The sequence below is a fragment of the Hylobates moloch genome, unplaced genomic scaffold (assembly GCF_009828535.3).
Source record: "Hylobates moloch isolate HMO894 unplaced genomic scaffold, HMol_V3 SCAFFOLD_5, whole genome shotgun sequence".
NCBI classification, from domain to species: domain Eukaryota; kingdom Metazoa; phylum Chordata; class Mammalia; order Primates; family Hylobatidae; genus Hylobates; species Hylobates moloch.
The window spans coordinates 99,357,870-99,641,193 of NW_026652280.1; the positions used below are offsets into that span (position 1 = coordinate 99,357,870).

Here is a 283,324-nt window from a genome sequence, read left to right on the forward strand (position 1 = left end):
TGGGTGAGCAAAACTGAGCAAAACTGTCTAAAAAAAAAAAAAAAAAGAAAGAAAGAAACCTTTAGCCTACAGAATCAACTCAAACTCCTCAGCATAGCATTCAAGGCCTTTCATCTTCTGGCCTCCCACTCCAGCCAGCTCAACCGTTAAGTACACAGATCCCAGAACAGGGTGCTCCATAACCTACGCTTGATCGCCTCTCCAGCACTCAACCGGCTTTTTAGCGTCCCATTCTTAAACGCTCCAGCAAGATGAGCAGCTTATCTTCTTCGACCTTTGCTTAATATACAACTCTATCATACATATTTGCCTGCATACCTGCCTTGCCACATTGAGAGTACCAGAATGGCAGGGCCTGCGGCTTATTCATCTTTTTATTTTCATATTCCCTGCTTGGTGCATAGAAATGAAGCAAACAAACAGAAATTCTTCAAATGATCTTTGCAACGAATCCTTTCCCTTTTCCTAAGTAACAGAAAAGTGAAACGGGCAAAAGCCGCGGGATGGCTGTCTCCCCAGACAGAAACTAGGACTCAATACAAACGTAGCGGACTTTGAGGAGAAACCTGTTTAATCTCCTGACTCATGCATATTGTCTTCTAATCTAACAACATGCCCACGATAAAGATGGATTCGGCTAGCCCCGATTCCGCATTTATAGTGGGCATAGCAGCCATCTTTCTTAAGGGTAAGGCGCAACCCGGAAGATCACACCCTACCTGCCTCAGAAACGCCAGATGCCTTTAAATCATCGAGAGTCCAATCGGAATCGACATTTTCACCGGAACCGCTTGGCCTCACGACCGGAAGAGGCTGTGCGCAAGGGCGTTGGGGGCGGAAGTGACGAGAAGGTGGTAGTCGGGTAGTTGGCGGGTGGTTGAGTAGAACTGGTCGCCATGTCCGCGGGGAGCGCGACACATCCTGGAGCTGGCGGGTACGGCTTCAGGGGCGAGGGCATCGGAGCGAGCACTGGGGCGCAGGAGAGGCGGAGCGACCCTGAGAAGCTGCATATAGGGTGGAGGGGCTCTTAAGTGGGAAGTAAAGGGCTAGACGTTTGGGGAGAAGGATCTTGAGCAGGCCTGGGGCCCTTAACGGGCCGGTGAGGATCCGAGGGAGGAGGCAAACGGGGATTTTTGGAAGGGCGAGCCAAGGGGAAGGCGTAAACGAGAGCGTGTAGGATAAAGTGGAGTCTTTCGATATAGGTGACAGTAGAAACGAAAGATTTTGGGGAAGGGTTGAAAGTGGAGGTTTGTTAAATATAGCAATAATTGTTTAAGGAGAGGGGAGTTTTAGATATGAAAGGTGATTCGGAGATGTAAATGGAATATAATAGAGGGAAAATGGGATGCTAAGGCGTAGTAAGGAAAGAACATACATGAACGCTTTGGGGCCTAATGTTTTCCTTTTTCTCCACGTAGGCGCCGCAGCAAATGGGACCAACCAGCTCCAGCCCCACTTCTCTTCCTCCCGCCAGCGGCCCCAGGTGGGGAGGTCACCAGCAGTGGGGGAAGTCCTGGGGGCACCACAGCGGCTCCTTCAGGAGCCTTGGATGCTGCTGCTGCTGTGGCTGCCAAGATTAATGCCATGCTCATGGCAAAAGGGAAGCTGAAACCAACTCAGAATGCTTCTGAGAAGGTATTTGAAGTTGAAAGGTCTCCACTAATTGCGAATTTAATAGTTGTTTTGCCGGGCGCGGTAGCTTACACCTATAATCCCAGCACTTTAGGAGGCCGAGGCGGGTGGATCACGAGGTCAGGGGTTTGAGACCAGCCTGACCAACATGGTGAAACCCCGTCTCTACTGAAAATACAAAAATTAGTCGGGCATGGTGGCGCGTGCCTGTAATCAGCTACTCAGGAGGCTGAGGCAGGAGAACTGCTTGAACTCGGGAGGCAGGGGTTGCAGTGAGCCGAGATTGTGCCACTGCACTCTAGCCTGGGTGACCCAATGAGACTCCGTCTCAAAAAAAAAAAAAAAAAAGTCGTTTGTAATCCTGTAATCGCATAATAATTTGTGTTAGTAAAGGATAAATGGATATAGTAGTTGAGAGATCATTTAGTTTTGGAATGTTCTAGAAGACATTTTGTTACAAATACATATTTACGAGGCATTTTTGATTGGGCTGATTATATTTATGGACCAAATACCTTATCTTGTCCTTGTTCACCTAGTTCAACTTAAGCTCTATTTCCATAGTCATTTAAAGGAACATAACATGTTTTTAATATATGTGCTTTTTCTCTGAAGTCAAAAGAGTTCAGGTAAATCAAGTGAGCCCCATAGTGTCATCTCTAATTAGAACCTGTAGAAGCCGGGCGTGGTGGCTCACGCTTGTAATCCTAGCACTTTGGGAGGCCGAGGCGGGTGGATCACGAGGTCAGAAGATCGAGACCACGGTGAAACCCCGTCTCTACTAAAAATACAAAAAATTAGCCGGGCGTGGTGGCGGGCGCCTGTAGTCGCAGCTACTTGGAGAGGCTGAGGCAGGAGAATGGCGTGAACCCGGGAGGCGGAGCTTGCAGTGAGCCGAGATCGCGCCACTGCACTCCAGCCTGGGCGTCAGAGCAAGACTCCGTCTCAAAAAAAAAAAAAAGAACCTGTAGGGTTTTATTTATTTATTTTGATAGTCTCATTGTGTCAACCAGCCTGAAGTGCAGTAGTGGGGTGATCTCGGCTCACTACAACCTCTGTCTCCTGGGTTCAAGTGATTCTGCTGCCTCAGCCTCCCAAGTAGCTGGGATTACAGGTGCATGCCACCATGCCCGGCTAGTTTTTTTTTTGTATTTTTAGTAGACAGGGTTTCACCATGTTGACCAGGCTCATCTCTGCCTCCCAAAGGGCTGGGATTACAGGTGCATGCCACCATGCCCGGCTAGTTTTTTTTTGTATTTTTAGTAGACAGGGTTTCACCATGTTGACCAGGCTCATCTCTGCCTCCCAAAGTGCTGGGATTACAGGTATGAGCCACCATGCGCAGCCTATTGTTTGCAAAGATTGTGTGAGTCAGTCATCCATTTCTAAGGTTTATGAGGAAAAATTAAAAGCATCTTGACAAAGATGCAATGCTTCTTGTATATTAAGATTCTTAATACTGATGTTAATCGTTTAAGCTTTTTTTTTCCTTAAAATAATAATCTTTAGGTAGTTGACCTCAGCAGGATACAAACACTGGATTTGGAATCATAAAACCTAAAAACCCAGAATCCACAGTTTGAAACCCAGAATCCACAGTTACTGGTTACATGGCTTTGGCATAACGAAACTCAGATTTCTCGTTGGTAATATATACCTGCATTGTGTAGTGCAGTAGTCACTAGCCTCATGTGGCAATTTAAATTAAAATTAAGGGGCTGGGTGTGGTGGCTCACACCTGTAGTCCCAACTGCTCTGTAATTCTTCTTGGATTCTTGGAAGGCTGAGGTGGAAAGATCACCTGAGCCTAGGAGCTTGAGGCTGCATTGAGCTGTGATTTTGCCATTGCACTCCAGCCTGAGCAACAGAGTGAGACCTTGTCTAAATAATAAAAATAATTAAATACTCTCAGGCCCCATAACTGTGAGAAATAAATTCCTTTTGTTTAAGCAAAAAGCAAAGCAAAACCAAAATACAATTTAAAATTTAGACCTTTAGTCACATTAGCCACGTGTCAGGTGCTCAAGAGACACATGTGGCCAATGGCTACCATATTGGACTGATAGACTAGAACCCTTGTCACCAAAAGTTCTCTTAGACAACATTGATAAGTACTATTAAAGGCGACCATAAGGATTCATTGAGATGATAATGTAAATGAATACCATAAAGGGTTAAATAAAGGTAAGGTGATATTGTTGAGTTTGTATTTAGTTTTGCCTCCACATTTAAAAATGTATTTAATGCACAGAGTAAACAACAGTATCTTACTTTGTTGAGCAGATTTTGTAGACATAGGTTGGGGAGATAGGCCCCTGTAGTCCCAGCTACTCAGGAGGTTAAGGCGGGTGGGTGGATCACTTGAGGCTAGGAGTTCAAGACCAGCCTGGGCAACGTGGTGAAACCCTGTCTCTACAGAAAATACAAAAACAATTAGCTAGGTGTGGTGCACGCCTGTGGTTCCAGGGTCTGGCTTGATTGCCCAGGCAGTGACTGTGCAGTGGTGCAGTCTCTTCCTCCCAGGCTCAGCCTCCCAAGTAGCTGCGACTACAGACTCATGCCACCATGCCCGGCTAATTTTTTTTTTTTTTTTTGAGATGGAGCTCGCTCTGTCACCTAGGCTGGAGTGCGGTGGCACCATCTCGGCTCACTGCAACCTCCGCCTCCCAGGTTCAAGTGATTCTTCTGCCTCAGCCTCCCGAGTAGCTGGGATTACAGGAGGCTGCCATCACGCCTGGCTGATTTTTGTATTTTTTAGTAGAGACCGGGTTTCACCATCTTGGCCAGGCTGGTCTTGAACTCCAGACCTTGTGATCCACCTGCCTCGGCCTCCCAAAGTGCTGGGATTACAGGCGTGAGCCACCGCGCCCAGCCTAATTTTTTTTATTTCTTTGAAGAGATGGGTTTGCCATGTTGCCCAGCCTGCTTCAACCTCCCAAAGTGCTGGGATTACAGGCATGAGCCTGTTTGGTTCGTTCGTTCATTGGTTCTTTCTATCTGTCTGTCTTTCTATCTTTTTTTTTTTTTTTTTTTTTGGTGATAGAGTCTTGCTCTGTCGCCCAGGCTGGAGTTCAGTGGCACAATCACTGCTTACTGCTGCCTCAGCCTCCTGAGTAACTGGGACTACAGTCTCATGCCACCGTGCCCAGCTAATGTTTTGTATTTTTTGTAGAGATGTGGTTTTGCCATGTTACCCAGGCTGGTCTGAAACTCTTGGGCTCAAGCGATCCACCCTCAGCCTCCTAAAGTGCTAGGATTACAGATGGGAGTCACCGGTCCCAGCCTTTTTTTTGTAATTTATTTATTTATTTTTGAGACAGAGTTTCGCTCTTGTTGCCCAGGCTGGAGTGCAACGGCGTGATCTCTGCTGATTGCAACCTCTGCCTCCCGGCTTCAAGCGATTCTCCTGCCTGAGCCTCCGGAGTATCTGGGATTACAGGCACGAACCACCACACCTGGCTAATTTTGTATGTTTACTAGAGACGGGGTTTCACCATGTTGACCAGGCTGGTCACGAACTCCTTGTAGTTTAAATTGAAAGAAACTGGATCAGGTTTTACCATCTTACTGGCTTTTCATTCTTCTTTGTTCTTCTGTAATAGAGTGAGGAATGATTAGTTAGATACAATTTACAGGTTTTTGAGAGCTTTACAAGGATGGAATTAGTTGGATTTTATGTTAGGATTATAGGAGTGGCACAAAGACAACTCCTATTGTATGCATGAGGTATATGTGTTGTATGCATTGCTCCTCTACCTTCTATTGTGTTTTACTGCATGTACAGCCAACTAACTGAGCTATAGAGTATCATAACTTGGCCCTTTAATTTTCTTTTTGAAGGTTGTAGCTTCTAGTCCCTAGAGCTTCTGTAATTAGGTGGTCATAAACATGCACATAGGGCCAAGGTCACAGAGAAATCTTGATTGTGGCCTTCAAGCAGATTGACTTTATTATTGACTTTATTTAGTGTCATTTTAGTGAGGTTTTTGTTTGCTTGTTAATTCGTTTATGAAGAATGACCAACTGTGTTTACAGGCAGATGAAGGGAAGGGTAGGGAGGTGTGGGACTTGGGAAAGGATAGTTGTACATTGGATGACTAAAAGGCTTTATCTCAGCTGGGCACAGTGGCTCACGTCTGTAATCCCAGCACTTTGGGAGGCGAAGGTGGGTGGATCACCTGAGGTCAGGAGTTCGAGACCAGCCTGGCCAACACGGTGAAACCCCATCTCTACTAAAAATCCGAAAATTAGCTGGGCTTGGTGGCTCATGCCTGTAATCCCAGCTACTCAGGAGGCTGAGGCAGGAGAATCATTTGAAATTGGGAGGCGGAGATTGCGGTTAGCTAGGATTGCACCACTGCATTCCAGCCTGGGTGACAGAGTGAGACTTCATCTCAAAAAAAAATTAAAAAAAAATAGACCAGGCACGGTGGCTCACGCCTGTAATCCCAGCACTTTGGCAGGCTAAGGCGGGCAGATTACGAGGTCAGGGGTTTGAGACCAGCCTGACCAATATGGCAAACCCCCATCTCTAAGTACAAAAATTAGCCAGGCATGGTGGTGCGCACCTGTAATCCCAGCTACTCAGGAGGCTGAGGCAGGAGAATTGCTTGAACCCAGGAGGCGGAGGTTGCAGTGAGCTGAGATCACGCCACTGCACTCCATCCTGGGCGACAGACTCCATCTCAAAAAAAATAAATAAATAAATAAGTAAATAAATAAAATAAAAAAAATAGAAGACTTTATCTCATCATAAAAACTTTTTAATCTAATTTCTCTTTTTTCTAGCTTCAGGCTCCTGGCAAAGGCCTAACTAGCAATAAAAGCAAGGATGACCTGGTGGTAGCTGAAGTAGAAATTAATGATGTGCCTCTCACATGTAGGAACTTGCTGACTCGAGGACAGACTCAAGATGAGGTGAGGAGGCATTGAGACTCTTTGGAGAAGGTGGTGAGTGGATTCAGATAAAGAAGACCTCTAAATAGACAGGCGTCAGGTATTTATTAGTGGGTTTGGGTCATAGTCTCTAAAGTCAGGATTGGGTTTAACTTTACTTCAGAGGAAGATAATGAAATGGATATAAATGAATTCTCTGGGTTGGTTTGAGTAAGAAACCATGGAATCAAAATTTCAGATACAGGAGAGAATTAGTTCCTTCTTTACTTGATTGAATGAATGAATGAGAAGAAAGTCTGTCTGCCATTGAAATCAACCAACTGCCACATTTTTAATTGAACATTTCCTTTTTTAGATCAGCCGACTTAGTGGGGCTGCAGTATCAACTCGAGGGAGGTTCATGACAACTGAGGAAAAAGCCAAAGTGGGACCAGGGTGCGTATTCTCTTATCTTGTTTATGGAGGGGTTGGGTGTATGACTCATGTTAGCCTCATGTTTTTCATCCTTAGGTAATATGTGTACACAATATTTGATTAGAGGTTTGAGGGGTATGTGTGTGCACATTCTATAACAGAATTCTGGATATCAAACAGATACAAGATTTTGGGAGCTGTTTTTGGACTTTTATTTCACATTTAATGTTTTTATTGGAGGAAACAAATTATAGGAAAGTGTAAAAGAAGATACTAATCACTAACATTTAATGTATATACTTCTTTTTCTTCTTTCTGTCCCACGTGATCTGTGAAATAATGTGTATACTTTTTTTTTTTTTTTTTGAGATGGAGCCTTGCTCTGTCGCCCAGGCTGTAGTGCAGTGGCGTCATCGCGGCTCGCTTCAAACTCTGCCTCCCGGGTTCATGCCATTCTCCTGCCTCAGCCTCCCGAGTAGCTGGGACTACAGGCGCCTGCCACCACGCCCGGCTAATTTTTTGTATTTTTAGTAGAGATGGGGCTTCACCGTGTTAGCCAGGATGGTCTCTATCTCCTGACCTCGTGGTCCGCCTGCCTCGGCCTCCCAAAGTGCTGAGATTACAGGCATGAGCCACCACGCCTAGCCACATATATACTTCTTAACTTTTTTCTGTGGAAATAGCTCCCCTCACAAATGGGCTCTTTTTTTTTTTTTTTTTTGTCTTTATGATGGTTATAGGTTGTGATTATTTAGGTAAAGACTTAATCTGTTTCATTTCATTCCTTCCATCATTCAGTGTTTGAGTTTCTCTTCACTGTCAGTTGATAGGTACTTAGGAAATGCAACATTTTTTTTTTTTTTTTTTTTGAGACGGAGTCTCGCTCTGTCGCCCAGGCTGGAGTGCAGTGGCGCAGTCTCGGCTCACTGCAAGCTCCGCCTCTCAGGTTCACGCCATTCTCCCGCCTCAGCCTCTCCGAGTAGCTGGGACTACAGGCGCCCGCCACTACGCCCGGCTAATTTTTTTTGTATTTTTAGTAGAGACGGGGTTTCACCGTGGTCTCGATCTCCTGACCTCGTGATCCGCCCGCCTCGGCCTCCCAAAGTGCTGGGATTACAAGCATGAGCCACCACGCCCGGCCTAACATTTTTAACATTAGCTTAAACTACACAAAATAAGATGGCAAAATTTAATTCCTACCCCAAGCCAAGAATTTATTTATTTACTTATTTATTATTTATTTATTAGAGATGGAGTTTTCGCTCTTGTTGTCCAGGCTGGAGTGCAGTGGCGCCATCTCGGCTCACTGCAACCTCTGCCTCCTGGGTTCAAGCAATTCTCTGGCCTTACCCTTCCGAGTAGCTGGGATTACAAGCATGCGCCACCACACCTGGCTAAATTTTGTGTTTTTAGTAGAGATGGGGTTTCACGATGTTGGCCAGGCTGGTCTTGAACTCCTAACCTTGGGTGGTCCCCCCTCCTCGGCCTCCCAAAGTGCTGGGATTACAGGCATGAGCCACTGTGCCCAGCCCCAAGAATATATTTAAACTTTCTCTATGTGTTGGTTGCTGTTTTGAACTTTGTCTTTAAAAAGTTATTTTTACTTGCTACTTTTTATTAACTGTATATCGTTATTGATCACTTTACTATAATTTAAGTCCTCTTCACATTTAGAATCTAAATTATCAGTTGATGTGGGCCTTAAGAGGTTTCTCTATATGCATGATCAGTCTTTCCCCATTAATTTGTGTGTGTGTGTGTGTGTGTGTGTGTGTGTGTGTGTTTTCTTTTTAGAGACAGAGTCTCTCTCTGTTGCCCTGGCAGGAGTGCAATGGCGTGATCTTGGGTCATTGCAACCTCCACCTCCTGGGGTTCAAGTGATTGTTGTGCCTCAGCCTCCTGAGTAGGTGGGACTACAGGCGTGCCACCATACCCGGCTAATTTTTGTAATTTCAATAGAGATGGGGTTTTGCCATGTTGGCCAGGCAGGTCTCAAACTCTTGGCCTCATGTGATCCGCCCACCTCAGCCTCCCAAAGTGCTGGGATTACAGACATGAGCCACAGCACCCGGCTTGCCCCATGGATTTGGATAGACGAGACCACATTTGTTTATAACTTATTAGACAACCAGCAAAAAGGAATTCTGTTCTTAAATATTGGGTTATCTCAATAGACTGGAAAATAACGGTAGTGAATCCATAAGAACAGATTTGATCTGAAATCTGTGTGCCAGTTGACTTCTAAGATCAAGAAGTTTATTTGTTCTCCAGCTGTTAAAGCATGTTCTGAGACATTAGCTAGCAAAAACCCTTCTAATGTATATAGTCCCTTTTGGTTATTTGGAAACTTGAAACATTACAAATTAGATCTGGTGACCCATTTGACTCCTTTTTTGGTTTTGACCACATTGAGATCATCGTTTTTTGTTTCTCTTTATAGGGATCGTCCATTATATCTTCATGTTCAGGGCCAGACACGGGAATTAGTGGACAGTAAGTAATGTTTTTGGCTCACGTAGCACTTTTTGTGAAGAGCAAAGTACAGGGCTCTGTATAGCAAGTTGGCAAAGTGTCCCTGATGGCTGTTCTAACCCTTGTTCATGAACTATACACGAATTTGTATGGGAGTTTAGAGGGATTGAGAGCCGCATATTTGGGTAACGTATAAAGCAGATTTACGTGTGAGTAATTGAACACTGGCCTGCCTGGGCACTAGTCAGTTCATTCCGTTCAGTTTTACTGTCTGTGTTTTTCCAAGGAGCTGTAAACCGGATCAAAGAAATTATCACCAATGGAGTGGTAAAAGCTGCCACAGGAACAAGTCCAACTTTTAATGGTGCAACAGTAACTGTCTATCACCAGCCAGCACCCATCGCTCAGTTGTCTCCAGCTGTTAGCCAGAAGCCTCCCTTCCAGTCAGGGGTATGTTTTGGGGAGGGATCATTAATAGCGTTATCATTTCTATAAAAATGATATGTGCCGGCCAGGCACAGTGGCTCATCCCTCTAATCCCAGCACTTTGGGAGGCCAAGGTGGGTGGATCATTTGAGGTCAGGAATTTGAGACCAGCCTGACCAACGTGGTGAAACCCCATCACAAACATTACCCGGGCATGGTGGCAGGCGCCTGTAACCCCGTTACTTGGGAGGCTGAGGCAGGAGAATTGCTTGAACTCGGGAGGTGGAGGTTGCAGTGAGCTGAGACCACGCCACTGCACTCCAGCCTGTGCCACAGGGCAAGACTCTATCTCAAAAAAAAAAAAAAAAAAAAAGTGCCAAGTAATACATATACAGAAAAAAAAACATGAAATTCCAAATTCCAATCCCGAAAGTTACCTGCCATAGGTATTCTGTTAGTGTGTTATCCAGCTCTGCATGGTATAATGAACACCTGATCACACATCTCTTCATATTGATATATTCTAGAAAGGAGATTGATAGAGCAGAAGGTATACATGTTGTGCATTTTGAAGTTAGTGGTTTTAATTTGTATTTGTAAACTTGATGACAACTGGAGGACTAAGAAGGCTGAGTCTGATGAAGCAAGACTTTGCTGATACATTCCTCCTAGAAAAAAGGGTTGGAGAGAGCAGCCTTCACTGAAGAGTACCACAGGGCTGACTGTACTACCCAACACTCTACCCCAGTTTTACAGGAGACTGTCTTTGCTATAATTTCTTATTGACTTATTTCAAAGGTTGAGGATTTAATTATATATTCTCTGTTTAATCTGAAGTATTCTGTTCTTCCTACAGATGCATTATGTTCAAGATAAATTATTTGTGGGTCTAGAACATGCTGTACCCACTTTTAATGTCAAGGAGAAGGTGGAAGGTCCAGGCTGCTCTTATTTGCAGCACATTCAGATTGAAACAGGTGCCAAAGTCTTCCTGCGGGGCAAAGGTTCAGGCTGCATTGAGCCAGCATCTGGCCGAGAAGCTTTTGAACCTATGTATATTTACATCAGGTATGGATGGATAGGGCAGGGGACATGTGAATTCTTGTCAACTTGTTGGTACGGTCAGGAGTGATTCAGAAGGAGCAAGAGAAAACTGGGTATAATTAATAGTAACGAGGGATTTAGGTAAATGCTAGGAGCAATTACTTTATAATTAGTTAAAGAAATTGTAGAGGCTGGGCGCAGTGGCTCATGCCTGTAATCCCAGCACTTTGGGAGGCCACGGTGGGCGGATCACGAGGTCAGGAGATTGAGACCATCCTGGCTAACATGGTGAAACCCCGTCTCTACTAAAAATACAAAAAATTAGCCGGGCGAGGTGGCGGGCGCCTGTAGTCCCAGCTACGTGGGAGGCTGAGGCAGGAGAATGGCGTGAACCCCAGGGGGCAGAGCCTGCGGTGAGCCGAGATCGCGCCACTGCACTCCAGCCTGGGTGAAAGAGCGAGACTCCGTCTCAAAAAAAAAGAAATTGTAGAATTGGGGCACGGTGGCTCATGCCTGTAATCCCAACACTTTGGGAGGCCAAGGCATAGGACCACTTGAGCCCAGGAGTTTGAGGCCAGCCTGGGCAACATAGTGAAACCCCATCGCTACAAAATTTTAAAAATTAGGCGGGCCCCGTGGCTCACATCTGTAATCCCAGCACTTTGGGAGGCCAAGGCGGGTGGATCACGAGGTCAAGAGATTGAGACCATCCTAGCTAACGAGGTGAAAACCCGTCTCTACTAAAAATAAAACAAAAAAAATTAGCCAGGTGTGGTGGCAGGCACCTGTAGTCCCAGCTACTCAGGAGGCTGAGGCAAGAGAATGGCGTGAACCTGGGAGTTGGAGCTTGCAGTGAGCCAAGATTGCACCACTGCACTCCAGCCTGGGCGGCAGAGTGAGACTCCATCTCAAAAAAAAAAAAATTAGCCAGGTGTGATGGTGTACACCTGTAATCCCAGCTGCTCAGTAGGCTGAGGCAGGAGGATGGCTTGAGCCCAAGAGATTAAGGCTGCAGGTAGCTGTGTTTGCAACACTGCACTCCAGACTGAGTGAGACCCTGTCTTAAAGCCACGTGCGGTGGCTCACACCTGTAATCCCAGCACTTTGGGAGGTCGAGGCAGGCGGATCACTTGAGGTCAGGAGTTCGAGACTACCCTGGCCAACATGGTGAAACCCTATGTCTACTAAAAGTACAAAAATTAGCCAGGTGTGGTGGCAGGCACCTATAATCCCAGCTACTCAGCAGGCTGAGGTAGGAGAATTGCTTGAACTCCGGAGGCGGAGGTTGCAGTGAGCTGACACTGTGCCATTGCACTCCAGCCTGGGCAACAGAGCAAGACTCCATCTCAAAATAAAAAAAGAAATTATTGAATTAGGAGACGGAATTGTCTCTTTAGTATTCAGGTCCTTTGGTTTTGTACAAGTCTGTACAAAAGTGAATCTTGGCCTGTAATCCCAGCACTTTCAGGGCCGAGGTGGGCGGATCACAAGGTCAGGAGATTGAGACTATTCTGGCTAATACGGTGAAATCCCGTCTCTACTAAAAATAAAACAAAAAAAATTAGCCAGGCATGGTGGCGGGCGCCTGTAGTGCCAGCAGCTCGAGGGCTGAGGCAGGAGAATGACGGGAACCCAGGAGGCGGAGCTTGCAGTGAGCTGAGATCGCGCCACTGCATTCCAGCCTGGGCGACAGAGCAGGACTGTCGCCTCCTGCCTCAGCGTCCCAAGTAGCTGGGACTATAGGCACACGCCAACGTGCCTGGCTAATTTTTTGTATTTTTAGTAGAGACGGGGTTTCACCGTGTTAGCCAGGATGGTCTCGATCTCCTGACCTTGTGATCCGCCTGTCTTGGCCACCCAAAGTGCTGGGATTACAGGCGTGAACCACCATGACCGGCCAAAAAAAAAGTGAATCTTAAAGTGAGCTGTGATAAGTCTGAAATAATTTTCATTTAAACCTATGTCGATACATTTTATAGTAATTTTATGAACTTTAAACATTTTTATATCAAGAAGTACCATTACTCAGAGGAAGACTAATAAAATATTTGTGGTAATGATAGTAGTTGTATCTTAAAAGACTTATGTTTTGTGTTTCTGTTTTGTGATTTTCAGAAGCCTAGATTTGAGCTACAGTGAATGTATTAATGTAGATTTGTAAAATAGCATGACAAATGAAAGCAGAATTCTGCATCTTTTATTTATTTTTCTCTCCTTTGAATTCCTGGTTATTTCTTTGCAGTCACCCCAAACCAGAAGGCCTGGCTGCCGCCAAGAAGCTTTGTGAGAATCTTTTGCAAACAGTGAGTTGTATTTGTCTGATACTCATTCAGAAGAGCAATTGCCATTTTGGAGTATGTCTTAGCTGTTTCTTTCACCTGTTTAGTTTCCTAGTACTGCTATAACAAGTTATGGCAGTTGGGTGGCTTAAAATAACACAAATTTATTCTATCACAGTCCAGGAAGCAGAGTCCGAAATCAAGGTGCTGGCAGAATTGGTTCCTTCTGGAGTCTTTGAGAGAGAAATCATCCCATGCCTCTCCTCTCTCCTAGCACCTGGTCATTGTGTTGGTTTTCTTTGACTTGTATTAGCATAACTCCAGTGTGAAGTAAGGGTAGAGCTATAATAATTTAAAACCAGTTAGACATGTTTGGGGGATGATTGCTCATTTGATTATGCATTCTTTTTATTCTATAAACAACCAAAAGTTAAACCTTAGGACTGTCTTTATAGCACTTAGAGGAAATCAGGTTTTGGACTGAATATGTTCAACCTTGTGTTCTCTGGTGCCTTATTGGGTAGCTCATGGTTGGTTTTCTTGTTTGTTTGTTTTTTTACTTTTGTACATATCACCTGATTTACCAACCCTTGTACCAGATAATTTTCTTGACTGTTTCCCATCTTTGTTGGTACTTGAGGTTATGGACTTAATAATATATAGGAAGGAAGTATGAGGAAAATACTAAACCCTTACTAAATGTGAGCTCCTTGAGGAAAAGTCACCCAGTAAATGTGAATGGGTGAGGTCTCACCAGTTATACTAACAACTTGGAAATTTCCTAGTTACTTAATTTCTGTGGCTTTCTAAATGATTTTGTACCCCAGAATTGAGTATGGTTTAGGGGATTCAGGATTATTTATGCTCCTAATTCCCAAAATTGGCTTAATAATTTATAGATCTGCCTTATTAAAATGTTGAGGTGGGTTGGACGCAGTGGCTTATGCCTGTAATCCCAGCACTTTGGGAGGCCAAGGCGGGCGGATAATGAGGTCAGGAGTTCGAGATCAGCCTGGCCAACGTAGTGAAACCCCCATCTCTACTAAAAATACAAAAACTAGCTGGATGCGGTGGCACGTGCCTGTAGTCCCAGCTACTTGGGAGGCTGAGGCAGGAGAATCACTTAAATCTTGAAGGTGGAGGATGCAGTGAGCTGAGATCACGCCATTGCATTGTAGCCTGGGTGACAGAGTGAGACTGTCTCAAAAAAAAAGGGTTGCAGTGATACGAGATCGTGCTACTGCACTCCAGCCTGGGTGACAGAGCGAGACTGTCTCAAAAAAAAAAAAAATGTAGGTTAAACAAGTTTAAATTTGATTGGGACATTGGTAGATATATTTTAATTCCTAATGGCTTTGGTCCTAGAATTATGTAATCAGACCCTTGTAAATGCACAGCTTTGGCTGTCCCATGTTAATTTGTTTCCCCCTCTCTTTCAGGTTCATGCTGAATACTCTAGATTTGTGAATCAGATTAATACTGCTGTACCTTTACCAGGTGTGTACATCTTGAAGTGTTTAAAAAATATTTTGGTAGTGATAGTTATGTGTAACTATGATACTTGAGGCTAGACTGTGCCAGAGCACTATTAATGTTTCCTTTAATTTAGGGTAATTTGGAAAGCCATTCATGCCTCAGTATTTTTCTTCCCTAGATATTAAGTTTAATATTCAGCTAAATTGTCTCATTCTGCTGCAGCTGATTAAACACTTTTTTTCTTCCCCCTCAGGCTATACACAACCCTCTGCTATAAGTAGTGTCCCTCCTCAACCACCATATTATCCATCCAATGGCTATCAGTCTGGTTACCCTGTTGTTCCCCCTCCTCAGCAGCCAGTTCAACCTCCCTACGGAGTACCAAGCATAGTGCCACCAGCTGTTTCATTAGCACCTGGAGTCTTGCCGGCATTACCTACTGGAGTCCCACCTGTGCCAACACAATACCCGATAACACAAGTGCAGCCTCCAGCTAGCACTGGACAGGTAGGGTGTCAGAATATGCAACAAGATATTACTGAATTTAGGAAAAACTGGGGAAAGAGGGGAAGTAGTGGTATTCCAGAAATAAATCATGTGATGTGGAATGTCTTTTTCCTACTGTCTTCTGTGTTCCTACCACCAACCTACTTGAATATTTTGGATTAGTGTGTATGTGTGTATGTTATCCTAAAGTTTATATTTTCACAAGTCTTGCACACCAAATAGCTGTTTAAAGTGGGGATGGTGGGCACACTTGCTATAAAGGGTCAGATGGCAAATATTTTAGGCTTTAAGGGCCATACATTCTCTGTCACAACTATCACACTCGGTGGTTGTAGTGCAGAAGCAGCCCGTGGATAATACCTCAGTGAATAAGCATAGCTGTTGTACTCCAGTAGAACTTTATTTACAAAACAGGTGGCAGGCCACAGTCATAGTTTGCCATACCCTTGGCCATTGTTTGCCTAACCTTGCCTTTGCAGTGTTAACAAAGTCCTCAAGGAGAATGGGGCTACCTTCACCACACCTCTCAGTGATTGGAACTGAGTTAGCATTTCATATCTTAGAAGGAAACATAATCTCAGCATTTGGGGAGGCCGAGGCAGGAGGATTGCTTTAGCGCAGTTTGAGACCAGCCTAGGCAACATAGTGAGACTCCATCTCTACAAAAAAAATTAGCTGGACATGGTGGCACATACCTGTATTTCAGCTACTTAAGAGGCTGAGGTGGAAGGGTGCCTTGAGCCTAGGAGGTCGCGGATGCAGTGAACCAAGATGGTGCCAGTGCACTCCAGCCTCAGTGACAGAGTGAGACTGTGTCTCAAAAAAAATTTTAAAAAGCAACATTATGTAAGAGATATATAAACTTTTCAAACGTAAGGATTATAAATGCTGGTATGTTTCTTTTATAACTTAAGAAATGTATACTTAAATTTTTTTTTTTTTTTGAGATGGAGTCTCGCTCTGTTGCCCAGGCTGGAGTGCAGTGGCGCATCTCGGCTCACTGCAAGCTCCGCCTCCCAGGTTCATGCCATTCTCCTGCCTCAGCCTCCCGAGTAGCTGGGACTACAGGCATCTGCCACCACGCCTGGCTAATTTTTTTGTATTTTTAGTAGAGACGGGGTTTCACCGTGTTAACCAGGATGCCCTCGATCTCCTGACCTCATGATCCAACTGCCTCTGCCTCCTGAAGTTCTGGGATTACAGGTGTGAGCCGCCACACCTGGCCACAATTTCTTAAATCATGAAAGTAGAATTTTAGGAAAAGAGTAGATGTCTGGATAATAATCTGGATGGATTATATACTGGTCTTGGAGGCAGGGGAGAGACTTAATGAGAGCATGGTAATGGATTTATGGTGGGTCCTTCTCTGTGGGCCTCTCATAGTGTACCCATGCCAGAGTAAATGGCAGCCTCGAACCATTGCCCAGCCCCTTTACCTGTGGGCTGTGAGCACTGAAGGGGGTTGCACAGTGTATAACAAAAAAGCTATGAACTAAATTTTATTTGTGGTCCCTAGTCAAATTTATTTTATTTATTTTATTTTTATTTATTTATTTTTAATATTATTTTTTGAGACGGAATCTCGTTCTGTCGCCCAGGCTAGAGTGCAGTGGCGCCATCTCAGCTCACTGCAAGCTCCGCCTCCCAGGTTCTTGGGATTCTCCTGCCTCAGCCTCCCAAGTAGCTGGGACTACAAGCGCCTGCCACCATGCCTGGCTAATTGTTTCGTATTTTTAGTAGAGACGGGGTTTCACCTTGTTAGCCAGGATGGTCTCAATCTCCTGACCTTGTGATCCGCCCACCTCAGACTCCCAAAGTGCTGGGATTACAGGCGTGAGCCACCATGCCTGGCCTTATTTATTTTATTTTGAGACACAATCTCACTCTGAACGCCTAGGCTGGAGTGCAGTGGTGTGATCTTGGCTCACTGCAACCTCTGCCTCCTGGGTTCAAGTGATTATCCTGCCTCAGCCTCCCGAGTAGCTAGGATTACAGGCACATGCCACCACACCCAGCTAATTTTTGTATTTTTAGTAGAGATGGGATTTCGCCATTTTGGCCAGGCTGGTCATGAACTCCTGACCTCAGGTGATCCGTGGCCTCGGACTTCCAAAATGCTAGGATTACGGTGCAAGGATTACAGGCATAAGCCACCGTGCCCGGCCAAAATTATTTTAATGTTTATATTTAGACAGCTCTGTAGGTCTCTACTTTTGAGGGTCAGTCCTTTGTAATTGGGAAGCAATACAGCAGAGTGGTTAAAAGCAGGGAGTTAAGGCGGCTGCGGTGGCTCGTGTACCTGTAATCCCAGCACTTTGGGAGGTCAGGGTGGGTGGATCACTTGAGGTCTGGAGTTCAAGACCAGCCTGGTCAACATGGTGAAACCCTGTCTCTACTAAAAATACAAAAATTAGCTGGGCATGGTGGTGGGCACCTGTAATCCCAGCTACTTGGGAGGCTGAGGCAGGAGAATTGCTTGAACCCAGGAGTCAGGTTGCAGTGAGCCGAGATCACATCACTGCACTTCAGCCTGGGTAACAAGCAAAACTCAAAAAAAAAGAAAAAAAAAACTGGGAGTTAGAATTAGATTGACAGGTTGATGTTGCTTTCCCATTTTTGAGCTGTGTGATATTGGGATGTAACTTGACCTGTCTAGGGTTTGGTTTTCCTTAGATGTAAAATGGGCACAGTGATAAAAATCTCAGAGGTTTGCAAGGATTAAGTAAGATGATCCAATCTGTCAATAAATGTTGGCTGTGTTATTAATACAGTCAGCCACCTTACAACGTTTTAGTCAGTGATAGACTGCACGTATGATGCTTGTCCTGTAAAATTATAGTAGCATATTTTTACTGTACCTTTTCTACATTTAGATACACAAATACTTGCCATTGTGTTACAGCATTCAGTACAGTAACATGCTATACAGGATTGTAGCCTAGAAGAAGTAGGCCATATCATAGCCTAGGTGTGTAGTAGGCTATTTTCATCTAAGTTTGTATAAGTACACATTTGTTCAATGACAAAATAGCCTTGCAGTGCATTTCTCAAAACATATTCCCACTCGGCGTAGTGGCTCACACCTGTAATCCCAGCACTTTGGGAAACTGAGACAGATAGATCACAAGTGCAAAAAAAAATTAGTTGTGCATGGTGGCACCTGCCTGTAGTCCCTCGGCAGGCTGGGGCAAGAGAATTGCTTGAACCTGGTAGGCAGAGGTTGTAGTGAGCCAAGTTGGCACCATTGCACTCCAGCCTGGAAGACAGAGCAAGACTGAGACTCTGTCTCAAAAACAAAACAAAACACGTATTACCATTGCTAAGCAACGCATGACTGTATAGAGTTTTCTCTTCAGACCTGCCTATTCTTCTGTAATATATACTGTCTTCTGATGCCCCTTATTCCTTTTTGGAACAACATCTTCAAACGTTAGACTTAATCTTGACATAGTAACTTACTAATAACTAAGGGAGTGGAAGATGAAATTGCTTCTTCCACAAGCATTAGCAGCATTTATAAATAACAGAAAGCTTATTACAGAAAGCTAATCACGTTGACTGTCAGTGGTTGGAGTTCTGTTAATGGTCACGTTTGCCCCTAGTAGCCCAAATGCATAACAGAGTTTTCTTAAAAGTTCAAAGCACTGTATATAGGTTGTCAATTTCATGTTTCCCTAGGATGGAGGTGAGAAGGCTAGGTGATACTGTTACCAAATTATACATGAAGGAAACTAAGGACCTGAAGATGCAAAATTCATATGATATTTATTGATCCTTAAAGTATATTGTAATAATTGTTTACTTATTCCTTGGGCATTCTCACACTTTTTTTCTTCCTTGGTTTGTTTTGGTCCCAGAGTCCGATGGGTGGTCCTTTTATTCCTGCTGCTCCTGTCAAAACTGCCTTGCCTGCTGGCCCCCAGCCCCAGCCCCAGACCCAGCCCCCACTCCCAAGTCAGCCCCAGGCACAGAAGAGACGATTCACAGAGGAGCTACCAGATGAGCGGGAATCTGGACTGCTTGGATACCAGGTTAAATAAAATACCGTTTTCCTATCTTCATCTTATTCTTCTACTATATTCTCCCTTTAAAAAAGATAAATTCACATCATTCTCCCAGTACTAGGATTTCTGCTTTCTGGAATTCATTTTGGTTAGGTTTTTTATCCTATTCAACAGAGTCTTGAAAGCCTCTGAGAGTTCTTACTTTCTTATACATCTCACTCAAAGCTCTTGATCTACCAGTATGTGGTTTGTATTTAAAACCTTGGCTTTCAATGGTGCTCTCTCTTTTACCCTCTACCTAAAAAAGAGAGTGGTATCTCCCTCTAGTCTCCCCACCCCTCAAGACTGCTAGAAAAGGAGTGATTCTGTACATGTAATTGTAAAGTTAGCCACTAAAGTTAAAAAGATTCTTAATTTGTAGTTTTGGTGCAATTTTATCAGAAGTACCTCTCCATTTTGCCAGAATCCTTGAATCATTCTTTAAACCAAAGCATTTTTTAATAGTTTCTAGCTAGGTTTATAGAAACTAGCGGAGCTATGGGCAGTCAGTTAAAAACAGGCCATAGATAGCATAATGAATTATAACACCCCTGTCCAAGTCCTATAGAGAAAAAAAATCCCTACTTTTGACTACAGTTACACAGCAAATCCCAAAGAGCTTTGTAGTAGTTTAACTTACTACAACTTATCAGAAAGATGAGGCACTTGACAGTTACGTTAAGGAGCTAAAGTCAATACAGCAGTTGTAGATTTGCTAATGCCACTGTATTTTTCTGCTCATAGCATGGACCCATTCATATGACTAATTTAGGTACAGGCTTCTCCAGTCAGAATGAGATTGAAGGTGCAGGATCGAAGCCAGCAAGTTCCTCAGGCAAAGAGAGAGAGAGGGACAGGTAAGTTGGAATAATTATGCAAATGTATTCGGATGTTATTTGTTTGCACCATTAGTGAGAGTAATGATCATTGCTATGAGCTTAAGTATTCTGAAACTGAAATGAAATCTTCGAATCAAATATGCTTCTGTTTGTTGTAATTGATGCAATGAAGTAAAATATAATGATAGGCCTTTTACAGACTTAGAAGCAGTTATACTCGGCTTTGAATAATTACTTGTTCAGACATCTTTCTTGACTTCCATTGTCTGCATCTTGGCCATTTTCCTAAGGGTAGACGGTAACAGAAATGTTATATAATTCAGCTATTTTTGCTACTTTAGAGTCATTAGAATATCATGGATGGAAGTACATGAATGTGGGAGTTCAGCCTGCCACACAGTGCTTGAATTTTCCTTTCTTATATTAGTATATTAAGCTCCATAAGGAAGGAGCTGATATCTTTCTATAACAGTTCATTCGATTTTTGTCATGGCAGTTGCTGTGTAGACAGGCCTTATACTTTTATAAAGGGGCTGGGGGAAGGTGGAAGGGGTTGAAATTAATGGTTAAAATGAATTTGAAGGATTGTGTGCAGACTTAATTGCACTTCTAATCCACTGAATAAGTTAAGAAAATTTAAATTGTCTGAAAGAAAGTTTCATTTTGTTTTTCAATAGGCAGTTGATGCCTCCACCAGCCTTTCCAGTGACTGGAATAAAAACAGAGTCCGATGAAAGGAATGGGTCTGGGACCTTAACAGGGAGCCATGGTGAGTGTGGTATAGCTGGGGGAACAGGGGAGTGACTAACTAAGACTGGTCTAAAGCTATTAGTTTTCTCAGCTGGGCGCGGTAGCTCACGCCTGTAATCCCAGCACTTTGGGAGGCCGAGGTGGGCGGATCACCTAAGGTCAGGAGTTCAAGACCAGCTTGGCCAACATAGTGAAATTCCATCTCTACTAAAAATACAAAAACTAGCGGGCATGGTGGTGGGTGCCTGTAATCCCAGCTACTCAGGGGGTTGAGGCAGGAGAATCACTTCACCCTGGGAGGCGGAGGTTGCAGTGAGCCAAGATCAGACCACTGCCCTCCAGCCTGGGCAACAGAGCAAGACTCCATCTCATAAATAAATAAATACATAAATAAAGCTATTAGTTTTCTAACCTGATGTTCATTCAGGTGTTTAATCCAACCTCTATAATCTATTGGCCAGTGAAAATACTTTTGGGCTGGGCACGGTGGCTCACGCCTGTAATCCCAGCACTTTGGGAGGCCAAGGTGGGCGGATAACCTGAGGTCAGGAGTTTGAGACCAGCGTGGCTAACACGGTGAAACCCCATCTCTACTAAAAATAGAAAAATTAAGCTGGGCATGGTGGTGCACGCCTCTATTCCCAGCGACTTGGAAGGCTGAGGCAGGAGAATCGCTTGAACTTGGGAGGTGGAGGTTGCAGTGAGCCGAGATCACACCACTGCATTCCAGCCTGGGCAACAGAGTGAGACTCTGTCTCAAAAAAAAGAAAGAGAAAGAGACAATAGTTTCTAAAAAATTGTATACAGACAACCTTTTATTTCCAACAAACGTGTGTCAAGAGAGAGAGAAAATAGTTTAAAAAAATTGTATAGAGACAACCTTTCCTTTCCAACCAACGTTTGTCGAGAGAAAATAGTTTAAAAAACATTGTGTACAGACAACCTTTCATTTCCAACTAACGTGTGTCGAGACAGAAAAAAATAGTTTTAAAAAAATTTTATACAGACAACCTTTTGTTTCCAACCAACGTGTATCTAGAAAAGAGTTGGTTGACTTATTTTATACATAGCATCAGTGAATACTAATGAGTGGTAGGTCATTTCAAAATCCTGTTGCCTATATTGTGTGAATACCAGGAGGTCATCTGATACGGACTTAATAAAGGTTGATTTTGCTTTATATTGGGAGCTGAGCCACACCTCCCCTTATAGCTCTATTGGTCAGTAATGGTCAGTTTGTGGCTATTAGGAAAATGTTGCTTTTTAGCATTCCAGAACTCTAAATCCTGTAGAGGTACATGGGATATTTTGTTCTTTGCCTGTACTCATAAAAATGAACAGAAGAAAATACGTTTTTTCTTTTCTTCTTTTCTTTAACTCTTTAAAAAGGTCTTTATCAGCCCTCAAGAGACTCACTTGCTAACTTTCCTTTTTTTCTTTTTTTTCTTTTTTTTGTGTTTCTTTTTTCTTTCTCTGTTTTCTTACATGGTTCTGGTGGATTCACATTTGCTGATGCTGGTGCTGTTTTTCGTGTGATCTTCAACGTTTTTGGGTGACCATTGACCCTGTGACCTCAAAATCGTGTCCAACTAACCACTTAAAATTAACATCTTTTTTTTTAATTAACGAATTTATGGTATTTTTTTTTTTTTCCCTTGGTGGGGATGGGGTTGGGGTTGTTTTTCTCTATTCTAGATTATCCAGCCAAGAAGATGAAAACTACAGAGAAAGGATTTGGCTTGGTGGCTTATGCCGCAGATTCATCTGATGAAGAGGAGGAACATGGAGGTCATAAAAATGCAAGTAGTTTTCCACAGGGCTGGAGTTTGGGATACCAATATCCTTCATCACAACCACGAGCTAAACAACAGATGCCATTCTGGATGGCTCCCTAGGAAACAGTGGAACAGAGTTTTGACTCTCAGTGACTCTTCTTAGCAATAATGCATGCATTTGATTTAACAAGACTCTGGGGCCTGTGCTGGGAACCATCTTGGACCTTTGCAGAAGTTAGAGATTCAGTGCCCCCCTTTCTTAAAGGGGTTCCTTAACAACAAGAACAAAAATCTTTATTTCTGCGGTGGCATAGAATCTGTTAAAATTTAATTAGAATCACAAATTTATCTCAGAAGCTTTTTAACAGTTGGTGAAATGTGCTTGTCCAACGAAGCATCCTAACAGGGTCGTTCCGATACACATTTGACCTGGTCCAGCCTTTTCCAAATGAATAGCCCCCATTCTGACATAAAGAAAGTTTTATTTGTATTTTATTACTGTTTGGTCAATTTTGATATATATAACTGGTTACAAACAGAGCCTTACTATTTATTAGTGGGGAAATGATTTTAAGACCATCCTTTTCAGTATTTCATTCTGACAGATCTGCATCCCTCTTTCGTTTTGGATTATTTCTGTTTTGGAAAATGCTGTCTCATTTAAAACTGTTGGATATAGCTGGATCCTGGATAGAAAAATGAAGTTATTTTTTCATTGTGTTTTTTAATTGGGGTGATCCAAAGCTGGCACCTTCAGGCACATTGGTCTCATAGCCATTACTGTTTTTATTGCCCTTCTAAGATCCTGTCGTCAGCTGGGTCACAGAAAACTTCTTGACTAAAACTGGTCAGAACTCATCACAGAAATGAAATACAGTGGTCTCTCTCTCCCAGAACTGGTTGCAGCTAAAATAGAGAGATCTGACTGCTGGCTATAGGATTTTGGACTTAATGACTGAAATTGCAACTTGTCCTTTTTCTTGGCATTACAGGTTTTGCCAAAACAACTTTTTTGTATCAAATATTGATGTGTGAAAGTGAAGGAGCTAGTCTGCTGAACCAGGAATAGTTTGAGATATTGAACTGTCATTTTTGCACATTTGAATACTTTGCAGGCTGGCTTTGTATAAACTTATCCTCTGGTTTCCTATATGTTGTAAATATTTAGACCATAATTTCATTATAAATAAATGTATAAATATTCTGCTTGTGGTTTCTCTGTTTTCTTCCACAACCCATCCATACACTAAAATTCATAAACTTTTTTTACTCATAGCATAATGCAACTCTAACATTACCAGAAAAATACATATACAGACCCCAAGGTTTGCATATAGTTCCAAGAGTTATGTAACTGCAAAATGTACCCTTAAAGTTCACATTAAAATGTTAAGGATGGCCGGGCGCAGTGGCTCACGCCTGTAATCCCAGCATTTTGGGAGGCCGAGGCGGGCGGATCACGAGGTCAGGAGATCGAGACCATCCTGGCTAACATGGTGAAACCCCGTCTCTACTAAAAATACAAAAAACTATCCGGGCGCAGTGGCGGGTTCCTGTAGTCCCAGCTGCCCGGAAGGCTGAGGCAGGAGAATGGCATGAACCCGGGAGGCGGAGCTTGCAGTGACCCGAGATAGCACCACTGCAGTCCGGCCTGGACGAAAGACCGAGACTGTGTCTCAAAAAAAAAAAAAAAAAAAAGGATTATTATGCTGGATATTTTCCATTTTCATATTTTAGCTCTCCTTTATTTAACAGGGTATTAAAAGGACTTCATGAATGAAGCAGGTTTTAAAGGAAATAGTTATTCTTGGAAAGACATTTTATTTTTTTTGAGATGGAGTCTCTGTCACCCAGGCTGGAGTGGAATGGTGCAATCTTGGCTCACTGCAACCTCCACCTCCTGCGTTCAAGTGATTCTCTAGCCTCAGCCTCCTGAGTAGCAGGGATTACAGGCACCTACCACCACGCCCAACTAATTTTTGGTATTTTTAGTAGAGACAGGGTTTCACCATTTTGGCCAGGCTGGTCTTGAACTCTTGATCCTCAAGTGATCCGCCCACTTCAGCCTCTCAAAGTGCTGGGATTACAGGCGTGAGCCAGCACGCCTGGCCAGAAAGACTTTTTTTTTTATTTTGAGACAGAGTTTTGGTCTGTTGCCAGGCTGGAGTGCAGTGGCACCGTCTCAGCCAGCTAACTGCAACCTCCACCTCCCAGGTTCAAGTGATTCTCCTGCCTCAGCCTCCCGAGTAGCTGGGACTTACAGGCGCATGCCACCACACCCCGCTAATTCTTTTGTATTTTTAATAGAGACGGTTTTACATGTTGGCCAGGATGGTCTCTTGTTTCTTGACCTCGTGACTCACCCGCCTCGGCCTCCCAAAGTGCTGGGATTACAGAAGTGAGCCACCGCCCCCGGCCCAGAAAGACATTTAAAAAGAACAGTGGTAGGCAGAGCTGCATGAGAAACAATTTTCCAGTGTCAGTTTCTTCTAGCACTTGTGCTACCTAAATTGAGGGGAATGTGGTTATAGTGGCTTCGCTTCAGTTCTGTGTTTAACTCAAGGCCGCTGTTAACTCAAAGCTCTCTTTCCTGCCAGAGTGTGGTACATTTATTTAAAACAAGTTTTTTTGTGTCTTATACGTGTTGAAAATACATACAGAACTCTGATTAGGGACTGTTGTGAACATCTGGTTTCTGAGAATGAATCCAGGTTTCAATAGCCAAAGTCATTGTGGCCCCTCCTTTAGGAAAGTCATTTTTCTCCTGTGAAGCAGTCATCCGCGGTAGACTTGACTGAAATCCTGTGTTTTAGGAGGATTTGGGGGGTGCCCCTGTCCTCCCTTCCTCTCATTACATTGGGTCAAATTAGTTTCGGTTTGTTTTTTTTTTCCCACAAGCAGCAAACAACCCTCCGTAAGTTGTTAAGTGTCCCTGCATATCTCTTATCACGTACTCCCTTCCCTTTTGTGTAAATAATTTACTTTCTACTCGTGATTAAATACCCTAATCTGTGAGTGCATACACCCTACGTTGGGTAGGTGACCGAGGGCCTTCAGCGGTGAGTCCCGGAACTGGGTTTTAGGGACCTGGGAGGGGAGGGAAGAGGGCGGGGCAGGCTGTGGGCGTCACTGAGCGGCCCCGCCCCTCCTTCCGCGACTAGGGCGCCGGTGGCGCCATCTTACCCAGCTGCGGGAGGGGTCACAGGTCAGTGCCGGAGCCTCTGCGAGTGAAGGAAGACGAAGTGCGTGACCCGACCGGCTGTGGTGTTCCAGCCCCCACTGACCAGTAGGAGCAGCAGGGCGTCGGCTTGTGAGGCAGAGAGGTGGGGAGTCTGGCGGCGGAGGAGCAGCTGGGGGTGGGGAGGGGGTTCGGAGGAGAATGGGGAGGGGGCGGAACCCCCGGGTACCGCAGACGTGAGAGGACCCTTGCGGCCTAAGGGGCCGCATCCGTTTCTTCCCAAAACTTTCTCCTTGTCCTTACTGTGCCGGGACCTAAATTTATTTGTATTTTTTTATTTTTCTCTTTGGAAAAAGTAAAACCTGTGATGTGTCATGTGACTAAACTGTCTAGGAGGGAGGGTGAAGATGTGGGGGGTTTCTTAGGACCACCAGAAAGGGTGCAGTGGTGAGCAAGAGGGAAAGGCCAGAGTATGTATGGAAAGGTAAGGCACTGGCTTGAGGGCTGTCGCCGTGGTGTCTCCATCCTGGATTAAGCATTTCCTCCTCCTTTTCTAGGTGGCTTTTCCTCGGGGCAGCCCAGGAAGGCCCCAAGAGGACAATGGATTCTGGAACTCGCCCAGTTGGTAGCTGCTGTAGCAGCCCCGCTGGGCTCTCACGGGAGTACAAACTAGTGATGCTGGGTGCTGGTGGTGTAGGGAAGAGTGGTAGGTAACATTTTCCATTTGACAGGAAGCATGGATGAAAAGTACTTAAATGACCAGATGGGATACTTGCTATCTTGCAATGTTAATACTTAAAATTCTCTCTGTGGGTCACCTTTGTGAGGATTTGACTTTTATTTCTTCTTTTGAAGCCATGACCATGCAGTTCATCAGCCACCGATTCCCAGAAGATCATGATCCCACCATTGGTAAGCCAGATCATCACTTATGTTTCCAAATATACCCGATAAAAATATCTTAATGAATATCAGTGGTTTCTAACTATTTATATTTTGAGCCTTTTTTGGAGTCTAATTCAGATTTATTTAGAAACAAGGGTATCAGCAATTGTTAAGCAACTGAATATTTCTTTTTTTTTTCAGACTTTATGTCATAAGCCATCTTTAGTCTTTGTCTCTTACTGAACATTAATGGGACAACTCTCTTTGTTGTATTTTTTTATGGTTGTATACAGGCCACTTAACAAAGCCTTTTCTTGCTGTCACTTCTCTAAGGGTATGACTTGAGACTCGCTCTGTAATTGTGAGTCAGCTGGTTTGAACTTCCACAAAAGGAAGCAGAAAAACAAGTAGAGCTAGGCTGCTGAACTCTTACAACCCAGACATGCCAAGCCTGGACATCTTGCACTTGGAGCTCTTCATTTACTTCCTTATACCTTAAGTTCATTACATAGTCGCCGGGCGCGGTGGCTCACGCCTGTAATCCCAGCACTTTGGGAGGCCGAGGCGGGCGGATCACGAGGTCAGGAGATCGAGACCATCCTGGCTAACACAGTGAAACCCCGTCTCTACTAAAAATACAAAAAATTAGCCGGGCGAGATGGCGGGCGCCTGTAGTCCCAGCTACTCGGGAGGCTGAGGCAGGAGAATGGCGTGAACCCCGGGGGGCGGAGCCTGCAGTGAGCCGAGATCGCGCCACTGCACTCCAGCCTGGGCGACAGCGAGACTCTGCCTCAAAAAAAAAAAAAAAAAAAAAAAAAAAGTTCATTACATAGTAATGTCTTTTCCCATGTCTGTTTTTTTTTTTTTTTTGAGGTGGAGTCTCGCACTGTCTCCCAGGCTGGAGTGCAATGGTGCGATCTCCGGTCACTGCAACCTCCACCTCCTGGGTTCAAGCAATTCTCCTGCCTCAGCCTCCTGAGTAGCTGGGATTACAGGCGTCTGCCACCACACCCGGCTAATTTTTGTATTTTTAGTAGAGATAGGATTTCACTATGTTGGCCAGGCTGGTCTCAAACTCCTGACCTCAAGTAATCCATCCACCTGGCCTCCCAAAGTACTGGGATTACAGGCGTGAGCCACCGCGCCCAGCCCTCCGATGTCTTTTACGGTCCTTAACTCTTGTTGCAGAAAGCTAGTAGAGTAAAAAAGTCATTTTACTTGCTTTGACTTTCTGATTTTTTAATTGCTAGTCTCTACAAAGACTAAGAACATTACTGTCATTCCTAAACCATAAGGAAGCAGGTTTGAATCTATGGATTTATATCCTAATATTAAAGAAAAATGGATGTGGGAATGGGAGAGGGCACAGAAAGTCAGCTGTACTATTATTTTCTTTTTTTTTTTTGGAGACGGTGTCTCACCCTGTTGCCCAGGCTGGAGTGCAGTGGCACGATCTTGGCTCACTACAAGCTCCACCTCCCAGGTTCATGCTGTTCTTCTGCCTCAGCCTCCCGAGTATCTGGGACTACAAGCACCCACCACCACGCCCAGTTAATTTATTTTTTATTTTTTATTTTTAGTAGAGATGGGATTTCACCGTGTTAGCCAGGATGGTCTCGATCTCCTGACCTCGTCATCTGCCCACCTCGGACTCCCAAAGTGCTAGGATTACAGGCATGAGCCACTGCACCTGACCTTGTTATTTTCAGTATGTGACACTCTCTGCCATGATCCTAGTTCTCTAGGAAGGGTTTCCATTGGGTCAGGCCTCTGCTGCTCTGTTTCCCACAAAGCCGGTCATGTTTTGTGGTGGCCCAGCTTTGGTATGGTCATTTCATACAGCAGATGATTCCAGGGATAGGAAAAATAGAAAAAGTCTTGACTTTTTCATTTACTATATCAAATTTAGAACATTGTTCAGAGATTCAGACCAGGCGCGGTGGCTCATGCCTATAATCCCAGCACTTTGGGAGGTCGAGGCGGGTGGATCACCTGAGGTCAGGAGTTGCAGACCAGCCTGGCCAACATGGTGAAACCCCATCTCTACTAAAAATACCAAAACTAGCCAGGCGTGTTGGTGGGTGCCTGTAATCCCAGCTACTGCGGGGGCTGAGGCAGGAGAATTGCTTGAACCTGGGAGGCGGAGGTTGCAGTGAGCCGAGATAGTGCCATCACACTCCAGCCTTGGGGGATAAGAGCAAGACTTTGTCTCAAAAAAATTAAAAAAAAAAAAACATTGTTCAGAGATTCAAATTATGGTGGGAGTTCTAGGAATAAAATGAATTTGGGGCTTACGCATATTTACTTGAGAACTCCAGAAGCATCTTTTCGTTTCTTTTTTTTTTGAGACAGAGTCTCACTCTGTCACCCAGGCTGGAGTGCAGTGGCACAATCTTCAGCTCACTGCAAGCTCCGCCTCCCAGGTTCACGCCATTCTCCTGCCTCAGCCTCCTGAGTAGCTGGGACTACAGGCGCCCACCACCATGCCCGGCTAATTTTTTGTAGTTTTAGTAGAGACAGAGTTTCACTGTGTTAGCCAGGATGGTCTCGATCTCCTGACCTCGTGATCCACCTGCCTCGGCCTCCCAAAGTGTTGGGATTACAGGCGTGAGCCACCACACCCGGCCACATCTTTTCCTTTCTTTAAAGTGAACCTCAAATACTTGTCTCCTGTAAGAGTTATCTGTTTTAATCAATTTTCCTCCAGTTAACTACTCTCCTGGCAATATTATCTGATTCAACAGCAAATACTGTGTCTCCTGAGTTTCTATTATGTGCCAAGCCCTGCTCAGGGTACAGTGGTGATCAAAAAGATGAGGTTTCTGTTCTTGAGTTTATAATTTAGTGCATTTGGTTTCAAGCTCTGGCTGTAAACTCAGAAAAACTTTACGTTGTAACTGGTAGAGATAAAAAAGCACACAAGGCCGGGTGCGGAGGCTTACGCCTGTAATCCTGAACCTGTAATCCTATAATCGAAGCACTTCAGGAGGCCAAGGCACCTGAGGTCAGGAGTTCAAGACCAGCCTGGCCAACATGGTAAAACCCCATCTCTACTGAAAATACAAAAATTAGCTGGGCATGTTACTGCTGCATGTCTGTAATCCCAGCTACTCAGGAAGCTGAAGTGGGAGAATTCCTTGAACCCAGGAGGCAGAGGTTGCAGTGAGCCGAGATTGTACCACTGCACTCCGGCCTGAGCAACAGAGTGAGACTTTGCCTCGAAAAAAAAAAAAAAAAGCATATGAATGTGTGCATATGTATATATAAATTATATACACAAGCACATGTGTATGTGTAGCTAAAATATTATGAAACTTTACCTCACTACATCTGATGCACTCTGATATTTTCTTTTTTCTTTTTTTCTTTTTTTTTTTTTTTTGAGACAGGGTCTCACTCTGTTGCCCAGGCTAGAGTGCAGTGTTGTGATCTTGGCTCACTGCAGCCTGGACCTCCTGGGTTCAAGTGCTCCTCCCGCCTCACCCTACCAAATACCTGGGACTGCAGGCATAGGCCACTAAGCCCAGCTAATATTTTTGGTTTTTTAGTAGAGATGAGGTCTCGCTCTGTTGCCCAGGCTGGTCTCAAACTCCTGAGCTCAAGTGATCCTCCCACCTGGACCTCCCAAAGCACTGAGATTACAGGCGTGAGAGCCACTGTACCTCACCTACTCTGGTATTTTCTTTCCTTTTTTTTTTTTTTTTCCTGAGATGGAGAATTTCTGTCTTGTTGCCCAGGCTGGAGTCCAGTGGCACAATCTTGGCTCACTGCAACCTCCGCCTCCCAGTTCAAGCGATTCTCCTGCCTCAGCCTCCCAAGTAGCTGGGATTACAGGCACCTGTGACCACATCCAGATAATTTTTGTATTTTTAGTAGAGGTGGGGTTTCACCACATTGGCCAGGCTGGTCTTGAACTCCTGACCTCAGGTGATCCACCCGCCTCAGCCTCCCATAGTGCTGGGATTACAAGCGTGAACCACTGCACCCGGCCTGGTATTTTCTATTTTTATTTAGGTTTCTGCTTGTTTATTTTAATGCTGGTCCTGGCTCATTAAGTAGATTTCACAACTCACTAATCCTAATGAATAATTGAGAAGCATTGATTTAATGAGCTCTTCATCTTTGAGGAAGAGTCAGAAGCAGGAATTCAAGAAAAAATGTTAAAAGGAAATACATCAAGATGTAAGCAGCAGTTGTTAAGTGAATGAAATATTGAGTGGTTTTTTTTCTCTTTTTAGTTTTCTATATTTTCCAAGGTTACTATAGTAATATGCATAAAGAAATTTGCTTTCAGAAAACAGAAATTGCGAAACTGTGGATTATTTAGAAAATAGCCAGTTAGACCGTGTGCGGTGGCTCACGCCTGTAATCCCAACACTTTGGGAGGCTGAGGCAGGTGGATCATTTGAGGTCAGGCGTTCAAGACCAGCCTGGCCAACATGGTGAAACCCCGTCTATACTAAAAATACAAAAATTAGCCGGGCAGTAGTGGCATGTGCCTGTAATCCCAGCTACTCAGGAGGCTGAGGCAGGAGAATCCCTTGAGCCTGGGAGGCAGAAGTTGTGGTGAGCCGAGATCATGCCACTGCACTCCAGTCTGGGTGATGGAGTGAGACCCTGTCTCAAAAAAAAAAAAAAAAAAAAAAAATAGCGAATTATGTATTTTTTTCCTTTTTTGTAGTAATGAGGAGGAAGTATAACACATGATTAATAATGCTTTTCAGTTCAGCAATCTTGGGTTTTAATCCTCATTCTGTCACTAATTAACTGTAATTTAGAGAAGACATTAGTATTTTCGAGTTGAATTTTCTTTAGCTGTAAAATGGAGGTAATAATGCCTACTTCATTGGATTATTGTGATTATTGAAGAATTAATACATATAAAGTTACTTAGTATAATGTCTGGTAGATAATAACTATTTAATAAATGGTAAAGTTACTTTTCAGGCCTAATTTTTTTTTTCCCCTAAGAGATGGGGTCTCGGCTGGGTGCGGTGGCCCACACCTGTAATACCAGCACTTCGGGAAGCCAAGGAAGGAGGATTGTTTCAACCCAGGAGTTCAAGACTAGCCTGGACAACATTGCAAAACCCTATGTCTACCAAAAATATAAAAAATTAGCCAGACATGGTGGTCGCACGCCTGTAGTTCCAGCTACTTGGGAGGCCCAGGTGGGAGAATCACTGGAGCCTGGGAAGTCAAGGCTACAGTGAACCGAGATCGCACCACTGCACTCCAGCCTGGGTGACAGTGAGACCCTGTCTCAAGAGAAAAAAAAGATGATCTCTTGCTGTGTTGCCCAGGCTGGTCTTGAACTCCTGGGCTCAAACAATACTCCTGTCTCAGTCTCCCAAGTAGCTGGGATTATAGGCAGTCACCACTGTGCCCAGCTGGCCTAATTTTTTTAAGAAAGACATCTTCTCAGAATCCTTTTTTAGCTTAGAATTGTAGGTGAAATCTTCAGCTATGAATAAACTACATCATCACCTATGTGGAAAAAAAGACTTCAGTTGAAGACTTAGTTTATGTATCTCAGTGGATTTAGCATGCTTCCTGAGAAAATGTGGGCATTTAATGAATTTGGATACAATGTACTACTCTGTAAGACGAGTTTTAAATAGGCATTTCTTCCTGCATTTATGACTTTATAGTACACCTTTCTTCCCTCCTGTAGAAGATGCTTATAAGATCAGGATCCGTATTGATGATGAGCCTGCCAATCTGGACATTTTGGATACAGCTGGACAGGTATTAAATCCCAGAATGTTATGAGTAAAGGCTTTTTTACTCTAGCAAAGGGGAGGGGAAGGCCTATGCAGAGAAGATCACTAGTTTATCTCTCTTAATTTTTCATGCACTCTGACTCAGGATAGCAGGTAATCGACATGCATTTTCTTTAATCTGAAAGAAATAGCTAATTGTGTGTGTAGTTGCGCTAGATTCCGTCAATACATAATGACCCTTTTTTCCCTCTAGGCAGAGTTTACAGCCATGCGGGACCAGTATATGAGGGCAGGAGAAGGGTTTATCATCTGTTACTCTATCACGGATCGTCGAAGTTTCCATGAAGTTCGTGAGTTTAAACAGCTTATTTATCGAGTCCGACGTACTGATGATACACCCGTGGTTCTTGTGGGAAACAAGTCAGACCTCAAACAGCTAAGACAGGTGAAGATAGAAAAGAAAATACTGTCTATAATCTTATACAATTAGTCATTTTTGTTTCTTGGCTCACAGATTCTTAGCTTGGCTTACAGATTTTTTTGCCTTAAAATAGAAAATCAGGCTGGGTGAGGTGGCTCACACCAGCACTTTGTGGGGCCAAGGTGGGCAGGTTGCTTAAGGTCAGGAGTTTGAGACCAGCCTGAGCAACATGGCGAAACCCCATCTCTACAAAAAATAGAAAAAAACATAGCTGGGCATAGTGGTGCATGCACATGTGGTCCCAGCTAGTTGGGAGGCTGAGGTGGGAGGATCCCTTGACCTGGGGAGGTGGAGGTTGCAGTGAGGTTGGGGCTACAGCTCACTGCAGCCTCTACCTCCCCAGCTCAGGCAATCATCCCAGTTCAGCTTTGAGGGTAGCTAGGACCACAGGCGTGTGCCACCACTCCCGGCTAATTGTTTTTACTTTTTGTGGAGACAGGATCTATATTGCCCAGGCTGATCTTGAACACCTGGACTCAAGTGATCCTCCTGCCTTGGCCTCCCAAAGTGTTGGGATTACAAGTGTGAGCCACCGCACCTGGCTGGAAGTAGTTTGATGGTAGTCAAATTCATAATGCTTCTCTGTTAATCTCCATTGGAAAAAATTTTTAGGGATTTATATATAACATGTTGATTGCAAGGCTATTTATGGTAGCAGAAAATGAGAAACAGTCTAACTGTCCAAAAGTAGAAATTATGGCATATCCATAATTAGATGCATCAATTATGGGCTCCTAATAGTTTTCAATATTTTAGTGTAAGCATATATCTCTTTCCCTTCCTTCCTTTGTGTTTCTTTTTCTTTTTTTTTTTTGAGACGGAGTCTCACTCTGTTGCCTAGGCTGGAGTGCAGTGGCGCAATCTCGGCTTACTGCAACCTCCTCCTCCTGGGTTCAAGCGAGTCTCCTGCCTTAGCCTCCTGAGTAGCTGGGATTACAGGTGCATGCCACCATGCCCAGCTAATTTTTGTTTTTTTGTTTTTTTTTGAGACGGAATCTCGCTCTGTCACCCAGGCTGTAGTGCAGTGGTGCAATCTCTGCTCATTGCAAGCTCCGCCTCCCGGGTTCATGCCATTCTCCTGCCTCAGCCTCCTGAGTAGCTGGGACTACAGGCGCCCGCCACCATGCCTGGCTAATTTTTTGTATTTTTAGTGAGATGGGGTTTCACCGTGTTAGCCAGGATGGTCTCGGTCTCCTGACCTCATGATCCGCCTGCCTCAGCCTCCCAAAGTGCTGGGATTACAGGCATGAGCCACCGCGCCCGGCCTAACTTTCGTATTTTTAAGTAGAGACGGGGTTTCACCGTGTTGGTCAGGCTGATCTCAAACTCCTGACCTCATGATCTGCCCACCTTGGCCTCCCAAAGTGCTGGGATTACAGGCGTGAGCCATCACGCCCAGCTTTCTTTTTTTTCTTAATTTTTATTTTAATTTTGTTGTTTTGAGACGGAGTCTCACTCTGTTACCCAGGCTGGAGTGCAGTGGCACAATCTAGGCTCACTGCAGCCTCTCTGACTCCTGAGTTCAAGCGATTCTCCTGCCTCAGCCTCCTGAGTAGCTAGGATTACGTGTGCCTGCCACCACATCCAGCTAATTTTTCTATTTTAGTAGAGATGGGGTTTCACCATGTTGGCCAGGCTGGTCTCAAACTCCTGACCTCAGGTGATCTGCCTACCTGCTTCAGCCTCCCAAAGTGCTGGGATTACAGGCGTGAGCCATCACACCCAACTTTTTTTTTTCTTGAGACAGGGTCTTGCTCTGTCACTGAGGCTGGAGTGCAGTGGCGCAAACATGGCTTACTGCAGGCTTGACCTCCTGGGCTCAAGCGATCCTCTTACCTCAGCCTCCTGAGTAGCTGGGAACACAGGTGTATACCACCACATCCAACTAATTTTTTTTTTTTTTTTTTTGAGACAGAGTCTGGCTCTGTCGCCCATGCTGGAGTGCGACACCTGGAGCGCAGTGCCGCGGTCTTGGCTCACTGTAACCTCCGCCTCCCAGGTTTAAGCGATTCTCCTGCCTCAGCCTCATGAGTAACTGGGATTACAGGTGCCCAACACCATGCCCAGCTAGTTTTTTTTTAGTGGAGACAGGGTTTTGCCATGTAGACAAGGCTGGTCTTGAACCCCAGACCTCAAGTGATCCACCTGCCTCAGCCTCCCAGAGTGTTGGGATTACAGGTGTGAGCCACCGCGCCCAGCCCAGCTAAATTTTTACAAATTTTGTAAAAATAGGGTCTCACCATATTGCCCAGTTGGTCTCAAGCTCCTGGGCTCAAGCAATCCTCCCGACCTCAGCCTCCCAAAGTTCTGGAATTACAGGTGTGAGCCACCAAGCCCAGCATATTTATCTTTCTTTAAAAAAAAAGTATGGGGAAAATTAAGATTGTGTATTTGATATCTATAACTATTCCCTGTTCCAAAAAGTATCTTAAAAATAGACTAGAGACCAGGCGCGGTGGCCCATGCCTATGATCCCAGTGGGAGGCCGAAGTGGGCAGATCGCCTGAGGTCAGGAGTTCACAACCAGCCTGACCAACATGGAGAAACCCCGTCTCTACTAAAAATACAAAATTAGCCAGGTGTGGTGGCACAAGCCTGTAATCTCAGGAGGCTGAGGCAGGAGAATCACTTGAACCCGGGAGGCCGAGGTTGCGGTGAGCCACGATCACGCCATTGCACTCCAATCTGGGCAACAAGAACGGAACTCCGTCTCAAAAAAGAAAATAGACTAGAAATAGAATCGTATCATTTGAAGGCAGAAGAAGAAACCTTAGAAGTAATCTAGCCTGCTAAAATTACAAAAATTAGTGCTATATGCTTGAACACCTCCAGAGTTGAGAAGCTTTCTTTGTGTTAAGGTGGTGGTGCATTCAGGTTTTTGGACAATTTAATTGTTTTTCACCGTTACTTTTTCTCACATTTTGCCTTTAAAGGTCACCAAGGAAGAAGGATTGGCCTTGGCCCGAGAATTCAGCTGTCCCTTTTTTGAGACATCTGCTGCATACCGCTACTATATTGATGATGTTTTCCATGCCCTTGTACGGGAGATACGTAGGAAAGAAAAGGAGGCAGTACTGGCCATGGAGAAAAAATCTAAGCCCAAAAACAGTGTATGGAAGAGGCTAAAATCACCATTCCGGAAGAAGAAAGATTCAGTAACTTGAAGAGAAGATGTGAAGTGTTTATCTGTGAACTGCAGTGCTGTATCAAAGCAGTCCAGTAACCTGCAGTACTGAGCATGGTGCTTGCTCTTTCTCCTAACTGATAAAAGGGACATGCCTACTAGGAGTTTTTAATGATGTGGTATTTAAAGTATTGTCTGTTAGTTAAGTATGATTTATTAACCCAGTGGAGCACTGTCTGCTTTTAAATTGTCACATTAGAATTTGATCTACCAATGTTTTGGGTTCTGTTGCGCTATTAATTAATTAATGTAAATTTGTTTATACCCAGGAGAATATGTATACCATGTGTGTTTGACTAAGTTCACAAGGGAAGTTTTTGGCTCTGCACTCCACATTATCCTTCAATTTCAATTTCCTGGGACTATCCCAGAGAAAGACCTCAGTCTCTTCTATTCACACTATGCTTTCTAGAGACTGAACAAAAATCATGCAGGGAAATTGGGGCTAATGAGATCAGTGCTAAATTTCAGCAGATACCTGTGGGGCTGGCACCTGTTGCAGACTATGGAGTGGTGAGATTTGGGAAAGTTGGGCTATATATTTGCAGGGACTTAAAAAGGTAGGTTCAGAAAAGTATTCTCAGTACAAGCTTTGCTTTTCTAAGAAGTATACATTTGGCCCAAATTCACCGGGATAAGTGAGAACAGCCAGAAGCATATAAAATGTGATGAAAGTTTCTCCTGGGAACCTTATTTTACTCTTCATTTCAGGGTTTTCTTTTTTTACCTTCAAAGGTAGACATTTTGGGAATCATAACTATATTACTAAACGTGTTTAATCAAAATTCATAGTTGGATCAGCCATTGCCTTGTACAGGTTTATTTTTTCCCCATAGATGCACACACCAACACATTTATATTAATTGCTTCCTCCCACTTTGTGCTCTGTGAAAGAGCTACAGCTGGCAAGATGTTTTTTCGGCCCTTCGTCACTGATTGCATTTTCCATACAGAAGAGACATCGGGTGTGGGTAAAATTGTGTGTGTGTTTCTCCTTGACATGGACAATCACTAGACTCAGTGCTCTGAGAAAATCTGCTATTTCTGTTTAATGGGTCAGTCTTAAAGCTTTAAAATTCACATAGGTGGAGTTACTTATCTGAAGATTTCTTTACAAGGACTTTGCTAAGTTCACCTCAGGGTTAACTGAGCCTTGACCAAGTTTATCCTAAGGGAATACCACTTTGCTCCCTGTGCATAGTTTAATATAAGAACTGTAGTCCTAGGAAGAAACAGCTTTAAATATTGGTAATGAGTTGTCTGTTTTAAGATCAGGACTGTTTTGGTATCTGACCTTGTTATATGTGGAGAGTAAATGCAAAAATGCTAAGAGTAATGCATCATGTATTGAATATTAAATGTCACTGAAGCAATGTTTGTGTCGACTAGAAATGTAAGATGACTTGTGTAGCACCTCTTTATAAGCACACAGCTCATCTTAATATTTTCCATTTTTATTAGAGGAAGTAGGACAGAGTTGTGTTTTTCTTTATAAACTAATGATAAACTAGATTTTTTAAAAAGTGGCTGTTAGAACTTTTTTAGCTCTGAGTAATGGTCCCTTTTTAAACTCCTGGAAACATTTTTGTTACCAAATAAATCATGTTTTATGGTACTCAGCCATCCAAAAGTGAAAGACCTAGAATTTGATTCTGTGCAGGACAAAAATCTCACAGGAACTATAGCACTTTGGAAGAGCATCAGCGTAGAAAAGAAATACAGTGCAATTCTATTATGAGAATGTTTTACATTTAAACTGGTTTAGCACCTTTTAAGTTTAAAGTCCATAGCTGCTTATTACTGGTGACCTAGGGAATTGTTATTAACATTAAGCTATATATATATAGCTTAATTTTTTTTTTTTTTTTTTTTTTTTTTTTTTAAATAGAGATGAGGTTTCACTATGTTGCCCAGGCTGATCTCAAACTCCTAGGATTCATTCCTCTCAATATGCTGGGATTACAGGCATGAACCACCACCTGGCCCAAGCAAGAAATTGACACTATATAATAATTTAAGGTAGTCAGGCAGTAGAAACATTGCCAGAAGGATAGAAAGGAATTTGGATTATATATAAGGAAAATAACAAATTGGTGTTTTTAAGACTATCACTGTCATATATTAGATCCGTGTATTAGTCCATCCATTAATATTAGTTCTATTCGTGGTGCTAGGTATGATATGCATAAGTCAGAGCTCTATTCTTGGTGTCATAAAGTGTAGCTAACTTATAAGCTCTAAGTAATCAGCTTTATCTAATTTGAGGGCATTAAAATTACTGCCTAGAACTTTGAAAAGAGAAAAATTCAGGGATAAGTTGAAAGGCACTGGAACTGTTCATGTCCATACCAGACCAGTAAATTATAAGATCCAGATGTTAGTGTCTAGAATTAGCTGTTTAGAATTCAGAGGGGACATATGTTTTAACTTTGTCATATATTAGCAAGAATTGGTCTACTGTGATGTTTGGGGAGGAGGAGGGGGAAAATTTTTTTAATGCACTTGTATGTGAAGACAGTTTGTATGACAATACAAAACTTTTAAACAACTTGGGCTTTCCTTTGCTTCCCTATCAGTGGGTAGAGTTTGGAATCATCGCAAAAGAGTTGTTTTAAGAAAAACATAACCATGAGATGTGATAATTCTGGAAAATATGAATTCAAAAAATTTGAGTGCCCACCATGAACAAAATACCCATGTCAAGTGCTAGGGAGCATGCCATGGAACCCCCTTCATTTGAAGAGATTACCTCTTGGGAGGAGACAGGAAAAACACATATGGAAAATGACAGCACGTTTGCTACCTGATCAAGGGTTAAAGTTGTTATAAGTAAATACACTAAATGAAAAGTGAAAGAACGATAATTTTTTTTTTTTTTTTTTTTTTGAAGCAGAGTCTCGCCCTCGCTCTGTCGCCTAGGCTGGAGTGCAGTGGCGCGATCTCGGCTCACGGCAAGCTCCGCCTCCTGGGTTCACGCCATTCTCCTGCCTCAGCCTCCCGAGTAGCTGGGACTACAGGCACCTGCCACCACACCCAGCTAATTTTTCTGTATTTTTTAGTAGAGACGGGGTTTCACCGTGTTAGCCAGGATGGTCTCGATCTCCTGACCTTGTGATCCGCCTGCCTCAGCCTCCCAAAGTACTGGGATTACAGGCGTGAGCCACCGCGCCTGGCCAAGAATGATAACTTTTTGCCTGAAGGTCATTTAATCTCCATTACTGTAAATGGCCACCAGTGTTGGTAGAGAGGACCTAGTTTGGACATTAAACAAATGGATTTTTTTTGTTTTGAGACAGAGTCTTACTCTATTGCCCAGGCTGGAGTGCAGTGGTGTGATCTGGGCTCACTGCAGCCCCTGCCCCCCGGGTTCAAGTGATTCTCCCATCTCAGCCTCCTGAGTAGCTGGGATTACAGGTGCGCACTACCACGACCAGGTAATTTTTGTATTTTTATTAGAGATGGTTTCGTCATATTGGCCAGGCTGATCTCAAACTCCTGACCTCAAATGATCCACCCACCTCGGCCTTCCAAAGTGCTGGGATCATAGATGTGAGTCACTGTACCTGGCCTGTCTTCGGCCAAAAGACAGTCTCCCTCTGTGTGCTAGGCTGGAGTGCAGTGGTGTGATCATTGGCTCACTGTAACCTTGAACTCCTGGGTTTAAGGTGATCCTCCTGCCTCAGCCTCTTCAGTAGCTGGGACTACGGGCACATGCCACCATGCCGTGCCAAATTTTTACATATTTTGTAGAGGCAGGTCTCGAACTCCTGGCCTCAAGCGATCCTGCCTCAGCCTTCCAAAGTGCTGGGATTACAGGCTTGAGCCACCTCACCTGGCCCAGGAGTGGATTTTTATGTTTTCATTATTATTATTATTTTTTTTGAAACAGAGTCTCACTCTTACCCAGGCTGGAGTGCAGGGACACCATCTCAGCTCAGTGCAGCCTCCGCCTCCCGGGTTCAAGTGATCTTTGTGCCTCAGCCTCCCAAGTAGCTGGGATTACAAGCATGCACCACCACGCCTGGCTAATTTTTTGTATGTTTAGTACAGACAGGGTTTCACCATGTTGGCTGGGCTGGTCTCAAATTCCTGGCCTCAAGTGATCCGCCCGCCTCAGCCTCCCAAAGTGCTGGGATTGGAGGTGTGAGCACTGCACCCTGCCTATTTAACATTTTTGAATGGTCAGTAACTGTCAGTGTCCACTAGAAACAGGTACTGGAGGAGTGGCATTCCATTTTTCTGTCTCTCTTTTTTTTTTTCACTTGATTTAAAAAATCATTCCCCTGGTCGGGCATGGTGGCTCACACTTGTAATCCCAGCACTTTGAGAGGCCAAGACAGATGGATCACGAGGTCAGGAGTTCAAGACCAGCCTGGCCAAGATGGTGAAACCCCATCTCTACTAAAAATACAAAAATTAGCCGGGCGTGGTGGTGGGTGCCTGTAATCCCAGCTACTCGGGAGGCTAAGGCAGAGAATTGGAATTGCTTGAACCCTGGAGGCAGAGGTTGTGGTGAGCCGAGATTGCGCCATTGCACTCCAGCCTGGGCAACAGAGCAAGACTCCATCTCAAAAAAATTTTTTTTTTTATTAAATTACTCATATTTAATGGCATTCCATTTTATAATGTAACCTCTGTTAGAATAAGTAATGGAATTTCAGGTGAAGTATTTATAAGCCTCTTCCATGTATTAAGCACTGTTTTAAAGAGCTGTGAGGGATTCAGAGGAATATAGAATATGGTCTGGCATAGTGGCTCATGCCTGTAATCCTAGCACTTTGGGAGGTGGAGGTGGGCAGTTTGCCTGAGCTTAGGAATTCGAGACCAGGCTGAGAAACATGGTGAGACCCCATCTGTACTGAAATACAAAACAAAACAAAACAAAAAAATTAGCTAGGCGTGGTGGCCCACACCTGTAATCCCAGCTACTCTGGAGGCTGAGGCACAAGAATCACTTGAACCCAGGAGGCGGAGGTTACAGTGAGCCAGGATCGTGTCACTGCACTCCAGCCTGGGCAACAGTGAGACTCTGTATTAAAAAAAAAAAAAAAAAGTATATATATATGTATATATTTACATGTATATTATATATATATTTACATGTATATTATATATATATTTACATGTATATTATATATATACACCAAAATATATATATATATTATCCCTGCTCTGGAGCTTAGATAAAATTTGTATATCTAGCCAGGTGCAGTGGCTCACGCCTGTAATCCCAGCACTTTGGGAGACCGAGGTAGGTGGATCACGAGGTCAGGAGATTGAGACCATCCTGGCTAACACGGTGAAACCCATCTCAACTAAAAATACAAAAAAATTAGCCAGGTGCGGTGGCGGGTGCCTGTAGTCCCAGCTACTCGGGAGGCTGAGACAGGAGAATGGCGTGAACCTGGGAGGCAGAGCTTGCTGTGAGCCGAGGTCACACCACTGCACTCCAGCCTGGGCAACAGAGCGAGACTCCGTCTCAAAAAAATAAAATAAAATAAAGTAAAATAAAATTTGTATATATAAAACAGCCAGAGATCAGTCTTAAAGTAATAAATCATATGCTTCAAACTGGAAATGTTATAGGAATTCAAAAAGGAAGGAATTAGTAAATTTAGTAGACTCCTAATAAGTCATTGGTAGTGTTATGCCTTTTCCAAACTCGTACAGAAATTTGAAATCTTGCCAGGCACGGTGGCTCACGCCTGTAATCCCATCACTTTGGGAGGCTGAGGCAGATGGATCACTTATGGTCAGGAGTTCAAGACCAGCCTGGCCAACATGGCGAAACCCTGTCTCTACTAAAAATACAAAATTAGCCAGGTGTGGTGGCATGCGCCTGTAATCCCAGTTACTCGAGAGGCTGAGGCAGGAGAATCACTTGAACCCAGGAGGCAGAGGTTGCAGTGAGCCAAGATCGTGCCACTGCACTCCAGCCTGGGCGACAGCAAGACTCCGTCTCAAAAAAAAAAAAAAATTTTTTTTTCAATCAACTTTTGTTTTTTAAGTTCAGTCTCCATAGAGATTGTCAAAAATTGCCAATGCCAGGGTATTGGGAAAAGTTTTCAATTAGCAATAATCATGCCTCATTGGCTATAATCCTGTCACTGTACAAAGCTGTCCAATCAACTTTTAAACATGCCAGGCACAGGGCTCACGCCTGTAATCCCAGCACTTTGGGAGGCCGAGGTGGACAGATAACAAGGTCAGGGATTCAAGACCAGCCTGACCAACATGGTGAAACCCTGTCTCTACTAAAAATACAAAAAAAAATTAGCCAGGCATGGTGGTATGCGCCTGTAATCCCAGCTACTCGGGAGACTGAGGAAGGAGAATCACTTGAACCTGGGAGGTGGAGGTTGCAGTGAGCCAAGATTGCGCCGCAGCACTCCAGCTAGTACGACAGAGCGAGACTCTGTCTCAAAAACAAAAAAAACCATGAGTTGGCCTTGAGACAAAATTACTGAAATGTTTTAGCTTTATCTAATAATGTTTGCTTAAAACTCATGATGAGCAGCTTTTGATTCAGTGCATACATTCCACAGCACACGTGATCATATCATGAAGTCACTCAGTTTTTTGAACAAAAGCTGCTGCAGTGGGGACATGTGTCATTTCCTGCTCTTCCTGGAGCTGGTTATTGCCAGACTTTATTGCAGTTTGCTTTGAGCCAAAAGAAAAACTTTAGCTCCAAAACATCTCCCACAAAATGCTTTCCCTAGTTTCCTGGCAGAGGAGTGTGCAGGTGAGGCGACCGAGGCAGAGAAATGTATGGCTTTTATGAGGATGGGTCCAAGTGCTCAATACACTGCAATCCAACATAAAATCTCTGCTGCCCAGGAAGGCATGCACATCAATCTAGTCAGCCAGAGAAGTAAATTGTGCATTCCCACCCAAAACATTCTGGACACTCTTAACTTTCATGTCCTTAGACTCCTGAAGAGAAATACATGGGTCTAGTTGCAACTAACACACACCTACCACCATCATCAAAAAAGACAAAACCAAAACCGATCATTATACCAAACTACTTTTGAAACTCCAACTCAGAATAAGTAGTTAGAAGAGACAGCATTTTCATGTTTGCTTTAAGTCTGCTTCCTAGACAATATGTTGTTCCCTGCCTGCCTGCCTTTCTTGGGTACCCACTGCATGCCAAGCAATGTGTTGACATTGGGAATTCAACAGTGAATTTAAAAAAAGCTCACAGTTCTTAGAGTCTCAGTTCTTTTCAGTGGGCACCTCTAATTCTAATGTGCAAAATCTGACAAGAGATTTGGACTGAATGGTGGGAGAATGAGAAGGAGTAAGGGACACATAGCAATTTCAACTGCTTGGTAAACAATAACTAAATTCCTTCCTTCCCTCCCTCCTTCCCTCCTTCCCTCCCTCCCTCCCTCCCTCCCTCCCTCCCTCCCTTCCTTCCTTCCTTCCCTCCCTCCCTCCCTCTCTTTCTTTCTTTTCTTCGCTCTGTTGCCCGGGCTGGAGTAGAGTGGGCACGCTGCAGACTCCCTACCTCCGGCTCCTGTGATTCTCCTGCCTCGGCCTGCAGGCTGCCTGGGATTGCGGGCGCGCGACACCACCCCTGCCTGGTTTTTGTCCTTTGGCTGGAGGCGCGGTTTCGCCATGTTGACCAGGCTGGTCACCAGCTCCTGACCTCGGCCTCCCTAGGGGCTGGGACTGCAGGCGGAGTCTCGCTCACTTGGTGCTCAGTGTTGCCCGGGCTGGAGTGTGGTGGCGTGGTCCTGGCTGGCTGCAGCCTCCGACTCCCAGCCACCTGCCTTGGCCTCCCAGGGTGCTGTGATTGCAGCCTCTGCTGGGCCGCAGCCCCGTCTGGGAGGTGGGGAGCGTCTCTACCTGGCCGCCCATCGTCTGGGATGTGAGGAGCGCCTCTGCCCGGCCGCCCCGTCTGGGAGGTGAGGAGCGCCTCTGCCCAGCCGCCTCCCCATCTAGGAAGTGAGGAGCATTTCTGCCTGGCCGCTCATCGTCTGGGATGTGAGGACCGCCTCTGCCCCGCCGCCACCCCATCTAGGAAGTGAAGAGCGCCTCTGCCCGGCCGCCACCCTGTCTAGGAAGTGAGGAGCGTCTCTGTCTGGGAAGAAGCGAGGATCGTCTCTGCCCGGCCGCCCCGTCTGGGAAGTGAGGAGCGCCTCTGCCCGACCGCCCCATCTGGGAAGTGAGGAGCGCTTCTGCCCGGCCGCCGATCGTCTGGGATGTGAGGAGCGCCACTGCCTGGCCGCCCATCGTCTGGGATGTGAGGAGCGCCTTTTCCCGGCCGCCCCGTCTGGGAAGTGAGGAGCGCCTCTGCCTGGCCGCCCCGTCTGAGAAGAAGTGAGGAGCGTCTCTGCCTGGCCGCCCATCGTCTGGGATGTGAGGAGCGCCTTTTCCCAGCCGCCCCGTCTGGGAAGAAGTGAGGAGAGTCTCTGCCCGGCCGCCCCGTCTGGGAAGAAGTGAGGAGCGTCTCTGCCCAGCCACCCCGTCTGGGAAGAAGTGAGGAGCGTCTCTGCCTGGCCGCCCATCGTCTGGGAAGTGAGGAGCGCCTCTGCCTGGCTGCCCTGTCTGGGAATTGAGGAGCACCTCTGCCCGGCCGCCCCATCTGGGAAGTGAGGAGGGCCTCTGCCCCGCCGCCCCGTCTGGGAAGAAGTGAGGAGCTCCTCAGCCCGGCCGCCCCGTCTCGGAAGAAGTGACGAGCGTCTCTGCCCGGCCGCCCCGTCTGGGAAGAAGTGAGGAGCATCTCTGCCCCGCCGCCCCGTCTGGGAAGAAGTGAGGAGTGTCTCTGCCCGGCCGCCCCGTCTGGGAAGAAGTGAGGAGCGCCTCTGCCCGGCCGCCCATCATCTGGGAAGTGAGGAGCGCCTCTACCCGGCCGCCCATCGTCTGGGAACTGTGGAGCGCCTCTGCCTGGCCGCCCCGTCTGCGAAGAAGTGAGGAACATCTCTGCCCGGCCACCCCGTCAGGGAAGTGAGGAGGGCCTCGGCCCGGCGCCCTGTCTGGGAAGTGAGGAGCATCTCTGCCTGGCTGCCCCATCTGGGAAGAAGTGAGGAGCGTCTCTGCCCGGCCGCCCCATCTGTGAAGAAGTGAGGAGCGTCTCTGCCAGGCCGCCCATCATCTGGGAAGAAGTGAGGAGCGCCTCTGCCCGGCCACCCCGTCTGGGAAGTGAGGAGCGCCTCTGCCCGGCCACCCCGTCTGGAAAGATGTGAGGAGCGCCTCTGCCTGGCCGCCCCGTCTGGGAAGAAATGAGGAGCGCCTCTGCTTGGCTGCCGCGTCTGGGAAGTGAGGAGCGCCTCTGCCCGGCTGCCCCGTCTGGTAAGAAGTGAGGAGCGTCTCTGCCCTGCCGCCTGTCGTCTGGGAAGTGAGGAGCGCCACTGCCCGGCCGTCCATCGTCTGGGATGTGAGGAGAGCCTCTGCCTGGCTGCCCCATCTGGGAAGTGAGGAGCACCTCTGCCCGGCCGCCCCGTCTGGGAATTGAGGAGCGTCTCTGCTTGGCCGCCCCGTCTGGGAATTGAGGAGCGCCTCTGCCTGGCCGCCCCTTCTGGGATGTCTACCACGGAGGCCAGACGCAATGTTCGGGCTGGACGTGGTGGCTCACGCCTGTAGTCCCAGCTCTCTGGGAGGCCGAGGCGGCTTGATCACTTGAGGCTAGCAGTTTGAGACCAGCCTGGCCAACATGGCGAAACATATGAAAAATACAACAGACAAACCAACCAACCAACCCAGCCACAACAAAACAGGTCTACCCTGGAGTCATACTCTAATTTTTTCTATTTTCCTCCCTTTCTGATCCTTTATCCCACTTGCTTTTTCTTCCTCTTCCTTCTCCTTCTTCTTTGTCATATAGAGGATTGAGTTATCATTGATCCATACAAAGTCCCTCTCTCATTTATTTTGTTTAATTCCCATCCCCCATTTCTATTCCCCTTCTTCCCATGTGCAACCTTCCTAATGTTTGATATGCATCTTTTTGTTTGTATGTATTTTTAGAAAATGTTTATTGTTTTGTGTGCCAAAAAAATTAATAAAATTCCTTCTGGTCCTATTAAAAAAAAAAATAACGAAATTTTAACTTGGAAAAAAGCCTGAGAAGAAGCTGATTTGATGTGAGTGAATGTAGATCATGAAAATGTCCAGTTTCGCCGGGCGCGGTGGCTCAAGCCTGTAATCCCAGCACTTTGGGAGGCCGAGGCGGGCGGATCACGAGGTCAGGAGATCGAGACCATCCTGGCTAACACGGTGAAACCCTGTCTCTACTAAAAATACAAAAAATTAGCCGGGCGTGTTGGCGGGCGCCTGTAGTCCCAGCTCCTCGGGAGGCTGAGGCAGGAGAATGGCCTGAACCCGGGAGGCGGAGCTTGCAGTGAGCCGAGATCGCGCCACTGCACTCCAGCCTGGGTGACACAGCAAGACTCCGTCTCAAAAAAAAAAAAAAAAAAAAAAAAAAAGAAAATGTCCAGTTTCATCCGGGTGTGGTGGCTTATGCCTGTAAACTCATCACTTTGGAACACTGAAGTGGTACGGTCACTTGAAGCCAGAAGTTCAAGACTAGCATGGGCAACATAGCAAGACCCCCATCTCTACAAAAATTTAAAAACTAGCTGTGTGTGCTGACGTGTGCCTGTAGTCCCAGCTACTTGAAAGGCTGAGGTGGAAGGATTGCTTGAGCCCAGAAGGTGGATGCTGCAATGAGCTATGATTGTGCCGCTGCACACCTGCGTGGGTGACAGTGTGAGACCCTGTCTCAATAGATAGATAGATGATTGATTGCTTGATAGATAGATAGATGATAGAAGATAGATGATAGATAGATGATAGATAGATAGATAGATAGATAGATAGATAGATAGATGATAGATTAGATAGACAGACAGACAGACAGACAGATAGCTAGATAGGCTGGGCGTGGTGGCTCACGCCTGTAATCCCAGCACTTTGGGAGGCCGAGGCAAGAGGATTGCTTGAGCACAGGAGTTCCAACCAGCCTGTCTCCACAGAAAAATTTTTTAAGTTAGCCAGGTGTGGTAGCACGTGTGTCGTGGTGGTGCATGCCTGTGGTGCCAGGTACTCAGCTACCTGGGAGGCTGAGGTGTGAGGATTAACCAAGCCCAGGAGGCTAAGGCTGCAGTGAGCCATGTCACTGCACTCCGGACTGGGCAACCAAGCAAGACCCTGTCTCAAAATGTAAATAAGAAGAAAGAAAATGAGTTTTTCTCCTTATGGCCCTGTCAGAGCCTTTCAATTAGATTGAGATTTAATGTACCGTCTGGGCATGGTGGCTCATGCCTGTAATCCCAACACTTTGGGAGGCTGAGGTGGGTGGATCACCTGAGGTCAGGAGTTCGAGACTAGCCTGGCCAACATGGTGAAACCCCGCCTCTACCAAAAATACAAAAATTAGCTGGGTGTGGTGGTGCATGCCTGGAATCCCAGCTACTCGGGAGGCTGAGACAGGAGAATTGCTTGAACCTGGGAGACGGTGGTTGCAGTGAGCTGAGATCAGGCCATTGCAATCCGGCCTGGGTGACAGAGCAGGACTCTGTCTCCAAAAAAAAAAAAAAAGTAGTATTTGAGGTGAATTACCAGCTCCCCAGGCTTAGACACAAGACTTGCTCATGAATTCCCACACTTTTATTCAAAATTTTCTGTTAGCGCATCTAATCCTGGGCCTGTTGAGCCTTAGGACTTCCTTTAGGACTTTGTTTCCTGAAGGCCAGACAGAGTTTTGAGCATTTCTTAGAGGTGTCCAGAAGGTGGTATTGACCCTAGTATAGACAGTGTTAGGCAATTGGGATGTTCACCAGTTTACCGTCTCGTAAAAGTTACACTAGTTAAGAATCGGTATTTTCTAAGCTTTCTGAAAAATGATGCCCTATGTCTAAACTTACATTGCTCTTGAAGTATTCTAAGAAAAGCCCAAGCACTAGGCTGTTTGCCTTTTCAGACCACAAGGTATGGGGGGATGGATGAGAGCAGTACTGGAGGCCCTTACTAGGTGGGCAACTCTTTCTTTTTTTCTTTTCTTTTTTTTTTTTTTTTTGAGACGGAGTGCCACTCTGTTGCTGCCCAGGCTGGAATGCAATGGTGTGATCTTGGCTCACTGCAACCTCTGCCTCCTGGGTTCAAGTGATCCTCCTGCCTCAGCCTCCTGAGTAGCTGGGATTACTGGGTGTGTCACCACGCCCGGCTAATTTTTGTATTTTTAGTAGAGATGGGGTTTCACCATGTTGGTCAGGCTGGCCTCGAACTCCTGACCTCGTGATCCACCTGCCTCAGCCTTCCAAAGTGCTGGGATTACAGGCATGAGCCACCGTGCCCAGCTGATGGTGGGCAACTCTTTTCTGGGAGTTCGTTATAAGGAGATCACAGGAAAAAGCACCTCGGAGTGAGAGGTCTATAGAAAACAAGGTACAGTGGCTGGGCGAGGTGGCTCACGGTTATAATCCCAGCACTTTGGGAGGCTGAGGTGGGTGGATCACGAGGTCAGGAGTTCGAGACCAGCCTGACCCTGGTGAAATCCCTTCTTTACCAAAAATAAAAATACGAAATTAGCTGGGCGTGGTGGTGCATGCCTGTATTCCCAGCTACTCGGGAGGCTGAGGCAGGAGAATTGCTTAAACCTGGGAGTGAGCTGAGATCACGCCATTGCACTCCCGCCTGGGCAGCAAGAACAAAACTCCATCTCAAAAAAAAAAAAAAAAACACAAATAAAAAAAAATACAAGGTACAGTAGCTGCCGGTTATCCACAAGGGATACATTCATAGATCCCCAGAGGATGCCTGAAATCATGGATAGTATCGAACCCTCTATATACTTTTTCCTATACACATGTATCTATAATAAAGTTAAATTTATAAATTAGATTCAGTAAGAGATTATCAACAATCTAATAAAATAGAACAATTATAAAAATACACTGTAATAAAAGTTATATGACTGTGGTCTCTCTCAAAATAGGGTATTTTATTGTGTTGTGCTGTTGGTAAGTGAAACTGCAGAAAGCAAAACCCAGGATTAGGGTAGGGTGGACTACTGCAGTGCTCTTGGTTGGCTGCCCGCCCAGCATCTATTCCTCCTTCCAGAAAAACTGACATTTCATTCAAGAATTCACCTTTTTCCCATGCCCAGCTCCAGGACAGTCCTAAGTGATCTAAAGAAAATTTCATCCTCCTTGTCAATGTTTGGTTCAGAAATGACCGTGTTACATTTTGGATCAGGAAAAACAGATGAGACGATTGCTAGAGGCTTTTCAGAATTTATTCTGGGAATAAGCCTCTCTTATTTTTCTGGGAGAGGTCCTGAGCCATCTCCTCTTTCCACCTGGAGGTGAATGAGGAAGCAAGAAACCCTGGGAGTGGTTCATCAGATGAAAGCCACAGGATGAAGCTGACATTGAATGTCAGGGGGCACCCACAGAAAGAATCTGAGTCCTTGACAGTATTAGTGACCTTTTGCAGAAGTCAACTCGGAAGGCTACCCCACCTTAGGGCTTCCAGTTAGGTGAGCTGATGCATTTTCTTAATGTTCAAGCCAACTTGAATTGGGTTTCCTGTTAATTGTAGCCAAAAGTATGCTGAGTGCCAAGATAATCTTACCATCATTGTGATATGATAATGTTGTTATTTTTAAGACAGTCATCTAGAAAAAGGTAATATACAAAATTATATACATACCATGATTGCAATCATAAGATAGTTAAAACAAATTGGAAGATGTGCTAAAATTAGCAATGCTTGCCTCTGAGTGGATTTCCCCCTATTTCTATGACTTGAACATTATTTTACATATTTTCTACATTGATTCTGAGTGATGTATCAAGAAAAATATGCACAGGAGATAAGCTCAGAAGACAAAATGGGCCCAGACATGGTGGCTCATGCCTGTAATCCCAGTATTTTGGGAGGCTGAGGCAGGAGGATAGCTTGAGGCCAGGAGTTCAAGACCATGGTCAATAGAGCAACACCCTGTCTCTATTTATAAAAATAAGTAAATAAATAATACAAAAGATAAAAAAATAAAGAGACAAAGTAATTATTAAAATTTTGGAATCTTGACTTTTTTTTTCCTTTTCTCTATTTTCCAATTTTCTTTTTCTTTTTTCTTGAGACAAGGTCTTACTCTGTCACCCAGGCTGGAGTGCAGTGGCACTATGATGGCTTACAGAAGCCTTGAACTCTTGGGTTCAACGGATGTCCCACCTCAGCCTCCCAAGTAGCCAGGACTTCAGGTACACACCACCGTGCCTAGCTAAGTTTTTGACTTTTTGTAGAGACAAGGTCTCCCTGTTGCCCAGGCTGGTCTTGAACTCCTGGGCTCAAGCAGTCCTCCTGCCCCAGCCTCCCAAGGTGCTGGGATGACAGGTGTGAGCTACTGCGTCTGGTTCCAGTTTTCTTTCTTTTTTTTTTTTTAAACGGAGTCTCGCTCTGTTGCCCAGGCTGGAGTGCAGTGGCACAATCTCAGCTCGCTGCAACCTCCACCTCCCAGGTTCAAGTGATTCTCCTTCCTCAGCCTCCCAAGTAGCTGGAACTACAGGTGCGTGCCACCATGCCTGGCTAATTTTTTGTATTTTTAGTAGAGACAGTGTTTCCCCATGTTAGCCACGATAGTCTCGATTTCCTGACCTTGTGATCCACCTGCCTCAGCCTCCCGAAGTGCTGGGATTACAGGCGTGAGCCACTGCGCCCTGCTCCAGTTTTCTTATAATGTGCTTATATTAGTTTATAATTTGAAAATATTTTGTAGTTCCTTCACTGAAACTTTAAAAGAGCAGGAATGGATTCTCCTTCCTTTCTTCCTCTCACAGGGAGGATAAATTACACAGAACAGAAAATATGAAAAGTGAATCACTCCAGACGTTAAGGCATGTAGAGAAATCCACAAAGAGCAGTTGCAAGGGTCATATTACCCCCAGTATATTACCCTAGAGTGTTGCATTTACCTGTGTTTCTTTTCTTTCTTTCTTTCTTTTTTTTTTTTTGAGACAGAGTTTTGATCTTGTTGCCCAGGCTGGAGTGCAATGGCGCAATCTCGGCTCACCGCAACCTTTGCCTCCCAGGTCCAAGCGATTCTCCTGCCTCAGCCTCCCAAGTAGCTGGGATTACAGGTATGTGCCACCACGCCCAGCTAATTTTGTATTTCTAGTAGAGACAGGGTTTCTCCATGCTGGTCAGGCTGGTCTCGAACTCCCAACCTCAGGTGATCTGCCTGCCTTGGCCTCCCAAAGTCCTGGGATTACAGGAGCGAGCCACTGCACCCAGCCTGTGTTTCTTTTCTTTTAGGGCATTTCCTAATTTGTAATCATATATTTATTAGTGTAATTATTTGATTAATATTGTCCTCTGCTACACTCTACAAGAAAAGCACTCTTGTTCATCAATGTATTGTATCTGCAGTGCCTGGCACATAGTAGACAATAAATAAATATTTGTTGACTAATAAATGAACAAGAGGCTATTATCCTAAGCACAGGAACAGAAAACCAAATACTGCATGTTCTTACTAGTAAAAGGGAGCTAAACATTGAGTACTTATGGACACAGAAACGGCAACAAGAGAGACTGGGGACTACCAGAAGGGGGAGGGTTTAAAAACTATCGGCCTACACTTTGGGAGGCCAAGGCGTGTGGATGACCTGAGGTCAGAAGTTCAAGACCAGCCTGGCCAACATGGAGAAACCCCGTCTCTACTAAAAATACAAAAATTAGCTGGGCGTGGTGGTGCAGGCCTGTAATCCCAGCTACTTGGGAGGCTGAGGCAGGGAGAATTGCGTGAACCTTGAGGCAGAGGTTGCGGTGAGCCGAGATCGTGCCACTGCACTCCAGCCTGGGCAACAAGTGTAAAACTCTATCTCAAAAAAAAAAAAAAAAAAAAAAAAATTAGCGGGGTGTGGTGATGCATGCCTGCAATCCCAGCTACTCAGGAGGCTGAGGCACAAGAATCACTTGAACCCAGGAGGCGGAGGTTGCTGTGAGCCAAGATCATGCCACTGCACTCCAGCCTGGGCAACAGAGCAAGACTCTGTCTCCCGGAAAAAAAAAAAAGACCAGCCTTCCCAAGATAGTGAGGGCCACATCTCTACAAAATAAAATTTAAAAATTAGCCAGGTGGCTGGGCACAGTGGCTCACGCCTGTAATCCCAGCACTTTGGGAGGCCGAGGCAGGCGTGTCACCTGAGGTCAGAAGTTCAAACCAGCCTGGCCAACGTGGTGAGACCCTCATCTCTACTAAAATTACAAAAATTAGCCAGGCGAGGTGGTGCGTGCCTGTAATCCCAGCTACTCGGGAGGTTGAGGCACAAGAATTGCTTGAACCTGGGAGGCAGAGTTTGCAGTGAGCTGAGATCGTGCCACTGCACTCCAGCCTGGGTGACAGAGCAAGACTCTGTCTCAAGAAAAAAAAAAAAAAATTAGCCAGGCATGGTGGCTTGCACCATAGTCTCAGTTATGTGGGAGGCTGAGGTAGGAGGATCAATTTAACTCAAGAGGTTGAGACTGTAGTGAGACATGATTGCACCACTCTATTCCAGCCTGGGCAATAGAGTGAGACTGTTTTAAAACAAACAAAGGAAAAACTGGGTACTATGCTAAGTATCTAGGTGACAGGATCATTTGGATCCCAAATCCCAGCATCACTCAATAAAGCCAGATAACAAAAACCTGCACATGTGTCCACCCTGAATCTAAAATGAAAGTTGAAAAAAAAAATTATGACCAGGTGTAGTGGCTTACGCCTGTAATCTCAGCACTTTGGGAGGCTGAGGCAGGTGGATCACGAAGTCAGGAGTTCGAGACCAGCCTGACCAACATGTTGAAACCCTGTCTCTACTAAAAATACAAAAATTAGTCGGGCATGGTGTCGCCCTCCTGAAGTCCCAGCTACTCAGGAGGCTGAGGCAGGAGAATCGCTTGAACCTGGAAGGTAGAGTTTGTGGTGAGCCGAGATCACGCCACTGCACTCCAGCCTGGGCAACAGAGCAAGACTCTGTCAAAAAAAAAAGAAAGAAAGAAAAAGAAGAAAGAAAGAGAAAGGAAAGAAAGAAAGAGAAAGAAAGAAAGAAAGAAAGAAAGAAAGAAAGAAAGAAAGAAAGAAAAGAAAGAAAGAAAAAGAAAGAAAGAAAGAAAGAAAAGAAAGAAAGAAAGAGAGAAAGAAGGAAAGAAAGAAAAAAATTATTCAAGGCAAACATCAAACATTAACTTTGGCCATTTAATGTTTCACTCAGAAATTAAACTTTCCTAACCCAGTGCAAGCTGCATAAAGAAAAAGATAATTTGGCTGGGCGCGGTGGCTTACACCTATAATCCCAGCACTTTGGGAGGCCAAGATGGGTGGATCACAAGGTCAGGAGATCAAGACCATCCTGGCTAACACAGTGAGACCCCCTCTCTACTAAAAATACAAAAAATTAGCCGGGCGTGGTGGTGGGTGCCTGTAGTCCCAGCTACTCAGAAGGCTGAGGCAGGAGAATGGGGTGAACCCGGGAGGCAGAGCTTGCAGTGAGTCAAGATTGCGCCACTGCATTCCAGCCTCAGCAACAAAGCCAGACTCCGTCCAAAAAAAAAAAAAAAAAAGATAATTTATTAAACCTTGGAACTGAGAAGGCTCAGCTCTGTCTGAAGACACGGCTTCATCTGAGGTCAAAGATGTCATGGAGTCTGATTTCTCTCTCCCCGTTTTAGCTGTACTTCTGTGCAGGCTCCATTCTCAGACTCTCTCCTCTCTGGGGCACAGTGACTACAGAAGCCTCAGCCCCACATCCTCCCACGCTCAGGTCTAGGGAGATCCTTCATGGCTCCTGAAAGGCCTTGAGGCCGGGTGCGGTGGCTCACGCCTGTAATCCCAGCACTTTGGGAGGCCGGGGTGGGTGGATCACCTGAGGTCGCGAGTTCGAGACCAGCTTGGCCAACAAGGTGAAACCCCATCTCTACTAAAAATACAAAATTAGCTGGGCGTGGTGGTGCATGCCTGTAATCCCAGCTACTTGGTAGGCTGAGGCAGGAGAATGGCTTGAACCTGGGAGGTGGAGGTTGCAGTGAGCCAAGATCACGCCATTGCACTCCAGCCTGGGCAACAAGAGCAAAAACTGCATCTCAAAAAACAAAACAAAACAAAACAAAAAAAGCATCACCATTTTCTACTGACCTTTTGGCTATGTAAGCAATTAATTCACACAATTTAATTTTTTTTTTTTTTTCGTAGAAAAGCACTGTTCTCTTTTTTTAAAAAATTGGTTTTTGGGGAATAGGTGGTATTTGGTTACATGAATAAGTTCTTTAGTGGTGATTTCTTATTTATTTATTTATTTTTGAGACGGAGTCTCACTCTGTCGCCCAGGCTGGAGTGCAGTGGTGCCATCTCTGCTCACTGAAAGCTCTGCCTCCCGGGTTCACGCCATTCTCCTGCCTCAGCCTCTTGAGTAGCTGAGACTACAGGTGCCCACCACCAAACCCGGCTAATTTTTTGTATTTTTAGTGAGATGAGGTTTCACTGTGTTAGCCAGGATGGTCTTGATCTCCTGAGCTTGTGACCGACCCGCCTCGGCCTTCCAAAGTGCTGGGATTACAGGCGTGAGCCACGGCGTCTGGCCTTTAGTGGTGATTTCTGAGATTTTGGTGCACCCATCACCCGAGCAGTGTACACTGTACCCAATGTGTAGTCTTTTATCCCTCACCCCCCTCCCACCCTTTGCCCTGCGTCCCCCAAAGTCTATTGTATCATTCTTTTTTTTTCTTTTTTTTGAGATGGAGTCTCACTCTGTAGCCCAGGCTGGAGTGCAGTGGCGCAATCTCAGTTCACTGCAACCTCCACCTCCCTGGTTCAAGCAATTCCCCTGCCTCAGCCTCCTGAGTAGCTGGGATTACAGGCGCACACCACCACACCCAGCTTATTTTTTTGTATTTTTAGTAGAGACAGGGTTTCACTATGTTGGCCAGACTGGTTTTGAACTCTTGACCTCAGGCAATCTGCCTGCCTCGGTCTCCCAAAGTGCTGGGATTATAGGCGTGAAATACCGCGCCCAGCCTATCATATCCTTCTTATGCCTTCGTGTCCTCATAGGTTACCTCCCAATTCACACAATTTACTCCACAAGTAATCTTATAGACAGGTTCAAAAGTCTCAGCTTGTAGAAGGAAAAATAGAATTTCTGAAAAATAAACAAGATTAACCTTTAGTTTCATGGGTATACTTATCTCCAAACTCACCAAGTTGTATATGTACAAAATGCTCCAATAAAATGGTGTTTAAAATTAAAATAGGCTGGGCATGGTGGCTCAAGCCTGTAATCCCAGCACTTTGGGAGGCTAGGGTGGGCAGATCATTTGAGGTCAAGAGTTGGAGACCAGCCTGGCAAACATGGTGAAAAACCCCATCTCTACTAAAAATACAAAAATTAGGCGGGCAAGGGAGTGGCTCACGCCTGTTATCCCAGCACTTTGGGAGGCCAAGGCGGGTGGATCACGAGGTCAGGAGTTTGAGACCAGCCTGGCCAAGATGGTGAAACCGCGTCTCTACTAAAAATACAAATATTAGCCAGGCCCAGTGGCAGGTGCCCATAATCCCAGCTACTCTGGAGGCTGAGGCAGAAAAATCACTTGAACCCAGGAGGCGGAGGTTGCAGTGAGCCGAGATCGTGCCACTGTACTCTAGCCTGGGTGACAGCAAGACTCCATCTCAAAAAAAAAGTACAAAAATTAGCTAGGCATGGTGGCACACACCTGTAGTCTCAGCTACTTGGGAGGCCAAACCCAGGAGGTGGAGTTTACAGTGAGCCGAGATTAAGCCACTGCAGTCCAGCCTGGGGAACAGCATGACTCTGTCTCAACAACAACAAAAAAGTTAATAATAATAGTAAACGAGGCCAGGTGCAGTGGCTGACACCTGTAATCCCAGCACTTTGGGAGGCCAAGGCAGAAGGATAACTTGAGGCCAGGAGTTTCAGGCCAGCCTGGCTAATATGGTGAGACCCCCATCTCTACTAAAAATACAAAAATTAGCCGAACTTGGTGGCACGCACCTGTAGTCCCAGCTGCTTGAGATTGCTGGAACCCAGGAGGCGGAGGTTACAGTGAGCTGAGATTGAGCCACTGCACTCCAGCCTGGGCAACAGAACGAGACTGTCTAAAAAAAAAAGTAAATGAATGAATGAGGGAACAGAATTGGCCTGTCTCAGGATTACTTTTTGGGATAAATATTTCCAATTAAAGGGGCAGACTGATTCTCAGCACTAAGAACCATCATCTCTCCCTCTGGTAGTGATGGTCTCAGAAATTACATTTCAAGAGGAAAACAGAAAGACCAGAAATAGGACTACAGTAAGCAGCAAACCAACTCACTTGTCAAATGAGAGTATCTAGGATGGGAGCCTGGAATCTGCATTTTTAAACAAGTGCCCTCAGATAATTCTGAATCAAGTGGTCTGGGGACCACAGTTTGGAAAACATACCCTAGAACATCCTTTTGGAGTCTGAGTGTTAACCTCACTGAGAGTCCTCCAGCTTTCCAGAGAATCAGGCTGACATCACTGTGCCTATTTAATGTGAATCAGTCTTTATTTTGCACTTGTGTGGTGCATTAACAAATTCAACATACAAGATAGCATTACATATTGTAGGTTAGCATTACAGCATTATGCAATTTCACACAATTCATGTTAGCTTTTTCAGTTTTTCTTTTTTTTTCAAAATTTGACACATTTATTTTATTTTTGAGTTTCATTTTTACAAGAGAAGACACAAGGTAAAGAAAGACAACCACTTTGGAGAGGGATCATGGTGAGGGCAATGTCACTGTCATGGCCGTAGTACAAGCCTTCCAAGAAAAGGGACCTGCGTTATTCCCTCTCCTGAGCAAGCTGCCCCGTCCCACAAACCAGTTCTATCTGTTTTCACATCTAGAGCACTGTCCATAAACATGTCCATCTTGGCTGTGCTCCAGTGAGATGAACTGGAAGAAGGAATAACTCATAAAGGGACCTTTGTTATTAAGAAAAATTCTTGTCTTCCCAAAGGAATCAAGATATCTTCAGACAAGGAGCAACTGTTGGAAAATCAGAAGTGACCATTCCCTAACCTATTCCCACAAATGCCTTGTGCAAAAGCTAAGATGTGACTCTCTTGTCTTTCTATCAACTGACTCTTAGGAGAAGGCATTCCTCCTCCAATCTTATCAGTTAGCTCTGGAAAGAACAAATGTGAAAGCCAAAGTCAGCTAAGAAACTTTGAGACGGCAAAGTCGAGGGCACGATGGATCAGGCCTGAGGTAGGAGGGAGGAGCCCTGTACTGTCCGCCTCTTTGCCTTTTTCTGGCAAAGACACTGAGGCAGTTCCTAGGCTACAGAACAACTGGTTCCTCCCCTGTCACCTCAGCACCCACTGCTCAGTAGACCCAAAGAATGCAAGGAATAAAGCTACAAGGAAATGGGGAAGAGAGAGGAGAGTGGGGTGAGGCTGTTTTCCCAGACGTTTGTCAGGAGGAGCTACAGAGGCACACACAGCAGGGCAAAGACCAGACTATCTCCATCTGTTGTTTTGCATTGTTTCTGGGAAGGAAACAAAAGCGGGTTTGCTCAGCGATTTCTGATCTTTAGACATTAAGGCGATGAAGAGGAACCATTTAAATTTTTTCTTAATGGGGCTTCAGAATGCTCCTGTCAGATTTACATTAAACTATCTCAAAATGCATTTTTAGAAAACAAAAATTATTTTCTTCTACTTATGATACAGTATTTACATTTCATGGAGTATAGGACAGAGACTAGTGGTATGATCCCAACCGATGGTGAAGTTGTGAGTCAGATTATGGGGGGGTGGGGGTTGGCAGGGACAAGAACAGAGAGTAGGCTTTGTGACTGCTCAGAATTGCTCTGCATTGTCAAGAACATGGGCTGAAATCAAACAAAAGGTTTAGGGGGAGCAGAATGGTTTTAAATCCACAAAAGGTGAGGGAACACTGAAAGCAAGATCACCCCCCGGTCCATGGAGACTCAGCTTCCCGACTCCCTTCGCCAAAGCAAGGTTAAAAGTGATGTTCTTGTGTGGAAGTGAATACTTCAGTCTCAACTAACCTTTCATGCCCTGGATCAAGCTGTTAAGCAGCAGCTTGACTGAGTTCCTTCTCAGGTGGGCAAAAATATCTACTGCCTATCCAAGTTTACCTAGTTTATTTTAATTAAGTAATTAATTAATTAATTTTTGAGACACGATCTCACTCTGTTACCCAGCCCAGAGTGCAGTGGCATGATCATGGCTCACTGCAGCCTCTACCTCTGGGCTCAAATGATCCTCCCACCTCAGCCTCCTGAATAGCTGGGACCACAGGCGTGCAGCACCACACCTAGCTAATTTTTTGTATTTTTGATAGAGATGGGGTTTCGTCATGTAGCCAAGGCTGGTCTTGAACTCCTGGGCTCAAGCGATCCTTCCACCTTGGCCTCCCAAAATACTGGGATTATAGGCGTGAGCCACTGCGCCCGGCCACAAGTTTACCTATTATCCATGGAGTCCGTGCCATCTGCGAAGTCTCAACATTGGAGACACAGGTGCTGTAGGAGTAAAGAGACCTGAATTCTAATCCCAGAAAGATGCTGAATCTCTCTCAACCTCTATTGCCCAATGGTAGAATTGCATCCTGTAGTTCCTCCATCCCTCCACCGTGTGGTAAGACATAAATTCCAAGAACTATGCAGCTTGTTTTGAAGAAAAGAATGCTCTGAAAGAATCCAACTTATCTTCATTCACTCAGTCACACTGTTATTTTTTTAAGAGCTAAATTTTTATTGAAAAATTTAAGGAGAACTTCTGAGGGCCCCTTTTTTATGAAGCAAAGCTAACCTCATTACAACATCTAAGCTATTTGAGAAGACTCTAAAGCATCTCCATGGTCGGCATTTCTGCAAAAACAAAGGCCAGTGTAATTCTTCAAACCTCTGATGACTTCCAACCCATCAACCAAGAAATGGCTGTCACTACAGTAGATAGCTGCAAAGGGGAATGGCTGTCATCACTTGTCTCCTCTCCTTGTCCTTATACCTGAAAACAGCTTTTGGGATCAGCTGGATGTGTTCATTGGTACTATCCTATAGCTGAATTTGAAGTTTCCAAAGCTCCTTTTAGAGAAGTCATCAAGTTTGATAAAATCCAAGTTCTGATGTATTGGATGCATAAGTCTGATGTATTCTCTGTGCTTCAGTTAGGTCTGTCAGTTAATTATAGACTGCCCTTTACTACTTCATAGCAGAAGAGCTGATAGCAAAAATACCCCATTTCTCAATTCCTCTTTCTCCTGCAAACCTTGCCTCATCCACCCCACCTTTGTTTCTTGGCTTACTACAGACCTCTAGACGTTGAGGTCAAAGAGCAGAGATATAAGAGGCAATAAAAAGAAAAGATGGGAATGATGAAAACATGAAGTTTTATAAGAGCAAAATTTTCTTCTGCAGAGGTGGGGAGTGGGAGAAATTCTCCAGAGAAGCCCAATAAAAAGAAGCCAATTTCAGGTAATCAGCAAATACAATTCAGCACAAAACACAATTTCCATGGATTAAAATCTGCAACTTGATATTGGCAGTTAGGCTAATTTCTTCAGTTTGTATTAGACATGCAAGTATATGGTTACATTGTTATATATAGATTTGTAGGGGTCTTTCCCTCTCTTTTGTCCCCCATTAAAAAAAAAAAACAAAAAACAGAGGCCGGGCATGGTGGCTCGCACCTGTAATCCCAGCACTTTGGGAGGCCGAGGCGGGTAGATCACCTGAGGTCTGGAATTCGAGATCAGCCTGGCCAACATGGTGAAACCCATCTCTACTGAAAATACAAAAAATTAGCCGGGCATGGTGGTGGGCACCTGTAATCCCAGCTACTTGAGAGGCTGAGGGAGGAGAATCGCTTGAACCTGGAGGGCAGAGGTTGCAGTGAGTTGATATCTCACCATTGTACTCCAGTCTGGGCAACAAGAGCGAAACTCCGTCTCAAAATAAAATAAAATAAAATAAAATAAAATAAAAGATTCTAGCGCCTTGCAAAGAAGAAAAAAACCATCATTGCTAAGAACTGATCTGCAGCTGTGGTCATATAGGGTGTTCTTTGTGGAGTTTGTTTTGTAAGAAATTTTCTTCTACAACTAAAATGAGGTTTTGAGTCCACTTCTCTGTCATCTCTTTCCCCTCCGCATCCCTCCCCAGCTTGGCCCCCGGGGATTAGAGGAGAGAAGAACAGGATTAGTACTCGCTCAGACTGTGCCACTTGGCCACAGGCTTGCGGGGGCTCTCGCAGACCTCTCTCCAGTGTTCAGCACCGCTGGCTGTGACACTGTGTGCCCCCAGGATCAGCCTCCCCACCACCTCGTTCTTGGTGGTGCGATCGAAGTCGATAACGAGGAACTCGATGCTGATATCAGGCAGGAGGTCAGTGGGGATGTCGTAGATGAAAGATTCGTTGAAGATGGGGTTCAAAGTGCACTTCTTCACATGGGTTTTCTTCTTGGCAATGCGCTTTCTGCCGTAGTAGACGTTCACCTTGACATAAGGATCTGGGGCCCCCAAAGAGATAAGAAAAAGGGAGACAGGCCTATGACACAGTCCTTTCCTATGTAATGGTAATTTCATGCTGGGAAAGGGGGGGCTCTGTTGTTCGTATCTTTGATGGCCACCCCATGTGTTCTTTAGTGATTGCACAATAAACACACACTGACTATATGTGAGTCTGCCTGCCTGGATGAGGGGCCAAGGAAACCAGGCAGGAATAGAACAGAACAACTTTCTCAAGTTAGGTCTGAAGAAATCCCATGATACCAAGAAATATATTAAAGGGCACAGAGGCAAATGCCTGCAGCCTTTTTGAGAAGTCTCTCTTAGCACCTGGCATGCATATTATTTAGGATACCTTGCCAAATGTAAAGACCCCATTTGTTCAACTGAAGAATCTTCCTAGCCAGGGAAATCTATTGGACGTAGATACTCATTGGTGAGAGAATGTCTACAGAAAGAGGAGCAGACTAAAAGTGAAAGAGGCAAGGATCTTGAAGTGTGGAGGTCTATCTGGGCCACAGGCAAGGAGTCGGGGGTGGTTCAGACAGTAAGAAATAGGTTGAAGTAAATAGCTGCTACCTGAGAGACCGGTGATATCCATCTTCGGCAAGTGTCTGGCTTTGAGGACCACCACTGTCATTCTCTGTGCCACAGGCTGATATGACAGAGACACCTGGAGCTCCCCTCTGCTGATGCACTTCTGTGAGGAAAAAATAGCAGGTGAGAATCCTGGCAGAGGGTGCAGGGCAGAGCACAAAAAGTGTGCAGAGCAGTGGGAAGAGTCTGGGGGAGGACAAGTGCAGGGATGATAAGTTTGTTGGAAAGATGCTCATCCCCTGGAGAGGTGTTATGATTTTATTTAACAAGGAGGGAGAAAGGAAACATTATAACCATAATTCTGATATTAAATAATTTGCATGGAGAGCCCGCATAGCCTTGGATTTATGAGCATGACCTCTGGAGCCAAATTAGCCTGGATTCAAATCCTGACTATTTCTCTTTTTTTTTGAGACAGGGTCTCACTCTGTTGCCCAGATTGGAATTCAGTGACGTGATCTTGGCTCACTGCAGCCTCCATCTCCTGGACTCTAGCAATCCTCCCACCTCAGCCTCCTGAGTAGCTAGGACTACAAGTGTGTGCCACCACACCTGGCTAATTTTTTTTTTTCTATACAAAGAGTCTCATTATGTAGCCCAGGCTGGTCTTGAACTCCTGGTCTCAAATGATCCTCCCACCTCAGCCTCCCAAAATGCTGGGATTACAGGCATGAGCCACCATGCCCAGTTGCTATTTCTTATCTGTGACCTTGGACAAGTTACTCAACATCTCTGTATTTCAGTTTCCTCACCTATAAAATGTGGGTGAAAGGTTATACCTACCACATTGCATTATCAGAAGGATTAAATAAGTTAAAATTTATAAACTGTAATGGTGCCCAGCACATAGTGTGCACTATAGAAGTGCATCCTCTCATTTGGTTCTTATCCTTTAAAAAGTTCTGAAGACTGTACGGTGGGAGGTAGGAGAACTGGGTTTGAATCTTAACCTTGCCACTTACTCACCACATGGCCTTGGGCAAGTCCCTGAACCTGTCCCTGCATTTCACAAGCTGAATATCCACACCTGCTCTGCCCACCCCAATGTGCGCTCCAGTATATCTTCTCCCGCCAAGTCAGCTTCCTCCCCAGCACCCTGATCTTTGTTTCTCCATCTTTAAATGTGATGCTAGGCTCCATTTTGAGCTTGAAAAAAACCTCTAGTCCTCCAATAACTTTTTTTTTTTTTTTTGAGACAGAGGCTCACTCTTGTCACCCAGGCTGGAGTGCAGTGGCGTGATCTCAGCTCACTGCAACCTCTGCCTCCCGGGTTCAAGTGATTCTCCTGTCTCAGCCTCCAGAGTAGCTGGGATTACAGGTGCCCACCACCATGCCCAGCTAATTTTTGTATTCTTAGTAAAGACAGAATTTCACCATGTTGGCCAGGCTGGTCTCGAACTCCTGACCTGAAGTGATCTGTCTACCTCGGCCTCCCAAAGTGCTGGGATTACAGGCGTGAGCCACCGTGCCTGGCCCCTCCAAGAACATTTTAAAGAACATTTGCATAGGCACTGCATGCCAGGTTTTGAGGATCCAGAGCTGATGGGACTCAGTTGTTGCTCCCAAGGAGCTTACCACTCAGTAGAAGAGTCAGAGAAGTAAATAAACCTGTACGGGACTTGTCAGAGAAATGAGAAGCCTGTCTAAGTGCTCTGGGCACCTAGAGCTGAGAGATTTAGGGGAGGCTTTTTTAATTAATTAATTTATTATTTATTTATTTATTTATTTTATTTTATTTTTTGAGAAGGAGTCTCGCTCTTTCACCCAGGCTGGAGTGTAGTGGTGAGAACTCAGCTCACTGCAACCTCCGCCTCCCAGGTTCACGCCATTCTCCTGCCTCATCCTCCCAAGTAGCTGGGACTATAGGCGCCCATCACCACGCCTGGCTAATTTTTTTTGTATTTTTAGTATAGAAGGGGTTTCACCATGTTAGCCAGGATGGTCCTGATCTCCTGACCTCGTTATCCACCCGTCTCGGCCTCCCAAAGTGCTGGGATTACAGGCATGAGCCACCGCACCCAGCCATGGAGATTCAGGGAAGGCTTTACCAGCTGATGCCTGGACTGAGTTGATGGGGGTACAAAACCATGAAGCAATGGACAGAGAGATGATCATGTCAGGCAGATTGACAGGAATGGCTGGTACAAAGGAGTTGGGCCTGAAAAGGTAAGCTGTGTTCAGAGAATGGTTGAGAGGTGAATATGCCTGAAGTGGGGGTGGCTGATAGGAGGGGTAGGTCAGGAACCTGGAAAGGTGGGCAAGGCTAGAGTAAAGGGCTGTTGGGGACACTACCAAAGAGCAGAGTCAGCAGCACCCATACAAGAGGAGGTTGGTGAGTATAGGAGTGGCAAAGCTGTCATCATTTTTTTGAGTCAGGGTCTCACTCTGTTGCCCAGACTGAAGGACAGTGGTGAGATCTCAACTTTCTGCAACCTCCTCCTCCTGGGCTCAGGAGATCCTCCCACCTCAGCATCCCAGGTAGCTGGGACTACAGGTGTGCACCAACATGCCAGGCTACATTTTGTATTTTGGTAAAGACAGGGTCTCACTATGTTGCCCAGGCTGGTCTCGAATTCCTGGGGTCAAGCGATCCGCCCACCTTGGCCTCCCAAACTGCTGGGATTGCAGGTGTAAGCCACCATGCCTGGCCAGTTGTCATCATTTTATTAAAATGATTATTATTTCAGAGAAAGATGGAAAATGAACTAAAGTCGAGGAAGATCAACATCAGAAAGCTCAGTTAAGCGGCCGCTACAGCCGGGAGCAGTGGCTCATGCCTGTAATCCCAGCAATTTGGGAGGCCGAGGCGGGCAGATCACGAGGTCAGGAGATCGAGACCATCCTGGCTAACACGGTGAAACCTGGTATCTACTAAAAAAATACGAAAAAATTAGCCGGGCGTGGTGGCGGGCGCCTGTAGTCCCAGCTACTGGGGAGGCTGAGGCAGGAGAATGGTGTGAACCCAGGAGGCGGAGCTTGCAGTGAGCCAAGATTGCGCCACTGCACTCTGGCCTGGGCGAGAGAGCAAGACTCCGTCTCAAAAAAAAAAAAAATTAGCTGGGCGCAGTGGCATGTGCCTATAGAGCCAGCTACTTGGGAGGACTGATTGAGCCCAGGTGATTGAAGCTGCAGTGAGCTGTGATTGAGCCACTGCACTCCAGCTTTGGTGAGCGTGAGACCCTGTCAAAAAGAGGCTGCTGTGGCTGGGCGCAGTGGCTCACGACTATGTTCCCAGCACTTTGGGAGGTCAAGGCGGGTGGATCACCTGAGGTCAGGAGTTCGAGACCAGCCTGTCCAACATGATGAAACCTCATCTCTACTAGAAATAGAAAAATTAGGCTGGGCGCAGTGGCTCACACCTGTAATCCCAGCACTTTGGGAGGCTGAGGTGGGCGGATCACAAGGTCAGAAGATCGAGACCATCCTGGCTAACACGGTGAAACCCCATCTCTACTAAACATACAAAAAAATTAGCCAGGCATGGTGGCGGATGCCTGTAGTCCCAGCTACTTGGGAGGCTGAGGCAGGAGAATGGCGTGAATCCAGGAGGCGGAGCTTGCAGTGAGCCAAGATCGCAGCCACTGCACTCCAGCTTGGGCAACAGAGCAAGACTCCGTCTCAAAAAAAAAAAAAAAAAGAAAAGAAAAGAAAAAAAAAAAAGAAATAGAAAAATTAGCTGGGTGTGGTGGCAGGTGCCTGTAATCCCAGCTACGCAGGAGGCTGAGGCAGGAGAATCGCTTGAACCAAGGAGGTGGAGGTTGAGGTGAGCCTTGATCACGCCAGTGCACTCCAGCCTGGGCGACAGAGTGAGACTCCATCTCTAAAAAGCAGACTCCGTTGTTCTGTAGCAACATGCTACAGAAGAAATGATTGGGACTGGAACTAGGGCTATGGCAGAGGAGATGGACATGGAGGTAAAATATGTCTCAGGAAGAACTATCAGGGGTTTTTAGGCTTGGGCAGTTAATTGGCTGTGAAGCGTAGGGAAGAGGGAGGAAAGGGTGGACTATTTCTTGTGTTTTTAGCTTTAGAAAGTGGGGATGAGGCTGGGATAAAGAAAACAAAAGGAAGTGAGTTTTGGCTGGGCGTGGTGGCTCACGCCTGTAATCACAGCACTTTGGGAGGCCGAGGTGGATGGATCACGAGGTCGGGAGATCGGGACCATCCTGGCTAACACGGCGAAACCCCGTCTCTACCGAAAATACAAAAAAATTAGCTGGGCGTGGTGGCGGGCGCCTGTGGTCCCAGCTACTCGGGAGGCTGAGGCAGGAGAATGGCGTGAACCTGGGAGGCGGAGCTTGCATTGAGCCGAGATTGCGCCACTGCACTCCAGCCTGGGAGATGGAGTGAGACTCCGTCTCAAAAAAAAAAAAAAAATTGGGACAAAATCATCCCCCCATGATCACCCTTATTCTTTGTATGCTTCAAAGCCCCAAAGAAACGTCATCTACTCCAGGAATTCTTAAATTGAGCAAAATTAGACTATGCTCCCATCACCAGCCTTATATACACCACATACCCACAAAAATAACTTATTAGGCACTTACTAAGTGCCAGGCACTCTCTGCTAGAAGCTAGGGCTGAAAAGATGGATACCGAGGAATCCTACCCTTAAGCTCCCAGGCTAGTTCACTATCTACTCAGGTATGTCTGGTGCGGGAAAGAGCAGCAGCAGCAAATATGCCGATTAACTCATCAATAAAAAACAAGAAATAAGCCTAATAGTTTGTGCTTTGATTGTAGGCCTTAAGTCATCTCAAGGAATGAAACTGTGATATTTCACATGGTTTTAAAAATTTAGAGTCTATATTTCGTCCTAGGAGCATATGGAAATGTCTCTCACAGGGCATAAAAAATAACTAACTAGGCTGGGTATGGTGGCTCACGCCTGTAATGCTAACACTTTGGAGGCCGAGGAGGGCGGATCACTTGAGGTCAGGAGTTCAAAACCAGCCTGGCCAACATGGTGAAACCCCGTCTACTAAAAATACAAAAAATTAGTAGGGCATGGTGATGCACACCTGTAATCCCAGGTACTCAGGAAGCTGAGGCAGGAGAATCGCTTGAACCCAGGAGGTGGAGTTTGCAGTGAGCTGAAATCGTGCCACTGCACTCCAGCCTGGGCGACAGAGTGAGACTGTCTCAGAAAAAAAAAAAAAATCTAACCAAGGTTTAAACTCACCGCTTAGCTTTTGAAATTGAAATACAAAAGGGAATCAACCTTAAAAATATTTTCATGTTTTTTCTCTGCTAGAGAGAAGCCCCACATTTTGTCCTTACCCATAACATTTGTATTGTCAGCTCTTTTTTTTTTTTTTTTTTTTGAGATGAAGTCTCGCTCTATCGCCCAGGCTGGAGTGCAGTGGTGCGATGGCTCACTGCAACCTCCACCTCCTGGGTTCAAGCAATTCTCCTGCCTCAGCCTCCTGAGTAGCTGAGACTACAGGTGCGTGTCACCATGCCCGGGTAATTTTTGTATTTTTAGTAAAGACGGGGTTTCACTGTGTTGGCCAGGCTGGTCTCGAACTCCTGACCTCATGATCCTCCTGCCTCAGCCTCCCAAAGTGCTGGGATTACAGGCGTGAGTCACCATGCCTGGCCTATTGTCAGCTCTTGATTGTATCCATGGAAAGTATCCTCAGCCAGTTTTATTTTATTTTTATTATTTTTATTTTTTATTTTTTATTTTTATTTATTTATTTTTTTTGAGACGGAGTCTTGCTCTGTCGCCCAGGCTGGAGTGCAGTGGCACGATCTTGGCTCACTGCAACCTCCGCCTCGCCGGTTCACGCCATTCTCCTGGCTCAGCCTCCTGAGCAGCTGGGACTACAGGCGCCCACCACCACGGCTGGCTAATTTTTTGTATTTTTAGTAGAGACGGGGTTTCACCGTGTTAGCCAGGATGGTCTTGATCTCCTGACCTCATGATCTGCCTGCCTCGGCCTCCCAAAGTGCTGGGATTACAGGCGTGAGCCACCGCACCAGGCCTTATTTTTATTTTTGAGATAGGGTCTCACTCTGTTGCCCAGGCTGGAGTGCAGTGGTGTGATCTTGACTCACTGCAGCCTTGACCTCCAGGGCTCAAGTGATCCTCCCAACTCAGCATCCTGAGTAGCTGGGACTACAGGCATGTGCTACCAGGCTCAGCTGATTTTTGTATTTTTGGTAAAGATGGGGTTTTTCTATGTTGCCCAGGCTGGTCTCAAACTCCTGGGCTCAAGTGATCTGCCTGTCTCAGCCTCCCAAAGTGCTGGGAATACAGGTGTGAGCCACCATGCTTGGTCCCTCAGCCAGTGTGTTTTCGTTTGTTTGTTTCTCCCCTCAAGACAAGGTCTTGCTCTGTCACCCAGGCTGGAGTGCAGTGGCACAATCTCAGCTCACGGCAACCCCCACCTCCTGGGTTCAAGCAATTCTGGTGTCTCAGCCTCCCGAGTAGCTGGGATTACCGACGTGAATCACCAAGTCTGGGTTTTCCGCCATGTTGGCCAGGCTGGTCTTGATCTCCTGAGTGGAAGCAATCCGCCCACCTCAGCCTCCTTAAGTGCTGGAATTATAGGCGTGAGCCACCATGCCCTCAGCCAGTTTTGAATTACAGTCTGGTTGCCCTTGCCAACCAGTATACTTCTGGGCTTTTTCCTTTTGCCAGAAGTCAGAATGTAATCAGTGAATATAAACTCATTTTTACTATTAGCCACATCAAATGAAAAGTAATCCCATATGGAAAAGAAAATTGAATGGATTCCAAAACAATCAGAACTGAGCTATCCAATACAGTAGCCACTAGCTACATGTGCCTATTTAAATTTTAATTTAAATTAAATAAAATTAAAATTATAGTTCCTCAGTTACACTAGCCACATTTCAAGTGCTCAATAGCGACATGTAGCTAGTAGCTACCACACTGCATGGTGCAAATATAGAACATTTCTATCATCATTAGACAGCACTGATCTAGAAAGGACTTTTGCATTGTTTTGGCTACTGCTCCCCTCTGTTTCCATGAATAATAATAAAATGTTAGCTAGGTTTGATATATCCATTTCTGGGGCCATCCTTCAATACTGAGTATCTAAATACTAAATATGCAGTCTTTAAATATGATTCTAACTTTATACACAGAGGAAGGATAGGTGAGGGGAAAAGCAACATTTGATTTTTTTTTTTTTTGAGATGGAGTCTTGCTCTGTCGTCAGGCTGGAGTGCAGTGGTGTGATCTTGGCTCACTGCAACCTCTGTCTCCCGGGTTCAAGCAATTCTCCTGCCTCAGCCTCCCGAGTAGCTGGGACTACGGGCACTTGCCACCACGCCCAGCTAATTTTTGTATTTTTAGTAGAGACCGGGTTTCACCATGTTGGCCAGCATGGTCTCGATCTTTTGACCTTGTGATCTGCCTGCCTCGGCCTCCCAAAGTGCTGGGATTACAGGCCTGAGACACCGCACCTGGCCGACATTTGATTTTAAAAGCACAGTTTTATTTGCAAGAATAACATTAATGACAAGATTATAGCTTAGGTTTCCCTATTACTTATTTAAAATTCTGTATCCTAAATCATCCATTCTAGGAAAATCTTCCTAATCAAAATCCCCATGCCTCTTTCCTAGTTTTTTGGGAAAGTAGACAACTTCTGGTTACCCTTTGCATTTTTTTCTCCCTTAAAATCACTCCTCAGGCAACTGTCCTCCGTCTGATCCCTCCTTCACCTTGGGCCATCTCACACAGGCAGCATGCCCATCCCCACTCAGTGCCGCTTTGTGATGCCCAAGTCTGTAGCCACAACACCACCTGAATGCCACTCCATTCTGCATTGAAGGCAGTTTAATGTCGTTCTCTCAAGCCCCCTCCCTTTCTCTTTCTACCCAATTCCCATTCCAAGTAGCTATGTCAATGGCTCTTTCTTTTGAAAGAGCCATTGAAGGCTGTGAGCAAGCTCTGTTTCCCAGCCCCTTGGCCTAGTGAGGCAAAGGCCCTGTTGGGGGGCAGGCAAGCAGAAGGACAAGGGGGAGAAAGGATTTTCTCATGCCTGACAGAGCTGCGGGGCTCAGCTCTCTGAGGGCAATCTCCTTGCTCTTTCAGTGGAACAGAGGAACAGGAACCGTGGTCCTAAAGAATACACTCAGAAGAAATAATACTTAGGCAAGGGATAGTCTGTTTTCCTATAATTAGCAGAACCTCTTTCAGAGTGATTTTCTAGCCAAGGAGCCCTTGTATTAGGTGGACCATCATAACCTCAGTAAACTCTTCTTGGGGCCAGACGTCCTGAGGGCCACCTGTACCCTAAATCACAACCATGGGAAAACAAAACCTTAACATTCAATCCCATCCCCCCTTTCCTCCCTGCAATACACATACATGATCTGTTGCCCAGTCTGGAGTGCAGTTTGTGGTAATAGCTCACTGCAACCTCAAACTCCTGGGCTTAAGCAATCTTCCCACCTTGGCCTTCCAAAGTGCTAGTATTACAGGTGTGAGCCACTGTACCTGGCCATATTTTCTTTTCTTTTTTATTTTACTTTATTTTGAGACAGGGTCTCATTCTGTCATCCAGGCTAGAGTGCGGTAGCTTTTTACTGGTCTATGTAATCCAGACCAGGAAAAAGCCCTTTACAGCCAGTGTGGCATGGTCCAGGGCAGCTCTAGCTCACGTTCACCAAGGGGAGATCCTACTTTGCTATAGTAGGGAGGATTTGGGATAGACATTTGCAGCCTGCACTTCTAGGGAACCTAGTGGATGAGTGACTAGGGAGATGACAGCCATGGCTCAGATGGAACATAGTCCTGCCTACGGGCGCTGGTTGGGAAAATGGGTTTAGGAAGGCTGGGAGGCTGGAAGGCTCTGGGGTGGGGCTGCACAGGCTCTGGGTGTCCTATCTCGGGCCTCCTCCAGGGCATGTGTTGCTCAGGATCCTAGCCCTGGCTTATCCCTCCTCAAGGGAGTTAATAAAGTGGAAAGAAATGTGGCTCTTGCCAAGAGCCCCTGGCAGTTTAGCAAATGCCATTGTCTGTGCTGTGTCCAGTGCCCTTGATTTGAGGCTGTTTTGTTCCCAGCCCAAATCAGTCCCTTTCATTGCCAGTCTCTTCCCAGCTGCAGCTTGGCACAGAGCCATGTTCTACTCCCAGCCTTGGGCTGCAAGTGTATAGCTGTCTGGAGGAGTCCAGCTGGTTGGTGACTTTACCAAGGTTGGAGTCACAGGGAAGGGTGTATTGGAAAGGCTCCTCCTTCAAGGAGAGGTAGACAAGGGAAGGAGTGGAGGATGGGAGCTGCTGTGAAGGGAATAAGGAAACAGCAGAATGGGTCAGCAGAGCCCTGAGGAAAAAAGATGGGCGGACAGGGGAGGGGAGAGAAGGGGATGAAACAGGCCACCGCTTCCGTTTCTGTTCACACCTTCTGATTCCAGCCTCAGAGGATGCAAAAACCCCTGCAGGGCTGGACTCTGGGATGTCTCATTGTATCCTGGCATTGAGAACCACAAGATGTTGTGGCAGTGTCTTGTTTATGCTTTGACGTTCACCAAGTTTTCCTATAATTAGCAGAACCTCTTTCAGAGTGATTTTCTAGCCAAGGAGCCCTTGTATTAGGTGGACCAACATAACTTCAATAAACCCTTCTTTGGGCCAGATGTCCTGAGGGCCACCTCTACCCTAAATCACAATCAAAAATGTGTCTAATATTCTTCAAGATTCTTGGACTTCCCTGGCCCCTGTGACATGGATCTGAGTGTGCCAGGTGGCAGTAGCAGTTCCTTCAGGCAATGAAAGGCAGGACTGGGCTGGCTGCAGGGGGACAGGTGCCTACTACAGAGCAGAGAAGGCAAGAATACACACACACAGAGTGTGCTCCCTGCTGTCCCCCACCCAGACTGGGCACAGTACCCTTCTTCAGCAGGCAAACCTTGTTCCTGGGTACTCACTGCACACTCTGCACCTGCTAACTTAGGAGCCTCTTCTATCCAATCCTGAGCCTCCTGTCTCCCCACTGAGTCCAGGGAGGGCTTGCAGGTAAAAAAGGTATCAAGAAATAAGTACGATCTGCCCACAGGCAGAGCTCTTTCTGGAGATGTGCAGTTGTTTCTAGTGGCCTCGAAATTCTTTCCTAACCTCCTTCACCGATTCCTCCCTTATCTTCCTTCACTGTGTCAAAGCGAAATATAAATATTTACAAACCACATGCACCACCCAGGTATCAAACTTGACTAATAATAGAAATAACAATAATAGTAATGGTCACAATTTATTGAAGGCTCACTATGTCCTAGTAGCTATATAAAATCATCATCCTACTCTGTTCCCATAAGAAACTGAGACTTAGCGAAAGTGAAGCAGCTTGCCCAAGGTCATTTAGCTGGTGGAATTTGGATTTAAACTCAGGTCTGACTTCAAAGTCCTCGCTATTTTAACCACTTATGTTATACCCTGAAAAAGACATGAAACTCTAAGTTTAAAATTTCAACAACTTCTTTCATAGCACCTACCATACTCACTATACAGTAATTGCAAAAAATATTTGTCTTTCTCCTTCAATAAAGTGAAACCTCTTCAAGGGCAATCATATGCCAGGCATATTACCTCATTTGATTCTCTGTAAGGAAGGCAATATTATCAGCTCCATTTTACAGATGAGAAAATAGAGGCTTAGAGGGGTCGAGTAACTCACCCGTGTCACACGGCTGGCAAGTGGTAAGCTGGAGAGTAAAGTCGTGCAGTCCAATTCTGGAGCCCAAGTGTTTAACTGCAGCATTTCACTGCCTCCCCAGTTGTGGAAGAAATAAATGAACTAATTGGGTTGGGTGGGGCTACACTTACTGTGCTCCTGAAATTACAACTCAAGAGCCAGTGTCGGTCCAGTGGGAAGAGGGGGAGAGAAGGCAGGATAGAGGGCCCTCATCCCTCTTCTAATACAAAGAGGGAGGACAGGAGAAATGGAGAGAGGGGAAGTGTCTATGGCAAAGGTTTGGGCCTAGAAGGGTGAAGCAATTCATTGAATTGCATTGTAAAATGGTCATAAGAAGACATGTGCATGACAGCTGGGTGCAGTGGCTCATGCCTGTCATCCCAGTACTTTCGGAGGCCGAGGCAGGTGGATCACCTGAGGATAGAAGTTCAAGACCAGCCAGGCTAACATGGTGAAACCCCATTTCTACTAAAAATACAAAAAATTAGCCAGGCGTAGTGATGGGTGCTTGTAATCCCAGCTACTCGGGAGGCTGAGGCAGGAGAATCGCTTGAACCCGGGCGGTAGGGGTTGCAATGAGCCGAGATTGCACCATTGCTCTCCAGCCTGGGCAACAAGAGTGAAACTCTGTCTCAAAAAAAAAAAAAAAAAGACGTACATGGTATCATTTACACCCCTAGGTTAGAGTTGGGAAAGGGAAGATGAGGGAAACATTACTGAATTATTGTCATAGCTTCTCAGCTGTGAAAAATAAATTCACTGGAGGAAGATCACATCATTTTGGAGAGGAAATTAGCCCCCATATCCCTGATATAATGAAGGATCTACAAATGGTAGGCCAGCCTGTTCCAAGTAAGCTGGACAGCATCAGGATGCCAACCACTAAGTGAAATGGTGAAAGCTATCGGACCTTCTCTCCTCAGGAAGTTGCTTCTTAGAGGAGACCTAATCTGCCAGGCCCTCTGTCTTACTCTGACCACTGCTTATCCTTGACAGCCAAGACCTTCCTCTCTATAGCCCTTCTTTGCCACCCATCCCACTCCCCTCCCCCTTCCATTTATCCCCTGAGATATTTTCTCCCCCAACCTACCATTGCTCCCCAACACACACTTCCTACTCACCTGGATATTCCTTTTGATGATGTCCCTGGTCAGTTGTACCTTGCCTGTGCTGGGGTCCACCCCTGCCAGTGGCACCATGACCTCGCCAATGACATCATCCCTAGAGAAGCGGTCAAAGCTGAGGACAAGGAAGTGCAGCACCAGGTCCTGCAGCTGGCTGTAGGGGATGCCATAGAAGGTGAAGGTCTCATCAAACACAGGGTCCAGGGTCTTCCGCAACACTCTGGTCTTCACCCGATGCCGTTTGTCAGGAAGAATGGTCATTTTGATGTAGGGGTCAGATCCCTGGGTCTGGTCATCCATCACTGGCAGCCCATGGGCCTCCTGGATTGTCACCACCAGGGCTTTTTTTGGGAAGTTATAGTCCACTGAGAAGATGAGGGATCCTAGCATGACATCCTCCTCTGGAGATGATGGAGAGGTGGTTTTGCTCTCCCCGGGGGTCAGGCTTGTAATAGGGCTCCTTAGTTCTTCCCCATAGTCCATTTTGATGGGTAATTGGTCTATACAAGAACCAGAGCTAGGCCCCCTGGGATCTTTGTCTCGGCTTAGCAGGCCAGCCTCTGCTGCGTCCACCAACAGGTTCCTACGTCCACCTTCCCTCCCGGGACCATCTTTGTCTCTCCGCACTTTGATGATTTTCTTCTTGTTGCTGAGGGTCTCTGGGTATATGCTGATGCCTTTGAGCATGTGAATAAACTTGTATGGTGGGTTCTTGTGCTTCTTCTCTGCCTGCTGGTGGCAGCATGACCAGACAAAGACGGTCACCGAGACACACACCACAAGCACAGAGGCCCCGATGAGGCCAGCCACCACCGGTGACACATCTGAAGGCAGAGACCAGAGATGTGTCAGGGCGGGTGGACTTTACCTCCTGTCTAGATCTCCCCTGCTCATTGCCGCTGCTAGAGCCAAGCTAATCTGCAGTCTAGCCTCTAAAGCAAAATGTGCTCATCTGGGCTTCAGAGTTTTTCCCTTCTATTAGAGGCACCCTCTCCCAACCTCTCCAACCGCTCCACGGCTTTTCCTCCCAGCCTTCTCTAGAAAGCCTTCTCTGAAGCACCCCACTTGACTCTCTGTTCTTTTCTCAACCTTCTCTTAGCACTTATAGACTTGGTTTGCTCATATTGATTTGTGCTTCACATAAAGCTGCTCTGTACGTGTTCCAAGATCACCTTTTTACATGAGCACCTGTTCACTTCAACTGTTACGCAAGATGTTTGGTTTCAGGAGGATATTCCATAGTATCCAGAACAGGGCCTGCACTGACTGACTTGCTGTCAGGGTAGGGTGGAAGGGTGTGGAGCTGAGTTTAGATGGTCTTGGTAGGGTGTTCAGGGTAGTAAAAATGGATGGGGGCCAAAAGGAAGAATTCTGGGTTTATGTACTTTTAAAATATGTTCCAAAATTTTAGCTCCCAGGTATATAAAATATAAGGCTGGGTGCAGTGGCTCACACCTGTAATCCCGGCACTTTAGGAGGCTGAGGCGGGTGGATCATGAGGTAGGAGTTTAAGACCAGCCTGACCAACATGGTGAAACCCTGTCTCTACTGAAAATATAAAAAATTAGCTGGGCGTGGTGGCATGTGCCTGTAATCACAGCTAGTTGGGAGGTTGATGCAGGAGAATTGCTTGAACTTGGGAGGCAGAGGTTGCAGTGAGCTAAGATCATGTCACTGCATTCCAGCCTGGGTGATGGAGCGAGACTTCGTCTCAAAAAAAAAAAAAGTATTCCTCCAGGATGAATACATCCATTGTAGGCAAAAAATAGGTATATATATATATATGGCACATATGTATATACGTGTGTGTATATGTATATATGTGTGTGTGTATATATATGTATTTATGTATACATATATTATTCTAAATAGGAAGAAATAGGGACTTTCTCTTTTCATTATTATTACCTTAATAAATCCTTCGCTGGAAGAAATAGGGGTTTTCTTCCCTATTAGTGGAAAATGTCAGATCTTTGCTCAAATGTCACCTTCTTAGGCCTTTCCTGACTCCCCTATTAAAAAGTGCAATCTTCTCCATCCTCACCACCCACTCTTCCTAGCCTTGCTTAATTTTTTTCAACAGGCCTTGTCATTATCTCTCTCTGATACACACACCCCTACACATGTAAGAAAAAAATATATAAAATACATACACAAATATGTAAGAATAAACACCCACACACACATTATTTTACAATTTATTATTTATCTTCACTAGAATATAAGTCTCATGAGGACAAAAATGTATGTCTGTTTTGTTCACTGCTGTACCCTCAGCACTTAAAACACGTAGCAGGCACTATGTGTTGGATGAACAAATAACTAAAGAGAAACAGGCCGGGTGTGGCAGCTCATGCCTGTTATCCCAGCACTTTGGGAGGCCGAGGCAGGCAGATTACCTGAGGTCAGGTTCAAAACCAGCCTAGCCAACATGGCACAACCCTGTCTCTGCTAAAAAAAAAAATACAAAAATTAGCCAGGTGTGGTGACACACACCTGTAATCCCAGCTACTCAGGAGGCTGAGGCAGGAGAATCACTTGAACCTGGGAGGTGGAGGTTGTAGTAAGCAGAGATCGCACCACTGCACTTCAGCCTGGGCAAAAGACCGAGACCCCCATCTCAAAAAAAAAGAAAAAAAAAAGAGAGAGAGAAATAGATTTTTTTTTTTTTGTTTCCCTTACCCTAGTCTTATCTTTTCCTACAAAAATTGGACCCTCAAGTTTTTTCGCTCCCTCAAGTTCATTGAGGCTAAGTTGGGTTTAGGCTTTAAAGGTCCAGATTAGGCCTATAGTTTTCCATTTTACTTTTTAGGGGACCACTTGGAAGGGAGGGAGAACTAAGGAAATAAATGTAGCCTGGGCAACATGGCAAAACCCCATCTCTACAAAAAAAAAAAAATTACAAAAATTAGTAGGGCACGTGGCACATGCCTGTAGTCCCAGCTATTTGGGAGGCCAAGGTAAGAGGATCACTTGAGCCCAGGAGGTGGAGGTGGCAGTGAGTTAAGATCGTGCCACTGTACTCCAGCCTGGGCAATAGAGCGAGGAAAAAAAAAAAGAAAAGGAAATAGACATAATTCCAGCATTTCCCCGATTCTTTCTGGAACATTCTTTTTTTTTTCTTTTTTCTTGAGACGGAGTTTTGCTCTTGTTGCCCAGGCTGAAGTACAATGGCGCGATCACGGCTCACCGCAACCTCCGCCTCCTGGGTTCAAGCGATTCTCCTACCTCAGCCTCCCGAGTAGCTGGGATTACAGGCATGTGCCACAATGTCCGGCTAATTTTTGTATTTTTAGTAGAGACAGGATTTCTCCATGTTGGTCAGGCTGGTCTTGAACTCCCAACCACAAGTGATCCAATCACCTTGGCCTCCCAAAGTGCTGGGATTACAGGCGTGAGCCAACGCGCCCGGCCTGAAGCATTCTTGTATCAGGCATCTGTGCAGCTCACTGCTTCACTTATTGTGAGCCTCAAACCTCACTGGATGAGAGAAGTATTTCCTGTCTGCCCCAAGTAAGATAATGTCCCCATCACCCTTCCTTATTTTTCTTCATGGAGCTTATTTTCCTGACATATATTTATTATCTGTCTTTGATCACTAGACAAGCTTAATAAAACAGCAATTTTGTTTGTTTTGTTCACTGCTATAGTCCCACGTCCTAGAACTATGCGGCACATAGTAAGCATTCAGTGAACAAAAGAGTCAGTGAATTCAAAACAGCCTCTGCAGATTAGAAAGAGAGGATTGAGGCCGGGTGCAGTGGCTCATGCCTGTAATCCCAGCACTTTGGGAGGCCGAGGTAGGCAGATCACCTGAGGTCAGGAGTTTGAGACCAGGCTGGCCAACATGGTGAAACCCTGTCTCTACTAAAAATTCAAAAATTAGCCGGGCATGGTGGCAGGTGCCTGTAATCCCAGCTACCTGGGAGGCTGAAGCAGGAGAATAGCTTGAACCTCGGAGGCAGAGGCTGCAGTGAGCTGAGATTGTGCTACTGCACTCCATTTTGGGTGACAGAGCGAGACTCCATCTCAAAAAAAAAAAAAATGGATTGAGTCAAGATGATTACATATATCAGGGATAAATGTAAATTTCTATTTGGACTCAAAAACCTATTTATAGTCAATAACATCACTTGATAAGTCAAAAATGACTTAGGAATTTAGGCGACCACAAGCTTGGACTATAATTAGTATAATGCCTACTGTTTTCCCTTCTATTAGAGGTATCCTCTCCTATTCTCTCCAACCAATCCATGGCTTTTTCTTCCCTCCAAACCTGGATGAAAGGTTTATCTTCTCTAGAAAGCCTATGAGCATCATGAGCACAATACTATGAGTATAGTGTCCAGATTACACGAGAGGCAGGTATAATTTCATCTGCACTGGTCATAATATACATGTAATATTGTGTATAGCAGTGACAATGATAAAATTGCTATTTTTTGTGTAAATTTATATGTCCCTGCCAGGCATTGTGGTAGAGCTTACTTTTTAAATTTCTTTTGAGACAGGGTCTCATTTTATTGCCTAGGCTGGAGTGCAGTGGCACAAGCTTGGCCCACTGCAACCTCCACCACCTGGGCTCAAGTGATCCTCCTGCCTCAGCTTCCTGAGTAGCTGGGACTACAGGCACGTGCCACCACACCTGGCTAATTTTCGTATTTTTTGCAGAGATGGCATTTCACCATGTCACTCAGGCTGGAGTGCAGTGGCATGCATGATCACAGCTTACTGCAGCTTTGACCTCCCCAGTTCAAATGATCTTCTTGCCTCAGCCTCCTGAGTAACTGGGACTACAGGCATGTGCCATCATGCCTGGCTAATTTTTTTTTTTTTTTTTTTTTTTTTGAGACGGAGTCTTGCTTTGCCCAGACTGGAGTGCAATGGCACAATCTTGGCTCACTGAAACCTTTGCCTCCCAGGTTCAAGCGAATCTCCTGCCTCAGCCTCCTGAGTAGCTGGGATTACCAGCACGTGCCACCACGCCTGGACAGTTTTTGTACTTTTAGTAGAGACGGGGTTTCACCATGTTGGCCAGGCTGGTCTCGAACTCCTGACCTCAAGTGATCTGCCAGCCTTGGCCCCCCAAAGTGCTAGGATTACAGGCGTGAGCCACCATGCCTGGCTAATTTTTTAATTTTTTTTAGAGATGAGTCTTCACTTTATTGCCCAGGTGGTCTTGAACTCCTGGGCTCAAGCAATTTTCCTGCTTTAGTCTCCACCAAATTGCTGGGCTTACAGGTGTAAGCCACCATGCCTAACCAAGGAAGAGTTACATTTTATTTAAAATACATATTTATTGTTATCATTTTTTTAGAGACATGGTCTCACTCTGTGGCCCAGGCTGGAGTGCAGTGGTGCAATCACAGCTCACTGCAGCCTTGAACTCCTGGGCTCAAGCAATCTTACTACCCTAGACTCCTGAATAGCTGGGACTACAGGCCCATGCCACTATGCCTGGCTAATTAAAAAAAAATTTTTTTTTTAGAGACAAGGTGCTATGTTGCCCAGTCTGGTTTTGAATTTCTGGCCTCAAGATCCTCTTGCCTCAGTCTCTTGAGTCGCTGGAATTATAAGCATGACCCATTGTACCCGGGTATATTTTAAAGTAATATAGATAAGGAGCAAAACATTATTAACAAAATAAATCAAGGTGACCATGTCTATATCCATACTGAATAATAATAGTGTTTAGTCTCAAAGTATTAAATGAAATAGCTTTTAGAGAAAGTTTTCACAAAATGGAGACAGCCTTGGTAGTAAGCTACTTGAAGGCAGGCAGGAACAATATCCTATGGATCTTTGAATCCCTCAGAGTCTCTTGCTTCTAATAGGAGTTCAGTAAATATTTGGTTGAACAACTAATTGGATTCAGTTGCCATTAAGAATGGGCACAGCCTAAGGAAGTGGCTCTCCATTCATCAATCAGGTGCTTTCCTGCAAATTGTTTGCTACTCATTAGTGAAACTGAACATTGTCTCTATGAGAAGAGGAACACAGGAAACTACCAAGACAGGCATATTTTTTGGAATGATAATAAAGAGAGATCTGAAGGCTTAGATTAGGAGACACCTGGGCAATTCTTTTGGCTCTATCATAGATTTATTCTCTGCAGCAGTGGGCAGGGTGGGGGGAACCCACTGCTGCTTACATGTTTACAATGCATCAACTTTTATTGTTAGAAAATGGAGATAGGGTAGAAAAGAGAGAAGATGAAAAATTCTCATATTCCAGGAGGACAGAGAAGGAAAAGAAGAGAAACAGATGAACGCATCTTTGAATTATCTAGTTGTTCCCCCTGGCCTTGTTTCCTATTTTTGCTATTCTTTCTTCATTTTAGTATTTGTTAACTCTTGCCTCTCTCCCTGAAACCAAGACAATGAGCTAGAAACATCAAATATATTAAAACCTAGAGCTCTCTGTCTTGCTTTAGTCCAAAGCTTGGTGGGAAATGGAAGTTGAAACTAATGGCTGAAGTGAGTGTTTTAAAGTAGCTATAAATTGCAGTGACCTGTGCTTCTCGCTCCTTTTGTCCTCCATAGTCATGGATAACTGAGTGTTGGCTTGGTGTATCACCCAAGTGCTGTGGCATTGAAGTGAAGTATTCTATGAGACGTGAAAAAGTTGGAAGTGGTAGTTCTCTATGTAGGAGATCCTCTGTAATGGTTTAAAGACCTGCAAGACACATCTGGGCTATTGGCCAGCTCCTTCAGCTTCTGACCAGAACTACTTTTATCGACACCCCCTTTCCTAAACATAGCCTTTCGCAGTCAAGTAGACAAATATAATACAATGGAATGAGAATAAATTTTGGCTTCAGCCAGACATTGGTTTAAATCCTAGCATTGGCCAGGTGCAGTGGCTCACACCTGTAATCCCAGCACTTTGGGAGGCCAAGGTGGGCAGATCACCTGAGGTCGGGAGTTCAAGACCAGCCTGACCAACATGGAGAAACCCCATCTTTACTAAAAATACAAAATTAGCCGGGTGTGGTGGCACATGTCTGTAATCCCAGCTACTTGGGAGGCTGAGGCAGAATAATCGCTTGAACCCAGGAGGCAGAGGTTGTGGTGGGCCAAGATCATGCCATTGCACTCCAACCTGGGCAACAAGATTGAAACTCCGTCTCAAAAACAAAAACAAACTAGCGCTACCTTTAGTCATTTGTTTGGCTTTAGCCAAGTTATTTTATTTCTGAGCCTTGGTTTCCTTGTCTGGCAAGTATATATAATAATACATACACTTGAGGGTATTTGTTAGGATTAAATAAAGTGTAGTATGTAACGGGCTGATGTAATTTATTTTCCATTTTCCAATAATAGTCCCTCTAAGAGAAATCACTATATTATGTTCCACATCATCTCCTTTTTTCAAGGATTCTGAAACTGCAATTAAAGAAAGGAATCTGTTGGAAGGGAATAAGAAGAAAAACAACAGGAAGAAATCATGGATTGCTCATGTGATCATGAAAGGGACTTTTGTTTTGGAAACTTAGAACTCAAAGAATAAAGATGCAGAAGGTGAAGTGGAAGAAAAAAATACAATCAAGATTTAGCCTTGGGGAATAAGTGAGAACAAGTAGTTAATGAGTGTGAAGATCTGTTATCTGAATACCTCTGATTTGATTTCTTCATCCTTATTCTGAGGGGACAGAGCACACTGGATTCTGCTCATTTCACTGTACCTCTTATTCAGGAATGAGAAAAGCCATTTCCTAGCTGGATTGTGTCTCCACCCTAAAAACTGGAGTCCCGATGCTCAAACCTTCTGGATTGTCTGAGGGATAGAATCCCTGAAGGAATAAGAAGGTTCTTTGGCAGCAACTCTCACTGGCTTCCCCCATCTAAACTGAATCAAGGAGAAGCAGGGCAAGTATATTTTATTTATTTGATCAGGAAAGCATAACACAGGAAGTTTGCTCCTTTAGCATATACTGCAGGAGTCCCCAAAGAGGAAAAAACTTCCTTCTCCAGCTTGTCTTTGCCACCTTCTTCCCTATTTTCCACTCCACTTTCTGCTCCAGGGAGTGTAAAACTAATCTTGGAGCCCACAGGGCTGGGTCGGGGACCAGCCGCTCTGAAATGACGTAATGCTTTCTGCGGTACACAAAGCGGCCTCCCCCGGGCTAGGCCTCTTTCGCCCCTCCCCCTCCGGCCCGGATCGCGCCCCTGCCAGCATCAACGCCGGTCAGTCCTCCTTTTTGAAAAGGCGGCCCAGGGAAACAGGGAACAAAGGCCCCGGAAGGAGAGCCTCGGCGCTGCCAGGAGGCCCAGAAATAGACATCACGTCATCCCCCAGCCCAGCAGCGCCAAGCGCCATTTGGTAGCATCGGATGGACCCCACCATTACGATGCGGAATGGAGCTTGCAGGGCTCACGTTTCCTCCTAGCCCCAGCATCCAGCTGACCGGCTTAAGGAGTGGCTTCCTTTTTGCTCCCCACCCCCGCACCCCTCTTTCCCCAGAGGCCGCCGCCTCCCCTGGCTGCCAGCCACACGGCCCACAGTCTCCAAGCTGCCATCTTGATGCCCCATCCCCCTTGTCACTTCCCTCCCCCGCAGCCCTTAGGAATGGGAGGGGGAGGAAGGGGCACCGCCCTGCGTGCCCCAAGGGGGAGGGCTTGGCCTACCCCACCTCTCCTCCCCCAGAAGGAGGGGTTCACATCCTCCGCACGCTTGGTGTTTCTCACCTCCAGCAGTGCTGACAGTGCACCATACAAGGTTTTAGCATCCTGGACTTCCCCACCCTCGGTGTGGCTCGGGCCCTGCCAGTCCCTGCAGCCCATAGCTCAAGTTCATGCACTGTCAACTGCCCACTACCCACCACCACAGGCCCGACTTTAGCGGGGCTGGCATTTTGAAGGCTCTGGTCTGGGCTGCATTCTCTGCCCTGCCGCTGGGCCCCCTTGGCCTTGCAACAATTCTGACCACCTCAAGCTTAGTTTTTCCGAGTCTACTTACCAAAGCTAGGTCGGATATTGGTGATCTCAGCCATGTCGTAATCAGAGGCTGTTGCTATAACGTTTTTGCAATGGTGAGACAACTCTGGGAACCCTCGGTCAGTACCGAGGCAGCAGCTGTAGAGCTCTAGGTCAGGGAAGGGGGAAGGTATCCAGCGGACGCCTCCTGCGACGGTCTGGCCCCTAGTTGTCAGCTGCGCTCAGCTCTTAAGATGCTCCGGGGATGCGCTGAGCTAAGGATGCAGGTGCAGTCAGACTGGTCCTGATGCGAGGTAGGCTCCGCCTTCTTCCGAATGGTCCTCGGAAGAAGACTCCGCCTCTGTCCGAAAGATTACGGAAGTCAGGCCACGCCCCCTTCAGGAAGCTCTCCCGGAGGGGACTCCTCCCACCGCCGAGTTTTCCCGAGAATGAGGCCCCGCCCACTGACGCGCTGTGGTTCCAAAACGAGAAAGTACTGAAGGGTAAGAAGCGTAGGTAGATTATTATATGAAATCCTCTGATTTCAGTTTCCTGGGCTTTAATACAGCAGCAAAATGTTCTCGGTCCTGAGTTCCAGAATTTTGGGAAAATAAAATTCTGTACTGCCTGGATTTCGGTAACGATTGCCATCATTATGCATTTCTGAGACCGCTAAAAGTTATTAGGGAACTTTTTTTTTAGGCTTATATTTCACAGTGGATGGAAACTGTCTTAAACCTCAGAAACTCTGATGAAAGACCAAACCTGGGGATGGTTGCACAACTCTGAACATTTACTAATTTAAAAAAACAGCCGGGCACGGTGGCTCATGCCTATAATCCCAAACCTTTGGGAGGCCGAGGCGGGCAGATCACTTGAGGTCAGGAGTTCGAGACCAGCCTGGCCAGCATGGTGAAACCCCCGTCTCTACTAAAAATACAAAGATTAGCCGGGCGTGGTGGCGCACGCTACTTGGGTGGCTGAGACACGAGGATCGCTTGAGCCCAGGAGGTGGAGGTTGCAGTGAACCGAGATCGCGCCACTGCACTCCAGCCTGGGCAACAGAACAAGACTCCGTCTCAAACAAACAAAAAAAATCATTTAATTGTACACGTAAAACAGACGGATATTGTGGTATGTAAAACTGTTTAAAAAAAAAAAAACGAATGAAAAGTGCCAAAGTTAATCAGTGTCGAATTTTTTTTAATGAACCTCAAGTGCTTAGGGTTTCATATGAGAGAGAGAGGCCAAACCGAAAGATCTGTGTATTCTGTAGGTCAAAGAACAACACACATGAAACTCCAAGCTTCTGGAGTCTTCCTTGGTATTTGGGAGAGTTGGTGTGATTCAGGTTAGAGTCAGACTACTGCCATGTTTGCATAAATTTCAACCTTCATTTTGGCTGTGGATAATTTCATCCGTTGGATTCTGTTTACAGACAGGATTAGTTCAAATGTATAAATTTTTGTTGATGGTTTACCTGTAAAATGAGGGGGTTGAAAGTATTTTTCCACCTTTTGACATTCTGTTTTTATTTTTATTTTTTTAATCTCCGTGGATTCCAGACATTGTGTTTTTCTAGAAAAGTGGAAATAGCATCATTTTAGGAGTTATTCATTCATTCGCTCATTCAAAAAGCATGTATTGAATTATTGAACATCTGTTACACCCCAGGCAGCCTCCTGGGCACTGGGTCAATGCATTATTAGCTAGAGTTAGGAGACTTAATACCTGATTCTCCTTGATAGCTGTCTGTGTACCGTTGTGAAATCATCTACTCAGCTGAGCCAGAACTTTGTCCTGTGCAAACTGGAATATAATATTATAATCTTACAGTCTATTGTGCAGACCAAGTCACCTAAGAAAATGTGAGAGCATTTTGTAAGATGCAGAATATTGTACATATATGAATAATTACTACAGCCTGAGTCCAAGACTGCCTTAGTTTTAATCAGGAGCCTGCACTATTTGTAACTTAGAGACTTCTTTTTCTGGCATTTTATGACTTCTTCAGTCCCTTGGTCCTGTGTTCCAGGTGATTTGTAGTGAGAAAAATTAGTTGTTAATCTTTTTTTTTTTTTTTTTTTGATACAGAGTCTCACTGTCGCTCAGGCTGGAGTGAGTGCAGTGGCACTATCCCGGCTCACTGCAACCTCTGCCTCCTGGGTTCAAGCGATTCTCCTGCCTCAGCCTCCGGAGTAGCTGGGATTACAGGCGTGCGCCACCACTCCCAGCTAATTTTGTATATTTAGTAGAGACGGGGTTTCACCATGTTAGCCAGGCTGATCTTGAACTCCCGACCGCAGGTAATTCGCCCGCCTCCGTCTCCCAAGGTGCTGGGATTACAGGCATGAGCCACCGCGCTCGGCCCCCAAATTAGCTGTTAATCTAAACCACTGAATTTTTATTTTTTTTTTTTGAGACGGAGTCTCGCTCTGTCACCCAGGCTGGAGTGCAGTGGCGCAATCTGGGCTCACTGCAAGCTCCGCCTCCCTCCGCCTCCCGGGTTCACGCCATTCTCCTGCCTCAGCCAACACGCCCGGCTAATTTTTTGTATTTTTTTTAGTAGAGACGGGGTTTCACCGTGGTCTCGATCTCCTGATCACGGTGGTCTCGATCTCCTGACCTCGTGACCCGCCCGCCTCGGCCTCCCAAAGTGCTGGGATTACAAGCGTGAGCCACCGCGCCCGTCCTAAAACCACTGAATCTTAACCTCAGTTTTGAGTAGGGTAACTCCATGGGCAGAGAAAGCCAAGTAGTGCCTTTAAATTTTTTTGCCAATAACTGACGCACTAGCGTCGTGGCTTCACTCTGCCCCAAAATGGGATGGCGCATAGTGTTAGGCGCATGCTCCTTGATGCCCTGCGGCTCGGCGTTCCGAGGCTCGGGGACGCGCACGCAATTCGCTGTTGTTGGCTGACTTCCGGTGGTGCCAAATCCGTTTCCGCGGAATCAGGCCGGCTGGTGAGGGTACAGGTTTGTGTGTGGTGGGGTAGGAAGAGGCAGGTGGGAGCTGGGACACCTGGGCGAACGATATCCAGGATGAGAGGGTCGGGTCTGAGGGTGGGCGCTGGGTGCGTGGCGGAAGTTAAAGGCGTGAAGTCCAGTGTCTAGTTGGGAATGGGGACTGGAGCCAGCTCTGGGCACCGAGGTGGAAGCGCGGTTAGGACCCCTTTTGAAAATGTTTTCCTAGGAGAGGGCCGTGCCGGGGCTGTCTCCACACTGGCATTCATTCACCCTGCTGGTCCGACTTGGGTTCCCAAAAAAGCGGACTCTGTCGAGCTACTGCTGTGTTTGAGGTGCTTGGAGCTGAAGTAGCTGTCTTTCCTTCTTTTTCTTTCTTTTTCTTTTTTTTTCCCTTTTTTTGATCTCAGTAATTATCTGTGAAATAAAAGAGCTGCCCTGGCTACTCCCATTCTATTTCTCATCAGGTCACCACCATCTCTCACAGGAATCAACGAAATCTTCATGTTTTATTGAGCTTTAATTACAGAGTTTTAATTACATCAGTTGATTGAGGGGATGGAGAATCTCCCCTAATGTCTTGGAGAAACAGAAGGGAGGTTTAAAACTAACTGTAGGTGGGGCGTGGTGGCTCACGCCTATAATTATAGCACTTTGGGAGGCTGGGGCGGGAGGATCGCTTGAGGCCAGGAGTTTGAGACCAGCCTGGGTAACAAATCGAAAACCCGTCTCTACAAAAAAAAAAAAAAAAAAAGAAAGAAAAAAAGTCATTGAGGGTGGTGGCAAGTGCCTGTAGTCCCAGCTGCTCGGGAGGCCGAGGCCAGAGGGTCACTGGAGCCCAGGAGTCTGAGGCTGCAGTGAACTAGGGTCTTGCCACTGCACTCTGGTCTGGGCAACAGAGCGAGACCTTGTCTCTGGAAAGAAAGAGAGAGAGAGAGAGAGAAAGAAAGAAAGAGAAATCTAACCTTAGACGCTTAGAGTTAAAAAGAACTTTTATTTTTTAGTTCTCTAGTTCAAGCTTTCATCTAGTACTCTGATAAGTGGACATTCAGGCTTCACTTGAACATTGCCAGTGATCTAACACAAGGCGGCTTATTCTATTATTGGATCTATTTATGACAGTAAAGTTTTCCTGGGTAATAAGATGCCCTTTTTTTTTTTTTTTTTTTTTTTTTGACAGCGTCTCCCTCTGTTGCCCAGGGTGGAGTGCGGTGGCATGATCTTGGCTCACTGCAACCTCCACCTCCCGGGTTCAAGCGATTCTCCTGCCTCAGCCTCCCAAGAAGCTGGGACTACAGGTGCCCACCACCACGCCCGGCTAATTTTTGTATTTTTTAGTAGATACAGGGTTTCACCATATTGACCAGGCTGGTCTTGAACTCCTGACCTTGTTATCCGCCCGCCTTGGCCTCCCAAAGTGTTGGGATTACAGGTGTGAGCCACTGCGCCCAGCCACCATCAATTTTTATATAATGCTTAACATTTGGCCCAAATGCTGCACAGAATAAGTTGTTTAACCTCTGTTTCATTTATTATTCAGGGAGCATTCATTGAGTATCTACAATATTCAGTGACACATTGAGTATCAATAACACCCAAATACTGAACTGGTGCAGTGGCTTGGATGGGACTGTAATCTCAATGACTTGGGAGACTGAGGTGGGAGCATTGCTTGAGCCCAGGAGGTCGAGGCTGCAGCGAACTATGTTCGTGCCACTGCAGTGCAGCCTGGGTGACAGAGCAAGACCTTGTTTCAAAAAAAAACCCAGATACTGCTGGATATTAGGGATATGAGTTGAAATAATGCTGTTTCTCAAAAAGCTCATAGTTTTGGAGGAAGGAGATGAGAAAGATGAGAGACCATTACAAAACTGATAAGTACTGTAAAAGAGGTTTGCAAACAGATACTAAAAGAACATAGAGGATACCCTCTGGTTTAGGTCAGTAATGCCCTTAAAATGTGATAACTAGAATTGAAGCAGAAAGCCAAGAAGTAACATAGCACAGAGGATAGTAGGACTCTCATCTTCCTTTTTTCAACACAAAATTTGTTAATATAGCCTAACCTTTTTTTTTTTTTTTGAGATGGAGTTTCGCTCTTGTCGCCCAGGCTGGAGTGCAATGGTGAGCAATCTCAGCTCACTGCAACCTCTGCCTCCGGGTTCAAGTGATTGTCCTGCCTCAGCCTCTGGAGTAGCTGGGATCACAGGTGTGTGCCACCATGCCCGGCTAATTTTGTATTTTTAGTAGAGATAGGGTTTCTCCATGTTGATCAGGCTGGTCTTGAACTCCTGACCTCAGGTGATCTGCCCACCTCGGCCTCCCAAAGTGTTGGGATTATAGACGTGAGCCATCGTGCCCAGCCAACATAGCCTAACCTTTTAAACAATCACACTTTGCTTTTGATTTGTTTCTATTAATGGAAATACCTGTTTATGAAAACAGCAGTAGCAAACATGTATTGATCATTTACCATCTAATGAAGCAGATGCTATTATATTCCATTTTATAGCTGAAGAAACTGAGATTCAGGTTGAGTAACTTCCACAAGGTCATAAAGCTGGAGAGAGGGTGACTTGGGCAACATCCAGACAGCCTGACTCCACAGTTTACTCTCAGCATCATGCTAGTCTACCACCCTGATGGTAATAATAACAATGTTTGCCGGCCGCGGTGGCTCACGCCTGTAATCCCAGCACTTTGGGAGGCCGAGGCAGGTGGATCTCAAGGCCAGGAGTTCGAGACCATCCTGGCTAACATGGTGAAACCCCATCTCTACTAAAAATACAAAAAAAATTAGCCAGGCATAGGTGGTGCACGCCTGTAGTCCCAGCTGTTCAGGAGGCTGAGGCAGGAGAATGGCGTAAAACCCGAGAGGCAGAGGTTGCAGTGAGCCGAGATTGCGCCACTGCACTCCAGCCTGGGAGACAGAGCAAGACTCTGTCTCAAAAACAAAACAAAACAAAAAAATTGTTTATTAATCACATACTCTTTAATTGTAACAATTCTATGAAGTAAGAGCAATTATTTTTTTTACTGTTGAGGGTACTGAAGATTTGCGAGGTTAAATCACTTGGCCTAGGTAACAGTAGTCCATCAGTAGTAATCAGTAGAGTTGAGATTTGAACTCAGTCACTTAACCACTGTCTCTCAACTTCCACCTAAAGGGAAATTGTGCATTTGGTGTGAAGTATTGTGTTTATGATCGAACATGAATAAATGAAAAGATAATTGAGTAAATGTTATTACTATTAATTAATATGAAGGCAGTAAGAACTTGTTTTTATTCTTTCAGAATGGAACAAAAGTGGGACTTTTAAAATGTTGCCCTGTAAGAAGAGAAGAACTACAGTGACAGAGTCCCTACAGCATAAAGGCAATCAGGAGGAAAACAACATAGACCTAGAATCAGCTGTTAAACCAGAATCTGACCAGGTTAAGGACTTGAGTTCGGTGTCACTGTCCTGGGATCCAAGTCATGGCAGAGCAGCTGGCTTCGAAGTACAATCTGTGCAGGATGCAGGAAATCAGCTTGGTATGGAGGATACATCTCTGAGCTCTGGGATGCTCACCCAGAACACAAATGTACCAATTCTAGAAGGTGTTGATGTGGCCATCTCTCAGGGAATCACCCTACCTTCCTTGGAGTCTTTTCACCCCCTTAATATACACATTGGTAAAGGAAAACTCCAGGCTACTGGCTCAAAGAGAGGGAAAAAAATTACACTCAGGCCTGGGCCAGTTACCCAAGAAGACAGACGTGATCATCTTATCCTAAAGGAGCCTTTTTCAGAAGAGCCTAGTGAAGAAGTCAAGGAAGAAGGAGGTAAGGTATAAAAGGTCTCTAGGTTACATTCTTGTCAAAACCACTTTGCCATTGCTATTTCTGGGTACCTTTACAGAGTAGTATTTCTGAAAGGGGTTATTGACTTGGTACGGAACTGGAACTGCTGTGTTTCTAAGGGTCAGCAGTGAACTTTTTTTTTTTCTTGAGACGGAGTCTTGCCGTGTCACCAGGCTAGAGTGTAATGGTGGGATCTCGACTCACTGCAGCCTCCACCTCCTGGGTTCAAGCGATTCTCCTACCTCAGCCTCCCAAGTATCTAGGATCACAGGCATGCGCCACCACGCCTGGCTAATTTTTTTTTTTTTTTTTTTTTTTTTTTTGAGACGGAGTCTCGCTCTGTCACCCAGGCTGGAGTGCGGTGGCGCGATCTCGGCTCACTGCAAGCTCCGCCTCCCGGGTTCACGCCATTCTCCTGCCTCAGCCTCTCCGAGTAGCTGGGACTACAGGCGCCCGCCACCACGCCCGGCTAATTTTTTGTATTTTTAGTAGAGACGGGGTTTCACCGTGGTCTCGATCTCCTGACCTCGTGATCCGCCCGCCTCGGCCTCCCAAAGTGCTGGGATTACAAGCATGAGCCACCGCGCCCGGCCTACGCCTGGCTAATTTTGTATTTTTTACCAGAGACGGAGTTTTACCATGTTGGTCAAGCTGGTCTCGAGCTCCTGATCTCAGGTGATCCAATCGCCTTTGCCTCCCAAAGTGCTGGGATTATAGGTGTGAGCCACCATGCCTGGCCAGCAGTGAACTTTATGAATGGATATAGACTTTCTTTTCCCCTCCCATTCCCTATATCCATTTATGTATCCCTTTCTTCTTTCTTTTTTGAGACGGAGTCTCGCTCTGTCACCCAGACTGGAGTGCAGTGGCGCGGTCTCGGCTCCCTGCAAGCTCCACCTCCCGGGTTCACGCCGTTCTCCTGCCACAGCCTCCCAAGTAGCTGGGACTACAGGCGCCCACCACCATGCCTGGCGAATTTTTTTTGTATTTTTAGTAGAGACGGGGTTTCACCGTGTTAGCCAGGATGGTCTCAATCTCCTGACCTCGTGATCTGCCCGCCTTGGCCCCCCAAAGTGCTGGGATTATAGGCGTGAGCCACCGCGCCCGGCCACTGTATCCCTTTCATTCCATTCTCTCATCCTTTATTTGGTGTGTCTGGAGATGTGTATGGTCTTTTGTGATTGGGCAGCAGCTTGAAGCGGGAGACTACTGCCTGGGACACTGGGAAAGGCTCTACTGAGGTGAATGACCCTTCCAATTTGAAAGATGAATTGCGGTTTGACAGAAAGTGGTATGGGCACATAGGCCAAGAACAGTGCACAGAGATACGCTGGCAGAAAAGGATGGTGACATGGTTGCTTGGAAGAGGTGGGGGAGATGACTTCTTTTTTTTTGAGACAGAGTCTTGCTCTGTTGCCCAGGCTGGAGTGCAGTGGTGTGATCTTGGCTCACTGCAACCTCCGCCTCCCGTGTTCAAGTGATTCCCCTGCTTCAGCCTCGCGAGTAGCTGGGATTACAGGTGCCCGCCACCACGTCCAGCTAATTTTTTTATTTTTATTAGAGACGAGGTTTCCCCATGTTGGCCAGGCTGGTCTCAAACTCCTGACCTCAGGTGATCAACCTGCCTTGGCCTCCCAAAGTGCTGGGATTACAGGCGTGAGCCACCACGCCCTGCCAAGATGACTTTAGAGTAGTAGATTGTACTAAGGTTGTGAAGGGTTTTGTTTTTCATACCAAGGCATTTGAGCTTTTCCTGTGGGTAGGTGATAGTCATTTAAACGGCTAAGCAGAACACATTTATGCTTTAGAAAAGATACTAACTTCTCTTACTCATTTTTTTTTTTTTGATACGGAGTCTCACTTTGTCGCCCAGGCTGGAGTACAGTGGTGTGATCTTGGCTCACTGCAACCTCCATCTCCCCTGTTCAAGTGATTCTCCTGCCTCAGCCTCCTGAGTAGCTGGTATTACAGGTGCCTGCCACCACGCTCAGCTAATTTTTGTATTTTTAGTGGAGATGGGGTTTCACCAGGTTGGCCAGCCTGATCCTGAACTCCTGACCTCAGGTGATCCACCTGCCTCAGCCTCCCAAAGTGCTGGGATTACAGGCGCGAGCCACTGCGCCCGGCCTAGATTGTGAAGGTTTTCATTTTATTTGAGCTTTTCCTGTAGGTAGGTGATAGTCATTTTTTTTTTTTGAGACGGAGTCTGGCTCTGTCGCCCAGGCTGGAGGGCAGTGGCGCGGTCTTGGCTCACTGCAAGCTCCACCTCCTGGGTTCATGCCATTCTCCTGCCTCAGCCTCCTGAGTAGCTGGGACTACAGGCGCCTGCCACCATGCCTGGCTAATTTTTTGTATTTTTAGTAGAGACGGGGTTTCACCGTGTTAGCCAGGATAGTCTCAATTTCATGACCTTGTGATCCACCTGCCTCGGCCTCCCAAAGTGCTGGGGTTACAGGCGTGTGCCACCACGCCTGGCCCTTTTTTTTTTTTTTTTTTGAGGTGGAGTCTCGCTCTGTTGCCAGGCTGGAGTGCAGTGGCACGATCTTGTCTCACTGCAACCTCTGCCTCCCAGGTTCAAGCAATTCTTCTGCCTCAGCCTCCCAAGTAGCTGGGACTACAGGTGCACTCTGCCACGCTCAGTTAATTTTTTTTTTTTTTGTATTTTAGTTGAGACAGGGTTTCACCATGCGGGCCACACTAGTCTCTAACTCCTGACCTCGTGATCCACCGACCTCGGCCTCCCAAAGTGCTAGGATTACAGGCGTGAGCCACTGCACCCGGCCTATTCATTCATTTTGACTGTTAAGATGTTTTCCTTTTTGCCGCATTTTAAGTCCACTTGGTCTTATTTTGTCCTACTGGTACACTCTCAGTAGGTGGTTTTTTATTGTGTCTTGTGTGTGTTTATATTGAAGAATTTCATGTTTCTGACTCTGCTGTGTTTGAAAACTGATGGAGTGCCCAAGATGAGGGAGTTTAGCAATAATCTTGATGGTATACTGTGTTGGTCACGCCCTCTCTGGCATGAGCTGCCTGAAGCACATTGTCAAAGATGAAAGCTCTTTTGGGGAAAAGTGCTCTCCTGTGGAATCATCCCTTGTCATAGCATATGGCTCTATATTTACAACCTCATTCACAGTAGCTTGCATTGTTGTATTGCTTTTGGGACACCTGTGTTTTATCTGGAAATGTAGACAGGAATAGCAGTTTTTTTTTTGTATGTTTATTGTATATTGTTTCACTGCTAATCTTCTACACAATTTTTTAGAATAAAAAAGGGTAAATAGCTTGTGCCATTTTGCTAATTACAAGGATTTGACTTTTGATCACATAAATAAAAAATAAAACAAGGCAGGACATTGTCCTGCACGTAGTTGATGTGGACAAATACTTTTTATTACTTTGAAGTTCTTATTTTGATAGTTTTCCACTTAATGAGGCAAGTGCTTAAGCCTCAGTCTTTTTGAGTTCTCATTATTTAGACATGAGGAAAGGAGAAATGAAGGTTTTTCTTTATTCTCCCCATGCCTTTCCTTTTTTTCTCTTGTATTCTTTTTTTTTTTTTTTTTTTTTTAAAGTAAGAGCAGCGTATACTAGATCAGGACAAATTAAGGTGATACTGGAATTTAGGTGTTTTTACTGGAAAAAAGGCATTTCCTTTGTGATGGTTTAAAGAAAATAGTAAGGAGATAAGAATCAGTTCAACAACTTAATTCAGGAAGTCGGGAGAGATGTACATACAAAGCATAGGACAGAATCAAGTTTTCTTTCTTTTTTTTTTTTTTTTGAGATGGAGTCTCGTTCTGTTGCCCAGGCTGGAGTGCAGTGGCACGATCTTGACTCACTGCAACCTTCACCTCGTGGGTTCAAGCAGTTCTCCTGCCTCAGCCTCCCGAGTAGCTGGGATTACAGGCACCCACCACCACACCCAGCTAATTTTTGTATTTTTAGTAGAGACGGGGTTTCACCATGTTGGTCAGGCTGGTTTTGAACTACTTTTTTTTTTTTTTTTTTTTTTGAGACGCAGTCTTTCTTTGTCACCCAGGCTGGAGTGCAGTGGCACAATCTCCACTCACTGCAAGCTTCACCTCCTGGGTTCACGCCATTTTCCTGCCTCAGCCTCCCGAGTAGCTGGGACTACAGGCGCCCGCCACCACGCTTGGCTAATTTTTTGTATTTTTAGTAGAGACGGGGTTTCACCATGTTAGCCAGGATGGTCTCGATCTCCTGACGTCGTGATCTGCCTGCCTCGGCCTCCCAAAGTGCTGGGATTACAGGTGTGAGCCACCGCGCCTGGCCCTGCTGGTTTTGAATTTCTGACCTCAAATGACCACAACCGCCTTGGCCTCCCAAAGTGCTAGGATTACAGGCATGAGCCACTGCACCTGGCCTCAAAGCTTTTCAAGAGCCATGAAGGATCTCCCCAGACCTGAACATGGGAGGATGAGGGGCTGAGGCTTCTGTAGTCACTGTGCCTTCCAGTAAGCTGGTGGTAGACTTTTAGTAGGTGCTCAATAAATCCTTTTGAGTGACTGAGACCAACTTTGGGGTGAGGATTTTGTTTTTTTTCTTTTGAGACAGAGTGTTACTCTGTTGCCCAGGCTGGAGGACAGTGGTGTGATCTCAGCTTGTTCCAACCTCTGCCTCCCAGGTTCAAGTGATTCTCTTGCTTCAGCCTCCCGAGAGCTAGGATCACAGGCGGCCACCACCACATCTGGCTAATTTTTGTATTTTTAGTAGAGACAGGGTTTCACCATATTGGCCAGGCTGGTCTCGAACTCCTAACCTCATGATCCGCCCACCCAGCCTCCCAAAGTGCTGGGATTACAGGTGTGAGCCACAGCGCCCAGCTCTTTTTTTTTTTTTTTTTTTGAGATGGAGTCTCTGTTGTTCAGGCTGGAGGGCAGTGGCACGATTTTGGCTCACTGCAACCTCTGCTTCTCGGGTTCAAGTGATTCTCCTGCCTCAGCCTCCCAAGTAGCTGGGATTACAGGTGTGCATCACCAGGCCCAGCTAATTTTTTGTATCTTAGTAGAGATGGGATCTCATCAGGTTGGCCAGCCTGGTCTCGAACTCCTGACTTCAGGTGATCCGCCTGCCTCGGCCTCCCAAAGTACTGGGATTACAGGCGTGAGCCACTGTGCCCGACCTATAATTCTGTAGTTTTAGTAAACCATTGCAGTAATCTACAAAACACATTTTAATGTTTAACTTTCTCTCTCAGATTTTTTTTTTGGTCTGAAAATGACAAAGAAATCCTTTGTTCTGAGTTTTGGTTTAAAACATAATTTCTTTATCTGTGTGACATTTAAAAGAAGCAGAAGACATAGTTCTAACCTCAGGAAGTTTAGAATCTTAATTGGGAAGACAACCATAAACACACTTTTTGGAATTGGAGCTTGAAGGATTCACAGGATTTGATAGATTGTGAGGGAAGAAGTGGAAGTAGAATAGCATATTTTGCAAACATGTAGAAATGCTGTGTCTGTGAGGGAGACTACTAAGGCTTCAGGTAGAAAGAGTAGATCTAGATTATGGAGAGCCTTGAAGCTTTCCCCTTAAGACCTTAAGATTTAGAATAGGATGCTGGCAGTAAGGGTAGAGAAGAATGGGTACACCATAGACACATTACAAAGGAATGATTAACACTGCTCAGAGACTGACATGTAAGATATCTGGGGTAGGGGATGGTGATGCATGCCTTCATGGGGAAGGTATTTGAGAGTTTGAATATGAGTTCAGATTTGGGTATGAGTTATGCAGGTGAACCCCAAAATTGGGGCTCAGCCCAGGGAGGTTCTTGGCTTTGTGCAAGGTTCATTTGCAAGCCAATAGAGAAAAAGGAAAGCAAGTTTATTAGAGCAGCAGAGTACAGGAAATGGCTGCCCCATAGACACAGCAATAGCAGCAGCCCTTGTGAATAGATAGCTATTCCTTGATTATATACTAAATTGTGGGCGCCAAGCCACCCAGGCGCCGAGGCGAGAGACCGAGGACACGAGCTGTTCCAGTATAATAAAATATAAAACAAGAATAGTCATACCAGATATAGATTTTAGATATGATTATATATGAATATCATTAATCATTAGTTGGTAGTAATTACTTGTTATCCCAATATTATAATAATCCCTGCTCTATAATCATAACCTAGGAAAAACCAGGCCATACAGAGATAGGAGCTGAGGGGACATAGTGAGGTGTGACCAGAAGACAAGAGTGTGAGCCTTCTGTTATGCCTAGACAGGGCCACCAGAGGGCTCCTTGGTCTAGCGGTGACGCCAGCATCTGGGAAGATGCCCATTGCTAGGCGGACCGTGGTCTAGCGGTAGCAAAAGGTGTCAAGGAACAACACCCGCTACTTAGCAGACCGGGAGAGGAAGTCTCCTTTTCCCCCGGGGGAGTTTAGAGAAGCCTCTGCTCCTCCACCTCTTGTGGAGGGCCTGACACCAGTCAGGCTTTCCCGCAGTTACCCGGAGGCCTAACCGTCTCCCTGTGATGCTGTGCTTCAGTGGTCATGCTCCAAGTCCACCTTCATGTTCCATCCTGTACACTCTGGATGGCTCTGCCTTCTAGATAGCAGTAGTAAATTAGTGAAAGTACTAAAAGTCTCTGATATGTAGAAATAATGGCGTAAGCTGTCTTTCTCTTTGTCTTCTCTCTCTCTCTGCCTCGGCTGCCAGGCAGGGAAGGGCCCCCTGTCCAGTGGACACGTGACCCACGTGACCTTACCTATCATTGGAGAAGACTCACATTCTTTACCCTGCCCCTTTTGCTTTGTATACAATAAATAACAGCGCAGCCAGACATTCGAGGCCACTACGGTCTCCACGCATTGGTGGTAGTGGTCCCCCAGGCCCAGCTGCCTTTTCTTTTATCTCTTTGTCTTGTGTCTTTATTTCTACACTCTCTCGTCGCCGCACACAGGGAGAGACCCACCGACCCTGTGGGGCTGGACCCTACACTAAATAAGGGCAGGTTATTCATCAATTTTCTAGAAAAGGGGCAGGGAGTTCCCAGAACCAAGAGATCCTCCCGTTTTAAACCATGTAAGGTAACTTCTAGGGGTTGCCATGGCATTTGTAAACTGTCATGGCACTGGTGGGACTTTTCTTCTTTGTATGTATGTATGTATATATTTATTTATTGTTTATTTGTTTTGAGACAGTCTCACTCTGTTGCCCAGGCTGGAGTGTAGTGGCACGATCTTGGCTCACCGCAACCCCCGCCTCCTGGGTTCAAGGGATTCTCCTACCCCAGCCTTTCGACTACCTGGGACTACAGGCATGCACCACCACACCCAGCTAATTTTTTTTTTTTTTTTTTTTTTTTTTGAGACGGAGTCTCACTCTGTTGCCCGGGCTGGAGTACAGTGGCGCGATCTCGGTTCACTGCAACCTCCACCTCCTGGGTTCAAGCAATTCTCCTGCCTCAGCCTCCTGAGTAGCTGGGGTTATAGGTACCCGCCACCATGCCCGGCTAATTTTTGTATTTTTAGTAGAGACAGGGTTTCACCATGTTGGTCAGGCTGGTCTCAAACTCCTGACCTCGTGATCTGCCCTCCTCAGCCTCTTAAAGTGCTGGGATTACAGGCTTGAGTCACTGCATCCGGCTTTTTTTGTATTTGTAATTGAGATGCATTTTCGCCATGTTGGCCAGGCTGGTCTTGAACTCCTGACCTCAGGTGATCATCTGCCCGCCTCAGCCTCCCAAAGTGCTGGGATTACAGGCATGAGCCACCACGCCTGGCCTGTTTTTATTTTTTAAAACCAATCCATTTAATTGTGTCTTTCAAGGTAAACAATATATGGAGCCTGGATCCCAAGCCTGAGAATGCTAGAGCTATGGGTCCAAATCTTGTGGTATTCTCAGAGTTCAGAAGGGTTCGAACTCACGGTGTTATGAGGCAGAGAACATAACGGAGTTTGTGTATTCCATTTAGCAATTTTGTAAATTACCAGAAACAGACTGAAAGAGTCTTTCAAGATGGGGAAAATTCAACTCCTGTGTTTATTTTATTTTATTTTACTTTATTTTATTTATTTATTTATTTATTTTTATTTTTTTGAGGCAGAGTTTCACTCGTTTCCCAGGCTGTAGTGCAATGGCGCACTCTCAATGGCCCTTCCTCGGTTGAAGCGATTCTTCTGCCTCAGCCTCCTGAGTAGCTAGGACTACAGCCGTGTGCCACCACGCCCAGCTAATTTTTGTATTTTTAGTAGACACGGTTTCACCATGTTGGCCAGGCTGTCTCGAACTCCTGACCTCAAGTCATCCACCCACCTCTACCTCCCAAAGTACTGGGATTACAGGCGTGAGCTACCGTGCCTGGCCCAGGACAGCTTTTTAACAAGCGGTTAAAGTGGAAAAGAACCCCCTAGTAGCACACTGATTTAGTTTATAAGATTTTAGTTTACAAATTAAAAAATCTATATGTTTTACATTTTCTCCTTTTTCTCTTTTTTTTTTTTTTTTTTTTTTTTTTGAGACGGAGTCTCGCTCTGTCACCCAGGCTGGAGTGCAGTGGCGCGATCTCGGCTCACTGCAAGCTCCGCCTCCTGGGTTCACACCATTCTCCTGCCTCAGCCTCTCCAAGTAGCTGGGACTACAGGCGCCCGCCACCACGCCCGGCTAATTTTTTTGTATTTTTAGTAGAGACGGGGTTTCACCGTGGTCTCGATCTCTTGACCTCGTGATCCGCCCGCCTCGGCCTCCCAAAGTGCTAGGATTACAAGCGTGAGCCACCGCGCCCGGCCTCCTTTTTCTCTTTATATCACTTTTTTCCTTTATCTTTCTCTTTGTCGTCTTTTCTATCCTTTTTTGCTCTCTTCTTTTTCCTATCTTTTTTTTTTTTTTTTTGGAGACAGAGTCTCACTCTGCTGTCACCCAGGCTGGAGTGCAGTGGCACGATCTCAGCTCACTGCAAGCTCTGCCTCCCGGGTTCACGCCATTCTCCTGCCTCAGCCTCCCGAGTAGCTAGGACTACAGGCACCCGCCACCACACCCAGCTAATTTTTTTGTATTTTTAGTAGAGATGGGGTTTCACCGTGTTAGCCAGGCTGGTCTCGATCTCCTGACCTTGTGATCCGCCCGCCTCAGCTTCCCAAAGTGCTGTGATTACAGGCGTGAGCCACCGTGCTTGGCTGGTTTCTTTTTCCTGTCTTTCTTCTCTACATCCCAGTTGGCAATCTTGTTGATGAGGTTGTGTAGGGTGATCACAGAATGGATCAGCGAGGCCAAATGGTACACTGCCACCATTTGGTTATTGGTCTTCAGGTAAAAGGCCTTGACAAACTCCTATAGGCTGATGACTGGCAGCAGCTTGAAGACCTGCAGCTGATAGATGAATTGGTGGTTGGTGGACAGTTTGCCTGTGGCAACTTTTTCCAGGTAGCTTCTGGTACCCAGAAGCTTGGAGTTCAGTCCCTTCAAATCCAGGACCTGGTTTGTGATACACTGGGAAAGAGTGCCCACTGTAGTGTCTTTGATGTCTTGTAACAAGTGTTTAACTCCAATTTCCTTAGCTTCCTCTGCTCCAGCTTCACTGGTCACATGCTCAAATGTTTTCAAGGCTGAAGTTCCATCATCATAGACGTCTACTGAAATATATGCTTCTGTAGGCAGCCCTAAGTCCTTTGGCTTCATGTCACTAGTGACCAATACTGAGTTACAGCAGTATCTTTTCATTTCATTGAAGGCAGTGTCATTCTTGTGTAGTTTAGGCCCTACGTAGTACCACTCAACTATTCTTTCCCTGGCATTCACCCTCTTAAACATTTTGTACGTGTTTTCCAAATAATCGTGGGCTAAAAAACAATTATCTTTGTCATCTTCATTAAAAGGGACTGCAAAACTGCTGGATACATCAAGTACTTTCATTTGCCATGACCGCAAAAGCACATGAAGAATGCATTTCTGGTTTCCAACCTTGCTGATTCTGTTGAAATGATCCACCACACTAAGCAGTATCTGGGGGTGGACCACCACCTTCTGCACCACCAGGTCCAGCCTCATGATACACTCTGGCCACCAGGCCTGGCTCCCTGTGACCCACTGGAGTTTTCTTTTAGCGTGCAAATGCATTATAATTAGTGTATAATAAGCAGTGAGAGCAACCAAAGGTCACTGTTGTTGCCATCTTGGTTGTAACTGGTTTTGGCTGCTTTCTTTGCTGCATCCTGTTTTGATCAGGGTTTTGTTCTTGTTTTGTTCAGCAGGGTCTCTGGCCAGTGCTTGGAAAACAAATCCTGCTTCTCTCCTACCACACTCCCCCCACAGAGATTATATACTCCCCTTCAATCTTACAGGGTTGTAGAAGGGTGGAAGTCCATCTTCTGCGACTACTTCCTGTTGGTTTTATGGGCATTGGCCCTGCCTAGCACTGGAGGAGTAAAAATCTCTTGATGCCTCATCTAAGGGGTCAGAACAAGGATGTGTTGGAAGCCATGTGCTAGCATTATCTTCACATGGAAATTGTTGCAATCTAAAAGACACAAACTACAAGGAGGCTAAAAGAGGCAGGGCCAAAGATTCATAGTTACAAGATAGCCACTAGAGGTCCTAAAAAGAGTAGAAACCAGGTGAGACTTGGGAGGGTGTTTTTTTGTTGTTATTTTTTGGGTTTTTTGAGACAGGATCTCGCTCTGTCACCCAGGCTGGATGCAGTGGTGTGATCATGGCCCACTGCAGCTTCAACCTCCCAGGCTCAAGTGGTCCTCCTGCCTTAGCCTCCTGAGTAGCTGGGACCACATGTGTGTGCCAGCAACACCCAGCTGATTTTTAAATGTTTTTATAGAGACACAGTCTCACTATGTTGCCCGGGCTGGTCTTGACTCCTGAGCTCAAGTGATCCTCCCATTTTAGCCTCCCAAAGTACTGGTATTACAGGCGTGAGCCACTGTGCCTGGCCAGGAGGGTGTTTTTTATGGTCAACCAGATATAGCTGGGATCAGTTCCCTGGTTATATATATATAACCAGGTGGCTTGCTCTTACAACTTTTTTTTTTTTTTTTTTTTGAGACGGAGTCTCGCTCTGTCGCCCAGGCTGGAGTGCAGTGGCGCGCTCTCGGCTCACTGCAAGCTCCGCCTCCCGGGTTCATGCCATTCTCCTGCCTCAGCCTCTCCGAGTAGCTGGGACTACAGGCGCCCGCCACTACGCCCGGCTAATTTTTTTGTATTTTTAGTAGAGACGGGGTTTCACCATGGTCTCGATCTCCTGACCTCGTGATCCGCCCGCCTCGGCCTCCCAAAGTGCTGGGATTACAAGCGTGAGCCACCGCGCCCGGCCGCTCTTACAACTTTTGAATGTTAACCTCAACCTGTCCAGAGTTGTTAATATATGTGCAGCTGGTCTTATTGATAACAGTGCAGACTCTACCTTTTTCAGTCAGTAAACAATCCAAGACTAGTCTGTTGTCAGGGCTACAATTGCCAGAGTCCAGAGATTCCTGAATTTTTCTTAATGTCTGACTTGTGTTGGTGGCCAGAGATTCTAGGGCCTGAGTTATGTTTCTTAGCGTTGACTTGTAGTATGCAAAGCCCCCGCCAAGGGGCCACCATCCCTATTGCTGCCCCAATTCCTGTAAAAATTAATCCTATTGCTCTTTTACTTCTTGTTTTTCTAGGTGTTATGGGGTTATGAATGGATACCCCCGAAGGGATAATGGTGGCTAAAATACATTCACTGGTGTTTCAAGTTTTTGATAAGCAAAATAGAAAGCTATTCCTAGAAGAATAAATGGTTCCCTACAGGGTTGGGAGTGGGTATGGGGTAGGATTTCTTCCCCTAAAGGTGAGCCCAGATGGGTCACAAATTGAATCCTTGCAAGGTATGCCGTCTGTTTTTTATTGCCAAACTGGGTCTGTAGAGATACCTTTTCCAGGTTCCAATGGGGGTGATTGAGTAGCCCTCATTTTCCACCAGAGGGTGGTACCTCCGTCTTCCCAAATTAAGCATTCGTTTCTCCCTTGCATGTATTGGTCCTGGAGGAGGCACCATGTATAGTCTCCTTGTTTACCAGTGGGATCACGTTTGCCCTCCCATGGCCTTGGGAATGTGGCTTCTAGGGTTGGGTCAGAGCATCGTGGGGAATTTCTGTCTCTGTGTCATTGTCACAACAATTTGTGCAAAAGATAGTATCATTAGTACACTGAAGCTGTAGATACCCAACATCCTAGGTCCAGGTAATAGTAGGGGATAGGAGGGTTGGAGAGGAGTCAGGTGAATCTGTTAAGTGTGGGAGAGAGCTATTTTACAAGTAGGGGCCTAGGTACCAAAGGAACACTATGGCCAATTAGGAGGTTTGGGGAGATGGCTGTGAGGTTTGCAGGGTGCACCAGAAGGTGATGCTCTTTATCCTGAGGGTGCTGATGACATTCTGCAATCATGCAAGCTATTTCCTGATGCTATAATTCTAGAAATGTTTACTATGGAGTTTTGTTCCCATTCCACAGCAAGTTACATTGATTAGGAACAGGGAGCAAGAAGAACAGGGACAACTGAGTATCACACTGGGCTTTAGGGTGGTCCCTGTACTCAGTAAGAACAAGTAAGGTATTTCTCAGAAGGAGGTGGTTGCTACTTATCTATCTTGTGAAATAGCAACTTGAAGTCTTCCAGAGGTTTGCAGATGTAGGTCATGGTGTCCTCTTGTGCCTGTAGGGATTCACAAAAAACAGGTTTGTTTAATCCAGGACAGGTGTACCTAGCTAGTGATTCCCCGAAGTTTAACAGCAGTGGGAGTGCTTAACAATACCTAATGGGGGCCGGGCGCGGTGGCTCACGCTTGTAATCCCAGCACTTTGGGAGGCCGAGGCGGGCGGATCACAAGGTCAGGAGATCGAGACCACGGTGAAACCCCGTCTCTACTAAAAATACAAAAAAAAATAGCCGGATGTGGTGTCGGGCGCCTGTAGTCCCAGCTGCTCGGAGAGGCTGAGGCGGGAGAATGGCGTGAACCCGGGAGGCGGAGCTTGCAGTGAGCCGAGATTGCGCCACTGCACTCCAGCCTGGGCGACAGAGCGAGACTCCGTCACAAAAAAAAAAAAAAAAAAAAAAAAATACCTAATGGGGAGTAGGTGCCCTTCCATATTGGTTATATTATAATTGATCTTCAAGGGATCCTTCTTTCCAAGTTTTTTGTTTGTTTGTTTGTTTTTTTGAGATGGAGTCTTGCTCTGTTGCCTAGGCTGGAGTGCAGTGGTGCTATCTTGGCTCACTGCAACCTCCACCTCCCAGGTTCAAGCAATTCCCCTGCCTCAGCCTCCCGAGTAGCTGGGACTACAGGTGCGTGCCACTATGCCCGGCTAAATTTTTTGTATTTTACTAGAGACAGGGTTTCGCCATGTTGGCCAGGATGGTCTTGATCCCCTGACCTTGTGGTCCACCCACCTCGGCCTCCCAAAGTGCTGGGATTACGGGTATGAGCCACCGGCCTGGCCCTTTCCAAGTTTTTTGTTTTTTGTTTTTTGTTTTTTTTTTGAGATGGAGTCCCGCTCTGTCGCCCAGGCTGGAGTGCAGTGGCACGATCTCGGCTCACTGCAAGCTCCGCCTCCCGGGTTCACACCATTCTCCTGCCTCAGCCTCCCGAGTAGCTAGGACTACAGGTGCCCGCCACCATGCCCAGCTAATTTTTTGTATTTTTAGTAGAGACGGGGTTTCACCGTGTTAGCCAGTAAGGTCTCGATCTCCTGACCTCGTAATCCACCCGCCTCGGCCTCCCAAAGTGCTGGGATTACAGCCGTGAGCCACCGCCCCGGCCCCAAGTTTTTAATAGGACTAAGTCTCCTGGTTAAACAGGAAGCTATCTTTTCCTTTGTGGGAAAGGGCAATACTTTATTTTCATATTCTTAGAGTGCCTTTTGAACCCGGCCTCTTAAGTTCCAAAGAGGGGGGAGGGTATAGTGAGGTTTGTCCAACCCCTTGTTTCTTGTCATGGCCTGAATTAGTTTTTCAAGTTTGTTTTTTTTTTTTTTTTTTTTGAGATGGAGTCTTGCTCTGTCATTCAGGCTGTAGTGCAGTGGCACGATCTCAGCTCACTGCAACAGCTGCCTCCCAGGTTCAAGTGATTCTTCTGCCTCTGGCCCCCAGGTAGTTGAGATTACAGGCGTTCGCCACCACGCCCAGCTAATTTTTGTATTTTTAGTAGAGATGGGGTTTCACCATGTTGGACAGGTTAGTCTCCAACTCCTGACCTCAGGTGATCTGTCCGCCTTGGCTTCCCAAAGTGCTGGGATTACAGGTGTGAGCCACTGCATCCAGCTGCCAGAGGCAATACTGCTGGCCAAGCTTTAATTTTGTTCCATACCAATGCTGAGGTGGTGTGCTACCTTCCCCAGGTCCATCATGTCCTTTGGTGGGGACCCTGATGGTGGCCAAGGGACTTAGATTCAAATGACTTATAGCCAATTAAACATTGTAGGCCAGATGGAAGTGGAGGTAGGCAGGCACTCATTATTATCTCTTAAAACCCCTTTTAAGCAATATAAGAGCTAAAACCAGAAGCCAAAAATAAGGTTATAAAACTGACTTATCTATAAATTCTGTGCATTGAGCTACTGTAATCTTGGCTTGCAGCAATTAGGTTTACAAAACACAAACATTTTGTTCAGCTATTTAGGTATCTGTGTGCCTGTCCTTGATTTGGAAGGTCTGAATTAATTATATCCCTCAAAACCCAGCCCCTATAATCTCTCATGCCCACCTCTTCAGTAGTCCTTGGGCCTGGAGGAATTGAATAGTTTTAAATTCTGTAGATAAAACAACACATAAAGAATTAGCAATGTTTCAAACAAAAAAGTCATAAGCCCTGCCCTAGTTTTGAGAATGACAGGAAAGGAATCTTACAGGTACCTAAACATTTACATTATTCAGTATCAAGGCATAGAGTAAGTTCTATTAATTCATATAGAGGCAAAATTATTAAATGAATACAAGCTTGTCCCTGTGTCTTATTAAAGCAGTTTACTTTTTTTTTTTTTTGAGACTGAGTTTCACTCTCGTTGCCCAGGCTGGAGTGCCATGGCGTGATCTTGGCTCACCGCAACCTCCGCCTCCCAGGTTCAAGCGATTCCCCTGCCTCAGCCTCCTGAGTAGCTGGGATTACAGGCATGTACTACCACGCCCAGCTAATTTTTGTGTATTTTTGATAGGGACGGGGTTTCTCCATGTTGGTCAGGCTGGTCTTGAACTCCCAACCTCAGGTGATCCGCCCACCTCAGCCTCCCAGAGTGCTGGGATTACAGGCGTGATCCACTGCGCCTGTCCTAAAGCAGTTTACTTTGCCCCTTTTGCCCAGGTCTAAAGATAAGACTTTGGTTAACTTGAGTTTGGTGTTAGATATTGGCAAGAGTTGGTGCCTTCTCTTTTTTTTTTTTTTTTTTTTTTTTTTTTTGAGACGGAGTCTTTCTCTCTCCCCCCCAGGCTGGAGTGCAGTGGTGCGATCTCGGCTCACCGCAACCTCCACCTCCTGGGTTCAAGCCATTCTCCTGGCTCAGCCTCCCGAGTAGCTGGGACTACAGGCGCCCGCCAACACGCTCGGCTAATTTTTTGTATTTTTAATAGAGACAGGGTTTCACCGTATTAGCCAGGATGGTCTCGATCTCCTGACCTCGTGATCCGCCCGCCTCGGCCTCCCAAAGTGCTGGGATTACAGGCATGAGCCACCGTGCCCGGCTGAGTTGGTGCCTTCTCTAGATGAGCTGTCTGTACCCAGGAGTCAAAGCCCTGTAACTCAAAAGCACATGGATTCGTTAATAGCACCTGATAAGGAACTTTTTAAAGGGCTGGCAGTGGTGATGCTGGAGTCCACAACCTGTCAGGAGGCTATAAAAATATATCACAACCTTGCAATGATTAGTTTTTATAGCTTTGATAAAGCCCAGCAACAAGCCAGACAATCAAGCTAGGGTTCGATTCTGGGGACATTTGTAAAAGATGTTAAAAAGCCCAAAATATTTTATTGACACAGAACCACAGGTTGCTGTAAGCAATAGTTACTTATTTACCCAAAGTGGTAATCCTTCTGCAGTGTAATTGTCTCTCCTTATGGGGAAGCCCACTTAACTAATCTTGAAGTTAAATTTGATGAAGAGAAAAATAATACTTGAATTTAATCAGACAAAGTATGTTCAAGGTTTTGAATATAGCAGGTGAACATGAAAAGTTTTCTGGTTACACTGAGAATTTAGACACATCAAGAAAAACCAAGAGTATTGAATCAAGTTATACTGGAGGAAAACATTGCTTTTATAGACCTCTAAGCTAAAATATTTCAGCATCTGACTGTACAAACAACTGGAAGAGAAAAAGTTACAGGAACTGATGAAAAGGCTGAAGGAGAGAATAATGTCTCAGGCTTTCTCAAGGGGAGAAAAAGCTGAAAGCAGTGAGATAGAACAATTGAACTTACGAGATACGAATCTGAGAAATTTTCAAAAGAAGTTATAGAATTGAAAAGCAAATTTTCTTGTAATTTCATTAAGAGCAAATCAATACCTTGAAACCCTTACTTTAACACAGGAGACCATTCTTTAGAAAGATTCCACTTTTAATTATAGCTAACTTAATCACATAAACAATTCTTTTTATAAATTCTCCTTTATAAATCTTATGACCTGCACAGACCATGTATGATATGGTTGAATGAACTTTCTGACTTGTCTAATACTACCTTTTTTTTTTTTTTTGAGACAGAGTCTCATTCTGTTGCCCAGACTGGTGTGCAGTGGTGCAATCTTGGCTCACTGCAACCTCCGCCTCCCGGGTTCAAGCAATTCTCCTGCCTCAGCCTCAAAAGTAGCTGGAATTACAGGCGTGTGCCACCACGCCCAGCTAATTTTTGTATTTTTAGTAGAGACAAGGTTTCACCATCTTGGCCAGGCTGGTCTCAAACACCTAACCTCAAGTGATCCACCCACCTTGGCCTCCCAAAGTTCTGGGATTACAGGCATAAGCCACTGTGCCTGGCCTATGCTACTTTTCTTAAATAACCAGTCATTCTGCTACTCTGGAACAATAATTTACCATATAAAATCCTTTTTTTTTTTTCCCACTGAGATCTGCAGGATTCTTTCTTATGTAGAATTATTCTCTTTTCTTTATAACCTTCCTTACCAAAAATACCTCTGAACTTCCATAACTTTCTTTACCTATCTCTCCCGTACTTACTGGTTCCTTTCTACCTGGTTATATAAATAACCTTTTCAAGTCCATAATTTGAATCAACCTTTAGATAACTTTTGAATTAGACACAATTATTCTTTTTCTCAATAAAAACACATCTTCTTTGGTAAGTTTTATATAAACCTAGGAAGCAAGAAATCCTGAACTATCAGATATTAGCATTTTATAGATGAGAACCATTCCACAGTTTTTAAAATTTTTTATTTTATTGTAAAACGTTTCCCTATATAATATTCCTTTCTTAATTGGAAATGACCCAGGCATCCAATAAGCATCCAAAACGATTTTAAGATTTTAAATTATACAAAAAGTTCACTTACAAGCATTTATCTCATTATATTTACCTAATTTATTATTATTATTTTTATATATATATATATTTTGAGACAGAGTCTCACTCTGTCACCCAGGTTGGAGTGCAGTGGCATAATCTTAGCTTACTGTAACCTCCGCCTCCCGGATTCAAGAGCTTCTTGGGCCTCGGCCTCCCGAGTAGCTGGGATGCATGCACCACCATGCCTGGCTAACTTTTGTATTTTTAGTAGCCATGGGGTTTTGCCATGTTGGCCAAGCTGGTCTCAAACTCCTGACCTCAAGTGATCCACCTGCCTTGGCCACCCAAAGTGCTGGGATTACAGGTGAAAGCCACTGTGCCTAGCTAGAACTATATTAGACAAAATTGGTCATTATTCAAAGTTATTTCCTGGTTAACCATTTTTGAACTCTGAACATTAGGTGAACCCCTAAGTAAGAAACTTAAACACATGGGCATTTTGCCAGTAACTGAGAAGATTCAGCTATTTTCATTGTGCCAACAGTCTTAAATTAGTCTTATTTATACAATTCTGAAGACATTTCTATTTCCATCAATTATTTAATTAATTAATGTTTTTGAGACAAGGTTTCTGTTGCCCAGGCTGGAGTGCAGTGGCATGATCACAGCTCACTGCAGCTTCCACCTCTTGGGGTCAAGTGATCTTCCACCTCAGCCTCCTGAGTAGCTGGGTCTATAGGTGTGTGCTATCACACCTGGCTAATTTTTTTTTTTTTTTTTAGAGATGGAGTCTCACTATGTTGCCCAGGCTGGTCCTGAACTCCTGGGCTCAAGCAGCCCTCCCACCTTAGCCTCCCAAAATGTTGGGAGGTGTAAGCGACAATGCTCAGTCTTTATTAATAATTTGAAAATGAGTTTTATTTACCAAAGGGTTCATGTGAACTTGAAAAGCCTTTGGACTTTATTAAAGATAGCTGGATTTAAATATTTCTGACAATTTTGAAACCTGTTCACATGGCTAAACTTTGTTTTTTCTAGTAGGTAATCCAAGGAAACTGTAGACTAGAATTTGGGTAAGGTAGTTTTCATAACAGTTTTGATTTAAAAACCCTCTTTTATCCTTTTTTTTTCCCCTTCAGCTTCAGAGGAGGAGGAGATGATTAGAAAGGGCAGGAAAGAAAAAGAGGGAAAGGAGGGAGAGTAGGGGGATGAGGGGTACCTTTCCCTTTGTTTCTCTGGTGGGGGACAGAGAAAGAGAGAGAGAGAGAGCAAGCCAGAATACTCACTGACGGATGAAGGGGCACCTTACCATGACAACTTCAAGATCAGAGATCTTGGACCCAAGACCTTGGGACTGTCCCAGGGACCCACAATCCTAGAGAGACATGACCAGTAGAAGTATAATAAAAGAAGACAGAAGAGGCGGAAAGGGAAAGGAAGCTAGGAAAAACAGGCTCCCAGAGCAGCAAATGTGAATTGGGGAAGAGAGGGGTTGTTGTTCAGGGGGTGTCCTTGGAGTCCCTGAGACAGTGGAGAACTCACCCATCAGTGGAGACACCAAAAAAATGTTCAGGCGGCTGCTTTTCTGCCATTGCAGGGAGTCGTCATTAGGTCAGGGGTTCAGGGCCTCCAGAAAAATGGGCTTGAACAAGGCAGCTCATTTGGGACCCTCATTTTGAGCAGAAAGAAAAACAGACAGGGAGAGACCTGTTGCAGAAAAGAAAATTTATGATTTTAGGAGGGACTAGAAGAAGTTGCTGAAGTGGGTGGAATGACAGAGTAAGGAAAAAAATGAAGCGGCACCAAATGCTGAAAAACCTGGAGTATCTAGACATTGGCTAGTGAGGGTCCCCATACCAAATGCTGAAAACCTGGGAGCATCTAGGGGTGGCCAACAGTGAGGCCCAAAGGCATGAGACCTAACACGGTTGGGGCCACAGAACAATGTGACTCTGACATCCCAGAGTCAGCGCAAAGGAATACATATCAAAATAACAAAAGCCTGCCTTACATAGAATAGAAACAACTGCCCAAATTGCCAAAACAGAGACTACAAACATGACAACAGGATAAGTGTGCATTTAGGCACTAAGAGCAGAAAAGTAAAATGACTGGTCATTAGAAGCTAAAGAGAAAAGGTCTGAGAGAGAAGGTGACAAAGTAAATTACAGAGAACGTGGATGTCCAGGTGTGCTTCTGTCTGGGGCATCCAGATGATGGGGGACAACGAACTAACAACCCAGAGACACTATTCCCATTTCCTGATTGATTTGAAAAGGTAAAGGGAGAGAGAAGAGAGTGAAAGTAAATCAGTGAAAGAACACCACGTCGGCCAGGCGTGGTGGCTCACGCCTATAATCCCAGCACTCTGGGAGGCTGAGGCGGGGGATCACAAGGTCAGGAGTTCAAGACCAACCTGGCCAATGTGGTGAAACCCTGTCTCTACTAAAAATACAAAAAGTAGCTGGGCGTGGTGGCAGGCATCTGTCATCCCAGCTACTCGGGAGGCTGAAGCAGGAGAATCGCTTGAACCCAGGAGGCGAGGTTGCAGTGAGCCGAGATCGTGCCACTGCACTGCACCCTGCGTGACAGAGCAAGATGTCGTCTCAAAAAAAAAAAACCAAAACAAAACACACATTGAAGGGGAACAAAGTGGACACTCATCTTTTCGTGGAGGCCAGATGGTGCCAGTCAGTCTTTGGGTTCAAGCAATTCTCATGCCTCAGCTTCCCAAGTACCTGGGACTACAGGCATGCACCACAATGGCTGGCTAATTTTTTGTATTTTTAGTAGAGCTGGGGTTTTGCTCTGTTGCCCAGGCTAGTATCAAACTCCTGAGCTCAGGCAATCCACCTGCCTTGGCCTCCCAAAGTGCTAGGATTACAGGCGTGAGCCACGGTGCTCAACCCAATCAGTCTTAATTTAGGGTCTGGCTAAAGATCTCCCTCAGTTCCCTTTGGCTTATTATTGGTCCCTTCATGGTCACCAAGGAATAACGCAGGTGAACCCCAAATTGGGGCTCAGCCCAGGAGCGTTCTTGGCTTTGCACTGGAAGGAATCATGAATGAGCCAACAGAGTGAATTGAAAGTAAGTTTATTAGAGCAACAGGAAGAGAAATGGCTGCTCCGTAAGAGAAGCAGCAGCAGCAGCAGACCTGCAGATTGCTGGCTGGCTGTATATATACAAAGACAATGTGGAAAAAAAATGAAACGGTGCCAAATGCCAAAATACCCAGAGTATCCGGGCATCAGCCCATGAGGGTCCCCATACCAAATGACGAAAATCCCAGAGCACCTAGGGTGTGGTCAACAGTGACCCTCAAAGGCATGAGACCTATATAGCCATATATATATGGCTATACTTTGATTATATGATAAAATAAGGGGGGGATTTTTAATGGATTTTCTGGAAAAAGGGCGAGGACTTCCCGGAACTGAGAATCCCTCCCCTTTTAAACCATAAAAGGTAACATCTGGGGGTTGCCATGGCATTTGTAAACTGTCATGGTGCTGGTGGGAGGTTCTTTTAGCATGCAGATACAAGGAGGGCAACAGGAGGTGGCTTTCATCACCATCTTGCTTTTAGCTGGTTTTGGTCAGTTTCTTTGATTAGCTCCTGTTTTGTTCAGCGGGGTCTTTTGAACAGTGCTTGGAAAACAAGTCCTGCTGATCTACCTCAAATGGAATGTGAGGTGACAATAGGGCCAGCCAGCAAAAATAGAAATCTGAGATTGAAGTTTAGTAAGAGGCAAGGACTAGAAATGTTCAGTGTTAGTCATGGTTCTTCTCCATGGAAACAGACATGGTGGGGGAAGAGCAGTGGATTGAAGACAACCTTGCCTTGAGGAAGAAGATAACAGAAGGAACAACTGGAGAAGTAGTAGTAAAAGTGAAAAGAGGAAGGAGAGCTTTAAGAACAAGGTACTTTAAAATGTAAATTTAAAATTTAGTAGCAAAGGAGGGATAAGGATAATACCTGAGAAAAAGGTTACATTTGAAGATTGATGATCTTGGAGAGGAGATTCAGGAATTTGTTGGGGAAAGGATGTTATATGAAGCAGTTAAAGAGGAAGAAATGAGGCTGGGAACAGTGGCTCACACCTGTAATCCCAACACTTTGGAAGGCCAAGGTGTGAGGATCTTGTGGCCAGGAGTTCAGGAACAGCCTGGGCAACATAGCTAGGTTCCATCTCTACAGAAAACTTTAAAAAATTAGCCAAATGTGGTAGTGCATACCTGTAGTCCTAGCTACTAAGGAGTAGCTAGGGGGATAGCTTGAGCCCAGGAGTTCAAGGTTGCAGTGAGCTCTGATCGCACCACTGCATTCCAGCCTGGGTGACAGAGCAAGACCTTGTCTGTAAAAAAAAAAAAGAAAGAGGAGGAGGAATGAAACACCAGAGATTTCTTTCTTTCTTTCCTCTCTCCCCCATCCCCCTCCTCCACTCCTCCCTTCCTCCCCTCCTCCTCTCCTCCCCTCTCCTCCTCACTCTCCTCTTCCCTCTTATCCCCTTCCCTCCCCTCCCCTCCCCTCCCCTTCCTCCCCCCCCCCTTTTTTTGTTTGAGAAGGAGTCTCACTTTGTTGGCCAGGCTGGAGTGCAGTGGCGTGATCTCGGCTCACTGCAAGCTCCACCTCCTGGGTTCACGCCATTCTTCTGCCTCAGCCTCCTGAGTAGCTGGGACTACAGGCGCCCGCCACCATGCCCGGCTAATTTTTTTTATTTTTAATAGAGATGGGGTTTCCCCGTAGCCAGGATGGTCTCGATCTCCTGACCTTGTGATCTGCCCGCCTCAGCCTCCCAAAGTGCTGGGATTACAGGCGTGAGCCACCATGCCCAGCCTTCCTTCCTTTTTTTGCAGTGGGAGAATGGGTGAGAAATAGCTAGAGAAGGCAGCAAGATTATTGAATATTTTTTCAAGATAAGTTGTCAGAAGGAACTGGAGGAAATTATAAGATGAAAATGCTAGAGAAGGAATGGATAAATAACTATGGATTCATAGTCACTCAGTTACTGATAAGTGTAATTAAGAGATTTTAAAAATCAGTTTACAGATATCCAGATTTAAATAAACATTTATTGTTTAGTATTATCTGTGATATCACTCCCCTTCATTAATCTGGAGAATTGAAAATTGATTATACTACTTTGCACTTTAATTAGTTATATATACAAGTAGTAGCAATAAAAGTACACTAGGAATGTCTCTCCAGAATTTTTCTTCAAGTAACCTTTTTTTTTTTTTTTTTGCCAATCAGATAATGTAACACAAAACAAAGAGGATGAAAGAAAGATTGACAATTCACATATATCTACTTTGGAAAATATTGAAAACTTTAAAGGAGAAAATAAAAATCACCCGTAGCCCTGCTATTTAGTATGTGTTTTTGTCATTTTACTTTCTTTTAAGTAACATTTTAGTTTTCTGATTATGAAAGCAGCAGCATCATATACACTGTAGAAAAAATGAAAATACTACATAGAAAGATAGTTGGATTATTTTGAAGTATTGACATTTCGTTACAATTGATACCTTTTTGTTGTTGTTGTTGTTGTTTTGTTTTTGAGACAGAGTCTTGCTCTGTCACCCAGGCTAGAGTGCAGTGGCATGATCTCGGCTCACTGCAACCTCCACTTCCTGGGTTCAAGCAATTCTCCTGCCTCAGCCTCCCGAGTAGCTGGGATTACAGGCGCCTGCCACTGCGCCTGGCTAATTTTTGTATTTTCAGTAGAGGTGGGGTTTCCCCATGTTGGTCAGGCTGGTCTCGAACTCCTGACCTTGTGATCCACCTGCCTCGGCCTCCCGAAGTGCTGAGATTACGGCCTGAGCCACTGTGCCGGGTGCACCTTGCCGGGCAATACATTGTTAAATCATGTTTCTTTTTTCTTTTTTTTCTTTCTTTCTTTTTTTTTTTTTTTTTTTGAGACGGAGTCTCGCTTTGTTGCCCATGTTGGAGTGTAGTGGTATGATCTTAGCTCACAGCAACCTCCACCTCCTGGGCTCAGGTGATTCTCTTGCCTCAGCCTCCCGAGTAGCTGGGATTACAGGCATGTGCCACTGCGCCTGGCTAATTTTTGTATTTTTAGTAGAGAGAGGGTTTCGCCATGTTGGCCAGGTTGGTCTTGAACTCCTGACCTCAAGTGATCCACCCACCTCGGCCTTCCAAAGTGTTGGGATTACAGGCTGGAGTGCAGTGGTGTGATTTCGGCTCACTGCAAGTTCTGCCTCCTGGGTTTGCATTGCCCAGCCTAAATCATGTTTCTTGGCTGCAAGTGTTAGTGCTTAAACCTTTTTTTTTTTTTTTTTTTTTTTAAAGAGATGAGGTCTCACTCTGTCATCCAGGCTATAGTCCAGTGGTACGATCATAGCTCACTGCAGCTTCTAACTCCTGGGCTGAACTGATCCTACCAAGTAACTGGGACTATAGGCAGGAGCCACATCATCCAGCTAAAAAAAGCTGGGACTACAGACCTGCACCACCACACCCAGCTTTTTTTGTTGTTGTTGTTGACTTTTTGCAGACACAAGGTCTCTATAAGTTGCCCAGCATAGAAATGTTTTTTGTTTGTTTTTTTAACAGATGAGGTCTCATAATTCACTGCAACCTAGAATTCCTGGCCTTAAGTGATCCTGCTGCCTCAGCCTCCTAAAGTGCTGGGCTTACAGGTGTGAGCCACTGGGCTCAGCTAGAAATAACTTTTTATTTATTTATTTATTTTTAGAGAGATTCTTACTCTGTAGCCCAGGCTAGAGCGCAGTAGTACAATAATGGCTCACTACAACCTCTAACTCTTGGCTTCAGGTAATCCTCTTGCCTTGGCCTCCCAAAACGCCGGAATTACAGGCATGAAGCCACAAATGACTTTTTTTTTTTTTTAGACAGGGTCCCACTGTGTTACCTAGGCTGGAGTACAGCAGTGCAATCACAGCTCACTGCTGCCTCGACCTCCTAGGCTCAAGTGATTCTCCCACCTTAGTCTCCCAAGTAACTGGGACTATAGGTGTGCACCACTATGCCTGGCTAATTTTTGTATTTTTTGTCGAGACAGCGTTTCACCACATTAGCCAGGCTGGCATCAAACTCCTGAGCTCAAGTGACCTGTCCACCTCAGCCTCCCAAAGTGTTGGGATTACAGCCATGAGCCACCATGCCCAGCCCACAAATTACTTTTTAAACAAGCATATCAGAACTTTTAAATCTAAGCAAGTATTGCCCTTCAAAACACAGAGGTTCACTTTGGTAGGCAGAGCCTCTTCCACTGACATTTTTACTACTTAAAAAATATTTGGGGTCAGGCATGTTAGCTCACACCTATCCCTGTACATTGGGAGGCTGAGGTGGGAGGATTACTTAAGGCCAGGAGTTCAAGACCAGACTTGGCAACATAGTGAGACCCCATCTCTACAAAAATAAAATAAAATTAGCTGGGCATGGTGGCAGGAACCTGTAGTCTCAGCTACTTGGGATGCTGAGGTGGAAGGAACTTGAGCCTAGGAGGTTGAGGCCGCAGTGAGCTGAGATCACACCACTGCACTCCAGCCTAGGGGACGGAGCAAGACCCTGTCTCAGCAACAACAAAAAATTGGAACTACTTGGCCAAGCGCGGTGGCTTGTGCCTGTAATCCCAGCACTTTGGGAGGTGGCGGTGGGTGGATCACCTGAGGTCAGGAGTTCGAGACCAGCCTGACCAACATGGAGAAACCCCATCTCTACTAAAAATACCAAATTAGCCGGGCGTGGTGGTGCAGGCCTGTAATCCCAGCCACTTGAAGGCTGAGCCAGGAGAATCTCTTGAACCCGGGAGGCGGAGGTGGCAGTGAGCTGAGATTGTGCCATTGCACTCCAGCTTAGGCAACAAGAATGGAACTCCGTCTCAAGAAGAAGAAAAAAATTGGAACTACTTTTTAAAACTGTCCCTGCGGGGCTGGGTGCGGTGGCTCATGCCTGTAATCCCAGCACTTTGGGAGGCCTAGAGGGATAGATTACCTGAGGTCAGGAGTTCGAAACCAGCCTGGCCAACATGGTGAAACCCCATCTCTACTAAAAAAAAATTAGCTGGGCGTGGTGACACACACCCGTAATCCCAGCTACTCAGGAGGCTGAGGCAGGAGAATTGCTTGAGCCCGGGAGACGGAGGTTGCAGTGAGCTGAGATCGTGCCACTGTACTCCAGCCTGGCCCACAGAGCGAGACTCTGTCTGGAAAAAAAAAAAAAAACAAAACTGTCCCTGCAAACACATTATCAGCTGCACCACAAAATCATTTTTCATACCCTATAGAGAGGAAATGTTCCTTTTTTCTACAACCTTTTTTTCTCTCTGACTCTACAATGCTTTTCAATTTAATTCCCTTTCCTAGAGCCCTTTAGGACCCCACCTTCCTTTATAGATATGCTGAATGCTAAGAGACCTCAGAAAGAGAAGCTGAGCAGAATAAGAGAAAGAGACAAAGCAAAACTTTATTTAGAGCATATCTGTAACTTATTTACTGCCAGCCTAAGAACTGTATGTTGATAACATCAAAATTATTATTTTTTAATTTATATTTATTTGTTTATTTTTTGGAGACAGTGACCTTGCTCTGTCGCCCAGGCTGGAATGCAGTGTTGCGACCTTGGCTCACTGCAACCGCTGCCTCCCCGGTTCAGGTGATTCTTGTGCCTGCTGAATAGCTGGAATTACAGGCACCTGCCACCACGCCTGGCTAATTTTTTGTGTTTTAGTAGAGACGAGGTTTTACCATGTTGCCCAGCATGGTCTTGAACTCCTGAGCTCAGGCAATCCGCCCACCTTGGCCTCCCGAAGTGCTAGGACTACAGGTGTGAACCACCATGGCTGGCTGATCATAACATCAAAATTAGCTGAGAACAGCACAAATCAACTAATTATAAGCTAAAATCATGCTACTCACTTTTAGGAGGCAAAGAAAGAAGAAGCGTAAGTGGAAATTAGGGTATGTAAGTCAAATTCAGAAGAACAAGTAAAATTCTATTAGAATAAACACCATTAAAGCAGAAGATTTAGCTGGATGGTGTGATGGAAGTAAAATATAACAATGCCATTGCACTCCAGGCTAGGCGACAGAGTGAGACCCAAGTATAAAGACTGGCTATGTGTTTTGAAAGAAAATGTTCAACTAAGTAATACACAAACTAGGGAAAAAGTTCAGAAATATAAAAAGTACACAGTGAAAATTTAGGCATCCTTTCACTCTGTACTCTGGCTCCCCAAGTCATCTTCCCAGGTAACTGTTAAACAATTTTTTGTGTACAGTCCAGGGATTTTCTGTATATATGCAAGCTATTTCCTTGATAGCCTGATTTCTGATGTTTACTTTTTTTTTTTTTTGAGATAGAGTCTCTCTGTCGCCCAGGCTGGAGTTCAGTGGCGCGATGTCGGCACACTGCAACCTCCGCCTCCTGGGTTCAAGCAATTCTCCTACCTCAGCATCCCAAGTAGCTGAGATTACCGGTGCCCGCTACCATGCCTGGCTGATTTTTTGTATTTTTAGTAGAGACGGGGTTTTGCCATGTTGGCCAAGCTGGTCTCTAACTCCTGACCTCACGTGATCCACCCATCTCAGCCTCCCAAAGTGCTGAGATTACAGGCGTGAGCCACTGCGCCCAGCATTCTTTTTTTGTTTGTTTTGTTTGAGATGGAGTTTCTCTCTGTTGCCCAGGCTGGAGTGAAGTGGCACTACTATCTTGGCTCACTGCAACCTCTGCCTTCCAGGTTCAAGCGATTCTCCTGCCTCAGCCTCCCAAGTAACTGGGATTACAGGTGCCTGCCACCATGCCTGGCTTATTTTTGTATTTTTTTTTTACAGCCGAGGTTTCGTCATGTTGGCCAGGCTGGTCTCCAACTCCTGACCTCAAGTGATCTACCTGCCTCAGCCTTCCAAAGTGCAGAGATTACAGATGTGAGCCACTGCGCCCAGCCTACTTTTAATACTACATGAACATTTATTTGCGCGCACGTGTGTGTAACAGTGCATGACAGTGTCTTTCTCTGACACCCAGGCTAGAGTGCAATGGCATGATCACCACTCATTGCAGCCTTGAATTCCAGGGCCCAAGTGATTCTCCCACCACACCCAGCTAATTTTAGAGCTCTACATTTTTGTAGAGAACAAGGTATCTCCAAATGTTGCCCAGGCTGGTCCCGAACTCCTGGATCCTGGCTCAAGCGATCTTCCTGCCCTGGCCTCCCAAAGTAATGGGATTACAGGTGTGAGCCACCTGGTCTAGCCTAATTTTTTATTTTTTAGTAGAGACAAAGCCTCGATATGTTGCTCAGACTGGTCTCAAACTCCTGGGTTCAAATGATCCTCCTGCCTTCAGCCTCCCAAAGTGCTGGAATTATAGTCATTGACTGTAAGCACCTGGCTTTTTTTTTTTTTTTTGCGTGACAGGGTCTTGCTGCGTTGTCCAGTCTGGAGTACAGTGTTTAATCGTATCTCCCTGTAACCTCAAAATCCTGGCCTCAAGCCATCCTCCCAGCTCAGCTCCCCCCAAGTAACTAGGACTATAAGCATGCACCATCACCCCTTTTTTCTCTGTCTTTTTAATGCTTTCCCCACCTATTCCCCCCACAAAGGGAGTGTTTATGAAGTGTTGAGGTGAGAAAGTTGTCTAATGAACTGTAGAACCATATATTTACAATTTTATGGTGACAATTACTCTTCTGCTCTGCCAAATTGATTTACAAAGTCAGGGCATTTTATAATTATATTTATAGTTGATGAAATATGGTGTTAATGGTCATCTATATAAAATGTCATCAGGAATTTCCTCTACAATTACGAGTCTGATTTTTCATAGGAAAAAATGTAAAACTGAAAGCATATTAGAAATAAAAAGACCTTAGGAATTACCTAGTTTAACTCCCTGAGTTTACAGATGAGTAAATTGGATCTGAGCTTTGATTTAAGAGAGGAAAATTCCTGTGTAGTATATGCTTAATTCATGAAGTTGTCTACCTAAAAAGACTATAATAAGATGCTGAATTCTACGACAGAGTATGATTGAGAATGGTCAAAGTGTGGAGCAATATTTGTGATTCTTCCAGGGAAATCTCAAATGAATTCTGAAGGGGAGATACCTTCACTGCCATCAGGCAGCCAGTCTGCAAAACCAGTAAGCCAGCCCAGGAAATCAACCCAGCCAGATGTTTGTGCCTCTCCTCAAGAAAAGCCACTCAGGACTCTGTTTCACCAACCTGAGGAAGAGATAGAAGATGGTGGACTCTTCATTCCAATGGGTAGGCTTTCTTTTTCTTTTTAATTAAATGAAACCTCTTTATTGAAGTATAGTATGTAGAAAACTGCACATGTCCTAAGATATCCTGAATTCACTATATTTTCACAAATTTAATACACCCTTGTAAGCAGGACCCAGATCAAGATAATGTTATCAATACCCAGAAGTCCATCTTGTCTTCCCTTTCAGTTGCCCTCTACCCATAGGTTAACCACTATCCTGATGTCTAGCATCATATATTGGTTCAATTGTTTTTTTTTGTTTTTTTTTTTGAGACGGAGTTTTGCTCTTGTCGCCCAGGCTGGAGTACAGGGGCGTGATCTCGGCTCACGGCAACCGCTGCCTCCTGGGTTCAAGCGATTCTCCTGCCTCAGCCTCCGGAGTAGCTGGGATTACAGGTGCCCGCCACCACACCCGGCTTAATTTTTGTATTTTTAGTAGAGACACGGTTTTGCTATGTTGGCCAGGTTGGTCTCGAACTCCTGACTTCAGGTGATCCACCCACCTTGGCTTCACAAAGTGCTGGGATTACAGGTGTGAGCCACTGCGCCTAGCCAGTTGTTTTGTCTTTTTGTCTTTTATTTGAATGGAATCATGTGTGTACATTTTATAACTGCCTTTTTTTTTTTAAAGACAGGGTCTCACTCTGTCATTCAGACTGGAGTGTAGTGGTGCCATCACGGCTCACTGTGGCCTTGACCTCCTGGGTTAAAGTGATCTTTTTGTCTTAGCCCTAAGTAGCTGGGACTATAAGTGCGTGCCATCACAGCCAGCTAATTTTTTTTTCTTTTTTTTTGAGACAAGAGTCTCGCTTTGTTGCCCAGGCTGCTGGAATGCAATGGCTTGATCTCAGGTCACTGCAACTTCCGCCTCCCAGGTTCAAGTGATTCTCCCGCCTCAGCATCCCTAGTAGGTGGGATTACAGGCACTCGCCATCATGCCCAGCTAATTTTTGTATTTTTTGTAGAGACGGGGTTTCACCATGTTGGCCAGGCTAGTCTTGAACTCCTGACCTCAGGTGATCTGCCTGCGTTGGCTTTCCAAAGTGCTGGGATTACAGGCGTGAGCCACCGCACCCGGCCCAGCCAGCTAATTTTTAAAATTTTTTTGTAGAGATGGAGCCCCACTGTATTGCCCAGGCTGGTCTCAAACTGCTGTGCTCAATTGATCCTCTTGCCTCGGCCTCCCAAAGTGTTGGGATGACAGGTGTGAGCCACCGTGGCTGGCATTGTGACTGCGTTTATTCTCTCAATTTTTTTTTTTTTCTCGAGACAGAGTCGCTCTGTCACCCAGACTGGAGTACAGTAACGCTATCTCGGCTCACTGCAGTGTCCGCCTCCTGGGTTCCAGCAATTCTCCTGCCTCAGCCTCCTGGGTAGCTGGGATTACTGGCACGGCCACCATGCAGGGCTAGTTTTTTTATTTTTAGTAGAGACGGGCTTTCACCATGTTGGCCAGGCTGGTCTCGAACTCCTGACCTCAGGTCATCTGCCCACCTCGGCCTCCCAACGTGCTAGGATTACAGGCGTGAGCCACCGTGCCTGGCCTCAACATTGTTTTATGAAATTCATCCATATTCTTGGATGTAGTTGTAGATTGTTCATTTTTATTGCTGTATATCATTCTGTTGTTTGAATATTTTATGTATGTTTTCTTTTCTTTAATTTTTTTTTTTAGAGATAGGTACTGCTCTGTCACCCAGGCTGGAAGTTCAGTGCCACAATCATAGCTCACTGCACCTTGAACTCCTAGGTTCAAGTGATCTTCCCACTTCAGCCTCCCCAGTAACTGGGACTCTAGGTGCATGCCACAATGCCTGGCTAATTTTCATTTTTATTTTATTATTATTATTTTTTTAGAGACGGTTTTCACTATGTTGCCCAAGCTGGTTTTTTATTTCTGGGCTCGAGCAGTCCCTCCTTGATCTCTCAAAGTGCTGGAATTACAGGCATGAGCCTCCTCACCTAGTCTGCTTTATGTTTTCTTTATCCATTCAACTCTTTGTTTTGTTTTTTTCTTTTTGCTTCCTTGTGCCCATTGTTACCCATTCAATTCTTCTTCTTCTTCTTCTTTTTGAGACAGAGTCTTTTTTTTTTGAGCCAGAGTCTCACTCTGTCGCCCAGACTAGAGTGCAATGGTGTGATCTCGGCTCACTGCAACCTCCACCTCCCGGGTTCAGGTGATTCTCCTGCCTCAGCCTTCTGAGTAGCTGGGATTACAGGTGCGCTCCACCACTCCCCCGCTAATTTTTGTATTTTTAGTAGAGATGGGTTTCATCATGTTGGTCTGGCTGGTCTCGGAAGTCCTGACCTCATGATCCGCCTGCCTCAGCCTCCCAAAGTGCTGGGATTACGGGCATGAGCCACCGTGCCTAGCCTTTTTTTTTTTTTTTTTTGATGTGGAGTTTTGCTCTTGTCGCCCAGGCTGGAGTGCAATGGTGCAATCTCGGCTCATTGCAACTGCTCCCTCCTGGGTTCAAGCGATTCTGCTGCCTCAGCTTCCCAAGTAGCTGAGACTACAGGCACGTGCCACCACGGCTGGCTAATTTTTGTATTTTTTTTTTTTTTTAGTAGAGACAGGGTTTCACCATGTTGGTCAGGCTAGCTGGTCTTGAACTCCTGACCTCAAATGATCTGCCTGCCTTGGCCTCCTGAAGTACTGGGTCACAGGTGCAAACCACTGCACCTGGCCCCATTCAATTCTTTTTTTTTTTTTTTTTTTTTTTGAGACGGAGTCTCGCTCTGTCACCCAGGCTGGAGTGCAGTGGCGCAATCTCAGCTCACTGCAAGCTCTGCCTCCCGGGTTCACGCCATTCTCCTGCCTCAGCCTCTCCGAGTAGCTGGGACTACAGGCGCCCGCCACCACGCCCGGCTAATTTTTTTGTATTTTTAGTAGAGACGGGGTTTCACTGTGGTCTCGATCTCCTGACCTCGTGATCCGCCCGCCTCGGCCTCCCAAAGTGCTGGGATTACAAGCGTGAGCCACCGCGCCCAGCCCCCATTCAATTCTTGATGAGCATTTGGATACTTTTCAGTTGTGGGCTGCTCTGAGTGGTGCTGCTGTGAACATTCTATAGATTTTTTGCTGAACATGTGTACTTCTTTTTTGTTGGGTGGAAATGCTAGCTCATAAGATTAGGCATCCTTAAAATTCTTTTGAAATACTAAATTTTTTATTGTGAAACATAACACAGACACATGACTAAAGACTTCTTTATTTGATTTAGCAAATGGTTTTTGTGTGGGGTGTGTGTGTGTGTGTGTGTGTGTGTGTGTGTGTGTGTGTGTGTGAATCTTGCTTCGTCGCCCAGGCTTGAGTGCAGTTGTGTGATCTCGGCTCACTGCAACCTCCGTCTCCTGGGTTCAAGTGATTCTCCTGTCTCAGCCTCCTGAGTAATTGGGATTACAGGGACACACCACCATGCCCGGCTAATTTTGTATTTTCAGTAGAGAGGAGGTTTCACCATGTTGGCCAGGCTGGTCTTGAACTCCTAACCTCAGGTGATCCACCTGCCTTGGGCTCCCAAGGGGCTGGGATTATAGGTGTGAGCCACTGCATCCAGCCTCACTTTGGCAAATGGTTTTAAAATGGACGTGTAATTTTTCTTATTGCATATTCTAGACCTTCATTACTGTGTAGGTTATAAGTAGTAGTGATAGTCAACATCTGTGTCTTATTTCTGAACAAAACAGGAAAATGTTCAGTATTCTTTCATTATCTATGAGGATAGTTATAGGCTTTTCATAGAAATATTTTTTAGGTTAAGGAAATAATTTTCGTAAGTTTTCTGAGTTTTTTCATATATTGAATTTCATCAAATGCTTTTTCCTATCTCTATTAAGATCATGTTTTTTTCTTTCATTTTGTTAATGTAGTAAGTTTCATTAGGTTTATTGAGATATAAAATAAAATGTATCTGATGAGTTTTGAAAAATACGTACAGTTGGGCCAGGCGCAGTGACTCACGTCTGTAATCCCAGCGCTTTGGGAGGCTGAGGCAAGTGAATCACCTGAGGTCGGGAGTTCGAGACCAGCGTGAGCAACATGGAGAAACCCGGTCTCTACTAAAACTACAAAATTAGCCGGGTGTGGTGGCACGTGCCTGTAATCCCACCACTTTGGGAGGTTGAAGCAGGCGGATCATCTGAGGTCAGGAGTTCAATACCAGCCTGACCAACATGGAGAAACCCTATCTCTACTAAAATTACAAAGTTAGCCAGACATGGTGGCACATGCCTGTAATTCCAGCTACTCAGGAGGCTGAGGCAGGAGAATTACTTGAACCCAGAAGGCGGAGGTTGCGGTGAGCCGAGACTGCACCATTGCACTCCAGCCTGGGCAACAAAGAGCGAAAACTCCATCTCAAAAAAACAAAAGAAAGAAAAATATATACAGTTGTGTTAACTGCTACCACAACCAATGTGGAACATTTCTGTCACTCCAAAAGTTGCCTAATTCCCCTTTGCTATCCCCCTTCCTCAAACACTGGCAACCACTGATTTCTATTTCCATAGTTTTGCATCTTCTATGCAAATGTTCTATACTGGTTATACTGTCATATAATGTGTCCTTTTACATCTGGTTCCTTTCACTTGGCATAATGCTTTTGAGATTTATCTGCTTTACTGTTGGCTTTCTGGGCTAACAATGTTCTATACTGGGTATACCGTCGTATATGTCCTTTTACATCTGGTTTCTTTCACTTAACATAATGCTTTTGAGATTTATCCACTTTACTGTTGGGTTTCTGGGCTAAGTTCCTGGAGCAGCTATTTTGGAATTCTGGTGATGCTCTTGGTTTATTTGCAGAAGAACAAGACAATGAAGAAAGTGAGAAAAGGAGAAAAAAGAAAAAGGGTACCAAGAGGAAACGAGATGGAAGGGGTCAAGAAGGGACCTTGGCATATGACCTGAAACTGGACGACATGCTTGACCGTACCTTGGAGGATGGTGCCAAGCAGCACAATCTAACAGCGGTCAATGTCCGAAACATCCTTCATGTGAGTAAGACTGGGGCAGCTATGTAAATGGAAGGGAACTTTTTCATGGAAAGCATATAAAAATGTTCAGCAAATTCTTGACTCTTGATATGTGAATTACCGATTTCGTGGGTTACCTGTGACAGAACATTTTACGTTTTTACATATTTAAGATAGCTTTCTCCTTGCACTCAGTACAAGTTTGAAATGTGAACACATGTTAAGGAAGAATTTAATTGGAAAGATAAACTGTTCCTGTTTCCTTCCACTGATTTTCATATTTACTGTATTGTTTAGCAGATTCAGTGTTGATAATGTTCATAGTGGGTTTACTCTTGTGGGTCGATATGTCTAAAAAGATGCCTCGTTAATAGTTCATTGCACTTTGTACATATGTAAATACTTTTCTTGATATGTAGCAACACAGCTATTTGCAGAGCCTTTGCTCTTTGTTACTCTTTCTCTTAAGCATATAGTTACTTACCTCAGGATCTCCTTTTATGTGAACCATTCCTGTTCCTAGTAGCAACTAATGAGATTGGTTCATTTGCTGCTACATTGTTTGAAACTGTGTGGTTCTGGCCAAAACTTCTGCCTTCTTTGCTTTCAATTGCCTTGCTTTACCCCAGTCCGATGCTATTCAAGTATGTGGTTCTCATTTGTCCTGTACATAGGTCTAACAGTTACATGGAGAGATGAGTATTGTCTAGGTGACAAACCCTTGTTGCATAAAGTGAAATTTCATCTTTCTCCAGGAAGTAATCACAAATGAACACGTGGTAGCTATGATGAAAGCAGCCATAAGTGAGACGGAAGATATGCCAATGTTTGTGAGTAGTTGATTATCACTCTTTTAATGTCTTGGAACAGAGTTATCTGTAAACTGGCTAAGGGTAGGAGGTCACTTAGGAGTTTGTAAACAGTTTGGCAGCTGGGGTTAAAGTTAGCATCTCAAAACATAAGAATTACGTGGTAATTTTTACTTATTTTGTTATTTTATTATTATTATTATTTTATTTTATTTTTGAGACGGAGTCTCACTCTGTCGCCCAGGCTGGAGTGCAGTGGCGCGATCTTGGCTCACTGCAAGCTCCGCCTCCCGGGTTCAGGCCATTGTCCTGCCTCAGCCTCCTGAGTAGCTGGGACTACAGGCGCCTGCAACCACGCCCGGCTAATTTTTTGTATTTTTAATAGAGACGGGGTTTCACCACGTTAGCCAGGACGGTCTCCATCTCCTGACCTCGTGATCTGCCCGCCTCAGCCTCCCAAAGTGCTGGGATTACAGGTGTGAGCCACCGCGCCTGGCCTTGTTATTTTATTATTATTTTTTTTTTTAGAGACAGGGTCTTGCTCTGTCACCAAGGCTTGACTCAAACTCCTAAGCTGGACTGAGCGATCCTCCCAGTTCAGCCTCTTGAGTAGCTGGGACTACAGGAGCATGCGACTATGCCCAGCTAATTTAAAACAATTTTTTTGTAGGGGAGTGTCTCACTATGTTGCTCAGGCTGGTCTCAAACTCCTGGCCTCAAGCCATCCTCTCACCTTGGCCCCTAAAATGCTAGGATTACAGGCACGAGCCACCTCACTGTGCTGTGATTTTTATTGAGTATTTCCTTTCTGTTTTTTTCTCCTTAGGAGCCTAAAATGACACGCTCTAAACTGAAGGAAGTAGTGGAAAAAGGAGTGGTAAGTATTCTGTTTTTTTGTTGGTTGGTTTTTTTTAGCTTGGTAAATAGGATCTAATTCACCCACAGGGAAAAATATAGGAAAGATTGTGGTCTGAATTTGCCTCTTTAAAGAAATATTTGTAAAAGACAGTAGAATTGTTTCTACATGATCATAAGCTATAATGATCATAGTTTATTTTAGTAGATACGAAGCATTGCTTTTTGGAATTGCTAGATAGATAACCATTTGGAATGGTTGAAATCAATGGGTGAGACCAGTTTTTCTCTTTATGTTACAACACATGTTGCAAAGTGTGTAGTATTTTTCATAGTGTGTTCCAGGGGCCAGTTGCATAAAAATCACTTTGGTGTGGGATCCCTCAGGCATGCTTATTAAAAATGCATACTTTTGGCTGGGTGTAGTGGCTCATGCCTGTAATCCCAGCACTTTGGGAGGCCGAGGCAGGTGGATCACTTGAAGTCAGGAGTTCGAGACCAGCCTGGCCAACATAGTGAAACTCTGTCTCTACTAAAAATACAAAAATTAGCTGGGCATGGTGGTGTGCGCCAGTAATCCCAGCTGCTTGGGAGGCTGAGGCACAAGAATCACTTGAACCCGGGAGGCAGAGGTTGCAGTGAGTGGAGATTGCACCACTGCACTACAGCCTGGGCAATGGAGTGAGACTGTCTCAACAAAACAAAAACAAAAAAAATTTCCATACTTTTGGGCCCACCCTAGACCTGAGAATCAGGACCCATGGGCAGGGCCTTGGAATATGCATTGGCAAAAACACAACAGTTAATTCTTTTGAATACTAAAGTGTTGAGAACCACTTGAAGACATCTGAAGTATTCTGGTACAGCAAGCTCTTTGGTGCTTGGAGCTATGCTATATCCTTCTTAATAAGCACTTGACTAGTTTGTGCTTACAAGGCAGGTAATAGTCATGAGGGAGTTCATTATATTTCTGATAGTAAGGAAGATTTGTCTTACAGACTGAAAATATGTATCATAGGTTTTATCTGTCCTGGTTTTATTCCTTGGAGACTGATAGAAGAAACAGGTCTAGGCTGGGCGTAGTGGCTCATGCCTGTAATCCCAGCACTTTGGGATGTGGAGGTAGGAAGATTGCTTGAAGCCAGGAGTTCAAGACCAGCCTGGGCAACATAATGAGACCTTGTCTAGAAAAAAAAGCAAGAGAAGAAATTGGTGTATTCTTCCACATTACTTTTCCTACAGTTGAAGAAAACTAGTGTGTCATTTCATAACATTCTTTTCTTGGCTATACATTCCCCAATTTCTCCCTCCTTTTTTTTGAGATGGAGTCTTGCTTCATCGTCCAGGCTGGAGTGCAGTGGCATGATTCTGGCTCACTGCAACCTCCACCGCCCAAGTTCAAGTGATTCTCCTGCCTCAGCCTCCTGAGTAGCTGGGATTACAGGTGCGTGCCACCATGCCTGGCTAATTTTTTTGTATTTTTTTTTATTTTTAGTAGAGATGGGGTTACACCATGTTTGGCCAGCCTGGTTTCAAACTCCTGACCTCAAGTTATCTGCCCGCCTTGGCCTCCCAAAGTACTGGGATTACAGGCATGAGCCACTGTGCCTGGCCTTTTTGTTTTGAGATGGAGTCTCACTCTGTCACCTAGGCTGGAGTGCAGTGGTGCGATCTCAGCTCACTGCCACCTCTGGCTCCCAGGTTCAGGCGACTCTCATGCCTCAGCCTGCTGAGTAGCTGGGCCTAGAGGCATGCACCACCACACCCATCTAATTTTTGTAGTTTTAGTAGAGATGGGGTTTCACCATTTTGGCCAGGCTGGTTTCGAATTGACCCATGTGATTGCCCACCTTGGCCTCCCAACGTGCTAGGATTACAGGCGTGAGCCACTGTGCCTGTCCCATATCCCTTTAAAAGTATGCCAAAAGAAGATTCTACTGAACCAGATGTGGTTTGACTAGTAGTTAGATTATCTCCACAGTGTTCCAGATTACATATTTCTCCTAAAGTAGCCTAAGGTCAAATTGACCCTTTTTTTTGGCAGTCACATCACTTTTTTTGGTCTGGTTGACTAACCCTTGTTGCATAAATTGAAATTTCATCTTTCTCTAGGATGTGTTCACAAATGAATAGGTGGTAGCTATGATGAAAGCAGCCATCAATGAGGAAGTTCTATGAAGTCTACTTGACATATAGAATATAATTAACATGGCTGGGCGCAGTGGCTCATGCCTGTAATCCCAGCACTTTGGGAGGCCGAGGCAGGTGGATCACCTGAGGTCAGGAGTTTGAGACCAGCCTGGCCAACATGGCGAAACCCCGTCTCTACTAAAAATACAACAATTAGCCAGGCGTGTGGTGGGCGCCTGTAATCCCAGCTACAGAGACGAGAGGATCGCTTGAACTCAGGAGGGGGAGGTTGCAGTGAGCGGAGATCATGCCACTGCACTTCAGCCTAGGTGATAGAGCAAGACTCTGTCTTTAAAAAAAAAAAAAAAAGAATATAATTAACATTAATTCTTTATTTGATTTGGGGAAAAAAATCCAAGGAGATAATTAGGCTCTGGATTATGTTTACTGGCCATGAATATAGATGTGGAGAAGTTGGGCCATCCAAGACTGTGTAGTTTACGTAGGAGAGCAAGTATTAAAATGTAGATCTCTTGCTTCTTAATTCTTTCTTTCTTTTTTTTTTTTTAAGAGACTTGCTCTGTTGCTCAGGCTAGAGTACAGTGGCCTAATCATAGCTCACTGCAGCCTTGAACTCCTGTGCTGAAGGGATCTTCCTGCCTCAGCCTCGCAGACAGCTAGGCCTACAGGCATGTGCCACCATGCCCAGCTAATTGGTTTTTTTGAAACATTCTTTTGTAGAAATAGGGTCTTGCTGTGTTGCCCAGGCTGAACTCAAACGCCTGGCCTCAAGTGATCCTTTTGCCTTGATCTCCCTACATGCGGGGATTACAGGCATGAGCCACTATACTTGGCCTTCTTAATTCTTACTAGACTGACTCCAGGACACTTCTGAATGCTGGCTTGCCTTTCTAATGGATTTGGCAGTAGGTAGGAAAGGGAAATGGGCCTGAATCACATCATTCCCTTTACCCTATATTGGTCCCACCTACACAGCACTAGATAAATGGTCAGAACATAGGGCTGATTTGATTTGAGAGGCTAAGACTCCTTTTAGAGACAGAACCTAATGGCCAGTTGGCTTTTGTTCATAAGGTGATTTTGGTTGGGTTACACTTAAATGGTCAAGAAATTATACATCCTCAATGGCATTTTATCAGCAGTATATAAGAACTTTAAAAAAGTTCTTTAGGCTAGATGTAGTGGCTCACACCTATAATCCAGTGCTTTGAGAAGCTGAGGTGGGAGGATTGTTTGAGCCCAGAATTTTGAGACCAGCCTGGGAAACCTAATGAGACTCCATCTCTACAAAAAATTTAAGAAATTAGTGAGGCCTGGTGAGGAGGCATGCCTGTAGTCCTAGCTAATCAGTAGACTGAGGCAGGAGGATCACTTGAGTTCAGGAATTTGAGGCTGCAGTGAGCTCTGATTGTGCTACTGCTCCAGCCTGGGCAACAGGGCAAGATCCTGTCTCAAAACAAAAACAAGAAAAACTTTCCCCCTAGCTCTTATAAAAGTTTTCAGACATTCAAAAAGTTGAAAGATTGTTACAATGAATCTAAATTCCAAGAGTAATATTTTGCCATATTTGCTTTATATCTTTCTGTGTTGTTTTTTCCTGTACTATTGGAAAAATAAGTGTGGACAACATGAAACTTTGCCCTAAATCCCCTGGTAAAAGCTTTTTTTTTTTAATAAAAAAAAAGCCCATAGGCAGAGCAGGGCCACCCCATAGACAGAATAGTCCATAAAAGCTTTTCATGGCTGGCTTTTTGGAGTTGTACTTACGGTGGATTCATGTAACTGATTGCAAAAATATATTGCTGTTAAAAGACTACTGTAACCAAAATATCTTAGGTTTGTGTAGTATAATAATTTATAAATAGTTTTCACATCTGTTGTTCCATGTAAACCACAGCTGTCATATGAACAAGGTAGACATTGTTTTCTTCATTTATAGAAAGAAGTGAGGCTTACCAGGTGTAAGGCAGAAATGCTAATAACAGTAATAGATTCTTTCCTGGTTTCCTTCTTTCTAACTCTGACAAATAATTGAGAGTATACCCTCAGGGATAATCAACACCTCTAGATCATTGCAGTTACTTGTTAAGTATATGGCTGTTAGTGATGGTACAGCGGAAGTAAACATGAAAAACAATTATTTCAGTTAAGATAACTTAATTATTTATATTCTTTGTTGGTAGGTAATTCCAACATGGAATATTTCACCAATTAAGAAGGCCAATGAAATGAAGGTAAACTTGGAAGAAATAATTGTTATTCTTTTCCAGAAAGACTTCATCGGTTTTGAAACTTAAGTACTTCCTCTTTAACTTTTCTTGATCAATCTTTGTTTTAATTCCAGCTTTGTTTTTTTCCATTCTATTACTCTTAGGTTTGCATCTCATGGAATTCACTTTAACCTCTGCCTCGTGTTATTTGCTTTAGCTGTACATTATGCTCTTAGGATTTTTTTTTTTCTGCCCTGCTTCTTCCCCTTATTTTCCAAATACGTATGATTTGTGTTTCCCATTACTTCATTTCTTTCTAATTGTACTAATGTAGCCTCCTCAGTTTGTGGATATCCACCTTGAAGAAGATGATTCCTCAGATGAAGAATACCAGCCGGATGATGAAGAAGAAGATGAAACTGCTGAAGAGGTCAGTGAATGTTAGTTGGTAATATTTGTCTTAATAGAGCAGGGTATACTTTGCTTCCTTAGTAATGTCACTTGTAGAGACGATTGAGACATGGTTCTTTTTTCAGCTCATTTCTGTGCTTTAAGCTGTTTTTCTGCCCTTTATACTCCCTTAATTTTAAAATTTGCTATATTATGAAATATAGCATAGAAACGTGCATAGAATAAAAATGTATAGCTTTGGTTATTATAATGCAAATCCTCATGAAACTCATAGCAAAGTCAAGAAATATAACATTACTAGGACACCCCCTGTATACCCTCCCCAGTCACAATCACCTCCCTCCCCCTAAAAATCACCACCACCCTGCCTTTTAGTAATTATTTCTTTGCTTTTCTTTATAGTTGTATCACCTCAATATGTATCTGTACACACTATAGTTCAATTGTTACTGTTTTGAACTTTATATAAAGGGACCCATGTTTATATGTTTTGTTCCTAGCTTTTTAAAGTTCAACATTATGCTTTTGAGATTCATTTATGCTATTGGTTTTAGCTATACTTTGTTCACTTTCATTGCTGTGTTAATGTGTTCTTTGAATTGTTCTGTAAAAGGATTTTAGACCAAGGCCTTACACTTTGTAATGCAGATTAGGATAGTGGTCTGATCCCTGTCCCCACCTTTAGGATTTTTTTTTTGAGTCTCCTCTGTTGCCCATGGAGTGCAGTGTGTGATGTTGGCTCACTGCCATCTCCACCTCCTGGGTTCAAGTGATTCTCCTGCCTCAGCCTCCTGAGTAGCTGGGATTACAGGCGTGCGCTACCATGCCTGGCTAATTTTTGTATTTTTAGTAGAGACGGGGTTTCACCATGTTGGCCAGGCTGGTCTCGAGCTTCTGACCTCAAGTGATCCACCCGCCTTGGCCTTCCAAAGTGCTGGGATTACAGGCATAAGACACTGCACCTGGCCTTTAAGTTTCTATTTAAATTTTATTTTCTGTTACTGTAACTAGTTGAGTGATGGATTTTATTTTATTTATTTATTTATTAATTTTTTTGAGACAGAGCCTCGCTCTGCCACCCAGGCTGGAGTGCAGTGGCGTGATCTCGGGTCATTGCAACCTCCATCTCCTGGATTCAAGTGATACTCCTGCCTCAGCCTCCCGAGTAGCTGGGATTACAGGTGCACGCCACCACGCCCAGCTTATTTTTGTATTTTTAGTAGAGACGGGTGTTCACCATGTTGGCCAGGCTGAGTGATTGATATTTTATGATTCCTTCTCTTGAGATACTTCAGACTTTGTGGAATGAGGTAGGGGCATAAATATTAAGGTGAACTGGATTTATTTTGTAGAGCTTATTGGAAAGTGATGTTGAAAGCACTGCTTCATCTCCACGTGGGGCAAAGAAATCCAGATTGAGGCAGTCTTCTGAGATGACTGAAACAGATGAGGAGAGTGGCATATTATCAGAGGTAAATCGGCATCATGCAAAAGAGATGTTAGACATAACTGTCTAAGTAGATTTTTTAACTGTATAAGTAGATTATTTATCCATGGTGATTCTGGGCTGTCACCCTTTTTCAAAGTTTCTTAAGTTAGTAAACAGTTCAGAGAAGGCTGTAACTCAGTGATAGCCAAAGAACTTTCCTGAGTTCTCATTAAGGGGCCAAAAATGTGCAACTAGCAGAGTTTCTTTTCTCCTACCCTTCTCTTCTTTCATATCTGTGCTTTTTAATATTGTCCTAAAGCCATTGTTATTAATTTCCCACATTTTGGTAAACTAAGTAGCATTCTGTTGACTTCTCTAGAAACAGGATGAAAACTAATTAGATCAATATACTTGGTGTCTTTGTTTTTATGTACCTCTAACTAGAGAAGAGAAAGGACAATGGTGTATGGAAAGTCTGCCTCTTTTTCCCTCTCTTTTTTTCCTTTCCTTGCTTTCTCTTTCTTTCTTCCCTCCTTCCTTTTTTGATGCAGTCACCTCTTTTAATCAGGCTGAGAAAGTCACCACACCAGCCATCAGGCACATCAGTGCTGAGGTAGTGCCCATGGGGCCCCCGCCCCCTCCAAAGCCGAAACAGACCAGAGATAGTACTTTCATGGAGAAGTTACATGCAGTAGATGAGGAGCTGGCTTCCAGTCCAGTCTGCATGGATTCTTTCCAGGTAAATATTAAAACTGTACTTCACTGAGAAAGTCAAGTGGAGTAATGTAGTTGTTGCTCAGGCTGGGAAGGGAGAGGAAAAGATAACTACAATTTTATATATAAATAAGAGTCTTTGATACTTTATATTTGGCTAGTGCTATTTTCTGCTCAAAGTGACAATGGCAGTTTGGATTTTTGTTTTTTTTTTTTGAGACAGGGTGTCACCCTGTCACCCAGGCTTGAGTGCAGTGGTGTGATCTTGGCCCACTGCAACCTCCACCTCCCAGACTCAAGTGATCTTCCCACCTCAGCCTCCCAAGTAGGTGGGACAGGTATATGCCACCACACCCAGCTAATTTTTTAGTTTTTTGTAGAGATGAGGTCTCCCTATATTTTTGCTCAGGCTGGTATCGAACTCCTGGGCTCAAGTGATCCTCCCACCTTAGCCTCTGGTGTGAACCACCGTGCCTGGCTGAGAATGGCAGTTTCTAAGGAAGAAATGAACTATGTAGCAGAGAGCATTTTAAAATGTAGAACATAGGAAAAAGCTTCACCCAAATTCCCCCAAATTAACCTTTTACCACAATTGCTTGATGATTCTCTTCCTCTTTCTCTGTGTATACATATATTTCTCTGTGTATACATATATTGTTTTCTGAATCATAGAGTGTGGTGCAGGCATGATGCCATTTTACCTCTACGTGCTTTTGTGTAGAGATGAGGTCTCACTATGTTACCCAGGCTGGTCTCAAACTTCTAGCTTCAAGCAGTTCCTCCTGGGCCTCCCACAGTGTTGGGATTGCAGGTGTGAGCCAATGCATTCAGCCAGCGGTATTATTCTTAATTGCCCCACAGTGGAAACAACCTGAATTCCATCAACAGATAAATGGATAAACAAAAGTGGTATATCCATACAATGGGATATTATTGGGTGATAAAAAGGAGTTCGGGGCCAGGCATGGTGACTGGAGTGTAGTGGTACATGGCTCACTGTCACCTCGAACTCCTAAACCCAAGCAATTCTCCTGACTCAGCCTCTTGAGTAGCTGGTACCACAGGCACATACCACCATGCCTTTAATCCCAGCAGTTAGGAAGGCCAAGGCAGGAGGATTACTTGAGCCCAGTCCAGGAGTTCAAAACTTGCCTGGGCAGCATAGGGAGTCCCCCCCCAATCTCTACAAAAATGAAAAAAATTAGCTGAGTATGGATCCAGTGGCTCACACCTGTAATCCCAACACTTTGGGAGGCTGAGCAGGTAGATCACCTGAGGTCAGGAATTCAAGACAAGCCTGGCCAACATGGTGAAACCCCATTTCTACTAAAAATACAAAAATTTGCCAGGTGTGGTGGCACACACCTGTAGTCCCAGCTATTTGGGAGGCTGAGGCAGGAGAATCGCCCGAACCCAGGAAACAGAGTTTGCTATGATCCGAGATCGCTCGAACCCGGGAAACAGAGGTTGCATGATCCGAGATCGTACCACTGCACTCCAGAATGGGTGACAGAGCAAGACTCCATCTAAAAAAAAAATTAGCCGAGCATAGTAGAGCGTGCCTATAGTCCCAGCTACTTGGGAGGCTGAGGCAGGAGAATTGTTTGAGCCCAGGAGTTCGAAGCTGCAGTCAGCTCTGATTGTGCCAGTGCTGTAGCCTGGGTGACAGATTGAGACTCTGTCTCTTAAAAAAAAAAAAAAAAAGAGGCCAGGCATGGTGGCTCACAACTGTAATCCGAACACTTTGGGAGGCTGAGGCGGGCAGATCACCTGAGGTCAGGAGTTCAAGACCAGCTTGCCCAACATGGTGAAACTCCGTTTCTAGTAAAAATACAAAAATTAGTTGGATGTCGTGGCTGGTGCCTGTAATCCCAGCTCCTTGGGAGGCTGAGGCAGGAGAATCACTTGAACCCAAGAGGCAGAGGTTGCAGTGAGCCGAGATGGCACCACTGCATTCCAGCCTGGGCAACAAAGCAAGACTCCGTCTCAAAAAAAAAAAAAAAAAGAAGTATTGATAGATATTAAAATAGGGTGGGATTTGAATGCATTGTGCTAACTGAAAGCGGCCAGAGACAGGCCACACATTTTTAAAAGGGTAAATTTTATGGTATGTGAATTACATATCAATAAAGCTGTTATAAATTTTCCTAAAATGTTGGTTTCAAACTGATGTCATTTATTTTCTTTTTTATGTCGTGTTTCTTAAAGTTTCTCAAACAATAATAAATCCAAATTTTTTAGAGGAAAGATCCTGTTACTTAAGCTAAGATGAGAAGAAAAGGAGTGATGATGAGGTTTGGGAACATCACTCACTCAGTGACTTGTTTTTCTTTCTCCATTGTCCAGCCCATGGATGACAGTCTCATTGCATTTCGAACACGTTCTAAGATGCCCCTGAAAGATGTTCCCCTGGGCCAACTAGAGGCAGAGCTCCAAGCTCCAGACATCACTCCAGATATGTATGACCCCAATACAGCAGATGATGAGGACTGGAAGATGTGGCTAGGGGGACTTATGAATGATGATGTAGGGAATGAAGGTAAGTTTTGGTTTGTGATTTATTATGTATACTGTCCATTATCTGTTGTAAAATTTTTAGTATTTGGAAGGGCATAGAATGGAATGGTTTGGGTTAATTGATTTAATTTGTATTTAACTGATAGTTTATCTTAAATCAGTAGTTAATTTTTCTTTTTTTTTTTTTCTGAGACAGGGTCTCACTCTGTCACCCAGGCTGAGTGCAGTGTTGCAGTCACGGTTCATTGCAACCTTGACCTCCTGGGCTCAAGCAATCCTACCCCTTATCCCACCGAGTAGCTAGGACTACAGGCACATGCCACTGTGCCCAACTAAGTTTTTATTTTTTGTAGAAACGAGATCTCACTCTGTTGCCCAGGCTGTTCCCAAACTCCTGGCCTCAAACAATCCGCCTACCTTGGCCTCCTGAATGCCAGAATTATAGGCATGAGCCACCATGCCTGGGCCAATTCTTAACATTTCTTTTTCTGGGTAAGGAATCTTTTGAATCCTAAGATTGTTGAATGCTAAGATTTGAATCCCTGGAAACATACATGCACACGTAGTTCTGTTGTTGTCTTTTGTTTTTGAGACACCATCCCAAAACAGGGTGGATCACAGTGGGGTGATCATAGCTCACTGTAGCCTTAAACTCCTGGGCTCAAGAGATCCTCCTCAGATCTCAGCCTCCCAAGTAGCTGAGATTACAGGCACGCAGCACCTTGCCTGGCTAATTTTTAAAAAATTTCTATAGAGAAATGTTGCTAAGGCTAGTCTTAAACTCCTGCCCCAAGTGATCCTCCCACCTCGGCCTCCCAAAGAGCTAGGATTACAGGCATGAGCCACTGTGCCTGGCCCACTCAAAATTGTATATATGATTTCATTAGGGTTCAATGATTTACCAAAAGAACACTGTGTTAGTTAGGGTCTTCATGATGCAAGTGAAAGAATCCTAACTCTATCTTGCTGGGGTGAAATGAAACCAGACTTTGGGAAGTGCAGTAAATCAGCAGTGGAACTGAGGCACTATTAGGATCCCCCTTTCCTCTCCATTTTACTTCCTTTTGTCACTCAGCTCCATTCTCACATTTATTTTTCTACAAGGTTAGAACTCTGTTCATAAGCACTCCATGATTACTTTTTGCTTTGTCTACACTTCAAGACTCTCCCCTGCAAGCTCCAGTTATAAAATCCAGGGGAACAAGTCAGATCGACTTGGTTTGATCTCATGCCCAGTCTCTTGGTACTTCATGGGATTGATAGGGAGACTGTTCAGCATGGAGTCTGGTGATTGTTAGCACCTCATAGAATAGTGTGGTTGAAGTATGTAGTGACCCTAAAGAAATAATGGTATTATCAGAAATGGGGAAGAAATATTGATCAGATAAAAGTTTGGATGGAAACAGACTAAGTAGGCCGGGCGTGGTGGCTCACGCCTATTATCCCAGCTCTTTGGGAGGCCGAGGCAGGTGGATCACAAGGTCAAGAGATTGAGACCATCCTGGCCAACAGGGTGAAACCCCGTCTCTACTAAAAATACAAAAATTTGCTGGGCGTGATGATGCACGCCTGTAGTCCCAGCTACTCAGGAGGCTGAGGCAGGAGAATCACTTCAACCTGGCAGGCGGAGATTGTAGCGAGCTGAGATCGCGCCACTGCACTCCCGCCTGGCAACAGAGCGAGACTCCATCTCAAAAAAAAAAAAAAAGAAATAGACTGAGTAAATGGTTGGGTAGGTAATGCTAGGAGTAAGTCAGGATAAGTGAACGAAAGAAAATAACAGGTCTTGAATGTACCTTATGATACTATTAATAGTTATATTGTATATCATTTGGCAAATGTTTGAGTACTTTCTTTATACAAGGCATTATGCTAGAATCTGTGAGGGATAAAGGAGCATAATCATTTGGTCATGGAATAAAAGCTTTATGAATGACAGGGTGCCTGGCCCATTGGTAGGTTCACAATACATTGTATTTTTTTGTGTGTGTGTGAGACAGGGTCTCGCTCTGTCACCCAGGCTGGAGTGCAGTGGTGAGATCTTAGCTCACTGCAGCCTTGACCTCCTTGGCGCAAGTAATTCTCCCACCTCAGCCTCCCGAATAGCTGGGAATACAGGCTTGTGCCATCATGCCCGGCCAATTTTTGTATTTTTTGTAGAGTTGGGGTTTTGCCATGTTGCCTTGGCTGGTCTCGAACTCCTGCGCTCAAGCGATCCTCCTGCCTCTGCCTCCCAAAGTGCTGAGATTACAGGAGTGAGCCATCGCGCTTAGCCAGTATATTGTAAATGAATGAAGTTGTTGAATAAACTCAGATATGCCATCAAAGTGGCGTAAATGCTGTTGTAAGGTTTTAGAAGAGGACAGGGTAACTTTTGTTTAGGATGATCAGAGACAGCTACATGAAAGAGCTGGTAATTGAAATGGACCTTGGAAAGATTTTTGAAAACAGTGACAGGGAGAAGAGGAGGTGTCTGAGTAGAAGTGACATGATATACTCTATATGCTGGGTTCTGTAGGATATATTCTTTCCAGAGTTTTCTCTTTTTTCACTGTAAAACTGTAAGAGTAATATATGCTTGGTATAAAGAAATCAAATATTACAGAAATAAAACAATTAAAGCCTTCCCCCCCAAGTAAAATGTACATATCTACATACATGAAATTTTTAATTTTTTGGGGGGGTTTATGTATCTCTTAGGGTTTATTTATTGGCACTTCATTTTCCTACTAGTCCTTTCCAAAGCCTTTGACACCAAGGTTCAAGTGTCGTTCCCCAGAGGGACTACTGATAATAGTTTGATATGCATCTGTGAGAGTTTTCAATGTGTAGTTACTTTTTAGTTTTCCACATTAATGTGGGGATAAGAATAATTAAATTTTAGTCCTAAATTTAAATTTAAGACTTTTCTCAAACATTTACAAAAGATAGTCCAGGCGTGGTGGCTCATGCCTGTAATCCCAGTACTATGGGAAGCCAAGGCATGAGGATTGCTTGAGGCCAGGAAGTCAAGACCAGCCTGGGAAACACAGTGAGACCTCATTTCTATTTTTTTTTTTTTTCTTCAGACAGAGTCTCTCTCTGTTGCCCAGACTGGAGTGCAATGGTGTGACCTCGGCTCACTGCAACCTCTGCCTACTGGGTTCAAGCAATTCTCCTGTCTCAGCCTCCCCAGTAGTTGGGATTACATGCGCCTGCCACCTCGCCTGGCTAATTTTTGTATTTTTAGTAGAGACAGAGTTTCACCATATTGGTCAGACTGGTCTCGAAATCCTGACCTCAGGTGATCCACCCGCCTTGGCCTCCCAAAGTGCTGGGATTACAGGCGTGAGCCACCGCGCCTGGCATTTCTATTTTTAAAATAAAATAAAATTTTAAAAAAGAGAGAGAAAATAGCAAGAAGCAAATTGTTTTAAATCTTAGCATATTTCTTTTTTTTACCCACCCTCTGTAGTAGAGGGGCTAACAAGCCACAAAATGAAAAAAATTGTGTAAGGAGAAAAAGATGGAGTTTGAAGCTGAGTCATTAACATGCAAAGTATAGAATCAGTTCCTTAATAATTAGCAACTGATATATTATCCCATTAGTCATTCTGATAGGAGTCTAAGCTTTGGAGTTTTCCATTACTCACCCTTTTGACAATCTGATGAAAACTATGCAGCCTTCCCCCAGAAAGAAATGTACATATCCAAATACATGAAATTTTTATATGATTTTTGGGAGATACGTATCTTTTAAAGTTTATTGACACTTCCTGTTTCTACCAGGTTCAGAAATCTCCACAAAAAGGAATGGACAGGACAGATAGTTCTTTTTTTTTTTTTTGAGCAGCAGCAAGATTTATTGTGAAGAGTTAAAGAACAAAGCTTCTACAGCATGGAAGGGGACCCGAGTGGGTTGCCCAAGGACAGATAGTTCTAACCACTTTGTAGACAGTGAAATCTCAGAGAAATTCATTGTCTTGCTCAAAGTTACAGAATCAATTTGTTATACTCCTAGGAGTAGAACCCAGTTTAATATTCTAGGAACATGTCTCAATCAGAGACGTTTCACGGTAAGTTAAACCTTTTATTTATTTTTTTTTTTTGAGACGGAGTCTGGCTCTGTTGCCCAAGCTGGAGTGCAGTGGCACAATCCCTGCTCACTGCAACCTCCGCCCGGGTTCAAGTGACTCTTCTGCCTCAGCCTCCAGAGTAGCTGGGACTACAGGTACGTGCTACCATGCCCAGCTAATTTTTGTGTTTTTAGTAGAGATGGGGTTTCACCACGTTGGCCAGGCTTGTCTCGAACTCCTGACCTTGTGTTCCACTCGCCTCAGCCTCCCAAAGTGCTGGGATTACAGGCTTGAGCCACCGCACCTGGCCTAAACCATTTCTTTTTTGAGACAGAGTTTCACTCTTGTCCCCCAGGCTGGAGTGCAATGGTGCGATCTCGGCTCATCGCAACCTCTGCCTCTCAGGTTCAAGCGATTCTCATGTCTCAGCCTCCCAAGTAGCTGGGATTACAGGCATGGTGGCGTATTTTTACGCCTGGCTAATTTTGTATTTTTAGTAGAGTCAGGGTTTCACCATGTTGGTCAGGCTGGTCTTAAACTCCTCATCTCAAGTGGTCCACCCACCTTGGCTTCCCAAAGTGCTGGGATTACAGGTGTGAGCCACCATGCCGGGCCACCATGCCCGGCCTAAACAATTTTTTAAAAAGATATGACTTTTCATAATGAGCTGTGTTTTTTGTTTTGTTTTGTTTTGTTTTGAGACGGAGTTTTGCCCTTGTTGCCCAGGCTGGAGTGCAATGGCATGATCTCGGCTCACCGCAACCTCTGCCTCCCGGGTTCAAGCGATTTTCCTGCCTCATCCTCCTAAGTAGCTGGATTACAGGCATGTGCCACCATGCCTGGCTAATTTTGTATTTTTAGTAGAGATGGGGTTTCTCCATGTTGGTCAGGCTGGTCTTGAACTCCCGACCTCAGGTGATCTGCCCACCTCGGCCTCCCAAAGTTCTGGGACTACAGGCGTGAGCCGCTGCTCCTGGCCTTCATAATAAGTTGTGCTTTTTATCTTTGACCCAGGCTAATACAAAATAATTACAGTAAGAAAGTCAGGTTCTCCTAGCTTTATCGGTAGCAGCAGCTTTCGTGCTCATTTTCATCACTTTGGTTCAAAGGCCTGAGATGGTAGCTATTGGGAAGGAAAGGCCAGGCAGAACTGACTTTCAGGATTTCGTTTCTCATAATTTGGTTCCGAGAACTTGAATCAGAATTGAGGAGTGTGTGGATATATAGGGTGATGTTTATTAAAGATAGAGATTTCAGGGCTTCACCCCTTACCTACTGAATCGGAATCTAATGAGTATGATCTGGGGATCTAATTCTGATATATCTAAAGGATTGGAAACTACTGGTCTGGGAAAGGTAAGAGTGCATGATTAAAGGTTGATTGGGGAATTGGACTAATGGTTGGGGGGGTGTGAAAATCCTCTTTTCTTAAAATAAAACTTCAGTTTTTTTTTGTTTTGTTTTGTTTTGTTTGAGACAGAGTCTCACTCTTGTCACCCAGGCTGGAGTACAATGGTGCGATCTTGGCTCACTGCCACCTCCACCTCTCAGGTTCAAGCAGTTCTCCTGCCTCTGCCTCCCTAGTAGCTGGGATTACAGGCACATGCCACCATACCCGGCTAATTTTGTATTTTTAGTAGAGACGGGGTTTCACCATATTGGTCAGGCTGGTCTTGAACTCCTAACCTCAGGTGATCCGGCCGCCTTGGCCTCCTAAAGTGCTGGGATTACAGGCGTGAGCCACCACGCCCAGCAACTTCAGTATTTTTGTATGTGCCTATTCGGACAGATTTTTAAAAGAGCACACAAAGCCAATGATTAGGATGGGTGTGGCCTCCAGATCTACCAGTTGAGTTAAAAGAATACTGGAGGAGTATATCAGCTGGGTAAATACTGACATTGTTAATAAGTCAAAAAAGTGATTAAGCTCAGAGGACATATTCCACAATCAGGGTACTAAAAGCTAAGCAGAACTCAGAAGAATACCCTCTAAATGATTTTTCAGCATCTTCGTTAAATGAGTGCTCTGAGAATAATATTGGCTGACCCATTTGTGTGGTGTGGGCAAAAGCTATCTATTGCAGTTCTTGCCTCCAGACAGATGGAGTCCAAACCTGTGCACACTACTCATTATTATGGGCTCTTCCATTATTCAGCAATGTTTGTTAAGAACTTGCTGGCCAGGCGCAGTGTTTCACACCTGTAATCCCAGCGCTTTGGGAGGCTGAAGCAGGCAGATGATGAGGTCAGGAGATCGAGACCATCCTGGCTAACATGATGAAACCCTGTCTCTACTAAAAATACAAAAAAAAAAAAAAAAAAAATTAGCCGGGCGTGGTGGCGGGTGCCTGTAGTCCCAGCTACTTGGGAGGCTGAGGCAGGAGAATGGTGTGAACTCGGGAGGCAGATCTTGCAGCGAGCCGAGATCGCCCCTCTGTACTCCAGCCTGGGCGACAGAGTGAGACTCTGTCTCAAAAAAAAAAAAAAAAAAGAACTTGCTGTGAAGAGACTTATATAGAAAGTACTGTAGAGATTATGAATTATGAAGTCAGTATTCTATTCCTAAAGAAATAAAGAATTTATATTGATAAGTTAAACCCACAAATAGATGAAAAATATTTGATAATTAAATAGTTATATGTAAACAATGCAAATTAATATAAGCTGAGTAGAAATGTTGAGTAAAGAATTATCAAGTTAGTTTAGGATTTAATCAGCACATTTTTCAGTGATTGTGAATTTTAAATGTGTGTCTGTATAAGTATATATATATTTATATATTTATATTTATATAAAAATATATATATTTGTTTTTGAGACAGGGTCTCACTCTGTCACCCTCACTGGAGTGCAGTGGCATGATCATGGCTCACTGCAGCCTCAAACTCCTGGGCTCAAGCAGTCCTTCCAGCTCAGCCTTCTGAGTAGCTGTTACTACAGGCACACGCCACGACACTTGGCTAATTTTTAAAAAGTCATTTGTAGAGATTGGTTCCCACTGTGTTGCCCAGGACATATATATATGTTTTGTTTTTTTTTTCTTTTTAGACAGAGTCTCACTCTCACTCAGGCTGGAGTGCAGTGGCACAATCCCAGCTCACTGCAACCTCTGTCTCCCAGGTTCAAGTGATTCTCCTGCCTCAGCCTCCCAAGTAGCTGGAATTACAGGCACGCGCCACTACTCTTGGCTAATTTTTGTATTTTTGGTAGAGACGGCGGGGTGGGTCTCACCATGTTGGCCAGGCTGGTCTCGAACCCCTGACCTCAAGTGATCTTCCCGCCTCGGCCTCCCAAAGTTCTGGGATTACAGGCGTGAGCCACCATGCTTGGCCCCAGGCTGTATATGTCTGTTTATAACGAAAGATGCTTATTTATGGCCAGGCACGGTATCCAGTCTGGGCAACAAGAGCAAAACTCCCTGTTGAAAAAAAAAAAAGATGCTCATTTATTATGAAAAGTTAAAACATTATGGAAGGGGGGCCAGGCTCTATGGCTCACCCCTATAATCCCAGCACTTTTTGGGGGCCGAGGCAGGTGGATCACCTGAGGTCAGGAGTTTGAGACCAGCCTGACCAACATGGTGAAACCCCGTCTCTACTAAAAATATAAAAATTAGCTGGGCACGGTGGCACACATCTGTAGTCCCAGCTACTCGGGATGCTGAGGCAGGAGAATTGCTTGAACCCAGCAGGTGGAGGTTGCAGTGAGCCAAGATCGAGCCACTGCACTCCAGCCTGGGCGACAGAGTGAGATTCCATCTTAAAAAAAGAAAAAAAAAAAACATTATGGGAGGGTATACAGAGAAATCTTGGTTAATAGTTTTATGTGTTTCTTTCTAGATACTCTGTGGGTATTCAGTCAAGCATGTATTTATCTCAAACAAGAATTTTTTTCCACAAAAAGAATCATACTATATATATTGGTCTGCATCTGCAACTTGCTTCTTTCACTTAGCAGTATAACTTATATATTTTTCCATTATAATACATAGAGATCACCTCTTCTATTTAATGGATACATGATAGTAAGAAATTTAGGTATTCTCTTTTTGGTCTTTTTTCTTTTTTTAAATCAGTTCCTCAGTCACACTAGCTGCATTTCTCAAGTCACATGTGGCTAATGGCTACTGTATGATACAATACAATACATGTATAGATCATTTCCATCATCACAGAAAGTTCTGTTAGACAACACTGATCTAAAATTATCTGGGGAAAAATATTACCTTAATATATAACAATTCCATAATTTAATGACTCCTTCATAATTTTTACTTAGTAATTGAAAAGACAGTTTAGTATTAACATTAAAGAAAATTAGGCTGGGCCCTGTGGTTCACGCCTGTAATCCTAGCACTTTCGGAGGCCAATGCAGGCGGATCACCTGAGGTCAGGAGTTCGAGACCAGCCTGGCCAACGTGGTGAAACCTTGTCTGTACTAAAAATAGAAAAATTAGCCGGGTGTGGTGGTGGGCATCTGTAATCCCAGTTACTTGGTAGGCTGAGGCAGGAGAATTGCTTGAACCTGGGAGGCAGAGTTTGCAGCAAGCCAAGATCATGCCACTGCACTCCAACCTGGGTGACAGAGTGAGACTCCATGTCAAAAAAAAAAAAAGAAAAAAAAATTAAAAGGGAGAAAAACACCCATATTTCTATTATTCTAACCTAACAAATGTTTATTATTTTTGTATATTTTTAGTTATGATTCTTATTGTAAGGATGTAATTTTTCATGCTTATGATTATTATGTATGTATTGTACTTTTGTCATATATGTGTTGAACATTTATAGAATGGTTACATATTCACATTTTATATGTGTACATTTTGAGTATCCCCGTCATCCAAAATGCTCAGGACCAGATATTTTGGATTTCAGATTTTTTCAGATATTAGAATATATGTATTATTATACTTAACAGATAGGCATACCAAATTTGAAAATTTGAAATCTGGGCAGGGTGCAATGGCTCACACTGTAATCTCAGCACTTTGGGAGGCCGAGGCATTCAGATTGCTTGAGCCCAGGAGTTCAAGACCAGTCTGGGCAACATAGCAAAACCCTGTCTCCACTAAAAATACAAAAATTAGTTGGGCATGGTGGCATGTGCCTAATCCCAGCTACTTGGGAGGCTGAGGTATGACAATTGCCTGATCCTGGGCAGTCAAGGCTGCAGTGAGCCATGATTATGCCACTGCACTCCAGCCTGGGTGACAGAGTGAGACCCTGTCTCAAAAAAAAGGAAAAAAAATTTGAAATCTGAAATGCTCCAATGGCTATTTCCCTTGAGAGTCATGTTTGTACTCACAAAGTTTCAGATTTTGGAGTTTTGGATTTGGAATGCTCAACCTGTACTATCTTATACTAAGAAATTATAATTATATAGTCATTCTCTAATTGTTGGGAATTTGGGCCATTCCTTTTTTCACTGTCAGCTTCATTGTACAAGTAGCTTTTACAGAAAGTATTATTTTCATGGAATATACTACACAAAATTAGCTGGGTGTGGTGGCATATGCCTGTGGTTCCAGCTACTCAGGAGGCTGAGGTGGGAGGATCACTTGAGCCCGGGAGGCAGAGGTTGCAGTGAGCTGAGGTTGTACCACTGCACTCCAGCCTGGGCGACAGAGTGAGACCCTGTCTCAAAAAAATAAAGAATAAATATGCTTTATTGGAACAGATTCTTAGAAGTTTGAGAACAGAGTTAATGAGCATCTAAAACACTTTTTTTCCTAGATGAAGCAGATGATGATGATGATCCAGAATATAATTTCCTGGAAGACCTTGATGAACCAGACACAGAGGATTTCCGGACTGACCGGGCAGTGAGAATCACCAGTGAGTCTGTGTTTATTATAAGTCCTGCTCTTGACTCTTTGCAGCTGCCTTTGTTTACTTTGTAGATTTTTAGGGGTGAAGTTTGCAGCTCATCCATGTTAAGACATTTAGGTTTCCTTTACCCATCTGATTCTTTAAATTTAGGTATATATTCAGAAAGCCCATCAGTTGTTCATTTGTATATCCCACAGTCATGTATTCAGTCCTTACTGTTTGGCAGGGATTGTGCAAGATGAATAAGACATGGCATCTGTGCTGTAGGAGTTCAGCCTAGTAGTGTGATAGAAACAGAAAAAGTTACAATACAAAGTAATAAATGCTGTAACAGATTTTACATAACGTATAATAATGACCTAAAAGAGAGTGTCATCTCCTAGTGTATGATACGGACTAGGATAGGAGAACTTAGGAAAGAATTTGCAGAATAAAATGGATTTTTGTCTTAGTTTTGAAGGAGGAATAAGACATTTGGTGAATAGGGACAGAGAGGAATATTGCAAATAGAAGAGCATCCGCAAACCACAGAATTGTAAAACATCAAAAAAGTATGTTTGGAAAATAGTTAAGTACTTTGGTGGTGGTGTATGAGTGAAAAGATAGAAAGTGGTAGATAAGATTAGGTAGTGTTTACATCATGGAGGATCTTTAAGCTCTCAAAATGAGGTTTAAGGGCGGGCACGGTGGCTCACGCCTGTAATCCCAGCATTTTGGGAGGTGGAGGCAGACAGATCACCTGAGGTCAGGAGTTCAAGACCAGCCTGGCCAACATGGCGAAACCCTGTCTCTACTAAAAATACAAAAATTAGCCAGGCGTGGTAGTAGGCACCTGTAATCCCAGCTACTCCGGAGGCTGAGGCAGAAAAATTGCTTGAACTCAGGCGGGAGAGGTTGCAGTGAGCCGAGATGACACCAATGCACTCCAGCCTGTGCGACAGATCAAGACTCCACCTGAAAAAAAACAAAAACAAAAACAAGGTTTAAGCAGTAAATCAGTAGGAACTGATTTGGATTTTAGAAAGATCACTTTGATTTAATACCAGTTGAATGTATTAATTTTTTAGGTAAAGTGAACAAGACTGGAGGTGTGGAAAACAATTATGATAACTTGGCTTGAGTTATTTACACCTGTAATCCCAGCACTTTGGGAGGCTAGGGCTGGAAGATTGCTTGAGCTCAGGGGTTCGAGACCGGCATAGGCAACATAGAGGAACTTTGTCTCTACTAAAAATTTAAGAAATTAGCCAAATGTGTTGGCACGTACCTGTAGTCCTAGCTACTCAGGAGGCTGAGGCAGGAGGATTGCTTCAGCCCAGGAGATCAAGGATTCAGCAAACTATGATGGTGCCACTGCACTCCAGCCTTGGTGGCAGAGGGAGACCCTGATTCAAAAAAAAATATCATTGGCTAGTGTGTCAAGCATAGAAAACATACATTTCATCCTGAAGAAATTCTACCTATGGGGAGAAGGAAAAATAAAAAATATATTTCATACGCCATTGATTTTTATTGCATGTATGCATGACCCTGTACTGGAATAATATACACGACATGGAGAAGGTAAGATGCTGGCTCTTGACCAGGTTATGCAGAGAGCTTTATAAACATCCAAGATATACCTAATTAATGCAGTTCTTTGTGTAAAGAGAATTATGTAAATATAATCCTTTAGAACTTACATTTTATTTTATTGCTTTATTGTGCCTTTCACTTTGCTTTTAAGATTAGAATACCATTTCCTTTGTGAAGATCTTCCATTTATTTTGATGTATTATGACAAGGATAGTGGAAGCATTGAAAGGAAAGCACCAGGAATTAGAGAAAATGTAGAATGAGGATTTAGGCTTTGAGAAAACTCAAAGGAGAATCTAGGAAGGTACAAGAAAAACCTAGAAAATCTAGTGTCGTAGAAACCAAAGGAAGAGTCTTTTGGCTGGGGCACAGTGGCTCATGGCTATAATCCCAGCACTTGGGAGGCTGAGGCGGAAGGATTGCATGAGCCCAGGAGTTCAAGACCAGCCTGGGCAAGATAGTGAGACATTGTCTCTACAAAAACATTTTAAAAATAAGATAAAAATTAGTCAGTCGTCGTGGTGCATGCCCGTAGTCCCAGCTACTTGGGAAGCTGAGGTGGGAGGATCACTTGAGCCCAGGAGGTGGAGGCTGTAGTGAGCAGAGATCACGACACTGTACTCCAGCCTGGGTCAGAGCAAGACCCCGTTTCAAAAAAAGAGTCTTTCAAGAAGGACAGAATGGTCAACAGTGTTATATGCAAGTAAAGAAACATCTGCTTAAAGCACAAAAGCAGATCTTAAGTTCAGCTATCATCCTGGAATATATTTGCCTTCCCTTTTTGATTGTTACTTTCTTCAGTTTACATATAATTTCTCAGGGAGATCCTCCTTCATTAGGATTGATCTTCTTGCTTTGCATTCCCATACCACTCTTTTTGTCCTTTTATATACTGATCACCTCATAATTGCTTATTTAATGTCTGTCTTCTCCCCTAGATTGTGAGCTTCTCAAGAGCTTTGTGTTGTTTATTGCTGTAAAGCTGGTGGCAATATTTGCCAATCAAATAGAGATGGGTAAATGAAGGGCGGTCTTTCTAGTCATACAGTTCTGTGATGATAGTGAAAGCTGGAGTAGAATTTTTAATTTTTTTTTCTGCCTCTTGTGTCTCATTGTCATATTTGATTATAATCTCTTTAAAAGGACTTATCCTTATATGGATAACTAAAATAAAAAAAATTAAAAAGCATAGAATCACAGAGTTTGAAAAGCTCCATGTGGTCATGTTTTCTGCCCACTTGAGAATTTGTTTACACCTCCTCGGAGGTGGCCTTTTTAGTCTCTGTGTGTATACCTTCAGTGACAGGGAGCTCAGCAATTCTGCAGATAGAGTATTGTAAACTTGAACACCTCGATTAATACTTTCCTTATTGAACCCAAATCTGAATGCAAATTCAGATACTTCCCTTATTGAACCCAAATTTGAATGCAAAGCAAGAAGATCAATCCTTTTATATTCCTCCTATTTGTCTTTATTTTATGTTGTGTTATGTTATGTTATGTTATGTTATTTTTTTATTTTATTTTATTTTTTGAGATGGAGTTTCGCTGTTGTCGCCCAGGCTGGAGTGCAATGGTGCGATCTAAGCTCACTGCAAACTCCACCTCCTGGGTTCAAGCGATTCTCCTGCCTCAGCCTCCGGAATAGCTGGGATTACAGATGCCTGCCACCACGCCCAGCTAATTTTTGTATTTTTAGTAGAGACGGGGTTTCACCAGGTTGGCCAGGCTGGTCTTGAACTCCTGACCTCAGGTGATCCACTCGCCTTGGCTTCCCAAAGTGCTGCGATTACAGTCATGAGCCGCACTGCACCCAGCCTCCTATTTGTCTTTTGTTTTTTTTTTAAAAAAAGCAATTTATCCCCAAGTGTACATATTAAAAGATGTTTCTTAAGCTTTTTTTTTTTTTCCTGTGCAAAACATAGGAAAGTTTCAAGTTTCTTCTGCCACATTTCTTCTTCTCCAAAGCCTTGGTGTCCAGACCTCTCACCACGCACATTACTCTTCTCTGGATTCTAGCATTTATTTTCTTTAAACTTTTCCCCTGTTACATCTTATTATGAAATTTAAAAATATATATAGAAAAGTTGAAAAATTATACAGCTAACATTCATATACTCACCACCTACTTTTTTGTGAGACGAAGTCTCACTCTTGTTCCCCAGGCTAGAGTGCAATGGTGTGATCTCGGCTCACTGCAGCCTCCGCCTCCCAGGTTCAAGCAGTTCTCCTGCCTCAGCCTCCTGAGTAGCTGGGATTACAGGCGCCTGCCACCATGCCCGGCTACTTTTGTATTTTTAGTAGAGAAGGGGTTTCACCGTGTTGGCCAGGCTCGTCTCAAACTCCTGACCTCAGGTGATCTGCCCGCCTCAGCCTCCCAAAGTGCTGGGATTACAAGCGTGAGCCACCGAGCCCAGCCTCACCACCTACTTTCTATAGTTTTTTTTTTTTTTTTTTTGAGATGGAGTCTCACTCTGTCTCCAGGCTGAAGTGCCGTGGCGCCATCTCGGCTCACTGCAACCTCTGACTCCCTAGTTCAAGTGAATCTCCTGCCTCAGCCTCCCGAGTAGCTGGGATTTTAGTCACGTGCCACCACACCCAGCTAATTTTTGTATTTTTAGTAGAGACAGGGTTTCACCATGTTGGCCAGGATGGTCTCGATCTCCTGACCTTGTGATCCACCCACCTTGGCCTCCCAAAGTGCTGGGATTACAAGCGTGAGCCACCATGCCCGGCTGCACCCAGAAAATTTTTAAGTTTTTTGTAGAGATGGGGTCTCAATATGTTGCCCTGTAGTCCCAGCTACTCAGGAGGCTGAGGCGGGAGAATCGCTTGAACCCAGGAGGTGGAGGTTGCAGTGAGCCGAGATCGCGCCACTGCACTCTAGCCAGGGCAACAGAGTGAGACGCTGTTTCAAAAAAAAAATTATCTGGGTGCAGTGGTGTGTGCTTGTAGTCCCAGCTACTCTGGAGACAGAGTCAGGAGGATCCCTTGAGCCCAGAAGTTCAAGGTTGCAGTGAGCTGTGATCATACCACTGCCACTGCACTCCAGCCTGGGTGACAGAGTGAGAGCTTGTTTCAAATAAATAAATAAATAATAATAAGGTATAACAAGCATTTACATTGTATTAGGTGATAAGTAATCTAGAGATAAGGTATACAGGAGGATGTGTGTAGATTATATGCAAATACCACACCATTTTTGTATAAGGGACTTGAGCATCCTCAGATTTTGGTATCCATGGGCTCCTGGAACCAATCTCCACAGATACTGAGGGACGACTTTATTTGCCTTATCATGCAGCTGTCCATCTCCCTGTCCGTCTGTGGATGCATCTTAGTTTTCAAATGCATTTCAGAGTAAATTATACTTCCCTTTTTTTTTTTTTTTTTTTTAATTCAGACAAGGTCTATGTTGCATGGGTTGGTCTTGAACTCTTGCGGTCAAGCGATCTTCCCACCTCAGCCTTCTGACCAGCTGAGATTACAAGCATGCACAATGGCACCTGGCTATACGTCACTTTTTTTTTTTTTGTATTTTTAGTAGAGACGGGGTTTCACCATCTTGGCCAGGCTGGTCTTGAATTCCTGACCTCGTGATCCTCCCACCTCTGCCTCCCAAAGTGGTGGGATTACAGGCATGAGCCTATACTTCACTTTTAACCACTTCAGCACCCATATAATGAACTAGAGCTCAATATTCGTTTATGATTTCTTTTTATAGGTAATTTTACACACAGTGTATATCACGCACATCTCAAGTGTACCATTTAATGATTTTTTTTTTTTTTTTTTTTTTTTGAGACGGAGTCTCGCTCTGTCACCCAGGCTGGAGTGCAGTGGTACGATCTCGGCTCACTGCAAGCTCCGCCTACCGGGTTCGCGCCATTCTCTTGCCTCAGCCTCCCGAGTAGCTGGGACTACAGGCGCCTGCCATCACGCCTTGCTAATTTTTTGTATTTTTAGTAGAGACGGGATTTCACCGTGTTAGCCAGGATGGTCTCGATCTCCTGACCTTGCGATCCACCTGCTTTGGCCTCCCAAAGTGCTGGGATTACAGGTGTGAGCCACCGCGCCCGGCTTTTTTTTCTTAATCACAGGTTAAGTTTGCCAGTTTTAGAACCTCACATAAATGGAATCATAAATGGAATCATACAGGATGTGCTTTGTGTGTAAGGCTTCTTTCACTCAGCATAATATTCTTAATATTCTTAAGATATTATGCTTCTTTCACTCAGCATATTTTTAAGATTCATTTGTGTTGCATGTGTCATTAGTTTGTTCTCTTTTATTGTTGAGTAGAATTTCATTGTGTATATATACTACAGATTATCTATTTTTGTGTTGATCACCTGGGCTATTTTTAATGTTGGGTAATGAATAAAGCTGCTCTGAACTTTTTTGTGCAAGTCTTTGTGGAAATGCTTCCTTTCTCTCTCTCTTTCATTTGTCCCCACTTATGAGTTAGAAAAGCCATATTTCATTAATCTTGGGTCAGCTATATAGGAGACGAATCACTGGGTCACAGGGTAGGTTTAGTTTTATAAGAAATCGCCAGACCATTTTCCAAAGTGGCTTTCCATTTCACATTCTCATCAGAGTTCTGGTTGCTCTACATCCTCAGCAATATTTGGATTTTAATTTTTTTTTGTTGGCTGGGCATGGTGGTGCACACCTGTAATCCCAGCACTTTGGGATACTGAGGCAGGCAGATCATTTGAGGTCAGGAGTTCAAGACCAGCCTGGGCAACATGGTGAAACACTGTCGCTACTAAAACTACAAAAAATTAGCCAGGCGTGGTGGCGCATGCCTGTAATCCCAGCTACTTCTGAGGCTGAGGCATGAGAATTGCTTGAAGCCAGAAGGTGGAGGTTGCAGTGAGCTGAGATTGTGCCACTGCACTCCAGCCTAGGCAACAGAGTGAGACTCAGTCTCAAAAAAAAAAATAAAAAATAATTAAATTACTTAATTGATTTTGTTTTGTGTTTGAGACAGAGTCTCACTCTGTCTCCCAGGCTGGAGTGCAGTGGTACTACCTCCGGTCAGCGTAGCCTCCGCCTCCCGGGTTTAAGAGATTCTTGTGCCTCAGCCTCCCAAGTAGCTGGGATTACAGGCATGTGCTACCATGCCCGTCTAATTTATTTATGTATGTATGTATGTATGTATGTATGTATGTATGTATGTATGTATGAGATGGAGTCTCTCCCTGTTGCCCAGGCTGGAGTGCATTGGTGCTATATTGGCTCAGTGCAACCTCCACCTCCTGGGTTCAAGTGAGTCTCCTGCTTCAGCCTCCCGAGTAGCTGGGATTCCAGGTGCATGCCACCATGCCTGGCTAATTTTTGTATTTTTAGTAGAGACAGGGTTTCACCATGTTGGTCAGACTGGTCTCGAACTCCTGACCTCAGGTGATCTGCCCGCCTCAGCCTCCTAAAGTGCTAGAATTACAGGTGTAAGCCACTGCCCCTGGCCTGGATCTTAATTTTTTTAATGTCCTCCTAAGAAGGGGCTTTATAGAATTGTTCACCGTCTTCCAGACATAGTGTTAGACTCTGCTCTGGTTCAGTGATACGTTTGCGTTGTTGGTTATGAGCCCCATTTTGGAGCAACTGTGTCTTATTGAACTTGGTATCAACCAAAACTTTTTTTTTTCCTCAGATTCTTGTAACAGCCAAAACTTTCAGGTCTTTTTCACATTATTTTTAAGCCACGTCACCTTTTCATGCAGTTAATATACTGATCTTTAAACTCTTGCTGGGCGCGGTGGCTCACGCCTGTAATCCCAGCACTTTGGGAGGCTGAGGCGGGCGGATCACGAGGTCAGGAGATGGAGACCACGGTGAAACCCTGTCCCTACTAAAAAATGTAAAAAATTAGCCGGGCACGGTGGCAGGCGCCTGTAGTCCCAGCTACTCAGGAGGCTGAGGCAGGAGAATGGCGTGAACCTGGGAGGTGGAGCTTGCAGTGAGCCGAGATCGCGCCACTGCACTCCAGCCTGAGCGACAGAGCGAAACTCCGTCTCAAAAAGAAAAAACAAAAAAACTCTTAACTGTAGGACTGGGCACTGTGGCTCACACCTGTAATCCCAACACTTAGGGAGGCCAAGGTGGGAGGATCGCTGGAGCCCAGGAGTTTGAGACCAGCCTGGGCAACATAGCAACATGCTGTCTCTATTAAAAAAAAAAAAAAAAATTCTTAAACGTAGAACTTTAAATTTATCCCTATATGTGGCATCCAGTTGATTTGAGAAAATATAATTTTGAATTTTCCGTCTGTTGGATTGGCAGTCCCTTTCAGCTTTACATTATCTACAGATTTGTTAAGTATGTTCTCTGGGTCTTCTAAGTCACTGATGGAGTTCTTGAATAGTTCAGATCCAAAGACAGCATCCTATAAAACCCTGTTGGAAACTCGTCTTTCTCTCTCTCTTTTTCTTTTTAGACAGTATCTTGCTCTGTAGCCCAGGTTGGAATGCAGTGGCATGATCTCAGCACACTGCAGCCTCTGCCTCCTGGACTCAAGATATTTCTCTCACCTCAGCCTCTTGAGTAGCTGGGACTGCAGGTGTGCGTCACCAAGCCCAGCTAAATTTTTTTGTAGAGATATGGTTTCAACATTTTGCCCAGGCTAGGAGACTCGTCTCTGGATTCCATTCAGTACTGTGTGGATTTGGATAGGTCATCTAGTTGTAAAATCATCTAGCTCACATTTTCTCCTGTCTTCTTCCTTTTAGAATTTAAGCTTCATGAGACTAGAGCTCTCTCTCTCTGTTTCTCTCTCATTCTCTCATATATCCCAAGCATCTAAAACATGGATTGAAGCATAGTGCTCAATAAATTTTTTTTTTTTTTTTTTTTTTTTTGAGACAGAGTCTCGCTCTGTTGCCCAGGCTGGAGTGCAGTGGCGCATTCTCCTGCCTCAGCCTCCTGAGTAGCTGGGACTACAGGTGCCCATCACCACGGCCGGCTAATTTTTTGTATTTTTAGTAGAGACGGGGTTTCACTGTGTTAGCCAGGATGGTCTCAATCTCCTGACCTCATGATCCGCCCGCCTCGGCCTCCCAAAGTGCTGGGATTACAGGCGTGAGCCACCATGCCGGCCTAAATGATTAGTTTTTTTTGTTTGTTTGTTTTTTTGAGAGGGAGTCTTACTCTGACCCCCAGGCTGGAATGCAGTGGGGTGATCTTGGCTCACTCCAGGCTCAGCCTAACGGGTTCACACCATTCTCCTGCCTCAGCTTCCCGAGTAGCTGGGACTACAGGCACCCACCACCATGGCCAGCTAATTTTTTGTATTTTTAGTAGAGACAGGTTTCACCGTGTTAGCCAAGATGGTCTTCATCTCCTGACCTCGTGATCCGTCTGCCTTGGCCTCCTAAAGTGCTGAGATGACAGGCGTGAGCTACCACGCCTGGCCTCAAATGTTTTTGAATAAGTGAATGAAGGATAGCCAGTCATGGTGGCTCACACCTGTAATCCCACCATTTTGGGAGGCCGAGTTGGGCTGATTGCTTCAGCTCAGGAGTTCGAGACCAGCCTGGTGAAACCTCATCTCTACAAAATATACAAAAATTAGCCGGGCGTGGTGGCATGCATCTGTGGTCCCAGCTACTTGGGGAGCTGAGGTGGGAGGATCGATTGGACCAGGGAGGGGATGCGGAGGTTGCAGTGAGCCGAGATCGCGCCACTGTGCTCCAGCCTGAGTGACATAGTGAGACCCATCTCAAAAAAAAGAAGGATAGATATGAAGAATGTGTCATGCCTTGTTGAAAACATTATACATTGTCTTCATGGAATTCCTCCTTATTGTAAAATCTAATTTATACTAACAACATACTGTCTGGCTTTCTTGCAGAAAAGGAAGTAAATGAGCTGATGGAAGAGCTGTTTGAAACTGTGAGTAATGATCCTCAAGTGAGAACATGGGATTGTAAGTCAGTTCTCCAGCAAGATGTGTCATTTCGTCTCTGTGATGCTCCCTCTAGGAGAGGGGGTCTGACTGAACCAATTCTCCTTTTAGTCTACCTGGGAAAGAATATAATGACAAGAGAATTTTGCTAACTACTAGACTCTTGATTATATACATGTATGTTGTTCTTATTTACATTTTCCTTGAAACTTCTTTTTTTTTGAGAGAGGTCTTGCTCCGTCACCCAAGCTAGAGTGCAGTGGTGAAATTACAGCTCACAGCAGCCTTGACCTTCTAGGCTCAAGCAGTCCTCCGTCTAAGCCTCCTGGGTAGCTGGGACACACCAGCACACCCAGCTAATTATTTTATTTGTAGAGACAGGGTCTTATCACATTGCCCAGGCTGTTCTGGAACTTCTGGGCTCAAGCAATTTTCCTGCCTTGGGCCTCCCAAAGTGCTGGAATTATAGGTGTGAGCCAGCATGCCTGGCCCCTGGAAAACTTTTGATGACTTCCCCTACTGTCATTTGGTGTGTCCTCAAAGGTTGTCAACTAGTTTTAAACTACTTTGTGCACAAATAATTACCTTTTTCATAAATTTGTTTCAAAAGATTTTTCGTTTTAAGAGATTGATCGTTTTGAGGCTGGGTGCGGTGGCTCACGCTTGTAATCCCAGCACTTTGGGAGGCCACGGCAGGTGGATCATCTGAGGTCAGGAGTTTGAGACCAGCCTGGCCAACATGGTGAAACCCTGTCTCTACTAAAAATACAAAAATTAGGCATGGTGGCAGGCACCTGTAGTCACAGTTACTGCAGCGGCTGAGGCAAGAAAATCGCTTGAACCTGGGAGGTGGAGGTTGCAGTAAGCCCAGATTGTGCCACTGCACTCCAGCCTGGGTAATAGAGCAAGACTGCAAGACTCTGTCTCAAAAAAAAAAAAAAAAAGAGAGAGAGAGAGATTGATAATTTTGAGTTATCCACGCTCTGTCCTTACTGTTACAAGTTGACTGGTTGAACGACTTCTTTCTTGGCATAATAGCCATCCCAAGTGTGGGTTTGTGGGAGTCCTGAAGTGAGAAAGTTCTGACATTGGCTCTTTTGGGTGCCAGCATTATTAAAGTCTTGTAATCTATAGTTTTCACTCTTCCTTCCCAATACTGGAGCAACATTCAGAGGCCCATTCCCCAGGAAAACCCTCCCTTTCCTTTGCCCACAGTTCCAAGATGAGATGGGATTCTCCAACATGGAAGATGATGGCCCAGAAGAGGAGGAGCGTGTGGCTGAGCCTCGTCCTAACTTTAACACCCCTCAAGCTCTACGGTAGGCTAGTTGAAGACCTTGAGATTTGGAATAGAGGAAAAGTTTATTTTTGAAAAGGTTTTCAGAAGTTGCAATTAATAATTTTTCATCCCAAACCAGCTTCTGTTACTGATGTAAGGATGCAGAGCCCTGTCAGGAGTTAGGTGTCAAGTGAAGTCTCCTTGTTATGGGGCAGGGCAGCTGTAGGCCAAGGCCAAGGGAAGGGAGAAAAAACAGTAGCTGGCATCCATATCCACTTCTCCAGGTGAGTGATGCTGGAGAGGTATGTAGGACTTTATGTGGCCAGCCACACAAACTACCCCATATTGTAATATCCATTCTGTCCCTTTTGTTCTTTTTATGTGCCATTAATATCTGCTAAATGTGACTGAAAATTTGTTAGTCATCTAGGCATTAGTGGAGCAAACCCTGAAGCACCTGCAGTAAGGAGTCTGAAACATATGTGCTGACCTTTTTGCCTGAAGTTGGCACTTGTGTTACAGCATCCAGAAAGTAGAGGCTTTAATTTTTTCCTCATTTTGTGGTGGATTTGCATCTGCACTTTATTCTATTGTTATTCATTGCGAGTAGCAGCATATAGTCATTAGATGGATGGCTAGATGTCAGGATGCATTTCGTGCCATAAGTGGAACAAAGCAAAGAGAACAGACCCTGTAATTAGTCCTGGGTTTGAACCTAACAACATTACTAAGTAGAGAGCTTGGGATCCATCTGAAAGCTAGACCTTTAGGGATTTTCCAATTTAGTGAAAAAAGATAAGATATGCCAACCAATGTCTAAAAACTAGAAATACCAGTAATTCTCCATTACAACAAGTATCACAATACAACTACATCAAAAACCTCAAGATTGCTAAGTCAGTATTTGACCCATTATTTTAAGTTACAGCTCATAGAACAAAATTCTGTTATAGCAGAATGGAACCATTCATCCCGGAAACATATAATGGGATTTGATCTATAAATGTGTTTTAGTTCTGCTGATCGACTCTTTGTAACTTCTGAAAATTTGGGAAGTATAGGCTGGGCGTGGTGGCTCATGCCTGTAATCCCTACACTTTGGGAGGCTGAGGCGGGGGGATCATCTCAGGTCAGGAGTCCAGACCAGCCTGGCCAACATGGTGAAACCCCATCTCTACTAAAAATACAAAAATTATCCAGGCATGGTGGCGGGTGTCTGTAATCCCAGCTACTCGGGAGGCTGAGGCAGGATAATCACTTGAACCGGGAAAGTGGAGGTTGCGGTGAGCCGAGATGATAGCCTGCTTGTCAGAGAGAGACTCTGTCTCAAAAAAATAAAATAAAATAAATAAAATTTGTAAAGTATAGAAATAATTTAAAACTCTTGTTAGAATTCAGTTACCTTCTGGTATTCAGTAGAATACAGTCATATATCATCTCATGGTGATACATTCTGTGAAATGTTATCATTAAACGATTTCATCATTGTGTAAACGTAGAAAGCACTTGGATAAACCTAGATGGTTTAGCCTACTGCATACCTAGGCTATACGGTATAACATATTGCTCCCAGGCCACAAACCTGTATAGCATGTTATTCTGCTGAATACTGTAGGCAGTTGTAACACAATGGTAAGTACATATGTATGTAAACATAGAAAAGGTACAGTAATCTTATGGAGCCACCTCTGAATATGTGGTTCATTATTGACTGAAACATTATGTGGCACATGACTGTACTTGGGCAGCTGCTGCTTCTCTTTCAGTTGCAAATGCAAACCTGTTATAATCTTTGACTAAATAAAGCATCCTGGATTCTGTAAGTCCATAGATAGTAAAAACATCTTAAAACACAATAAAGAAGAGAGACAAAAAAAAGAACAAAACAAAAACCCTGGGAAAGCGAGTTATCTGTGCTTCCCTTGTCAGTTATCCAGGTAATACTTATTAAAACTAGGTGCAAGGCTGCATGTGGTGACTCACACCTGCAATCCCAGCATTTTGGGAGGCCAAGGCGGGCAGATCACCTTAGGTCAGGAGTTCCAGACCAGCCTGGCCAACATGGTGAAACCCCATCTCTACTAAAAATACAAAAATTAGCTGGGTGTGGTGGCATGCGCCTGTAATCCCAGCTACTTGGGAGGCTGAGGCAGGAGAAATGCTTGAACCCGGGAGGCGGAGGTTGCACTGAGCTGAGGTTGTGCCACTATACTCCAGCCTGGGTGACAGAGTGAAACTGTCTCTCAAAAAATAATAATAGGCTGGGTGCGGTGGCTCACGCCAGTAATCCCAGCATTTTGGGAGGCCAAGGCAGGCGGATCACAAGATCAGGAGTTTGAGACCAGCCTGACCAAACTTAAAAAAAAAAATTACCAGGCATGGTACACCCCTAACCACTACTCAGGAGGCTGAGGCAGGAAAGAACAGGAGGCAGAAGAGACCAAATCATCCACTGCACTCATCCTTCTCAAAATAATAATAATAATTATTATTATTATTATAGGTTGGGCGTGGTGGCTGGCGCCTTTATTTTTATTTATTTATTTTTTTGAGACGGAGTCTCGCTCTGTTGCCCAGGCTGGAGTGCAGTGGCGCAATCTCGGCTTACTGCAGGCTCCGCCTCCCGGGTTCACGCCATTCTTCTGCCTCAGCCTCTCCGAGTAGCTGGGACTACAGGTGCCCGCCACCATGCCTGGCTAATTTTTTGTATTTTTAGTAGAGACGGGGTTTCACTGTGGTCTCGATCTCCTGACCTCGTGATCCACCCGCCTCGGCCTCCCAAAGTGCTGGGATTACAAGCGTAAGCCACTGTGCCCGGCCAGCTGGCGCCTTTAATCCCAGCACTTTGGGACGCCGAAGTAGGCATATCACCTGAGGTCAGGAGTTCGAGGCTAGCTTGGCCAACATGGTGAAACCTTGTCTCTACTAAAAATGCAAAAAAAATTAGTCAGACGTGTTGGCAGGTGCCTGTAATCCCTGCTACTTGGGAGGCTGAGGCAGGAGAATCGCTTCAACCTGGGAGGCAGAGGTTGCAGTGAGCCGAGACCGCTCCATTGCACTCCAGCCTGGGCAACAGGAACAAAACTCCATCTCAAAAATAATAATAATAATAATAATAATAAATACAACTACGTGCAGGCTATGTTTCCATTACCTTCTTTTTTATGCTTCTGGTCTTCTGTTCCTTCAGTGGTAGTAGTGCAGGTGATCAGGTTTTCAGTTCTCAGAAGATTGTATAAGACAGTCCCACAGGCTTTAGGTTTTTACCCTGTGCTGCCCAAACCCACAGTAAATACTATAAAAGAAAGCATGATTTTTATCCCAAATAGATAAATAACTTTTTAAAATTATTGAAAACACCTATTTATCTATTGCTGTAATATTGGAGATTACTTGAAATATGATAACCTGCCTGTAGCTACATCAACCGGTCTTATCCTGATTGCATAGGGTATCAGCACGTGCTTAATCACTTAAGTATCTTTTTCTCCTTTTACTTCAGAACTGTCATGCTGGGTTTTTCAGTTTTTTGCTTCAGCCCTGGAAACGGTCTCTCAGGAGGGTAGGGGTGGGAAGTTAGGGTTAGGAACCTTAGAAGAGGAATTTATTTTATTTATTTATTTTATTTTATTTTTTTGAAACGGAGTCTTGCTCTGTCGCCCAGGCTGGAGTGCAGTGGCGCAATCTCGGCTCACTGCAGCCTCTGCCTCCCGGGTTCAAGTGATTCTCCTGCCTCAGCCTCCCAAGTAGGTGGGATTACAGGCACGCATCACCACGGCCAGCTAATTTTTGTATTTTTTCGTAGAGACAGGGTTTCGCCACATTAGCCAGGCTAGTCTTGAACCACTGACCTCAAGTGATCCACCTGCCTTGGCCTTCCAAATTGCTGGGATTACAGGCGTGAGCCACCGCGCCTGACTATTTCTTGACCTTTTAATAATTGTCATTCTGACTGGCAAGGCTTGCTTTCTTAACAAGTCAAAAATCTTGTAGCATGAAGCAGGAAAAGGATATACTAAACTAACTAAAGTAATGGTAGTTCACATGAACAGAACTGAGTAGTTAGTTCAAATATTACCCTGCTGCTCTCCATGAAGGTATTTTCTTTTAGCCCTTTAAATTCCTCTTCTTGGCTGGGTGCAGTGGCTCACGCCTGTAATCCCAGCAATTTGGGAGGCCAAGGCAGGTGGATCACTTTAGGTCAGTGATTCGAGACTAGCCTGGCTAACGTGGTGAAACCTTGTCGCTACAAAAAATACAAAAATTAGCTAGCCATGGCGATGCGTGCCTGTAATCCCAGCTACTCTGGAGGCTGAGGCAGGAGAATCACTTGAACCCGGGAGACAGAGGTTGCAGTGAGCCGAGATCATGCCACTGCAGTCCAGCCTGGGCGACAGAGCAAGACTCCATTTCAAAAAATAAATAAATAAATAAGTAAATTCCTCTTCTAAGGTTCCCAACCCTAACTTCCCACCCCTACGCTCCTGAGAGACTTTTTCCAGGGCTGAAGCAAAAATTCAAAAACCTAGCATGTCAGTTTGAAGTAAAAGGAGAATAAGATACCTAAGTGATGAAGCACATGCTGATACCCTATGCAGTCAGGATAAGATCTGTTGACCGGGCGCAGTGGCTCACGCCTGTAATCCCAGCACTTTGGGGGGCTGAGGCAGGTGGATCATGAGGTCAAGAGATCGAGACCATCCTGGCCAACATGGTGAAACCCCATCTCTACTAAAAATACAAAAATTAGCTGAGTGTGATGGTGCGTGTCTGTAGTCCCAGCTACCCAGGAGGCTGAGGCAGGAGAATCACTTGAACCTGGGAGGCGGAGGTTGCAGTGAGCCGAGATCATGCCACTGCATTCCAGCTTGGCGTCAGAGCGAGACTCTGCCTCAAAAGAAAAAAAAAATCTGTTTATGTAGCTACAACAAGCAGGTTATCTTTCTTTTTTTTTTTTTTTTGAGACGGAGTCTCGCTTTGTCGCCCAGGCTGGAGTGCAGTGGCGGGATCTTGACTCACTGCAAGCTCTGCCTTCCGGGTTCACCCCATTCTCCTGCCTCAACCTCCCGAGTAGCTGGGACTACAGGCGCCTGCCACTGCACCCAGCTAATTTTTTGTATTTTTTGTAGAGATGGGGTTTCACCATGGTCTTGATCTCCTGACCTCGTGATCCGCCCGCCTCTGCCTCCCAAAGTGCTGGGATTACAGGCGTGAGCCACCGCGCCCGGCCAACATGCAGGTTATCATATTTCAAGGAATCCCCAATATTACAGCAGTAGATAAATAAGAAAATGTAGTATTCCACCATGGAATACTATACAGCCATAAAAAGGTATGATATCATGTCCCTTTCAGGGACATGGATGGAGGTGAAGCCATCAGCAAACTAACATAAGAACAGAAAAACAGGCCGGGCGCGGTGGCTCACGCTTGTAATCCCAGCACTTTGGGAGGCCGAGGCGGGCGGATCACGAGGTCAGGAGAACGAGACCACAGTGAAACCCCGTCTCTACTAAAAATACAAAAAATTAGCCGGGCGTGGTGGCGGGCGCCTGTAGTCCCAGCTACTCGGAGAGGCTGAGGCAGGAGAATGGCATGAACCCAGGAGGCGGAGCTTGCAGTGAGCCGAGATCGCGCCACTGCACTCCAGCCTGGGTGACAGAGCGAGACTCCGTCTCAAAAAAAAAAAAAAAAAAAGAACAGAAAAACACCACCACCACATGTTCTCACTTATAAGTAGGAGCTGAACAATGAGAACACATGGGCACAGGGTGGGGAACAACACACACTGGGGCCTGTTGGGGGAGCAGGGGAAGGGAGAGGATCAGGATAAACTGCTAATGCAGCTGGGCTTAATACCAAGATGATGGGTTGATAGGTGCAGCAAACCACCAAGATACACATTTACCTGTGTAACAAACCTCCACGTCCTACACATGTATTCTGAAACTTAAAATTAAAATTTTGAGGGCCAGGCATGGTGGCTTACGCCTGTAATCCCAGCACTTTGGGAAGCCGAGATGGGTGGATCATGAGGTCAGGGGATGGAGACCGTCCTGGATAACACAGTGAAATCCCATCTCTACTAAAAATACAAAAAATTAGCTGGGCGTGGTGGCACGTGCCTATAGTCCCAGCTACTTGAGAGGGTGAGGCAGGAGAATCGCTTGAATCCGGGAGGCGGAGGTTGCGGTGAGCTGAGGTTGTGCCACTGCACTCCAGCATGGGTGACAGAGCGAGACTGCATCTCAAAAAAAATTTAAATTTTGAAAAAAAAATGCAAGGCAGTGCAGCCTGAGTGGATAGGGAAATGGGACAAGCTGAACCTGGGATGGGGGCAACAAGTAAATGAGAAAAGAAATGAGAATGATGAGTTCCCACCAGCTCCTTGGCTGCTTTCTTATCCAGATATTTGTCTGTTCCTAGCATTTTGATTTTTTCTATATTTGTATATTATTTAGAAGAGGAATTATAGAGGAATGGGATGGAATATAATATAGAATCGTCATATTTGATGCATGCTAACTACTTTGGGAAAAGATTTGTAAAAGGCTGAGAGTTTGACTGTTGGCTAAAGTGAGATGGGGGTTAGTAGGGAATGAAAATTGTTCAGGCTCTTTGCTCATCATTGGAATGAACTGGATGTGTTGTGGACCTACGGAAACGCTCAAATTCAGTCATCTCCCTGTTGGGAATAGGTTTGAGGAACCACTGGCCAACCTGTTAAATGAACAACATCGGACAGTGAAGGATCTATTTGAACAGCTGAAGATGAAGAAATCTTCAGCCAAACAGCTGCAGGAAGTAGAGAAGGTTAAACCCCAGAGTGAGAAAGTTCATCAGACTCTGATTCTGGACCCAGCCCAGAGGAAGAGACTCCAGCAGCAGATGCAGCAGGTAAGATTTTTCTTGGTCATGTTAATATTGGATTTTTTTTTTTTTTATTATTGAGACAGAGTCTGGGTCTGTCTCCCAGGCTGGAGTGCAGGGGCCCGATCTCAGCTCACTTCAACCTCTGCCTCCTGGGCTCAAGCTATTCTCCTGTCTCAGCCTCCCAAGTAGCTGGGACTACAGGCGTCTGCCACCATGCCCAGCTAATTTTTGTATTTTTAGTAGAGACGGGGTTTCACCATATTGGCCAGGCTGGTCTCGAACCCCTGACCTTGTGATCTGCCTGCCTCGGCCTCCCAAAGTGCTGGGATTACAGGCATGAGCCACCACACCTGGCCATTAATACTGGATTATACCAAGGCCTAACTCTGAGGCCAGAAATTAACAGCTTTGTAAAAGTCAGAGATAGTTACCTTACCACCTCCTAAAACCATAGTATCTTCACCTCATTAGGAGCTCAAGAAGTCATCATGTTCATGCCTTATGGCTCAAGGAAGAGAGCACACAAGGACACTAATGGTATTCAGAAATATAGATTTCAAAGAGTCCTTAGTAATCTATTCTGAAATTAACAACCTTCACTGTGAGAAGTAGGGTTGTTTTTCCTTTTTCTTTTTTTTTTTTTTTTTGAGACGGAGTCTCGCTCTGTCGCCCAGGCTGGAATGCAGTGGCACAATCTCGGCTCACTGCAAGCTCCGCCTCCCGGGTTCACGCCATTCTCCTGCCTCAGCCTCTCCGAGTAGCTGGGACTACAGGCGCCCGCCACCACGCCCGGCTAATTTTTTGTATTTTTTTTTTTTTAGTAGAGACGGGGTTTCACCGTGGTCTCGATCTCCTGACCTCGTGATCGGCCCGCCTCGGCCTCCCAAAGTGCTGGGATTACAAGCGTGAGCCACCGCGCCCGGCCTGTTTTTCCTTTTTCTAACCTCAGTCCTTCTGGATTGAGGTTAAGCTTCCTCTGGTTCTGTCATTTTGTTCAAGGGAACATGTCTGAGAGATTTATGCCAAGATCCTAGGTTGTTTTCATACTCCTTTCAGAAAGCAAAATATATGTGATAAAGTTGCAAACATCTTGGTTATTGTCTCTCTGGGGGCTGGGTTACGGTGGCTCACAGCTGTAATCCCAGCACTTTGGGAGGCTGAGGTAAGAGGATTGCTTGAGCCAGGGAGTTCGAGAGCAACCTGAGCAACATAGTGAGACCCTGTCTCTACAAAAAAATAAAAATAAATTAGCCAGGCATGGTGCCATGCACCTGTGGTCCCAGCTACTCAGGATGCTGAGGTGGGAGGATTGCTTGAGCACAGGAAGTTGAGAGGGCGTGGAGCTACGATTGCATCACTGTATATCAGCCTGAGTGACAGACAGAGATCCTGTCTCCAAGAAGAAAAAAAAAGATCTCTCTGGATTCCTGAAATGACAATGTGGTAACATGTCACTTCATTATTTTCTTTCCATCCCCAGCACGTTCAGCTCTTGACCCAAATCCACCTTCTTGCCACCTGCAACCCCAATCTCAATCTGGAGGCCAGTACCACCAGGATATTTCTTGTAAGTTTCCAAATATCCGTAACTCTAAAGACTAGAGTATGAAATTAGCTTGGCAGGTTATTTCTCACAGTTACTCACTGATCACAATCTGTATTTATTCTTTTCTCTTGGGTATTTTTGATTGCTTTGCCTGCTTTCTGTTAAGGCTTACTGTGTTTGATGAGAGAACATAAGCCACTGATTCCCATGAAAGGACAAGGAGTGTATTCAATTTTCTTAATACTGTCCTTCTGATATTTTTATTGAATCCTCCTCATCTTTAGATGCAACCTAACTTCTTAGGTTTTTGGTACCACTGTTCATTTTATAGATGTTGAGACTGGGCACAGTGGCTATGCCTGTAATCCCAGCACTTTGAGGGCCAAAGCAAGCAGATTGCATGATCCCAGTAGTTCGAGACCAGCTGGGGCAACATGCCAAAAGCCCGTCTCTACAAAATACAAAAATTAACCAGATGTGGTGGTGCGTACCTGTAGTCTCAGCTACTTGGGAGGCAGAGGTGAAAAGATAGCTTGAGCCTGGGAGGTGAGGGTTACAGTGAGCTGAGATCGCCCCACTGCACTCAAGGCTGGGTGGCAGAGTGAGACCCAGTCTCAAAATAAATAAATAAATAAAATAAAAGTAATAGTCCTAATTCTTGGCTGGGTGCAGTGACTTGTGCCTGTAATCTCAGCACTTTGGTAGGCTGAGGTGGCTGAATCACTTGAGGTCAGGAGTTCGAGAACAGCTTAACCAACATGGTGAAATCCGGTCTCTACTTAAAATACAAAAAATAGCCGGGCGTGGTAGCAGGCTCCTGTAATTAATCTCAGCTACTCGGGAGGTGGATGGAGAATTGCTTGAGCCCGGGAAGTGGAGACTTCAGTGAGTCAAGATTGCACCACTACACTCCAGCCTGGGCAACAGAGCGAAACTCCGTCTCAAAAAAAAAAAAAAAATGAGTCCTCATTCTTCATAATCTTACTTCTAGTTCAGGAGCTAGACTATATATTCCTTAGTGTTTCTCACTAAGTCTAAAAGTAAAACAAGAATACAATCCCTGAATATCTGGGAACTCAGGCATAATCTTAACAGAGTAGTTTATTGTGAAAGACTTCATGATGATTTTTACCTGTTTTTATCCTGTAGTAGGAAGGTCAGCTTCTCATTTAGATTCTAAAGGCTACTGTTATGAATTGTCTGGAATTATCTTAGATCTTCCTTGTGTCCTGTTTTCCCAGAAAGAGCTGGGAACCTTTGCTCAAAGCTCCATCGCCCTTCACCATCAGTACAACCCCAAGTTTCAGACCCTGTTCCAACCCTGTAACTTGATGGGAGCTATGCAGCTTATTGAAGACTTCAGCACACATGTCAGCATTGACTGCAGCCCTCATAAAACTGTCAAGAAGACTGGTAGGAGACAGATGTGTCAGCTTTAAGTTTTTACTTGCGGTGAGAGGTGGTGGGAATCTTATCCCATAGATAACTTCCTAGGATACTTGCCTAGGAATGGAGGACACAGGACATTTGTAATTTCTTCCTTCTCTCTTTTATCCTTCCTTTGTACTCGTTATCCAAGTTTTAGAATTACATGATAATCTCTGGGCCTGGGTAAAGCGTGGAGGCAGTAGACAGTATAGGAATATGGGAGGTAGGGATCTGAGGCTCAGTGCTAAGAATTGGACTACAGCAATATCAGGGGTAAGTATTAGGAGTCAGATCAAGATAAACTGGGGCCTGGTAAAGATGAAAGTCAGGTGGTAAAGTTTGTTCGTGTTTAGCTTTTTACTGTCATCATTAAGATCAACTAAGGCCAGGCGCGGTGGCTCATGCCTGTAATCCCAGCACTTTGGGAGGCCGCGGCAGGGGGAACACAATGTCAGGAGATGGAGACCATCCTGGCGAACACAGTGAAACCCCGTCTCTACTAAAAATACAGAAATTAGCCAGGCGTGGGGGCACGCGTCTGTAGTCCCAGCTACTCGGGAGGCTGAGGCAGGAGAATCACTTGAACCCAGGAGGCAGAGTTTGCAGTGAGCCAAGATCACATCATTGCACTCCAGCCTGAGCGACAGAGTGAGACTCAGTCTAAAAAAAAAAAAAAAAAAAAAAATCAACTAACTTTATTTACCATACTGACTGCAGTGTAAGTGATATCTCCATTCTGAATTAAATACTGACTTGCAAGTTAGGCATAAGTTAGAGATTATACATTTGCCATGTTCAGTATTTTAAAGAAATTTGCAGGTTTAGATTCTACCTTGCATTAGTTTAGTATTTTTTTAGAAAATACTTGCTATTTACTTAAGCCAAATATTTGCTTCTGATTTGTTTCCTGATTTAGCAAATTAGTTGTGGTTTGTTCTGGATTTGGGTTTGTCTTTGGATTCTATTTTAAATCCCTGAGTCTTATCGTTAAGTTGAATATAGTTGTATTTAAGTGTATTATATTGTAGACACGGATCCCAAACTACTTTAATAGCTATATTAAATGATATGAAATGGTAATGAAAACTTGATTTAACACCAAATTATAATAATATCTTACACATCTGTTGACCTGTTGCTTTCTTCTGGGGATATAAAAATAACACTTATGGAAGGAGAAATAGGGATATAGTAGTTTTGTCTGTATAAATGCAGAGGTGCCTGAAAGTGAGAGGCTGAGAGAGGGAGAGAGAAATGAATGAGACTGAATTGTCTCATTCCTTTTATGGTTCTTTTGTTCCCAGCCTCAGGAGGAATCTGGGAGAACTTAATGAAAGTTAAATAAGACTCAAATAAAAGTAAAATTTGGAATACCAGATTTGTGAGGGAGATTAAAGAAGTTGGAATCTTATTCTGGAAGAAAGAAAGCATTGTTGAAGGTCTCTTATCCTTCAAGTATTTAAGGGGGGAAGGAGGTAAAACATTTTTGAGCATACACTATTGTCAGCACCTTATATTACTAGGTGCTTTTTTTGTTTTTTGTTTTTGTTTTTGTTTTTTTTTTACTAGGTGCTTTTTAAGTGTTTGTTTTACTTAGTGAATAAAGTGTTCCACGTAAGAAAGAATAAGAGTCAACTTTTATTGTCATTGAATGGGACTCCCTTTAGATATAATGTTAGCTTAAGAAAGACTGTGGAAACTTTTGGGGGGATGGTGGGCAGATGGGAGGGAATCAAGTTAGATAAGGATAGCTCCTACCTAAATGCAAAAATGCATTCACAGGCTTTTATGAAGCCCTCTTTTGTCCTAGAAGTTGATTTATCCGAGATTTATTTTCTTGTAGCCAATGAATTTCCCTGTTTGCCAAAGCAAGTGGCTTGGATTCTGGCCACAAGCAAGGTTTTCATGTATCCAGAGTTACTTCCAGTGTGTTCCCTGAAGGCAAAGAATCCCCAGGATAAGATCGTCTTCACCAAGGCTGAGGACAAGTAAGTGTTTACCCTGGGAGATCAAAACAGCAGAATATCCCAAGGAGAAGACGTAGTTCCTTTGAGGAGTTTAGGGGAAGTAAAACTTGGATAATAAGACACGGACACAAAAGACAAAAGGAAAAGCAGTATAGATGAGCAGAGCCCTCTAGGACGTGCTTGTTCTAGCAGTGCCAAATACTGCTTTTTGGAAGATGTCACACACATTTTTAAAGCATTTTAGACCATGGTGGCTCACACCTGTAATCCCAGCACTTTGGAAGGCCAAGGCAGGAGGTTCGCTTTTATTTTATTTTATGTTATTTATTTATTTATTTAGAGGCAGAATCTTACTCTGTCACCTAGGCAGTCACAGCTTACTGCAGCCTTGAACTCCTGAAATCAAGCGATCCTTGCACCTCAGCCTCCACGGAGCAGCTGGGACCACAGGTGTGTGCCACCATACATGGCTAAATTTTTTTTTTTTTGTATAGATGAGGGTCTCTCTGTGTTATCCAGGCATCTCTCAAACTCCTGGACTCAAGGCATCCTCCCACCTTGGCCTCCCAAAGTGCTGGGATTACAGGCATGAGCCACCACACCCACCAGATTATGAACATTTTTATGGCCCTTTGTGTGTATTGCCACACTGTTACCAGCACATATGTATATATGTAACCACAATTATATATGTTGTTAGAGGGTAGTATTGGTGCCGGTTTAAGTTGTCTGACAGGGTACCTATTCATTTTGTATTAGTTTTATTAGAATTATTCTCCTTCCTTTGTATTCTCTTTGAACTTCCTTTGTATTGTTAGTATACAGCTCATCATGATACAGCTCATCATGATCTCACGTTTATTGATGATTTATGCCTAGCTTCTTATGTTCCCACGTAATTGTGAAGTATTTGATTTTTTTTTTTTTTTAAACGGAGTTTCACTCTTGTCACCCAGGCTGGAGTGCAATGGTGCAATCTCAGCTCACTGCAACCTTCGCCCCCGGGGTTCAAGTGATTCTCTTGCCCAAGTAGCTGGGATTACAGGCGCCTACCACTACACCTGGCTATTTTTTTATTTTTAGTAGAGACGAGGTTTCACCACGTTGGCTAGGCTGGTCTCGAGCTCCTGACTCAAGTGATCTGCCTGCCTCGGCATCCCAAAATGCTGGGATTACAGGAGTGAGCCATTGCGCTTGGCCTTCTTCTTATTCATAATACTTAATCAGTATTCACTAAGTATCTGAAATTTTCTATTGAGTAGTCACCAACTTGTATAAGAATTAGATTTAGAAAAAGTAGATTGACCAGGCATGGTGGGCTCACACCTGTAATACCAGCACTTTGAGAGGCTGAGGCAGGAGGATCACTTGAGGCCAGGAGTTTAAGATCAGCCCAGGCAACATAGTGAGAACTGGTCTCTACAAATAATGGAAGAAAAAAATTAGCCAGGCATGGTGGTGAACGTCTGTGGTCACAGATACTTGGGAGGCTGAAGTGCGGGAATCACTTGATCCCAGGCATTCAAGGCTGCAGTGTGCTGTAATCATGCCACCTGCTCTCCAGCCCGGGCAACAGAGCAAGACCCTGTCTGAAAAAAATGAAAAGGTAGATTGGGCCACACACCATGGCTCATGCCTGTAATCCAGCACTTTGGGAGGCTGAGAGTGGAGAATTGCTTCAGCCTAGGAAGTAGAGGCTGCAGTGAGCTGCAACGGTACCACTGCACTCCAGCCTGGGTGACAGCATGAGACTTTGTCTCAAGAAAAAAATAAAATAAGAAAGAGTAGATTGTAAAATATGTTAGTCTGGGGAGGCCCTTTAGAAGGAAGGACTGTGAAGTGAGATTTAGTGTCATTCTCCTTTCTCAGTTTGTTAGCTTTAGGACTGAAGCATTTTGAAGGAACTGAGTTTCCTAATCCTCTAATCAGCAAGTACCTTCTAACCTGCAAAACTGCCCACCAACTGACAGTGAGAATCAAGAACCTCAACATGAACAGAGCTCCTGACAACATCATTAAAGTGAGTATTTCCTGCATGCGCCATTCGGGCACCTCACCAATATGTACCCATTCTTTTCTCTTGTTATTTTCAAAGAAAAGAGGAACCTTCTTTTATCTAAAGCTAATTTCTCCCACTTATATACTAGATTAATTCCCCTATTGCCTTTTGGGCAATATTCTGCTGACAGTATTCTACTTATATGCTTTTTTTTTTTTTTTGTCAGACTCTTGCTCTGTCACTCAGGCTTGAGTACAGTGGCGCAATCTTGGCTCACTGCAGTCTTCACCTCCCAGGTTCAAGTGATTCTCCTGCCTCGGTGTCTGCTGCCTCAGTGTCCCAAGTAGCTTGGATTACAGGCGTGCACCACCACACCTGGCTAATTTTTGTATTTTTAGTAGAGACGAGGTTTCACCATGTTGGCCAGGCTGGTCTTGAACCTCTGACCTCAAGTGATCCACCCGCCTTGGCCTCCCAAAGTGCTGGGATTACAGGCATGAGCCACCGCACCCGGTTTCTTCTTTTTTATTTAGATATTTATTTATGTTGTGTTTTTAGAGACGGGTTCTTGCTCTGTCATCCTGTCTGGAGTGCATTGGCACAGTCATAGGTCACTGTAGCCTCAAATTCCTGGGTTCAAGTGATCCTTCCACTTCAGCCTTCCAAGTATCGGGGACTACAGGCGTGTTCCACCAAGCCTAGCTCGTTATTTTATTTTGTGTGGAGATGCTGTGTCACTTTGTTGCCCAGACTGGTCTTGAAGTTTTGACATCTGTCAGTCCGCCTGCCTCAGCTTGGCCTCCCAAAGTGTTGGGATTACAGGCATAAGCCACTATGCCCAGCCTTTTGTTTTGTTTTGTTTTTGTTTTTGTTTTTTTCTTGAGAAAGGGTCTTACTCTGCTACCCGGGCTGGAGTACAGTGGTACAGTCATAGCTCACTGTAACCTCGAACTCCTGGGCTCAAGCATTCCTCCCACCTCAGCCTCCCAAGGAGCTGGGATTATATGCATGAGCCACCATGCTTGCCTATTAAATTTTTTTTTTTTTTTTTTTAAGAAATGGAGTGTCCCTATATTGCCCAGGCTGGTCTCGAACTTTTGGCCTTAGGCAGTTCTCCTGTCTCAGCCTCTAACTGCTACTTCCTGGTATATTGGATTTAGGCCTTATTTATTAACCATTAACCATAAGCCAGGGAAGCTGAGGATTTACCTGTCTCCTCACTACCTTACTCCCACCACAAACATGCACATTTTCTGCTCTCCAATCTCCTCGCTAGTAATTATGTCACAATTTTGGTTAGGTTGTATTCAGGGTTTACACTGTAAGATTTTAAGGACTGTATAAATGCTCTTCACAGCTATGTTATTGTGATACCTTGCCTTTCCTGCTGAACATTTTGTTTCTCTTGGAGTAAATAATCACATTTTTAGGGGGATGGGGCTGGACTTGATTTTATTATGTAATTATTCCCAGGTCAACAGTAAAGGTTACTTTACTTAATTTTCTTAATCTCCTTTCAGTGTGTCTGGCCTTCTAGATATTCCGTCACTTCATCTTGAAGGAATTGCTCCCTGAGCCCTCTGACATGATTCCACTCTAAGCATGTTGCTCTCTGAGCTTGCTGCACTGATGTCTTGGGCTTTTTCTTCCCCATCATCCTGGGGATTCATTTTGCCTCTTACTGTGTTGGATCTTCTTATTTCCTGAATTCTACATCTGTGTTTTTGTTTTACTTCCTTCCTTTAGTGAAACACATTCTAGTAGCATTTTTTTTTTATTTTTTTCTAAATTTTTAAAAATTGAGGCCGTACACAGTGGCTCAGGCCTGTAATCCCAGGGCTTTGGGAGGCTGAGGCAGGCAGATGACTTGAGGCCAGGAGTTCAAGACCAGCCTGGGCAACATGGTGATACCCCGTCTCTACTAAAAATACAAAAATTGACCGGGTATGGTGCCACTCACCTGTAATCCCAGCCACTCGGGAGGCTGAGGCACAAAACTCACTTGAACTCGGGAGACAGAGGTTCAGTAAGCGTGGATCACTCCCCTGCACTCCAGCCTGGACGACAGAGGAGTCTCTGTCTCAAAGACTAAGAAGCAAAGAAACAAACAAAAAGTACAAAGATGTGCACAGAAAATGACACACAACTCAAACGTGAAGGAAAAAGATTTTTCTGCAGCAGAATATGGTTTATCAAGTGCCTTAGCACCATGGATGAAACTAGACAAATTCTAAGCCATATTATCATGAATTTTCAAAACATTGGAGCCAAAGGAAAAATCTTACATGCTATCAGAGGTTGGGAGAAACAGGTGTTACATGATTCAAGAGTTAAATGGGGCCGTGGCTCACGCCTATAATCCCAGCACTTTGGGAAGCCAAGGCAGGAGAATTACTTGAGCCCAGGAGTTCAGGACCAGCCTGGGCAAAAAAGTAAGACCTGTCTCAATTTTTTTTTTTTTTTTTTTTTTTTGAGATGGAGTCTTGCTGTGTCATCCAGGCTGGAGTGCAGTGGTGTGATCTCAGCTCACTGCAAGCTCCGCCTCCCGGGTTCATGCCATTCTCCTGCTTCAGCCTCCTGAGTAGCTGGGACTACAGGCACCCGCCACCGCGCCCGGCTAATATTTTTTTGTATTTTTAGTAGAGACAGGGTTTCACCATGTTAGCCAGGATGGTCTCGATCTCCTGACCTCGTGATCTGCCCACCTTGACCTCTGAAAGTGCTGGGATTACAGGCGTGAGCCACCGTGCCTGGCCTATTCTTTTTTTTTTTTTTTTTGAGACGGAGTCTCACTCTGTCACCCAGGCTGGAGTGCAGTGGCACGATGTCTGATCTCAGCTCACCGCAACCTCCGCCTCCCAGGTTCAAGCAATTCTCCTGCCTCAGCCCCCTGAGTAGCTGGGATTACAGGTGCGTGCCACCATGCCTGGCTAATTTTTGTATTTTTGTAGGGATAGGGGTTTTGCCATGTTGGCCAGTCTGGTCTTGAACTCCTGACCTTAGGTAATCTGCCCACCTCCGAAAGTGCTGGGATTACAGGCGTGAACCACCGCGCCCAGCCTTCATTTACTCTTAAAATTGAACTTTTTCGGCCGGGCGCTGTGGCTCACGCCTGTAATCCCAGCACTTTGGGAGGCCGAGACGGGCGGATCACGAGGTCAGGAGATCGAGACCATCCTGGCTAACACGGTGAAACCCCGTCTCTACTAAAAATACAAAAAATTAGCCGGGCGCGGCGGCAGGCGCCTGTAGTCCCAGCTACTCGGGAGGCTGAGGCAGGAGAACGGCGTGAACCCGGGAGGCGGAGCTTGCAGTGAGCCGAGATCGCGCCACTGCACTCCAGCCTGGGGGAAAGAGCGAGACTCCGTCTCAAAAAAAAAAAAAAAAAAAAATTGAACTTTTTCAGGCTCTTTTTTTTTTCCTTTCTCTTCTAATGCCCTTCACACCATCATTTGCTTAAAAGGAAGCTTTCATGTGTCCAAGGTATAGATTACGATGTTGTCTTTGCAGCTGTTGATCAAGAACAAATCTTACTATAAGATTGCTCTAAGCATCTGCTTCCTTTTCTCTCTGTGACCTAAACTCTCCCCTTCCTGGCAACCAGAATGGAGATCATCAGTTAGAAAGTATTGAATAATTGTAAAATATTTAAATAGAGAATAGTTTAATTTGAAATGTACAAGTATTCAGCATATGCTATTTATATATATGTGTTCATGGATGTTTGTGTATGTGGTTGTGTGTGTGTATGTGTGTGTGTGTGTCTCGATCCACCACCCACCCCATTCACCACCAGCCTGACAGAGGACAGTGTTTCTGGAAGGAATGTAATTCATGCGCATTTTTTTCATGTTAAGTTTTATAAGAAGACCAAACAGCTGCCAGTCCTAGTAAAATGCTGTGAAGAGATCCAGCCACATCAGTGGAAGCCACCTATAGAGAGAGAAGAACACCGGCTCCCATTCTGGTTAAAGGTACAGCCCTCTTCCTCAAAGTCTATGGGAGGCAGAAGGTCACTAAAAGTTCTGAGAGAATATCAAGGGCTTCCTTAATCATCTAGTTCTTTAGTTGTAGAACTAGGACTTCAGAAATCTTCCTCATTCACCTTTCTTCCCTCACTTTTCTGCCCTGCTCTGGGTAATTCTACAGCATTTTCAAAATAATAGGTAAAATAATAATTTGCTGAAGGAAATTCACAGAAGTTTCTAAAGTGTATAATTAGAATGTGGTCTTTGTAGATTTGATATGCAGAGAGACCCTTCTTGGAAGGATGCCTTGAGACTGTCTAAGGTCTCTAAAACCTAGAAAGCCCTATTGTTTTTCCCAAATCCTTTTTTTTTGAGATGAAGTCTTGCTCTGTCACCCAGGCTGGAGTGCAGTGGCACGATCTCGGCTCACTGCAAGCTCCGCCTCCCACGTTCATGCCATTCTCCTGCGTCAGCCTCCCGAGCAGCTGGGACTACAGGCGCCCGCCACCACGCCCAGCTAATTTTTTGTATTTTTAGTAGAGACGAGGTTTCACCATGTTAGCCAGGATGGTCTTGATCTCCTGACCTTGTGATCCGCCCGCCTCGGCCTCCCAAAGTGCTAGGATTACAGGCTTGAGCCACCACGCCCGGCCTCCAAATTCTTTTTTTGTTGTTGTTTTGTTTTGTTTTTGAAACAGAGTCTTGCTCTGTCCACTCAGGCTAAGGTGAGATCTCGGCTCCTCGCAACCTCTGCCTCACAGGTACAAGTGATTCTCCTGCTTCCGCCTCCTGAGTAGCTGGGATTACAGGTGCCCACCACCACACCCAGCTAATTTTTGTATTTTTAGTAGAGACGGGGTTTCACCATGTTGGTCAGGCTCATCCTGAACTCCTGACCTCAAGTGATCTGCCCACCTCAGCCTCCCAAAGTACTGGGATTACAGGTGTGAGCCACTGTGCCAAGCTTCTTTTTCCCAAATTCTGACATATGCTGGATCAGAGTGTTCTTGTTTCCAATAGGCCAGTCTGCCATCCATCCAGGAAGAAATGCGGCACATGGCTGATGGTGCTAGAGAAGTAGGAAATGTGACTGGAACCACTGAGATCAACTCAGATCGAAGCCTAGAAAAAGACAATTTGGAATTGGAGAGTGAAACTCGGTACCCACTGCTATTGCCTAAGGGTGTAGTCCTGAAACTGAAGCCGGTTGCCACCCGTTTTCCCAGGAAGGCTTGGAGACAGAAGCGTTCATCAGTCCTGAAGCCCCTCCTTATCCAACCCAGCCCCTCTCTCCAGCCCAGCCTCAACCCTGGGAAAACACCAGCCCGATCAACTCATTCAGAAGCCCCTCCAAGCAAAATGGTGCTCCGGATTCCTCACCCGATACAGCCAGCCACTGTTTTACAGACAGTTCCAGGTGTCCCTCCACTGGGGGTCAGTGGAGGTGAGAGTTTTGAGTCTCCTGCAGCACTGCCTGCTATGCCCCCTGAGGCCAGGACAAGCTTCCCTCTGTCTGAGTCCCAGACTTTGCTCTCTTCTGCCCCTGTGCCCAAGGTAATGCTGCCCTCCCTTGCCCCTTCTAAGTTTCGAAAGCCATATGTGAGACGCAGACCCTCAAAGAGAAGGGGAGTCAAGGCCTCTCCCTGTATGAAACCTGCCCCTGTTATCCACCACCCTGCATCTGTTATCTTCACTGTTCCCGCTACCACTGTGAAGATTGTGAGCCTTGGCGGTGGCTGTAACATGATCCAGCCTGTCAGTGCAGCTGTGGCCCAGAGTCCCCAAACTATTCCCATCACCACCCTCTTGGTTAACCCTACTTCCTTCCCCTGTCCATTGAACCAGCCCCTTGTGGCCTCCTCTGTCTCGCCCTTAATTGTTTCTGGCAATTCTGTGAATCTTCCTATACCATCCACCCCTGAAGATAAGGCCCACGTGAATGTGGACCTTGCTTGTGCTGTGGCTAATGGGGAAAATGCCTTTCAGGGCCTAGAACCCAAATTAGAGCCCCAGGAACTATCTCCTCTCTCTGCTACTGTTTTCCCCAAAGTGGAACATAGCCCAGGGCCTCCACTAGCAGATGCAGAGTGCCAGGAAGGATTGTCAGAGAACAGTGCCTGTCGCTGGACTGTTGTGAAAACAGAGGAGGGAAGGCAAGCTCTGGAGCCGCTCCCTCAGGGCATCCAGGAGTCTCTAAACAACCCTACCCCTGGGGATTTAGAGGAAGTTGTCAAGATGGAACCTGAAGATGCTACAGAGGAAATCAGTGGATCCCCTGAGCATGATATTTGTGATGACATCAAAGTGGAACATGCTGTGGAATTGGACACTGGCGCCCCAAGCGAGGAGTTGAGCAGTGCTAGAGAAGTAACAAAACAGACAGTCTTACAGAAGGAAGAGGAGAGGAGTCAGCCAACTAAAACCCCTTCATCTTCTCAAGAGCCCCCTGATGAAGGAACCTCAGGGACAGATGTGAACAAAGGATCATCAAAGAATGCCTTGTCCTCAATGGATCCTGAAGTGAGGCTTAGTAGCCCCCCAGGGAAGCCAGAAGATTCATCCAGTGTTGATGGTCAGTCAGTGGGGACTCCAGTTGGGCCAGAAACTGGAGGAGAGAAGAATGGGCCAGAAGAAGAGGAAGAAGAGGACTTTGATGACCTCACCCAAGATGAGGAAGATGAAATGTCATCAGCTTCTGAAGAATCTGTGCTTTCTGTCCCAGAACTCCAGGTGAGAGCTGGAGAATATTCTCAAGTATTTTGTGGACTCAGTAATATGTTTAACTTATTGATATGCCATGTGCTTGCTTGCTGCACAATGGATAGTCCTAAAATAATTTTTATTTTATTTGTGAATGCATTATGGAACATGATTGTGGAGTTGAGGTGAAATGAGATGGAAAGGATGAAATTTTACTTATTATATTAAACTTGTTTACACATTAAATTGAATCACCTGACCATACTTTAAATGCCTTAAAAAATAGTAATAGGCTGGGCTTGGTGGCTCACGCCCGTAGTCCCAGCACTTTGGGAGGCTGAGGTGGGTGGATCACGAGGCCAGGAGTTTCAGACTGGCCTGGCCAATGTGGTAAAACCCCATCTATACTGAAAATACAAAAATTAGCCAGGCGTGGTGGTGGACACCTGTAATCCCTGCTGCTTGGGAGGCAGAGGCAGGAGAATCGCTTGAGCCCGAGAGACAGAAGTTGCAGTGAGCCGAGATCACGTCATTGCTCTCCAGCCTGGGCAACAGAGCAAGGCTCTGTCTCAAAAAAAAAAAAAAAAAAAATAGCAAATAGCCGGGCGCGGTGGCTCATGCCTATAAATCCCAGCACTTTGGGAGGCCAAGGCGGGCAGATCACCTGAGGTCGGGAGTTCAAAACCAGCCTGACCAACATGGAGAAACTCCATCCCTACTAAAAATACAAAATTAGCTGGGCATAGTGGCACATGCCTGTAATCCCAGCTACTCAGGAAGTTGAGGCAGGAGAATCACTTGAACCGGGGAGGCAGAGGTTGCAGTGAGCCAAGATTGCACCACCGCACTCCAGCCTGGAAACTATCTTCAGGTTGCAGAAGTTTGTAAAAGGTAACTTCTTCCCCTCTCCTGCTGTCAGGCTGAATGTCAGCTATCACTGGGATTTCTTTTTTTTTTGTCTTGTTTTGTGGTTTTTTGTTTTTTTGTTTTTTTTGAGATGGAGTCTTACTCTGTCTCCCAGATTGGAGTGCAGTGGCATAATTTCAGCTCACTGCAACCTCCACCTCCTGGGTTCAAGCAATTCTCATGCCTCAGCCTCCCAAGTAGCTGGGATTACAGGCATGTGCCACCATGCCTGACTAATTTCTATATTTTTAGTAGAGACACCGTTTTATCATGTTGGCGAGGCTGCTCCTGAACTCTTGGCCTCAAGTGATCCACCCACCTCGGCCTCCCAAAGTGTCAGGATTACAGGCGTGAGCCACTGTACCTGGCCCATTGCTGGGATTTCATAACTCAGGGAATTCCCCTCAGACAGCTGTAGTGGGCTCCCCATTATTTAACTTCAGATTATCCTGATACAGCTTTGTGTTGTTTGCAATTCATGAGCCACTAAGAGCCATTATAAGTACTCTTTGGAGGGTTTTACAGGAAACAATGGAGAAACTGACTTGGCTGGCATCTGAAAGGCGCATGAGTCAGGAGGGTGAGTCTGAAGAAGAGAATTCTCAGGAGGAGAACTCTGAGCCGGAAGAAGAGGAGGAAGAAGAAGCAGAAGGAATGGAAAGCCTGCAGAAAGAGGATGAAATGACGGATGAAGCAGTTGGGGACCCTGCTGAGAAGGCTCCTTCTACTTTTGCCTCACCTGAGACTGCTCCAGAAGTGGAGACCAGCAGAACTCCACCAGGTGAGCTAGGCAGAGCTATACTGAAGGACCATTCTCACTTAACCTCATTGTCTAGAGGACAGTGTGCAGAGTGGGTAGCTTATAAACCAGGTGGAGGATTTCCAGAGGAAACCCTCTGGATCTCTTCTGCAACACCCCTCCCCAAAACATATTTAATGTGGTATCTTTGTGGAGAATAGATACTCAGAAATTTTCAATGTGATTCTCATCCGTTGCTAGATTTATATTAGCTTCGTTCACTTTCTTTCTTTCTTTTTTTCCTTTTTTTTATTTTTTTGAGGCGGAGTCTTGCTCTGTCGCCCAGGCTGGAGTGCAATGGCGCGATCTCGGCTCACTGCAACCTCTGCCTCCCAGGTTCAAGCAATTTTCCTGCCTCACCCTCCTGAGTAGCTGGGATTACAGGCATCAGCCCCCACACCCAGCTAATTTTTGTATTTTTTTTAGTAGAGACAGGGTTTTACCATGTTGTTCAGGCTGGTCTCGAACTCCTAACCTTATGATCCGCCCACCTCGGCCCTCCAGAATGCTGGGATTACAGGCGTGAGCCACCGTGCCTGGCAGTTCACTTCGTTAAACTGATTGTTACCTTATCTGTCGTGTGGGGCTAAGACCTATGTTTATTTCAGAAAACACTGCTTGTTCCTCATCAAGACATAGTCTCTCAAAAGTGCTACAGAAGCCACACTTGCTCTTTAGACTTCCTTTCTCAATATGAAGTAGCTGATTATCTTGTTGTCGTCCCAGTTAAGGCAGTTACACTGCAGACTCTGCATAGAGCTGACTTGACGGACTTACTTCTCATACCATTTTCCTGACAACCTTTTCCTTGAATTGCTCCATAATATTGAATAGGATTTGGCTGGGGTGGTGCATGTGGTGGAATGGGAAGAGCAGGGGTTGCAGGGACAGCGAAACAATCTTTTTCATGTGTGCTACAAGGAGAGAGCATCAAAGCTGCTGGAAAAGGCCGGAACAATCATCGAGCTCGCAACAAGCGGGGAAGTCGGGCTCGGGCCAGCAAGGACACCTCCAAGCTGCTGTTGCTGTATGATGAGGACATTCTCGAGCGAGATCCACTCAGGGAGCAGAAGGACTTGGCCTTTGCCCAAGCTTATCTGACCAGGGTAGGCAAATGCTGCTTCCTGTTATTGCCAGTCTCTGTGAATGTGGCTGCTTCTTCAAGGGCGATGTTTTTCAAAATAAAGTCTGTTTTTCAGGCTATACGACAGGCTTCATATTCCTCTATCTTGGCTTTTCTGGCAAAAGATCTCTGTGACAGAACCACAAGGAGACATATAATTCAATCATAAGTATGTTTATTGTTAGTACCCTGCCATCATCCTTCTGTTGACCAGAGATTGGCAGAAAGATGATACCACCATCATCAGTGGGAGGTTGTGACTTTACTGGGTGCGCTGATAAGGACCTTTACAGAACCTTTGGCTTGAGAAGAAAGATAGTGGGTACACTGGCCAGCAAGTGGATTTCAGGGAAATACATTGCTCTTAAGACATGAACCAGCTGGGCGTGGTGGCGCACACCTATAATCCCAGTGCTTTGGGAGGCCAGGGCGGGTGGATCACCTGAGGTCAGGAGTTACAGACCAGCCTGACCAACATGGTGAAACCCTGTCTCTACTAAAATACAAAAATTAGCCGAGTATGGTGGTGGGCACCTGTAATCCTAGCTACGGGGGAGGCTGAGGCACAAGAATCACTTGAACCTGGGAGACGGAGGTTGCAGTGAGCCGAGATCGCACCACTGCACTCTAGCCTTGGCGACAGGGCGAGACTCTGTCTCAAAAAAAAAAAAAAAGACATGAACCAGGCTGGGTGTTGTGGCCCTTGCATATAATGCCAGCACTTTGGGAGGCTGGGGTAGGAGGATCCCTTGAGTCCAGGAGTTCAAGACAAGACAAGCCTGGGCAACATAGGAGACCTCCATCTCTACAAAAATTAAAAAATGAGCTAAGCATGGTGGTGCATGCCTGTGGTCCTAGGTACTTCGGGAGGCTGAGGTGGGAGGATCACTTGGGCCCAGGTGGTTTAGGCTGCAGTGAGCCATGATTGCATCAGTGCACTCCAGCCTGGGCAACAGAATGAGACCCTGTCTCAAAAACAAAACAAAACAAAACAAAACACATAAGCCAGCCTCTTCTTGGTAGTGTCCTGGAGAACTATGTCCTTCTGTTGGTAACCACCTGGTTCCTTTATCCCTCTGGAAAGCAGAATACGGTCAATGATAGTCATAGCTTTTTCTTATCTCCTAATATTTTACTGACATTCCTAACTTACGTATTATTTACTCTCAAATTACGCCCATGCTGAAATACATGTACAAACACATGTTACCTATTTCATTATGGGGCTGTAATCAGTAAGGAAAGGTTAGGGCTGTGACCTAGAGGAAAGCATTACTTGGTTTTGTGGGTAGAGCTGTGGAACTAGGAAAATGGTTTTTCACTTGCTCACTCCCAGAAAAAGATTTTTACCTTGCCTGTTGCTCTGTGTCTTCCATTAACAGTCAGATGTTAAGATCTCTTGGTGGCGCAGCCTCTGATGGATCATTCTTGGAGCTCTCTAACCATAACCCTGCCTTCTCCCTTGTACCCTTATTGCTTGTTGTGTCCCAAATAAAGGGTGTTGATGATTGAAAGTCTTCCCGTGTAGGTGCGAGAAGCCCTACAACATATCCCTGGCAAGTATGAAGACTTCCTTCAAGTCATCTATGAATTTGAGTCAAGTACCCAGAGACAGACGACTGTAGATCTCTACAAAAGCCTGCAAATTCTGCTCCAAGACTGGCCTCAGCTGTTGAAAGACTTTGCTGCTTTCCTGTTACCTGAGCAAGCTCTGGCCTGTGGATTAGTAAGTGAATGGGGGAAAAACGTACACTAGGACTTCTGGGTCAGAGTGAGACTGGGATTGAATGGGGTTGAATAAGACTGTTTCAGTCTCCCAACTCCTTCCAGACACACAGCCGTCCCCTAGCCCAGAGTGATAAGAGCCTCTGTCTTTTCAGGGGATTATCTTTCCAATCCCATTCTCCCATTTTCTTTACATGATAAATGAGAGGGTTCTACTTGTAGTTGCCAAAGGAGACCTTAGGTGAGTCATATACTGTCTGCTTCTCACAGGTATCAAGCCAGACATTCATTTAACAAATATTTGTTAAGTGCCTCCTAACTGTCAGGAATTCCTAGCAATTCCTGACCTCAATTGCTAGGAATATAGCAATTAGAAAAGACTAAAATCCCTGCCCTCATGGAGCTTACGTTATCATGAGGAAGTTCAGATGATACTCCAGAAAACATATATATATATATATATATATATATATATAGCATATATAAAATATAAATTATAAAAATAAATATAAACAGTAAAATATATAGTATACAATGTTTTATAGTGATCATGTTTTACAGAAAAATAAAGCAGGAAAGGAAACTAGAGGGGTGGTTTTATACACAGTGGTCTGGGAAGGCCACTGTGGTATGGTAACACGTGAAATGTTGCAGAATAGGAGGCTAAACATGAGGGATATCCCAGTAGTCCTGGACTTCTTGTCATAAAAATAAGAACAAAGGGAGGAATGGGATTATTCTAAGAGTTTTATTGGGGTTAAATGACAGTGGGGTAGTTCTGCATATAATGTGTGATGCCCATTTTCTCTTCTGGTGTTATTATGAGGATCCAATCAGTGTATATGTGAACAAAAAAAAAATTTTTTTTTTTTTTTTTTTTTGAGATGGAGTTTCACTCTTGTTGCCCAGGCTGGAGTGCAGTGGCGTGATCTCGGCTCACCACAACCTCCGCCTCCTGGGTTCAAGCAATTCTCCTGCCCCAGCCTCCCGAGTAGCTGGGATTACAGGCATGTGCCACCACGCCCGGCTAATTTTGTATTTTTAGTAAAGATGGGGTTTCTCCATGTTGGTCAGGCTGGTCTCGAACTCCAGACCTCAGGTGATCTGCCCACCTCAGCCCCCCAAATTGCTGGGATTACAGGTGTGAGCCACCACGCTTAGCCAAAAAAATTTTTTAAAGAGATAATGTCAGCCAGGTATGGTGGCTCACACCTGTTATCCCAGCACTTTGGGAGGCCAGCCTGGACAACATAGCAAGACCCCATCTTTACATAAAATAAAAAAAATTAACTAACTGGGTGTGGTGGTGCACACCTTTGGTGCCAGCTATTTGGGTGGCTGAGGTGGAAGGACCACTTGAGCCTGAGAGGTTGAGGCTTCACTGAGCCATGATTGCTCCACTACACTCCAGTTTGGGTGACAAGAGCAAGACCTTGTCTCAAAAAAAGAAAAGAGAGAGACAATGGCCAGGCACAGTGGCTGGCACCTGTAATCCCAGCACTTTGGGAGGCTAAGGTGGGAGGATCCCTTGTAGCCAGGAGTTTTGTTGTTGTTGTTTTATTGTTGTTGTTTTTTGAGGCAAAGTCTCACTCTGTCACCCAGGCTGGAGTGCAGTGGTGTGATCTCTGCTCACTGCAACCTCTGCCTCCCAGGTTCAAGTGATTCCCTGCCTCAGCCTTCCAGGTAGTGGGGATTACAGGCATGCACGACTGCACCTGTCTAATTTTTGTATTTTTAGTAGAGATGGGATTTCACCACGTTGGTCAGGCTGGTCTCGAACTCTTGACCTCAGGTGATTTGCCTACCTCGGCCTCCCGAAGTGCTGGGATTACAGGCATCAGCCACCGCAGCTGGCCTGTAGACAGGAGTTTGAGACGAGCCTGGACAACACAGCCCCCTGGGATCCTCCTGCCTCAGCCTCCCAAGAAGCTCGAGCTACAGGTGTACACCACGACCCCTGCCTAATTTTTAAATTTTTTTGTAGAGACATAGTCTCACTATGTTGCTGGTCTTGAACTCCTGGCCTTGAGCGATCCTCCTGCCTTGGCCTCCCCACATGGGATTATAGCTGTGAGCCACCTTGTGCAGCCTGAAAATTCTTTGTAGTATAAACTCTAAAGTATCATATGAATTTTGGTGTCTGATTTCACAATCCATAAAACAGCAAACAACTTGAAATATATACATCTCTTGAAGCCATTGCTCCCATCTTAATTGCTTTGGGTGGCTACTCACCAGTGGTCCAAGGTAGATGGAGGTTAGGGTTTTTAATTAGATCTCATAGTTGTCAACTAGAATTTTAAACCAGGGTTCTGTCATCTCTCGTGTCCTAGTCCACTAGTTCTTATCCTTAGAACCCTCAAGTCCTGCTCTAGCTGTATCGTGACTCCTCTTTTGCCCACTTTCCACTCTGGTAGTTTGAGGAGCAGCAGGCTTTTGAGAAGAGCCGCAAGTTCCTTCGGCAGCTGGAGATTTGCTTTGCAGAGAACCCCTCACACCACCAGAAGATTATCAAGGTCCTCCAAGGCTGTGCAGACTGCCTTCCCCAGGAGATCACCGAGGTATTCTTTCCTGTCCTGCTTTCTTCCTGTTGTCTTCTGGGCCTTAGGCCTTTCCCTTGTCTCTTTCCCCAACCTACTCCATATCTTTTTGCCTCTGGAGTCTCATGGGCTTCCTGGAGGAGATGAAAAAGGCAAGGACTTTTCAGGCTCACCTGAAGCGTGAAGCACTGGGATAGGGAGGGATTGCTACCTGAAACCGGAGCCTGTCTGACCTTCACAGGCTCAGGAATGCCATGGATGTCCTGGAAGGGATGTTCAGCGAAGGAGGTTCTGGGACCTGGGAGGGGCCTTACCTCCTTGCTCTGCTTGGAATAGTGCCCTAGCTGGAGATCAGTAGGGTGGAGTGAAGAGTGGAATCATTAGGAATCAAATCTAGTATTAGTGCCCTTCCCCTGTAGGCAGCTAAGGAGGAAGAGAAAGTTTTAGTATTCTTTGTTACCAGGCAGAGTCTCTGTGTGTTTCCCAGTTGACTGGGAAAGCAGAACATGGAAGTATGTGGGATTGATTGGGAAGGGCAGCCTAGAGAGGCTCTGGAGACTTCCTCTTTCCCTCTGTGACTCTCCTCAGCTCAAGACACAGATGTGGCAGCTCCTCAAGGGCCACGACCACCTACAGGATGAGTTTTCTGTCTTCTTCGACCACTTGCGCCCAGCAGCTAGCCGGATGGGTGACTTTGAAGAGATCAATTGGACTGAGGAAAAGGAGTATGAGGTATAGGACCTGAGGCTGCTGTAGCCTTATGAAGGGGGAAGGCCACACGTGGGAGGGATATTGGCCTGGTGTCTGTGCTCAGCAGCACCAACTCCTTCTCAGTTTGATGGCTTTGAAGAAGTAGCCCTGCCTGATGTGGAAGAAGAGGAGGAGCCTCCCAAGATACCCACAGCCTCAAAGAACAAGAGAAAAAAAGAGATTGGGGTCCAAAATCATGATAAGGTATTTTCTTTGTTTGTTTGTTTGTTTTTGAGACAGAATCTTGCTCTGTTACCCAAACTAGAGTACAGTGGCATAATCTTGGCTCACTGCAACCTCCACCTCCCAGATTCAAGCGGTTCTCCCACCTCAGCCTCTCAAGTAGCTGGAATTACAGACAGGTGCCAGCCACCACGCCCAGAAAATTTTTGTATTTTTAGTAGAGATGGGTTTTCACCATGTTGGCCAGGCTGGTCTCAAACTTCTTACCTCAAGTGATGCACCCGCCTCGGCCTCCCAAAATGCTGGGATTACAAGTGTGAGCCACTACGCCTGGCCTAAAATCATGATAAGGTATGCCAAGTTACTGAAAAGTATCTATGTTTCATGAATCAAGCCTTGCATCTTCCCACTAAACATTTCTCTGGCTTACTATGGCCCAAGGTTTCTAGTTCAAAGGCTCTAGGATCTGAGACAATCACAGAGAACAAACCAAAGGTCAGGCTGATACAGACATGCAGAGCCTTTGGGAAAACTGCAGTTGTTGCAGGGGCCCCAGGATTCCCTAGTTAGAAGGATTTATTTATTCCCCTTTTCTGTCTAGCTCAGAGTTATTACCCTTCATTCAACTTTTTCATTTTTGCTCATGTGAGAAAATAGAGCCAATTGAGGATGAGCTTGTTGTTAAAAAAAGAAAGTAGAACCAAGATTCCCCATATTAATAATAATGATAGCAGCTAATACCTAGTTGTATTACAAAGTGTCAGGCATTCTGGGAAGTATTTTAATGGATTATTGACACATTTAATTCTCACAGTAATCCTATGGAGAGATTGCTCTTGTTTGCATTTTACAGAAGACATAAATGAAGTGCAGAGAGGCTGTTGTCAGGGTCTCATATTTAGTAAGTGGCCGTGCTAGGATATGAACTCCTCAGGTAAGCCAGCTGTGGAGTCTACGGGTTGTCACTGCTCTTCAAGCAGTATATACATTTTTTTTTTTAATTCATGTTTCCTGACCAAGTGTTTTTTCCCTTTTCTGGGGAGAAACTGCTTCTTAGTAGCTGTATGACCTTGGGAAACTTATTTAACCTCTCTTTGTTTCAGTTTCTTCATCATAAATTGGGATGATAATGATACTTATGCCTTGGGTTTATTAAACAGTATCATTGAGTGGGCTTTCCATGGGTACAAAGTTCTCTCTCAAGGGGGTTGGAAGAGATGGGAGAGCTGAAGCACAGAGAGACAGAAACAAAGACATTGTATCTCATGATGGAGCTCTCCAGTGACTTTGCCTCAGATTATGTCTGACTTAACTATTTCTTGAAACATCTGGGGCAATTGGGATATGTCAGTCTTTAGGTCATTTAGGGATTGTTTCAGGGATTCATAATGGGCCTTAATCTAGTTTGGGCTATTGATTTCCCCAGGCAATGTGAGGAGTTGATACATAAAAGAGGAAGGGGTCTGGGCATGGTGGCTCACGCCTGTAATCCCAACATTTTGGGAGGTCGAGGTGGGTGGATTGCTTGAGGACAGGAGTTCAAGACCAGCCAGAGTAACATCGCGAATTCCTATCTCTACTAAAAATACAAAAATTAGCCATAGGCTAGGTGCTGTGGCTTACACGTCTAATCCCAGCACTTTGCAAGGCCAAGGCTGGCGGATTACTTGAGGTCAGGAGTTCGAAACCAGCCTGGTCAACATGGCGAAATCCCATCTCATTGAAAATACAAAAAAAATTAGACGGGCTTGGTGGCATGCGCCTGTAATCCCAGCTACTCGAGAGGCCGAGACACGGGAATCACTTGATCCCGGGGAGCGGAGGTTACACTAAGCTGAGATCACGCCACCGCACTCCAGCCTGGGAGAAAGAGCGAGACTCCATCTCAAAAAAAAAAAAAATTAGTTAGGCGTGGTAGTGCGCAGTCCCAGCTACTTGGGAGGCTGAGGTGGGAAAATCACTTGAGCCCAGGAGGCAGAGGTTGCAGTGAGCCATGAATGTGACACTGCACTCCAGCCTGGGTGACAGAGCCAGACCCTATCTGAAAAAAAAGCAAAGCATGGGGAGAGGGTGGGCTGTGTTGTGTTCATATGGCTCACAACTTTAGCTTCCTCTCTTGGTACCAAAAATATGGCCAGGCACAGTGGCTCATGCCTGTAATCCTAGCACTTTGGGACGGTGAGGGAGGGCAGATCAAGAGGTGAGGAGTTGGAGACCCACCTGACCAACGTGGTGAAACCCTGTCTCTACTAAAAACACAAAAATTAGCCAGGCGTGGTGGCGCATGCCTGTAATCTCAATTACTCAGGAGGCTGAGGCAGGAGAATCCCTTGAACCCGGGAGGCAGAGGTTGCGGTGAGCTGACATCATGCCACTGCAACCCAGCCTGGGCCACAGAGCGAGACTCTGTCTCAAAAAAAAAAAAAACAAAAAACGTGGCAGCGAATCAAGCCCAAGTATCTCCTAGGAGACTGAGTGGCCAGATGGGGCCAAGGACTGTGCCTGCTCCTGCCATGAAGGAGGTCCAGATTCCAAGCTGAAGAAGAGCAAAAGGCGGAGCTGTAGCCACTGTAGCAGCAAGGTGAGGAAAGTATCAAGGGTACTGGTCCCGAGGGTGTCAGAGCTGCTGGGGGCATTGTTTACTACCAAGAATTGTACATTATTGAATTCCTAAAAAGGCACATATATAAATAACATTCAGTACACACATATGTGTACATATGCAAAATAAATGGAATCTACTAGAAATACATGATAGATTTTGTTTTTTAAAGAGAATTCTGTGAGTAAAGCTTTTGGAATTGGAAAAATAAAATACCAGTTAAAATATTTCCCTCAGATATTAGAAAATGAAATAAACCTCTGTCATGAAAATAGTCTCTACAAGTAATCCTGGTTCTCTAGAATGGAGTTGGTTGGCAGGAAAAACACAGTTCTTGGTGAGAGAAGGAGTTGTGGAATCCAATACTCTACTCGGGGCCATTTAAAATCCTTGGAGCAGGGAGGCAGAGGTTGCAGTGAGCCATGATGATACCATTGAGCTCCAGCCTGGGTGACAGAGTGAGACCGTGTTTAAAAAAAAAAAAAAAAATGAAATCCTTGGAGGAGTAGCTGGGCAACAGGGCACTCAGGAGGCTCAGGGGGGATGATCACTTGAGCCCAGGAGTCTGAGGCTATAGTGTACCAGCCATGGTCATGCCTGTGTAAACAGCCACTGCACTCCAGCCTGGGCAAGATAATCTGTGTCATCTGAGACCCTGTCTCTTTTCTTTTTGTTTGTCATTTGAGACGGAGTCTCACTATGTTGCCCAGGCTGATCTTGAACCCTTGAGCTCAAGTGATCCTCACACCTTAGCCTCCCAAGTAACTAGGTTTATAGGCATGTACCACTGCACCCAGTTGAAACTCTGTCAACAAAATTGTTGGAGCAGACATGCATGTGGGTTGACTTGGTGAGCATCAGGCAGGGCTTCTTCCTTTGGTGGGCCCCAACCAAAGACGTAGGCAGAACACCTTTGAATCAGAAGACCATCCCTGCAGGTCTGTGACAGCAAATCCTACAAGAGCAAGGAGCCCCATGAGGTGGTGGGCAGCAGCCCCCACCGAGAGGCTAGTCCTATGCCTGGTGCTAAGGAAGCTGGGCAGGGCAAGGATGTGATGGAAGAGGAAGCCCCAGAGGAGCGGGAGAGCACTGAGGCCACCCAGAGCAGGACTGTCAGGACCACCAGAAAGGGAGAGATGCCTGTTTCAGGTGAGTGATCTGCCAACCCCGCCCTTCTGTTCCTCAGTCTCGTTCTCCTATACTCCAGACAGGAACCTCCATGAGCCTGGATAAATAGCCTTTTCAGGGATGGATATACCACCTCTTTCCCATAGGAAGCCCTTCTGCTGTTCAGACTTTTTCTATCGTATGGCCTCACTCCTCTTGCAGAATTAAGAATGCCACAAATTTCACGCAATTCAACATTGTCTTGTGTTTTATTCCAAAAACCCTTCCCCCTATCTCCAAATCTACTATAATCTACATCCTAAAGACTGGGCCATTCTCAGCTTTGGCAGTAGGACTTTATATCTTTGCATAAGTGACATTATACCCCCCACCTCCACCCAACTCTTTTATTATTTATATTTTCTTGTAGAGATGGGGTCTCACCATATTGCCCAGGCTAGTCTCAAACTCCTAGCAGTCCCACCACTTTGCCTTCCCAAAGTGCAGACATTATAGGTGTGAGCCACCATGCCCAGCCCTCTTTTTTATTAGAATTTTTGCACAGTACCTGGCCACAGGTAATTTCTCGTGCTTAGGTGCATCTTGATCCTGACAGTACCCTGAGATCCTTATTTTCCTCCTAAGCAGGATTGGCAGTGGGGGGCACTTTGCCATCCCCTCGAGAAGTGACTCTTACAGAACGGCTCCTCCTGGATGGCCCACCACCTCATTCACCGGAGACTCTTCAATTTCCCCCCAAAACTGGAGCTGTACTGTACACTGTTAAGAGAAACCAGGTTGGGCCTGAGGTTCTCTCCTGCCCCAAGGCATCCCCCAGACTTCAGAAAGAGAGGGAGGGCCAAAAGGCAGTGAGTGAGTCAGAGGCTTTGATGCTGGTCTGGGATGCATCAGAAACTGAGAAATTGCCTGGTACCATGGAACCCCCTGCTTCCTTCCTGAGTCCTGTTTCCTCAAAGACCAGAGATGCAGGGAGAAGACATGTGTCCGGGAAACCAGACACTCAAGAGAGATGGCTGCCCTCAAGCAGAGCTAGGGTGAAGACAAGAGACAGGATGTGCCCTGTCCATGAATCTCCATCAGGAATTGACACCTCAGAGACTTCTCCCAAAGCCCCTAGAGGGGGTTTGGCTAAAGACAGTGGAACACAGGGCAAGGGTCCAGAGGGGGAGCAGCAGCCAAAGGCCACAGAAGCTACAGTGTGTGCCAACAACAGCAAGGTCAGCTCCACTGGGGAAAAGGTTGTCCTGTGGACAAGGTAGGTAAGGGTGGATGACGTGTGTTTGGAAAAGAGCACAGACCACATCCGTGTGGCTCCCTAGGGTTAATCATGATACCTGGGTTACAGGGAAGCTGACCGTGTGATTCTCACCATGTGCCAGGAGCAAGGGGCACAGCCACAGACCTTCAGCATCATCTCCCAGCAGCTGGGAAATAAGACCCCTGCTGAGGTAGGTGGGGGTTGGGGTGAAGACGTGGCAAAAAGAGGTCAAGGTGGCCAACTAAGAGAAAGTCCAAAGAAGGAGTTTTCACATCCAAGACACTAAGTGGTTATTGTAAAGGTCTGATCTAAGGAAGGGCTTGACTCATCACGGTGGTAGTGGTTCTAGAAGAGAAAGGACACTAGATTTTGAGGATTTTTAAATTTTTTTTATTTATTTATTTTAGACGCAGTTTCACTCTTGTCGCCTAGGCTGGAGTGCAGTGGCACGATCTCAGCTCACTACAACCTCCACCTCCCAGGTTCAAGTGATTCTCCTGCCTCAGCCTCTCCCAAAGTAGCTGGGATTACAGGTGCCCACCACCATGCCAGGCTAATTTATTTATTTTTAGTAGACACGAGGTTTCACCATGTTGGTAAGGCTAGTCTTGAACTCCTGACCTCAGGTTATCCACCTGCCTCAGCCTCCCAAAGTGCTGGGATTACAGGTGAGATACTGCACCTGGACAGGATTTTACAGTGGAAGCCCCAGTTTCCATTCCAGTTTTGTTTTTAGGAGGTGTGTGACTTTGGGCAAAACATTTAGCCTCTTGAGTTTCCTTATCTATAATGACGTAGCTCTCCCAACCTTGCTGTGCGGAATAAATAAAAGACTTTTCAAATCAGTATATAGTGCTTCATAAATGTTAACATTGTTATAAAGCATCAGTGAGGCTGCGCGCAGTGGTTCACTCCTGTAATCCCAGCACTTTGGGAGGCCAAGGTGGGTGGATCACCTGAGGTCAAGAGTTTGAGACCAGCCTAGCCAACATGGTGAAACCCCATCTCTACTAAAAATATAAAAACTAGCCGGGCGTGGTGGTGGGCGCCTGTAATCCCAGCTACTCTGGAGGCTGAGGCAGGAGAATTGCTTGAACCCAGGAGATGGAGGTTGCAGTGAGCCGACACAGTGTCACTGCACTCCAGCCTCGGCGACAGAGACAGACTCCATCTCAAAAACAAAAAAAAGATCAGTGAATACAGCCCTCCTCCATTCTTAGGTTTCCCACCGTTTTCGAGAACTCATGCAGCTCTTCCACACTGCCTGTGAAGCCAGCTCTGAGGATGAGGACGATGCAACCAGTACCAGCAATGCAGACCAGCTGTCTGACCATGGGGACCTTCTGTCTGAAGAGGAGCTGGATGAATGAGACTCTGGGAGTCATCTACACAGGACCAAACCCAACAGGCGCCCTGGCACTGGGGAGGCGGGTAGTTGTACTCCGCTTGTACAGTCCTTGAGCCCAGTTTACAGATCTGGAGAGCAGGAGCCCAGGACCAGGACAAAGGCTGGAGGATGGAGTAGGACCCAGGGGCTCTGCCATCCTAGGTATCATTCAAGGTCTTTTATGAAGACTTTACAGATCTCCTCTGTAAATAGCATCGAGAGTGGAGTTCAGCTCCGTTCTCTACTTTTTTTTGGTCTGATGGCACATATTTATTGTTCTGTGGTCTAATCGCAGTGTTTCTAAATGTAAAATGTGCATATGTTGGTGTAGCTAGTCCCGCGACATTGAGCTCCTCTGCACGAAGACACTGGGCTCCTGCATCCAGCTGTTTTTATTGCAAACTAGCTCCTTTCTCCCACACTGGGAACTTTAGTCCACGAGGCTGTCACCATCCTGGTAGCACTGGGCCAGACTTTGTAGCTCCTGCAGCAGCTCTGCTACATCATCGTGCTCCACTCCAGCATCCATGAAGCTGGCCCAGCGCCGCAAGTCGAGTTTGGTGAGGTCTCTGGCCAAGGCTTCCAGGGTCTGGTGCAGGGACGAAGAGGAACACAGTGCCCCAAACACTGGGACGCTCTCCACTGCTGTGGAGGGAGAGGAAACAGAGACCTGTAGATGGATGATTATTCTGCCCTGGGACTCTGCCAAACTGATAAGGAAGTCCAACCTTAGTAGACTTGATTGTAAACTCAACAAATTTGGTGTATTGTCCCCTTAGTACACCAGTACTCCAAAGGAAGAATGCTTTTCTTGGGAGCCATAGGGTGAATAAAGGAATGTTTAACTGTGGACTTTTTCGCACTTTTAATCCAGGAATGGAGATAGTAAAAACTCTCCCATACTTGAAATCTCAGTTTTCTTCACCTCCTACCTACCTGCTCCCTTGGGGGAACCATCCAGAACCATACCCGGTGGACTGCAGCTTGAGAAGAGGTGGGGGTAAGGAGGAGCCACCCTGCAGGGAGTCAGCAGCAGATGGGAAGAACTGTGGGGGCAGAGAACAGCCACTAAGTGCGTAAGAAGTCAAGGGAGGGTTATGGTTGGCAAGAAGGGCAGGAGCAACCGTTACACTGACCTCATGACTCCAGGCTGCTGCTGTTGTAAATACTGAGCCAAGACTTCTTCCCCAGTGGTACATGCATGAAGGGCGGAGGGTGGAGGTGTCCCCAGGGTGAGCTGGCTGCCAGAACAAAGCCCAAACCACTATTAGTCTGTGGCAGCATGAATAAGAAACTAAGAATTCTTATGTTATCAGGCCATCAGCTGGATCAAGGTATTCAGAGCCCTTTTTTTTTTTTTTCCTTTTTAAGGGGTGGGGAGGGAACAACATCATTAGAATGCCCCAGAGAAATTAGGGGGAAAAGGATATGAAACAAAAATCTGACAAGGACTCCTAAGGACCAACAGCTCTCACCTCGTGTGGCATGCTCTGTCTATACCCCTCAGCACCACTGACTGGGCAAAGCAACGTGTTCCAGAAGGCTCCCCACATGCAGACAGTGGGGTCCATGGGGTGGCTCCTCCAAACTGCATCAGGGAATCAGGAAGGGACTGGCCTGGAGCCAAGGGGAAAGGGATGATTGCTCCTGCTGTCACCACCTAAAGAGAAGGAAGAGAACACGTTATAGGACATTTTCTCAGCACTGACCCAACCCCTCACAAAGCTTCATACCTTTTTCCCACAGAAGCTCAGCATGTCAGCCAGATGAACCATGGAAACTGGAGAGGAACAAAGGCGATAAGGAACAGTGACTGTGTCCAGGGCTGTAGCCAGGATGGCACTGCAGTGGAAGGGCAGAGTGGCCTGTAAGAAGACACCAAGAGGGGCACTTGGCCTCAAGCCTGGAAAAGAATGTGTGGAGGCAGAATATTAACACCAGAAAGATCCAGGGGATGAAGCAGGGGTATGTTTGGCCCCAGGCTGGACAAGCATAGGACAGTGTGATCTGAGAGGCCACATCACAGCTGAGTTCAAGCTCGGGCCTCAGGAACAGAGCCAGTAACAGACAGCGGCTGACTGGGAGTATGAGGAGGCCCTGTAGCCTGCTGCAGTCAGAACAAGAGCACCGAGACTTACATCATAATGCAGGTAAGGGAAGTTGACAGGTGGCTCAGGTCGCAGGCCCAGGCTCCCACCCAAGGACAAGGGGCAGACGAGAGAGCTGTGAGCAGTCAGGTGCACGAGACCAAAAGCTGTGTTTAATAGACGATAGATGTTTCTCTGGGCCTCCTGGTGAAGAAAGAGTAGTTTGCATTAAGGAACTCTCCCACTGGGATTCTCATTTCTCCCTCCCCACCGTGTGACTGTTTACTTCTCTAAGTTCCACTCACCCCACGATGGTAGGGACCAGGTAGCAGGCCCCACGTTATTATTCCCCGCCCTGAATATTCATCTTGTAGCAGCTCTGCCGCCTTCGCGCCTACCCCAGAGAAGCCATCATGCAGGTCACACAGGATCTGGAAGCCCTGGGCGGAGGTGAGTGATGAAAGATAGTTAGCAGGATGAGAAGAGCTTCCACCCTGGAGTGCACGTTTCCACGTCGCTACCTGCAAGTAGTCACATTCCTCCACGTAGAAGTGCAGCCTGTCCTCCAGCTCTTCCTGGTACTTGGGTTCCTTTAGGACACTTTCCCCTTGGCCAAAAGCCTCCAGCCGACCTGCTTCCCTGCCACAAGTAAACACGATCCAAGACTTACATCTCTTCCCTCAACTCCTCAGCCTCTTGTCCTGGGGAAGGGCAGGGAAGATGGCCCCAAGAGCCTCATCCTGCATTGATGGGGACCCACGTTTCTTGCCTCACAGCCTCTGGGGTCCCCATACCCATTGTGGTTGTACTTCTGAATCATACAGATGCTCCGGGGATGGAGATGGACTCTGAGGAAGTCTGACCAGACCCTGATGCTGGCTGGCCTCTGTAGGGATAAGTGGTTTTGGAGTTGTAGCAGTGGTGAGTGGTGGGGAACCTGAAGACAAGCAGAGGAAATGTACCTTTCTCCACGTTTCTGTTCTACCCAGACCCCCATCCATCAGTAACTGGAGAAGTCTCACCTTTGCCATTGGGAATGGATTTGACCCTCCAAACACCATCACTACTCAGCACTCCCTGGGAGGGGTGAGAAAAATCTACATTTAGTTCCAGGCAGTTTAGAGGCAAAGGTTGCTTCATCCTCCTTGAGTTGGCTGGCCACACCACATAGCCTCCTTTCTGTTCACCGAGTCGCAGTCCTTAGGAAAAGAAGTGCTTTTTCCCAAAATATCATTCTAAGACATTTAAAATGATTAAAATCCCCTTTTACCTGCCCCTATGGAGACCCTCGGGTTGTAGCACTGGGTTAAAAAGTTCAGGGCAGAGGCCCTCACCTCTGCACTCAGAAAGTCCTGGAGATAAGGGTTCTTGGGATAGAGTTCCTCTTTGTGTGTGGTGAGCTTCCCCTGCCTGAAAGATTGGAGATTGATCAAAGAAACTGCACTCTGATCAGAGTTATCCAGCGTTCTGCGTACATACACGATCCCCACCCTTATCCATACATCAATTACACACCATGCTATTGCAGCATCCAACTGTTTGTCCCTGTAGAGTCCACCTTCCTCTTATAGGGAGCTCAAACTACCTGTACAGAAATAACAGACAATGTTAGGTCAAAGCCTGGGCACGCTCCCCCTCTAGCTAACCTTCCTCTGATCACCTGACAACCTGCTGTCACCATCTCTCCAGCACTTGGCTCTTCCAAGCTTTCTGGGATATACACTAGTTGGGGGGAAAACCTTGGCCTAGGAGAATCTAGATTCCATCTTTCCGTTCCCCCCTTAGTCATTAGCTGTGGGACCGGGGGGAAAAACCACATCCAGGGGTCCGACAGGAGTGCTGTAGTTGAAGTCCTCACTGTCTCCAGGGCCTAGCAGCCTATCCCCGAGATGGCTCTTGAGCAACTGTCGTGGGCCCCTCGAGTGTTGGCATGTTGTGCTCAGCTCCTCATCTCTGGTCCTGGAGCTCGGTAAGGTGGGAGGATCTTGAAGAAAACAGCAGCGCAAGGACTAGGCACGCAGAAGGGAAACACGGGCTGACCCTGCCACCACTCCACCCTTCAGATCCATAAAGATGAGTCGCAGTGTATAGGTGTCCTTACGATGCAAGACGTCGGGGCACAGCTCTCCCGGGGGCTCCTTGGCATTGGTCTCTCAGCCCAGCGCAGCATCCTGGGGAAGCAGAGAGGACCAGGTGCGCCAGCTGAACGTCGCGAGTGTAGATCCCGAAAGGCTCCTCGGGGGCAGTTGCCGGCCGACCTCACCTGCTGGTTCCACCAGTGCGCGCCCACGAAACCGGCAAAACGTCCCAGCTGCAGTGTGAGCACCTCCGGGCCCCGCCCGCCATACTGCGCGGCTCCACGGGGCCGCAGCGCCCCAGCCCCGCCGCTCGCTGCTCGTAGTCGATTGGCTTGGCAGGCGCGTGGGCGGGTGTCATTCTCGGCGACCTATTGGTCCGCAAACACATCCTTTCCCATTGGAAAAACGATGCGCCGATGCTTTCCTGCTTCTGCCTAGACGTGGCCCAGTCCGGCTTCTCTGTGGTTGCCTGCGAGGGGCGGGGCTCCAGGGGCCACGCCGTTGCTCCTGCCCCGTGTTGGAGTGGGGTGGGCGCCGTCTCCGCCGCTGACTTGGGGCCGCCAGGGCGCGGGCCGCGGAAGGCTCTGCCTCTTACTTCCTTTGAGGTCTTATCTCTTCTCACAGATCTCTCCGCTGGCTGATAGCTTCCCGGGCAAAAAGAAGACTTTGCCAGAAAAAGCGGAAGCTCCCCTAAAGCCTCCCATGCCTCCTCATCTCTTCAGAAGTCACGCGGACCACGACTAATACCTTGTGGACTGGCCTAGCTATCATCTCTATCATTTACATATATTTATCTGTGTCTGTGTATGTAACACCTTATGTAAATAGCGTATTGGCGTCTGCCTTTTGCTCAATATGGTTTATGCAATTTATATTTTTGCATATATATTTTTCATCGCTGCGGAATAGTCCATTGTATGAATACACCACCACTGATCTAAAGAATGAATATATTCTGCTGATAATAGCTTTTGGGATTGTTTAGGGCTATTAGGTGCTATGATTAACATCCTTGTGTATATTTAGAAAAATAAAGCAAATATTGGCAGGGCACTAAGCCTCATGCCTGCATTCCCAGGTTTTGGGAGGCTGAGGCAGGAGGATCGCTTGAGTCCAGAAATTCCAGACTGGGCAACATAGTGAGACACCCCCCCCAACTCCCTATAAAATAATTTTTCAAAAAGTTAGCCAGGCGACTCACGTCTGTAGTCCCAACTGGAGGCTGAGGTGGGAGGAGCTTGGGCCCAAGAATTCGAGGCTACAGTGACCTATGATCGCACCACTGCACTCCTATCTGGGCGACACAGCGAGACCCTGTCTCAAAAAAAAAAATAAATAAATAATAAAAAAAGTGGCGAGGCGCGGTGGCTCAAGCCTGTAATCCCAGCAGTCTGGGAGACCGAGGTCGGCGGACCACTTGAGGTCAAGAGTTTAGACCAACTTGGCCAACATAGTGAAACCCGTCTCTACTAAAAATACAAAAATTAGCTGAACATGGTGTTGGGCGCCTGTAATCCCAGCTAATCCGGAGGCTGAGGCAGGAGAATCGCTTGAACCCGGGAGGTGGAGATTGCAGTGAACTGAGATAGCACCACTGCACTCCAAACTGGGCGACAGATCGACTCCGTCTGAAAATAAAAAATAAAATCTTAGACTCTTGTCTATTCTGAGCTTTTTGTAATTCCATATTTATTTAGTCTTATTTATTTTGAGACAGGGTCTCACTCTCTTGCCCAGGCTGGTGTGCAGTGGTGCAATCTCGGCTGACCGCAGCCTCAACCTCTTGGGCTGAAGCGATCCTCCCACCTCAGCCTTCTGCATAGCTGCAATTACAGGCCTGGACCACCAACACCCGGCTAATTTTTGTGTTTTTTGTACATATGGGGTTTCACCGTCTTGCCCAGGCTGATCTCAAACTCCTGAGCTCCTAAACTCAAGCGATCTGCCCACCTTGGCCTCCGAAAGTGTTGGGATTACAGGTGTGAAGCACTGTGCACAGCTACCATTTCACTTCTAAGTATGATGTGGGCTGAAAAGTTTCTGTAGGTACTCTGACATCTTAAGGAAGTTCTGTATTCCTGTTTTGCTAAGAATTTTGGTCATAAATAGATTTGAATGCTTTTTACAGCTTTCTCCGTACTAAGATAATTACATTATTTTATCATTCCTTTGTTGCACTAATGAATACATTACATCTTCTGATTTATCTTGCATTCCTAAAATTATCCCAAACTCATTTATGTTGATTATCCTTTTAAAATATTGGATCTGGGTTTGGCATAGTAGCTCATGCCTGTAATCCCAGCACTTTAGGAGGCTGACGTGGGTGGATCACCTGAGGTCAAGAGTTCGAGACCAGCCTGGCCAACATGACAAAACCCCCTCTCTACTAAGAATACAAAATTAGCCGGAGTCTCATCCTGTCGCCCAGGCATGCGCCACCACACCCGGCTAATTTTTGTATTCTTAGTAGAGACAGGGTTTCACTATGTTGGCCAGGCTGGTCTCGAATTCCTGAACTCGTGATCTGCCAGCATCAGCCTCCCAAAGTGCTGGGATTACAGGCGTGAGCCACCGCACCTGGCCAATTTTAATATTTTTAAATATTTAATTTTTCATTTAATGTTTTATATTTTTTGAGATAAGATCTCACTTTGTTACTCAAGCTGGAGTGCAGTGGTACAAACAGCTCATTGCAACTTCGACCACTTGGGCTCAAGCCATCCTCCCACCTCAGCTCCCGCAAGTAGCTGGGACTACAGGCATGCACCATCATGAATCCAGCTAATTTTGGGTTTTTTTGTTTGTTTGTTTTTTGAGACTGAGTCTCACTCTGTCACCCAGGCTGGAGTGCAGTGGCGTGATCTCAGCTCACTGCAACCTCTGCCTCCTGGGTTCAAGCAATTTCCCTGCTTCAGCCTCCTGAGTAGCTGGGATTACAGGCGCCTGCCACCACACCCGACTAATTTTTGTATTTTTTAGCAGAGACAGGATTTTGCCATGTTGGTCAGGCTGGTCTTGAACTCCTGACCTCAGGTGATCTGCTCGCTTTGGCCTCCCAAAGTGCTGGGATTACAGATGTGAGCCACGCGCCTGGTCAATTTTTGCATTTTTGGTAGAGATGAGGTTTCACCATGGTGCCCAGGCTGGTCTTGAAGTCCTGGGCTCAAGCAATCCTCCTGCCTCAGCCTCCCAAAGTGCTGGGATTACAGGCCTGAGTCACTGTGCCCTGCCAGCCAGTATTGTCAACATACAAAATGTTTAATTTTGTGTTTAGTAATTTCACAATCATTCAATTTGAATTACTTTCTCATTTCCATTCTGATTTTTTTTCCTGACCAATGGGCACATCAGAAAAGTATGTTTTAATTTCCAGACATGTGAGGAGTTTCTACTTCTCTTTTTGTTACTAGTTTCTAGTTTAAATTGCGTTGGAATCAGAGTACATGGCTGTATGATTTAAATTCTTTGAAATATATTGAGTTGGTTTATGGTCCATTGTCAGTCAATTTTGAACAGGTTCTTTATATGCTTCAAAAGAAAGTACATTCAGAAGTTTTGGGATTTGATAGGTGGAAGGTGAGGCCAGAAAGGCAGGCGCACTCCGTATAACTTCTATTGAAAAAGATCTGCGAGGCCGGGCTCCGTGGCTCACACCTGTAATCCCAGCACTTTGGAAGGCCAAAGTGAGCAGATCACCTGAGGTCAGGAGTTTGAGAACAGCCTGGCCAGTGTGGTGACACCCCGTCTCTGCTATAAATTCAAAAATTAGCCGGGCGTGGTGGTGTGCACCTGTTTAAGCCCAGCTACTAGGGAGGCTGAGTCAGGAGGATAGCTTGAACCGAGGTTGCAGAGGTTACAGTGAGCCGAGATCATGCCACTGCACTCCTGCCTGGGCAACAGAGCGAGACCCTTTAAAAAAAAAAATGTGAATAAGTGGACCCATGCAGTCCAAAAACGTTATTGTTTAAGGGTCAACAATAATGACCTGATGTATTTTCTACTTTGTAGAATAACAGATGCTTATTAATAATATGTTTATTAAAGCATTATTTCATAATCTTCTGCCTTTCTAGAGGTTTGGTGATGTCCAAGTTCAGCTTTAGGCAACTTAAGTTGCTCTCTTTTCTGTCTTCCTGGGTTAAAGAAAAGGATAACTGTAGTTAGGCTATTAAAAATAAAGTATATTGGCCGGGCGCGGTGGCTCACGCCTGTAATCACAACACTTTGGGAGGCCGAGGCGGGTGGATCACGAGGTCAGGAGATCGAGACCACGGTGAAACCCCGTCTCTACTAAAAATACAAAAAATTAGCCGGGCGTGGTGGCGGGCGCCTGTAGTCCCAGCTACTCGGAGAGGCTGAGGCAGGAGAATGGCGTGAACCCGGGAGGCGGAGCTTGCAGTGAGCCGAGATTGAGCCACTGCACTCCAGCCTGGGCGACAGAGCGAGACTCCATCTCAAAAAAAAAAAAAATAAATAAATAAATAAATAAATAAAGTATATTATGTGAATGTAAAAGAACTTCTACCAAAAAAAATTGTTTGGGGATTCAATTTTTAAAAATACTTCCATTAGGACAAGTGTTAATCATGCTACTCAATCTTTTATATCCTTACTTTTTTTTTTTGAGACGGAGTCTCACACTGTCACCGGGCTGGAGTGCAGTGGTGCGATCTCGGCTCACTGCAGCCTCAGCCTCCCAAGTAGCTGGGATTACAGGTGCCCGCCACTATGCCCGGCTGATGCTTTTGTATTTACTAGAGACGGGGTTTCACTATATTACTCAGGCTGGTCTCAAACTCCTGACCTCAGGTGATCCACCTGCCTCGGCCTCCCAAAGTGCTGGCGTGCACCACCATACCCGGCCCTCTTTTGAATTTTTACTTGCAATTTTAGATTTGTCTCTTGAAGGTAGCATTGTGTTTGGGTGCATTAGGTCTTCCCAGAAACAGACGATAGGGTTATAGCCTGGCCAAAGTCATTCACGCCTATACGCCCAGAAATTTGGGAGGCTGAGACAGGTGGATCACTTGAGTCCAGGAGTTTGAGACCAGCCTGGGCAACATAGTGAGATCCCATCCTTATTAAAAAAAAAAAAATCAAAATTAGCCACGTGTGGTGGTGTGTGCCTGTAGTCCTAACCACTCATGGAGCTGAGGTGGGAGGATTGAGTCCAGAAGGTCGAGGCTGTAGTGTGGCCTTACACTCCAGCCTGGGTAACAGAGTGAGACCCTGTCTCAAAATAATACTAATAAAAACATAAACTTTAGGTCAGTTTCCCTTTTTTATTTCCTTTTTGTTTTTTGAGACAGGGTCTTACTCTGCAGCTGAGGATGAGCAGTGACATGATCACGGCTCACTGAAACCTCAACCTCTGGGGTTCAAGTGATCCTCCTGCCTCAGCCTCCCAAGTAGGTGGAACTACAGGCACACACCACCACCATACCTGGCTAATTTTTGTATTTGTTGTAGAGCCTAGGTTTCTCCATGTTGCCCAGGCTGGTCTCAAACTCCTAGGCTCAAGTGATCTGCCCACCTCGGCCTCCCAGGGTGCTGAGATTACAGGCATGGACCACCGTGCTTGGTCAGTTTTCCAGTTTTGCAAAAAACCTGCTGAAATTTTGATAATGATTGCATTGGATCTATAGGTCAATATGGGAATAACTGCCATCTTATTATTGAATACTCCAATCAATGAACATGGAGTATCTTTCCATTTAGTTAGATCTTTTAAATTATCATCAGGAATATGGTTTCTAGGCCGGATGCGGTGGCTCACGCCTGTAATCCCAGCACTTTGGGAGGCCGAGGCGGGCGGATCACGAGGTCAGGAGATCGAGACCATCCTGGCTAACATGGTGAAACCCCGTCTCTACTAAAAATACAAAAAATTAGCTGGGTGTGATGGCGGGTGCCTGTAGTCCCAACTACTCGGGAGGCTGAGGCAGGAGAATGGTGTGAACCCAGGAGGCGGAGCTTGCAGTGAGTCGAGATCGCGCCACTGCACTCCAGCTTGGGCGACAGGTTTCTAGTGTACATTTAGCAGTTATTTTGTTCAAGTTATTTATTTATTAGAGATTGGGTCTCACTCTTGAGGTTTTGCCATATTGCATCGCCTGGGAAACCAAGCTACATTCTGTCTCTACCGAACACTAAAAAATTAGCCAGGTGTGGTGGCACACACCTGGGTTCCCAAGTTACTTGGGAGGCTCAGGTAAAAGGACTGATTAAGCCCAGGAGTTGGGGCTGCAGTGAGCTGTGATCATGCCACTGCACTCCAGCCTGGGAGACAGGGCAAGACTGTCTCTTAAAAATATATAAATATAAATTAAAAATATATTTGTATATATAAAATATATAGAACATATATAATACATGTACATAATATATAGGACCCAATATTATGAGTAATATACTATATATTGTCATATACAATATATAATATACAACCTATTAGTATATTACTTTGATAACAACATATTACTATCAAAGTAAATATATTTTTAATATATATCAAAGTAACAACATATTAATAGTAATACTTATACATTATATATTATATATACATATAACAGACGTTATACATGATATAGATATCATATGTGTGTGTGTGTGTATATATATATATATATATTTTTTTTTTTTTTTTTTTTTTTGGAGACAGAGTCTCTATCACCCAGGCTGGAGTGCAATGGCATGATCTCGGCTCACTGCAACCTCTACCTCCTGAGTTCAAGCGATTCTCCTGCCTCAGCCTCCCAAGTAGATGGGATTAGAGGCATGTGCCACCACCCCCGGCTACTTTTTGTATTTTTTGTAGAGATGGGGTTTCACCATGTTGGCCAGGCTAATCTTAAACTCCTGACCTCAAGTGATCTGCCCGCCTCGGCCTCCCAAAGTGCGGGATTACATGCATGAGCCACCACGCCCGGCCATGTATATATTTATGTAGAATTCTATCTCTAGGATTTGGTAACAGAAATTCCTTTTAGAAAAGCACTGGGAGAAAGGGAAGATACCTGATTTTCCATTATTGTTATTCCTCATACCTATGTGGGATTCGTTCCAGGACCCCACTTCCCCCAGGTAGCAACATCCTTAGATGCTGAAGTCTGTCATGTAAAACAGTACAGTATACTTTTATTTATTTATTTATTTGTTTGTTTGTTTTGAGACGGAGTCTTGCTCTGTTGTCCAGGCTGGACTGCAGTGGTGCAATTTCGGCTCACTGCTACATCCGCCTCCCAAGTTGAAGCAATTCTCCTGTCTCGGCCTCCCGAGTAGCTTGGACTACAGGTGCATGCCACCGTGCCCAGCTAATTTTTGTATTTTTAGTAGAGACAGGTTTTCACCATGTTGCCCAGGCTGGTTGCAAACTCCTGAACTCAAGCAGTCTGCCACCTTGGGCTTCCAAAGTGCTGGGATTACAGGCATGAGCCACTGTGCCCAGCCAGCAGTGAATTTTGACATGCTGAATTCCATAAAGCTTCAACAGAACCACTGGAAATTTCTGTAGAATTGATCTCTTCTGACCTGCAACAAGAGGAATATCAGAGAAATGCAATTTGGCCAATCTAAAGACTCCTTCCATATTATTAATCTAACACAACACTTTAGAAAGATATTTTATTTTTTAGGAAAAGAGCCATAATTATCTTAAATGTGAAAAACCACATCCAATAAACTGATATAAAGTTTCAGGAACAATGGAATATCTTATTGTCACACATTCACAGTGAAACCCATTTTAATGCAGGTCCAGAGCCAACTGCAGTCCTGTCCAATCCCATAGGTACAAGGGCCTGGCTCCTCTTCCTGTGTACTGCCCCACTTCCTCATCTTACTGGGTCCAGCCTAAAGCAGATGTCCACTGTCTTCCTTATATGCTGTGATCGTGGCTTAGAGGTAGGCACAATGCCGCTCCAGCAGCGAGGGGTTCGCGTTACTTAAGAACAGCAGCTCTTTTTTCCCTTCTTCTGTAGGAGCTAAAATGGAGACAAACACAGGTAAGTGGCAGTTTCCTCCTGCTGCACTGTGTTCCCCAGAAAATCGTGTAGTCAGAGGCTACCATATCCAAATTACGTTCTGAGGTAATTATCATCTCCCAAGAGATCTTACTTCTAGACTCTCACCCCAACAAGCTACTGTTCTTTTGTATGCATTATTTCCTTTTCTGTGTCTACTCCTCCAATCCAGCATGGAGCTCTCCCTCCACTCCAAGAGTGTCTTCTGGACTTCAGGATTTTGTGACATCTCCCAACTCTTAGAAATCTGTCTATTGTGCGTCCCAACTTAACATGCTATAGTAAGTCTTACACTCTTCACTGTACTCCTTTAATAAGCTATTCCAAATAGTATTTTTTTTTTTTTTTTGCTTTTTTCAATAGAGATGGGGTCTTACTATATTGCCCGGCCTGGTCTCAAACTCCCGACATCAAGTGATCTTCCCACCTTGGCCTCCCAAAGTGCAGATTATAGGCGTTAGCCACCGCACCAGGCCTCCAATTACTATTAACTCTATTATCTAGTGATAGAGCAGCCTTAGCTTGTCTTCTATATCCCCTCTCATATTCAAAGGTGAGGTCAAGGGCAAATAAATGAACAGATGGAATGCTTTCAGTCAGAGTAGATGAAATATAGTGCTGAAAGTTAATTTCTGTACATATACTAGGACAGGTGTGGCAAAGATTTACTTAGGTGCTGGAGTAGCCCTCACACAGTATGAATTATTCTGTGGGTGTCCCAGCATAAGTCTCTCAAGTGAAGTCTGTTGAATGAATAAATTCAATAAGGAGAATGTGGCAGGAACCCAATTACCTGGAAACTCTGCCCAGTGGATGGCGTTGGCTTTGTTCCCTTATCATGGAAAATTTAGGGATAAAATCTCTTTTGTTTTTTGTTTGTTTTTTTTTTGTTTGTTTTTTTTTTTGAGACGGAGTCTCGCTCTGTCGCCCAGGCTGGAGTGCAGTGGCGCGCTCTCGGCTCACTGCAAGCTCCGCCTCCCGGGTTCACGCCATTCTCCTGCCTCAGCCTCTCCGAGTAGCTGGGACTACAGGCGCCCGCCACTACGCCCGGCTAATTTTTTTGTATTTTTAGTAGAGACGGGGTTTCACCATGGTCTCGATCTCCCGGCCTCGTGATCCGCCCGCCTCGGCCTCCCAAAGTGCTGGGATTACAAGCGTGAGCCACCGCGCCCGGCCAAAATCTCTTTTGTAAATTAAACCTTAACCACCTCCCACCCACCTTTCTGTACCATTTATCAGCCAGAAAGAAGTCAAGATAAAGGATAAAGTACAAATTAGAGGCTGTTGTTAAGGGAAGAAGAGATCAAGGCTCTGACTGAGTGGGATTCTACTGTGATCACAAAGCCCTGATAGGAAAAAACTAAATGATGGACCTTTCTCATGTTGAAGCCAGTTGTTTTCCAAATAATACTGAATACAACTTTCAAATTCCTTTGGGTTATAGTTGGAAACCAGGATGGGAATAAAGGGATCCAGGGCATCAAATCCTTCCTGGTGAAGAAAAAGGATCAGGAAACATATTAGTTAAGGGACAAAGCACCAGACAGACAAACTCTGCTTAAGCACTTTGAAGGCAAGGTTTTTGTTTTTCTTCTATGTAACTCTGCTTCTCATTCTCTGGCAACATTGCCTGATACAGGACTCCACATATGGTGGCTGGCTACTCGTGCTCTACCTGGCCACAAATACTATATATTAAAAAGAGGTGGCTGGGCACAGTGACTCACGCCTGTAATCCCAGCACCTTGGGAGGCTGAGATGGGCGTATTGCTTGAGCCCAGGAATTCCAGATGAGCCTGAGCCATGTGGTAAAACCCAGTCTCGACAGAAAATACAAAAATTAGCCAGGATTGGTGCTGCATGCCTCTAGCCCCAGGTACTCGGGAGGCTGAGGATTGCTTGAGACCGGGAGGTTGAGATTGCAGTGAGCTGCGATTGCTCCACTACACATACTGTCACAGTATGGGTGACAGAGTAAGACCATGTCTACACACACACACACAGAAAAAGGCAATGCTTGAGGAGGCAGATGCTACTTGTGTGAATACACACACACACACACACACACACACATACATATTATGTGTATGTATTTTGGACAGTTCTGACTTTTGAAACAAAGTTAATGTTTCATATTTTCAAAGGAATATGGTGGCTCATGCTGGTAATCCCAGCACTTTGGGTGGCCAAGGAGGGCAGATTGCCTGAGGTCAGGAGTTCGAGCCCAGCCTGGCCAACATGGTGAAGATACTAAAAACACAAAATTACTGTCTCTACTAAAAATACAAAAGTTAGCCGGGCACGGTGGCTCATGCCTGTAATCCCAGCACTTTGGGAGGCTCAGGTGGGCAGATCACAAGGTCAGGAGTTCAAGACCTGCCTGGCCAATATGGTGAAACCCCATCTCTACTAAATTACAAAAATTAGCCGGGCGTGGTGGCATGCACCTGTCGTCCTAGCTACTCGGGAGGCTGAGGCACAAGAATTGCTTAAACTCAGGAGGTGGATGTTGCAGTGAGCCGAGATTAAGCCACTGCACTCCAGCCTGGTGACAGAGCAAGACTCCATCTCAAAAAAAAAAAAAGCTAGGCGTGGTGATGCATGCCTGTAATCCCAGCTACTTGGGAGGCTGAGGCATGAGAATCACTTGAACCTGGGAGGTGGAGGTTGCAGTGAGCCGAGATTGCACCACTGCACTCCAGCCTGGGTGACAGAGCAAGACTTCATCTCAAATAAAATAAAATAAAAAATAAAAATAATGGGAAAAATACTCTAGATGGAAACAAATGAAGCAATCAAACTGTATTTCTTTTTTTTTTTATTTTCTTGAGACTGAGTTTTGCTCCTGTTGCCCAGGCTAGAGTGCAATGGCGTGATCTCGGCTCACTGCAACCTCTGCCTCCTGGGTTCAAGCAATTCTCCTGTCTCAGCCTCACGAGTAGCTGGCATTACATGCCTGCGCCACCATGCCCAGCTAATTTTTTGTATTTTTAGTAGAGACAGGATTTCAACATGTTGGCCAGGCTGGTCTTGAACTCCTGACCTCAGGTGATCCACCCACCCTGGCCTCCCAAAGTGCAGGGATTATAAGTGTGAGCCACTGCGCCCGGCCCAAGGAACTTGTTTTTTTCTTTCTTTTTCACTGTCGCCCAGGCTGGAGTGCATTGGCACATCTCAGCTCACTGCAACCTCTGCCTCCCAGGGTCAAGCGATTCTCCTACCTCAGCCTCCAGAGTGTCTGAGTGTCTTTTTGGTAGAGACGGGGTTTCACCATGTTGCCCAGGCTGGTCTAGATCTCCTGACCTCGTGATCTGCCCGCCTGGGCCTCCCAAAGTGCTGGGATTATAGGCGTGAGCCACCGCGCCCGGCCTGAGAGCTATCAAATCTGAAACTACTTTTCATATATTCTAGTATTGAGCTAATAAGTAAATATAATATGGCTACTGGCAGCAGATTTCTCATTATTTTAGATTAGAGTTACAGATATGGAAAGGGTATAATGACTGCTGTGATGCTAGCATGGAATTGGCTACCAGTAGGAACTCATAGTTTTTTAATATGATTAGAAAAACAAACGCAGATGTGTGTGAATGTGTATAAACATGTATATGCATATGGTTCACACATATACATACATACATGTATGTACGTACATCTATTTATGAACTTTGCTGTGAGGGCCTAGGAGAAAGGACACCTCAGTAGCAGTGAGTATACCTAGGACTCAGGCCTTGGTTGCTAAATACCAGTCTCCTCTAAAATAAGCCAACGCTCTTTGGAGAAATGGAGATTCCAGGGCCGGGCATGGGAAGTATAAGAGGGGTCTGGAACATATTTTTATGACAGAAAATGAAGTGGTCAAAGAATGATAGGAGCTGGATATGGTGGCTCACGCCAGTAATCCCAGCACTTTAGGAGGCCGAGGTGGGAGGATTGCTTGAGGCTAGCAGTTCAAGACCACCCTAGGCAACAACATAGTTAAGACAATGCCTGTAAAAAAAAAAAAGGAAAGAAAAGAAAAAGACAACATTCAGTGTTGGGTGTGGTGGCATGTGCTCAAGGCTACAGTGAGCTATGATGGTGCTACTGCACTACAACCTGGGTGACAGAGACCCTGTCTCCAAAAAAATAATGATGGGGACATGTTAAAAGGATATAGAAGTTACCTTGAAGGAGCTTTTTTTCCTGTTGGACAGGGCCGCACTCTATTGCCCAGGCTGGAGTACACTGGCAAAATCAGGGCCCACTACAGCCTTGACCTCCTGGGCTCAAGCGATCCTCCCACCTCAGTTTCCAGAGTAGCTGTGACTACAGGTGAATGCCACCATGCCCAGCTAGTTTTAAAATTTTTTTTGTAGAGATGGAGTCTCACTTTGTTGCCCAGGCTGGTCTCAAACTCCTGAGCTCAAGGGATCCTTCTGCCTTGGCCTCCCAAAGTGCTGTGATTACAGCTGTGAGCTACCACGCCTGGCCATGAAGGAATTGTTTTTTTGTTTTTTGTTTTTCTTGAGACAGAGTCTTGCTTTGTGGCTGAGGCTAGAGTGTAATGGCGCAATCTTGGTTCACTGCAACCTCCGCCTCCTGGGTTCAACTGATTCTTCTGCCTCAGCCTCCAGAGTAACTGGGACTACAGGCGCGCACCACCACACCCGGCTAATTTTTATATTGTTAGTAGAGACAGGATTTCACTATATTGGCCAGGCTGGTCTTGAACTCCTGACCTCGTGATCTGCCTGCCTCGGCCTCCCAGAATGCTGGGATTACAGGCGTGAGCCACCACACCCGGCCAGTGAAGGAATTTTTAATGGCCAAATCTAAGATGATTTGAGCACCAAAATAAAAAGTGATGGTAATGATTTAGATTCTATTAAATAAAAATCCACAAGTCCATACCAGGTGCGGAGGCTCCATTCCAGGTATAACTAAAGTAACAGATACTAAAACCAGTAGGTGGAAGTTTGAGAAGTAACAGGATCTTTACCTAGTCTCAAAGTATATCTCTACAACATACATATTAATTCCAAAGCAAAATAATAACTTTACTGGGCCGGGCGCGGTGGCTCACGCCTGTAATCCCAGCACTTTGGGAGGCCGAGACAGGCGGATCACGAGGTCAGGAGATCGAGACCTTCCTGGCTAACACGGTGAAACCCTGTCTCTACTAAAAATACAAAAAATTAGCTGGGTGCGGTGGCAGGTGCCTGTAGTCCCAGCTACTCGGGAGGCTGAGGCAGGAGAATGGCGTGAACTCGGGAGGCGGAGGTTGCAGTGAGCCGAGGTCGCACCACTGCACTCCAGCCTGGGCGACGGAGCGAGACTCCGTCTCAAAAAAAAAAAATAAATAAATAAATAAAAATAATAATAATAATAACTTTACTGAAGAGAAACCAGATGGACAACACCTCAGCTAACAGTTCCAAAATCATTACCAGTAATGGCAGAAAGAGATTTCGTGTGCCTCCTGATAGGATGCACTCACTCAGACATGTCATCACTTCTAACATCACTTCTATTCAGGAGGAAACCTCAGACAACCCCAAAAGTGACCTACAAAATAGCTGGCATGCACATGCCAAAAACATAAAGATTAAGATTTCAAATGACAAAGACTGACAGACTGTCACAGATTAGAGACCAAAGAGACATGACAACTTTTTCTTTTTTTTGAGATGGAGTCTCGCTCTGTCACCCACACTGTAGTGCAGTGGCGCAATCTCGGCTCACTGCAACCTCCACCTCCCGGGTTCAAGCGATTCTCCTACCTCGGCCTCCTAAGTAGCTGGGATTACAGGCACGTGCCACCACGCCCGGCTAATTTTTTGTATTTTTAGTAGAGATGGGGTTTCACTATGTTAGCCAGGATGGTCTCGATCTCCTGACCTCATGAGCCGCCTGCCTGGGCCTCCCAAAGTGCTGGGATTACAGGCATGAGCCACCGCACCCGGCCAGAGACATGACAACTTAATATAACACATTATCTGGGATTTACTTTTCTATAAAAGATACTGGGATAACTGGCTACATCAGAATAAATTCCACCAATTAGGTAAAACTATGATATCAATGTCAATTTTCTGACTTTGATAATTATGCTCAGGGTATATTAGAGTATCTTTGTTTTTAGGAATGAGACATTATTTGGAGACAAAGAAGCATCAAGGCCGGGCGCCGTGGCTCACGCCTATAATCCTAGCACTTTGGGAGGCTGAGGTAGGCAGATCACTTGAGGTCAGGAGTTTGAAACCAGCCTGGGCAACATGGTGAAACCTCATCTCTACTAAAAATACAAAAAATTAGCCGGGCGTGGTGGTGGATGCCTGTAATCCCAGCTACTTAGGAGGCTTAGACAGGAGAATCACTTGAACCCAGGAGGCAGAGGTTGCAGTGAGCCGAGATCGCGCCATTGCATTCCAGCCTGGGTGACAGAGCAAGACTCCGTCTCAAAAAAAATAAAAGAAAAACTCTGGAGAAAGACAGATGGATAAAGCAATGATGATCAAGTTAATATTTTAGGAATCCAGGGGAGGGCATACAGGAATATGATTTTTCTCTAAGTCTGAAATTATGTCAAAATAAATAGATTAATAAAAATATTTTTCTGGCCGGGCACGGTGGCTCAAGCCTGTAATCCCGGCACTTTGGTAGGCCGAGGCGGGCGGATCACGACGTCAGGAGATCGAGACCATCCTGGCTAACACGGTGAAACCCCATCTCTACTAAAAATACAAAAAATTAGCCGGGCGTGGTTGCAGGCACCTATAGTCCCAGCTACTCGGGAGGCTGAGGCAGGAGAATGGCGTGAATCCGGGAGGCAGAGCTTGCAGTGAACCAAGATCGTGCCACTGCACTCCAGCCTGGGGGACAGAGCAAGACTCCGTCTCAAAAAAAAAAAAATTTTTTTTCTTTAGACAGGATAACAATCTAAGTAGAAACAAATTTTCCTTTGACTTGACCTTTCCCAGCAACTCCTGGGGCAGATAGGCTTTCCGGGGCTTAAAGAGAGACCCAGTCTGGCTCAAAGTCGACACAATGGCGCCTCCATGCTGAAAGAAAAGAGAAAAGGCTGAACTGGAAAAAGTTAAAAAGGATGGAAAACTGCATTAATCATCTGTAGATGTTTTTTTTCTTTCTTGGGCATGCAGTGTTAGAAAAGTGTGGTCTAGCACAGTTAAATGGCAACTAAATTGGTTATTCCAGATTTGGCTCTGACAATAAACTGCTACCTGATTTTAAATTTACCATGACATATTTGTGGGTCTCAAACTCTTTTCCAAAGACGGTAAGGAGATACAAAAACACTTTAAATGTCTGCAAGCAAAATAAAATTAGGCCAATATTTAAATAAAATGGTTTTGAATAAACTTACTTTGGAAAGATTATAAACCATATATACAGAGAGATTTTAATTCAGACTTTATTTCTAACTTGGTACAGATACAGGAGTTAAGTAAGACATAATAACTTACTGTCCATAAAATTAGAGACTGTAAAGTATTAGCAATGAAAATGAAAATACATTTCTTTCTGAAATGTGTGAGGTATCATATGCACTTACCCAATCATTTTTCATCATTTTCCTCAAGTTGTGAACAAGCGCTAATTCCTCTGGGGCAATCTGCATATTGGACAGAAAGAGAGAAGAGATCATCACGTGCCTTTCCTAGATGTTCTCCTGAAACAACTGACAACAATTTTTTTTTTTTTTTTTTTGACGGAATCTCGCTCTGTTGCCCAGACTGGAGTGCAGTGGTGCAATTTGGGCTCACTGCAACCTCCACCTCCTGGGTTCAAGGGATTCCCCTGCCTCAGCATCCTGAGTAGCTGGGACTATAGGCGCGCGCCACCAGCGCCTAACTTTTTGTATTTTTAGTAGAGACAGGGTTTCACCGTGTTAGCCAGGACGGTCTCAAACTCCTCACCTTGTGATCCGCCCGCCTCGGCCTCCCAAAGTGCTGGGATTACAAGCATGAGCCACTGCGCCCGGCAACAATTTTTTTAAAACCCTCAACTAAGACATAATTGTATACCTGAAGGTACTCCCTCTAGGATAAGCCACATAGCCTCTGGCCCTAGAACTGCCATGCCTCTGGAGATTAACAGTAACTGAGAAAAACACCCACTGCCCCAAACCAGCCCCATTTTGATGCTTCTGATCTCCTCTGCTTAGACCATCTGGCCTCATTTTGAAAAAAGAATCAAAAGACAGAAAAAAATTAAGAAAGAAAGAAAACATAGCTTCTGCTGTCATTCTCTTTCCACAACATACTCCCTTCGTTTTCAATGAATAGTGGAACTCTTGGCATTACCTCCTCCTCTGATTCCATTTTACTGTTTATCTTTTTTTTTTTTTTTTTTTTTTGAGACGAGAGTCTCATTCTGTTGCCCAGCCTGGAATGCAGTGGCACGATCTCCACTCATTGCAGCCTCTGCCTCTTGGGCTCAAGCCATCCTCCCATCTCAGCCTTCCAAGTAGCTGGAGCGACATACAGGTGCAAACCACCATGCCCAGCTAGTTTTTTATATTTTTTGTAGAGATGGGGTTTCACTGTGCTGCCCAGGCTGATCTCAAACTCCAAACTCCTGGACTCAAGCAAACCACCCATCTTGGCCTCCTAAAAGTGCTGGGATTACAGGCATCAGCCACCACACCAGGCCTTGCTGTTTATCTTCACATATATATATGAATATATATGTGTATCTATATACACATATGAATATGTATATATACATATATGAATGTATATGTATATATACACATATGAATATGTATATATGAATGTATATGTATACATATATGAATGTATATGTGAATGTGTACACATATATACATGTATATATACATATATGATTATACATACATATATGAATACTATATATACATATATGAATATATATGTATATTCATATATAATGAATACATATATGTATTCATTATACATAATGAATATGAATATATACAAATATATGTGTGTATATACATATATTAATACATATGTGTGTATATACATATATGAATACATGTGTGTATATATACATATATATGAATATACGTGTGTATATATACATATATATGAATATATATATATGGTTGGTTTTTTTTTGAGACAGAGTTTCGCTCTTGTTGCCCAGGCTGGAGTGCAGTGGTGCGATCTTGGCTCACGGCAACCTCCGCCTCCCAGGTTCAAGCGATTCTCCTGCCTCAGCCTCCCGAGTAGCTGGGATTACAGGTATGTGCCACCATGCCCAGCTAATTTTGTATTTTTAGTAGAGATGGGTTTCTCCATGTTGGTCAGGCTGGTCTCAAACTCCAAGCTCAGGTGATCTGCCCGCCTCAGCCTCCCCAAGCGCTGGGATTACAGGCATGAGCCACTGCACCCAGCCATATATATATTTTTTAAGAGACGGGATTTCACTCTGTCACTCAGGTTGGTGTGCAGTGTTGCAATCATGCCACACTACAACCTTGAACTCCAGGGCTCAAGTGATCCTCTGGCCTCAGCCTTCCAGTAGCGGTGACTAAAGGTGTGTACCACCATGCTGGCTACTGGCTAATTTCTTATTTTTTTAGAGGCAAGGGCCTTGCTATAGTGCCCATCCTAGTCTTGAACTCCTGGCCTCAAGCGATCCTCCCACCTCAGCCTCCTGGGCCACTGGGATGACAGGTGTGAGCCACTGCACCCAGCTCTTTACTGTTTATCTTCAAATATTCCTAGGGCAAGAAAACATATTGTATGGTCTACAAGACTAAGACCCACCCTCCACACTGATGGAACCAGAAATCAGAGAAACAAGATAGAGACACCCAGTTTTCCTACCGGGCTTTTATCTTCTCTTTTCAGAGTAGTTCTTCCCCAAAGAGCATTGATTCCATCCACGGCCACTAGGAGGTGAAAAATACCCAAAGAACTTTGCCTCTTTAGCTCTTTCAGCACAATTCCAACTGCATCTGTGGCGTTCCTCACCCGTGTTATGCCCTATTGGGAGAGACAGTGGATTGTGGTGCTACCAGAGGTCTTCTCTTGTTATTGCATGTTACACATTCAGTGTTTTTTCTTATACCTGTTCAACCACTTCTCCCAGAGGACTCCCTTTCTCAGTGCTTTCTCTCTTATTCCAGACATACTTCTCTTGAACTTTTATCTAAAAGCAAGCAAAGAAAATAAAAACCAAAAAAAGGCTACTTGGCCTAAGGGTGAAACCATCCCTTGAAAAGGTTGGAGGCTAAGGTTAACAGGAGTTCATTTTAATCTATTGTTCAGGTTCTGTAAGAGACCTCAACGTAGAAGTGAATGCTTTCATTTTTTTTTTTTTTTTTTTTTGAGACAGCATCTCGTTCTGTAACCCAGGCTGAAGTGCACTGGCACAATCTCAGCTCACTGCAATATCCACCTCCCAGGTTCAAGCGATTCTCTTGCCTCAGCCTCCCAAGTAGCTGGGATTTCAGGCGTGTGCCACCACGCCTGGCTAATTTTTGTATTTTTAGTAGAGATGGGGTTTCGCCATGTTGGCCAGGCTGGTCTAGAATTCCTGACCTCGGGTGATCTGCCCACCTTGGCCTCCCAAAATGCTGCGATTACATGTCTAAGCCACCACGCCTGACCTCTTTTTTCTTTTCTTTTTTTTTTTTTTTTTTTTACGGAGTCTCGCTCTGTCACCCAGGCTGGAGTGCAGTGGCGCAATCTTGGCTCACTGCAAGCTCTGCCTCCCGGGTTCACGCCATTCTCCTGCCTCAGCCTCTCCGAGTAGCTGGGACTACAGGCGCCCGCCACCACGCCCGGCTAATTTTTTTGTATTTTTTTTAGTAAAGACGGGGTTTCACTGTGGTCTCGATCTCCTGACCTCGTGATCCGCCCGCCTCGGCCTCCCAAAGTGCTGGGATTACAAGCGTGAGCCACCGCGCCCGGCCCTTTTTTCTTTTTTTTTGAGAACATATCTCGCTCTGTCACCCAGGCTGGAGTACAATGGCACTATCTCGGCTCACTGCAACCTCTGATTCCCAGGTTCAAGAGATTCCCCTGCCTCAGCCTCCTGAATAGATGGGCCTACAGGTGTGCACCACCACGCCTGGCTAATTTTTGTATTTTTAGTAGAGATGGGGTTTCACCATGTTGGCCAGGCTCATCTCGAACTCCTGACCTCAGGTGATCCGCCTGCCTTGGCCTCCCAAAGTGCTGACATTACAGATGTGAGCTCCTGTGCCTGACCAAAGTGAATGTTTTCTCATCCATTTCTGCTTGGAGCCTTGAAGAAACATACATAAGGGATTCTGATGAAAATGTCCAGAATGAGACTCTGGTATCTGCATTTTTTTTTTTTTTTTTTTTGTGGCTGTGTTTGGGGGTGTTGCCCAGGCTGGAGTGCAGTGGCGCGATCTCGGCTCACTGCAAGCTCCGCCTCCCGGGTTCACGCCATTCTCCTGCCTCAGCCTCTCCAAGTAGCTGGGACTACAGGCGCCCGCCACCACGCCCGGCTAATTTTTTGTATTTTTAGTAGAGACGGGGTTTCACCGTGTTAGCCAGGATGGTCTCGATCTCCTGACCTCGTGATCCGCCCGCCTCGGCCTCCCAAAGTGCTGGGATTACAGGCTTGAGCCACCGCGCCCGGCCTGGTATCTGCATTTTTAACAAGCTCTTAGGTGACTCTGCTTTATATCCAGAGTTGAAGGCCCCTAGTCTAGACAGGGTATCCAAGAATCACCAGTGTAAAGAAGAATTTTTCCAATACATTTCTGGTTCCCTAAAAATATCTTGTCTGGAGAAAATCATGTAGTTGGAAATGTGCTTGCGAGGGACTGGAGGCTGTACCTTGAAAAGTCAATGAATCAACTGGATTTCACTTTGCTACCCACAAAATGGGAACAACTTACTGTTGCCTATTTATTTCACATGAATAAATGAGTTTCAAGTTATGAGTCCACTGTGGGCAAAATGTATAAAAGAAATTAAAAATGATACAGTTATTCCAACTCCAGTATCAGTTCTCCATAGTCTATTGGTACTCAGGGCACAAAGAATCCATAAAAGGACTACCTAGCACTCAACTTCTGGGAGTCTAGTCACCTGGTTCAGGAAGTGCTCATTTGTAGTTTTGAAATTCTTCAGCCAGGTTGAAGCCTCTAAAGGTTGATCAAAACGCTGTTTGTTGTAGCTGGACTGCAGAAGATCCCGACAATTTTTCACCCAAAGATGAGCTTTAAAAAAAAGAGGCAGAAGAAAACAAGCCAGGCAGAAACTGTATTCGACTCAAAATATTCTATGCCTCTTTTAAGTTATGGGAAATGACTTTAGTTTCTCATATATATTTCTTTTCTTTTTTTTTTGAGACAGGGTCTTGCTCTGTCACCCAGGCTAGAAGGCAGGATGTGATCACAGTTCACTGTAACCTTGAACTCCTAGGCTCAGGCAATCATCCTGCCTCAGCCTCTCAAAGTGCTGTTGAACCACTGTGCCTGGCCTTGTCAGGTCCATCTTAGACTAAACATTATCATTAGAATCAATAGATAAAACATACCAACTGTATTAAATATCACTTCTGCTTACTGGCAGGTTTGAAAGGTAAGTCAGAAAATGTGGATGTCACATAAGCAGGGTTGTTTAAAAAAGAAAGAAAATGTGGATGCACACAACACTGAACAAAAAAGAGAAAAATGCAAGTTTTGACAATCCATACTGACGACTCTAGAATGCTGATAAATGGTAAAAGGCTCTATGGGTACTCAGGACTGTTAACAGATGGCAAAACAAAACAAAACAAAACAAAACTCCATGGTGACCTCTAAGGCAGAGTTTTATGCCCATGGGTATTAAGTATCAAAAGAAGGACTGCTTAGCATCAAAAGGCTTCAGGAAGCTTTTAGCCGAATTTCCTTTTGTCACACTGACTTCACCTTGTAATCTGCTTGGCAGTGATACCATGAAGAAATCATGATGGATGAGCTCAGACTGCTCTACATCTGGAGCAAAGGCTTTTCTTCTTCTTCTTCTTTTTTTTTTTTTTTTGAGACAGGGTCTTGCTTTGTTGTCCACGCTAGAGTGCAGTGGTGCGATCACAGCTCACTGCAGCCTCCTCCTGGGCTCTAAGCAATATTCCGGCCTCAGCCTCCCAAAGTGCTGGGATTATAGGTTTGAGCCATCGTGACTGGCAAAGGCTTTTCCTTTAGCTATCAGATCCCTGTTAGGAAATTAAAGCTGAGGCCCGGCGCAGTGGCTCACGCCTGTAATCCCAGCACTTTGGGAGGCTGAGGCAGGTGGATCACCTGAAGTCAGGAGTTCGAGACCAGCCTGGCCAACATGGTGAAACCCCGCCTCTACTAAAAATACAAAAAAAATAAGCCAGGCATGGTGGCGGGTGCCTGTAGTCCCAGCTACTCGGGAGGCTGAGGCAGAAGAATGGCGTGAACCCAGGAGGCGGAGCTTGCAGTGAGCTGAGATCGTGCCACTGCACTCCAGCCTGGGTGACAGAGCAAGACTCTGTCTCAAAAAAAAAAAAAAAAGAAAGAAAGAAAGAAAGAAAGAAAAATTAGCTGGGTGTGGTGGTGTGGTGGGCGCCTGTAATCCCAGCTACTTGGGAGGCTGAGGCAGAAGAATCTCTTGAACCTGGGAGGCAGAGGTTGCAGTGACCTGAGATTGCACCACTACACTCCAGACTGGCCGACAAGAGTGAAACTCCATCTCAAAAAAAAAAAAAAAAAGGAAAGAAAATTAAAGTTGCAAGGCTACCACAGTAACAGGATAACTAAACCTAACAGGCAGAAGAAACAACAGGAAGGTCTTACCATCTGGAATATGTAGTATCAGCCAGTGCTGTTTTGCACAGAAATGAATAACATGGCAAAGACTGAGGGTTTTTCCTGTTCCCTTCTCTCCATCTAAAGTACATGTTGTTAAAGAAAACATGACTAGAAGGATCACTTGTACTGTGAACAGTAGTTATGCTTTGTTTTGTTTTTTTTGAGACGGGGTTGGAGTGCAGTGGCTTGATATCAGCTCACAGCAACCTCCGCTTCCCGGGTTCAAGCGATTCTCCTGCCTCAGCTTCCCAAGTAGCTGGGATTACAAGTGCACGCTACCACATCCGGCTAATTTTTTGCATTTTTAGTAAATGCGGGGTTTTGCCATGTTGGCCAGGCAGGTCTTGAACTCCTGACTCCAGGTGATACGCCTGCCTTGGCTTCCCAAACTCCTGGGATTATAGGTGTGAGCTACCGTGCCCGGCCTCAACAGTACTTTTTTTCTTTTTTTTTTTTTTGAGACGGAGTCTCGCTCTGTCGCCCAGGCTGGAGTGCAGTGGCGCAGTCTCGGCTCACTGCAAGCTCCACCTCCCGGGTTCATGCCATTCTCCTGCCTCAGCCTCTCCGAGTAGCTGGGACTACAGGCGCCCGCCACCACGCCCGGCTAATTTTTTGTATTTTTAGTAGAGACGGGGTTTCACCATGGTCTCGATCTCCTGACCTCGTGATCCGCCCGCCTCAGCCTCCCAAAGTGCTGGGATTACAAGCGTGAGCCACTGTGCCCGGCCAACAGTACTTTTTTTCATTTCTTCTTTTGCCTTATTTGAGGGGAGAAAGCATTGGTTCATGAGGGTCCAAGCAGGCAGGAAAGGATACACAGAAGATATCGTACAGCTGGATAAGCAAAATTGGTGTTTTTCAGGTAATGTAGAAGTTCTAGGGCTGGTTTCCTTACCATCAGGCAAGCTTCACTGAATGTCTTCACCTGATAAAATAGGAAAGAAGGAAAGAGTGGGTGGGGTGTGGAAGGAGTGGGTGGGGTGTGGTATACTCTGCCTAAAGTGGCAACCAAGACCATCAGATTGCATGCCTCTAATTTATTCAGTTAGGAGAAGCTGGGTTGGTACTGAGTTTGAAAATCTATCCATATAACTTAGCTAAAAACTGAAATACATTATTCTGCAATAAGTAACATGATAGTCAGCTTTTGATTATTCCTGTTACTGAATCATATATTCTATCTCAGCTGAAATCTATAAATAATTGATATATCTCATAACAAAATTATGTATACCACTTAGGGCCACTGTAAATATGGAAAGCATATAGAAAAATGCTTAAAATTTCTAACACAAGTTAATAATTCAATAAACATTAACTCTTTAATTTTTTTTTCTTTTTTTTTTTGAGACGGAGTTTCACTCTTTTTGCCCAGGCTGGAGTACAATGGCACAATCTCGGCTCACCACAACCTCTGCCTCCCAGTTCAAGTGATTCTCCCACCTCAGCCTCCCGAGTAGCTGGGATTATAGGCACCCACCACCATGCCCGGCTATTTTGTATTTTTAGTACAGAAGGAGTTTCTCCATGTTGGTCAGGCTGGTCTCAAACTCCCGACCTCAGGTGATACCCTCGCCTCGGCCTCCCACAGTGCAGGGATTACAAGCGTGAGCCACTGCGCCCGGCCTAAAATTTATTTTTAGTTAATTTTTTTTTTTTTTTTTGAGATGGAGTCTCACTCTGTCACCCAGGCTAGAGTGCAGTGGCGTGATCTCGGCTCACTGCAACCTCCGCCTCTGGGGTTCAAACAATTCTCCTGCCTCAGCCTCCTCAGTAGCTGGGATTACAGGTGCCACCACCATGCCAGGCTGATTTTTGTAATTTTAGTAGAGACAGGCTTTCACCATGTTGGTCAGGCTGGTCTCGAACTCCTGACCTCATGATCCACCCGCCTCAGCCTCCCAAGGTGCTGGAATTATAGGCGTGAGCCACCGCACCTGGTCTAATAACCATTTAGACTTTTTTCTCTAGAACTAAATACATGGCGGCTCAGGAGCAGGTGTGACCAGCTGCCTCACAACTCTAAGGCCATCCATACCTCATACCTCCAGCATACTAACCTTTCAGAGTTTATGTGTTCATTCCCCTTTTGCTATCAGAATACTTTGGTGGGAAATTTGGGAAGCACTAATGTGTGTGAAACTGATTTGCAAAGAAAATATTAAAATATGTCTACTAATAAGTATATCTAACAAATACTCTTTGTAAGTGTAACTAAAATAGTGTTAATTTTTTATTTTTTTTGAGACAGAGTCTCGCTCTGTCACACAGGCTGGAGTGCAGTGACACGATCTCAGCTCACTGCAACCTCCGTCTCCCAGGTTCAAGCGATTCTCCTGCTTCAGCCTCACAAGTAGCTGTGACTACAGGTGTGTGCCACCATGCCCAGCTAATTTTTGTATTTTTAGTAGAGATGGAGTTTCACCATGTTGGCCAGGCTCATCTTGAACTCCTGGCCTTAAGTAATCTGCCCACCTCGGCTTCCCAAAGTGCTGGAATTACAGGCATGAGCCACTGTACCCAGCCAGTGTTGATATTTTTAAAAGAAATCCTAACAAAACAATTGAATTGGTGTAGGATTTGACAGGCAATTTCAAACTTAATGGAAGGTTCAATGTTCAAAAAAACGTGATAAAGGTATTAAAACAAATGTCGGCTGGGCATGGTGGCTCACGCCTGTAATCCCAGCACTTTGGGAGGCCAAGGCAGGTGGGTCACCTGAGGTTAGGAGTTGGAGACCAGCCTGGCCAATATGGCAAATCCCCATGTCTACTAAAAATATAAAAATTAGCCAGGCGTGGTGGCGAGCACCTGTAATCCCAGCTTCTTGGGAGGCTGAGGCAGGAGAATCACTTGAACCCAGGAGGTGGAGGTTGCACTGAGCTGAGATTGCATCACTGCATTCCAGCCTGGGCGACAAAAGTGAAACTCTGTTTCAAAAAAAAAAAGTCACATCAGGGCTGGGAGCTGTGGCTCACACCTGTAATCCCAGCACTTTGAGATGCCAAGACAGGAGGATCGCTTGAGCCCAGGAGGTCAGAGATATAGAGTGTTCTGTGGTCACGCCACTGTACTCCAGCCTGGTTGTCAGAGTGGGACCCTGTCTCTATAATTAAAATAATAATAATAAAATAAAGTCATCTACCCTGGGCACACTGTCCGTGAGTTAGGTCTGCTCCAAAAGGAGCAGTATTTAAAAAAAAAAAAAGTCATATTAGGCAGTATGACAATGCTAATATCCACAAACAATGGTGAGGAAGTAGGCCTTCATGTAAATGAAAATTATGAGAAGAATGTGTAAGTTCTTCCAGAGCATTGTTGGTTAAGCCAGTGTGAAAACAACTTCAAATAGTTAGTTGAAGATAGAACCTCACAACCCTGAAGCTAAATAAACATTGTACTGTGAATGTCTTGGAACAGTTTAAAGTGCCACTGCAGATGATTTCTTCTGGTTGTGTCCCATTTCCAATCTTAACAACAACAAAATTTTTTTTAATTAAAATTGTTTTTTGGAGACAGGGTCTCACTCTGTTGTCCGAGTTGGAGTGCCATGGAGTGCCAGTGAGCTATGATGCTCACTGCGGCCTGAACTCCTGGGCTCAAGCCATCCTCCTGCCTCAGCCTCTTAAGTAACTACCACACAGGACTAAATGTTTTTCTTTTTTTTTTGAGTGAGCAGCAGCAAGATTTATTGCGAAGAGCAAAAGAACAAAGCTTCCACAGTATGGAAGGGGACCCAAGCGGGTTGCCCGTGTTTTTCTTTTCTAAATAAAGATACAGTCTCATTATATTGCCCAGCTGGTCTTGAACTCCTGCGCTCAAACAATCCTCCCACCTTCACCTCCCAAAGTGCTGAGACTACAGGCATAAACTACCTTGCCTGGCCTGTTATACCTTATTTTATTTTATGCTTGAGATAAGGTCTTGCTCTGTTGCCCAGGCTGGGGTACAGTGGTGCAATCACGGCTCACTGAAGCCCTCACCTCCTGAGCTTAAGCGATCGTCCAACCTCAGCCACCTGAGTAGCTGTGACTACAGGTGTGCATCGTGCCCAGCTAATTTTTTATTTTTAATTTTTGTAGAGACAGGTCTCTCTATGTTGCCCAGACTGGTCTCGAACTCTTGGGCCCAAGTGATCCTTCCACCTTGGCCTCCCAAAGTGCAGCTGGGATTACAGGCGTGAGCCATAGCGCCCGGCCTGTTATGCCCTTATTATTCATCTAATTTCCCGAAATAAACCACACTAAAGAAATGAGATCCTCTGGCTCGCATGCTAAAACTCACCTGCACAGGCAAGTTTGATAACATTTTCATAAAATCCACAAGAGAATAAAAACCAATGCATCTAATCAAAATATCGCTTCTATTTAGCTCAGGAGTGTATTATGATTTTGCTTTTGTGCAGCATATTAACTATTTTCATGATATTTTGCCAAGGCAAATTTTAAGTTCATTTAAAACAATTATTTGATGCTGAAATTACTGGAATCTTCTTAGGCTATACAAGGAGGAAAACATCAATATTGTTTAAACATGAGCCTAAAGTAATTGTACTAGTCACAAAAGGTAATCAACAGATGAATTTCTGATTTTCAGATTAAATTTCATCTTTTTAAATTTTCTTCTCATTTAGCCCCACCCCTTTGCTAGCAGCAGCTTGTATTCTGGGCTCCCTCCAGTTCCATTCCCTGTCTTGAGCACCTGCATCACAAAGCGAGGAGGAAGGCCATGGGGAAATAAAGTCTTCAAATCCTGGGGGGAGATGTTGTAGTGCTGACCTTCATGCTGATCCCCATGCTTGGCCTAGGAAATAAGAGTGCAAACAGGTATAATGGTGACAAAGTGACCAAGACTTTCTTTTTTGTCTTATCTATGTGTGTGTATATATGTATGTGTGTGTGTATATATATATATATATATATATATATTTTTTTTTTTTTTTTTTAAGATGGAGTTTTACTTTTGTCACCCAGGCAGGAGTGCAATGGCGCGATCTTAGCTCACTGCAACCTCCGCCTCCCGGGTACAAGCAATTCTCCTGCCTCAGCCTCCCAGTAGCTGGCATTACAATGTGCCACCGCACCCGGCTAATTTTTGTATTTTTAGTAGAGACGGGGTTTCACCATGTTGGCCAGGCTGGTCTTAAACTCCTGACCTCAGGTGATCTGCCTGCCTCAGCCTCCCAAAATGCTGCGATTACAGGGTGAGCCATCTTGCCCAGCCTTGTCTTCTTCTTTTTTTTTTGAGACGGAGTCTCACTCTGTCACCCAGGCTGGAGTGCAGTGGTGTAATCTTGGCTCACTGCAACCCCTGCCTCCCAGGTTCAAGCGATTCTCCTGCCTCAGCCTCCCGAGCATCTGGGACTACAGGCACGCGCCACCACACCCAGCTAATTTTTGTATTTTTAGTAGAGATGGGATTTCACCATGTTGACCAGGATGGTCTTGATCCCTTGACCTCGTGATCCGCTCACCTCGACCTCCCAAAGTGCTGGGATTACAGGTGTGAGCCATAGCGCCTAGCCCAGCCTTGTCTTCTTATCTGTGACCAAGACTTTGAAAATTGGTAGGGCCTGCTATTCACTCATGTCTTTATGTGTTTTATTTTTTTTTGAGATGGAGTTTCACTCTTGTTGCCCAAGCCGAAGTGCAATGGCGTGATCTTGGCTCACCACAACCTCCGCCACCAGGTTCAACCAATTCTCCTGCCTCGGCCTCCCAAGTAGCTAGATCACAAGCATGTGCCACCACGCCTGGCTAATTTTGTATTTTTAGTAGAGACAGGGTTTCTCTATGTCAGACAGGCTGGTCTTGAACTCCCGACCTCAAGTGATCCGCCTGCCTCAGCTTCCCAAAGTGCTGGGGTTAGAGGCCTGAGCCACCGCACCCGGCCTTTATGTCTTTTTTTTTTTTTTTTTTTTTGAGACAAGGTCTTGCTCGGTTTACCAGGCTGGAATACGGTGGTGCAATCACGGCTCACTGAGGCCTCCAATTCCCAGGCTCAAGAGATCCTCCCACCTCAGCCTCACGAGTAGCTGGGACCACAGGTGTGCACCACTACACCTGGCTAATTTTTTTACCTTTTTGGTAGAGATGAGGTCTTGCTATGTTGCCCAGGTTGGTCTTGAACTCCTGAGCTCAAGTGATCCTCCCACTTTGGCCTCTCAGTGTTGGGATTACAGGCGTGAGCCACTGCGCCTGGACCACTCATCTCTTAAAGCTGGAAAAGATATCTCCCATTGTTTTGAGAAAGCCTGTTGCCCAGACTGGAGTGCAGTGGCCTGATCTCAGCTGACTATAGCCTTGACCTCCTGGGCTCAAGTGATCCTTGTACCTAAACCTCTCCAGTAGCTGGGACTACAGGTGCATGCCACTATGTACTGCTAATTGAAAAACTTCTGGCCGAGTGCAGTGGCTCATGCCTGTCATCCCAGCACTATGGGAGGCCAAGGCGGGTGGATCATGAGGTCAGGAGTTCAAGACCAGCCTGGCCAAGAGGGTGAAAGCCCATCTGTACAAAAAATACAAAAAATTAGCCAGGCACGGTGGCAGGCACCTGTAATCCCAGCTATTCGGGAGGCTGAGGCAGAGAACTGCCTGAACCCAGGAGGCGGAGGATGCAGTGAGCCAAGATCACGCCACTGCACTCCAGCCTGGGTGACACAGCAAGGCTCCGTCTAAAAAAAAGAAAAAGAAAAAGAGAAAGAAAATTGTTTTGGCTGGGCGCAGTGGCTCATGCCTGTAATCCCAGCACTTTAGGAGGCCAAGGTGAGCGGATTGCCTGAGGTCAGGAATTCAAGACCAGCCTGGCCAACATGGTAAAACCCCATCTGTACTAAAATTACAAAGCTTAGCCAGGCATGGTGGTGGATGCCTGTAATCACAGCTACTTGGGAGGCTGAGACAGGAAAATCACTTAAACCCAGGAGGTGGAGGTTGCAGTGAGACGAGACTGCACCATTGCACTCCAGCCTGTGCAAGAAGAGTGAAACTCTGTCTCAAAAAAAAAAAAAATTGTTTTAGAGTTAAGGTCTTGCTATGTTGCCTAGGCTAGTCTAGAACTCCTAAGCTCAAGTGATCCTCCCACCTAGGCCTCCCAAAGTGCTGGGATTACAGGCATAAGCTACTGTGCCCAGCCTCATTTATCTTAGCCAAGAATGCTGGTTGCTGTCCCCAAACCCAGTATGTATATAAAAGTGGTGGCCCAAATAACGAAGCCAATTGCTCATCAAAGTAAACTGTAGATGTAGGGGTAGCAAAGACAATTCTTGCCATCTGGATACTTGTGTGCTGTGTATAGAGATACTCCAGTCATGTGACAAGATCATCTGCATGCTGCTGTTTCCCAGAGGAATTGGCAGATAAAAGGACTACAGAGAAAGCTGAAAGACACTTCAGTGGCTTGATTCATTTATTCTACTTCATTTTGTGTTTGTGAAAATAGGTGAATGGTATATATATATCTATCTATCTATCTATCTATCTATCTATCTATCTATGTTTTTTTTTTTTTGAGACGGAGTCTCACACCTGTCGCCCAGGCTGGAGTGCAGTGGCGCGATCTCAGCTCACTGCAAGCTCCACCTCCCAGGTTCATACCATTCTCTTGCCTCAGCCTCCCGAGTAGCTGGGACTACAGGCACCCGCCACCATGCTCAACTAATTTTTTTTTTTGTATTTTTAGTAGAGATGGGGTTTCACTGTGTTAGCCAGGATGGTCTCAGTCTCCTGACCTCGTGATCCGCCTGCCTTGGCCTCCCAAAATGCTGGGATTACAGGCATGAGCCACTTCGCCCAGCCATATATATATACTTTTTAAGACAGAGTCTTGCTGTCTTGCCCAGGCTGAAGTGCAGTGGCGTGATCTTGGCTCACTGCAACTTCTGCCTCCTGGGTTCAAGCAATTCCCCTGCCTCAGCCTCCTGAGTAGCTGGGATTACAGGTGCCTGCCACCACACCCAGCTAATTTTAGTATTTTTAGTAGAGACAAGCTTTCGCCATGTTGGCTAGGCTGGTCTAGAACTCCTGACCTCAAGTGATCTTCCTGCCTCGGCCTCCCAAAGTGCTAGGATGACAGTTGTGAGCCACCCCGCATGGCCAAAGGCTAGAGATATATTAAAACACACCCTGCTGAGATCATGTTTTGGGTAATGGGTGATTACTTTTTCTTTCCACGCAGACTGTATTAAGATGGGAAGACTCAGAGGGTAGGGGCAGGGACAGAAAGGTATTGGTTCCTCACATTACAGCACACACCACAAATGAACTTCATTTATGAGAGGCAGCAACAAAAAGAAATCAATATCCAGTCTAATGGGGAACTGGACTAGAAAATGCAACACTAGGCTGGGCGCGGTGGCTCACGCTTGTAATCCCAGCACTTTGGGAGGCCGAGGCGGGCGGATCACGAGGTCAGGAGATCGAGACCGTCCTGGCTAACATGGTGAAACCTCGTCTCTACTAAAAATACAAAAAATGAGCCGGGCGTGGTGGCGGGCGCCTGTAGTCCCAGCTACTTGGAGAGGCTGAGGCAGGAGAATGGCGTGAACCAGGGAGGCAGAGCTTGCAGTGAGCCGAGATTGCACCACTGCACTCCTGCCTGGGTGACAGAGTGAGACTCCGTCTCAAAAAAAAAGCAACAGTAGATACTGCTGGAATCCTGGCTTCTGCAGACAAAATTCACTTTCAATGCTGCTCTTCTCATAACAAATCAAGTTAGTTCCCTCTCCAGACCCTAGGAAATCCACTTACAAAACTGCAAAATAGCACCAGATTGGTTATTAGAAAAATTGGGTTCTGAACCTGATCTGGTAGAAAATTGTGGGCAAGTAGTTTAATTTCTTTAGTACTCTCCATACCAGAGGTTGTTCAGTTATGGCTGGGCGCCTGTTTTGTAAATAGAGTTTTACTGGAACATGTTCACACCCATTTGTTTATGGCAGAGTTGAGTACTTGTGACAGATCACCCCAGTCCATCGGCCTGAAAAATTCACTACATGGTCCTTTAAGAAAAAGTCTGTCACCCAACACATAATATAAGCAATAATAATTGGTAAACTTAACTGTAAGAAATTAAACTTAGTAAGTATTGAGTATTCGACAACTCTATGCTCAGCAAAATCCGTGGAACTAGGTGAATTCACTAGTCAGGATTACACGGGAGCAGGTATGGACGGAGCTGGCCAGTGTATGTTACCACAGTGTCAGACCGGGACAGGGAGAATCTGGGTTCCAGAGTGCTATCTCAGGTGCACTATCTGAGTAAATGCAAATCTACTAAGCTTCTTTCAGTTTCAGTTTTCCTATGCAAAATAAGGATAGGAACACAAATCATAAGCCCTGAGAAACCCCATATACACATTAGTAACTCACCGGGTCATTCTCATTGGTGCGGGAAATGGCTCTTGGACTCTCAACTGGAACCTGGTTATCTAGGTGAACAGCAATGCTTTGGCGAGCCTGGGTCCCCATGTGTAAAAAACGCCCAGGGTCCAACTATAAGAGAAACCATTTCAGTGTTATGGGGTTATCAAACTTTTTTTTTTTTTGAGACGGAGTTTCACTCTTGTTGCCCAAGCTGGAGTGCAATGGCGTGATCTTGGCTCACTACAACCTCTGCCTCCCGGGTTCAAGTGATTCTCCTGCCTCAGCCTCCTGAGTAACTGGGATTACAGGTGCGTGCCACCACACCCGGCTAATTTTTTATATTTTTAGTAGAAATGAGATTTCACCATGTTGGCCAGGCTGGTCTCGAACTCCTGAACTCAGGTGATCTGCCTGCCTCTGCCTCCCAAAATGCTGGGATTACAGGCTTGAGCCACCACACCTGGCCAATCAAACTTTTTATGCTTGCCAAAACACTGAGAAGGTGAGCCATGTCTGCAACAGGGATGTCACTAACATACATTTTTCTTCTATGTAAAAAGGATCCCTGTTATTATTTAAAATTCACTAAGTCCAATGACATTATTCATATTCTATATCTGTTCCAGTCTGTGTATTGCCTTATCAGGGGTCTGTCCTATATGGAAACAAACAATCCTGTCAGAGATTATTCAGGAGCATGCATAGCGTAGCCATTAGCAAACTTGCAGCAGGAAAGCTCTTTTAATGCGCTTGCACAGCGATGAATGCTTGTCAAAACTGTGTAATTCTCATTCTCTGTCAGTCACCTCAGTTATCAGGGGATCAGTGCAATGCTCCTCACTATGTGGCAGCTATAATTACATGCCCTGTAACAATTTTCCTGCTAATTGTGCCCTGGAATAAAGGATCTTTCATTAGAGACATGTGATAAGGGAGTATGTCAAATACATAGCTAAGCGAAAGCAAACTGCTCTATAGGCAACTCAGTGAACTGTACACTGAAACCTCTGAACCAACAGGGAGGGGAAGGGAGGGATTTCAGTAGACAAATCTAACAAAATGGTAAGTGAAAAACCCCAAAACTGAGCTTAAGGATAACAAGTCTTATGTAGAAAGTGAAAAGATGTGTTATGAGGAAAAGATTAGGGAATGCAGCCAGGAGAAGCGAGAGAACAGAAATACAATGGATAGTGTAATAAGGGAGTTGCTTAATAAATAGATTATCATATGAAAGCTACCAGTATTTTATAGTCTCACCAAGCAGCTTCTCACTCTCTCTCTTTTTTTTAAGACAGGGTCTTGCTCTGTCACCCACGCTGGAGTGCAGTGGCACGATCACGGCATACTGTAGTCTCAAACTCCCAGGCCCAAGCCATGCTCCCATCTCAGGCTCCCAAGTAGCTGGGACTACAGGTGCATGCCACTACGCCCAGCTAATTTTTTTTATTTTTTGTAGACAGGGTCTTGCTATGTTGCCCAGGCTGCTCTCCAACTCCTGTGCTCAAGTGATCCTCCTGCCTTGGCCTTCCAAAGTGCTGGGATGATAGGTGTGAGCCACTGCACCTGGCTCACCAAGCAGCTTTTTGTGGGTTTTTTTTTCTTTTTTTTGAGATGGAGTCTTGCTCTGTTGCCCAGGCTGGGGTGCAGTGGCACAATCTTGGCTCTCTGCAACCTCTGCCTCCTGGGTTCAAGTGATTCTCCTGCCACAGCCTCCTGAGCAGCTGGGATTATAGGAGTGTGCCACCACACCCAGCTAATTTTTCTAATTTTTAGTAGAGACAGGATTTTGCCATGTTGGCCAGGCTGGTCTCAAACTCCTGACCTGAGGTGATCCTCCCACCGCAGGCTCCCAAAGTGCTGGGATTACAGGCGTGAGCCACCATGCCCAGCCTACCAAGCAGCTTTTTGAGTGCAGAAAATATATGTTATCTCTGTACCATCCCTCCTCACACTTAAACCCATTTTATGACATGATCCTAAACTCCATATATAAATTATGTGTCTAACATTCCCACTACACAGGTTGAGAAAGACTATCGTACCCATCACTTTTTTTTTTTTTTGAGACAGAATCTCACTCTTGTCGCCCAGGCTGGGGTGCAATGGCATGATCTCAGCTCACTACAACCTCTGCCCCCAGGTTCAAGTGGTTCTCCTGCCTCAGGAGCTGGGATTACAGGCGCCCGCCACCACGCCTGACTAATTTTTGTATTTTTAGTGGAGACTGGGTTTCACCATGTTGGTCACACTGGTCTGGAACTCCTGACCTCAGGCTATCTGCCCGCCTTAGCCTCCCAAAGTGCTGGGATTACGGGCGTGAGCTACTACGCCCGGCCAACACATAACATTTTAACTTGTATCTTTATCTCTAAATCTTTGATTTTTTCATCTTTCATAGTCCTTCACCTTCCCGAAAATAGGCTTAACCTTCGACTAATCTAAAAGCTTGGCCGGGCGCGGTGGCGCACGCCTGTAATCCCAGCACTTTGCAAGGCCGAGGTGGGCAGATCACGAGGTCAGGAGATCGAGACCATCCTGGCTAACATGGTGAAACCCCGTCTCTACTAAAAATACAAAAAAAAATTAGCCGGGCGCGGTGGCGGGCGCCTGTAGTCCCAGCTACTCAGGAGGCTGAAGGAGGAGAATGGCGTGAACCTGGGAGGCGGAGCTTGCAGTGAGCCGAGATAGCGCCATTACACTCCAGCCTGGGCGACAGAGCAAGACTCCGCCTCAAAAACAAAACAAAACAAAACAAAACAAAACAAAAAAATAAATAAAATAAAAGCTTGAATGGAGCCAGGTGTGGTGGTCCACTCCTGTAGTCCCAGCTACTTGGGAGCTAAAGTGGAAGGACTGCTTGAGGGCAGCAGTTCCACATCAGCCAGGGAAGCACAGTGAGACCCTGACAATAAAAAAATTTTAAAAAGCACCGGGCGCGGTGGCTCACGCCTGTAATCCCAGCACTTTGGGAGGCCGAGGTGGGCGGATCACGAGGTCAGGAGATCGAGACCATCCTGGCCAACATGGTGAAACCCCGTCTCTACTAAAAATACAAAAAATTAGCCGGGCGTGGTAGCGGGCGCCTGTAGTCCCAGCTACTCGGGAGGCCGAGGCAGGAGAATGGCGTGAACCCGGGAGGTGGAGCTTGCAGTGAGCCGAGATCGCGCCACTGCACTCCAGCCTGGGCGACAGAGCGAGACTCCGTCTCACCGCATTCATTGCGACCCAAAATTTTAAAAAGCTTAGAAGGCTTCAGAACGATGTCAAAATAAGTCTCAAATTCCTTAGTATAACAATCTAGACCACTGTGATGACTTCAGCCCACCTTTGTAATTTCATTTATAACCACATGACCATGCTAAAACATGTCACTTTTATGCCTCTATACTTCTGCTCATTCTACTTCAACTTCCCTCTCTCCCCATTTAAATCTTTCCCATTCATCAAGCCTCAACTCAAATGTCACATCCTCAGTGAAAATTTGCCAGACACCTCCAGTCAAAAGTAATTCTCTTTCCTTTCTGTTAATAGCACTCTTTGTATTGCACAGCAATTTTATTACACTGCCTTGAGTTGTACTCATGCCTACTGTTAACTGAGTATCTATTAGATGTTAGGCAATACAGTATTGTACATGTACTAGTTTTAAACCTAGAAGTCCTAGAAGATAGGCAGAATATTATCAACCCTGTGTTATGATGGGGAAGACAAGGTTCAGGGAAGCTGAGTAATTTTGATTAAGGTCACAGAGTTTTAGGTGGTGAACTGGAATTGACATCGAAGTTTGTTTCTATTTAAAAAAAAAAAAAGTATCATGTTATCTTATACATGCTTGTCTCCTAGGCTACACGCTTGGAAGAGAAGGGGTCAGATTTTATTCATTTTTGTATCTCCCTCTCTGAATACACACTACCAGTACTTAGTTTGCCCTGGAATAAAGAATCTGAAACTGAAAACATGCAATGAGAGCATCCACGAAGGAAAGTAAATGCTCTATATGAAACTTAATGAAGTATACACAGAAACTTCTGAACCATTGCTTGTAGATTTTAATATAAAGTAACTGTCAAGTACTAGAGTTGCTCCAGCTTTGTCTGAGAATGTATGTAAATTACAGCAGAAGCAGCAATGCTTGGGAAATATCCAAATATCCAAATCGTTCTCTATACTTCTCAGCCTCCCTTGCAGAAATGGGAGGGGTCATGTGATTCCTTTGGCTAAAGACCTACGAATGGAAATAACTTGCGTCATTGTGTCCATTCTAGTCAGAGCCAATTAAGTGTGAGGTATAAATTATCTCTCCCTCCCCACCTTAAAACCTATATGTTGTGATGTATCCCCAAGAAGGTAAACTTTTGTCCCTCCATCCAGACTTCAATCTTGCTTGCAAAGCCTTTTTGAAAGATAGGAACAGCAAAAACAAAGCAAAACACATGCACACAACACAAACAATATCCTTTGTGTTAGGCCACTGAGAATACAAGCCTTGTTACTTCAGCATAGCAATCTGAATAATACATCCTAGTACTACTTAAACGCTACTCAATTTTATCTACCAGAGAGAAAGCACCATGCCTCTTTACAAAGCAGAGTGGAAAACAAACTATTCAAGGGCCACAAGGTGGTGCTATTTCTACAGTAATGTGATGACATTTCTGTTATACTTTTTTTTTGACATAGGGTGGGGTCTTGCTATATTGCCCTGGACAGTCTCAAATTCCTGGGCCCACATGATCCTCCTGCCTCAGCCACCCAAGTAGCTGAAACTACAGGTACTTTTTGAAGCAAATTAAAAGCTAGCAAAATGGAATCTGTCTCAAAAAAAAAAAAAAGATTCCATTTGAGACAGAGTTTCGCTCTTGTTGCCCAGGCTAGAGTGTGCAATGGTGTGATCTTGGCTCACTGCAACCTCTGCCTCCCGGGTTCAAGCAATTCTCCTGCCTCAGCCTCCCGAGTAGCTGGGATTACAGGGCATGCGCCACTGCACCTGGCTAATTTTGTATTTTTAGTAGTGACGGGGTTTCTCCATGTTGGTCAGGCTGGTCTTGAACTCCCGACCTCAGGTGATCGCCTGCCTCGGCCTTCCAAAGTGCTGGGATTACAGGTGTGAGCCACCACACCTGGCCTACAGCAAAATGGAATCTTTAGTTCTTAAAGTTTTATATATGACATCACTCAAGTAGACTGTTGTTTCCAGAGAAAACAACCATCTGTACAATTGCCTCTGTATAGTTCCAGAATGAACATCCTGCAGTTTCTGAAAGAGCATTTGTGGGCCAATCTAGAAGATCACTGTGATGGTTAATATTAAGCATCAACTTGATTGGATTAAAGGCTGTAAAGTATTGTTCCTGGGTGTGTCTGTGAGGGTGTTGCCAAAGGAGATTAACATTTGAGTCAGTGGACTGGGAGGGGCAGACCCACCCTCAGTGTGGGTGGACACCATCTAATCACCTGCCAGGGCAGCTAGAATAAAGCAGGCAGAAGAAGGTGGGATGAGCCGACTTGCTGAGTCTTCCAGCCTTCATCTTTCTCCTGAGCTAGATGCTTCCCGCCCTCGAACACTGGATTCCAAGTTCTTCAGCTTTTGGACTCTTGGACTTACAACAGTGATTTGCCAGGGGCTCTCAGGCCTTTAGCCACAGACTGAAGGCTGCACTGTCAGCTTCCCTACTTTTGAAGTTTTGGGACTTGGACTGGCTTCCTTGCTCCTCAGCTTGCTCACGGCCTACTGTGGGACTTCGCCAGATGGTGTGACTCAATACTCCTTAACAAACTTCTTCATATATACTTCTATCCTATTAGTGCTGTCCCTGTAGAGAACCCTGACTAATACAGTCACCCTGAACCAAACTAAAGAAAAAAAAAAAAAAAAAAACACCAAAACTTTCCCTCACCGACAGCGCTCTACAGTCTAGCCTCAGGTCTTTCTCGTCTGTTATTAAGAAAGAGGAAATTTTTTTTTTCTTTTGAGATGGAGTCTTCCTCTGTTGCCCAGGCTAGAGTGCAGTGGTGTGATCTTGGCTCACTGCAACCTCCACCTCTTGGGTTCAAGCGATTCTCTTACCTCAGCCTCCCGAGTAGCTGGGATTACAGGTGTGTGCCACCACACGCCAGCTAATTTTTGTATTTTTAGTAGAGACGGGGTTTCACTATGTTGGCCAGGCTGGTCTCAAACTCCCGACCTCAGGTGATCTTCCCGCCTCGGCCTCCCAAAGTGCTAGGATTACAGGCATGAGCCACCGCGCCCGACCAAGAGAGGAAATTTATTTTAGCCTTGTAATATGATCAGTTGAGTCCAGAATCCATCCCTCTGCTGATCCTTGCTTTCATTTCATTTTATAATAATGGGTTATTTTATGTATTAATATATAGGCCTGAGGGAAGGGGGCACATGCAGGGAGAGCCATACAGGAGGAAGGGCACCTTTTCTAGGAAATCTAATCTGTAATTAAATCAGCTGAAAATGACCAAGTCCTTCTGGCTCAGTTCTGAGCCTTTCAGGATCTCCTACTGACTCGACTAATCCAGCTCGGGTGCTCCTCTTTGGTGCTGCAAGAGCACCATACTGAAATAGTCATTTTTCATGACTTTACTGGACTGTAACTTCTGGAGAATATGGACCATAAAATGCAATAAAGCACAGTGGTTAGGCCACAGGCTTTGAAGTCAGACAGACCTGGCATCTCATGTGGGCTTTGCAACCTCACAGGCTATTTCCTCAGGTAAGTTACCTAGCCAATCTCATCTTTAGTTTCTCCATCTGTGAAACAAGAATATTCTCTCGTTCATGGGTTGATCACGAGGATTAAAAAAACAAAGCACTTAGTGTAGTACCTGGCACATAATAATACCCAACAAATAATAACTATTATTAGTGAAATGAGGCATCTTAGAATTCTGAATACCTGCCATATAGAAGGTACCGAAGGCCAGGCACAGTGGCTCACGCCTGTAATCCCAGCACTTTGGGAGGCCTAGGTGGGCTGATCACAAAGTCAGGAGTTCAAGACCAACCTGGCTAATATGATGAAACACCGTTTCTACTAAAAATACAAAAATTAGTCGGGCATGGTGGCAAGCACCTGTAGTCCCAGCTACTCGGGAGGCTGAGGCAGAAGAATAGCTTGAATCCGGGAGGTGGAGGTTGCAGTGAGCTGAGATTGCGCCACTGCACACTCCAGCCTGGGCAACAGAGAGAGACTCCGTCTCAAAAAAAAAAAAAAAAAAAAAGAAAGAAAGAAAGTACTGAAAAACTATTTGGTAAATAAGTGAAAAAATGAAGTAAACCAGCAGAATGGTCTTTTTCATGTACAATTTTATTTTTTATTCTATTTTAGATGCTAAAGCTGTAAATTGGAAACTTGTTTTTCTTTTAAATACTTCATTAAGGGATGATAACCATTCTCTAGTTGGCTAGAGAAATAGAGTTAATAAAGATAATTACAGTCAAACTTACTTATGTTTTCTAGAAAAACATTAATTCTCCTATCCCATGGTAAATTCTCAAGCACAATTATTCTATTGAAACCTGTTAAATATGAAGTTTTCCAGAGCATTTCACTCTAGATACAATGAATCCATCTAAAAACAAGAACCCGGGAAGCTAAAGGCAGTATGCACAGTGTTCAGGTCAGTCAGGACTCACCTTATGGATCCTAGAGATAAGCCTTGTTATTCCTTTCAGCATCATCCTTGCACTGTTAAAAAAAAAAAAAAAAAGTGAAAAGGTAAACCACAAATGGAAAAGATATTTGCAACATGGAAAACTGACAACAGATTAACAGGGATTAATAATCTGTATTAATATCTAGAATATATAAAGAATGCCTACAGCTTCATAAAGAAAAATGAGCAAAAGGCATGAACAGGCATTTCACAGAAAACAAAACACAAAAGGTTAGTGAACCCATGAAAAGATTTTTGAACCTCACTACAAATCAGGGAAATGCTAATTAAAATGATGAAAACCAGATACCATTCACAATCATCATACTGGGAAAATAAAAAAGTCAAGTGGGACACAGTGGCCCACACGTACAATCCCAACACTTTGGGAGGAACACTTTTTGGGGCTGAGGTGGGTGGATTGCTTGAGACCAGGAGTTCAAGACTGGCCTCAGCAACAAAGTGAGACCATGTCTTTACAAAAAATATAAAAATTAGTAGGGCATGGTAGTGCAAGCCTGTAGTCCCAGCTCCTTGGGAGGCCGAGGCAGGAGGATCACTTGAGCTTGGGAGGAGGTGGAGGTCACAGTGAGCTGAGATGCACTACATTCCAGCATGGATAACAGAGTGAGACCACCTCAAAAAAAAAAGAAAATACGCCAGGTGTAATGGCTCATACCTGTAATCCCAGCACTTTGGGAGGTCAAGGTGGGCAGATCACTTGAGGTCTGGAGTTCGAGACCAGCCTGGCCAACATGGTAAAACTTCGTCTCTACCAAAAAATATTTTAAAAAATTAGTTGGAGGCCATGCACAGTGGCTCACGCCTGTAATCCCAGCACTTTGGGAGGCCGAGGTGGGCAGATCACAAGGTCAGGAGATCGAGACGGTCCTGGCTAACATGGTGAAACCCCGTCTCTACTAAAAATGCAAAAAATCAGCCGAGCGTGGTGGCAGGCGCCTGTAGTCCCAGCTACTTGGGAGGCTGAGGCAGGAGAATGGCATGAAACTGGGAGGCGGAGCTTACAGTGGGCCAAGATCATGCCCCTGCACTCCAGCCTGGGCGACAGAGCGAGACTCTGTCTCAAAAAAAAAAAAAAATTAGGAGTGGTGATAGGCACCTGTAGTCCCAGCTACTCTGGAGGCTAAGGCAGGAGGATTGCTTGCATCCAAGAGGTAGAGGTTGCAGTGCGCTGGTATCACACCACTGTACTTTAGCCCAAGTGACAGAGTGAGACTCTGTCTCAAAAAAAAAAAGAAAAAGAAAATTAAAAAGTCAGACAATAGCAAATGTTAAATAGGCTGTGAAACATTACATTGTATTCACCTTTCATACATGTCAATTAAACTATAAATACACTATCTTTGCAAAGTTGAAAATGCACAAACAAAAAGTTGAAAGTGTGGTGGCTCAAGCCTGTAATCCCAGTACTTTGGGAGGCCAAGGCAGGTGGATCAGCTGAGGTCAGGAGATCAAGACAAGCCTGGCCAACATGGTGAAACCCAATCTCTACTAAAAATACAAAAAATTAGCTGGGCGTGGTGGTGCACACCCATAATCCCAGCTACTCGGGAGGCAGAGGCAGGAGGATTCCTTGAACCTGGGAGACAGAGGTTGCAGTGAGCCGAGATCGCGCCATTGCATTCCAGACTGGGCAACAAGAGTGAAACTCTGTCTCAAAACAAAAACAAAAACAAAAACACTTCTACATGTGCACTGGGAAATATATATAAAGAGGTTCATACTAGCAGAGTATGAATTATAAAAAAAACTGTAGAAAAACCAAATGTCCCATAGTAGAACAGTAGATAGAGACAGTCATAAAATGGAATATTAGAAAGCAATTAAATGACAAAATTACCATTGCATGCATCAACGCGGATCTCAAAAATGAATACTGAGTGAACACTATTACATCTGGCGTGATATAACATACAAAATTCAAAACCAAAAAGCTTCATTAATTATTTGGGGGATATAAATAGGAAAACTGAAAAAGGCAAGAGAATGATAAAAACAACATTTAGAATAATGGTTACTTCTGGAGAGAAAGAAAAGGGAAGAAGATTGGGGCAGGGCACACAAGGAAATTGATAATAAACTATTACTAACACTGGATAATGGATACATGAGAATTTATTATTTTCATATCGTGTGTATTATATTCATTTTTTTGTATACAGGAAATATTTAAAAGCCTGAATCTTTTGGAGCTAAGAGGTTTAAAATACTTAAATGTAACTCTCAATATCCAGTAGTTATAGAATAACTGAATTAAATGTCTATGTAATTAATTAGTTCATTTTGGCTATAATTTTTTTTTTTTTTTGAGACAGAGTCTCGCTCTGTCGCCCAAGTTGGAGTGCAGTGGCGCGATCTCAGCTCACTGCAAGCTCCGCCTCCCGGGTTCACGCCATTCTACTGCCTCAGCCTCCCGAGCAGCTGAGACTACAGGTGCCCGCCACCACGCCCGGCTAATTTTTTGTATTTTTAGTAGAGACGGGGTTTCACTGTGTTAGCCAAGATGGTCTCGATCTCCTGACCTTGTGATCCTCCTGCCTCAGCCTCCCAAAGTGCTGGGATTATAGGTGTGAGCCACCGTGCCCAGCCTATTATAAATTTTTTTTATTTGTTTTGTTTTGGTTTTTTTGAGATGGAGTTTTGCTCTTGTTGCCCAGGCTGCAGTGCAATGGCATGATCCCAGCTCACTGCAACCTCCACCTCCCGGGTTAAAGCGATTCTCCTGTATCAGCCTCCTGAGTAACTGAAGTTAGAGATGCCAGCTACCACGCCCAGCTAATTTTTGTATTTTTAGTAGAGACAGCGTTTCACCATGTTGGCGAGGCTGGTCTCCAACTCCTGACCTCAGGTGATCCACCTGCCTCAGCCTATCAAAGTGCCGGGATTACAGGCGTGAGTTACCACACCCAGCCGCCTTGGCTATCATTTTCCCCTTTCTTTATTTTATTTTATTTATTTATTTATTTTTGAGACGAAGTCTTGCTCTGTCGCCCAAGCTGGAGTTCACTGGAACCTTGCCTCCCGGGCTCAAGCGATTCTCCTGCCTCAGCCTCCTAAATAGCTGGGACTACAGGCACACACCACCACGTCCAGCTAATTTTTGTACTTTTAGTAGAAACGGGGTTTCACCATGTTGGCCAGGCTGGTCATGAACTCCTGACCTCAGGTGATCCTCCCACCTCAGCCTCCCAAAGGGATTACAGGCGTGAGCCACCGCACCCAGACACACCTTTCACAACCCAAATCTTTAAAGCAACAATAATAACAACCATAGAGTTGCAACCAATTAACCCAACAGTTACTGAGCACCTACTGTGTGTCAGGCTCTGTGAATAGAATGGTGAACAAACTATTATTGTCCCTGATCTTATAGTCAAGGAATTTATAGTATAGTCAAGAGAATCACATAAGCTGGGCATGGTGACTCACGCCTGTAGTATCGGCCTTTTGGGAGGCTGGGATGAGAAGACTGCTTGAGCCCAGGAGTTTGAGACCAGCTTGGGTACATAGGAAGACCGCCAATTCCACAAACAAAAGAAAAAAATTAATTAGTTGGCCATGGTGGTGCAGGACTGTAGTCGTAGCTGCTTAGGAGGCTGAGGCAAAAGGATCACTTCAGGCCAGGTGTTAAAGAGCTATGATCATGCCACTGTACTCCAGCCTGCATGATACACTCTGATCTGGTATAAATAAATAGATAAATAAATGAAAAGAGGCCAGGTGCAGTGGTTCATACTTGTGATCCTAGTACTTTGGGAGGCCGAGATGGATGGACTGCCTGAGCTCAGGAGTTCGAGACCAGCCTGGACAATATGGTGAAACCCTATCTCTACTAAAATATAAAAAATTAGCCTGGCATGGTGGTGCATGCCTGTTGTCCCAGCTACTCAGGAGGCTGAGGCAGGAGAATCGCTTGAACCCAGAAGGCAGAGGTTGCAGTGAGCTGAGATTGCGCCATTGCACTCCAGCCTGGGTGACAGAGCAAGATTCCATCTCAAAAAACCAAATAAATAAATAAATAACATTTAAAAATAAATAAAGAGAGAGAGAATGACATAAATTCCTTTAATTTTATTTCCTTTCCGTTTTTATTTCTTTTTTTTTCTTTTTTTGAGACGGGGTCTCGCTCCGTTGCCCAGGATGGAGTGCAATGGCAAGATCACGGCACACTGTAGCCTCAAACTCTTGGGTTCAAGTGATCCGCCTGCCCCAGCCTTTCAAGTAGCTGGGAATATAGGTGCCGTTGCCTGGCACATTAAAAAAAAAAAAATTTTTTTTTTTTTGGGTAGACATAACCCTTGCTATGGTGCCCAGGATGGTCTTGAACTCCTGGGCTCAAGTGATCCTCCTGCCTCAGCCTCCCAAAGTGCTGGGATTACAGGTGTGAGCCACCATGCTCTGCTTCAACTTTATCACATTTTTTATTTTTCTTGAGACACAGTCTTGCTCTGTCATCCAGGCTGGAGTACAGTGGCACACAATCACAGCTCAATGCAGCCTCGAACTCCCCTGTTTAAGCGATCTTCCCACCTCAGCCTCCCAAGTAGCTGGGATTATAGGCACGTGCCACTGTGCCTGGCTTTTTTATTTTGTAGAGACAGGGTCTCACTATGTTGCCAGGGATGGTCTTGAACTCCTGGACTCAAGTGATCCTCCCACCTCAGCCTCTCGAAGTACTGGGATTACAGGTATGAGCCATCGCACTTGGCCTTAAATATACTGGATTCGTTTGTTTATTTCTGAGATGGAATATTGCTCTGTCACCCAGGCTGTAGCACAGTGGCATGATCTCGGCTCACTGCAATATCCACTTCCCGAGTTCAAGCAATTCTCCTGCCTCAGCCTCCCAAGTACCTGGGACTACAGGCGCTCGCCACCACACCAGCTAATTTTTGTATTTTTAGTAGATACAGGGTTTCGCCATGTTGGCTAGGCTGTTCTCGAACTCTTGACCTTAAGTGATCCTCCTGCCTCAGCCTCCCAAAGTACTGGGATTACAAGTGTGAGCCACCGTGCCCAGCCATACTATTTAATGAAGATGCCAAAGCACTCCTAAACTCAGTCATTCAAGAAGCATATGACATGCTTCCACATGCCCACACTATAGAGTCTACAGTAGTGAATAAGACTGGGATGGTCTCTACTGGCCTGCCTGCCTTTTTACTTGTGGGATTTCAGGGCTCCTTTTCTAGAGTGCAATGTCACTCCCATAGTATTTGACCTGCCCCACTGTGCTCCCCAGATCTTCTCAATGCTCCCTGGCACAACCACTACCGTAAGAGCTGTGGACTAGGAAACAGGCTGGGTACTGGAGAGGAAGGAGTGTATGACATGGTCCAGATGCACTTCTTTCCATAGGCATGCCTGTGGACACTGGAGCTATTATTTTGCCTATGTTATAGACACTATGAGAAATGATGGTCAGAACGTGTAATCAGCTTCCATTCTAGGACACTATCATCTTGAACCCAAATTAAAATAAATGATCTACCAGCATCCAGACTTAAACATTTTCTCCACTGAAGTCTTGCTTAAAATTCTTCAGTATTTCCTCACTACTTTATTATTTTGTGAGATCGGGTCTCAGTCTGTTGCCCAGGCTGGAGTGCAGTGGTGCAATCTAGGCTCACTGCAGCCCCTAACTCCTAGGCTCGAGTAATCCTCCTTCCTCAGCCTCCTAAGTAACTGGGAACTACAGGCACGTGCAACCACCTGGTGGCTAATTTTTCATTTTTATAGAGATGGGGTCTGGCTATGTTGCCTGGGCTAGTCTGTAACTCCTGGCCTCAAGTGATCTTCCTGCCCTGCCTTGCAAAGTGCTGGGATTGCAGGCGTGAGCCACTATGCCTGGCCCTCACTAGTTTTCAAGTTAAAAAAGTCTAGGTCGGGCGCAGTGGCTCACACCTGTAATCCCAGCACTCTGGGATGCCAAGGTGGGCAGATCACGAGGTCAGAAGATCGAGACCATCCTGGCTAACACAGTGAAACCCCATCTCTACTAAAAATACAAAAAATTAGCTGGGTATGGTGGTGGGTACCTGTAGTCCCAGATACTCAGGAGGCTGAAGCAGGAGAATTGCTTGAATCCAGGAGGCAGAGGTTGCCGTGAGCCAACATCATGCCACTGCACTCCAGTCTGGGCGACAGAGCAAGACCCTGTCTTAAGAAAAAACTTGTCAAGCTGATTTGGTTTGGCTGTGTCCTCACCCAAATCTCATCTTGAATTGTAGGTACTATAATTCCCATGTGTTGTAGGAGGGACCCCATTGTAGATAACTGAATCATGGGGGCGGTTTCCCCATACTGTTCATGTGATAGTGAATACATCTCACAAGATCTAATGATTTAATAAGGTGTTTCCCCTTTCGCTTGGCTCTCATGCTCTCTTGCCTGCCACCATGTAAGATGTGACTTGTTCCTTGCTGCCTTCTGCCATGATTGTAAGACCTCCCCAGGCCAGGCGCGGTGGCTCACACTTGTAATCCCAGCACTTTGGGAGGCTGAGGCGGGCGGATCACGAGGTCAGGAGATCGAGACCACGGTGAAACCCCGTCTCTACTAAAAATACAAAAAATTAGCCGGGCATGGTGGCAGGCGCCTGTAGTCCCAGCTACTCGGAGAGGCTGAGGCAGGAGAATGGCGTGAACCCAGGAGGTGGAGCTTGCAGTGAGCCGAGATTGCACCACTGCACTCCTGCCTGGGTGACAGAGCGAGACTCTGTCTCAAAAAAAAAAAAAAAAAAAAAAAAAAGACCTCCCCAGCCACATGGAATTGTGAGTCCATTAAACCTCTTTTTCTTAATAAATTACGCAGTCTTGGGTATGTCTTTATCAGCAGCATGAAAATGGACTAATATACAGGATAATCTCAAAATTCATATGGAAATGCAATAGACCTAGAATAGCCCAAGTATTCTTGAAAAAGAACAAATTTGGAGGCTTCATACATCCTGATTCCAACACTTACTACAAAGCTACAGTAATCAAGATAGTGTGGTATTGGCATACATTTATATCATGGTCAACTGATTTTTCTTTTTCTTTTTTTTTTTTTTGAAACGGAGTCTTGCTCTGTCACCCACGCTGGAATGCAGTGGCACCATCTTGGCTCACTGCAACCTCTGCCTCCCAGGTTCAAGCAATTCTCTGCTTCAGCCTCCTGAGTAGCTGGGATTACAGGTGCCCACCACCATTCCTGGCTAATTTTTTGTATTTTTAGTAAAGACGGAGTTTCACCATCTTGGCCAGGCTGGTCTTCAACTCCTGACCTCGTGATCCACCAGCCTCAGCCTTCCAAAATGCTGGGATTACAGGCGTGAGCCACCGCGCCTGGCCTGGTCAACTGATTTTCAACATGGATGCCAAGACAATTCAGTGAGGAAAGAATAGTGTCTTCAACAAATGCTGTTGGGACAACCTGAAATTCACCCACAAAAGAATGAAAATGGACCCCTACCTCACATTATACACAAAAATGAACTCAAAATAGATCATAGACCTACTCATAAGAGCTCCAAGGATAAAACTTGCAGGGGCAAGTTTTCTAATTTTCTTTTCTTTTTTTTTTTTTTTGAGCCAGAGTCTCGCTCTGTCCCCCAGGCTAGAGTGCAGTGGTGTGATCTCGGCTCATTGGCTCACAGCAAACTCTGCCTCCCGGGTTCATGCCACTCTCCTGCCTCAGCCTCCCGAGTAGCTGGGACTACAGGCACCCGCCACCATGACCAACTAATTTTTTGTATTTTTTTTAGTAGAGACGGGGTTTCCCAGTGTTACCCAGGATGGTCTCGATCTCCTGACCTCATGATCCACCTGCCTCAGCCTCCCAAAGTGCTGGGATTACAGGCGTGAGCCACGGGGCCCAGCCCAAGTTTTCTAATTTTCTACAGAAGAAAGTAAATCTTCATTATCATGTGTTATGCAATGGATTCTTAACTATAAAATCAAAAGCACAAGCAAAAAATCTAAAAATGGAGAATTGAATTTTATCCAAATCAGACACTTGTACTTCAAAGGATACCATCAAGTGAAAGACAGCCCACAGAATGGGAGAAAATATTTGCAAATCACATAGAACTTAACTTATATCCATAATATATAAAGAACTCTTACAACTTAACAATAAAAAGTCAACTCAAGTCCGGGTGCAGTGGCTCATGCCTGTAATCCCAGCACTTTGGGAGGCCAAGGCGGGCGGATCATGAGGTCAAGAGATTGAGACCATCCTGGCCAACATGGTGAAACCCTGTCTCTACCAAAAATACCAAAATTAACTGGGCATGGTGGTGCACACCTATAGTCCCAGCTAGAGGGGAGGCTGAGGCAGGAGAATCACTTGAACCCAGGAGGTGGAGGCTGCAGTGAGCCAAGATCATGCCACTGCACTCTAGCCTGGTGACAGAGAGAGGCTCCGTCTCAAAAAAAAAAAAAAAAAAAAAGGCAACTCAATTTAAAAATAGGCAAAAGGGTCAGGTGCAGTGGCTCACGCCTGTAATTCTCACACTTTGGGAGGCTGAGACGGGAGGATTGCTTAAGTCCAGGAGTTTGAGACCAGCCTGGGCAACATAATGAGACCTTGTCCTCTACCAAAAATTTAAAAAATTAGCCAGGTGTGGTGGTGTGAGCCTGTGGTCCTAGCTACTTGGGAGGCTAAGGTGGGAGGATCACCTGGACCTGGGAGCTTGAGGCTGCAGTGAGCTATGATCGCACCGCTGCACTCCAGCCCAGGTAACAGAGTAAGACCCTGCCTCGAATTAAAAAAAAGAAACGGAAAAATATTTGAGTAGGCATTTCTCCAGAGTAGTTATACAAATGGCCCAGAAGCACCTGAAAAGATGTTTAACATTACTAGTCATTAAGTGTTGGGAAAAAGGCTCATGGGGTGCCTGCATAAACTGGCCGTAAAAATATGGGACAATAAGTTGCGGAAAGCCACAAAAGGCCTCTGAGGAGGAAAGTCTTCTGATCACCATTATGTTCCCATGCTCTGAGCACAGCCTGCTCTCTTATCTGTAAACACCGTGCTCAAGAAGAAAGATGCTCCTCTTAAGCATTGGAATGTGGCTAGATATGCAGGCTCCTAGTCAAGCCCACTCCCACCAGCTAACTAAAGATATGCTGTTTGAGCACAAAAGAGATTCACTTAAACCGCCACTGCTACACGTGTATGATGTACTGCTTCCCTTTGACTGTTTCCCCCTGAACATCTGCTTCTTAGATCTAAGTGATTATACTCAATAAATAGTGTAGAGACCAGAACTCTGGGCCTTTTGCAGCCTCCATTTTGCAACTGGCCCCCTGGCTCCCACCTTTATGAACTCTTAACCTGTCTCTTCTCATTCCTTTGTCACCACCGGACTTCGGGTACCCTATGGATGGTGTTGAGGCTGGTCCCCAACATTCTGGCGCCCAACGTGAGGCCTGAAAGAATCCGGTGAAGGAACGCTCAAGCATGTGAAATGGAGGACCGACGGACAAAGGACTCCCGAGGACGAAAAAGTTTTAAAGCTCCACAGGTGAGCGGGGCACTCAGAGAAAGCTAGGGACACAAATGGGACAAACTGAAAGTACGCCATGTATTTGAGCTTGCTACGGCAGCTCTTGAAGCGTAGTGGCGTAAAAGTTGATACGAAAAATCTTATGGATTTGTTTTATGATGTGAAACAATTTTGCCCTTGGTTCCCGGAACAGAGAACTTTGGAATTGAAAGATTGGGAAAGAATTGGAAAGGACCTTAAAAGAGCACATAGAAAGGGAAAGGAAATTCCTTTGCCTGTTTGGTCAGTTTGGTCATTGGTGCATGCAGCACTGGAGCCTTTTCAGATAGATGATGAGGCTGAGTCAGAGGAGGAGAGACAGGAGTTTAATGATCAGGACTCTGAACTGCCTCTACACCAAGTACTAACAAAAAGGGAGAGTCCGGAATGTTGCAGGAAGTCAGGGACCCCAAACAAAGGGACCGGCTGAAGCCATGGCAGAAGAACATAAATTGTGAAGATTTCATGGACATTTGTTAGTTCCCTAAATTAATACTTTTATAATTTCTTACACCTGCCTTTACTGCAATCTCTGAACATAAATTGTGAAGATTTCATGGACATTTATCACTTCCCCAATCAATACTCTTATAGTTTCCTATACCTGTCTTTACTTTAATCTCTTAATCCTGTCATTTTCGTAAGCTGAGGATGTATATCGCCTCAGGACCCTGTGATGATTGCGTTACCTGCACAAATTGTTTGTAAAGCATTTGTGTTTGAATAATATGAAATCTGGGCACCTTGAAAAGAACAGGATAACAACGATTTTCAGGGAACAAGGGAGATAACCATAAAGTCTGACTGCCTGTGGGGCCAGTCAGAACAGAGTCATATTTCTCTTCTTTCAGAAAGCGAATAGGAGAAATATCACTGAATTCTTTTCTCAGCAAGGAATAACCCTGGGAAAATGAATGCATTCCCAGGGAGACATCTGTAAAATGGCCGCTCTGGGAGTGTCTGTCTTATGCAGTTGTAGATAAGGGACGAAATACGCCCTGGTCTCCTGCAGCGCCCTCAGGCTTGCTAGGATTAGGAAATTCCAGCCTGGCGAATTCTAGCCAGATGGGTTGTCTGCTCTCAAACCCTGTTTCCTGTTGTTTATCAATATCAATGTCCAATGTGCCCAGCGGGACATGGACCTTCATCAGTAATTCTAGTTTCGCCCTGGCCTTGTGATCTCACTCTGCCTCTCTGCCCTTGTGATATTTTATTGCCTTTGAAGAATGTGATCTCTGTGACCCACTCCCTATTCATACACCCCTCCCCTTTTGAAATCCATAATAAAAACTTGCTGGTTTTGCAGCTCAGTGGCATCATGGAACCTGCTGAAATGTGATGTCACCCCCGGAGACCCAGCTGTATAATTTCTCTCTTTTGTACTCTTTCTCTTTATTTCTCAGACTGGCCAACACTTACGGAAAATAGAAAAGAACCTAGGTTGAAATACTGGGGGCTGGTTCCCCCGATACCGGAGGTGATTTCTACCAATCCCCCCAGTCTCCCCAAACCTATGCAGAAAATTGTTCAGCCTGCAGCTTCTTCAGAGAAATGTCCAGAATGGCCACCTCCTCCTCAGCCGAGTGAGTGCAGGGGGAAGGAGCCTGAAACTCGGCTCGCCGCACCCATTACTGCCCAACCTGCAGTTCACTATGGGGAAGAAGCAATTCAGGCTCACCCTGCAGCATTCTGTCTGGGTCGAACAGTGGCCCCTCCCTCAGAAAAACTTGGGGGCGTTCCATGAAATAGTTAAAAAACTACTGAAAAAGGATATATTTCATCCACTTTCTCTCCTTGGAATTCCCCAGTATTTGTAATTTAAAAAAAAGTACGGTAGATGGCGCATGCTGACCAACTTGCAAGAGGTCAATGCTGTAATGCAACGGATGGGAGCTTTACAACCACGGCTCCCATCCCCCACCATGCTCCCTAAAGACTGGCTGCTTGTTATTACAGATTTAAAAGACTGCTTCTTTACAATTCCTTTAGCAGAGGCAGATTTGGAAAAATTTGCCTTTACTATCCCTGCCATTAATAACAAAGAACCTGCAGCCAGATATCATTGGAAGGTTTTACCCCAAGGTATGTTAAACAGTTCCACAGTTTGTCAAACTTTTGTAGGCAAAGCTATCCAGCTTGTTAGAGAACAATTTCCAGATTGTTACATCATTCATTATATGGATGACATACTATGTGCAACAAAAAATAAAGACCAACTTATTCAATGTTATTCATCTTTGCAAAAGGCAATTACAAACACTGGATTGCTTATAACACCTGACAAAATTCAAACAACTCTTCCTTTTCAATATTTGGGGATACAAGTACAAGATAGAGCCATTAAGCGTCAAAAGGTTCAAATCAGAAAAGATTCTTTTTTTTTTTTTTTGAGACGGAGTCTCGCTCTGTCTCCCAGGCTGGAGTGCAGTGGCGCGATCTCTGCTCACTGCAAGCTCCACCTCCCGGGTTCACGCCATTCTCCTGCCTCAGCCTCCAGAGTAGCTGGGACTACAGGCGCCCGCCACCGCACCCGGATAATTTTTTTTGTATTTTTAGTAGAGACGGGGTTTCACCGTGGTCTTGATCTCCCGACCTTGTGATCCACCCGCCTCGGCCTCCCAAAGTGCTGGGATTACAGGCGTGAGCCACCACGCCCGGCCTAGAAAAAATTATTTAAAAACCTTAAATGATTTTCAAAAATTGTTAGGAGACATTAATTGGATTTGGCCCACCTTAGGAATTTCTACTTATGCTATGTCTAATATTTTCTCAATATTGAGGGGAGATTCCAACTTACACAGTAAAAGAGAATTAACAACCACGGCCATGAATGAGTTAAGAGTAATTGAAAAAAAAATTCGGCAAGCCCAGGTCAGTAGGATTGACTCAGGCTTGCCTTTTCAATTCATTGTGTTCTCTACTTCACACTCCTCAACAAGGGTTATTGTTCAAAATAATGATTTGGTTGAATGGTCTTTTTTGCCATATAATACCATGAAAACACTTACAGTATATGTAGATCAGATCACAATTTTAATTGGACAAGCTCATATGCAAATTGTTAAACTTTATGGCACTGAGCCCAATAAGATTATAGTTCCAATAAATAAAAGTCACATTAAGCAGGCATTTATTAACTCAGTTACATGGCAAGTTAATTTAGTAGACTTTATTGAATGTATTGATAATCATCATCCTAAAAATAAAATTTTCCAGTTCTTAAAATTAATTACATAGGTTCTTCTGAAAATTACTCGTGATGCCCCTTTGGAAGGAGCCATGATTGTTTTTACTGATGGCTCCAGTACTGGGAAAGCGGCATATGTGGGACCTTGTGATGAAGTTATCCACACTAACTTTTCCTCAGCCCAAAGAGCTAAATTACAGGCAATGATTGCAGTATTAGAAGATTTTAATCAGCCAGTTAATACTGTTTCAGATTCAGCTTATGTTGTATAAGCTATTCAGCATATTGAAACTGCCTTAATTAAATATATTATTGATAAACAGCTTTATCAATTGTTCAACTCTTTACAAACAGCTGTGTGTGCTCGGGATTTTCCTTTCTATACAACTCATATCCGAGCACATACCAATCTTCCAGGACCATTGACTGAGGCTAATGAGCAAGCTGACTTGTTGGTTTCCCCCATACTTACTGATGCCCAAACTTTCCACTCATTAACACACCTTAATGTAGCAGGACTTAAAAACAACTATCAAATTATGTGGAAACAGGCCAAGGACATTGTACAACATTGTCCTCAGTGCCAGGCACTGCAACTACCGCATCAAGGAACTGGTGTTAACCCTCGAGGGTTGGCACCTAGCATGATCTGGCAAATGGACGTCACCGACATTCCTGCATTTGGCAAACTTTCTTATGTCCGTGTGACCATAGATACATATTCTCATTTTATATGGTCTACTTGCCAAACCGGCCAGACTACAACACATAAAAAAAGACACTTGCGGCCAGGCACGGTGGCTCACGCTTGTAATCCCAGCACTTTGGGAGGCCAAGGCGGGCGGATCACGAGGTTAGGAGATCGAGACCACGGTGAAACCCCGTCTCTACTAAAAATACAAAAAATTAGCCGGGCGTGGTGGCGGGCGCCTGTAGTCCCAGCTACTCGGAGAGGCTGAGGCAGGAGAATGGCGTGAACCCGGGAGGCGGAGCTTGCAGTGAGCCGAGATCACGCCACTGCACTCCAGCCTAGGTGACAGAGCAAGACTCCGTCTCAAAAAAAAAAAAAAAAAAAAGACACTTGCTTTCTCGTTTTACTGTCATGGGAATTCCACAAAAATTAAAAACAGACAACAGACCAGGCTACTGTAGTAGATCTTTCCAAAAATTTTTAAAACAACAGATCATTGAACACAGTATGGTTATCCCCTATAATTCTCAAAGGCAAGTGATTGTTGAGCGAGCCAATTGAATCTTAAAAATGCAATTACATAAACAGAAAATAGGGGGAGATAGGGAATATTCCACCCCTCATATGCAGTTACAATTGGCTCTTGTTACCTTAAATTTTTTGAACATCTTCCGGAATCAGGTTACTATAGCAGCTGAACAGCATTTAACAGGACAGAAGGTAAATGTTCATGCAGGAAAACCTGTGTGGTGGAAGGACTTTAAAACAAAGACCTGGGAAAGAGGGAGAGTTATAACATGGGGAAGAGGGTTTGTTTGTATTTCCCCAGAAGAAAACCAGCTTCCAGTTTGGGTACCTACAAGACATCTTAAACTCTACCATGAGCAAAATTCCAAAGAAGAGAAAAGTATTTTGGAACCAAGATCTCCACCCCTAGCACGCCTGATGGCTCGAATGAACATTTCAGCCGACCAGATGAAGACCAACAAAACCCATCAAGCGAGCCCACCAACTTGGGGACAGATCAAGAGGCTGACCCACCTTGCAGAAGAAAACCTGAAAACACAACAAAAACCACTAACCTCGAGTAACCTGATGGTAGCTAGATTGCGGTAATTACTGTGGCAGTAAGTCTCCCTGTGGCTACAGCAGACCAAAATTATACCTATTGGGCACACGTCCCATTTCCGCCTTTAATTAGGCCTGTCACATGGCTGGAACCCCCCGTTGAGGCTTATGTTAATAATAGTGTTTGGATGCCTGAGCCTACAGATACTCAAGGGCCCTCTCACCCAGAGGAGGAAGGAATGTTAATAAATGTGTCCATGGGTTATCAGTTCCCCTCCTCTTTGCATAGGGCCGGCTGTCAGTTGCCTAAAAGACTACGGACAGCATTGGCTAGTTAAAATTCCAGGTCATAATCAAAGACCCGTATCCTATCATTTATTTTCTGGATGGAGCCCAGATCATTCACAGAGTTCAGCTCAATTGTAACAGTTTAAGCCCAGAAAAGAGAGGTGTCAACAACCTCAGCAACGGTCAAAGGATTTAGAAATATTGATTTGAAAGGATTGTATCTCTTTTTTTTTTCTTTTTTTTTGAGACGGAGTTTTGCTCATGTTGCCCAGGCTAGAGTGCAATGGCTCAATCTCAGCTCACTGCAACCTCCACCCCCCAAGTTCAAGGGATTCTCCTGCCTCAGCCTCCCAAACAGCTGGGATTACAGGCATGTGCCACCACACCCTGCTAATTTTGTATTTTTAGTAGAGACAGGGTTTCTCCATGTTGGCCAGACTGGTTTCAAACTCCCGACCTCAGGTGATCTGCCGGCCTCGGCCTCCCAAAGTGCTAGGATTACAGGCGTGAGCCACCACTCCTGGCCAGGATTGCATCTCTGATCACGCTGTGGTAATGCAAAATAATTCCTGTGGAATCGTCATTGATTGGTCCCCTAAGGGGACCTTTGCAGTTAATTGTACCAATCAGAATGATAGATGCAAGACAGGACTAAAACAGGAACTATACTATCAAAGAGATGACACTATTTACACTGAAAAACGTGCCCAGTTTCCCATAATTTCGACCAATTTTGGTACAGCCGACCCACATCCAAAAATGATTAATCAAATAATAGGCCCTGAACATCCCAAATTATGGAAGTTAATGATGGCCCAATCTCATATTCAGGTTTGGGAAGAAAAATATTATCTTGAGGGAAAAGGTAAGAGACTTCAATTTGTGTATCAGTTTTCTTCCAACCAAATGGCGCCCATTCAGAGCTGTGTCAAGCCTCCTTTTATGTTGATGGTCGGAAATATTGATATTCGACCTAATTCTCAAACTATTACTTGTCAAAACTGTTGCCCTTTCACCTGTATTGATTCCATGTTTGGTGTGAAAACATCTGTGTTGCTGGTGAGGGCTAGAGGAGTTTAGATACCGGTTTCCCTCAACAGACCTTGGAAGGCCTCTCCTTCCACATTCATATCCTCACAGAAATGTTAAAGGGAGTGTTTACCAGAACAAAAAGATTTATTTTTACCCTTATAGCAGTCATTATGGGCCTTATTGCAGTCACAGCTAACTGCTGTGGCTGCTGGAATTGCTTTACACTCATCTGTTCAAACTGCAGGATATGTAAATAATTGGCAAAAGAATTCCTCAAAATTGTGGAATTCTCAGACCCAGATAGACCAACAATTGGCAAATCAAATAAATGATCTTGACAGACTGTTATCTGGATGAGAGATCATATAATAAACTTAGAGCATCGATTGCAAATGCAATGTGATCAGAATACTTCTGATTTCTGCATAACTCCCCGTTCATATAATGCTACTGAACATCACTGGGAAAATGTTAGACATAATCTGGAAGGAAGGGATAGAAATTTTACACTGAATATAGCCAAATTAAAGGAACAGGTTTTTAAAGCATCTCAGGCTCATTTAACTCTCTTGCCTGGGACTGACATTCTCACTGGAGCTGCTGATGGACTTTCAAACGTAAATCCTCTTAAGTGGATTAAGACCATTGGAGAATCAACTATTGCAAATTTTGTTTTAATGTGTATCTGTTAGGTCCGGCGCGGTGGCTCACGCTTGTAATCCCAGCACTTTGGGAGGATCACGAGGTCAGGAGATCGAGACCACGGTGAAACCCGTCTCTACTAAAAAAAATACAAAAAATTAGCCGGGCGTGGTGGCGGGCGCCTGTAGTCCCAGCTACTCGGAGATACTGAGGCAGGAGAATGGCGTGAACCCTGGGAGGCGGAGCTTGCAGTGAGCCGAGACTGCGCCACTGCACTCCAGCCTGGGCGACAGAGCGAGACTCCATCTCAAAAAAAAAAAAAAAAAAAGTGTATCTGTTTATGCTGTTTGCTTTTAGTCTGCAGATGCGGAAGATGCCTCTGGAGAGAGACCACACAACACAAACAAGTAAAGGCTTACAGGGTGCCTGCATAAACTGGCCATAAAAATATGGGACGATAAGTTGTGGAAAGCCACAAGAGGCCTCTGAGGAGGAAAGCCTTCTTATCGCCATTATGTTCCCGTGCTCTGAGCACAACCTGCTCTCTTATCTATAAACACCGTGCTCAAGAAGAAAGATGCTCCTCTGAAGCATTGGAAAGTGGCTAGATATGCAGGCTCCTAGTCAAGCCCATTCCCACCAGCCAACTAAAGATATGCTGTTTGAGCACAAAGCAGATTCACTTAAACCGCCACTGCTACAGATTATGTGTATGATGTACTGCTTCCCTTTGACTGTTTCGCCCTGAACATCTGCTTCTTAGATCTAAGTGACTGTACTCAATAAATAGTGTGGAGACCAGAACTCTGGGCCTTTTGCAGCCTCCATTTTGCAACTGGCCCCTTGGCTCCCACCTTTATGAACACTTAGCCTGTCTCTTCTCATTCCTTTGTTGCCACCTGACTTCGGATACCCTACGGGTGGTGTTGAGGCTGGTCCCCCAAAATTAAGAAAATGCAAATGAAAACCACAGTGAGTAACACTTCACGCCCACCAGAATGATGAAATTCAAAAAACTGATAATAACATGTGTTGGACAGAATCTGGAAAAACTAGTATACTTATATGCTGCTGTTGGGATTTTTTTAAGTGGTGAGGCCACTTTGGAAAAGTTTGGCAGTTCCTCAAAAGGTAAAACATGGAGTTACCATATGAACCTGCAATTCCACTCTCAGGTATAAAAGAGAAATAAAAACAAGTGTACAGAAAACTTGTACACAAATGTTCATAGCAGTATTATGCATAAGAGCCAAAAAGTGGAAATACCTCACATGTCCATCAATTGATGAATAAACATAACATGGTATAGCCATATAATAGAATATTATTTGGCAATACGAAACAAAGTTCTGATGCATGACACAACTGGATAGACCTTGAAAACAAAGTAAAAGAAGACAGTTGCAAAAGACCACATATAGTATGATTTCAATTACATGAAATGTCCATAATTTGCTTATTAATTACATAACTGATTTAGTGGTTGTGAGAGGCAATGGGAGGAAGAAATGGAAAGCAACTTACTGATAAGATTCTTTTGGGGGTGATAAAAAATGTTCTAAAGTTCCATAGTGGAGCCTGGGCATGGTGGCTCAGGCCTGTAATCCCAGCACTTTGGGAAACCAGGAGTTCAAGACCAGCTTGGGCAACATAGGAAGATCTCATCTCTACTAATAATCAAAAAAATTGGCCAGGCATGGTGGCTCACGCCTGTAATCCCAACACTTTGGGAGGCTGAGGCGAGCGGATCACTTGAGGTCAAGAGTTCAAGACCAGCCTGGCCAACATGGTGAAACCCCTCATCTTTACTAAAAATACAAAAATTAGCCAGGCATGGTGGTGGGTGCCTGTGATTCCAACTATTCGGGAGGTAGAGGCACGAGAATCGCTGGAACCTGGGAGACAGAGGTTGCAGTGAGCTAAGACTGTGCCACTGCACTCCAGCCTGGATGACAGAGCAAGACTCAGTCTAAAAAAACAAAAACGAAACAAAACAAACAAAAAAAAAGGTAGGCGCGGTGGCTCCCACCTGTAATCCCAGCACTTTGGGAGGCCAAGGCAGTCAGATCACAAGGTCAAGAGATCGAGACCATCCTGGCTAATACAGTGAAACCCCATCTCTACTAAAAAAACAAAAAATTAGCCGGGCGTGGTGGTAGGAGCCTGCAGTCCCAGCTACTCGGGAAGCTGAGGCAGGAGAATGGCGTGAACCCGATAGGCAGAGCTTGCAGTGAGCCGAGATCGTGCCACTGCACTCCAGCCTGGGCGACAGAGCAAGACTCCGTCTAGAAAAAAAAAAAAAAGGCTGGGCGTGGTGGCTCATGCCTGTAATCCCAGCACTTTGGGAGGCCGAGGCAGGTGGATCACAAGGTCAGGAGATCGAGACCAGCCTGGCTAACACGGTGAAACCCCGTCTCTACTAAAAACACAAAAAATTAGCCGGACGTGGTGGCGGGTGCCTGTAGTCCCAGCTACTCGGGAGGCTGAGGTAGGAGAATGGCGCGAACCCCAGAGGCGGAGCTTGCAGTGAGCTGAGATCGCGCCACTGCACTCCAGCCTGGGTGACGGAGCAAGAAAAATAATAAAAAAAAATAAAAAATAAATAAAAAAAATTAGCTGGATGTGGTGGCATGTGCCTATAGTCCTAGTTGCTTAGGTGGCTGAGGTGGGAGGATCCCTTGAGCCAAGGAGCTTGAGGTTGCAGTGAGCCAGGACTGCACTACTGTCTTCCAGCCTTGGCGACATAGTGAGATCCTATCTCAAAGCAAACAAACAAAAAAAAGTGTAAATTTACAGAAGAGTTGCAAAGGTAGTACAAAGTGCTTTCTTACAATTTTCATTAGACTTTCCTTAATGTTATATAGATATGACCATAGTACAATTTTCAAAGTTAAGAAATTAAAGCTGGTACAATACTATTTACTAAATTGCAGACTTTATTTGGATTTCCTCAGCTTTTCTCCTAACGTCTTCTTTCTTTTTTTGAGACAGGGTCTTGCTCTGTCACCTAGGCTGCAGTGTGATGGCGTGATCTCGGCTCACTTTGCAACCTCTTCCTTGATCCTCCTGCTTCACCCTCCCAAGTAGCTCAGACTACAAGCGTGTGCCACCACACCTGTCTAATTTTTGTGTCTTTTTGTACAGATGGGGTTTCACCATGTTGCCCAGGCTGGTCTCGAACTCCTGGCCTCAAGCAATGCGCCCTCCTCCGCCTCCCAAAGTGATGAGATTACAGGTGTGAGCCACTGCGCCCAGCCTAATGTCTTCTTTCTATTACAGGATCCAGTAGAAGATTCCACATCTGGAGATCTTTTCCTTTCTTTATATCTATCACCGACATTACCTACTCTTTAAAAATTTTGTAAAAGGCATAAATTTGAAAAATATATCCTCATTAATCTAATTCAAGTCATTGATACAACTATTTAACAGGACACCCGGCCTGCTTTGTTTTATTAACGCCTTGGAGGGACAGAACACTACCAATTACACCCACAAACGTTATCGACATCAACAGAAATGTAAATGACAACACAGCAATACTCTGCACCTTCCCTATGCCTACGAGCTAATTCCACTTTACATATATTATCTTATTATTTCGTGTGTGTGTGTGTGTGTGTGTGTGTGTGTGTGTGTGTGTGTGACGGAGTCTCGCTTTGTCGCCAGGCTGGAGTGCAGTGGCGCGATCTCGGCTCACTGCAACTTCCGTCGCCCGGGTTCAAGCAATTCTCCTGCCTCAGCCTCCCTAGCAGCTGGGGCTACAGGCGCCCGCCACGACGGCCGGCTAATATTTGTATTTTTAGTAGAGACGGGGTTTCACCATGTTGGCCAGGATTGTCTCGATCTCTTCACCTTGTGATCCACCCGCCTCGGCCTCCCAAAGTGCTGGGATTACAGGCGTGAGCCACCGCGCCCAGCCCTATCTTACTATTTCACACACCAACCCTGGAGGCATGTTTGGAGTTGCCTAATTTTTATGTACACTTTTTGATAAGGAACTAAGAAAAATAACTTGCTGAAGACAAGGGAAACTGAGTCCAGATCTGAATGAGAAGCACATGGTTTCTTTGTCCTCTATCACCAGGCTGTCTAACGAGGCTGAAGAAGTACCATCCATGAGTAGTGCGTCAAGGGCAAACAAACATCATCGCATATGGACAGTGGTGTGAAATTCGAGAAATCCCAGGAGGGATAACAACAACAAAAAGCACACCACCATGCCGATCTTCCTCGGGTCCCAGGTTGGCAACTCAACGCCCGGGAGGAATCCCCCCGGAGGCGCGCCGGTCCTACCGGCCTCACTCCCTACCTCCTGGAGGTCCGGAGTCTCGCTCCTTTCCCTCAGCGATACAACCCCCGTGCCGGTCCATTCCCTCACCGTGAGTCGAGGACTAGTTCTCCAGACGAGGCGACCGACACACACTGCCTGGGGCCTGCTCCAAAGCGCCCGTCCTGCGACTGCGAAAAAGGGTCGGGTCATCCGGCAGGAAACGACTCAACGCGCAGCCGCCGCGACCTCCAACCATCGGCCGGCAGAGGGGCGCTAGGCAGCCCTCGATCCGCTCGCCGTGGTCCCATGGAGGAGGAGGCGAGCCGCAGCGCCGGGGCGACAAACTCAGGGAGGTAGGTTGTCGTGGGACTTGGCCCGCCACCCTGGCAATTTCAGTCAAACGGCGAGCCAGACTCGCTTTGCCGGTCCCTTCCTCTCCTGCCCCTGCAGCCGCAAGGAATGGAACAGTCCCGCGGTGGGGACTGTGGGAGGCGCACGCGCGAGGGGTGGAGGGTGGGGGGGGGGGGCTGGCGGCGTCTGCTTTGGCGGCGGTTGGTGGCCGAGAGAGCGGGGAAGGCGGGGGAGGAGAGAAGAGAAGGTGGAGGAGGCTTGGGTTCGCGCCGCTGAAGGTACGCGTGAGGGCCTGCGCCGGAGCCGGCTTGACAGGGCCTGAGGGGGAGTAGGGGACTGGGCGAGGAGGTTCCCGTGGGTGAGCGCGTACGGGCTGACTGGCGCGCGGGGCTGCCGAAGGTAGTGGTTGGTGGGAGCAGCCAGCGACGAGCCCGCAGACACTCGTACGCGTGCAGGCTGACGTGCGCGCTACGTGCGGAGTCGGGCGGAGCGGGGGACCGTAGGCAAGAACGGCCGGAGGGAGGTGTGGGAGGTTGGGGGCGTCGCTAGGCGCCCTTCGCTCCCTCCCTCTGGAGGAGCTGCCGCCGCCACTCTGCTGCCGCCGCCGCCGCTCCCGCCGCCATTTTGGGTTCGCCTTGCGGAGGGGAGACGATCCCAGTCTCGGTTGCGGGACCCGCCTCCTCTCAGTTTGCCCCCTTTAGCCCTCCACCTTTCTCTTCTCCTCTCTCGCATTTCCGCCAGTCAGCTTACCCGCTGGCCGCCTCCTGACAAGCGGGAGGGAATCGCCGTGGACCAAGGGAAGCGGAGGAGCCTGGCGGCCACCCGCTCTTCCCCACTTCCCTGCACTCTCATCGCTCTAGGCCTCGGCCTCGGCCTCCGACACGGTGAGTAGAACGATTTGGGCCGGCATTCGGGCCTAAGCACTCTCTCAGCGATTGAATCCTGGGCTTTCTGGGAGCCACTGTCATCTCCCGGACCTGGACCTCCGGGAGAGCAGTGGTGAAGATGGGGGAGGGGAGAGCAGGGAGGGGGATCCTGAGCCTACCGGGAAGTCCGTCCAGGCGTGGTGAAGGGGTGTCCCTGACAGGCGGACTCCCGGCGGGGGCTGGAAAGTAAGCTAGTGGAGGCGGAGTCGGCTGTGCCCCTGACAGGTTAGTTTGTGTTTGTAGGCATGATCGGAGCCTCCCCCATAGTCCAGTTTGTGTGTGTTTATTTAAGGGATAAGAGTGGTCGAGGACACGATCTTGAGAGGGGAGTTTACCTGTGTGACAAGGTCTGTGGTGTCCCTGCCGCGTTGAACGGTATGTAGGAACGACAGGATGATCTCAGTGTTGTAAGTTTAATAAATGTCACTGGTTAGTTTGTACATGGAAAGAGATGTTTTTGGTTTAGAAAACAGATGGTCTGTTGGTGTGTAGCGGCTGTGTTGGTGTGTGTATGCGAGGATGGCAAGTGTTTCCGGAAGAGTTTGCCTTTATTTGTGTAAGTGTAATGGAGTTCCCCTTATAAGTTAGCTTGTTTCTCGAATACATGTTGGGAGGTTCCTTGCAGGTTGATATGTGTGTGTATTTTAGGGATTGGGAGCCCCTAGTTACTTGTTGGGAAAGAGCGGCAATGGTAGTGTTCTACACAGCATGTGTCTGTGAGGTCAGGGAGGGGAGAAACTTGGCATAGCCAGTTGTGGTCTTCAGAATAGTTTGTGCCTTTGGTTAGAGTGAGTTGTGCAAATGTGAAGGGCCAAAATATCTTTAACAGAATCATTGCTACAAAGCTGTGAAGAACGGGTGGCCTTATTTGTTGTCGCAGGTTTATAGTAATAGTTTACAATACAATAAGAAGGCTCTTTCAGTTTCTTTGTGATACTAAATTTCTGTGAAAATGGTAGGATGCTTTCTTCCATTTTACAAAATAGGAAATTTAGGCATAAGGAGAGAATTTCTCCAAGGCCACGTGTTAAATTGGTGACAAAGTTGGGACTGTAACTCCCTTATTTTCACTACTACTGCAGCAGTATATTAAGCATGCCATGGTGCCTCAGGAAGTCTTTGTGGGCAAATCTGAGTATGCTGGAAAGATAGAAGCACATAAGACTGGTTGGACTGTATTTGGAGGAGACCGATTGTGTCAGATATGTATGTGGAACGTAGCTGTCCTTGCCGAGTCTGATCTGTATGAAATGCATATCCATGACTATATTATTTTGGATTTATGGAGGAAGCAGAGCATTTCTGACACTTGTGGTTGTATGTGTGAGGGAGAAGGCTTTCACAGCTTAACTTGTACCAGAGCAGCTGCATGGATGTTGACAGCTTAACTTGAAATCTGTGGGAGGAAGGATCCTTTTTCACTCATTCAACAAATATTACCATTCAATGAATGGTCCATGCCTTGGGATGAGGATAATCAAGGTGTCTCTGTAAATAGCCTGGATGCAATATGAGGAGAGTTGTTTTGATAGTGGTAGGTATTAAGTTGAGGGAGGCAGTGTGGAATTAAAACCAGAGAACTGTTTTGGGGTTCTGGTAATTGTTAATATATGTGCCTGTGGATGTTGGAACTTCTTGGCTGGGCTGAAGGAATCCTTTGAAAGACTGATTTCGGCAGGGCGCGGTGGCTCACGCCTGTAATCCCAGCACTTTGGGAGGCCGAGGTGGGCGGATCACGAGGTTAGGAGATCGAGACCATCCTGGCTAACAGGATGAAACCCCGTCTCTACTAAAAATACAAAAAATTAGCCGGGCGTGGTGGCGGGCGCCTGTAGTCCCAGCTACTCGGGGAGGCTGAGGCAGGAGAATGGCGTGACCCTGGGAGGCAGAGCTTGCAGTGAGCTGAGATTGCGCCACTGCACTCCAGCCTGGGCGACAGAGGGAGACTCCATCTCCAAAAAAAAAAAAAGACTGATTTCATGTAGTAAGGATCCCCTCTATGAACTCTATTAATATGAGGTAAGAATGCATGAACTAAGCCAACTTAGCTGTATTCTTCTGGAAAATGGAATGTTTCTTGATAGGCTAGATTAGTGGTTCTTAAAAGCTTTTTGGGGTCACTTATCCTTCGGAGAATCTGATGAAAGACACTGGGCCCTCAAGTTAGAATATGAGCATAAGCACAATCACATGATTTATATATATGATTTTAGGAACTTAAATTAATGAAATAGAGCCAATTTATATTTAGGTCTCATTTGAAAACCTTTTCATTTTCATTGTTCGGGTGTGTGGATGTTAGTATGAGTTTAAGGTGAAGGAGTCTATGATAGTATTTGAACATGTTGACAGGATCCATGTTTTTTATTTATTCTTTTTATCGTCTGCAAACTTATTTCTGCAGTGTTAGTAAATGACTCTGTATTTGGTAAAAAGGGAAGCTAATGTCTCACAAGTATCTATGGCTTTGTTCTTTGTCAGTATCTTTTTGTTGTCAAACTCTGAGAAGCGTCTTTTTTTTCAGTTTTGGATTGGGCCTGAGGTGATTTGAAGCTCCTGTCTTGGAGTTTAACTTAGTTATAACAAACACTGAGTTAATCCTATGCAGGAGACACAAAGATAAATAATATATGGTCTCTGTGCTTGAAGAGACGCTAATTTTCTGTGGTTGAAGAGATGCTGTGAATTGTATGATGGTGGCAGCTCTCAAAAGGACAAGGAAGAGGGAAACATATTCCTAGAAGTTGAAGTTTTATTACCCAATTGCAAAGACTTTTCGTCACTACTTACTCTTAGGAATAACCATAAAGTGTTTACTTTATTCTGTATGGAACTTTGTACTTTAAAAAATATGTTTTGTATCATCTGCTGTTTTTGTATAAAGGAACTGTTGGTTTGAAAAGAAGGTAAACATCATTTATATTCCTTACCTTGTTTTGGGATATATTTCTACAGTGAGTTTATGTGAAAAGGTCTTAATGTCATTTTTGGGTATACATACATGTAGAAAGCCCTCCTGATATAAAATCCAGTAGCTATTTGACAGACTACCCATTAATTTAGTACTAGAACTTAAAAATAATTACTGTACTTTTAAAAGAACAAGAAATTGGTCAGGTGGGGTGGCTCACGCCTGTAATCCTAGCACTTTGGGAGGACAAGGTGGACAGATTGTCAGAACTCAGAAGTTCGAGACCAGCCTGGGCAACACGGTGAAACTCTGTCTCTACTAAAATACAAAAAATTAGCCGCATGTGTTGGAGTGCACCCGTAGTCCCAGCTACTCGGGAAACTGAAGCAGGAGAATTGCTTGAACCAAGAATTGCTTGAACTGGGAGGGGGAAGTTGCAGTGAGCTGAGATCACGCCACTGCACTCCAGCCTGGGCATCAGAGCAACACTCTGTCTCACCAAAAAAAAAAAAAGAGCAAGAAATTTAAAAAGGTGTTTTAATAGGACAGATTATAGGATTCAGTGAGATAATGGAGAAGTTTTAGGAAAAATGGTCTGATAGTCCTTTCTCTCTATTGACATGGCCCCTTATAAGAATGCTATGTAAATTTGTGAAAAGTTTAATATTTTCTCTAATTTTTAACGAGTAGTAGGTTCATGGTGTTATTTTTCTCAAAACGTACATGTGATATGTGTGTGTAGTGTGCATATATGTGCACGTATGTGTATATAATTTCTTTATTTTTTTAATTGAGATTAGGTCTCGCTATGGTTTTTTGTTTTTGAGAGAGAGTTTCACTCTTGTCGCCCAGGCTGGAGTACAGTGGCACAATCTTGCCTCACTGCAACCTCTGCCTCGCAGGTTCAAGTGCTTCTCCTTCCTCACCGTCCCAAATAGCTGGGATTACAGGCGTGTGCCAACACACCCTGCTGATTTTTGTATTTTTAGTTGAGACAGGGTTTCCCCACGTTGGCCAGGCTGGTCACGAACTCCTAACCTCAAGTTCTCCACCCGTCTCAGCCTTCCAAAGTGCTGGGATTACAGGAGTGAGCCACTGCACCTGGTCCAGGTCTTGCTATGTAGATCAATCTGATCTCGAACTCCTGGCCTCAAGCCATCCTCCTGCCTTGGCCTCCCAATTTGCTGGGATTACACATGTGAGCCAGCATGCCCAGCCCTTTTTACCTGCTTACCAAATCAGAGATTTTCTCCAAAATGAACTGGAATAGCCTTCATACTGTGTTAATTTTGCCTTGGTAGGGAAGCCTAAGTCTTGGAACTAAATTGGGGTGGTTATGACAGTTCTCTTTTTAAAGCTGATCAGTATTTCACTTTTTTTTTTTTTTTTTTTTTGAGACGGAGTCTTGCTCTGTAGCCCAGTTTGGAATGCAGTGGCAGGATTTCGACTCACTGTAGCCTCTGCCATCTGGATTCAAGTGATTCTCCTGCCTCAGTCTCCTGAGCAGCTGGGTTTACAGGCACGCACCACTACACCTGGCTAATTTTTGTATTGTTAGTAGAGACAGGGTTTCACCACGTTAGCCAGTAGCCAGGCTGTTCTCGTACTCCTGACCTCAAGTGATCCACCTGCCTCGGCCTCCCAAAGTGCTGGGATTACAGGTGTGAGCCACCGCGCCTGGCCAAACCCATCTCTTTCATTAAACCACCTCATTTTGGTTCAGAAACAAGACTGCCATGTATGTATTTAATGCTTATTATGTGCCAAGCACTATTCCAGGTACTAAGATACAGTGATGGACAAAGCAAGATCCCTTCTCCTCTCAGGACTTAATAATTTGGGCATTTTCATTTTCCAATATAGGATCTTTCAGTACTGGTATAGGATTCCTGAAGGAATTCCTGAAATAATAATTATTTTTCTGCTAGAACAAATTAGTTTTGTTTTTGTTTTTGAGATGGAGTTTTGCTCTTGTCGCCCAGGCTGGAGTGCAATGGCGCAATCTCGGCTCACTGCAACCTCTGACTCCTGGATTCAAGCAATTCTCCTGCCTCAGCCTCCCAAGTGGTTGGAATTACAGGCATTAGCCACCACGCTAGGCTAATTTTTGTATTTTTAGTAGAGACGGTGTTTCACCAGCTTGGCCGGGCTGGTCTCGAACTCCTGACCTCAGGTGATCCGCCAGGCTCGGCCTCCCAAAGTGCTAGGATTACAGGCATGAGCCACCACGCCCAGAAGAGCAAAATTCTTCTGTTGACAAAAATTTCTTTCCTCTGAGGAAGAGACTCTGTGTGCCTGTGTTTTATCCAGGAATTCCATTGGATAGTTTGTCCTTTGGGATATCAGTGGATTAAATCCTCCGTTAAGAATCAAAGTACTCGGCTGGGCGCGGTGGCTCATGCGTGTAATCCCTGCGCTTTGGGAGGCCGAGGCGGGTGGATCACCTGAGGTCAGAATTTGGAGACCAACCTGGCCAACATGATGAAACCCCATCTCTACTAAAAATACAAAAAATTATCCAGGTGTTGTGGCGGGTGCCTGTAATCCCAGCTACTCTCAAAAAAAAAAAAAAACAGAAACAAAAACTAACATGTAGAGTATGTAGATGTAGAGACAAAAGTAAAATGATTGTTGAAAAAATGTCTATTTTTTATCTTCTAAATAGCTTTGTGTGTCAGAGATCAGAACACTCGTTTTACATGATGTCAAGAACCAGAATGCTAGATAGCTAGAATGGTCGTTAACTTCCTAGATGTCCATTGTAGAGGAACACATAAGGTAAAACAAATGAATAAAAGTTAAAAAAATAATGAGACATCCAAAGATTTGAAGCTTTTTACCCATTAACATGATAATCATTTCGACTTTGAAAATTTGTAGAACAAGAGTCAGAACTCAGAACAAAGATCTCTGAGGAAATAAAAAAAGATCAAGCTGCCTCCTAATTTCTCATTTAGTCTGTCATTGGGCATTGTCAAACTGTCAAACTATATTTAGAGATTCTGGTTTTCATCTGGAGACTTAATGAGTTGTGTAATATCTTGAATACACATACAAGATCTTGCCAGGTGGGGTGGCTCACGTCTGTAATCCCAGCACTTTGGGAGGATGAGATGGGAGGATCGCTGGAGCCCAGGAGTTCGAGACCAGCCTGGGCAACATAGCAAGTCCCTCGCTCTATTTAAAAAAAAAAAAAAAAATCCTCAATGTAGAACTTTAAATGTATCCTTATGTGTTACATCCAGTTGATTTGAGAAAATATAATTTTGAATTTTCCATCAATTGGATTGGCAGTCCCTTTCAGCTTTAGAGTTTTACGTCATCTACAGATTTGTTAAGTATGTTCTCTTGGTCTTCTAATTCACTGATGGAGTTTTTGCATAGGTCAGATGCAAAGATAGGGTCCTATGAAACACTGTTGGAAACTTGTGTCTGTCTCTCTCTCTCTTTTTTTTTTTTTTTTTTTTGGAGACAGTGTCTTGCTCTGTTGCCCAGGCTGGAATGCAGTAGGACAGTCTCGGCTCACTACAACCTCTGCTTCTTTTATTTATTTATTTATTTATTTATTTATTTATTTATTTATTTATTTATGTATGTATGTATGTATTTATTTATTTATTTTGAGATGGAGTCTTGCACTGTCGCCCAGGCTGGAGTGCAGTGGTGTGATCTCGACTCACTGCAAGCTCCGCTTCCCGGGTTCACGCCATTCTCCTGGCGCAGCCTCCCTAGTAGCTGGAACTACAGGTGCCCGCAACCACGCCTGGCTAATTTTTTGTATTTTTAGTAGAGACAGGGTTTCACCATGTTGGCCAGGATGGTCTCGATCGCCTGACCTCGTGATCCACCCGCCTCGGCCTCTCAAAGTGTTGGGATTACAAGCGTGAGCCACCGCACCCGGCCAACCTCTGCTTCTTGGACTCAAGAGATTCTCTCACCTCAGCCTCTCAAATATCTGGGACTATAGGCATGCGCGACCAAGCCCAGATAAATTTTTTTTTAGAGATATGTTGACATTTTGCCCAGGCTGGGAGACTTGTCTCTTGATTCCATTCAGTATTGTGTGGGTTTGGATAGGCCATCTAATTGTAAAATCATTGGGCCGGACGTGGTGGCTCATGCCTGTAATCCCAGCACTTTGGGAGGCTGAGGCAGGCGGATCACCTGAGGTCAGGAGTTTGAGACCAGCCTGACCAACATGGAGAAACCCTATCTCTAGTAAAAACACAAAATTAGCTGGGCGTGGTGGTGCATGCCTGTAATCCCAGCTACTTGGGAGGCTGAGGCAGGAGAATAGCTTGAACCCAGGAGGCGGAGGTTTCAGTGAGCTGAAATCATGCCATTGCACTCCAGCCTGGGCAACAAGAGCGAAACTCCATCTCAAAAAAAAAAAAAAAAAAAAAAAAAAATCATTTAGCTCACATTTGCTCCTTGTCTTCTTCCTATTAGAATTTAAGCTTCATGAGATTAGAACTCTCTCTCTCTCTCTTTCTCTCATATATCCCAAGCATCTAAAACAGGGATTGAAACATAGTAAGTACTCAATAAATGTTTTTGAATAAATGAATGAAGGATAGCTGGGCGTGGTGGCTCATGCCTGTAACCCCAGCACTTTGGGAAGCCAAGGTGGGTGGATCACTGGAGCTCAGGAGTTCAAGACCAGCTTGGGCGACATGGGGAAAACCCATCTCCACAAAATATGGAAGAATTAGCCGGGCATGACAGCACACTCCTGTTGCCCCAGCTACTTGGAGGGCTGAAGTGGGAGGATCGCTTGAGCCTGGGAAGCAGAGATTGCAGTGAGCCGAGATCAAGCCACTGACTTAAGGATAGATATGAAGAATTCGTCAGATGCCTTGTTGAAAACATCATACATTGTCTACATGGAATTCCTCCTTATTGTAAAATGAATCTAATTTATACCAACAACATAATGTTTGGCTTTTTTGCAGAAAAGGAAGCAAATGAGCTGATGGAAGATCTGTTTGAAACGGTGAGTAATGATCCTCAAGTGAGAACATGGGATTGTAAGTTGGTTCTCCAACAAAATGTGTCCTTTGGTCTCTGATGCTCCGTCTAGAAGAGGGACTGAACCAATTCTCCTTTTAGTCTACCTGGGAAAGAATATAATGACAAGGGAAATTTGCTAACTGCTAGACTCTTGATTGTCCACATGTAGGTTATTCTTACTAAAATTTTCCTTGAAGCTTGTTTTGTTTTGTTTTGTTTTGTTTGAGGCAAAGTCTTGCTCTGTCACCCAGGCTCTGGAGAATACAGTGGTGAAATCTCAGCTCACAGCAGCCTCGACCTCCTGGGCTCAAACACTTCTCTCATCTAAGCCTCTTGAGTAGCTGGGACTACAGGCACACACCTACAGGCCCGGCTAATTATTTTATTTTTTTGTAGAGACAGGGTCTCGCCATGTTCTGGAACTCATAGGCTCAAGTAATCTTCCTGCCTCAACTTCCCAAAGTGCTGGAATTATAGGTGTGAGCCAGGACATCTTCCCCCTTGAAAACTTTTGATGGCTTCCCGTGCTGTCATTTGGTGTGTCCTTAAAGATTGCCAACTAGTTTTAAAGTATTTTGCACACAAATAATTACCTTTTCCATAAATTTGTCTGAAAAGATATTTCTGTTTAAGAAATTGATCATTTTGAGTTAACCTAGCTCTGTGCTTACTGATACAAGTTGACTGGTTGAGCGACTTCTTTCCTGGCATAATAGTCATTCCAAATGTGGGTTTGTGGGAGTCCTGAAGTGAGAAAGGTTCTGATGTAGGCTCTTTCTGGGTGCCAGCATTATTAAAGTCTTGTTTATAGTTTTCACTTTTCCTTCCTAACACTGGAGCAACATTCAAAAGCCCATTCCCTAGGAAAACCCTCCCTTTCCTTTACCCACAGTTCCAAGATGAGATGGGATTCTCCAACATGGAAGATGATGGCCCAGAAGAGGAGGAGCGTGGGGCTGAGCCTCAACCTAACTTTAACACCCCTCAAGCTCTACGGTAGGCTAGTTGAAGACCTTGAGATTTGGAATAGAGGAAAAGTTTATTTCTGAAAAGGTTTTCAGAAGTTGCAGTTAACAATTTTTCATCCCCAACCATCTTCTGTTACTGATGTAAGGATGCAGAGCCCTGTCAGGAGTTAGGTGTCAAGTGAAGTCTCCTTGTTATGGGGCAGTGCAGCTGTAAGCCAAGCTGTATCTGTTTGGGAAGGGAGAAAAAACAGTAGCTGGCATCCATATCCACTTCTCCAGGTGAGTGATGCTGGAGAGGTATGTAGGACTTTATGTGGCCAGCCACACAAACTACCCCATATTGTAATATCCAGTCTGTCCCTTTTGTTCTTTTTATGTGCCATTAATATCTGCTAAATGTGACTGAAAATTTCTTAGTCACCTAGGCATTAGTGGAGCAAACCCTGAAGCACCTGCAGTAAGGAGTCTGAAACATATGTGCTGACCCTTTTTTTTTTTTTTGAGACGGAGTCTCGCTCTGTCACCCAGGCTGGAGTGCAGTGACGCGATCTCAGCTCACTGCAAGCTCCGCCTCCCGGGTTCACGCCATTCTCCTGCCTCAGCCTCTCCGAGTAGCTGGGACTACAGGCGCCTGCCACCACGCCCGGCTAGTTGTTTTGTATTTTTAGTAGAGACGGGGTTTCACCGTGGTCTCGATCTCCTGACCTCGTGATCCACCCGCCTCGGCCTCCCAAAGTGCTGGGATTACAAGCGTGAGCCACCGTGCCCGGCAGGTGCTGACCTTTTTGCCTGAAGTTGGCACTTGTGTTACAGCATCCAGAAAGTAGAGGCTTTAATTTTTTCCTCATTTTGTCCCTTTTCGATACTGGGATACAGGCCCTGCCACCACCCCCTTTTTTTTTTTATATTTTATAGAGATGGGGTTTCACCGGTATCCGCCCGCCTCGGCCTCCCAAAGTGCTGGGATTACAAGCGTGAGCCACCGTGCCCGGCCTGAGGCTTTAATTTTTTCCTCATTTTGTGGTGGATTTGCATCTGCACTTCATTCTGTTGTAGCAGCATATAATCATTAGGTGGATGGCGAGAGGTCAGGATGCATTTTGTGCTATAAGTGGAACAAAGCAAAGAGAATAGACCCTCTAATTAGTCCTGTGTTTGAACTTAACAGCATTATTAAGCAGAGAGCTTGGGTTCCATCTGAAAGCTAGACCTTTAAGGATTTTCCAATTTAGTGAAAAAAGATAAGATATGCCAACCAATGTCTTAAAAGCTAGAACTACTAGTCATTCTCCATTACAACAAATATCACAATACAACTACAACAAAAATCTCAAGATTGCTAAGTCAGTATTTGACTCATTATTTTAATTTATAGTTCATAGAACAAAATTCTGGTATAGCAGAATGGAACCATTCATCCTGGGAACGTATAATGGGATTTGATTAATAAACATTTTGGTTTTCCTGATCAACTCTTTATAACTTCTTAAAATTTGGAAAATATAGAACTAATTTAAAATTCCTGTTAGAATCCGGTTACCTTCTGGTATTCAATGGAATATAGTCATATATCATCTCATGGTCATACCCTCTGTGAAATCTATCATTAAACGATTCATCATTGTGTAAACATCGTAAAATGTACTTACATAAACCTAAATGGTTTAGCCTACTGCATACCTATTGCTCCCAGGCTACAAACCTGTACAGTGTGTTACTGTACTGTACTGAATACTGTAGGCAGTTGTAACACAATGGTAAGTACATATGTATGTAAACATAGAAAAGGTACAGTAATTTTATGGAGCCACCTCTGAATATGTGGTTCATTATTGACTGGTACAGTAATTTTATGGAGCTACCTCTGAATATGTGGTTCGTTATTGACTGAAACATTATGTGGCACATGACTGTACTTGGGCAGCTGCTGCTTCTCTTTCGATTGCAAATACAAACCTGTTTTAATCTTTGACTAAATAAAAATCCTGGATTCTGTAAGTCCGTAGAGAATTAAACCATCTTAAAACACACTAAGAAAGAGAGAGGAGAAAAAGACAGTCAAAACAAAAACTCTGGGGCTTCCCTTATCAGTTATCTAAATAATACTTGTTAAAACTAAGTGCAGGCTATGTTTCCATTTTCTCCTTTTTTATGCTTCTTCTCTTCTGTTCCTTCAGTGGTGGTAGTGCGGATGTTCAAATTTTCAGTTCTCAGTAAAGATTGTATAGACAGTCCCACAGTCTTCAGGTTTTTACTCTGTGCTACCCAAACCCACAGTAAATACTCTAAAAGAAAACTTACTCAAACGTAATCTTTATCTGCAAAAACTATTGAAAAACGTTACCATTTAGCTATTGCTGTAATATAGGGTGTTCCTTGAAATATGATAACCTGCTTGTTATAGCTACTTCAGCAGATCTTATCCTGTTGCATAGGGTATCAGCATATGCTTAATCACTTAGGTATATTATTCTCCCTTTATTTCTTTCTATGTAAACATAGAAAAGGTATAGTAATCATACATAGAACTGACGTTAGGTATTGGAATTTTTGCTTCAGCCCTACAAACAATCTCTCAGGAGGGTATGGGTGGGAAGTTAGGGTTAGGAACCTTGGAAGAGGAATTTAAAGGGGTAGAAGAAGATAGCCTTCATGGATAATATTTGAACTAACTTCTCGGTTCTGTTCATTTGAACTACCGTGTACTTCAGTTATTTTGGTATATCCTTTTCCTGCTTCATGCTAGAAAGTCTTTGACTTGTTAAGAAAGCAAGGCAGTGCAGCCTGAGTGGATAGGTTAGTGGGACAAGCTGGACCTGGGATGGGAGTAACATCCCAGGGAGTAACAAGTAATGAGAGAAGAAATGAGAATGATGAGTTCCCACCGGCTCCTTGGCTGCTTTCTTACCCATATATTTCTCTGTCCCTAGGTTTTTGTTAAATTTTTTCTTCGTTTGTATATTATTTGGAAGAGGAATCATAGAGGAATGGGATGGGGTGTAATACAGAATCATACTTGATGCATGCTAACTACTTTGGGAAAAGATTTGTATAAGGCTGGGAGTTTGACTGTTGGCTAAAGTGAAAAGGGGGGATTAGTAGGGAATGAAAATTGTTCAGGCTCTTTGCTCATCCTTGGAAAGAATTGGATGTGTTATGGACCTAGGAAAACACTCAAATTCAGTCATCCCCCTGTTTGGGATAGGTTTGAGGAACTACTGGCCAACCTACTAAATGAACAACATCAGATAGCGAAGGAACTATTTGAACAGCTGAAGATGAAGAAATCTTCAGCCAAACAGCAGAAGGAGGTAGAGAAGGTTAAACCCCAGTGTAAGGAAGTTCATCAGACCCTGATTCTGGACCCAGCACAGAGGAAGAGACTCCAGCAGCAGATGCAGCAGGTAACACTTTCCTTGGTCATATTAATATTGAATTATACCAAGGTCTAACTCTGAGGCTTTGGTATAATCTAAAATTAACAGCTTTGTAAATGTCAGAGATAGTTACCTTACTACGTATTAAAACCGTAGTATCTTCACATCAGTTAGGAGCTTGAGAAGTCATCATGTTCATGTCCTGTGGCTCAGGGAAGAGAGCACATAAGGACCCTAATGGTATTCGGAATTACAGATTTCGAAGGGTCCTCAGTAATCTATTCTGAAATTTAACCTTCACTGTGACAAGTAGTTTTTTTTTCCTTTTCCTTTTTCTTTTTTCTTTTTTTTGAGACGGAGTCTCGCTCTGTCACTCAGGCTGGAGTGCAGTGGCTCCATCTCAGCTCACTGCAAGTTCTGCCTCCCGGGTTCACACCATTCTCCTGCCTCAGCCTCTCAAGTAGCTGTGACTACAGGGACCCGCCACCACACCCAGCTAATTTTTTGTATTTTTAGTAGAGATAGGGTTTCACTGTGTTAGCCAGGATGGTCTCGATCTCCTGACCTCGTTATCCACCCGCCTCGGCCTCCCAGAGTGCTGGGATTACACGTGTGAGTCACTGTGCCCGGCCTTTTCCTTTTCTAATCTCAGTTCCTCCTCTATTTTGAGGTTAAACTTCCTCTGGTTCTGTCATTTTGTTCAAGGGAACATGTCTGAGAAATTTATGCCAAGATCCTATGTTGTTCTCATACTCTTTCCAGAAAGCAAAATTTGTGTCATAAAGTTGCAAACATCTTAGTTAATGTCTCTGGTGGCTGGGTGCAGTGGCTCACACCTGTAATCCCAGCACTTTGGGAGGCTGAGGTGGGAGGATTGCTTGAGCCGGAGAGTTCAAAAGCAGCCTGGACAACATAGTGAGACTCTGTCTCTACAAAAAATAAAAATAAGGCCGGGCACAGTGGCTCACACCTGTAATCCCAGCACTTTGGGAGGCCAAGGCAGGTGAATCATGAGGTCAGGAGTTCGAAGCAAGCCTGGCCAACCTGGTGAAACCCCGTCTCTACTAAAAAAATTAGCTGGGTGTGGTGGCGGGCACCTGTAATCCCAGCTACTCAGGAGAGGCAAGAGAATCACTTGAACCTGGGAGGCAGAGGTTACAGTGAGCCGAGATCACGCCATTGCACTCCAGCCCAGAAGTCAGTGCGAGACTCTGTCTAAAAATAATAATAATAATAATAATAGCCAGGCATTGTGGTCACAGCTGCTTGGGAGGCTGAGGTGGGAAGATTGCTTGAGCACAGGAGGTTGAGAGGGCATTGAGTCATGGTTGCACGACTGCACTCCAAGCTGTGTGACAGAGCAAGACCCTGTCTCCAGGGGAAAAAAAAATATCTCTGGGCTCCTGAAATGGCAGTGTCATAACATATCACTGCATTATTTTCTTTCTCTCCCCAGCATGTTCAGCTCTTGACGCAAATCCACCTTCTTGCCACCTGCAACCCCAATCTCAATCCGGAGGCCAGTAGCACCAGGATATGTCTTGTAAGTTTCCAAATTGCCATAATTCTATATAGACTAGAATATAATATTAGCTTGGCAGGTTATTTCTCACAGTTATTCTCTCGGGTATTTTTGATTGCTATGGCTTCCTGTGTTTGCTGAGTGAACATAAGCCACTGATTCACATGAAAAGACAAAGAGTGTATTCAATTTTTTCTTTTCTTTTTTGAGACAGGGTCTTGCTCTTTGACCCAGGATGGTGTGCAGTGGCACAATTTCAGTTCACTGCAACCCCTGCCTCCCGGGTTCAAGTGATTCTCCTGCCTCGGCCTCCCAGGTAGCTGGGACTACAGGCGGGCACCACCATGGGTAATTTTTTTTGTATTTTTAGTAGAGACAGGGTTTTGCCATGTTGGCCAGGCTGGTCTCAAACTCCTGACTTGAAGTGATCTGCCCACCTCCACCTCCCAAAGTACTGGAATTACAGCCATAAGCCACTGTGCCTGGCCTGTCCTTCTGATATTTTTATTGGGTCCTCCTCTTCATCTTTAGATTCACCCTGACTTCTTAGGTTTTTGGTACCGCTATTCATTTCATAGATGTTGAGGCTGGACATAGTGGCTCACACCTGTAATTCCAGCACTTTGGGATGCTGAGGTGATAGGATCACTTGAGCCCAGTGGTTCAAGAACAGCCTGGGCAACATAGTAAGACCTGGTCTGTTTTTTTTTTAAATTTAAATAATAAAGTAAATATACATGTAGCTGTTGAATTCATTATCCATTCATGAAGCTCAATATTAGTGTTTTATGCGTAGAGCTAGTTTTGCTCATGACATTTTGAGGTATTTTGAGCTTTTAAATTTGAAATTTTGGCCAGATGTGGTGGCTCATGCCTGTAGTCCCAGCACTTTGGTAGGTCAAGGTGGGAGGATTGCTTGAGCCCAGGAGTTTGAGACCAGCCTGGGCAATATAGTAAGACCCCATCCCTACCAAAAAAATTAAAAAAAAAAAATTAGCTGGGGATGGTGCCGAGTGCCTGTAGTCCCAGCAACTTGGGAGACTGAGGTAGGAGGATCACTTGAGCCTGGGACGTTGAGACTGTAGGGAGCTATGCTTACATATCACTCCAGCCTGGGTGACAGAGTGAGAACCTGTCTCACAAAAACAAAACCAAATTTTACCTCATAAATATTGCCTCAAACTTTTGGACAGGTAATGGTAATACTCTCAGCTTCTTCAGTAAGTCTTCTTTGGAGTTTGAGGAGTACATTTGCTAGTATTCTAAAACTTCCTTGGTGATCAACAGGATGTCTTCATCCCTTACTGTATTCAGAGGAGGATGAGGAGTACTTGGTTGTAGGCATTATTCTGAGACCAAAAGACAAAACAGTTTTAAAAGTAATGGTCCTGGTCGGGTGAGGTGGCTCATCCCTGTAATCCCAGCACTATGAGAGGCCAAGGCAGGCAGATTGCAAGCCCAGGAGTTTGAGATCAGCCTGGCCAAGATGGCAAAACCCTGTCTCTACAAAAAATACAAAAATTACCTAGGTTTGGAGGTGTATGCCTATAGTCCCAGCTTCGCAGGAGGCAGCGGTGGGAGAATGGCTTGAGCCTGGGAGGAGGAGTTTGCACTGAGCTGAGATATGCCACTGCACTCCAGCCTGAGTGGCAGAGTGAGACCATGTCTCAAAATAAATTAATTAATTAAATTAAAGTAATAGTCCCCATTCTTGAGACTCTTAATTCTAGCTCGGGAGCTAGACCATGTATTCCTTAGTGAGAAACAGTTTAAAAATAAAACAAGAATATAATCCCTGAATATCTGAGAACTCATGCATAATCTTAACAGTAGTCTATTGTGAAAGACTTTATGATGATTTTTACCTTTTATCCTGTAGTAGGAAGGTCAGCTTCTCATTTAGATTCTGAAGGCTACTGGTATTAATTGTCTGGAATTGTCTTAGATCTTCCTTGTGTCCTGTTTTCCCAGAAAGAGCTGGGAACCTTTGCTCAAAGCTCCATCGCCCTTCACCATCAGTACAACCCCAAGTTTCAGACCCTGTTCCAACCCTGTAACTTGATGGGAGCTATGCAGCTTATTGAAGACTTCAGCACACATGTCAGCATTGACTGCAGCCCTCATAAAACTGTCAAGAAGACTGGTAGGAGACAGATGTGTCAGCTTTAAGTTTTTACTTGCGGTGAGAGGTGGTGGGAATCTTATCCCATAGATAACTTCCTAGGATACTTGCCTAGGAATGGAGGACACAGGACATTTGTAATTTCTTCCTTCTCTCTTTTATCCTTCCTTTGTACTCATTATCCAAGTTTTAGAATTTCATGATAATCTCTGGGCCTGGGTAAAGCGTGGAGGCAGTAGACAGTATAGGAATATGGGAGGTAGGGATCTGAGGCTCAGTGCTAAGAATTGGACTACAGCAATATCAGGGGTAAGTATTAGGAGTCAGATCAAGATAAACTGGGGCCTGGTAAAGATGAAAGTCAGGTGGTAAAGTTTGGTCATGTTTAGCTTTTTACTCTCTTCATTAAGATCAACTAACTTTATTTACCATAATGATTGTAGCATAGGTGATATCTCCATTCTGAATGAAATGTTGACTTGCGAGTTAGGCCTAAGTTAGAGATTGTACATTTGCCATGTTCAGTATTTTAAAGAAATTTGCCGGTTTAGATTCTACCTTGCATTGGTTTAGTATTTTTTGAGAAAATATTTGCTATTTACTTAAGCCAAATATTTGCTTCTGATTTGTTTGCTGATTTAGCAAATTAGTTGTGGTTTGTTGTGCATTTGGGTTTGTCTTTGGATTCTATTTTAAATCCCTGAGTCTTATCATTAAATTGAATATAGTTGAATTTAATTGTACTATATCATAGACACAGATCCCAAACTACTTTAATAGCTATATTAAATGATATGAAATGGTAATGAAAACGTGATTTAATACTAAATTATAGTATTATCTTACACATCTAGTGTCCTGTGTTTTTCTTCTGGGGATATAAAAATGACACTTATGGAAGGAGAAATAGGGATATAGTAGTTTTGTCTCTAGAAATGCAGAGGTGCCTGAAATTGAGAGGCTGAGAGAGGGAGACAGAAATGAATGAGACTGAATTGTCTCATTCCTTTTATGGTTCTTTTGTTCCCAGCCTCAGGAGGAATCTGGGAGAACTTAATGAAAGTTAAGAAAGAATCAAATAAAAGTAAAATTTGGAATACCAGATTTGTGAGGGAGATTAAAGAAGTTGGAATCTTTTTTCTTTTTTTTTAAGATGGAGTCTCGCTCTGTCACCCAGGCTGGAGTGCAGTGGGGTGATCTCGGCTCACTGCAATCTCCGCCTCCCAGGTTCAAACAATTCTCCTGCCTCAGCCTCCCAAGTAGCTGGAATTACAGGTGCGTGCCACCATGCCTGGCTAATTTTTGCATTTTTAGTAGAGACGGGGTTTCACTATGTTGGCCAGGCTGGTCTTGAACTCCTGACCTCAGGTGATCCACCCGCCTCGGCCTCCCAAAGTGCTGGGATTACAGGCGTCAGCCAGCACACCTGGCCTGGAATCTTATCCTGGAAGAAAAAAGCATTGTTGAAGGTCTATTATCCTTCAGAGATTTAAAGGGGAAAGGAGGTAAAACATTTTTGAGCATACACCATGTGACAGGTGTTACTAGGTACTTTTTAAGTGTTTGTTTTACTTAGTGAATAAAATGTTACACGTGAGAAAGAGTAAGAGAGGCCGGACGCCATGGCTTACGGCTGTAATCCAGCACTTTAGGAGGCCGAGGGGGTCGGATCACAAGGTGAGGAGATCAAGACCATCCTGTCTACAGTGAAACCCCATCTCTACTAAAAATACAGAAAATCAGCCGGGCGTGGTGGCGGGCGCCTGTAGGCCCAGCTACTCGGGAGGCTGAGGCAGGAGAATGGCCTGAACCCGGGAGGCGGAGCTTTCAGTGAGCCAAGATTGCGCCACGCACTCCAGTCTGGGCGACAGAGCCAGACTTCATCTAAAAAAAAAAGTCAACTTTTATTGCCAGTGAATGGGACTCCCTTTAGACGTAATGTTAGTTGAAGAAAGACTGTGGAAACTCTTTGGGGAATGGTAGGCAGATGGGAGGGAATCAAGTTAGATAAGGACAGCTGTACCTAAATGCAAAAATGCATTCACAGGCTTTTTGAAGCCCTCTTTTTTCCTAGAAGTTGATTTATCAGAGATTTATGTTCTTATAGCCAATGAATTTCCCTGTTTGCCAAAGCAAGTGGCTTGGATCCTGGCCACAAGCAAGGTTTTCATGTATCCAGAGTTACTTCCAGTGTGTTCCCTGAAGGCAAAGAATCCCCAGGATAAGATCCTCTTCACCAAGGCTGAGGACAAGTAAGTGTTTACTCTGGGGGATCAAATATCCCAAGGAGAAGACGTAGTTCCTTTGAGGAGTTTAGGGGAAGTAAGACTTGTATAATAAGACACGGACACAAAAGGAAAAGCAGTATAGATGAGCAGAGTCCTCTAGAATGTGGTTGTTCTAGCAGTGCCAAATACTGCTTTTTGGGGGATGTCACACACATTTTTAAAATGTTTTAGACTGGATATGGCGGCTCCCACCTGTAATCCCAGCACTTTGAAAGGCCAAGGCAGGAGTTTCGCTTTTATAATGTTGTTATTTATTTAGAGACAGTATCTTACTCTGTTACCCAGGCTGGAGTGCAGTGTTGCAATCACAGCTTACTGCAGCCTTGAACTCCTGGGATCAAGTGATCCTCCTGCCTCAGCCTCCATGGAGTAGCTGGGACCACAGGCGTGTGCCACCATACGTGGCTAAGTTTTTTTGTACAGGTGAGGGTCTCTCTATGTTGCCCAGGCTGCTCTCGAACTCCTGACCTCAAATGATCCTCCTACTCCTGGCCTCCCAAAGTGCTGGGATTACAGGCATGAGCCACCACACCTAGCTAGATTATGAACATTTTTATGGCCCTTTGTGTGTATTGCCACACTGTTATCAGCAAATATGTATATATGTAACCATGATTATATATGTTATGTTAAAGGATAGTATTGGTGCCAGTTTAATTTGTCTGACAGGGTACCTATTATTCATTTTATATTTGTTTTATTAGAATCATTCTCCTTCCCATGTATTCTCTCTGAACTTCCTTTGTATTGTTAATATACGGCTTATCATGATCTGACATTTATTAATGATTTATGACTAGTTTCTCTTGCTCCTACTTAATTGTGAACTATTTGATTCTTATTCATAATACTTAATCACTACTCACTAAATACCTGAAATTTTCTACTGAGTAGTCACCAACTTGTACAAGAATTAGTTGTAGAAAAAGTAGATTGGCCAGCCATGGTGGCTCACACCTGTAATGACGGCACTTTGGGAGGCCGAGGCAGGAGGATCACTTGAGGCCAGGAGTTCAAGATCAGCCTAGGCAACAAAGTGAGAACTGGTCTCTACAAATAATGAAATAAAACATTAGCTAGGCATGGTAGCAAACGCTTATGGCCACAGATACTCGGGAGGCTGAAGTGCGGGAATCGATTGAACCCAGGCATTCAAGGCTGCAGTGCACTGTAATCATGACATTGCTCTCCAGCCTGGACAACAGAGTAAGACCCTGTCTGAAAAAAATGAAAAAGTAGATTGGGCCACACGCCATGGGCTCATGCCTGTAATCTCAGCACTTTGGGAGGCTGAGACTGGAGAATCGCTTCAGTTCAGGAAGTAGCAGCTGCAGTGGGCTGCGATCGCGCCACGCACTCCAGCCCAGGTGACAGAGTGAGACCTTGTCTTAAGAACAAATAAGAAAAAGTAGATTGTAAAATGTGTTAGTCTGGGGAGGCCCTTTAGAAGGAAGGACTGTGAAGTGAGATTTAGTGTTATTGCTCCTTTCTCAGTTTGTTAGCTTTAGGACTGAAGCATTTTGAAGGGACTGAGTTTCTTAACCCTCTAATCAGCAAGTACCTTCTAACCTGCAAGACTGCCCGCCAACTGACAGTGAGAATCAAGAACCTCAACATGAACAGAGCTCCTGACAACATCATTAAAGTGAGTGTTTCCTGCATGCACTATTCAGGTACCTCACCAATACATACCTGTTCTTTTCTCTTGTTATTCTCAAAGAAAAGAAGAACCTTCTTTTATTTAAAGTTAATTTCTCCTACTTATACACTAGATTAATTCCCCTGTTGCCTTTTCAGGGACATTGATTCATTTATTACATTCCTCTGGAGTATCTTCATCCTCTTAAAAGATTCCACAAATCCATGTTTCCCTGTAATAATTCTCTTTCTTGAACTTTCTAGAAATGATATGCAGTATTCCACTTACATACTTTGGGTTTTTGTTTTGTTTTGTTTTTTGGTCAGACGTAATCTTGCACTGTCACCCAGGCTGGAGTGCAGGAGTATAGTGGCACTATCGTGGCTCACTGCAGCTTCCGCCTCCCGAGTTCAAGTGATTCTCCTGCCTCAGCCTCCCAAGTAGCTGAGATTACAGGCGTGCCCACCATGCTCAGCTAACTTTTTGTATTTTTAGTAGATAGGGTTTCACCATGTTGGCCAGGCTGGTCTTGAACTTCTGACCTCAAGTGATCCACCAGTCTTGGCTTCCCAGAGGCTAGGATTACAGGCATAAGCCACCGTGCCCAGCTTATATACTTTTTCTCAATTTTGTGTTTGTTTGTATGTATGCATGTATGTGTGTATGTATGTGTGTATTTATTTATTTATTGAGACGGAGTTTCGCTCTTGCCGCCCAGGTCCGGCCTATATACTTTTTCTCAACTCTTTTTACTTATTGATTGATTGAGATGGAGTTTCACTCTTGACCCCCAGGCTGGAGTGCAATGGCGTGATCTCGGCTGACTGCAACTTCTGCCTCCTCGGTTCAAGCAATTCTCCTGCCTCAGCCTCCCTTGTAGCTGGGATTACAGGCCCCAGCCACCATGCCCAGCTGATTTTTGTATTTAATAGAGTCGGGGTTTCACCATGTTGGCCAGGCTTGTCTCGAACTACTGACCTCAGGTGATCTATCTGCCTCGGCCTCCCTAAGTGCTGGGATTACAGACATGTGCCATTGCCCCCAGCCTTCTTTTTTATTTAGATATTTACTTATGTTTTTTGTTTGTTTGTTTGTTTGTTTTGAGACAGAGTCTCGCTCTGTCGCGCAGGCTGGAGTGCAGTGGCGCAATCTCGGCTCACTGCAAGCTCCGCCTCCCGGGTTCATGCCATTCTCCTGCCTCAGCCTCTCCGAGTAGCTGGGACTACAGGCGCTCGCCACCACGCCCGGCTAATTTTTTTGTATTTTTAGTAGAGACGGGGTTTCACCGTGGTCTTGATCTCCTGACCTCGTGATCCGCCTGCCTCGGCCTCCCAAAGTGCTGGGATTACAAGCGTGAGCCACCGTGCCTGGCCGTTTTTTTTTTTTTTTAGAGACAGGTTCTCACTCTGTCATCCTGGCTGGAGTGCATGGGCACAATCATAGGTCACTGCAACCTCAAATTCCTGGGTGATCCTTCCACTTCAGCCTTCCAAGTAGCTTGGACTACAGGTGCATGCCACCAAGGCTAGCTAATTATTTTATTTTGTGTGAAGACAGGGTGTCATTTTGTTGCCCAGGCTGGTCTTGAAGTCCTCTTGCCTCAAGCAGTTCTTTTGCCTCAGCTCAGCATCCCAGAGTGTTGGGATTACAGACGTGAGCCGTGATGCCCAGCCTTTGGTTTCATTTTGTTTTTGTGTTTTTCTTGAGACAAGGTCTTACTCTCCTGCCTAGGCTGGAGTACAGTGGTATAGTCATAGCTCACTGCAGCCTTGAACTCCTAGGCTCAAGCATTCTTCCAACGTCAGCCTCCCAAGGAGCTGGGATTATATGCATTAGCCACTGTGCTTGGCCATTAATTTTTTTTTTTTTTTTTTTTGAGACAGAATCTGTCTCTGTCACCCAGGCTAGAGTGCAGTGGCACAGTTTTAGCTCACTGCAATCTCCGCCTACCCGGTTCAAGCAATTTTCATGCCTTGGCCTCCTGAGTAGCTGGGACTACAGGCATGCGCCACCACACCTGGCTAATTTTTATATTTTTAGTAGAAACATAATTTCACCATGTTGGTCAGTCTGATCTTGAACTCCTGACCTCAGGTGATCTGCCCACCTCGGCCTCCCAAAGTGCTGGAATTATAGGTGTGAGCCACTGTGCCTGGCAAAAAAAAAATTTTTTTTTTAGAGATGAGGTGTCCCTATATTGCCCAGGCTGGTCTTCAATTTTTGGCCTTAGGCAATTCTGTCTCAGCCTCTAATTGGTACTGCCTGGTGTATTGGATTTAGGCCTTATTTATTAACCATAAACCACGGAAGCTGAAGATTTACCTGTCTTCTCACTCCCTTAACTCCCACCACAAACATGCACATTTTCTGCTCTCCAAACTCCTCCCTAGTAGTTATGGTAGGATTTTGGTTAGATTGTATTCAGGGCTTACATTGTAAGATTTTAAGGACTGTCGGCTGGGCACGGTGGCTCACGCCTGTAATCCCAGCACTTTGGGAGGCCAACGTGGGTAGATCACGAGGTCAGGAAATCGAGACCATCCTGGCTAACACAGTGAAACCCCAGCTCTACTAAAAATACAAAAAATTGGCTGGGCATGGTGGCGGGAGCCTGTAGTCCCAGCTACTCGGGAGGCTGAGGCAGGAGAATGGCGTGAACCCGGGAGGCGGAGCTTGCAGTGAGCCAAGATTGTGCCACTGCACTCCAGCCTGGGCAGCAGAGCAAGACTGCGTCTCAAAAAAAAAAAAAAATAGATTTTAAGGACTGTATAAATGCTCTTCACAGCTCAGCTATGTTACTGTGATACCTTGCCTTTCCTGCTGAACATTTTGTTTCCCAGATCATCTTTCAGTGTGTTCAGGCATTCTAGATATTCTGTCACTTTCATCTTGAAGAAATTGCTCCCTGAGCCCTCTGACACTATTCCACTCTTAAGCGTGTTGCTCTCCATGTTGCTGCACTGATGTCTTCTTGGGCTTTTTCTTCATCATCCTGGGAATTCCTTTTGCCTCGTACTGTGTTAGATCCTCTTATTTCCTGAATTCCACATCTTTGCTTTTGCATTCTTTTTTTTTTTTTTTTTTTTTTTTTTTTGAGACACAGAGTCTTACTCTGTCTCCCAGACTGGAGTGCAGTGGCACGATCTTGGCTCACTGCAACCTTGGTCTTGGTCTTGAACTACTGACCTCAGGGGATCCACCCGCCTCAGCCTCCCAAAGTGCGGGGATTACAGGTGTGAGACACCATGCCTGGCCTTGTTTTTTGTTTTGTCTTGTTTTTTTTTGAGACTGAGTCTCGCTTTGTTGCCCAGGCTGGAGTGCAAAGGCGCGATGATCTTGGCTCACTGCAACCTCCGCCTCCCGGGTTCAAGCAATTCTCCTGCCTCAGCCTCCCAAGTAGCTGGGATTACAGGCACATGCCACCACACCTGGCTAATTTTTTGTATTTTTAGTAGAGACGGGGTTTCACCATGTTAGCCAGGATGGTCTTGATCTCCTGACCTCTTGATCCACCCGTTTCAGTCTCCCAAAGTGCTAGGATTACAGGCGTGAGTATTACTTCTTTACTTTGGTGGAATATATTCTAGTAGCTTTTTTTAAAAAAATTTTTTTCTGAATTTTTAAAAATTGAGGTGGGGTGGTCTCAGTTTTTTGCCCAGGCTGGTCTCAGACTCCTGGGTTCAAGTCATCCTCCTGCTTCAGCATCCCAAAGTGCTGGGATTATAGGCATGAGCCACCCTGCCTGGCCCCATTCCAGTAGCATCCTGAGGGAGAGTGCTTGGGAAGGGAATTTTCACATTTAAACCATCTCCGGGGCCGGGCGCAGTGGCTCACGCCTGTAATCCCAGCACTTTGGGAGGCCGAGGCGGGCGGATCACGAGGTCGGGAGATCAAGACCATCCTGGCTAACATGGTGAAACCCCAGCTCTCCTAAAAATACAAAAAAATTAGCCGGCTATGGTGGTGGGCGTCTGTAGTCCCAGCTACTCTGGAGGCTGAGGCAGGAGAATGGCATGAACCTGGGAGGCGGAGCTTGCAGTGAGCCGAGATCTCACCACTACACTCCTGCCTGGGCGACAGAGCAAGACTCCATATAAAAAATTTAAAAAAAAAAAACCCATCTCCATTCATGGTCTTTTGATTGTATCGATGTCAGTTTCCTCGGTTTTTTTTCTTTTTTTTTTTTCTTTTTTTGAGACAAGAGTCTCACTCTGTTGCTCACTGCAGCCTCTGCCTCCTGGGTTCAAGCGATTCTCCCGCTTCAGCCTCCTGAGTAGCTGGGATTAGCCACCACACCCAGCTAATTTTTATATTTTTAGTAGAGATGGGGTTTTGCCATGTTGGCCAGGTGATCTCGAACCCCTGACCTCATAATTATTTCAAAATAAAAGGAAAAAATAATACTCTCCTCTGTCACTGCATCTAGAATTCTAGATAGGAAATAATTTTTTTAAGAAGCTTTTAAGGGCCTCACTTCATTTTCTTCTAGCTGCTAGTGTGGTGTTAAGAAATTTCGTGCCATTTAACTTTTTTTTTTTTTTTCCTGAGACAGGGTCCCACCCTGTTGCCCAGTTTGGAGCGTGGCTCAATCATGGCTCACTGGTGTCTCCAACCCAGTGTGCACCACTATGCCCAGCTAATTTTTTTTTTTTTTTTTTTTAAGACATGGTCTTGTTATGTTGGCCAGGCTGGTCTCAAACTCCTGGCCTCAAGTGATCATCCTGTCTTGGCCTCCCAAAGTAATGGGATTATAGGCATGAGCCACGGCCCCATTTAACTCTTGAGTCTTTGTGTAACACCTGTTTTTCTCAACCTCTGACAGCATGCAGGATTTTTCCTTTGGCTTCAATATTTTGAAAATGCATGATAATATGCCTTAGTATTTGTCTATTTTTATCCATGGTTTTTTAAGTACTTTTTTTGTGTGTTTTTTTTTTTTTTTTTTTTTTTTGAGACAGAGCCTCGCTCCATCGCCCAGGCTGGAGTGCAATGGCGTGATCTTGGCTCACTGGAACCTCTGCCTCCTAGGTTCAAGCAATTGTCCTGTCTCAGCCTCCCGAGTAGCTGGGACTGCCGGCGCTCGCCACCACACCCTGCTAATTTTTGTATTTTTAGTAGAGACGGGGTTTCACCTTGTTAGTCAGGCTGGTCTCGAACTCCTGACCTCGTGACCCACCCACCTCGGCCTCCCAGAGTGCTGAGATTACAGGTGTGGGCCACCATGCCCGGCCTATCCATGGTTTTAAGGCACACGTGATAAACCTTATTCTTCTGCAGAAATATATTTTTTTTTTTTTTTTTTGAGATGGAGTCTCACTCTATAGCCAGGCTGGAGTGCAGTGGCATGATGTCGGCCCACTGCAATCTCCGCCTCCTGGGTTCAAGTGATTCTCGTGCCTCAGCCTCCCAAGTAGCTGAGATTACAGGCATGCGCCACCACACTTAGCTAATTTTTGCATTTTTAGTAGAGATGGGGTTTCACCATGTTGGCCAGGATGGTCTTGATCTCCTGACCTTGTGATCTGCCTGCCTCGGCCTCCCAAAGTGCTGGGATTACAGGCGTAAGCCACCGCGCCTGGTCAGAAGTAATTTGTGTTTAAGTTTTAGTTTTGTGTCATTTTTTATGCACATCTTTGTACTTTTGTTGGGGGATGGGGCGGCGTGTCGGGGTTGGAGTCTTTCTCTGTTGCCCAGGCTGGAGTGCAGTGGTGCAGTCTCGGCTCACTGCAACCTCTAATTCCCCGGTTCAAGTGATTCTCCTGCCTCAGCCAGCCAAGTAGCTGGGATCACAGGCGTGCACCACCACACCCGGCTAATTTTTTTTTGTACTTTTATTAGAGACAGGGTTTAGCCATGTTGGCCAGGCTGGTCATGAACTCCTGACCTCCAGTGATCCACCCTCCTCGTTTTCCCAAAGTGCTGGCATTAGAGGCATGAGCCACCATGCCCAGCCCTTTGTATGTTTTTTAATGTAGGATGTCATTATTTGTCCACTTGACTCTCTCCCACTAGTCTGTAAGCTCCATGAGAGCAGGAATTGCTTCCGTTATGTGTGTGCTTAGCTTTTAGCACAGTGCCTAGGATATAGAAAACATCCTATATATATGTTGGATGAACAGATGCTTATTGTCAGTGGTTTAAGTTCAGTTCTTTTTTTTTTTTTTTTTTTTTTTTTGAGATGGAGTCTCACCCTGTTACCAAGGCTGGAGTGCAGTGGCATGATCTTGGCTCACTGCAGTCTCCACCCTAACACCCCCACTGCCGGGTTCAAGCGATTCTTTTGCCCCAGCCTCCCGAGTAACTGGGATTACAGGCACCCACCACCACACCCAGCTAATTTTTGTATTTTTAGTAGAGACAGAGTTTCACCATGTTGGCTGGGCTGGTCTCAAACTCTCAATCTCAAGTGATCTGCCTGCCTCAGCCTCACAAAGTGCTGGGTTTACAGATGTGAGCCACCATGGCCAGCCTATTTAATCTTAAAACTGAACTTCCTTGGTCTTTTTCTTTCCTTCCCTTCTGATGCCCTTCATGCCATCATTTGCTTAAAGTCTTTGATGTGTCCATTTTATAGATTACGATGCTGTCTTTGCAGCTGTTGAGCAGGAACAAATCTTACTATAAGATTGCTCTTAGCATCTGCTTCCTTTTCTCTCTGTGACCTAAACTCTCCATTTCCTGGCAACCAGAATGGAGATCATCAGTTAGAAAATATTGAATAGGGCCGGGCGCGGCGGCTCACGCCTGTAATCCTAACACTTCGGGAGGCCGAGGCAGGCGGATCACGAGGTCAGGAGATCAAGACCATCCTGGCTAACACAGTGAAACCCCGTCTCTACTAAAAATACAAAAAAATCAGCCGGGCGTGGTGGCGGGCGCCTGTAGCCCCAGCTAATCTGGAGGCTGAGGCAGGAGAATGGCGTGAACCTGGGAGGCAGAACTTGCAGTGAGCAGAGATCGTGCCACTGTACTCCAGCCTGGGCGACAGAGCAAGACTCTGTCTCAAAAAAAAAGAAAATATTGAATATAAAATCTTTAAATAGAGATTAGTTTAATTTGAAATGTACAAGTATTCAGCATATGCTATTTATATATGTGTGTTCATGGATGTTTGTGTATGTGGTCTTGTGTGTGTTTCTCTTGATCCACCACCCCCCCATTCACCAGCCTGACAGAGGACAGTGTTTCCAGAAGGAATGTAATTCATGCGCATTTTTTTCATGTTAAGTTTTATAAGAAGACCAAACAGCTGCCAGTCCTAGTAAAATGCTGTGAAGAGATCCAGCCACATCAGTGGAAGCCACCTATAGAGAGAGAAGAACACCGGCTCCCATTCTGGTTAAAGGTACAGCCCTCTTCCTCAAAGTCTGTAGGAGGCAGAAAGTCACTGAAAGTTCTGAGAGAATATCAAGGGCTTCCTTAATCGTCTAATGCTTTAGTTGTAGAACTAGGACTTCAGAAATCTTCCACATTCACCTTTCTTCCCTTAACTTTTCTGCCCTTCTCCGGGTGATTCTACATTTTCAAAATAATGGGTAAAATGGTAATTTGCTAAAGGAAATTCAGAGAAGAGTTTCTAAAGTGTATAATTGGACTGTGGTCTTTGTAGAAATTTGATATGCAGAGTCCCTTCTTGGAAAGATGCCTCGGCCGGGCGCAGTGGCTCACTCTTGTAATCCCAGCACTTTGGGAGGCCGAGGCGGGCGGATCACGAGGTCAGGAGATCAAGACCACGGTGAAACCCTGTCTCTACTAAAAATACAAAAAAATTAGCCGGGCGTGGTGGCGGGCGCCTGTAGTCCCAGCTACTCGGAGAGGCTGAGGCAGGAGAATGGCATGAACCCGGGAGGCGGAGCTTGCTGTGAGCCGAGACTGCGCCACTGCACTCCAGTCTGGGCGACAGAGCGAGACTCCGTCTCAAAAAAAAAAAAAAAAAAAAAAAGAAAGATGCCTTGAGCTTGTCTCAGGTCCCTAAACCTAGAAAGTCCTATTCTTTTTCCCAAATTCTGACGTGCTGGATCAGAGTGTTCTCGTTTCCAATAGGCCAGTCTGCCATCCATCCAGGAAGAACTGCAGCACATGGCTGATGGTGCTAGAAAGGTAGGAAATGTGACTGGAACCACTGAGATCAACTCAGATCAAGGCCTAGAAAAAGACAACTCGGAGTTGGAGAGTGAAACTCGGTACCCACTGCTATTGCCTAAGGGTGTAGTCCTGAAACTGAAGCCAGCTGCCAACCGTTTCCCCAAGAAGGCTTGGAGACAGAAGCGTTCATCAGTCCTGAAACCCCTCCTTATCCAACCCAGCCCTTCTCTCCAGCCCAGCTTCAACCCTGGGAAAACGCCAGCCCAATCAACTCATTCAGAAGCCCCTCCAAGCAAAATGGTGCTCCGGATTCCTCACCCGATACAGCCAGCCACTGTTTTACAGACAGTTCCAGGTGTCCCTCCACTGGGGGTCAGTGGAGGTGAGAGTTTTGAGTCTCCTGCAGCACTGCCTGCTATGCCCCCTGAGGCCAGGACAAGCTTCCCTCTGTCTGAGTCCCAGACTTTGCTCTCTTCTGCCCCTGTGCCCAAGGTAATGCCGCCCTCCCCTGCCCCTTCCATGTTTCGAAAGCCATATGTGAGACGCAGACCCTCAAAAAGAAGGGGAGCCAGGGCCTTTCGCTGTATCAAACCTGCCCCTGTTATCCACCCTGCATCTGTTATCTTCACTGTTCCCGCTACCACTGTGAAGATTGTGAGCCTTGGCGGTGGCTGTAACATGATCCAGCCTGTCAGTGCAGCTGTGGCCCAGAGTCCCCAGACTATTCCCATTGCCACCCTCTTGGTTAACCCTACTTCCTTCCCCTGTCCATTGAACCAGCCCCTTGTGGCCTCCTCTGTCTCGCCCTTAATTGTTTCTGGCAATTCTGTGAATCTTCCTATACCTTCCACCCCTGAAGATAAGGCCCACGTGAATGTGGACCTTGCTTGTGCTATGGCTGATGGGGAAAATGCCTTTCAGGGCCTAGAACCCAAATTAGAGCCCCAGGAACTATCTCCTCTCTCTGCTACTGTTTTCCCCAAAGTGGAACATAGCCCAGGGCCTCCACCAGCCAATGAACAGTGCCAAGAAGGATTGTCAGAGAACAGTGCCTATCGCTGGACTGTTGTGAAAACAGAGGAGGGAAGGCAAGCTCTGGAGCCGCTCCCTCAGGGCATCCAGGAGTCTCTAAACAACCCTACCCCTGGGGATTTAGAGGAAGTTGTCAAGATGGAACCTGAAGATGCTACAGAGGAAATCAGTGGATTTCCTTGAGGCAGGAGAATAGTCTGGAGACTGGGGAGCCTTCACTTCAGCCTTCAATTGGTGGTGCATAGGGTGTAACCAATAGGAAACCCCTAAAGGGTACTTAAACCCCAGATTTTGCAACTGGGGCTCTTGAGCAGCTTGCTTTAGCCTGCTCCCACTCTGTGGAATATACTTTTGCTTCAATAAATCTGTGCTTTTATTGCTTCGTTGTTTCATTGATTTGTG

General features: G+C 45.1%; 8 protein-coding genes, 2 non-coding genes and 2 pseudogenes across 36 annotated transcripts in view; 7 read left to right on the forward strand and 5 right to left on the reverse strand.

The window, feature by feature from the left end:
- The first annotated feature begins 823 nt into the window (after window positions 1-823).
- Window positions 824-23,757, forward strand: KHDC4 (KH domain containing 4, pre-mRNA splicing factor). Of its 3 annotated transcripts, none has more exons than XR_004248232.2 (14): window positions 824-934; window positions 1,419-1,635; window positions 6,421-6,549; window positions 6,884-6,963; window positions 9,383-9,435; window positions 9,701-9,864; window positions 10,697-10,908; window positions 13,127-13,187; window positions 14,603-14,660; window positions 14,893-15,146; window positions 19,004-19,177; window positions 19,962-20,046; window positions 20,706-20,797; window positions 22,474-22,500. XR_004248232.2 is itself a non-coding variant. In XM_032154236.2 (14 exons), exons 1-14 carry the CDS (start codon window positions 897-899, stop codon window positions 22,671-22,673), a joined length of 1,845 nt encoding a protein of 614 aa, XP_032010127.1. In that variant the 5' UTR covers window positions 824-896; the 3' UTR covers window positions 22,674-23,757. The 3 variants fall into 3 exon arrangements, 2 of the variants coding, with proteins under 2 accessions (XP_032010127.1, XP_058295165.1); XM_032154236.2 differs by having other exon boundaries at window positions 19,934-20,046; window positions 22,474-23,757; XM_058439182.1 differs by lacking the exon at window positions 22,474-22,500 and having other exon boundaries at window positions 20,706-20,828.
- LOC116470068 (small Cajal body-specific RNA 4) lies at window positions 10,452-10,580 on the forward strand. Its single transcript, XR_004248499.1, has one exon. It is a non-coding gene; the product is annotated as a small Cajal body-specific RNA 4 (non-coding RNA).
- LOC116470063 (small nucleolar RNA SNORA42/SNORA80 family) lies at window positions 16,482-16,618 on the forward strand. The gene has a single exon (XR_004248493.1). It is a non-coding gene; the product is annotated as a small nucleolar RNA SNORA42/SNORA80 family (small nucleolar RNA).
- A 1,971-nt stretch (window positions 23,758-25,728) lies between the features above and the next one.
- RIT1 (Ras like without CAAX 1) lies at window positions 25,729-38,653 on the forward strand. The gene is made up of 6 exons (XM_032154238.2): window positions 25,729-25,876; window positions 26,289-26,437; window positions 26,587-26,643; window positions 32,291-32,364; window positions 32,593-32,784; window positions 35,754-38,653. Exons 2-6 carry the CDS (start codon window positions 26,332-26,334, stop codon window positions 35,982-35,984), a joined length of 660 nt encoding a protein of 219 aa, XP_032010129.1. The 5' UTR covers window positions 25,729-25,876; window positions 26,289-26,331; the 3' UTR covers window positions 35,985-38,653.
- Window positions 38,654-42,017: 3,364 nt separating this feature from the next.
- LOC116469935 (U4 spliceosomal RNA) lies at window positions 42,018-42,123 on the reverse strand (annotated as a pseudogene).
- A 14,391-nt stretch (window positions 42,124-56,514) lies between these two features.
- Window positions 56,515-82,141, reverse strand: SYT11 (synaptotagmin 11). 2 transcript variants are annotated; one of them, XM_032154241.2, is made up of 4 exons: window positions 81,866-82,141; window positions 72,905-73,731; window positions 61,096-61,216; window positions 56,515-60,518 (listed from the first exon to the last, which is right to left on the reverse strand). In XM_032154241.2, exons 1-4 carry the CDS (start codon window positions 81,897-81,899, stop codon window positions 60,208-60,210), a joined length of 1,293 nt encoding a protein of 430 aa, XP_032010132.1. In that variant the 5' UTR covers window positions 81,900-82,141; the 3' UTR covers window positions 56,515-60,207. The 2 variants fall into 2 exon arrangements, with proteins under 2 accessions (XP_032010132.1, XP_032010131.1); XM_032154240.2 differs by having other exon boundaries at window positions 61,093-61,216.
- A 2,578-nt stretch (window positions 82,142-84,719) lies between these two features.
- Window positions 84,720-189,228, forward strand: GON4L (gon-4 like). Of its 8 annotated transcripts, XM_058439187.1 has the most exons (33): window positions 88,465-88,612; window positions 109,887-110,007; window positions 111,341-111,459; window positions 117,150-117,341; window positions 122,150-122,340; window positions 123,075-123,149; window positions 123,955-124,005; window positions 128,318-128,368; window positions 128,679-128,774; window positions 130,108-130,227; window positions 130,753-130,923; window positions 133,245-133,437; window positions 143,206-143,307; window positions 152,732-152,772; window positions 154,001-154,104; window positions 160,763-160,961; window positions 162,418-162,504; window positions 163,725-163,896; window positions 165,755-165,899; window positions 167,748-167,898; window positions 171,735-171,851; window positions 172,866-174,575; window positions 175,977-176,232; window positions 177,172-177,356; window positions 178,902-179,099; window positions 181,516-181,659; window positions 182,227-182,370; window positions 182,473-182,592; window positions 185,039-185,152; window positions 186,112-186,322; window positions 186,929-187,556; window positions 187,647-187,749; window positions 188,780-189,228. In XM_058439187.1, the coding sequence occupies exons 4-33, from the start codon at window positions 117,161-117,163 to the stop codon at window positions 188,927-188,929; spliced, it is 6,210 nt and encodes a 2,069-aa protein (XP_058295170.1). In that variant the 5' UTR covers window positions 88,465-88,612; window positions 109,887-110,007; window positions 111,341-111,459; window positions 117,150-117,160; the 3' UTR covers window positions 188,930-189,228. The 8 variants fall into 8 exon arrangements, with proteins under 8 accessions (XP_032010141.1, XP_032010142.1, XP_058295166.1 ...); XM_032154250.2 differs by lacking the exons at window positions 109,887-110,007; window positions 111,341-111,459 and adding an exon at window positions 84,720-84,798 and having other exon boundaries at window positions 88,082-88,612; XM_032154251.2 differs by lacking the exons at window positions 109,887-110,007; window positions 111,341-111,459 and adding an exon at window positions 84,743-84,786 and having other exon boundaries at window positions 88,082-88,612.
- On the reverse strand, window positions 97,090-98,644 carry LOC116468424 (26S proteasome non-ATPase regulatory subunit 7-like; annotated as a pseudogene).
- Window positions 189,229-189,320: 92 nt separating the features above from the next.
- LOC116469309 (protein misato homolog 1-like) lies at window positions 189,321-193,035 on the reverse strand. Of its 6 annotated transcripts, none has more exons than XM_058439193.1 (13): window positions 192,694-193,023; window positions 192,549-192,618; window positions 192,368-192,443; window positions 192,056-192,110; window positions 191,828-191,970; window positions 191,555-191,672; window positions 191,339-191,473; window positions 191,085-191,237; window positions 190,680-190,811; window positions 190,422-190,606; window positions 190,083-190,187; window positions 189,883-189,992; window positions 189,321-189,591 (listed from the first exon to the last, which is right to left on the reverse strand). In XM_058439193.1, the coding sequence occupies exons 4-13, from the start codon at window positions 192,092-192,094 to the stop codon at window positions 189,377-189,379; spliced, it is 1,335 nt and encodes a 444-aa protein (XP_058295176.1). In that variant the 5' UTR covers window positions 192,095-192,110; window positions 192,368-192,443; window positions 192,549-192,618; window positions 192,694-193,023; the 3' UTR covers window positions 189,321-189,376. The 6 variants fall into 6 exon arrangements, with proteins under 6 accessions (XP_058295176.1, XP_058295177.1, XP_058295180.1 ...); XM_058439194.1 differs by having other exon boundaries at window positions 192,892-192,977; XM_058439197.1 differs by having other exon boundaries at window positions 191,432-191,473; window positions 192,549-193,035.
- A 7,215-nt stretch (window positions 193,036-200,250) lies between these two features.
- Window positions 200,251-252,936, reverse strand: DAP3 (death associated protein 3). Of its 6 annotated transcripts, none has more exons than XM_032154289.2 (13): window positions 252,800-252,934; window positions 231,938-231,989; window positions 224,296-224,418; window positions 219,626-219,727; window positions 215,741-215,849; window positions 214,910-215,002; window positions 213,195-213,325; window positions 211,195-211,275; window positions 210,951-211,109; window positions 208,691-208,750; window positions 208,089-208,178; window positions 202,509-202,626; window positions 200,251-201,096 (listed from the first exon to the last, which is right to left on the reverse strand). In XM_032154289.2, the coding sequence occupies exons 2-13, from the start codon at window positions 231,980-231,982 to the stop codon at window positions 201,011-201,013; spliced, it is 1,197 nt and encodes a 398-aa protein (XP_032010180.1). In that variant the 5' UTR covers window positions 231,983-231,989; window positions 252,800-252,934; the 3' UTR covers window positions 200,251-201,010. The 6 variants fall into 6 exon arrangements, with proteins under 6 accessions (XP_032010180.1, XP_032010181.1, XP_032010183.1 ...); XM_032154290.2 differs by having other exon boundaries at window positions 252,731-252,892; XM_032154292.2 differs by lacking the exon at window positions 252,800-252,934 and adding an exon at window positions 246,039-246,100.
- Window positions 252,937-252,976: 40 nt separating this feature from the next.
- On the forward strand, window positions 252,977-283,298 carry YY1AP1 (YY1 associated protein 1). 7 transcript variants are annotated; one of them, XM_032154256.3, is made up of 11 exons: window positions 252,977-253,044; window positions 253,784-253,926; window positions 261,832-261,872; window positions 262,782-262,885; window positions 266,063-266,261; window positions 267,691-267,777; window positions 269,728-269,899; window positions 271,986-272,130; window positions 273,661-273,811; window positions 281,034-281,150; window positions 281,849-283,298. In XM_032154256.3, exons 1-11 carry the CDS (start codon window positions 252,998-253,000, stop codon window positions 283,103-283,105), a joined length of 2,463 nt encoding a protein of 820 aa, XP_032010147.1. In that variant the 5' UTR covers window positions 252,977-252,997; the 3' UTR covers window positions 283,106-283,298. The 7 variants fall into 7 exon arrangements, with proteins under 7 accessions (XP_032010147.1, XP_032010156.1, XP_032010148.1 ...); XM_032154265.3 differs by having other exon boundaries at window positions 281,829-281,909; XM_032154257.3 differs by having other exon boundaries at window positions 252,983-253,044; window positions 273,721-273,811.
- The window catches only part of ASH1L (ASH1 like histone lysine methyltransferase), a 332,744-nt gene continuing 302,661 nt past the window's right edge, over window positions 253,242-283,324 (forward strand). Inside the window, exon 1 of the mRNA XM_032154245.2 lies at window positions 253,242-253,320. The gene's annotated coding sequence lies outside the window, so the exon portion shown is untranslated. The remainder of the gene's footprint in view (window positions 253,321-283,324) is intronic.

What these genes read in the sequence shown, in the direction of transcription:
- KHDC4 (XM_032154236.2), top strand. Translation starts at nt 897, where the DNA reads ATGTCCGCGGGGAGCGCGACACATCCTGGAGCTGGCGG. An exon ending in CTCAGAATGCTTCTGAGAAG is followed by an intron (nt 1,636 to 6,420) that starts GTATTTGAAGTT and finishes TCTTTTTTCTAG; the next exon opens with CTTCAGGCTCCTGGCAAAGG. An exon ending in AAAGAGAGAGAGAGGGACAG is followed by an intron (nt 20,047 to 20,705) that starts GTAAGTTGGAAT and finishes GTTTTTCAATAG; the next exon opens with GCAGTTGATGCCTCCACCAG.
- RIT1 (XM_032154238.2), top strand. Translation starts at nt 26,332, where the DNA reads ATGGATTCTGGAACTCGCCCAGTTGGTAGCTGCTGTAGCAGCCCCGCT. An exon ending in TGGTGGTGTAGGGAAGAGTG is followed by an intron (nt 26,438 to 26,586) that starts GTAGGTAACATT and finishes CTTCTTTTGAAG; the next exon opens with CCATGACCATGCAGTTCATC. An exon ending in ACCTCAAACAGCTAAGACAG is followed by an intron (nt 32,785 to 35,753) that starts GTGAAGATAGAA and finishes TTGCCTTTAAAG; the next exon opens with GTCACCAAGGAAGAAGGATT.
- SYT11 (XM_032154240.2), bottom strand. Translation starts at nt 81,899, where the DNA reads ATGGCTGAGATCACCAATATCCGACCTAGCTTTG. An exon ending in TCATCAAAAGGAATATCCAG is followed by an intron (nt 61,217 to 72,904) that starts GTGAGTAGGAAG and finishes TTTTCCTCACAG; the next exon opens with AAGTGCATCAGCAGAGGGGA. An exon ending in TATCACCGGTCTCTCAGGTA is followed by an intron (nt 60,519 to 61,092) that starts GCAGCTATTTAC and finishes TGGGGGCCCCAG; the next exon opens with ATCCTTATGTCAAGGTGAAC.
- GON4L (XM_032154250.2), top strand. Translation starts at nt 88,108, where the DNA reads ATGTTGCCCTGTAAGAAGAGAAGAACTACAGTGACAGAGTCCCTACAG. An exon ending in AGAAGTCAAGGAAGAAGGAG is followed by an intron (nt 88,613 to 117,149) that starts GTAAGGTATAAA and finishes TGATTCTTCCAG; the next exon opens with GGAAATCTCAAATGAATTCT. An exon ending in TTTCTGTCCCAGAACTCCAG is followed by an intron (nt 174,576 to 175,976) that starts GTGAGAGCTGGA and finishes AGGGTTTTACAG; the next exon opens with GAAACAATGGAGAAACTGAC.
- LOC116469309 (XM_058439193.1), bottom strand. Translation starts at nt 192,094, where the DNA reads ATGGTGTTTGGAGGGTCAAATCCATTCCCAATGGCAAAG. An exon ending in GACAGAGCATGCCACACGAG is followed by an intron (nt 190,188 to 190,421) that starts GTGAGAGCTGTT and finishes TTGTTCTGGCAG; the next exon opens with CCAGCTCACCCTGGGGACAC. An exon ending in TGGTTCCCCCAAGGGAGCAG is followed by an intron (nt 189,592 to 189,882) that starts GTAGGTAGGAGG and finishes CTCCCTCCACAG; the next exon opens with CAGTGGAGAGCGTCCCAGTG.
- DAP3 (XM_032154289.2), bottom strand. Translation starts at nt 231,982, where the DNA reads ATGATGCTGAAAGGAATAACAAGGCTTATCTCTAGGATCCATAAG. An exon ending in CTCCTCGCTTTGTGATGCAG is followed by an intron (nt 215,850 to 219,625) that starts GTGCTCAAGACA and finishes CTATTTTATCAG; the next exon opens with GTGAAGACATTCAGTGAAGC. An exon ending in AGCTGTACGATATCTTCTGT is followed by an intron (nt 215,003 to 215,740) that starts GTATCCTTTCCT and finishes CATGTACTTTAG; the next exon opens with ATGGAGAGAAGGGAACAGGA.
- YY1AP1 (XM_032154256.3), top strand. Translation starts at nt 252,998, where the DNA reads ATGGAGGAGGAGGCGAGCCGCAGCGCCGGGGCGACAAACTCAGGGAG. An exon ending in AACACCCCTCAAGCTCTACG is followed by an intron (nt 262,886 to 266,062) that starts GTAGGCTAGTTG and finishes TGTTTGGGATAG; the next exon opens with GTTTGAGGAACTACTGGCCA. An exon ending in GGCTCCCATTCTGGTTAAAG is followed by an intron (nt 281,151 to 281,848) that starts GTACAGCCCTCT and finishes CGTTTCCAATAG; the next exon opens with GCCAGTCTGCCATCCATCCA.